At 39.0% G+C, this 288,358-nt stretch overlaps 1 protein-coding gene across 5 annotated transcripts; it reads left to right on the top strand.

The window, feature by feature from the left end:
• Nucleotides 1-92,443: 92,443 nt before the first annotated feature.
• On the top strand, nt 92,444-287,792 carry ASXL3 (ASXL transcriptional regulator 3). 5 transcript variants are annotated; one of them, XM_027525826.1, is made up of 13 exons: nt 92,444-92,645; nt 126,074-126,156; nt 133,569-133,571; nt 164,762-164,870; nt 166,106-166,214; nt 185,174-185,295; nt 197,402-197,519; nt 198,469-198,588; nt 212,197-212,360; nt 266,486-266,582; nt 268,650-268,755; nt 275,043-277,005; nt 280,205-287,792. In XM_027525826.1, exons 1-13 carry the CDS (start codon nt 92,592-92,594, stop codon nt 283,928-283,930), a joined length of 6,774 nt encoding a protein of 2,257 aa, XP_027381627.1. In that variant the 5' UTR covers nt 92,444-92,591; the 3' UTR covers nt 283,931-287,792. The 5 variants fall into 5 exon arrangements, with proteins under 5 accessions (XP_027381627.1, XP_027381628.1, XP_027381629.1 ...); XM_027525828.1 differs by lacking the exons at nt 92,444-92,645; nt 133,569-133,571 and adding exons at nt 144,709-144,917; nt 150,011-150,013 and having other exon boundaries at nt 126,072-126,156; XM_027525829.1 differs by lacking the exons at nt 92,444-92,645; nt 133,569-133,571 and adding exons at nt 144,720-144,917; nt 150,011-150,013 and having other exon boundaries at nt 126,073-126,156.
• Nucleotides 287,793-288,358: the final 566 nt, after the last annotated feature.

Here is a 288,358-nt window from a genome sequence, read left to right as displayed (position 1 = left end):
CAACGGCAATGTGACAGTTACCAAGCAAGATCTTTGACTTAGCCATTGAAAGCCTCAAAGTTAAAAAGCTGAAAAACACAGAGGACAATGGCAGAGAAGAAATCATTTAAATGAGAAATTAATATCAAAGATACTTTAAAAACCCCATGTACTTGGAAATTAAATGTCCACTTTTAAATAATGGGTGTATCTAAAAAGGCATAACAAAGAAAATTAAAAATATATTTGTGACAGAATAAAAATGAAAACAATTTATCAGAATTCGTTGCATGCAGCTGAAACTACTCAGTGCACTAAATACAATGTGGAATGTTGAATAAGGTATGAAAACAAATAATGGACACTAGCATAAAATTTTTTAAAATTTGAGCAAAATCTGTACTTTAGTTAATACTGTATCACGTTATTTTCCTGTTTGTTTGTTTTTTATTTTTACAACATAGTATTTCTTTATATTCTCAGAACTAGATTAGAAGTTTCAAGCCTTATTCAGCTTACCTTTAAATCACTGAGATAATAAGCTTTCTGGACTTTTAGCAGTACTACTAGATGACAGAGTAAGTGGAAATACATCAAAGTTTTGAGTGAATGTAAATTAGAAACCTAGCATTGTATTCGTGCTTAGTCACTCATTCATGTCCGGCTCTTTGTGACGCCATGAACAGTAGCCCACCATGGGATTCTCCAGGCAAGAATATTGGAGTGGGCTGCTAGTCAAAATATGCCTCAGTTTGTCTTTCAACAGAGAGAACTGTTCCTAATCTTTTAAGCTGGAAATGTGACTAGCCTTTTTAGCCGCAGCAGTGGTAACTGCCACACAGTAAACAAATTATAAAATTAGAATGACTGATATTCAAATTCAAAGCAAGTTCTTTTCAACCACTCAGTGTTGGAGTCAGATAGGCTTGAGTTGGAATCTAGCTTGACCAGAAGTTCTGTGACCTTGGACAAATTATGTAACTTCTCCAAGCCCTAAGTTCCTTATCTATAAAATGGGGTGATTATAGTATTTCCCATATAGAATTGTGGGCATGCAGAGTACTTAAAAATTCCTAGCAGGTAGTATTTAAAGTGTTAGCTCTTACACTGTTACACTTTTTATTACTTCCCCATTCCTGCTTTTCTGCTCTCTTTCTGACAGTTACTAGCACTGTAAGGATGGTGCTCTTCCACCGTGCTGTCTCCATAGCTGTCATCTTACACCCCTGTCACTGACACTAGTGCAGACCCGAGTGGGAGACGCATCTTGGTTTGGGCACGTCGCAAGGTGGGTGGAGGCTGTCAGATCCAGACAGCCGACACACTCCCAGCAGACCACCACCAACTGGCCCAGTGCTCACACAGCTGACAAACCTGGTCCTAGAGCCAGAGCATGTCACTCAGAGATGTCCCTTTCCTAATAGGGGCAGGGACAGTTCATGGCACTTTGCCTTTAAAACTCTACCTCCTTTCTTCTACCTTGAATTTCCTGCCAAGATCCTCCCTAGGCTCTGTGCTGGATTAAATTCCCTGCTTGGGAGGAAAAAGTTTTACTCAGTGGTCAATGTTTAGTCTCTAATAGATTTTTTTGTCTTAAACAGTATGTGTAATAATAATAGATTCTCGATGTATTTATTTTTCTCCTTGAAAGCTGTGTTAGATTGGTATTGCTACTATTACAAATTTCCTCAAACTCAGCGGTTTAAAAAACACAAGCATATGCTTACAATTCTGAAGGTCAGAAGTCAGAAGGCGGTTTCACTGGTCAAGATGTTGACAGGCCTGGTTGCTTCATGAAGCTCTGAGGGGAGAGCTGCCTTTTTCAGCTGTAGTGACTTCCTGTATTCCTTGTGTTATGGCCCCTTCCTCCACTTCCAAGTACATCTCTCTACTTCCATTTTCACCGTATCTTCACCTCTAACTCCTGTGTGCCTCTTATAAAGACCGTTATGATGACAATGTGCTGGCTGAATAACCCAGGTGATCTCTCCATCTCAAGAATCTTTATTCATTCACATCTATAAAGATCTTCTTACCATATAAGGTAATACAGGTTTGAATTGTGATGCTGGAGAAGACTCTTGAGAGTCTGTTGGACTGCAAGAAGATCAAACCAGTCAGTCCTAAAGGAAATCAACCCTGAATATTCATTGGAAGGACTGATGCTGAAACTGAAGCTCCAGTAGTTTGGCCACTTGATGCGAAGAACTGACTCATTGGAAAAGACTTCAATGATGGGAAAGATTGAAAGCAACAGGAAAAGGGAGCAACAGAGGAAGAGTTGGTTTCACCAACTCAATGGGCTTGAGTTTGAGCAAACTCTGGGAGACAGTGAAGGACAGGGAAGCCTGGCACACTGCAGTCCAACAGCGATGCAGAGTCAGACACGACTTAGTAACTGAACAACAAAACAGGTTCCAGGGATTATGAGATGGACATACTTGGGTGGTCATTATTCAACTAACCCAAACATATTTCACCTAAGAGTGCAAAATAAAAAAGGAAAACAGAGGAAGAAGGAGAGGAAGGAGGAAGGGAGAAGGAGGGAAGGAGGGAGGGAAAAGTGAGAGAGAGAGATGGAACAATAAAGGAGATTTTGCATCACAGGACAAAATCAAATCATGCACAGATCTTCTTTGATGAAGCATAGAAATAAGCAACCTTCATCATGACCAGATGGATTTCATGTTTTTTTTAATAAAAGATATACGATTTTCTAACATAAAAGAAGAAAAAGGGCAGGCGGGGACAAAAGCAGGTAACACAAAAAGCTGTCCAATTTGAGAAGTACTGTCATCAAGGAGAGTATGAATTGCTTAGGGAAGAATTTTAAAAGAGACCCAGTGCATAGATTCAGAATGAAGGAGAAAATAAAAAGCCTTATTTTATTGTAACTAAAGTGAAACCCTGAGTGGCAAGAGCTCTTCAAGTAATCCTTTTCCTATCCATGCTTGCTGCTCACAAACATCCATCTGGTTGAGCCTGTTGAGAGTTTAGTGGAGGAGAGTGCCACCATCTGCTTGATTTCAGTAATAACAAGTCCAGCAGGACGCTACAGGGGAGGCTCCTGTTGTGTTGTGGTGTGTGTGGTGTGTTGTATTCCAGGTAGTCAATGCTGGGTTGTTTGATAACGGCCAATTTTAAGAGATGTAAATGAGTATAAAAGTAGTGGATGGATTCACATTCTAGGGATAATTTTCTTATAAAAATTCATTCTTTCCTATGTGGTCAGGCAGAGAAAAACTTCAACAGAGATAATTATAGTGTATTAATTTACTCTTTGTGAATCCTGGCTAGAAATTTTGGGGGGTTAAGCTTGTGTGTTTAATAGAGAAACAGTGTTAATTATTCATAATAAATAGGTATCTGATTTAAGCTATCTTGTCATGTCATTAAATTAATCATGAATATGTATTTGTGAAACATTTTCATCATATCTCATGATTTACAGATGCTTCTGCAAATGCCTATAATACAGTCTTTCATTAACATTGCTGAGCTAAATGCATTTTCAAGAAAGAAGTCTTTAAAATAACATGAGATGTAAGCAAAATAACTAAACTGAATTTTAACATGGAAATTTGTGTAATAAGGATTATGAGAAAAATATTCATGAAGCACAAAATGAGAAGACTATTATTCAAATAAAACAGAAAGAGCTTCTACTTTTATATGCAGGCAAATGCCAAAAAAAGAAAAATAAAACATTTGAAAAAGGAAATAAAATGGCTTCGGGTTTTTCCTCTCAATATAAGCAATAGTTTAATGTCTAGAAAGTTAGGAGAGTTTTTCCCATTTCATTTAAGTCATATTTGTTAATAGAATGAAAGTAGGAATTAAATGGTTATAATTCACATGTATATTAATACTACACATAGTGCTGCCAATTTCAGTTAATACTATTTGAAAAACGGACAAGAATGAATTAGACTACCTACTACACTAATTCACTCTAAAGCATTTGGTTTAGGTAACTTTGTTCATGTAAAGCAATTTATTTCTGAGAACCCAAAGAAAGGGAGAGGATGAAATAGAGATGACATTTTCTGAAATATCTTACTAATGAAAACCGAAAAATGAATGAGTTAGACACCTTTATTTTCTTTATAGCCCAGTCAAGTACTTATCAAGAACCCATTCTGTGAGTAAGGAATAGGTGAGATGTCTTGTTAGGTTCTGTTCAGCGCAATCACACAGTGAAACATAGGGAAACCATCTCCTCTGGACCATCCTTAGGCAGAACTACAAAATACATTAAACTGAAATGCTATGAATACTATCACTACCCAAGTCCCCAGATTCTGGGGTCTCTTCAACCCTCCCACACTCAGGTCAGGCCGTAGTCTCAGGAGCTTTCCTGAAGTTCTTTTTCAAATCCAGCATTTGTAAATTTGTCCCATTTTCTCGGGGAGGGGGCGGCTTCCTATGTCACTGGCTAGTTAACTGAGAAGATTGATTCCAGCTGTGACAGATAATACCAGGCTTGTTAAATTTCATTCTAGGCTGGGAAGGCGGCCAAAGCCACAGGACAAATATGGAACATTAGCATTGATTTTAAGCACTTTCAAAATACTTTCATATATATAATCCCAATTTTTGCCCCAGAAAAATCTTGCTAAAGACTGATGTCTTTCCTTCTTGAAAACCTGAATTCAAATTATATTACCTTAAATATAATGCATTGATGGGTGCTTGCGTGTGTGTTAAGTTATGTCTGACTTCAGTCATGTCCGACTCTTTGAGACCCTGTGGACTGTAGCCTGGCAGGCTTCTCTGTCCCTGTGATTCTCCAGGCAAAAACACTGGAGTAGGTTACCATGCCCTCCTCTGGGGAATCTTCCCAACCCAGAAATTGAACCTGCATCTCTTTTGTCTGCTGCATTGGCAGGAGGGCTCTTTACCACTAGCACCACCTGGTAAGTCCATAACGCATTGGTATTTGTCTTTAAAATATTCATGTATTACAAGCTGAGGACAAAAAATTGTTTCAAGAAATTATAGAATTATTCTTTAGTGTAAATTTTCTGTTATTTTTGAAAAATAAGAGGTTATTTGATAAGGTACCTATGAACTATGAGGAAAAGTTTTGTTTCTTCTGAGAATATCTGCTTAGAAATAACTAAGAAATAAGTCAGGAATAACTGCTCAGTTTTGTCCTATATTAAGCCATCAGTTGAGTGGTTAATCAGAATCCCAGTTGGAATGACAATGAAAAATACTGGAGAATAATGTTCAATGAACATTGATAAGTAATCATGAAGTGGAATAATTTCTATTTCATAAATATATTTGGAAGAAGTACTGTACTCCAAGAGTATACATATTTTAAGTTTTGCAGGGACAAATAAATAAATCTTCCCCACATTACAATGAGAAAAGACCAGATTCAAATTTGGACAATTTGGAGCTACCTTAATAGTCCATTCAATCACAGCACAGTTCATTAAGTAGATTGGGCCATGTTAAGATGGACTTAGAAGCTAAATCAACTGAAAAACAGCTGATTTGTTGATATGACCAGGCACAGGCTTTGAATGTGTAGTAATTTCCCCAGACTTTTATAAGGACTATTTCACTTGATAGAACTTTGCTAATCCAGATATATGGAAATTATACTAAAGCTCATATTTTGCATTATCTGTGAAGAAAGGACAGGCTTAGCAAATTCACAGCTGAAGAAGATCCTAGAAATGTTTAATCTATTTGCAACTGTTTTCAAATACTGTGGTAGTAACCATTTGTACTACTGAGCCAATTAATTTGCTATTAAATAATTACAGACAGATGTGTCTTTCTTCCTTGAAATCAGCAAGATCTCTGTTTGGTAGGGTTTTTCACTTAGTTTGAAGGACTGAATGTACTTGGAAATAAGGTTGAGTTTTTTAAACAAACAAGGAAAACATCAATTTCATGTGGCTGATTATTCCCCAGATTTGGGTATCTCACTCCTTAAATTCACCCCATGGAACATAACAGTACCTAGCATAAAGCTCTATTGCAAAATAATTAATTTATAAAACAGGTGTAATGCCTACTTCTTCTATTCCTCGGTCTCACTATTAAAAAAAATAGGCTCATATGATCTATAATTCAAATACTACACCAGTTCCCTAAGTGGCTAAATTTTACCAAGCTTTACTACAGGAGGGGAGAATTGGTTTATATAATGTTTAAAACTGATAAATTATTTATCTTTAATGTTAAACACACTACACTCGCAAGCATCATTGAAGATAGAATCCAGGAGGGACAGGAGTTTTTTGTTAGTTTAAATACAGTCGGCTGTTTCCCTGTTTGCTGTTTTTGGCAGTGTGTGTGGTTTTCTTCCAGTTATATGGGATTTCATTCTAAAAATCATATTTGTAATGCCAACTTCCGTAGAACCCAGGTGCTTAGTAATATTGGATTTAGATGAGCAATCAACATTACTGTGATTGTGGCATAACTTTGAAGTATTTTTCTTCTACCGTAATAGTTCTCTACTTCAGTACCTATTTGCCTTTATATTGGCCCAAATTTATTAGGAATAATGGAATAAAATATGTAGTAAATGGTGGTAGCCAAAGATAAAGAAATGAAGGGAGGGAGAAGGAAAAAGAAGAGAAAAAATGGGGCAAGTGGGAGGGAGGAGTCAAAAAGAGAGAGATGAAAAATAGAATAGAATTGGGAATAAATAAATGAGAACTAATTAAAATTAAAAGCTTTTGCACAGCCAAGGAAACCATAAAGAAAGTGAAAAGACAGCCCACAGAATGGGAGAAAATATTTGTAAATGATGCAGCAAACAAAGGATTAATTTCCAAAATATACAAGCAGCTCATACAGCTCAATGTCAAAAAGCAGACAATCCAATCAAAAAGTAGACAGAAGAGTTAAATCGACATTTCCCCCAAAGATACACAGATGGCCAACAGGCACATGAAAAGATGCTCAACATCACTAATTATTATAGAAATGAAAATCAAATCTATGAGGTATCACCCCACATCAGTCAGAATGACCATCATCAAAAAGTCTACAAATAGTAAGTTCTGGAGGGGATGTGAAGAAAAAGGAAGGCTCCTACACTGTTGGTGGGAATGTAAATTGGTACAGCCACTTTGGAGAATGGTATGGTGTTTCCCAAAAAAAACTAAAAATAGAGCTAACATATGATTCTTCAATCCCACTCCTGGGCATATATTTGGAGAAAACTATAATTCAAAGATACCTGAACCCCAATGTTCAAAACAACATTATTTACAATAGCCAAGACATGTGAAATCTAAAACAAAAATACAAAGAACTCACTTCCAAAGCAGAAATAGACCCACAGACATAAAAAATAAACTTAAGGTTACCAAAGGGGATAGAGGTGGGGGAGTATAAATCAAGAAGATGAGATTAACCTGTACACACTACTATGTATGAAATAGATAACTTACAAAGATCTACTGTACAGCACAGGAAACTATACTCAATATTCTGTCATAACCTATAAGGAAAAGAATATGTGTGTGTATGCATGCATATGTGTACGTATAAGTGAATCACTGGGCTGTACACCTGAAACTAACCCAACGTTGTAAATCAACTATACTTGTTTTCTCAAATATGCAGAAAAATAGAATTGGGTGTTGTTAGTATCGTTACAGGCTTTTGAGAGGCACCTGCAGTTTATCTAAATATGAAAACCAGTGTTACACTATGGGGAGAGAAGAGATTCATGACTGGAAGGGACCTTAATAGGGCTTCTGAGGTGCTGGTAATATACTGTTACTGCATCTGCTTACTGGTTATGTAGGTAGATTCAATTTGTAACAATTCATCAAGCCTACACATATGAAATGTGTACTTTTGATATATTATATTTCACTAAAATACTTTAAAATAAAACATGTGCTACAGGGGAACATGTATTATTTTCCATCTGTTTTAAGTTTACCTGGACAAAGTGACTTTGAAAGTGACTTCAGGCCATCGATCAACTTCATAGTTAAATAAGATCTTTTCTTATTGAAGAAAACTGCTAAGCTTTAGGTTTCAGTTAACTGGCTCTAGCTTTTTCATAACTTAGTTGTCTTAGACAAGTGACCTTATGTCTGCAAAATCTCAGTTTTCTGCTTTAAAAAATGTTATAGGGTCATTTAATGAGATATTAATTCTAATCTTGTTTTTCCTGAGGTAGGATGGACAGCCATATTCTAGGCTTCCCAACAACCTTCTTTGGGTTTCAAGATCCATTCTTAAGAAAATTTCTCAAACCAGTCCTTGTTTGAAAGAACCAAATTGTTTTTTTTTTTTTTTTTTTAATAAAGGAACGTGCAATTACATCATAGTTGTGAGGATAAAGGGAAGCTAGAGCGTCTTGAGGTAGAAGGAAGTAATAGTTGGAACTCTGTCTAAATCAAGTGGAATCCTAGCAGGTTCTGTAATCTACTGAGTTCTGGTTATACTCCTTAGTTCTCAGCAAACAGCAAAATCCCCATGGTTCTGTCCACAGTATCATCGCTAACCCTCAGAGCAGTTTCTCAGCCTTGGCCTGTTGATATATTGGGCTGGATAATTCTTTGTTGTCAGGAGCTGTCCTGGCATTGCCAGATGTTTAGCAGCATCCCAGACTTCTACTCACTAGATGCCATTAGCACCTCCCCTCCAAACTGTGACAACTAAAAATGCCTCCTATTATTGCCAAATGCCTCCTGAAGGGCCAAATCCCCTTCACCCTGTGGAGAACCACTGGCTTACAGTAAATGTCAGAAGCTGAATTTGGTATTGAAAGAATGGAGGGCATTCTTTAAGCTGCAAAGTCACCTGCCTTTAAATGGGTCTCTAACATTGAATAATATGCACCTACAATGATGTACATACAGACTAAGTCCAGCTTCTCTAGACTAAACCTCAAGTTTATATCAGTCCCAAGGGTTGTGGGTGGTTCTTCAAACCCTGGCAGGTAGTGATTAAGCTAGAATTGATTTGCTTTAGAAAACTAAAGAAATGTAACAATTATTATATGTAAGTGTTATGGTGCCAGTTTGTACCTGTTATGTGTTTAAAAAAAAACAAAACACCTTAGCAATGTTCCTGCTGCTGCTGCTGCTGCTAAGTCACTTCAGTTGTGTCCGACTCTGTGCAACCCTGTAGACAGCAGCCCACCAGGCTCCCCCGTCCCTGGGATTGTCCAGGCAAGAACACTGGAGTGGGTTGCCATTTCCTTCTCCAATGCATGAATGTGAAAAGTGAAAGTGAAATCACTCAGTCGTGTCCGACCCTCAGCGACCCCATGGACGTCAGCCTTCCAGGCTCCTCCATCCATGGGATTTTCCAGGCAGGAGTACTGGAGTGGGATGCCATTGCAATGTTCCTAGTATATTGCAAAAAGCCAACAAATTAAATGTGTTAGTATCATCCCTACTTTATAGATGAAAATGAATGACAAAGAATGTAAACACCCTTCAAAGCAACAGAACTAGCTAATAAGCAAAATGGTACTGAAATGAACTACTTCTTGAGGCCTTACTCTTTGTACACTGTTGCCCATGTTAAAGGCTAATTTTGTTGGAGAGCCTATAAAGTACCACTTTATCTCCTCTCAGTTCAACTCAGAAAATATAGTCATCCATTATGATCCTAACACCCGTTTTAGTGATTTCAGGATACATGGCAAATATATAACCCAATTTACTTTTTTTGGAATGAAGACACTTAAGTATTAAAATGATGTATATAGACTACAGGCACTAAAAACATTCTGAAAAACTCAAAATGGATTGAGGTACGTGAGGAAAGCGCCATGGGATTTTAGGTAGAAACTTAAGAATAGGTAAAACAAGTAGAGAAAATTTAGGGAGAGGCTTAGAGATCAGGAAAACAACATATATATTTCTGTGCAGAAAGATCCCACAGTCTGGCACTGACATTTAATCTCTAGCCTCTGCTCTCTTTATAGCCTCCACAACTTTTGCTCTCCATACACAGTCACGCCTGCAAATACTATCCTTCAGACATGTCAAACCCTCTCTAGAGTCACATCTTTGGTACAGGCTGTTCGCCTGACCTGCAATCACTCTGCTCACTCTGAGCTCTTAATTTAAAAATTTTTTCCCTTCAAATTCAAAATTCAAATTTACCTCCTCATATTTCCGAAGAAAATGCCAGCAACTTCCTCTTCTCTATTCCCAACACAGTCATAGCACTTACTACATTGTTTGGTTGATTTATTTGTGCTATATATGCCTATACGTGCTCCTAAGCATGTGTCCAGTGCAAATCTCTGATAAGTATACCTGTATTAATCCAGCATGACCCAGAATTTTGTTCTACCTTTTAACTGAACACCATCAAAATCCACTTATACAAATATTTATCAGACCTTTTAAATTCATTTTTAATTGCACAACTAAGATATAATTACAATTTCCTTTTACATTTTCAAAAACATTATATCTAAATCTAAAGTCCACTTTGACCTCCTCAGTCATAGTATCATTTCCCATTCCTCTAGGTAATCAATATTATGTCTTTGGTGCATATCTCCTTTTTTAAAAAAACTTCAGTTAGTGTATGTGTGTGCTGTTTTAAATTAGATCCAACCAGTCCATTCTGAAGGAGATCAGCCCTGGGATTTCTTTGGAAGGAATGATGCTAAAGCTGAAACTCCAGTACTTTGGCCACCTCATGCGAAGAGTTGACTCATTGGGAAAGACTCTGATGCTGGGAGGGATTGGGGGCAGGAGGAGAAGGGGATGACAGAGGATGAGATGGCTGGATGGCATCACTGACTCGATGGACGTGAGTCTGAGTGAACTCCGGGAGTTGGTGATGGACAGGGAGGCCTGGCGTGCTGTGATTCATGGGGTCGCAAAGGGTCGGACATGACTGAGCGACTGATCTGATCTGATCATATTCCATGACTGTACAATATAAAACTTTGAGTGTAATCTGTGTTGATAGTTATAGATTGTATATTTTAATTCATAGATAGTATTCCATAAAATGTACGTTTTGTCTCTTAAACTTCTTTGGAAAGATGTGTAGTTTGTTTTTAATATTTTGATAATTTAAATAATGCTGTAGCAGACATTCTTTTGCCCTCAGGCAGATATCTAGAAATAGAATTGCAAGGTCACAGGCTTGGAAAATTTACTTTTAATTATACTTCCAAATTTCTACCTAATGTGAGTAAATCAATGTTTTCATACTCTAAAAATAGTTTAGAATGAATCTGTTTTCTACATTTTTTTCGTGACACTTATTACCAGACTTTTTTAAACTTTTGCATAAAATAATCTCACTTTGTTTTTATATACATTTCTATGACTAGATTGATTTGGAGAGGACTGATATTTTTCCTAATATTGAATATTGCCATTTATGAACATAGCGTATTTCTTTTAGTTATATCTATATGTATCACTGAATAAAGTTTTATTACTTTCTCCATAAACATCTTGCATTTTTTATTTTTTTTAAAACCAGGAATCTTAACTTTCTCCTACTGTTGTAACTGTTCTTATAATATATTTTGATTTTTAGTTTCTTACTGATGAAAACTAAATTGATTTTGCATGGGGAATTTTATCCAGCCAACTTGCTGAGTTCTTTTATCAGTTCTATTGTTTATTAGTTGATTCTCTTAAATGTTCTAGGAAGAATGTTATCTTTGAGCCATTTTTTTCTTTTGCTATTTTAGTTTTAGTCTCCAGTATAACAATCAATAATAGAAATGGTTGAAGAAATTCTGTTTTTATTTCTGCCGTTACTGAGCATGTGTTTAATATTTCATTATTAAATGTGATTTTTGCATCAGTTTTTACCAGATGGTACTTAATTAAGAAAGTTTCTACTTCTCATTTTTTGAGTTGTTACCATGAATGTATGTTAGATTTTATAAAATTCTTAATCAACATCCATGCAAATAATCATATAATTTTCTCCTCAAGTCTGTTAACAAAGAAAATTACCTTAATAGAGTTTCTCATTTTGACCCATCTTTTCAATACATGGATAAGCTATCTTGGTCAGTATATCATAAAGTATTGCATTCAGCTACTAGTAGGAGAGACCTGGCTATGGTGAATTAAATACACAAGGGCTCATATTCCCGACATAATCAGGTCTCGAGTAAAGCAGTTGCTGGCACTGGTTCAGCAATTTAAGGATATAAGGGGGGAAGTCTCTGTCTTCTTGTTTTTCCTTGTAATCCCAAGATTACCACTAGAAATGTAAGCATCGTGTCCTCATTAGAGGCAGGAAAAATGAGGAGGGGAGCTGCAGGGAAGGGATTTGAGTAATGGTAGTTTCCCAGAAGTCCTAACCCTAAGTTTCTCTTTGCATTTTGTTATCAATCCAACCTCCAAAAGATTGAGAGAAATATAATTTTTAAACTGGTTATATTAGTGATTGGATTAAAATGAGGGGATTCTTACTAGGGAAGAAGGAAGCTGAGTATTTAGTAGATAGCTGATTATCCTCTCTCTGTTTGTAATACATTGTCCTTTTAACACATTGCTTGATTTGATTGGCTAATATTTTATTTGTAATCTGGCACTATCACTGGTACAACCCTTAGAGCTTATTCAGATTTCACCAGTTATACGCACATTCATTTATGTGTGGGAGGAAGGGATATAGCTCTGTGCAGTTCTATCACATGCATAAGTAATCACTACAACAATCAAGATACTTAATTGAACCATTATAATAAGACTCCTCTATTCAACTTTTTTGCAGCCACACTCACTCCTGCCTCTGCATCTTAACCTTCAACAATCACTAATTTGTTTTGCATCCATGTGTTTGCTACTTCACGAGTGTTATATGAATGGGACCATGCAGTATATATCCTTTTGGTATTAGATGTTTTTCTCAACATAATATCCTTTACGTTCATGCAAGTTATTGCAGCTCTCAATAGCAAGTTATTCCTGAGGAGTGTTCTATGGCACAGATGCATCTTACTTTATTAATCATACAATAATTAATTGGATGTAGGACATTTGGATAGTTTCTGGTTTGGGACTACTGTATTAAAGCTGCTAAGAATATTCATGTCCAAGTTTCTACAAGGAAAAGAGTTTTCATTACTTTGGCATATATACACAATACATATGCCGTTTCTAGATCATATGGTAATCCATTTTTTAATTTTAATGGGAACTAGGAGACTCTTTTCCAGAGTGTTTGCAATATTTTATATTCCTATTAGAGATGTAGAAGAGATTTGGTTTTCAACATCCTCAATAATATTTGGTATTATCACTATTTTTAACTTGGTTCTTCTGACAGCTGGTTGGTTTTAATTTGCATTTATTTAACTGACTGATGTTGAACATATTTTTATGCACTTATTTTCCATTTTCATATTTTCTTTTGAAAAGTGTCAGTTCTAGTCTTTTGCCCTCTTTCTAATTTGATTGATGGTTTTAAATATTGAAGTTTGAGAGTTCTTTATATTCTAGATGCAAGTCCTTTATCAAGTATGTGCTTTACAGATATTTCTTTCACTGTGTGATGTATTTTATTATCCTCTCAACAGAGTCTTCCACAGAGCAAAACATTTAATTTTGACAGTCAATTTTTAAAATTTTATGAATCAGGCTTTTTGGTATCAAGTCTAAGAACTCTTTGCCAGATGTCAGCAAGAATGATGTAATAAGGAGCTCCAATAATCTTCTTCTTAAAAGCAGTGATAACATACAAAATTGTCAAAATCAATATTTTCTTTTTTTTAATTAATTTTATTTTATTTTCAAACTTTACATAATTGTATTAGTTTTGCCAAATATCAAAATGAATCCGCCACAGGTATACATGTGCAACATTTTCATAAATGTGGAAATTAGCCAAAGACATTCAATAACCAGTAGGTTGTTTATTCAAGAAAATTGGCTGAATCGTGATAAAAACAGTGAACTTTGTGCTATTTTTACTTCTCCTAGTCTTGTGACTTCATCAACCCCACAGTAGCTCTGAAAACCAATGCTCCACCAGCTTACTGAAAGCAATAGCTTAACAGCCTAGAAGGTGAAATAACAGAGTGAGATCACATTTAAAACCCAATTCCCAGATAAGTGTCATTATTATCTGTCTGGCAGTTTTCTGGGCAATCCCAACAGTAAGGCTCATCTTTCTTTGGCCTGACACAGAGCTGGCCCAATGTAGAGAGCCTTTTCCCTAGGGATATTTGTCAGAAACAATCAGCCACAATTGTTTATATCCCAACTGCTTAGGTAGCGATGGAAATTGACACAAACATGAAACAGATCAAAAATCTCAAAAGGAAAAGTTTTGAATGAGATATACGTAGATGACTTTGAAAAGCTCTGAAATATTCCTAGAAATCTGGAAGGCCATGTGCATGCAAAAGGCTCTGGGAACAGCTATGAAAGAGCTGAGAGGGCCCTAAGCTCTCCACCTCTGAATGTGAAGTTCTGCACAAATAGGAAATAAAAGTTAAGGTAGACTTGTAAACTTCATGTCTGAACATTAAGTCAGTGCCTCCCCCAAACCACACAAAGACTTTGTTCATAATCTGAAAGACTTGTTGCTTCATGCATTAAAAGAAATCTTTGTCCAGTCATTAGCTAGCCATTAAGCTAACTGAGCACAGACTTCTCTGGCCACACACTAAAAAGAATACAGACCTAAAAGAATTTATCCAGGAAAGCTGCTAAACAAGCAAACAACAAAAAGACAATAACAACAGCAAACAACAACAGTGACAAACGTTTTAATGTTTAAATGTCCAGTTTTCAAAAGAAATTAATAAAACGTGTAGAGAAATGAGAAAGTATGGCTCATACTTGGAGGGAAAAAAATCAATTGATAAAAATTTCCCCTGAGGGTACTAAGTCATTGGATTTACTGGACAAAAACTTTAAATGAGCTATTTTAAATATGTTCAAAGAACAAAAGGAAACCATGTCTAAAAAATTAAAGGAAAATGTGCATCTGTGCATGTCTCATAAATTTTTGTTTTACTCCAGACATTGTGTATACAAGGACAATGGAGACTGAGTGTAAGACTTTGCAGAGTTTTTTTTTTTCCTCAGAGACTATGAAAGTCTTTCCTCTGTGGTAGCTAAGATTATTATTGATTATTTAAATTCTTCTTAAGGGTCAAGTTGGTCTTTTGCTGTTCCTTAGTTTTGATTAGTTAGTTTCTCCAGTTGTGTTCTCTGCATCTAACCGCTCTCACACATCTGTTTTTCAGTATAGTCACTTTTTGACCTGGGAGAGGGTAACTGTACTTTTGAGTCATTTAGTTCACCTTTGAATTAAACTTAGTTAGGGTCTTAGAATCCAATTATCACACGAATGCATGAGACAGTGTCCCTCCACTTTGAACCCCCTTTCCACTTTTATTTTCTTTGTAGAATTTGGGAGGAGAGAGCATGTATTGATAAAATTGTTGGACTAATCAGTTCACTTGGGCAATTAGGGCTCCAGATCTTAATATGTTTCCCCAACCCAGTTGACTCCTCTTCATTCCTGATGCTGAGGAAGACTGAGGGCAGGAGGAGAAGGGGGCTACAGAGGATGAAGTGGTTGGATGGCATCACCAACTCAATGGTTATGAGTTTGAGAAAACTTCAGGAGACAGTGAAGGACAGGGAAGACTGGTGTGTTGCAGTCCATGGGACTGCAGAGTTGTACACGACTTAGCGACAGAACAAGAACAATCCATCTCAAGCAGACTGATTTTTGACCTGGTTGAACTCAGGCAAGATGTTCCTCTCCAGCTGTAGAATTTTCCTCAGTTCCGTACACACCTATGAAGGGTTTGTTCTTCACCTAAGAAGTGGCTATTGCTGTTGGTGTCACCACAGAAGCAAAATTATATCACAAGCATCCTACATGCTAATCAAAAGAGAACTCTCAGTTTACTTATTAGTTTTTTTACTTTCTAATATATTTAAGTTCTACACATTTTTCTTAAGGCTAAAATGTCCCACACTGTTTATACATAAGTAGTTAGCCAGTATTTATTCTAAATCTAAATGTTAACAATTTCATTTTGATGTTCTCTTTGACCCATCACTCTTTTTCAAGTTTATTTTACAACACTGTTATTGCACAGATGTTTGGCTTTCGTTTTGTTGTCTGAGTGACTGAGCACACACACATCAGACCTTTATATTTATTGCATTTTCATCAAGGCATACAATACATTGGTTTCTCAATTTTGGGGAAAATTTTTCAAATTATGACTCTAGTACATGATTACTTTTAAAGTCTTTTAAAATTCTTGAATGCTTAAAAAACTATAGCATCTATTTTATGTGCAAATAATTCTGAGTAACTACCAATTAGATCAAACTCCAGTGTTCTTGCCTGGAGAATCCCAGGGACGGAGGAGCCTAGTGGGCTGCCGTCTATGGGGTCACACAGAGTCGGACACTACTGAAGCGACTTTGCAGCAACAGCAGCATTTATAATATCTAAAACATCTAGAGTTTTATTTACTTCATGGTTATTAATGAGAGAGATTGTAAAATCTGTTAATATAACTTTTTCGTCATTTTTTTCATTGTATTTTGTGAATTTATTTTGTAAGGACCATGGCTATTGTATTATTTTAAGGCGGAGGGTTCCTTTTATGGAAAAAAGGATGCCTTACCTTGATCCTTTTAATGCTTTGTACCTTGAGTTATTTTCTCTATGTTAGTACTTGCTAGATTTTTTTTTTCCATCATCCTGTGTCACTTTGTTTCAGACATGTGTCTGGAAAATAAAATGTAGCTTTATTTCTGACACAAACAACAAATATTCTTTAGCCAAACACTATTTATTGTTATTGTTAATTTATTTGAACTTATTCTTGCCATTTTGTTTCATGTTTCATATTTATGGTACTCTCTTTTTCCTTCTCATTTTTAACATTTCTGTCTTTTATTGGCCTGATTACATTTTCTTTGTTCCATTTACTTCTCTGTACGTTTTACAGTCTATTTCTACAATAATGGTTTGCTTCAATATGTTAATACACATGCAGGATCGGAATTTTTAATACATCAAGATTTAATCTGTTTTCAGTCTCCCTCATATACTTATATGCCATCTTGAAGCCAGATGTCTTTCCCAGATATGTGAGGTTACACTTTGCTGAAATTTGGGGGGAGATACATTTTATTCACATGTCAGTCATCATTTATGCCTTTAAAATTCTCTTCCTCAGATCTGCATTTCAGCTCCCAATGCTTTGCTGACTTTGTACTTTGGTTCCTGACCTGGTGAAAATGGCGGTGAGATAAGAGGGAAATGTCTCACCAACTTAGTGAGATAGATATTCTGAGCCAAAATTGTGGCAATTACTAAAAAGTAAAGAAAATGAGTAAGTAGTTTGACAAACAAATTTTCAGGTTAAGATAATTACTTGCTACATGCTTAAAATTCAGCAGGAAAATGTTTCAAGGAAAATATATCTTTCCTGCAGGTTGTACTTAAGTATGACAGTGCAACAGCCCTAACATTCTGAGAAGTAACCCAAAGCTGAGATTCAAGATAGTTACCAAGGACCTATGCCGGCCCAAGGACTGTGCTATGGCTGGTTGTATGATGCAAACAAAACAGGCATGGTCTAATAAGTACACAAAGGCGTTTGTAACAGGATGCCCCAGCAGAGACTGGATGTTTCAAATTTTCTACTCTTTCCCATAAAGAAAGATGCTAGAAAAACAAAATAGAATCATGGAAGAAAGTATTTCCTTTCCCTAAACAAGAAAGTTGTGGACCACAGAAGCAAGGAGTTATTCTATTCAGTTTCCTGGGGGAAATTAATTAGACCTTTTGGTTCTAAGGCTTGAGAAAAAATAGTTGTCTTACTCCTAAAGCATGAATTCCCCAGGGGTATGTTAAAATACATGTAATTCCACGTTCTCCATTCCCTTCCCGTGACAAATGCGTGTGCATCAGAGTTACTGAAGGAACTCCTTTTCAGTAGTGGAGTTGATGTCTATGCATACCAAGACAAAGCTTATAGATGTCAGTACTTAGGAAATGTTTAGACCGAATAAAAGGCTGGAAACAGAAATGGATATAGCACTATTTAAAGAGTATCAAATTAGCACATGACTGCAACATGAAATGGTGACAGGTGGGCCATGCCTTGCATTGATAAAAGATCTGCTTTCCTGGTGGGCTTATGAAGAGCTGTGAAAACAGGAATCATATATTTGTCGACATGAACAATTAATTAAACTAGTGTCGTTAGCAAATAATTAAACCAGGAAAACTAAAGCCAATTCATTAATCATTTTAAATTAATTATGACAGTGATGTTAATAGCAATTTATCATTTGCATTTGTATGAACATTTTAGAAAAGAAATATGTATACATCCTGAGACTTTGAAGCTGTTGCTCACAAGATGTAACATGAATCAGAATCTCCTTGGGAGAGGAGACTTGTTAAAATGTAAATTATTGGGTCCCACCCCCCGAAATTTAAATTCATTAGTTCTGAAAGAGGCTCATGAACCTGGATTTAACAGCCTCTCCCCTCCCTGTATACACACACACACACACACACACAAACACACAGAAATGATCATTCTGAGGCAATTTATTGGGTAGATAACATTTGAAAACCATTTCTCAAGAACAAAACAATAAACATAAGAATTGTTACATTATCTATTGTGAGTTAGCATTTGAATATTTATATTTTATTTTATTTTAAAATATTTCATTGTTAGACAATGAGATTTAATTATTTATAGATAGTTGTTGTTTAGTCACAAAGTCACGTCCGACTCTTTGCAACCCCATAGACTGCAGCACACCAGGCTTCCCTATCCTTCACTATCTCCTGGAGTTTACTCTGACTCATGTCCATTGAGTTTGGTGATGCTATATAACCATCTTATCCTCTGCTACTGCTTCTTCTTTTGCAGTGACTCTTCTTTTGAAGAGTCTTGCCCAGCATCAGGGTCTTTTCCAAGGAGTCAGCTCTTCACATCAGGTGGCCAAAGTAATGAAGTATCAGTTGTGTCCAACTCTTTGCAACCCTGTCGACTATAGCCCACCAGTCTCCTCTGTCCATGGAATTCTCCAGGCAAGAATACTGGAGTGGGTACCCATTCGTTTCTCCAAGGGATCTTCCTAACTGAGAGATCGAACCCGGGTCTCCGGCATTGCAGGCAGATTCTTTACTGTCTGAGCCACAAGGGAAGCCCTCAAAGGAAAAGAAAGTAAGGAGTAAAAAAAAATAATAATAATTAAATTTCTTAGTAAAAAAATAGATTTCCTACTCCTGATTTTATGGAGGTATTGTTGTCACCTGAGCTGTCCATCTATAATTATGGCATTCTTCAATAATCTGAGGTAGGTAAGAGCTTTAGGGACTCCTTGGAAAAATTTTGCCATTCCCTTCTCCAGTGGACCACATTCTGTCAGCAAAGGAGAAAAGGAAAGATATAAGCATCTGAATGCAGAGTTCCAAAGAATAGCAAGGAAAGATAAGAAAGCCTTCCTCAGAGATCAATGCAAAGAAATAGAGGGAAAGAACAGAATGGGAAAGACTAGAGATCTCTTCAAGAAAATTAGAGATACCAAGGGAACATTTCATGCAAAGACGGGCTCGATAAAGGACAGAAATGGTATGGACCTAATAGAAGCAGAAGATATTAAGAAGAGGTGATAAGAATACACAGAAGAACTATACAAAAAAGATCTTCACAACCCAGATAATCACAATGGTGTGATCACTCACCTAGAGCCAGACATCCTGGAATGTGAAGTCAAGTGGGCCTTAGAAAGCATCACTACGAACAAAGCTAGTGGAGGTGATGGAATTCCAGTTGAGTTATTTCAAATCCTGAAAGATGATGCTATGAAAGTGCTGCACTCAATATACCAGCAAATTTGGAAAACTCAGCAGCGGCCACAGTATTGGAAAAGGTCAGTTTACATTCCGATCCCAAAGAAAGGCAATGCCAAAGAATGCTCAAACTACTACACAATTGCACTCATCTCACACGTTAGTAAAGTAATGCTCAAAGTTCTCCAAGCCAGACTTCATCAATACGTGAACCGTGAACTTCCTGATGTTCAAGCTGGTTTTAGAAAAGGCAGAGGAACCAGAGGTCAAATTGCCAACATCCACTGGATCATGGAAAAAGCAAAAGAGTTCCAGAAAAACATTTATGTCTGCTTTATTGACTATGCCAAAGCCTTTGACTGTGTGGATCACAATAAACTGTGGAAAATTCTGAAAGAGATGGGAATACCAGACCACCTGACCTGCCTCTTGAGAAACCTATAGGCAGGTCAGGAAGCGACAGTTAGAACTAGACATGGAACAACAGCCTGGTTCCAAATAGGAAAAGGAGTACGTCAAGGCTGCATATTGTCACCCTGCTTATTTAACTTATATGCAGAGTACATCATGAGAAATGCTGGGCTGGAAGAAGCATAAGCTGGAATCAAGATTGCAGGAAGAAATATCAATAACCTCAGATATGCAGATGACACCACCCTTATGGCAGAAAGTGAAGAGGAACTCAAAAGCCTCTTAATGAAAGTGAAAGAGGAGAGTGAAAAAGTTGGCTTAAAGCTCAACATTCAGAAAACTAAGATCATGGCATCTGGTCCCATCACTTCATGGGAAATAGATGGGGAAACAGTGGAAACAGTGTCAGACTTTATTTTGGGGGGCTCCAAAATCACTGCAGATGGTGACTGCAGCCATGAAATTAAAAGACGCTTACTCCTTGGAAGGAAAGTTATGACCAACCTAGATAGCATATCAAAAGCAGAGACATTACTTTGGCAACGAAGGTCCATCTAGTCAAGGTATGGTTTTTCCAGCAGTCATGTATGGATGTGAGAGTTGGAATGTGAAGAAAGCTAAGCGCTGAAGAATTGATGCTTTTGAACTGTGGTGTTGGAGAAGATTCTTGAGTCACTTGGACTGCAAGGAGATCCAACCAGTCCATTCTAAAGGAGATCAGTCCTGGGTGTTCTTTGGAAGGAATGATGCTAAAGCTGAAATTCCAATACTTTGGCCACCTCATGCAAAGAGTTGACTCATTGGAAAAGACCCTGATGCTGGGAGGGATTGGGGCAGAAGGAGAAGGGAATGACAGAGGATGAGATGGCTGGATGGCATCACCGACTAAATGGACATGAGTTTGGTTAAACTCCAGGAGTTGGTGATGGACAGGGAGGGCTGGCGTGCTGCGATTCATGGGGTCGCAAAGAGTTGAACACGACTGAGTGACTGAACTGACTGACTGACTGGACAAATTTTAAACTAGGTTGTGCTGCTGCTAAGTCGCTTCAGTCGTGTCGGACTCTGTGTGACCCCACAGACGGAAGCCCACCAGGCTCCCCTGTCCCTGGGATTCTCCAGGCAAGAACACTGGAGTGGGTTGCCATTTCCTTCTCCAATGCATGAAAGTGAAAAGTGAAAGTGAAGTCGCTCAGTCGTGTCCGACTCTTAGCGACCCCATGGACTATAGCCTACCAGGATCCTCCATCCCTGGGATTTTCCAGGCAAGAGTACTGGAGTGGGGTGCCATTGCCTTCTCCGAAACTAGGTTGTATATCATAATAAAAACCATTTTCAAACAAATTCTGCCATATTACTTATTAGCAGGCAATCATAAATATAGTAAACAATCTTCTTTCCAAGTTAATTAAGTCCGATTTCTCTATCCTTAAGAAACTGTGATAAGTACTTTGCATGAAACTTCTATTGGAGGCAGATGCTTCAATATTCTAACAACATGATCAGATATTTAGTCAGATGGGGATAGAATTCTCATGCCTAAATGAACTAGCAATAACAACTATAATAAATATTTCAAGATAAATTATAATGGAGATTTTAAAAATTAACCGATTTCTATGCTTATTAAGTTGGTAAATAAAAACATTCTGGTTGAAATGAAGGGTAAGTAAAACATAATTGTAAACTATATAAAAGGCAAAGCAGAAGAGTATCCTTGGAGGCGAGATCTCCTTTCTGAAGAATCTTGAAATGCTGTTCAGGCAACAGGACAGATACTTGTGCATTGCTTAGCAATCTAATTTAGGATTACAAATATGGATGTCAGAGGTAACAGAAATTTTAAAGCTGTCAGTTTCCTGACCACAGGCTTCCATATGTACTGTTTACTAAAATCAGGTTGATTCTTCTTTTCTCACCTACCCTTCATCCATCCGTAATCTAATAGGGTGCATTGCCCCGAGGACATCAAATCTGGATATTTAACAAAGAGGCAGTTATACAGTAGTGTTGTTTCAGGGACGTGTCCTTTAAATATAAATCAGTGCAACTGACTGTAACGTTCTTTAATTTTTTTTTCTTTTTATAATCCAGTTTTCTGTTTTTGTTATTAGGGTAATACTTTCTCATTGAATGAGTTGGCATGTGTCCCCTTTTCCTCTATTTTCTGAAAAATTTTGTATGAGAATGATATTATTCCTTATGAAATGTTTCACAGAATTTACTGTTGAATCCATTTGGGACAGAAGCTCCTTATGAAAGACTTTTTACTTGTAAACTCAATTTTTTTAGGAAGACGTAAGTATTGAGATTTTCTATTTTTTAATAGAAAGCTGTTTTTAAGACTTTTGGTGCATTTATAGTGCTTTTTTTCTGAAATTTAGCCATCTACTAATACATGCCTCTTTCAGGGGTCTCTTTTGAATGCTTAGGGTATTTTCCAAAGATTCTGTATTTTGACTGACTGGGATGCACATGTCCAGCTCTGTGTGAGCTTTGTGAAATATTTAGTTTACACCTTATTGGTTACTCTTTGAGCAATCATGAAGATTTATGAAGGCATTTCTCTGCATGGATCCCTCTTCTTTGTGACAATGGCTTACAGATTTCCAGCTACTTCTGCCTCCCAGAACTCTGATCACCTTCTTCTCTGCTCATTCTTAACCACTTCCTACTGTTTTGGTTCCACTTCCCTGTGTCATGTGTCAGAAACATTTCCACACAAAAAGCTGGGCAGATAGTTGGATGTACTAAGATAGATTATACCTGGTTTTACACAGTATTAGAGGATTTTAAGTACACTTTTCTAATAGTAGTTTACCTAAACCAGTTTCAGTTACTATTTATCTGATAAAATGTTTTCACTTATTAAAAAGTTGCGAGTCTTATATGTCTTTATTCTTTAGCCCTTTCTCTTGTAAACAACATATATCTTAGCCAATCTGAAAATATGTCTTGAATAGTGAGTTTAGAGAAACTACATTTAGATTAATTTTTCATATATTTGTATCTAATGCAAATATTTTGGTTTAATCTATGTTTTCTGTGTCTATTTTAAAACTCGTTTCTACTTACTGTCTTCAACTGTTATCTATATCTCTAATTTTAAATAGGATGGTATACACTTTCTCATCCTGCTGGCACACAGACCCTCCTTCCTTCTTAATTTGATGTGATCTAGATTTTAATTCTGGGATAATGTGCATCTATTTTCTTTTATCTGACACTCACTGTGATTTTAAAGAAAATAAAATTCACTGACATATTTCATTTCTTCGTATTTCTGGTAGCAGCTCATAGATTTACTGAAAAATAAAAATGTTATTATTTAAAATGCTATTTTTAAAAATATCCAAAAGTATTTTCAATGCAAATCTTTTTTAGGAAAAACTAACACTTTGAATTCATGTGAACTTTTTTTTAAATCACATAATATTTGAATTAGTTTGGTTGGGTCTAAGCATCTATGTTCAAATTTTTTTCTTTAAATGTCTTCAAAATACGATTCCAACTTCATACGGCTTCCAGTGATGTTGAAAAAGTGTTGCTGACCTGATGACTTTCTTGATATGCTCCTTCTTTCTGAAGCTTTTAGAAGTTTCTTGTCTTTGATAGATTCTTTAGTTCCCAGGTGGGTTTCTTCTATTAATTTCTCACTTTTAACAATTCATATATGCTTGCAATATGAATTTATTTATTTATTTTTTTTGATTCCAGGAAATATTTTTCTATTACTTCTTTCAGTTTTTGTATGATTTTCTTGAGGCTCTATTATCTGTATTTTTTATTCTACTTTAATACTATTATCCAGATAACTTAATATATAATATTTTCTTATTCTTTCTCTTTTAGTTCGTTCTCCTGGATAATTACTCAAGTGGGTCTTCCAATTATTAACTTCTCCCTCAGTTGTATCAATTCAAATCTTATAACCATTGTGTTCTTTACATTGACTATTCTATTTTTCAAATCATTTTTTTCCTGTTTGTTCTTTTAATGTTGTCTTACTCTACATTAAAAATACCTTATATATATTTTACTGAAGGACTTTTATGCAGTGTGTTCTTTTTTCTTTACAAATCATTCTCTTCAAATAGCTTGTTATTTTATTCTGTGAGGACATTTCCTCTGGGGGTATCAGATATCCTGTCAGATAATAAGTTTGGGAGGTCAGATCTCAGGCTATAAAGCCTTATAGGTTTCAAGGGAGGAGAGTGGATATGGTCTGTGATTACAGAGGTCTAGACACCAGAAAAAACACAGATAATCATTCTTCATTTGGGAAAACTTCTCACTAGAGTTCCAAGCTTTGTCTTTCGGGTATAAGTTGACTTAAGAGGGATAACTCCTTATGTTGTCCTATTAGCTATTGAAAGAAGCACAATAAAATCTCCTGATATGATTGTAGATTTGTTTAGGTCACTATTTACTTTCACTAAGTTTTGTCTGATATATTGTCAAATATGTAACTGTGCACACATATACTTATGTTTTTTATTTCTAACTGATGAGTTAGACAATATTACCAAATGTCTCCATGGGACTCTGGTAATGATATTCATTCCTTGAGGTTCAAACGTTCTGTGCCACGTTATTTACTTCTAATTACTATGTTATATTTAAATTCTGAGTCTGAGAATTTGATTCTTCTATTGAAATATTTTTTCCATTTATTTTAATTATTGATTTTTTCCATTTATTTTAATTATTGATTTACTTGGGTCAATGTCTGTCATCTTGCAATTGGCTTTTTATGTGACTGATCTCTTTATGTTTACTTTTCTATGCTTTCTTGTTTTCTTTGAATTAGCAAAATATGTTAAATTATTTTATTTCCCCATCTTTAATTAGTTATACATTCTTTTACTATTTTTGCTTGTGTGTGTGTGTATCACATTGATGTGACGTATTTCAAAGCATGTGTGGGATTCACCACATTACCTTCCCACTGCTGAGGTGATTGCTGATGCTGCTATCAAGGGGAATTATTTAAGGGTCATTTTAGAGATCTTTACTTTAGAGGACAGATATGTGGCCTAATGCATCTAGTAAAATGATTAATTTTGTCATTTTCCTGATAATGCTTAGATCCTAGAATGGTTGAATTCTGCTTTTGTGCCTTTCATCTTTGGCTCTGCTCTTGTCATGCATGTCAGTTCTGCATGTATTTTGAATTCTACAAAATATTGTTATCGTCTTGTGCAATCAGTAATCATTTGTATTTACCATTTATTGCTTTTCACTGCTTCCTGTGTTTCCACATAGCTGTTTGGAATCATTTTCCTTTTGCTGAAGGGTTTTTTCTTGGTTAGTCCAGCTAGAGGTTTAGACGTTTTATTGATATTTTCAAAGTACCAACTTCTGGTTTCATTGATTCTGCCTATTGATTTCTTGTTTTCAATTTTATTGATTTCTGCTTTAATTTTTCTTTTCTTCTTCTTTCTTTTGACTTAAATTGCTTGCCTTGGCATAAATTGCTTTTCTTTCTCTAATTTCCTAGGGGAAAAGTTTAGATTTTTTTAATTTTAGGTATGTTTCTTCTCTAATACATGCATTTTATACTATAAACCTTCCTGTAAACTTTGTTTTTGCTGCACCCTGCACATTGATAAGTTGTATTTCCACTTTTATTTAATTAAAAATAGTTTAAAATCTCACTTGAGACTTCTTTGACCCCCATGTTATTTCAGTTCAGTCGCTCAGTAGTGTCCGACTCTTTGCAATCCCATGAATTGCAGCACGCCAGGCCTCCCTGTCCATCACCAACTCCCGGAGTTGACCCAAACCCATGTCCATCGAGTTGGTAATGCCATCCTGCCATCTCATCCTCTGTCGTCCCCTTTTCCTCCTGCCCCCAATCCCTCCCAGCATCAGGGTCTTTTCCAATGAGTCAACTCTTCACATGAGGTGGCCAAAGAACTGGAGTTTCAGCTTTAGCATCATTCCTTCCAAAGAACACCCAGGGCTGATTTAGGAGAGTATTATTTACTGTCCATTATTTTTGTTTTTCAGCTAATTTTCTATTATTTTTCTGATCTCTAGTTTAACTCCATTGTTATCTATGAACATACTTTGAGTGCTTACTATTGCATTAAATTTGTCAAGCTGTGTTTTGTAGCCCAGAATGTGGTCTATTCCATTTGAGATTGAGGAGAATGTGTATTCTGCTGTTCTATAAATGTTCTATAAATGTCAATTAGAACAAAGTGATTGAAGCTGCTCTTTCATGTAATTCTATCATTACTGATTTTTTTCACTGTTGGAATAAAGAGGTGTTGAAGTTTCCAACTATAATAGTGGATTTGTCTATTTCTTCTGGTAGTTCTATCAGTTTTTAAATTATGTGTTTTGACATTTTGTTGTTAGGTGTATGCACTTTAAAGATTTTTATGTGTTCTTGGAGCATTGACCCCTTTATCGTTGTGAAATGCTTCTCATTATTCTTAATATATTTTCCTTGTTCTGAAGTCTGTGTTATGTGAAATTAATATACGTACTCCAACTTTCTTTTGATTGTTAGCATGTAATGTCTTTCTCCATTCCTTTACTTTTAACCTGTGTCTTTATATTAAAACAAGGTATTTTGGTAGACAACATAGTTTGGTCTTGTTTCTTCTTCTACCACCATTCTGACAATCTCTGTCTTTTAAATAGCAAATTTAGGCCCCTCACATTTAAAGCTACCACTGATATAGTTGGATTAATATGTACCAGTTTGTATTTTCTATTCATTATAACTGTTCTTCATTTTAAAATCTTTCTCTCAGTTTTCTTTCTTCTTTGGTTTTAATTGAGTATTTTGTTTCTATTTTCTATCCTCTCTTAGCACATCAATTATACTTAAAAAATTTTAGATGCTGCTCTAAATTTTGCAATCTACATGTTTAACTAATTCCACTTTCAAATAGCACCGCATTACTTCATGAGTAGTACAGATACTTCATAATAGATTCTAGGACACTATAATATGTATATTATAACTACTACTTCTATAATAACAGAGTAGTCCCAATTCCCAATTCCTCTTCCCCCTCCCTTGTAACATTTCTGCTATTCATTTCATTTATCCCTAAACTATAATCACCTAGTATAGTGTTACTACTATTACTTGGAACAGTTATGTAATAGACTATTTGTGAATAGGAGAAATCAAGGCTTTATTTTACTTTCACTTATTCTTTTTGTGATACTTTTCCTTTCTTATGCAGATATGGGTTTCTGATCTACATCATTTCCCTTCTCTCAGAGGAACTTCTTTAATGTTTCTTGGAAGGAAGTTGTACTACAATGAATTCACTCATTTTCATTTTTCTGAGAAACTCATTATTTCTCTTCATTTCCATGGATGCAGAATTTTAGTTTGATATTTCTTTCTTCTTCCAGTCATTTTAAATATGCCACTCCACTCTCTTCCTCCTTCCATTGTTTCTGATGAGATATCTGATGTAATTCTTATCTCTTTCCTCAGTGAAGTGTACCCCTATTCCCTTCCACTTTCTTTCAAGGTTTTCTTTGCCTTTGGTTTCTAAAGTTTGAATATGATATGGCTAAGTTTTATATTTTTGAAAGTTATCCTGCTTAGTGTTCTGTGAGATTCCTGGATTGGTAGTTTGGTGTCTGTCATTAAATTTGAAAATTCACAGTCATTATTACTTCAAATATTTCTTCTGCCTGTTTTTTTTCTCCTCATATTCCACTTACATGTATGTTACACCTTTTGTAAATGCCCCACAACCTCATAATGCTTGGATATTCTTTTTTAAGTCATTTTTCTCTTTGCAGTTCACTGTGGGAAGTTTCTATTAATGTATCTGCAGAGTCACTGCTATTTCCTCCTGATTTAGTCTACTGATGAGCCCATCAAAGGCATTCTTCTTCTTTTCCAGCATTTAAATTTCAAGCATATCCTTTTGACTCTTAGAGTTTTCATCTTTCTGCATAAACTACACATCTATTCTTACATGTTGTCTACTTTTTCCATAAAACCCTTACAATGTTAATCATATTTTAAATTCTTGGTCTAATATTTCCAAAATCTGTGTCATATTTGAGTCTGGTTCCATTCTTGCTGTATATCTTCAGACTATTTTTTATTCTCTTTGGTGTACCTGAAAATTTTTGTTGAACGTTTGATGTGGTACATTGGGTAATAAGATCTGAGATACAAAGGCCTTCCACAGGAGAATTTATGTTTAATTGGCTCAAAATTGGACTGTGTTTAATGTTTGCAGTACAAGTAGGTGCAGAGGCTTCCGTTTTCTCAAGTGCCTTTTTCTTCTTCCCTGTTGTCTGGATTTCTCTAAGAACACTTTCTTGATCAGATACGAGTCTTGCAGCTCTTTCAGCTGCAATTCACTGTTCTTATTGTGTCAGCTTGTTGAAGTAATGGTAAATTGAGGAGAGGAAGCCTGTATTTTTATTAAAAAAATGTTTTTTTCCCCTTGGGACTGAGTCTTGGGGCAAGACATTCAAAATGCTTCTTAGTTCTTCCCCACCTACCCCTGACATGAGATGGGAAGGTCAGAGGGCTGGAGTGGTTAATTTCGGTTTCTCAAGATCATTTCACATTCTAGCAAAGTAATGCTCAGAATTCTCCAAGCTAGGCTTCAGCAGTGCATGAACCAAGAACTCCCAGATATACAGGCTGGATTTACAAAAGCCAAAGGAACCAGAGATCAAAATGCCAACATCCATTGCATCATAGAAAAAGCAAGAGAAAAAATACCTATTTCTGCTTCATTGACTGTGCTAAACCCTTTGACTGTGTGGATCACAACACATTCTGGAAATTTTTAAAGAGATAGGAATACCAGACCGTCTTACCTGCGTCCTGCGAAACCTGTATGCAGGTCAAAGAGCAACAGTTATAACCAGACAGGGAACAACGGACTGCTTACAAATTGGGAAAGAAGTACGTCAGGGCTGTGGATTGTCACCCTGCTTATTTAACCTCTATGCAGAGTACATCATGTGAAATGCTGGGCTGGATAAAGCACAGGCTAGTATCAGAATTTCAGGGAAAAATATCAATAACTTTAGATATGCAGATGATACCACCCTTATGGCAGAAAGCAAAAAGGAACTAAAGAGCCTTGATGAAGGTGAAAGAGGAGAGTGAAAAGCTGACTTAACACTGAACATTCAAAAAATGAAGATCCTGGCATTCAGTCCCATCTCTTCATGGCAAATAGATGGGGAAACAATGGAAACAGTGGCAGACTATTTTCTCGGGCTCTTAAATAACTGCAGATGGTGACTGCAGCCATGAAATTAAAACATGCTTGCTCCTTGGAAGAAAAGCTATGTCCAAGCTAGACAGCATATTAAAAATCAGAGACCCTACTTTGCCAACAAAGCTATGTCTAGTCAAAGCTATGGTTTTTCCAGTAGTCATGTATGGATGTGAAAGTTGACTGAGCACTGAAGTATTGATGCTTTTAAACTGTGGTGTTGGAGAAGACTCTTGAGAGTCCTTTGGACTGCAAGGAGATCAAACCAGTCAATCCTAATGAAAGTCAATCCTGACTATTCACTGGAAGGACGGATGCTGAAGCTGAAGCTCCAGTACTTTGGCCACCTGATGGGGAGAACCGACTCACTGGAAAAGACCCTGATGCTGAGAAAGATTGAAGGCAGAAGGAGAAGGGGATGGCAGAGGATGAGGTCGTTGGATGGCATCACCAACTCAAAGGATATGAGTTTGAGTAAACTCTGGGAGATGGGTGAAGGACAGGGAAGCCTGGCGTGCTACAGTCCACGGGATCATAAAGAGTCAGACACGCCTGAGCAACGGAACAACAGCAACAGAGGTCAGATAAGGCTCTGGTAAAGTATTTTCTCTTAGAGAGTAGTTTTTTGTTTGTTTGTTTTTTTAATAGAGAATGCTCTGGGTATATTTTAAAATGGATACTTTCCTTCATCTCCTGCCATAAACATGTGGAGATTTTTACTCCACTGCTTTACTATTAGAACTTGGCAGAGTTTTTAGAGGAAAAATCCAGGAAATGTGGGACTCCAAAGAGTTTCTCACTCTGAAATTAGTCTATCCTTAGCCTCCAACAATTCATCAAAATTTTCATTTAAGCGTTCCCACCAGAATGTGGCTTTAGTGATTTTCTCTCCAGATAAACCAATCTCAGCTGTGAGTCCTCCCAGATTTCAGGGTGGCAGTTTGCCTTGTGACCCTGTTTCTCTGATGAATCTAAGAAAAGTCCTTGGTTTCCAATATGCTTAGCTGTTGTCTTATTTTAAGGCCAGGAGTGATGGCTTCCAAGCTTTTACATAGCAGATATCTAGAATTTTAAGTGCTTTATATTTTTAGAGCAAGTTTGTAGGCAACATATTTTTGCAGTTTCTGCTTGTCTAAAAACCTCTTTATTTTACCTTCATGGAGGTATACTAAAGAATATTTTTACTGGGAAAGAAATTCTAGGTTAGCAGTTTTTCTTTTCAGTTCCTTAATTGTGTGTCATTTCACTGTGTTCCAGCTTCCATCATTAGTATTATTCTTCCTTAGATGGTAGCATATCTTTTCTCACCTCTTACTGCCTTTTGGACTTTCTCTTTGTCTTTGTTGCCCAGAAGTTTTATAGTGACATGCTGTAGATAGGTTATCTTTCTATAGATCCTTATAGGGATTCCTGGCTTCCCTGGTCACTCAACTGGTAAAGAATCCACCTGCAATGCAGGAGACCTGGATTTGATCCCTGTGTTGGGAAGATCCCCTGGAGAAGGGAATGGCTACCCACTCTAGTATTCTGGTGTCCATGGAGATGCCAGCAAATTCCATGGACTGTATAGTCCATGGGGTCGCAAATAGTCAGACACAACTAACTGACTTTCACTTTCACATAGGGATTCCTAAAGATTTTTAAGATATTGAGCTATGACTTTTTCAAGTATTGCTTCTGGTCCATTCTTTTTCTTGTTTTCATCTGGGATTCTCATTACACATTTGATAGGCTTTACTTTGTGCTTTATGTTTGGGTTTCTATTGTCCTTCAGGTTACTAATCTTGGTGTATGCTACTTCTGGTTTGATGTTAAGCCTAGTAAATAAGTTTCTAGTTTCAGATAATATATTTTAAATTCTAGAATCTCTGTTATATATGTTTTCCTTGTGTAGTCCAAGTATCTGGTGAAACTCAATATTTTCATGTATTTTCTACAACTTTTTCTTTCTTCTCCTGAATGGATTAGTTATAATTGTTTTACAGTTTTTGATAGCTTCACTATCTAATCTGCATTTTATTCTTTTATTATTGTCTATGTATTCCTCCTTAGCCTGGTCAAATTGTCTTGTTTCTTGGCTAATATTATTTTATTGACTCTTTATGACAATGTTATCGCATCCCGAGAGTATTTTCCCTTTTTTATGCTAGGCAGATGGAGTTGGCTGCTTGGTTGACATTTTAATAAGGCTTGGTCTGCATCTGGTTTGTTCTGTCATTAGGGCTTAGCCTTCAGAAGTTTTTTAATGAGAGTATGCTTATGTTTGGGCTTCCCTGGTGGCTCAGATGGTAAACAATCTACTTGCAGTGCAGGAGACTTGGGTTCCATCCCTGGGTTGGGAAAATCCCCTGGAGAAGGGAATGGCAATCCACTCCATTCTTGCCTGGAGAATCCCACAGACAGAGGGACCTAGTGGGCTACAGTCCATGGGGTTGCAACTAACACTTTCACTTTTCATGCTGATATTCATTGGGGCTTCTCCTGTATTTGGTCTTTGTCCTCTCAGCAGTGCAGAATGACATGAGTACTATGATCCTTTGAGAGATTTTTGGCGTAACTTTTTAGTTTTCTGCACTGAAGTGTTTTAGAATTGTGTAAATGTTTAAAAGAAAGAACGTCTTCTTTTGAGACTCAGTTTTCTATCTTTCACCGTTTTCTATCTTTCTCTCCATCCCATATGCTGGCTAAAAACCCAGCTTTCTCTGCAGAGGCCCTCTGTCCTGCAAAGCCTGAAATTTCAGTCCATAGCCTCAATTCCCCCAAATCAGCAAAATGTCCTTGTGGTAAAACTGGTGTCAGATCATCAGTTCACTGGTTCTGGTATATTTGCTGGAGTCATTTTCCCTGAAAGGTCTTTGTTTCCTGCAATTGCATTTAATTCATCTCTGTTTTCCATTACAGCTTGTTTGCTTCACACGCCACACGAATTCAAAATTCAGCAAATGTCCCATGTCTCCTCTAGTGTCCACTTTTGGCACTTCAGCTAATTTGATGATCCAAAGTTCTACTATTTCTCTAATGGGAACTACCTCCTGCAGACACCTGCACCAGAATTCTGTATCACTCCTGCTGTGGACAGACATTCTTTCTACCAAGGCAATAACAGAGAGGAAGCAACAGCAGAACTCTAGTCCAGCATTGCTGCCTTCCCTCTCTCAATAACCCCAGGCTGCCAGTCTTGACCTGGTTAAAGTCTAGAATCGACCTCCCTCAAACCCACCATTTTACAACAATTCCCCTATTACCCAGAAGAATTTTACACTTTTCTTCTTTTTTTTTTTGGTATTTTCCTGCCTAGCTTCTCAGTGGTTACTTTTGGAGAAGGGAGTCAACTATCATGCTGTTTTAGTATCTTGGGGCTTCTCTGATGGCTTGGACAATAAAGAAGCTGCCTGCAATGCAGGAGACCCAGGTTTGATCCCTGGGTTGGGAAGATACCATGGAGAAAGGAATGACTACCTACTCCAGTATTCCTGCCTGGAGAATTCCATGGACAGGGGAGCCTGGTGGGCTACAGTCGATGGGGTAGCAAAGAGTTGGACACGCTGAGCAAACAACACTTTCGCTATTCACTTTGCTTCTCCTTTGTATTCCTTCTCCTTTCCTCCTCTAAGACAGATATTCAAAAGTATGCGTAGAGATACTCCAACGTTTGTAATCCCCACTAAATAAGTCCTTAATGATTTTTCGGGCTCTGAACAACCTCCTTAAAAATATAGCATTTTGATCATTCATAGCTGGGCCATCTCTGCAATGCTGCAGTAGTCTAAAAATATACCAATATTTGTATTAATTTAAAATAGTTAAGCATTAGTAAAATGAATTTTTAGATGTTGATCAATTGCATTGATTTTTCAGTCCCTCGTGTGCAGTGATACTGCTCCTTCAGGTAGAAATATTTCTTTACAAAAGGACACAAGCCACATCTATTTCTTCTTTGAAACTACAACTTAGCTGCCAGCAGAAGTTCCTCAGGGGTTTTAAAAACATCAATCAGTTTCACAGCTGGAGAGAAAGTACCTTCTTAGAGAACAGTTTTAGCTATAAGAATAGGCTTTGTCATTTTTGAAGGCAGGTAATGAGTTAAATTGAAGAAATTTCAAGAAACAGCTTTTTACTCACAACTGACTTTATTTGAAAAGAAAAAAAACTAAAGTAGACATAGTGACTAAGCACTTTACATCCCAGGCACTCTCAGGAAGCACACAGTGGACTGTGGTGAGGGCTACTGGGCAGGCTGGGCCTGGGAGCACTGCAACTCCAGCCCTACAGAAAAGCCCGGATGGACCAGTGCTTAGACAAAAGCACTTTATAACTTCTGCTTCTCCCTGAATCGAAAGGTATTTCAGTCTCAGATCTGAGTCTTCACAAAGGAAATCTGAGATGGCAAGTGAAGTATTGCCTTTAGTTAATGTGCGTGCTCAATCGCTAAGTTGTGTCCAACTCTTTGCAACCCCATGGACTATATAGCCTGCCAGGCTCCTCTGTCCACGGGGTTCTCCAGGCAAGAATACTGGAGTGTGTTGCCATTTCCTTCTCCAGGGAATCTTCCCAACCCAGGGATCAAACCAGCCTCTCTTGTGTCACCTGCATTGGTAGGTGGATTCTTTACCACTGAGCCACCTGGGAAGCCCCCTACTTAGTTTATAACTTGTACATTTTACTAAAACTAGATTGTTTTTACTGACAAATATGATAAACATGGAGATAATCTTATAAAGAGATCTTGATTGTAATTTTACCTTTCAAATATTTATTGTAGTTGTTATTACTGGTTTGTTTAGGCAGAACATGCAATGAATTAATTGTATCTTGGTGGCATTTTAAAGGAAAATATAGTTTCTAAAAATGGATAATTATTTGACATATCTAATAAAGCTTGGTTTCAGAGTAACTTCCTTTTTACCAGTATTTTAAATAGGATAATTTCCTTCCCTATGTCATTGTCACAATATTTTGATCCATATGCAAAAGAATCGAGGGATACTTTTAGTCTATTGAAATAAATGTAAGAATGTACTATTGAATAAAGCTTGTTCATTTTATACTGGTTCATACATATGAAAGACAACTACCGGTGCTGTATAACAATTGAGCTATTGCTTTTTAAAAAGTTTATAAATCTGTGTGCAGAAATGCATTCATCTATGGCTAAACATGAAATAATTTGGTAATTAACATTTAATTTCACTCAAAGAATTGTTTTAAATAAACCCCAGAGATTTCCCTGAAAAAAATCTATCAAACTTGGAAGCAAAAGAGATGCTTTATTTCTTTTGTAGCTTTAAATACCTTCTAAATGTCTGAAAATGGGAAAAAAAATAGCACTATTTGTGAAGATAGATTAATGCTAATAAAATCTCCTGAAACCCTCACACTTACATTGATTGTATAAATATAAAATTATGACTAATAAGAAGCTCAAATGTACTCTGAAAGAACAACTTGAGACTTTCAGTTCTTTATTGCAAATGTTCGTATTATTTGTCTTGTGTTATTTATTCTGACTAGCTTTGGTCTTCAAGTTATCCATTTTATCCAGAACTTTTTTGCCAGATTTCTCTTTAAAATTCAGATGTACTATAATTGTCATCATTTATTTAAATAGTTTACTTTTTCCATTAACAAAGGAAATATGAAGTGAACTGGAAATCAAGTTAGCTGATAATGAGTGAGGAAGCAGTGGGGAAGGGCAGGAAGAATAGCAAGTGCTGTAAAGAAGAAGAAAGCCTTCCTTGAGCATTGAAATGAAATGATTCTGGCCGCTTCATTTTTAATCCTCGCAGATACATTCTCAGATAAGTATCATTTTCTAGTTTTAAAAATAAAGGGACTTGGGGTGAAGATTAGGTAACTTGCCCCAGAGCTATGACATGTGAATCCAGGTCCAGCCAACTCCAAGGCCTATGAGATGACTAAACACAGAGGCTTTATTTTTCTGTAGACCTGTAGAGATGAGCTAGGCCCCTCTCCAGTAAGATCTGTGAGGTGGACAGAACGTTGATTTCGTGTCTCAAGGCTTTTTAATGTTTCAATTCCTATACCATGCCATAAATGCAAGCATGTCCGTCCTAACAGTCACTCCAGGAACCTGCAGTCCCATCCTGTTTCTTCCTGTCTATCCTCCACTATTCATTCATCTAATTGTTCATTCATTCATGTGTGCATTCATTCACCAAATACTGAGTACTTGCTGTGTGCCAGGGCTGTCTTGGCACCGAGGCTACACATGGACTAAAGGAACCCCATCCTTGCCTTCATGGAATTACCTCCTAATAGGACCTGAGAACAACTTTATGGAGGTACTCTAATTACACAATAAATATTTAAATTGTAGTCACCCTATTTCCCCCGATCTCCATTATCAACCCAGTCAATGTCATCTCTCAATCAAACGAAAACTAAAAACTCAAGTCAAATATAAATCTCTAAATTTTATCCTGCCACATTTTCGTAAGCGTCTAGATACCGACTAAAAGTGCTAAAGGTAAAGGATCAGGAGAAGGGGAAGGAGAAGTGGAGATGAGGAGGAGCCTCTAGAGAAGGATAGGAAAGGCAGTAATAACCAAAGAAGCAAAAAAGAGATAGAAAATGCATGGATAATTGGTCAGGGATGAAAGAAAAAGGCAGAAATAGAGCTAGGCTAGAGAAGTGGAGCAGCAGCAGCCTGACTGGTAAAATGAGCTATGTGACATTTATCTCTCTTTAAGGCTCTAAGCCCTTTGAGAGAGGAACTGGGCCTTTTTACTATTTCACTGTGTATCATGGCCATGTCACCCAAGATTCTGTCTCACACACAGTATGCATTCCATAATATTTGTTGACTGAAAAGTGAAAGGGAGAAATCTAATATATTGGCATAATCTGACTTACTATTTTTAAATACTACTTAGTGAGAGGGCTTCCCAAGAGGCACAGTGAAGAATCTGCCTGCCAGTGCAGGAGACACAAAAGACTTGAGTTTGATCCCTGTGTCAGGAAGATCCTCTGGAGGAGAGCATTCCAGCTCACTCCAATATTCTTGCCTGGAGTATCCCACAGACAGAGGAGTTTGGCAGGCTACAGTCCATGGGATCACAGAGTCAGACATGACTGAGCGACTAAGTACACACACATAGGGATAAGTGATGGGCAAGTTGTTAAATGCATATAACTTCATGCCTTCTGACTCCCACAAGCAACAAAGACTTAAGGAATCTGTTTGTGGCTTTCAACTCTTTGGCCTGGTTTAATGATAATGACAAAGTCCCTGAATTAGCCAGTGCTAAGATTTTTAGCCATGGACTTAGCAGAGGAACATGAATATCTATAATGTGTACATTTCATAAAAACCGTGATCAACACAGGAATCTCTTGACTCCTTATCCTGATTTCTCAGATCTCCATATGTCCAGCTGGATACAGTGCTTTTAAATCAGGCTGACCCACTCAAAGGGGCTTCCCAGGTGGCTCAATGGTAAAGAATCCACCTGCCTGCCAATGCATAAAAACGTGGGTTGGATCCCTGGTCCAGGAAGATCCCCTGGATAAGGAAATGGCAACCCACTCCAGTATTCTTGCCTGGAAAATCCCACGAACAGAAGAGCCTGGTGGGCTACAGTCCATGGGGTCCCAACAAGTCAGACGTGACTGAGCACGCATGCATGACCCACTCAAAGGCACGCTAACTTTGTTGGAAGTGATCCCTTTGCTACTCTGCCCTTTCCAACTGCCTCTGCCTCCCTGTACCAATCCAGTGCACCCCAATCCATGGTCTCTTGTCTCAAGCCCATGCTCAGGCATTGCACCAGACAGGATTCAACAGTCATCCTTGGACTGTAGTACTTGCTCTAGGTCTGGACTTGAACTTGCCCTTCTGTTCTTCCTTCTCTTGGTTGCTGTGGATAACTCAGTAATGTGGAACCCAGTGTCTATTCCTGGATTTCAGCCATTGTGACCTTATATCCAACTCAGACCTACTCTAACTTCTCAGGAAGAGGAATTAAACCCTCACATGCCTAGGCCTCTACATATTTCCTGCCTATGTTGATGAACAGCTTGAATCTTGACTCTGGTTTGGACTCCACTGTTGGATTCCCTTACCATGGAGTAAGTTCATCCCTGCCTTTTTGCTCAAATGCCCACTTTTCCTCTTAATCTTTTTATCTCCTCAGGTTTGGCTTAACTGTTAGGGTCAGCTTGACAACAGGTGTCCAGCTTTTCTCAATCAGAATTTTTTTACCACCATGTAGTCCTTCTGCTTCTTAAACCTCCTGCCTCACATCCTGTGAAAATATCTGGAAAACCAATTGACTCTCAAGTTGATTAGACTCATCCAGTAGGATTTCTTGTACCTAAGAAATTCTAACTTCCCTCATCTACTACTACTAAGTTACTTCAGTCGTGTCCGACTCTGTGCGACCCCATAGATGGCAGCCCACAAGGCTCCCCCATCCCTGGGATTCTCCAGGCAAGAATACTGGAGTGGGTTGCCATTTCCTTCTCCAATGCATGAAAGTGAAAAGTGAAAGTGAATTCGCTCAGTTGTGTCCGACTTAGCGATCCCATGGACTGCAGCCCACCAGGCTCCTCCGCCCATGGGATTTTCCAGGCAAGAGTACCAGAGTGGGGTGCCATTGCCTTCTCCATTCCCTCATCTATCTGGCAGAATTTAAGATAACTCCATATCGCCCAGAATAGCATCTTTAGAAAAATCTCTTAGATCTTGAAGATTGGAAAAATCTAGCAAAATTGCAGAGTAGTTTCTGCAAATTTGGAAGAATATGAATACAAGACTTTAGCCTTAGAAAAGTACTTAATAACTATAGGAAATACAAGAAGCTCTGTGCTAACTCTTCTCTCAGATGGTATCTTGTGATCTTCAGATTAAAAAAAAAGACATAAAAGAAATACCAGAAATTCTCTCTTTCATGACTCTCAATATTAGTGAGTTGAATGTTGGCTTAAGTATCTCTAACATCACTGTTATCCCTTCCCTGTCTTTGGGGGTGCAGGAAATGGAAAAGAATGGACTCAATTCAACTGTTATTTATTTCATTGATGCTGGTACAAATTTATTAAGGTGCAAAAATGTCTTCTAGTCCTAATTGGCATCAGAATTAAGATATCAAAATACTTACCTAAAGACTTTATCAACTAATAAATATTTGCTTACAAAGAATTAATCTCAAAAATATACAAGCAGCTCATGCAGCTCAATTCTAGAAAAATAAATGACCCAATTGAAAAATGAGCCAAAGAACTAAACAGACATTTCTCCAAAGAAGACATACAGATGGCTAACAACCACATGAAAAGATGCTCAACATCACTCTTTATCAGAGAAATGCAAATCAAAACCACAATGAGGTATCATCTCACACCAGTCAGAATGGCTGCTATCAAAAGGTCTACAAACAATAAATGCTGGAGAGGGTGCAGAGAAAAAGTTCTTACACCATTGGTAGGAATGCAAACTAGTACAGCCACTATGGAGAACAGTGTGGAGATTCCTTAAAAAACTGGAAAGAGAACTGCCATGTGACCCAGCCAGCAGTCCCACTGCTGGGCATACACACTGAGGAAACCAGATTTGAAAGAGACACATGTACCCCAGTGTTCATCGCAGCACTGTTTACAATAGCTAGGACATGGAAGCAACCTAGATGTCCATCGGTAGATGAATGGATAAGAAAGCTGTGGAACATATACACAATGGAGTATTACTCAGCCATTAAAAAGAATACATTTGAATCAGTTCTAATGAGGTGGATGAAACTGGAGCCTATTAAACAGACTGAAGTAAGTCAGAAAGAAAAACACCAATGTGGTATATTAATGCATATATACGGAAAGATGGTAGTGATGACCCTATATGCAAGACAGCAAAAGAGACATAGATGTAAAGAACAGTCTTTTGGACTCTGTGGGAGAAAGCAAAGGTGGGATGATTTGGGAGAATAGCATTGAAAAGTGTATTATCATATGTGAAACAGATCGCCAGCCCAGGTTCGATGCATGAGACAGGGTGCTCAGGGCTGGTGCACTGGGATGACCCTGAGGGATGGGATGGGGAGGGAGGTGGGAGAGGGGTTTCAGGATGGGGGACACATGTACACCTATGGCTGATTCATGTCAATGTATGGCAAAAAACACTACAATATTGTAAAGGAATTAGCCTCCAATTAAAATAAATTAGTTAAAAAAAATAAAGGCAATAAACTAAAGGAGCTTACAAAAAAAGAGAGAAATATTTGCTTAAAAAGGAAAAAACTAAAGGAGCTTACAAAAAAAGAGAGAAATATTTGCTTAAAAAGGAAAAAAAGATGCAAATTTATCCCAAAGAAACTATAATTTTGAATTGTAGGATATCATCGTGCCTGTGGAAAAGTTGCCATTTCTTCAATATATATATACATTTCTTTATTGCCTCAGAGGAATGTTACGTCTCCTTTTCCATTGAATACATGCATATTTAGTTGTGTTTATATAAGAACAGAAGAACTTTTGAGCAGAAAAAAAGGAGGGACTCGAGGACAAGTGTGACTTTCTGGCCTAAGATTTATGGTCTCTCCTTGATGTGGAGACAGTTATGCATGTAAATCTTTGAGCACTAAGAAGTGAATCTATTCCCTGTGCTCTGTGCTACGTGGGGGGAAAGGAGAGCTCAGCAAGAACAGATGTAGCCATTCGCTCAGTTACCCAATGAAAACAGGTAATTGCCATGGCAACTGGAGGATATTACGGGGGGCACAAACTGACCTCTAAGACTCAGCATGCTTTATGCTGTAGGAATCACATATGTAAACTTGCTTGAGGTGTAGATTTCCTTCCTATGTACGCTGAAGTGAAGTGAAGGCGCTCAGTCGTGTCCGACTCTTTGCAACCCCATGGACTGTAGCCTACCAGGAAGAGTACCAGAGTGGGTCGCCATTTCCTTCTCCAGGGGATCTTCCCAACCTAGGGATCGAACCCGGGTCTCCCGCACTACAGGCAGACGCTTTACTGTCTGAGCCACCAGGGAAGCCCCCTATGTACACTACTACAGTATTAAAATACCAAATTTTTTTCCTGCCTTTAATACCCTCTAGTTTTATTTTGATCTCAAACTGAACTGGAAAGAACATATAGTCCTTGATGTCAGAACTACAAAATGTACTATTAAAAGATGTAAATAAATGGTGAACTATCACAAAAAGATGAAAGGATACCTATCTACAAACAACTCAGGGAATAGAAAGCTCAGGTTATGTTTGAGAGCGTTTCAGCTACCCTTTAAAATAGCTACACACTGATCCAAAGTATTCTTAGTTGTATTTGTTTAATCCCTTTGCCAACCACAGGTTCTTTCTGCTTGAAAAGCAACAACAAAACTGAATGGTTAAACTGATTCCTGCAGCAAAGGAAAATGAACGGTGCTGATGCACTAAAGGTAAAAGTAAGTAGTTAAGCATCTGCAGTGTTTACTGCTTTTCCTGTTACAGGAACTTGGAAACACACAATAAACATAATTACACTGTAGTTACTCTGTGGTCAACAGTCTCCATATTGTGAACAATGTTTAAAACTTAACTTTGGCACATGGAAACCTGGGATTGGTTCAGCCTTACTAGAGAATTTCTCTGAATGTGAAAACAATTTTCTAGGAGCTGGAATTGGTAAAACTTCTGCAAGTTAGATTTCTTTGCAGTCCCTGCCACCTGCTGAGTGGAGTCACCAGGAGGAGCAATGTATGTGGTGTGTGTGCCCCCCTCACTTGTTTAAAAGAACCGAACTGAATCATGTTCTTACCTCCCCCCATTACAAAGAAAGTTGGTGTTATCTTGAAATACGAGAACTGACTGTCAAACGTTACTGATTTCTGGAAAGAAAGGAAACATGCTAGTTAAGAATAGCAGTTACTTTAATTCTGAAATGTGAAATACATCTGTTTGCTCTTGGAGTTGCTTTGTGGTTCAGGGAAACTACCCCAAAATAGTAATAAATAGGCACTGATTATGGCTGAATGTCCCCGTGGATACTGGGTTTTTGGCCATTACATTTTCTTGATTTTAGTTCCAGCTTGTGTAACGCAAGAAAAAGTTGATCTCAGACTGCTTTCAATGCCAAAATGTAGCAACTTTGGGAATCTAGTCCTTAATCGTACCATATAGTTCCAAATATTTTAAGAATTCAAAGCTCATTGATGTCATTGATCAAAGAAACATAATAATATTCCCAATATATATATATATATATAGGGAATATTCCCAATATATTCCCAATGAGGTCAGTTTTCTAAATACGTTTTTCTTAAAAGTTACATATTGCTTCTCAGCTTGAATATTTAATTAGATCTGTAAGTCGAGGAGAACTGGAACACAAATTATTGATATACTTCTTGGTCAATCAGAGGAGACATTATAATTAACATTTTTAATAATTAAGATGTTTTATAGATATAATCAAAGTTAAAAGATAAACAACCAAAAGATATTTGCAACATAGAAATATATTATTTAAATCTAAAATATATAAAGCTCTCATGTAGATAAATAAGAAAAGGACAAAAGATGCTATAGAGAAGTCACAAAAGAGAAAGTCTAAGTATCAGATATAGTGCAATTAATGTTATAAGAAAATCTCACTCATTATGCTAATGTTTTACATCTACTATGATTATACATTGACTAATAAATGAGGAAACTGAAACTTCGTTCATAGATTGTGGATATGTGCATTGGTATAATCACCTTGTTCAACACTTTGAGGGAATCTAGTCATGTTGAAAATATCCAAACCTATAACGCAACAACTGTCATGATATCTACCCTAATAGAAAAACACCTCCAACAAGGTCATAAACAGACAGATATGAAGTTGTTCACTGAAAAACTGTTTATAACAGCAAAAAGATGCTGTCAGTACAGAAACAGGTTTTAAAATATAGAAGATTAGCAGAATGGAAGTGTACAGTAATAAACTGAATAAAATAGGTCTATTTTTTAGCACAATAAGTTTTTTAAAAGCCAGTGGCAGAGTGATTGAATAATACGCCATTTATATACAATTTTTGAAAGAGCTACAAATTGTATTATATTCACTGATGCACATATATTTGTTGAAATATAAAATAACTGATAGAATAAATATCAAATTCATAATAATGAATGAAATGGGAATGATGGACAATGGACATTTTTTCTGTTTTTTGGAAATGAAAATGTTAAATGTACTTATAATTTTGCTTTTATTAATACTTATGAAGCAAATAATAAAATGCTTGTGTTTATTAATTTCAGCATGTAATTGTCTATAATACTAGTACTTTTCTGTTTTTAATTTTTTCAAAAATAATTTTGGAAATACGTGGTATATAAGTACATCTAAATACTTAGATACTTCAAAGTAAGTAAAGATATTTAGGAATTGAAAAATATGTTTAATTGAATCAGTCATGAAATCTGTACTAAATTCTTATGTATTTTTTGATCATATTATTTTTTGCTCGTGCAAGTGACAACAAAAACTAAAATGAACACACTGCCTCTTTACTTAACATAGGATAGAATGAATTTATTCAACAAAATTAATGAGAATTAAGCATTAGCTTGATATGCAAAATCTAAAGAATGCTAACAAAGTATCTAGAATTCCCAACTCCTCTGAGATGGGAGAGAGCTGTAGAATAATCTTCCACATATTTGCACATTAAAAGAGCACCTACAAACCGAAGGACCAAAGAATTCATGTTCTGATAAATGAGTGTTTCATATTTTTATAGTATTTCAAACTTAAAGAACTGGTAGATGTGTGACATTTACATTGCCGAAGAAAATGTAGAGAGAAATATTGTGATTATTTGTAGGGTATTCTGGTATTAAAACAGAAAATTTTAAAGTTTTAGTTTGTATATTAAAACTATAGAAATTACAGCATTTTCTTGAATGTTATGACCTTCAAAATAATCTGAATAATCTGTTTTTATAAAAACAAGTAAACAATTACCAGTACTTTGTAAAGAATGATAAACAAAATGACAAGAAGTGGGTAGAAACTCATTAGAGGATAGCTTTAAACTTTTCTGGCTTTAAAAACTTAACCTTTAAAAAGTTATAAACCATTAAGTAGGCAAAGGGGAAAAATCCAGCAGATCTTTTTGTCAATAGGACAAGATTTTTACTTTCTTGGTTATCTGAAACCAGAGCCAATAATCTTATTTCTAATGTCAGTGAGTGTTTCTTTGAATAGCAGTAGTCTATTTACAAAAAAATGTGCTTATCTGTGAAAGAGCTTGATTTCAAATATGAATCTTAAAAGAGTAAATATAAGGTTTCTGTAATTGGAGCCAGTCCATGATCCTAACAAAGGAACCACGATAAAACTAGGAGAATGAAATGTAGTAGGATCAGAACAAGAGAGAAGGTGGGAAATAAAAATTAACTTGGGATAAAATAGAGAAAAGTGGCTTGGGGAATAATTCAAGCAGGAAACAAAGAAGTAACATATCTGGTAAACGAGAAATGAGGAAAGGCCGAGGGAACCTGGGCTTTGTTGACTACATGAGCTATTGTGGAGACTGGCTTGTCTTACATAGATGAAGCTGGTATTCAGGAAAAGCTCCATCTTCAGCTAACCACACATGCAACAGAGTACTTTTTTCATCTAAATTAATTTCCCAGTGGGGCTTCCCTGGTCGCTCAGCTGTTAAAGAATCCACTTGCAATGCAGGAGACCCTAGTTTGATTCCTGGATTGGGAAGAACCACTGGAGAAGGGATAGGCTACCCACTCTAGTATTCTTGGGCTTTCCTTGTGCCTCAGCTGGTAAAGAGTCAGCCTGCAATGCAGGAGACCTGGATTCGATCCCTGGGTTCGGAAGATCCCCTGGAGAAGGGAAAGGCTACCCAATCCAGTATTCTGGACTCGAGAATTCCATGGACTATAGTCCCTGGGTTTACAAGGAGTCAGACACAACTGAGCAACTTTCACTTTCAGTTTCCAAATATTTGGAAACTAGTGTGTTAAACTACAATACTCTGAAGAAAAGGAAAAAGAGGAGTTCACTATTCATTATGGGACTTCAGTTTAGTTCAGTTCAGTCTCTCAATCGTGTCCGACTATTTGCAAATCCATGGACTGCACAACGCCAGGCCTCCCTGTCCATCACAAACTCCTGGAGTATACTCAAGCTCATGTCCATTGAATCGGTGATGGCATTCAACCATCTCACTTCTGTCATCCCCTTCTCCTGCCTTCAATCTTTCCCAGTATCAGGGTCTTTTCTAATGAGTTAGTACTTCACATCAGGTGGCCAAAGTATTGGAGTTTCAGCTTCAGCATCAGTCCTTCCAAATGAATATTCAGGACTGATTTCCTTTAGGATGGATGGGTTGGATCTCCTTGCAGTCCAAGGGAAGACTCTCAAGAGTCTTATCCACACCACAGTTCAAAAGCATCAATTCTTTGGCACTCAGCTTTCTTTATAGTCCAAACTCACACCCATACATAACTACTGGAAAAACCATAGCTTTGACTAGACACAGTTTTGTTGGCAAAGTAATATCTCTGCTTTTTAATATGCTGTCTAGGTTGGTTATACTTTTCTTCCAAGGATCAAGTGTCTTTTAATTTCATGGCTCCAGTCACCATCTTCAGTGATTTTGGAGCCCCCAAAAGTAGTCTGTCACTGTTTCCTGTTTCATCCAGCCCAGCGTTTCTCATGAGGTACTCTACATATAAGTTAAATAAGCAGGGTGACAATATACAGACTTGACATACTCCTTTCCCGATTTGGAACCTGTCTGTGTTCCATGTCCAGTTCTAACTGTTGCTTTCTGACCTGCATACAGATTTCTCAAGAGGCAGGTCGAGTGGTCAGTTATTCCTATCTCTTTAAGAATTTCCCACAGTTTGTTGTGGTCCAGACCATCAAAGGCTTTGGTGTAGTCAATAAAGCTGAAGTAGGTATTTTTCTGGAACTCTCTTGCTTTTTTGATGATCCAATGGATGTTGATAATTTGATCTCTGGCTCCTCTGCCTTTTCTAAATCCAGCTTGAACATCTGGAAGTTCACGGTTCGTGTACTATTGAAGCCTGGCTTGGAGAATTTTGAGTATTACTTTGCTATAGTGTGAGATGAGTGCAATTGTGCAGTAGTTTGAGCATTCTTTGGCATTGCCTTTCTTTGGGATTGAAATGCAAACTGACCTTTTCCAGTCCTGTGGCCACTGCTGCATTTTCCAAATTTGCTGACATATTGAGTACAGCACTCTCACAGCATCATCTTTTAGGATTTGAAATAGCTCAACTGGAATTCCATCACCTCCACTAGCTTTGTTCGTAGTGATGTTTTCTAAGGCCCACTTGACTTCGCATTCCAGGATGTCTGGTTCTAGGTGAGTGATCACACCATCGTCGTTATCTGGGTCATGAAGATCTTTTTTGTATAGTTCTTCTGTGTATTCTTACCATCTCTTCTTAATATCTTCTGCTTCTCTTAGGTCCATACCATTTCTGTCCTTTATCAAGCCCATCTTTGCATGAAATGTTCCCTTGGTATCTCTAATTTTCTTAAAGAGTTCTCTAGTCTTTCCCATTCTATTCTTTTCTTCTATTTCTTTGCATTGATCTCTGAGGAAGTCTTTCTTATCTCTTCTTGCTATTCTTTGGAACTCTGCATTCAAATGGGTACATCTTTCCTTTTCTCCTTTGCCTTTCACTTCTCTTCTTTTCTCAGCTATTTATAAGGCCTCCTCAGACAACCATTTTGCCTTTTTGCATTTTTTTTCCTTGGGGATGGTCTTGATCCCTGTCTTGTACCATGTCATGAGCCTCAACCCATAGTTCTTCAGGTACTCTGTCTAACAGATATAATTCCTTGAACCTATTTGTCACTTCCACTGTATAATTGTAAGAGATTTGATTTAAGTCATACCTGAATGGTCTAGTGGTTTTCCCTACTTTCTTCAATTTAAGTCTGAATTTGGCAATAGGGAGTCCATGGTATGTGCCACAGTCAGTTCCCTGTCTTGGTTTTGCTGACTGTATAGAGCTTCTCCATCTTTGGCTGCAAGGAATATAATCAATCTGATTTCAGTATTGACCATCTAATGATGTCCATGTGTAGAATCTTCTCTTGTATTGTTGGAAGAGGGTGTGTGCTATGACCAGTGTGTTCTCTTGGCAAAACTCTGTTAGCCTTTGCCCTGCTTCATTCTGTACTCCAAGGCCAAACTTGCCTGTTACTTCAGGTATCTCTTGACCTCCTACTTTTGCATTCCAGTCCCCTATAACGAAAAGGACATCTTTTTTGGGTGTTAGTTCTAAAAGGTCTTGTAGGTCTTCATAGAATCGTTCAACTTCAGCTTCTTCAGCATTATTGGTCGGGGCATAGACTTGGATTACTGTGTTATTGAATGGTTTGCCTTGGAAATGAACAGAGATCATTCTTTCGTTTTTGAGATTGCATCCAAGTACTGCATTTCGGACTCTTTTATTGCCTATGATGGCTCCTCCATTTCTTCTAAGGGATTCTTGCCCACAGTAGTAGATATAATGGTCATCTGAGTTAAATGCACCCATTCCAGTCCATTTTAGTTCACTGATTCCTAAAATGTTGATGTTCATTCTTGCCATCCCCTGTTTGACCACTTCGGATTTGCCTTGATTCATAGACCTAACATTCCAGGTCCCTATGCAATATTGCTGTTTACAGCATCAGACTTTACTTCCAACACCACAACTGAGTGTTGTTTTTGCTTTGGCTCCATCTCTTCATTCTGGAGTTATTTCTCCACTGATCTCCAGTAACATATTGGGCACCTACCAAGGTCCGTCCAGTCAAGGCAATAGTTTTTCCAGTGGTGATGTATGGATGTGAGAGTTGGACTGTGAAGAAAGCCAAGTGCCGAAGAATTGATGCTTTTGAACTGTGGTGTTGGAGACGACTCTTGAGAGTCCCTTGGACTGCAAGGAGATCCAACCAGTCCATTCTAAAGGAGATCAGTCCTGGGTGTTCACTGGAAGGACTGATGCTAAAGCTGAAACTCCAATACTTTGGCCACCTCATGTGAAGAGGTGATTCATTGGAAAAGACCCTGATGTTGGGAGGGATTGGGGGCAGGAGGAGAAGGGGATGACAGAGGATGAGATAGCTGGATAGCATCACCGACTTGATGGACATGAGTTTGAGTAAACTCCGGGAGTTGGTGAAAGACAGGGAGGCCTGGCATGCTGCGATTCATGGGGTCGCAAAGAGTTGGACATGACTGAGTGACTGAACTGAACTGAACTGAACTGAACCAACCTGGGGAGTTCATCTTTCAGTGTCGTATCTTTTTGCCTTTTCATACTGGTCATGGGGTCTCAAGGCAAGAATACTGAAGTGGTTTGCCATTCCCTTATCCAGTGGACCACATTTTGTGAAAACTCTCCACCATGATCTGTCCGTCTTGGGTGGCCCTACAGGGCATGGCTCATAGTTTCATTGAGTTAGACAGGCTGTGGTCCATTTCATCAGACTGGTTAATTTCCTGTGATTGTGGTTTTCAGTCTCTCTACCCTCTGATGGAGAAGATAAGAGGCTTTTGGAAGCTTCCTGATGGGAGAGACTGACTGAGGGGGAAATTGGGTCTTGTTATGATGGGAGGGGCCATGTTCGATAAATCTCTAATCCAATTTTCTGTTGGTGGGTGGGGCTGTAGCTCCAATACTTTGGCCACCTGATGTGAAGAACAGACTCACTGGAAAAGATCCTGATGCTGGGTAAGATTGATGGCAAGAGGAGAATGGAGCAGCAGATGATGAGATGGTTGAATGGCATCACCAACTCAATGGATATGAGTTTGAGCAAACCCTGGGAGATAGTGGAGGGCAGAGGAGCCTGGCATGTTACAGTCCATGGAGTTGCAAAGAGTCAGAAATGATTTAGTGACTGAACCACAATTTTGTAATGGAAATTCTAAGAATATAACCTACGTATTTCAACAGATTTTTGTTTGTTTCTAGCCTTCTACTTTTTGGTGGTGTTAGTACAGGAAACCAGATGGTCACCTAGACAGAATAACTGAAGAGTAGGATAAATTCTCCTCATTGAAGGTTATTTCTCAATAATTTGACATAAGACAGCCCTCCCAGGTGGAGAGCATAGTCACTTAGAACAGATGTATTCACCAGACCTTCCAGGAAAACTCCCACCGGAAACCCATTTGGAATTGCTGTGGATTGTCATCACACAGGATCATCCAGACAGAGAAGTGTCAATTTTTAATAACTTGTTGAGTTAAGGAACATTGTTCCAGTTCACACAAAGTTGTCATTCAGAAACAATGTGCCAGCCTAATCCACTGTTAGTGTTCATAAAACAGGTTGAACATATCAATTCCAGAGAAAAACCTAAATTAATTCCAAGGATCACAAGTAATTCATTGGTCTGTGTGAAAAGAAAGACTAAGAAACATTAGGGACATCCCTGATGGTCCCCTGGCTAAGACTCCCTGCTCCCAGTGCAAGGGCTACAGGTTTGATCCCTGTAGGGGAACAGTAAAGATCAGTAAAGATGACTGCCCCAACTAAAGATCATGCATTTGGCAACAAAGATTGAAGATCTCACATGCTACAACTAAGACCTGGTACAGCTAAATAAATAAATAAATATATATATTTATTATATAATAATATTTATTTATATATAGTATATATATATAACATATATATATACTATATATAATTATATTTTAATTTTTATTTAATTTTAATATTTATTTAAATTTATTTAATTTTAATATTATAATTTATTATGTTATATATTGTATATAATATATATTATATATATTATAATAAATTTTTTATATATTTATAGTATAATATTTATAATATTATATATTATATTTATTATATAAATAAATATATATATAATTTTTTTTTAAGAAAGAAACAGACTTCAAAAATTGATGTCAAGTGAGTAGGCAGTTAGAGATTTACTACATCAAAGCTATATAAACTTAAAATGCTTGCTCTTAAAGACATACATTATTGGTACTTGTGTTTAAGTCCTTCTTCCAGGTAGATTGTAGACCCCTAGAAAACAGAAAGCATGCCTGACTTGTCTAATATTTTCCCATGACCACAACTAAGTTATGACTTTTAAGAGGGAAATCCTATTTGTGAAACACAAAGAAAGTCTCTTTTATTCACCCAGACTCAGAAAATATGCACTCCTTTGGAGCTCTGTGGTCTATCTTATTTCCTGTGGTACAATTTCGACTAAATTCTTAGTTGACTCATTACATCAGAGCTCTACTGAAAGTTTTCTTGTAAAATGGGAGTAGGAAACATTCATCTCTGTGCTTTTATATTCCCCCAGTCTTAAGCTAGCTATGGATTAGGTGAAAATATCAAGTGATCCAGGTAAAATACGGAATCTAATCTAAATACAAAAGTATATTCTCCACAACCTCTTTTCCAAAAGCTACATTTCAGACACGGAAATTAATGGTGACTTTCAGCCAGTGATGTGTTGGGTGGGGCTGAATCACATCTGCCAATGAGAGCGGATGGTGCATATCCCTTCCCAACTCTGTTCAGTGACGTTGGAAGTTTGAAATTAGCCTTGGTGAGAATATTTACAGAGATGGCAAACCCTGCAAATCAGGACTTCTAGTTTCCTAGAGAGCCAGTTGCTAGACATTTGCAAGTATGTGACTGCTTCCAGCTCAACACAATAGTACAGCATGTGTTTGTGGCAAGTCAACAAGTTTCTGGACTGATTGCCCAGAGGGTGTCCCTGTTTCTTATCTGTGTCCAGAGTTCATAATGTTTGGTGAAAGTACATATGCACTCCAACTGATGCACTGCTGAACCCTGCTCAGCAGTGGTAGAAATATCAGGAAAACTCTTTCCTGAAGCATTTGTTGATTTGGCAAGGAGATGGTAGAATATAAAGAGGCCAATGCCAACTGATTGTTTTCTGCATGTAGCAACAGCTTGTCCCCAGACCAGTTAATAAATCAACTTTATTTTTCATAGCAGCACTTTAGAAAGTGTTTGTCGCTCAGGCATGTCCAACTCATTGTTACCCCATGGACTGTAGCCCTCCAGGCTCCTCTGTCCCTGGAATTCTCCAGGCAAGAATACTGGAATGGGTTGCCATTCCCTTCTCCAGGGGATCTTCCTGACTCAGGGATCGAAGCTAGGTCTCTCACATGGCAGGCAGATTCTTTACTGTCTGAGCCGTCAGGGAAGGCTTTAATTTATAGGAAAAGTTCAGCAATATCAGCAGTATGATCTTGTGTCCTTAACCTCTTTTAGTTCCTTTGTTTTCCTGGAGGAAATCCTTCTTTGTTTATCTTGAAGTTTCGTTGTAGGAATCAAGAGATAATACATGTCAAATGCTATGTAAACTTTAAATCAGTATGCCCATATTTAGTGTGAGAGCTATTTCCTAAAAGTAGGAAAGATAGCCATGCAATTCTTCTTATCTCTAATGACATTTTGAAAACAGCACAAGCATTTCTATAGTTAATATAAGTAAAGATTGCAGCTTTTTCCACTTTACTATTCAGATACATCTATCAAAGTTACATAGTAACATCATGTACTTGTTTTATATAGTTTACATGAAATCATCCTGGAACAAAATCTGGGGCCCACCAGGCACCCCTGTCCATAGGATTTCCCAGCCAAGAATACTGGAGTGGGTAGCTTCAGAAGTAGTTTCCTTCTTCAGGGGATATTCCCATCCCAGGGATCAAGCCCATGTCTCCCGCATTGCAGGCAAATTCTTTACCATATGAGCCTCCAGGGAAGCCCCCAAATAGCAATAGATAAAGTAAATTTATCAATCCAATATTTAGGGAGATAAGACATAGAAGGAAGTGATTAATGACAACAGTGACCTTTTCATTTGAAGGATTTCAAAACACTTTGTAGACAAAAAAATTATGGTTTTTTTTTACCTTATAGTATTTATTGTGTTTATTCTCTTTCAACTTGCCTCATTCAATAAAATAAGCCGCTTACTTAACTTCCTAGTTCACTTCATTAAATTAACTCTAAAATATCTTGTTAGAGGTAATTTAGCCAACAAAAAGCTCAATATTGTATTCATTAACATCCATTTAGTCAAAGAGACTGTGGTGGATTTACCCATGGATTCATCCAGAATGTGTAGTAAAACTTCAAAGACAGAGCAGTAAATTGATTAGGGGATGAAGGAAAGAAATTTGTTTTTAAAACCTGAATCACCTGGCCAATTAGCATAAAATCAGGCTGGGGGTATGACTTCTGCAATCAAATGATTCTGAGTTCAATTTGCCAAAAGACAAGCTTGCCTAAGGCACTGAATTTACAGCTACATTCTGTATTCTGAATTTAGTACTACACTCATATGTAATTCAAATAGTGAAAGTGTATGCTTTCTTTTAAACTACCACATGAATGATTCTGTATGGAAGGCATAATTATGACAAGGAAGTTTCAGAAAGAAAGTGAATAATTGCTCTGGTACTTCTGGACAGTCACTATGAAGCTACTGGTGGTTCTTTATATATTAGGGATATGTGTGTGTGTGTGTTAGTCGCTCAGTTGTGTCTGACTCTTTGTGACCCTATAGACTATACCGCATGAGGCTCCTCTATCCATGGAATTCTCCAGGCAAGAATACTGGAGTATGTAACCATTCCCTTCTCCAGGGTAACTTCCCAACCCAGGGATTGAACGCGGGTCTCCTGCATTGCAGTCAAATTCTTTACCATCTGAGCCATGAGGGAAGCCCATATATTAGGGATACTAGCCTTTAACTGGAGAAGGCAACCACACCCCACTCCAGTACTCTTGCCTGGAAAATCATATGAGTGGAGGAGCCTGGTAGGCTGCAGTCCATGGGGTCGCTAAGAGTCGGACACGACTGAGCAACTTCACTTTCACTTTTCACTTTCATGCATTGGAAAAGGAAATGGCAACCCACTCCAGTGTTCTTGCCTGGAGAATCCCAGGGACAGGGGAGCCTGTTGGGCTGCCGTATATGGGGTCGCACAGAGTTGGACATGACTGAAGTGACTTAGCAGCAGCAGCAGCCTTTAACTATGCTGTACATTTAAATTTTTCTCCGGTTTCCTTTGTTTTTTAGATTGCTTTATTGTGTTTTCATCACTCAAAAGTTTGGCTTTTTCTAATATAATAGAATTTGGCAAGTTTTCATTCTTACATCTGGATTGTGAGTGATATTTAGAAAGTCTTTTCTACACCCAAGTTTTTGAGGAACTTGCACAACTAGTCTTTTTCTATTTGCATGCATTTTTTATACGGACGTCCCTGATACATTTGAATTTTTTTTTACATATAGTGTCTGCTATGAATCATCATCTTCATCTTTTTTAAAATGGCTAGCCAATGATCTCAGCATCATTTAGAAAGAGCCTATATTTGCCCAGTGATTTGTGATGCCATGTATGTTAAGTACTTCATTTGCACATATGTACCTTGGTCTATTTCTGAAATTTCTGTTATACACTGGTTATATCTGTTTATGAGTTAATACTATACTGCCTTCATTGTGGGGGCAATTTCATGTTTTAGTATCTTGTGAGTCTATTACAGGTTTTCATCTTTTTTTTTTCCTGTTATTCTTACATTTTTTTCCCCATGAAATTTAATATCCATTTTTCTAGCTGCAAAAAACTAGTTTATTGGCTTTAAATACTTTAAGAATTTAAGAATACTTTAAAGAATTGTATAAAGTTTAAAAATTACTCTAGGGAGAACTGATATCTTTGTGATGTTGACTTCTGTTGAAGAAAAGGGATGTGTTTTCTTGTACAAAACTACATTTGTGTCTTTTAGGACTATTTTGGTTTTGCTCATTATGTGTTAAATTAATTTCCAAGTATTTGTATTTTAATTTTCTTTAGTGATTAAAAATGAGGTTTTTGCTAACATTGTAGCTAGGTGGTTATTTATATATATGAAAATCTGATTTTTTAAATATTATTTGTATACCTTGCTCAGTTCAGTTCAGTTCAGTCGCTCAGTCATGCCCGACTCTTTGCGACCCCATGAATTGCTGCACGCCAGGCCTCCTGTCCATCACCAACTCCTGGAGTTCACTCAGACTCACGTCCATCGAGTCAGTGATGCCATCCAGCCATCTCATCCTCTGTCGTCCCCTTCTCCTCCTGCCCCCAATTCCTCCCAGCATCAGAGTCTTTTCCAATGAGTCAACTCTTCACGTGAGGTGGCCAAAGTACTGGAGTTTCAGCTTCAGCATCATTCCTTCCAAAGAAATCCCAGGACTGATCTCCTTCAGAATGGACTGGTTGGATCTCCTTGCAGTCCAAGGGACTCTCAAGAGTCTTCTCCAACACCACAGTTCAAAAGCATCAATTCTTGGGCGCTCAGCTTTCTTCACAGTCCAACTCTCACAATCATACATGACCACTGGAAAAACCATAGCCTTGACTAGACGGACCTTTGTTGGCAAAGTAATGTCTCTGCTTTTGAATACGCTGTCTAGGTTGGTCATAACTTTCCGTCTTTTAATTTCATGGCTGCAATCACCATCTGCAGTGATTTTGGAGCCCCAAAAAATAAAGTCTGACACTGTTTCCACTGTTTCCCCATCTATTTCCCATGAAGTGATGGGACCAGATGCCATGATCTTCGTTTTCTGAATGTTGAGCTTGAAGCCAACTTTTTCACTCTCCACTTTCACTTTCATCAAGAGGCTTTTTAGTTCCTCTTCACTTTCTGCCATAAGGGTGGTGTCATCTGCATATTTGAGGTTATTGATATTTCTCCTGGAAATCTTGATTCCAGCTTGTGCTTCTTCCAGCCCAATGTTTCTCATGATGTACTCTGCATATAAGTTAAGTAAGCAGGGTGACAATATACAGCCTTGAGAAAAATATACTAAAAGTATATTAGTCTTTGCCCTGCTTCATTCTGTATTCCAAGGCCAAATTTGCCTGTTACTCCAGGTGTTTCTTGACTTCCTACTTTTGCATTCCTTTTCCTATTTGGAACCAGTCTGTTGTTCCATGTCCAGTTCTAACTGTTGCTTCCTGACCTGCATATAGGTTTCTCAAGAGGCAGGTCAGGTGGTCTGGTATTCCCATCCCTTTCAGAATTTTCCACAGTTTATTGTGATCCACACAGTCAAAGGATTTGGCATAGTCAATAAAGCAGAAATAGATGTTTTTCTGGAACTCTCTTGCTTTTTCTATGATCCAGCGGATGTTGGCAATTTGATCTCTGGTTCCTCTGCCTTTTCTAAAACCAGCAATGAAACTAAGCCATGCCCTGTGGGGCCACCCAAGACGGGCGGGCATGGTGGAGAGGTCTGACAGAATGTGGTCCACTGGAGAAGGGAATGGCAAACCACTTCAGTATTCTTGCCTTGAGAACCCCATGAACAATATGAAAAGGCAAAATGATAGGATACTGAAAGAGGAACTCCCCAGGTCAGTAGGTGCCCAATATGCTACTGGAGATCAGTGGAGAAATAACTCCAGAAAGAATAAAGGGATGGAGCCAAAGCAAAAACAATACACAGTTATGGATGTGACTGGTGGTAGAAACAAGGTCTGATGCTGTAAAGAGCAATATTGCATAGGAACCTGGAATGTTAGGTCCATGAATCAAGGCAAATTGAAAGTGGTCAAATGGGAGATGGCAAGAGTGAACATCGACATTTTAGAAATCAGCGAACTAAAATGGACTGTAATGGGTGAATTTAACTCAGATGACCATTATATCTACTACTGTGGGCAGGAATCCCTTAGAAGAAATAGAGTGGTCAACAAGAGTCCGAAATGCAGTACTTGGATGCAATGTCAAAAATGACAGAATGATCTCCGTTTGTTTCCAAGGCAAACCATTCAGTATCACAGTAATCCAAGTCTATGCCCCAACCAGTAACACTGAAGAAGCTGAAGTTGAATGGTTCTATGAAGACCTACAAGACCTTTTAGAACTAACACCCAAAAAAGATGTCCTTTACATTATAGGGGACTGGAATGCAAAAGTAGGAAGTCAAGAAACACCTGGAGTAACAGGCAAATTTGGCCTTGGAATACGGAATGAAGCAGGGCAAAGACTAATAGAATTTTGCCAAGAAAATGCACTGGTCATAGCAAACACCCTCTTCCAACAACACAAGAGAAGACTCTACATGTGGACAGCACCAGATGGTCAACACCAAAATCAGATTGATTATATTCTTTGCAGCCAAAGATGGAGAAGCTCTATACAGTCAACAAAAACAAGACCAGCAGCTGACTGTGGCTCAGAGCATGAACTCCTTATTGCCAAATTCAGACTTAAATTGAAGAAAGTAGGGAAAACCACTAGACCATTCAGGTATGACCTAAATCAAATCCTTTATGATTATACAGTGGAAGTGAGAAATAGATTTAAGGGACTAGATCTGATAGAGTACACCTTGCTACGTTACTCATTTTTTGTGTTTGACAATATGATAATTGATTCTTTCATGTTTTCTAGTTTACTATTGTATCTTTGCGAATAGGGAATTTTTACTTCTTTTTAATTCAGATGTCTCACTGCTTTCTTTTATCAGATTACATTAGGTAATACCTCCAATACGTGTTGAATAACTAAACAACAGAGAGGCAAGAGAAGGGAGAGTAGGACTATTTCTCTTTACCTAACATATGTCTATGTCTATATTTATATCTAATCTACATAAATAACCAACCTTGCTTTCCTGAAATAAATACCATTTACCTTTCATTATGCGTATGTGTGTATGTATGTGTGTGTGTGCGAGCACACCCTTAGTCATTCAGTCATGTCTGACTTTTTACGACTCTTTCAACTGTAGACCACCAGGCCATACATGGGTAATGAACATTCTATTTACTGATTTGTAACTTTTTGTGCTATCTTTATTTGGTTTAATTATTGATTTTAAACTAGCTTCAAAAAAAGTTGGGACATATTTCTTCATTTACCCCACTCAAAACATTTTATTTGGCATTGTGATTATCTGTTCTTCAGAAGTTTGTAGGTTTCTTTTGGGAAACTGACTGGACTGGGTGCTTTATTGTAGAGTTGTTGTTTAGTCACTAAGTCATGTCTGACTCTTTTGCAAGCCCATGAACTGTAGCCACCAGGTTCCTCTGTCCATGGGAGTTCCCAAGCAAGAATACTGGAGTGGTTTGCCATTTCCTTCTCCAGGGGATCTTCCTGAACCAGGGATCGAACCCACATCTCCTGCATCGGCAGGCAGATTCTTTACCCCTGAGCCACCAGGGATGCCCTTTATTGTACAGTAGTTTCTTAGTAATGTTTAAAATTCCTTCTACAGAAATTCATGTGCTAAGATTTTTATCTCTAAAAGATCAGTTTTGTTAAAAGTTATTTTCCTATATATATTAATTTAAACCAGGAGTTCAAATTTATTTTCATAGAGGCTTTCAAAGAATCCTCTTTCAATATTTTATTAAATGCTTCTTCTATTTCAATGTTACTACCTTTATGCCATTTCTTACTTTGTATGTCTGTGTTTTCTCCATTTTCTTTCTTTTTTCCTCAGGATTTTTTTTAATTTTATTTTATTTAACATTACAATATTCTATTGGTTTTGCCATATATCAAAATGAATCTGCCACAGGTATACATTTTCTTTATTAATTAAGCAGACATCTACCACCATTAGGTAGAAGTTCATTATATTAGGTAAATATTCTGTTGTTTTCCAATGAACCAATATATTTATTAGTCAAAGTTATCATTTTTTTGTGCTGTATCACATTAAGTTCTTTTTTTTAAAATACACTTTATTAAAGTATGATCATCACACAAAAGGCTATTCCTATTTAATGCATACAAGTAATGATTTGGAGACACATGTACACCATGAAACCATCACGATGTTTGTCATAAATATACCCACCACCTATATACATTTCCCCTTGCCCTCTTTATTTGTTGTTATTATTATTTTTGTGATAAGAGTACTTAACATAAAGTATACACTTTAAGCCAATTTTTAATTTGCAAAAAATTAGCAGACACAAACCTCAGTTAAACAGAGTTGGGAGATCAGAAAGGGAAGCTCTCACATCCTGGGATGATATTAGAGCCCAACGGGAAGAAGAAAGACTCCTCCTTCCTTGCAAGGACTCAGCCAATAAAAAGCCATGCGGTCTTTGTTTACTAAAATCATCCCACCTCCCTTTCCCTCTCTATATAAGTGTTCTTTCTTTGCTGTGCGGCTGCAGCTAACCTGTACCTTGTCACCAGGGCTTCCCTGATGGCTCAGTCAGTAAAGAAACTGTCTGCATCCAGGAGACCCGGGTTTGATCCCTGGGTGGGGAAGATTCCCCTGGAGAAAGGAATGGAAACCCACTCCAGCAATCTTGCCTGGAGAATCCCATGGACACAGGAGTCTGGTGGGGTTGCAAAGAGTTGGACATGACTGAGTGACTAACACTTTCACTTGTCATGGTTGTAGATTCCAAACTGTAAATCTCTACTGATCCCAAATAAAGTCATCTTTGCTAGAGACATACCTAGCAGGCTGTTTATTTTAGGTCTACATTTGGTGGCCCCTGCAAGGGATGGAGAAGACCCCCGACAGCTCTGAGCCTAGTGAGAACACAGGCCTGGTGCTCACGATTGAGCCCGTTGCTGCTCACTGCTTGTCTCTCCAGCCCTGAATTTCCAAGGTACCTCTTTCTTTTGGATCCAAGCTCCATCCTCTGCTTCTGGAACTCTCCAGGCTTTGTTTGGGATCTATTATAAGGTTTTATTTTTCTAGATAAGGCCTTGTTCTGTAAGCAAGTATTCATTTGGCACTTTGATCTGATTTTGAAATCAGACTGTTTCAACCAAAGCTGTCTGAAAATGCTTTTCACTTTCCTTCTGGAGCAGGGGCTACTTCTCTGAATCTGTGCCGGTTTTTCAGCCTTGGCCTATAATTTTGGATAGGGCTATTCTCTGAAAACTGGCTGGGAAAAAAGCCTTTGGCCTGACTTCTCCAGGACCAAGCTGTCTCTTTAGAACTGGCTGAGATTAGCTGGTTTGAATTGAGCTGTTTGAGCTGTAAATTGTTTGAGCTATTTGAAAATTGTTCTTTAGAGAAAACTGTCTGAGAAAAGAGATCCAAGTTATATAAATATTTTAAGGGTGCTCCCCTATGGGGACTTGGCCGATTTTATTTTTAAAAGCGGCAGTCATTCCTGATGAGTGCCTTCAACAAAATGGACAAAGGAGACCAAACATAATTTAGAATATCAATAGCCATTATGGGAAATTTTTGAAATGCACAAACTTAATTTCCTTAAAGCCGAGTTGGACTTCAGAAGCTCAGACATTTCCAGGACTGAGTGGGATGCTTATTTCAGTTGGTTTTTCGAAGCTTCCCAAAGTTATCAGGAACCTACGATTGCCTCTCTGCAAAAGATTTTGAGATTAACTGAGGCAAGCAAACTATTAAAGGAAAATAAAATTGACCCCAAGGCTGCAAGTTCTTTTTCCTTGGCTTCTCTATCTCAGGCTGTGCCTCCCTCACCATCTTAAGTCTCTTTCTCAGCTCCTTGCCCTCAGACTCACCTCTGGCTCCCTCTTTCTCCTTCCCTTCCCCACTATCTACGCCTTCTCTATACTCAGCTTCCCCAAGTTAATTATCCTGTCAAACTTCACTTTCTCTCAGAAACTCTTTTCCACTCACTTTTCCTCTGAACTTGTCAGAACCTGCGCCTTTAAAATTAAGTCTTATGGGGATCCAGAAGGGAAACCCTTAATTTCTTGTATTCCGTGGACTCAAGCTGAACCATGAGCCATAGTCAAAGATTTTCCCAAAGTAACTGAAGATCTTCCCAGATCTGATGAGGATTTTAATATAGTCATTCAAACTTATCAGTCTGCTTTCCTTCACTTATATCGACTGGTTCATATACTTGGTGAAAGTCAGGCCTAGCATTGGATGACAGCTGCTAATTGGGAAAATCCTGAAAGGTGGCTCAAATTACAACTGGGAAACCAGCCCACGAATTATTATATGACTAGGCTCCATTATCGGAGAAGGCAATGGCAACCACTCCAGTGTTCTTGCCTTGAGAGTCCCAGGGACGGGGAAGCCTGGTGGGCTGCCATCTATTGGGTTGCATAGGGTCGGACACGACTGAAGCCACTTAGCAGCAGCAGCAGCAGCAGGCTCCATTATTGAGCACTTCTGAGGGCTTTTCAAGAGCCTGTTGATTGGAACAAAATTCAGGCTTGCAGGCAAGAATCTCATGATCCTGTTCATGAATATCACAATCCACTTCAGAGAGTTTTTAAGGAAACAATTAGGTAGCTTTTAATTGTTATGTTTATTAATGGACTGAACCATGACCTTTTCCTTCTAGTAAAAAAGACCAGGATGGAATAGGAAACTGTGTGTACTCCAGATTGAGTTAATCTGGCAAATGAGCCCACTCCCAGTCTAAATGATTTATCTCAAAGGAAGACCACAAAAACTCTTGCTCATCAACTCCAGTAAATGAAGGCTCCTAAATGAAACCCAAACCCTCCTAGTTTCTACTATTATTGCAAAGAGGACATTGAAAATGAGATTTTTACAAATGTAAGCACTTTCATCACTTTTTAGCCCCCCAACTATACTTTCCAGTGTCTTTCCAATTCCCCATGATAGGGCTCTGAGAAACTACAAGAGCTCTTTCTAGTCTTCTCTCTAAATCAATTCAGAGAAACATTTCTCCAATTGGGGGTGAATCTCTTTCAGTCCTAATGTATATCAGAGTCACACTCTCGATGTTCAACCCCACTGCTATAAAGCAGCCCCTGCCTCAGAGTATTGAAACAGTTCAAATAGCTAAAATGAACCTCACAAAGTTCCTGTCTCTGATCCTATTCCCATTCGTTTAAGTTTTTTGAGATAGACACATTCTTTTCTCCTTAGTTTCTCCACCCATGATTCATTTATTAGGCCAAGAATTCTTTGAGAAGTATCATACTGGAATTTATCCCAAAAGAGAACAGTGGTTCTAGGAACTGATGATAGTTATCGAAGTAACCAATCAGGTGAATGAAATGAAGCTTTGACATATTTTATTTGTTCCATCTCTGATGATACTGAGCAGATTCTGAAAACGCCAATCATTTGTCCCTATTACATTCACTACCATTTTTCTTATGCACACAATCTTTAACTGATATTGGCCAAACTCACAGAGCATCTACCATCAAGATTCAAATAGGTCTCTCAAAACCTCTTCCCAAATTAATCAATACCCTATAAGTAAAGAAACCCATTATAGGAGATTACTAGTGTCAAGACCTCATTATCCATTGTACTGGTCTTTGTACCTATTCTCTTTTACTGGTGAGAAAACTTACAGGCTGAGGGTGGAGGTTTGTCTAGGACTTCTGAGCAATAACATTGTTATCCCTTAATACCCTATTGTTCCTAAACCTCATACATTACTAACATCCATGGGAATTACCAGAAGTAAATTTTTTACTGTAACTGATTATGCAATGCATTTTTTAGTATTCCATTTGATAAAGCTCACCAATATCTTTTTGCCTTCACTTGGGAAGAAAAGCAATTCATCTGGACAGTAATGCTTCAGGGTTTTACTGAGAGTCTTTTTTGTTTTTTGCAAATCCTGAAGGCTGATCTGAATGATATAAAGTTCCCCAGTGGCTTGATTTTGTTGCAATATGTGGATGATTTGCTTCTTTGCTCTCCTTCTCAAGCCTCCTCACAGAAATACAGCATCCACTTGCTAAAGCTTTTAGCTTTAAAGGGACATAAGATCATCAAAGAAAAATTGCAGTTTGACCAAACCTAGGTTCGATATTTAGGGCATGTGCTATCAAAACAAGGGCTATACCTAGATAGACTTCATGGTGTCCTAAGTTTTTCAAAGCTAAGAAGCAGGTGTGAGGTTTTCTCAGACCAGTTGGTTACTGCTGAAACTGGATTTCAGTTTTCTCTCTTATAGCCAATCTCCATGTTTTATTAAAATAAAAATGACCCCAACCCAGTTTTACGGGAAGAACCAAATGACATAGTCTTCAAGGTTTTAAAGGAGAGTTTGAGGAAACTACCTGCCATTAGGCATATTGATTATTGGATTCACTTTTCCCTTCTGTAGATGAAAACTACCTTTGGGGTATTTAAGCCAGCTTGTCTCCTTTGAAATCTTTTTGTTAATTGTTCCTCACACAACTCTTAAACATTGTGGAAACCTTGACACACACACACACCCCGCCGCCCACCCCCTACCCCCCTACACCTCACAGATCACAGCCTTGTTGTGGCGAAGGGGCTTACATAACTCAGCGAAGCTATAAGCCATGCCTGGCAGGTCCACCCAAGACAGAGTGATCATAAGTGGAGAATTCTGACAAAATGTAGTTCACTGGAAGAAGGAATGGCAAACCACTTCAGTGGTCTTGCCACAAGAACCCCATGAATGAAAAGGCAAAAAGTACAAAAACACAAAAAGAAATGACCCTGAAAGATAAGCCTCCAGGTCCAGGTCAGTAGGTGTCCAATATGATACTGGGGAAGAGCAGAGGGCAATTACTAATAGCTCCAGAAAGAAGTGGCTGGGCCAAAGCAGAAACACCATTCGGTTGTGGATAGGTCTAGTGATGAAGGTAAAGTCCAATGCTGTAAAGATCAACATTGCATAGGAACCTGGAATATTAGGTCCATAAATCAATGGACCTAATTGTAAATTGTATGTGGTCAAGCAGAAGATGTAAATTGTAAATTGTATGTGGTCAAGCAGAAGATGGCAAGACTGAACATCAAAATATTAGGAATCATTGGACTAAAATGGATAGGAAAGGGTGAATTTAATTCAGATGATGATTATATCCTATTACTGTAGGTAAGAATTCCTTAGAAGAAATGGAGTAGCCCTCATAGTCAACAAAAAAGTCCAAAATTCAGTACTGCATGCAGTCTCAAAAATGACAGTGATCTTTGTTCATTTCCAAGGCAGATCATTCAGCATCACAATAATCAGTCTATGCCCCAACCACTGATGCAGAAGAAGCTGAAGTTGACCTGTTCTAGGAAGACCTACATCACCTTCTATAACTAATGTCAAAAAATGATGTCCTTTTCCTCATAGGGGTTAAACCCAAGGAAACATGCCAAGACCCATACTAATCAAACTAACAAAGACTAAGCATAAAGAATATTAAAAGCATAAGGGGAGAAGCAACAAGTAACATACAAGGGAAATCCCATAGACTTAACAGGTTATCTTTCAGCAGAAATTCTGCAGGCCAGAAGGGAATGGCAGGATATATTTAAAGTCCTGAAAGGGAAAAATCTACAACCAAGATCACTGTACCTGGCAAGGATCTCAAAACTGATGGAAAAATAAAAAGCTTTTCAACAAGCAAAAGGTAAGAGAATTCAGTACCACCAAATCAGCTTTATAACAAATATTAAAGGGACTTATATAGTTAAGAAATACAATAGAAGAAAAAAGATCTATAAAATCAACCCCAGACAATTAAGAAAATGGCAATAGGAACATATATATCAATAATTACTTTAAATGTAAATAGACTAAATGCTCCAACCAAAAGACACAGACTGGCTGAATGGACACAAAAACAAAACACATATATATGCTGTCTACTAGGAACACACTTCAGACCTAAAGACATATACAGACTGAAAGTGAGAGGACGGAAAGTATACTCCATACAAATGGGAAGCAAAAGAAAGCTGGAGTGGCAATCTTCATATCAGACAAAATAGACCTTAAAATAAAGAAGATACAAGAGATAAGGAAGGACACTACATAATGATCAAGGGATCAATCCAAGAGGAAGACATAACAATTGTAAATATCTGTACACCCAACATAGGAGCACCTCAATACATAAGACAAACACTAATGGACATAAAAGGAGAAATGGACAGTAACACAATAATAGTAGGAGACTTTAATACCAATGGACAGATCATCAAAACAGAAAATTTATAAGGAAATACAAGATTTAAATGATACATTAGATGAAATGGATCTCATTTAAATCTTCAGGACATTCCATCCAAATGCAGAAGAATACACCTTCTTCTCAAGTGCACATGAAACTTTCTCCAGGATAAACCACATCTTGGGTCACAAATCAAACCTCGGTAAATTGAAGAAAATTGAAATCATATCAAACATCTTCTCTGACCACAATGCTATGAGACTAGATATCAATTACAAGAAAAAAATTGTAAGAAATACAAACACATGGAGATTAAAAAACACGTTTCTAAATAACCAACAGGTTACTGGAGAAATCAAAAGGGAAATCAAAAAAATTTCTAGAAACAAATGACAATGAAAACTCAACAACTCAAAACTAGTGGGATGCAGTGAAAGCAGTTCTAAGAGGAAACTTTATAGCAATACAATCCTACCTCAAGAAACAAGAAAAACATTAAATAGACAACCTAATTTTACACCTGAAACAACTGGAAAAAGAAGAACATCATAAGGGATTAGAATGCAAAAGTAGGAAGTCAGGAGAAACCAGGAAGAGCAAGCAAGTTTGGCCTTGGAGTACAAAATGAAGCAGGGTAAAGGCTAACAGAGTTTTGTCAAGAGAACACACCAGTCATAGCAAACACCCTTTTCTAACAACCCAAGAGATAACTCTACACATGGTCAACAACAGATGATCAATACCAAAATCAGATCGATTATGTCCTTTGCAGGTCATATAGAAACTCTATTCAGTAAATAAACAAGACCTGGAGCCGACTATGGCTCAGATTATGAGTTCCTCATTGCAAAACTCAGGCTTAAATTGAAGAAAGTAGGGAAAACCACTAGTCCGTTCAGAGATGACCTAAATCACATCCCTTGTGATTCTACAGTGGAAGTGATGAATAGATTCAAGGGATTATATCCTGTAGACAGAGTTCCTAAGAAACTATGGACAGAGGTTAGTAATACTGTACAGGAGTCAATGACCAAAACCACCCCAAAGAAAAAGAAATGCAAGAAGGCAAAGTGATTCTCTGAGGAGTCTTTACAAATAGCTGAGAAAATAAGAGAAGCAGAAGGCAAAGAAGAAAGCAAAATTTATACCCATCTGAATGCAGAGTTCTAGAGACTATCAAGGAGAGATAAGAAGGCCTTCTTAAATGAACAATGCAAAGAAATAGAGGAAAACAAGAGAATGGGAAATATTAGAGGTCTCTCCAAGAAAATTGGAGATACCAAGGGAACATTCCATGCAAGGATGGGCACGATAAAGGACAGAAAGAGTAAGGCCCTAACAGAAGCAAAAGTGATTACACAGATTACAAGAAAAGAAGTGGCAGAATACATGGAAGAACTATACAAGAAAGGTCTTAATGATCCAGATAACCATGATGGTTCAGTCCCTCACTTAGAGCCGGACATCCTGCATCCTGAAGTGTGAAATCGAGTGGGCCTTAGGAAGATTACTTCAAGCAGAGCTAGAGGAGGTGATGGGATTCTAGCCAAACTACTTAAAACCCTAAAAGATGCTGTTAAAGAGCTGCATTCAATATGTCAGCAAATTTAGAAAACTCAGCAGTGGCCACAGGACTGGAAAAGGTCAGTTCCAATTCCAGTCCCAAAGGAGGGCAATGTCAAAGAATGTTCAAAGTACAGTACAATTGTGCTCATTTCACATACTAGCAAAATTATACTCAAATCCTTCAAGCTAGGCTTCAGCAGTATATGAACTGAGAATTTCCAGATGCACAAGCTGGGTTTCAAAGAGGCAGAGGAAGCAGAGATCAAATTGCCGACATTCATTGAATCATAGAGAAAGCAAAGGAGTTTCAAAAAAACATCTACTTCTGCTTCATTGACTTTACACTAAAGCCTTTGACTGTCTGGATCTCAACAAACCGTGGAGAATTCTTAAAGAGATGAGAATACCAGACCACCTTACTTGTCTCCTGAAAAATCTGTTTGCAAGTCAAGAAGCAATAGTTAGAACCCAATATGGAATGACTAACTAGTTCAAAATTGGGAAAGGAGTATGACAAGGCTGTATATCATCACCCTGCTTGTTTAACTTCTACGCAGGGTACATAATGCAAAATGCTGGACTGGATGAATCACAGGATGGAATAAAGATTGCCTGGAGAAATATCAACAACCTCAGATATGCAGATGATACCACTCTAATGGCAGAAAGTGAAGAGGAACTGAAGAGCCTTTTGATGAGGATGAAAGAGGAGAGTGAAAAAACTGGCTTGAAACTCAACATTAAAAAAACGTATGGTGTCCAGTCCCACAAGTTCATGGCAAATAGAAGGGGGAAAAGTGGAAACAGTGACAGGTTTTATTTTCTTGGAGTTCAAAATCACTGCAATGGTAACCACAACTATGAAATTAAAAGACTCTTGCTCCTTGAAAGGAAAGCTGTGACAAACCTAGATAGCATATTAAGAAGCAGAAACATCACTATGGCAACAAAGGTCCATATAGTCAAAAAGCTATGTTTTTTCCAGTAGTCATGTACAGATGTGAGAGTTGGGCCATAAAGAAGATTGAGAACCAAAGAATTGATGATTTTGAATTGTGGTGCTGGAGAAGACTCTTGAGAGTCCCTTGGACTGTAAGGAGATCAAACCATTCAATCCTAAAGGAAATCTACCCTGAAATTCTTCAGGAGGACAGATGCTGAAGCTGAAACTCCAATAGTTTGATCAACTCATGGGAAGGACCAATTCATTGGAAAAGATACTAATGCTGGGAAAGGCAGAAGGCAATAGGAGAAAGGGGCAGGAAAGGATGAATTGGTTAGATGGTATCAAAAACTCAATGGACATGAATTTAAGCAAACTCTGGAAAACAGTGGAGGACAGAAGAGCCTGGTGTGCTACAGCCCATGGGATTGCAAAGAGTTGGACACGACTTAGTGACTGAACAACATCAAACCTTGACCTAGCTACTCTTCTCCCTTCTTCACTGATGAAGCCCCTCATGACAGCTTTAAGCTGAGGAATCATCTCCTGATTCCTTGTGCTGATCTGCAGGAAATTCCTCGGATCATTGATGGTTCTTGTTTAAAAGGTGACATGGCAAATATTGTGTTCAGTATGCTATTGCTATTCCTTTTGATACTGTTGATGCAACATCTTTACCTATGTCTACTTTGGCTCAACAGGCTGAATTAAGCACTCTTAACATGGGTTGCACATTAGCCAAGAGCAAAGCTGCCAATATTTATACTGATATTGGATGTGCTTTCAATGTAGCTCATGATTTTGGAATGTTGTGGAAACAGCATGTCTTTCTCACTTGAAGCAGATATAAAATTGTAAATGTCCTTAATGTATAAGAATTATTGGACCCAGTACTTTTGCCTGCTGCTTCAGCTATTATTAAGATTCTAGGGCATTCTAAACATGACTGTCTGGGAACTGGGGAAATCACCTTGCTGATATTTCCACAAGGAATTCTGCCCTTAAAGGAACCAGTGGCAGCCAAATCTCGATGTCATGGCCCAAGGAAATAGTTCCCTCAATGATAATTTTAAAAAACTGTCCAGAGAAGCCCAGAAATTGACCTCAAAATATGGAAAACCAAACCTGAAATTCAACAATTATTAGTTTGATAAAAAGAGAAAGCTTTGGTTATGACCAAATAACAACCCAGTCCTTCTGGAGACTAAAATCCTCACTCCTTGCCAGTGTACATGCAGTGAACCGTTTGTCTACTGACAAAATGATATCCTTCATGAATCAGTACTGGTGGGGTGACATTAATAAGGCCATAGAAAGTGCCTACTTCATTTATTCCACTTGTTCAAAGTACAATCAAAGGATGCCTATTTGTACAGCTCCCAGGCATTTTTAACTGCCTAATGGACCAGTCAAGGTGTGGCAAATGCATTTTATACAACTTCTTCCTTCAGATGGATATAAATGTTTTAGTCATGGTCTACATATTTTCACCCTTGCACACAGGCTCCTGCCTCTTGGGTGACTAAAGTACATTTGAAAAAGATTATCCTTATGTACAGAACTCCTTTCAAACTTCATAGTGATCAAGGAACCCATTCTACTAATAAGGTATTTTGACAAGTCTGCAGAGTTTGGACAGTTCTACTCTTTTCTTGTTTACCACCCTCAATCCTCTGATTTAGTTGAATTCATCAAAACAATTATTAAGACTCATTTGGCAAAATGTGTATAGGCCCTACCTTAGTCAAAAGCATTGTCATTGGCCCTTCTAAATCTCAAATCCACCCCCTATTTACAGAGAGATAGTTTACATAACTTTCTACATAACAAAGAAAGATGTAAATTTCATACTTCATGCAAGTATGAAGGTCCAAAATCCGAGTCAAAATATGAAGTCCTTTTTATCCAGTAGTCCCTGTACCATGGCTTCCCAGGTGATGCAGTGGTAAAGAATCCTCCTGCAATGCAGGAGATGCAACTTCGATCCCTGGGTAGGAAAGATCTCTGGAGTAGGAAATGACAACCTGTTCCAGTACTCTTGCCTGAAAAACTCCATGGACAGAGGAGCCTGGCGGGCTACAGTCCATGGGGTCACAAAGAGTTGGACATGACTGAGCAACTGAGCACACACACAGAGATAAAGATAACCATGACAACTTAATAGTCTTACTGAATATGAAGCTTGACTGAGTTGGTAGCTTTCACCAGACTACCTTCCAATGGCTCACAAACATTTATAATATCTTACAAAATGTTAGTGCATTTAGTGTCTATATTTTAATCAGCCTCTTCTTGTTCATTCTCTCACATGCTGCAGGCATAATACTCTCCTTCAAATTTAGAGTAATCTTGACTGAGGAAAGAAGTGTATAGCACAGCTGCTACTGCAACCTCCAGTGGGTCTTGGAATAGTCAGAGTCATCCTTGGGATATAATGGCGTGTCATGGCTACTGTGTTCCTTCATTCTCCCCCGACTCCTCTCCCATCAGACTTCTCCAGAGTTAATTAAAGCCTGATCAGGTATGCCAGGGCAAGCCCTACATGCACACTTGGCTTCTGGTTTTCAGGGTGCTCTGTCTGATGCTTTCATCTTGATTTCCAATCCATGAGTTTCCTGGTGTAATACTCAGTCGTAGCATAACACAATTTCTTTGAATGACTATCCTTGCTCTTTTTTGCCCAGCCCTCTTTCCAAAGGGCTGGATCTGCCCGGTTGCTGCTAGTCCTGACAGATCTTCTGGAAAGATGCCTTCTTGAACCCTGACCCAGTGTAAGACTTCCTGAAATAGATGTTCTTCAGGACATACTGTACCTCCTGTCACTAAAGACTGAATCACACCCAAGTTTGAAATATTTTTCATACTTGTGGTCTCCAAAAAAAGGATACACATGTCCCAGGGAACATGCAAAATCAAATATTGAGGATCTGGAAACAAAAATTAGGTTGTCCATATTTATAACTTTTTCTGATAAAAGAAAGAAAAAAAATAATGGATACATTCCTATTTCTAATACTTAGAGTGATACTGGGATACATGTCATGAAGAGACTGTCAGGTATCCTGAGAGAAAAGAATGAAAAATTATATGATACGTAGGATCTCATAGTGGCCTTCTAAGTTATTGATTCAGTTTCAAATCATTCATTCATTCACAGTGTACTGTGAAGTAATAGATTGATCAAAAAGAATCACCCTTGGTACACACAGGGAGTTGGTTTCAAGACCCGCACTGAAAACAAATTCTGCAGATGCTTAAGTCCCTTATTTAAAATGGCATAGTATCATAGCTGACTGTATCCGCAAGGATGTGGAAGCCACAGAACAGAGGGCCAACTGTACATGATTTTAAATAGAATCTTTAGAACACCTTGTAAAGAAATCAGGAGGGATCATGAAAACCTTTTGTACCATACAGGAGTTTGAAGTTTATCCAATAGTGAAATACTTAAAACAGTCTTTCAGCTTAAAGAGTTATATATTTCTTTTGTTTAACAAAAATACATTTGTTCCAATTTTTCATATTTTTATATGATATATATGGCTGTCAACTGTTATAACTATATATATAGTTACAGTTATTGCTTTAAGGGAGACATGCTATTTAGCAATACTTGAAAAAAATAGCTGCTTTTCCAAAAGAATCTTAAGAATAAAAGAGAATGCTGAAAATAGATGTTTGAAAATGTTACTGTCATTAAGTGAATTTTGTGGCTGATGAAATATTAAGTATTTCAACTCTAAATAAAAGATTTACACATTTGGTCATGTTAACAAAAACATTTGGAAATAGACTTTTCTAATCCGTTAATCTTGCAAATGAAGAATTTCGGTAATTTATTTTTAACCAATTTGGTAAAGTGATTAAAATCCAACATCTTCCAATTAGCTTGCTAAAGCAAATCATTGGCATTGTATGGAAATACATTAGCTGAACTAACATACATTTTTGCATTCATTATTGGTGAATGTGGTTGAAAATGTATATTATCTTGCAATTGACATGTACACACTGATATATTTAAAATGGATAATCAACAAGGACCTGCTGTATAGCACAGGGAACTCTGCTCAATGTTCTGTAATAACCTAATGGGAAAAGAATTTGAAAAAAAAATAGATACAGGTATATATGTAACTGAATCACCTTGCTCTACACCTGAAACTAACACATTGTTAATCTACTACACGCCAATATAAAATAAAAATTTAAACAAGAATAAATTAAAAAGAAAATGTGCTTTATCTTTTAATAAGTACAGTAATTGAAACTTTTCTTCCTTTAGTTTTATATATATTTGCAAGTTCAATAGCCACTAGAAACAGGACTTGAAATAAAGCTAATTTAGAACTCAACTAGCTTTATTTCTAATTTAGTTAATTAATAAGTTTAATTCAAATTTAAACTACATTTTAAAAAAATAAAATAAAATATTTTATTACATGCTGTCACTAAAAACTGATTGACATTTCAATGAGAACAAAAATGTAGTATCCTTAATGAATTAACTAAATGAAAAATGACAAGTATCTTATTTAATCTTTAGAACTTTCTTCATATTTTGTGATTCGTGTATATTTGATAAGATATAAATTGCTAATCGGAGAAGGCAATGGCACCCCACTCCAGTACTCTTGCCTGGAAAATCATATGGACAGAGGAGCCTAGTAGGCTACAGTCCATGGGGTCGCTAGAGTCGGACACGACTGAGCAACTTCACTTTCACTTTTCACTTTCATGCATTGGAGAAGGAAATGGCAACCCACTCCAGTGTTCTTGCCTGGAGAATCCCAGGGACGGGGAAGCCTAGTGGGCCGCCGTCTATGGGGTCGCACAGAGTCGGACACGACTGAAGTGACTTAGCAGCAGCAGCGGCAAATTGCTAATATTCTAGAGAGTAAGAATAGTAGTGCATGTAGTTTTAACATTTTTTGAAATTCTTTAAGATGTGCCCTTATGAAACTATATTGTAAAACCACTCCATTTGACCTTGTAGGTATCCTCTAGGTGTTTTCTGAGGTTAATTGTACCCTAGGACTCTATACCAATGTGAACAGAAGACCAAAAAAAAGTTCAATTCCTCATCACAAACTCACAAATTTATAGCTAAAGTTATTGATACATAAAGACATAAGCACATGCACACTGAGCAAGTTCAAAAGTAACAATACAGTAACAACAATTACTGAATCTAAGTGAACAATATATGTGTTCATTCTTCCCAGTTTTAGCTTTATGGTAATGTTTTAAGGTAAAATGTTTGAAGAATAAAGCTCTCTATGTATACTTCATGAAAAATTAATTTTCACTATGAATTATCTCCTAAATATCACTTCTAGTGAGCAAATAATTATTTGACTCCTGTGATATGAAGACACATATTTGAAAGGAAATATTTCTATTTGCCTTAATTTTTCACTTTAATCTGCATACATATATATACATGTGTATGTATATACACAGTTCTAAGTTTCAACTGCAGCTGGAGAGGAATCTTTCCTGAGTAGGAAATGTCATAAAAAGCATTTTTTTCTCTGTAAAACAGTTCTAATACATTAGCAATTCTAAGACAGGATTTATTCTTGGCAAAATACATTCTACAGCTGCTATTTATATTCATTCCATTTTAATATTTTCTTTATCAATTTGTAAACAGGAGGCCAGATAAAAAAGATGAAAAATTCAAGAGGGTTGATGTTGCCTGAAAAAAAAGGTGCTGAATACCCTTCACCATGGGAACCATCCAGAAGACAAAAATGTACACAGATTTCTAAAACGGCCTTCCAAACCTTCAATGGCATTGAAGTTGAATTTTGTAGCTTTTCTTCCTTCTGCATATGTATAAACTGAGAATAGAAACCATCCCCTGTAAGGAGGTTTCTATACATATATCAAAGGATTTTGATGACATTATAATAACCAATAGAGTGAAGCTGGGGCAGTTTGTGATGATTTTGGATTCTCAAGACATTTACCTTCTGTTATAAAATATTAATGAAACAGCTGACAAGCCAACAAAATTCTAAAGGAGCTCATCTCACAGGAGAGAAATTTGTTGACATTGATTTGGACTGTGAAGTGGGTTTTATGAACTCCCAGATATGTACGTGCCTATTATTACCTTTGTGTTAATTGTGTATTCAAGGGAGAGATGCAGAGCTTTCAGAGGTGGACATCATCGTAACCTCTTTCATTATTCAATGCATTTCAAAGCTATGGGGCAAGACAGTGCTTGGGCTGTTGCTGTTTTTATTTGCTTTTAAATAGAGTGACTTATCTTGCAAAATGAATGTGAATAGGTTATTGTTGTTTTAGTATTAAACATTTTGTGGTTTAATTTTTTTATGGCTGCAAGAATTTCAGGGCATGGTGATTTTTATTAGGTAGAAAAAACCAGGCAATGATGATCAGAAACACTTTCCTCTAATAGTAGTAAAAGTTGCTATAACTGGAAAGTTTAGGGCAAGAGGATAGCTCCTAACTGCTGGCAGTTGAAAAGTGCTGGGAAAGAAAAGCAGCAGTGCATACATATAGCGATAGATAATAGTAGGGCTTTCGGTTCAAGATGACAGAGTAGAAGGTCATGCACTCACCTCCTCCTGCAAGAGCACCAAAATCACAGCTAGCTGTTGAACAACCATCGACAGGAAGATACTGGAACTTACCAAAAAAAAGATCTCCCATGTCCAAAGACAAAGAAGAACCTGCAGTGAGATGGTAGGAGGGGCACAATCACAATAAAATCAAATCCCATACCTGCCACTTTGGTGACCCATAAACTTGTTGTTGTGCAGCTGCTCAGTCGTGTCCGACTCTTTGTGACCCCGTGGACTGCAGCATACCAGGCCTCCCTGTCCCTCACCATCTCCTGGAGTTAGCTCAAACTCATATCCACTGAGTCTGTGATGCCATCCAAACATCTCATCGTCTGTCATCCCCTTCTCCTCCTGCCTTCAATCTTGCTGAGCATCAGGGTATTTTCCAATGAGTTAGCTCATAACCAAAATATTGGAGCTTCAGCTTCAGCATCGGTCCTTCCAATGAATATTCAGGGTTGATTTCATTTAGGATTGACTGGTTTGATCTCCTTGCTTTCCAAGGGACTCTTAGCAGTCTTCTTCAACACCACAGTTCAAAAGCATGAGTTCTTCAGCACTCAGTCTTTTGTACTGTCCAGCTCTCACATTTGTTCATGACTACTGGAAAAATGATAGCTTTGACTATACTGACCTTTGTTGGCAAAGTAATGTCTCTGCTTTTTAACATGCTGTCTGAGTTTGTCATTGCATTTCTCCAAGGAGCAAGGTCTTTTAATTTTAAGGCTGCAGTCACCATCCACAGTGATTTTTGGAGTGCAAGAAATGTCACTGTCAAGTCTGTCATTGTTTTCATTGTTTCCCTATCTATTTGCCGTAAAAGGATGGAACCAGAGAAGACTCTTGAGAGTCCCTTGGACTGCAAGGAGATCAAATCAGTCAGTCCTAAAGGAAATCAGTCCTGAATATTCATTGGAAGGACTGATGCTGAAGCTGAAACTCCAATACTTTGGCCACCTGACTCATTGGAAAAATCCCTGATACTGGGAAAGACTGAAGGCAGGAGGAGAAGGGGACGACAAAGGATGAGATGGTAGGATGGCATCACTGACTTGATGGACATGAGTTTGAGCAAGCTCTGAGAGTTGGTGATGAACAGGGAAGCCTGGTGTGCTCCAGTCCCTGGAGTCACAAAGAGTCGGATATAACTGAGCAACTGAACTGAACTGAACTGATGGGACTGGATGCCATGCTGTTTGTTTTTTGAATGTTGAGTTTTAAGCCAGCTTTTTCACTCTCTTCTTTCACCTTCATCAAGAGGCTCTTTAATTCCTCTTCACTTTCTGCCACTAGGGTGGTGTCATCTGCATATCTGAGGTTATTGTTAGTTCTTTTGGCAATTTTGTTTCTAGCTTGTGCTTCATCCAGTCCAACCCACAAACTGGAGAGCAAAATACCAAAGAAGTTCTCCCACTGTTGTGAAGGTTTGGAACTCCATGTCAGGCTTCCCAGCCTGGGGACCTGACAAAGGGACTGGGAATCCCCAGGGAATCTGACTTGGAGGCCAGCAGGATTTTATTAAAGACTTCCATGGGACTGGGGGAAGCAGAGACCGCAGTCTTGGAGAGTACAAACAAAACCTGCGTACACCAAGACTCAGAGGAAAGGAGCAATGACTCCACAGAAGACTGAACCAAAATACCTGCCAGTGTTGGCGGGTCTCCTGTGGAGGAGTGGGTTGGCAGGGGCTCACCACAGGAATGTGGGACTGGCAGCAGCAGTCTGGGAAGGTCCCTTTTGATGTAAACCCTCTTGGAGGTCACCATGAATCTGAAGGCTGGGTCGCCTCAGGTCAAAAAACTACCAGAGAGGGAGCCCAACCCCATCCATCAATAGAGAATTGGATTCCAACCTTACCAAACATGGCCCTGCCCACCAGAGCAAGACCCAGTTTTTCCCACCACTCGTCCCTCCCATCAGGAAACTTACACAAGCCTCTTAGCCTCCTCCAGCAGAGGGCAGATAGAAGAAGCAAGAAGAACCACAATTCCGCAGCTGATAAAACCACATTACAGAAAGTTAATATATATATAGATGTGTGTGTGTGTGTGTGTGTGTGTGTGTGTGTGTGTGTGTGTATGGCTTCCCTAGTGGCTCAGCGGTGAAGAATCCACCAGCAATGCAGGAGACACAGGCTCGATCCCTGGGTCAGGAAGATCCTCTGGAGAAGGGAATGGAACCCACTTCAGTATTTTTGTCTGGGAAATCCCATGGACAGAGGAGCCTGGCAAGCTATGGTCTGTGTGGTCACAAAGAGTCAGACATGACTGAAGCGACTTAGCACACATGAGTGCATGTATATCTATAATACTTTTTCTTCAGTTCTTGGCATCCCTTCCTCTAGCCCTTGGACCCAGAATGGTGAGCTGCAATATCAAAAGTAGCCAGCAATTCTTCATAGTGAGAGAGAACAAGGCATCCGGAGTCTTTAATATATATTGGCTACTAATCCAGCACCTGGTTGCTTATCTCCAGATATTTTTTTGTTATGTTTTGTTTTTTATCAACAGGGCAATAAAGACTCACCATTTTAAAATAGTTTCTTTGTGGCATTGGGTTTTATCTGAGTAAGCTACCTAGAATACTTTATCACGTTATAATCAAGCATGTGCATCTGCACGTCAGCAGGCAGAGTTAGAGTAGAAGGCTGGAGAACTCTCAGCATACAGAGGCACATGTGTCCAGACATTTAGTGTGTACGTATCCAAAGTGTTTGTGTAAAATTTAACTCCAATATTGACCCCATTAGCACCATCTTTTTAACAGTCAAATTAACTACATACACATATTGAATAATTGTCTCTCAAATGATCTTTGACAAAGTTTCCAAGATATTTTAATGGAAAAGGAATAATCTTTTCAACAACTGGACATGCATAGGCAAAAAAAAAAAATGAATCTAGATATTATTCAAAAATTTTTGAATTATTCACAAAAATTAATTCAAAACATATTATAGCTTGAAATGTAAAATGCAGTACTATTAAACTTCAGAAAAAAAAAGGAAAAAATCTATCTGAACTTGAATTTGGTGGTGAATTTTTTAAATTAATTTATTTTAATTGGATGATAACTATTTTACAATATTGTGATGGTTTTCGTGGTGGTGAATTTTTAACGACACACACACAAGACCTACAATCCATAAAAGAAAAATCAGTTTGGATTTAATTAAAAATTTAAAGCTTCTGCCCTGAGAAATACTCTATTTCAGAGAATGAAATGACATGCCACCGACATGGAGATCTGCACGTCTGCAGATCATATCTGATAAAGTACTTGTATCCAAAATATACACAGAACTCTTAAAACTCAGTAATAAAATAACCAATAAAAATTGGGCAAGAGATACACACAGAAAATTCACCAAAGAAGGTATACAGATGGCAAATAAGCATATAAAAGTATGCTCAGTCATTTGTCATTAGAGTAATGCAAATTCAAACAACAATGAGATAACCACTACATACTTATTAGAATGTCTAAAACCCAGAAAAACTGACAACTGGTGACGATGCAAAGCCACAAGGAACTCTCATTCATTCCTGGAGGGAAAGAAAATCTTACAGCCACTTTGGAAGACAGTTTGACAGTTTCTTACAAAGTGAGAACAATAGTCTTACTGTTTGACACATCAGTTGCATTGTTAGGTATTTACCCAAATGTGTTGAAAACTTATGTCCACACAAAAACTAAGTGTTTATAGCTGCATTCATAATTACTAAAAACTAGAAACAACCAAGATGCCTTTTGATAGTCAAAGTATGGTACATCTGTATAATGGAATATTATTCAGCAGTTAAAAGGAATGCATTATTTAACCAGTAAAAGAGACAAATGAAATTTAAACACATATGGCTAAGTGAAAAAAGCCAATCTAAGTAGGGCGAATGCTGAGTGATTCCCATTAAATGGCATTCTAGAAAGGCAAACCCATAGAGACAGGAAACTGATTTGTGTTTGCCAGTGGTCTAAGAGGCTTGGTGAAGAAAGGTTTCAACACATGAGGCACAGGGTATTTTTTTAAGGCAGTGAAAATATTCAGTATGATTCTATAATGATAGATACATTATAGAATGACAAAGTGGAATGCAGAATGTGACAAAAGAATCATAACTTTATTACAAATGTGTGGAACAATATCATTGAAGGGGCTTAAAGTAGACACTGTTAACCTAACTAACTTAGGAGATATAGGAATTTGTAAGGTTAAAGGCAAACTGAACTATACATGAGGATTGTACTATACATAAGGATTGTACTCCACCTATTGAAGTGTCTTTTCACATGGGGGAGCTGGTTAACGATTCAAATATAATTATGTATATGTCAAGCTGAACAATTAAATAGATGGCAGATGGTTGGAGTTGTTTCTAACTGTTGTACTGGAAGGTTATAAATAAACAAGAAGAGACTAGAATGATAGATGTGGTAATGAATTAGTTGAAGGCCAATTGTATGAACTGGTGTTTACCTTCAATAGATACAGATGTGTACATTTAGAAATATAGAGAGCTGGTATTTATAAATAGTATATGCATTGGTATTCATACATGTATTTCCTTGCTCTTTCAGCTGAGAAGGGCTAGAAAAAAGACCTCAGGAGTAACAAGCACAGCTAATGCTCAGATTTTCATTTTGAGCATTCATTTCATTTCTCTGATAAAAAACCAGGGCTTCTTGGAGAAATGGCTGATTCTAAGATTGGAACAGGAAATATACAAAGTGAGCCTCAAGCACCTTGTAGTGTCAGAAGGTAAGGATGTGTTTCTTAAAACAACAAAAAGCAAAATATTTTTAAAAGCAAAAAATAGGAGTATGTTAAAAACAAACAAACAAACATAGAAGCCATCTGAAAGAGTTCTCAATGGCCAAAACTGGAACAGTTTGAGCACCAACATAAACAAAGTTTTATTGATTTGTAACCCAGAGATCAGTCCTGGGATTTCTTTGGAAGGAATGATGCTAAAGCTGAAACTCCAGTTCTTTGGCCACTTCATGCGAAGAGTTGACTCATTGGAAAAGACTCTGATGCTGGCAGGGATTGGGGGCAGGAGGAGAAGGGGATGACAGAGGATGAGTTGACTGGATGGCATCACCGACTCGATGGACGTGAGTTTGAGTGAACTCCGGGAGTTGGTGATGGACAGGGAGGCCTGGCGTGCTGCAATTCATGGGGTCACAGAGTCGGACACGACTGAGCAGCTGAACTGAACTGAACTGAACCCAAAGCATAAAATATCCATGACTCTATAATGATACTGATAATGATTGAATAAGTAAAACATGGAGAATAAAGCAAATATCTCGTGCAGAAGAATTCAGTAATATATGCCACCTCTCCTTAAGTGTGGGTTGCACATAGTAATGACCTCCCAAAATGTACAAGTATGGAAGGGAGCAGTGAGAAAGGGGAATTTGCAGTGGAGAAATCTGACAAACACTACCTCAGCCAGGTAATCAATAATGTTGATAGCATATTAACATGATCCCATGGACTGCAGCCCACCAGGTTCCTCTGTTCCTGGGATTCTCCCAGCAAGAATACCGGAATGGGTTGCCATTTATCCCCCAGAGGATCTTCCCCACCGAAGGATCAAACCCACGTCTCCTGCATTTCCTGCACTGGTAGGCGGATTCTTTACCACACAGGAAGCTCCATATTTTTTGGATACAGTGTGATAAAAATGGCAGTTTACCTCTGTGGTCTTAATCACAAAATTCCATAACAGATTCCAATAGAGGGGCATCGTACAAAATACCTAAAAATATGTCAGACCAGAAGTCCTCAAGACTGCCAAGCTCACCAAACCCAAGGGTAGTCTGAGGAATTGTCACAGTCAAGAGCAGTCAAAGGAAATACAATGATTAAATGTAAAACAATATCCTTGTTGGGATTCCAGAACAGAAAAAGAACATTAGAAAAAACCATGAAAATATTTTTTAGAAGTATTTAGTTAATAACAATGTATCAAAATTAATTTGTCGACTTTCACAAATGTACCATAATAATAAAACATACTAATAGCATGGGAAATTAGATATGGGCTACAGGAGAACTCTGCAGATCTTTGTGATTTTTTTCTATAAGTATAAAATGTTTGAAAATACAAGATTTACTTAAAAAGGAATTTATCAAAGGTCTTCAGGAAGTTAAACACATATTGGGTATGCTTTCTAAATAAACATGGATATTCTCACACACATGAAGAAAATGGAGAGTCACATATGTGGATACATTTTACAAACATATGGTGGATAGACTGTGTTAATAATTTAACTGACTCAGTATCTTTATTTGTTATATATATATATATTTCAGCAGAATTCTATATATAAAAAACATAACCTGAGTTTCACTTTTTAACAAAAGAAGAAATATTTTATACTAGAATATTTTATACTTAAAAAAATCGCCCGTCATTGTGCTGAGGTGTGCTTTGTTGGAAGAGGTGAAAGTAAGAAATCTTGACTCACATTGCCTAAAATTTCATCTCAGCTCTGTCACTTTCAAGTTATATGAACTTTTGCAATTTACTGGATCCCTTTGCAATCAAGCTTCTCATCTGTAAAAGAGGCATGATAATCATATGTATAACTCATAATCTTCTTGCAAATAACAAGTTCTTATAACAAGGCCCTATGGCACATGTGCTCAGTCTATGTTGGTATTGTCACAATTAGCATAACGCCAAGAATGATTGCCACATATATATTGTCCTTAACATGGACAAATATTTGACTCTATTGATACATAAAAATAAGTCAATAAAATTTCTCTAATGATAGCTTTGTAGATGTGACAGTCAGAAAATTCCATATTGATCAGTAAGGGATTCAAAGGGAGAGTTCAGATGGATCTCCTCTCTTCTCCCCATCCACCCCTTTCACTCTAATTGTTTTTTCCTTTCTTTTTCATGCTCCTTTTGAAGGTGGGAGTGACAGTAATTACAAAAGAAATACAAGGAAAAATGAAGGCATTGTATTCGAGTGTCCTGGCCTGAGATGGTTGAACTTAATTGCACAAGCTTGAGAAATATATTAATCCAAATTTGTGGATATATAATCACTTAATTATTTGTAACTAATGCAGTTGTATTCAGAGACAAACTGTTTAGTCAAAATAAGTGCTGTGTTTGTTGCTTGAAAGTTCATGCAATTAATTCATTCATATATTAGTTAAAAGCTAATACGTACTGGACCCTGGGCTAATCATGGTGCTACAATGTTGGCAAAAAAAAAGCCATTGTTCCTTTCCTTATAATGAATCCAGTTAGAGGGGAGAATGGTGAAGGTTAAATACTAAACAGAAAAACCATTTGAATACATGGCTGAATCACTTCCAACTTTGGTGACCACTGTGAAGAAAGCTGAGCTCCCAAGAATTGATGCTTTTGAACTGTGGTGTTGGAGAAGACTCTTGAGAGTCCCTTGGACTGCAAGGAGATCCAACCAGTCCATTCTAAAGGAGATCAGTCCTGGGTGTTCACTAGAAGGACTGATGCTAAAGCTGAAACTCCAATACTTTGGCCACCTCATGAGAAGAGTTGACTCATTGGAAAAGACTCTGATGCTGGGAGGGATTGGGGGCAGGAGGAGAAGGGGACGACAGAGGATGAGATGGCTGGATGGCATCACTGACTTGATGGACATGGGTTTGGGTGGACTCCGGGAGTTGGTGATGGACAGGGGGCCTGGCGTGCTGTGATTCATGGGTCACAGAGAGTTGGACACGACTGAGTGACTGAACTGAACTGATACATTCAAATGGGCTTCCCAGGTGATGCTCGTGGTAAAGATGCCAGCTGCCAATGCAGGAGACATAAGAGATGTGGGTTCAATCCCTGGGTTGGGAGGATCCCCTGGAGGAAGAAATGGCAACCCACCCCAGTATTCTGCCTGGAGAATTCCATGAACAGAGGAGCCTGGTAGGCTATAGTCAGGGGATGGAAAGAGTTGTACACGGCTGAAGAAATTTTGTATACATACATTCAAATGGAAGAAGTTCAATGGATGTCACACACAAGAACCATGAAGTAAACTACATCAATAAAATTTATAATAAAGTTGCTCAAAATTCACTGAGAAATTAAAAAAAATTTTTAAATCTCCAAGGAAAAAAAGACTCCTTATGAAGAAAGAAACAAAGATACAGACCAATTCAGAATCCTCAGCAAAAAATAATGCAAATGAAAAGACAATGGAAGAATTTCATAGAGATTGTATACCAGTACCCTCCTCCCAGTCCTTTCTTGGCAGAAATTGACAAACTGATTCTAACATTGATGTGAAATCTGAGAAATCTTGAATAGATGAAACAGTTTTTATAAAGGGGATGAAAACTGAAGATCTTATACTACCTGGTTTCATGATTTATAATATTATTGTAGTTAAAGCAGTCTGATATTGGTGTAAAGTGTATATCTATATATATCAGAGCAACATAATAGATAGCCCAGAAAAATAACTACATAACTGTGGCTGATGTTCAACAAATGTGTCAAGATACTGCAATAGGGGAATGGACTTTTTTTCAATACAAGGTACCAGAAAAATTGGATATCCATATGCCACAAATAATAACTGATAACTTTACCTTATACCATATTCACACCATAACTCAAAATTAGTTGTATATGAATATTTACAAGCTGAAACTAGAAAAACTCCTAGAAGGAAACAAAAGAAAAATGTGATCTTCGGTAAGACAAAGATTTCTCAGCTATGATGCCATTAAGGATACTACATTAAAAACTGGTATATCGAATTTCATCAAGGTTGAAATCTTTTGCTCTTCAAAATATACCATTAAGAAAATAAGAAGATAGGTCATAGACTAAGGGAAAAAATATATATATATCTGATAAATAACTCAAATACATATTATATAAAGAACACTTAAGACTCAATGATAAAATTTTAAGTGATATGATTTTTAAAATGGCTTAAATATTTGAATACACATTTCATCAAATAGAGTGCCACTTTGGAAACCAGTTTGACAGTTTCTTTAAAATGTAGATATATACTTAAGGTACAGTAATTGGGAAACTCAAACATGTTCTTAAGATATAATAATTCCACTCATAAAGAAAATGAAAACATGTCTACCCAAAGATTTGTATACAAATAGTCATAACAGTATTATTTATAATAGTCAAAGGCTGGAGACATTCCAGATGTCCTTGAACTGGTGAATGGATAAACAAAATGTTTATGATGAGATGGTTGGAAGGCATCACTGTCTCAGTGGACATGAATTTGAACAGACTCCAGGAGATAGCGGAGGACAGTGGAACCTGGTGTGCTGCAGTCCATGGGGTCGCAAAGAGTCAGATACAACTTGGGAACTGAACAACAGCAGCATCCATACAGTGTGGAATACCATCTAGAAATGAAAAGAAACACACTATTGATACATGCAACAAGATGGATAAATGTGAAATAGGTTATATCTACGTGAAAGAAGACAGATACAAAACTACTACATAATTCTATGTCCTGGAGGTAGAACTGGGATTTGACTTCAAATGGGCATAAGGTTAATTCTGGGGATGATCGAAAGTTTCTAAAATTAGACTAGGTGATGGTTGCACAACTGTGTAAATTTTCAAAACTAAAAACATCAAACTGTACAATTACCTTGGATTCATGGATGGTATGTAAATGATACCTCAATGAAACTGATAAAACTTTAATAAAGTAGAATTCAAAGAAACAGTGGAATGCTTTAATGAACTGATTTTCATGTATTGTTGTTGCTGTTTAGTCATTAAGTCATGTCCGACTCTTTGCGACCCCATGTACTGCAGCACGCCAGGCTTCGCTGTCCTTCACCATCTCTCCGAGTTTGCTCAGATTTATACCCATTGAGTCACTGATGCTATCTAACCATTTCATTCTCTGCATTACAGAAATTGAATTTGTTCTCAAAAACATTTACACATACAATTATAACTCCAGTTCCAGGTGGTTTTATCAATGAATTCTACCAAACATTTAAGGAAGAAATAACACTAATCCAAAACAGAGAAGACTCTTGAGAGTCCCTTGGACTGCAAGGAGATCCAATCAGTCCATCCTAAAGGAGATCAGTCCTGGGTGTTCATTGGTAGGACTGATGTTGAAGCTGAAACTCCAATACTTTGGCCACCTGATGCGAAGAGCTGACTCATTTGAAAAAACCCTGATGCTGGAAAAGATTGAGGGCAGGAGGAGAAGGGGACCACAGAGGATGAGATGGTTGGATGGCATCACTGACTCAATGGACATGGGCTTGGGTGGGCTCCGGGAGTTGGTGATGGACAGGGAGGCCTGACGTGCTGTGGTTCATGGGTTCTCAAAGAGTTGGACACAACTGAGCTACTGAACTGAACTGACTGAAAAAATAATCCTCTCCATATTCTGGCATACAAAAGATGAAGAAACTTTCCAATTCACTTTATGAGTTCAGCAATACCATGATAGTAAAATAACTCAAAAAATGTCAAGGAAATACAATTAAAGATCAGTATTCCTCATGAGCATGAAGACAAAATTAACAAAATACTAGAAAAGTGAATTCAGCAACATATAAAAATATATGGAGAATGGCATTGAAATATGTATACTATCATATATGAAACGAGTCGCCAGTCCAGGTTCGATGCACGATACTGGATGCTTGGGGCTGGAGCACTGGGATGATCCAGAGGGATGGTATGGGGAGAGAGGAGGGAGGAGGGTTCAGGATGGGGAACACATGTATACCTGTGGCAGATTCATTTTGATATATGGCAAAACCAATACAATATTGTAAAGTTAAATAAAATAAAATTTAAAAAATAAATAAATAAAAATAAAAGGAAAAAAACAAAAAAATATATAATAAAGAACAGGTGAGATTTATTGTAGAAATGCAAGCTTGATTTACTTTTAGAAAATCAAGGAGGCTCAGTGGGGGCTCTGCCTGCCAGTCCACTAGACACTGGTTCAATCCCTGATCCAAGAAGATCCTGCATGCTACAGAGCCATTAGGCACATGTGCCACGACTATTGAGCCTGTGCTCTACAGCCTGGGAGCTGCAACTGTGGGGCCCACTTGCCACAACTACTGAAGCCCAAGCACCCTAGAGCCCATGCTCTGCAACAAGACAAGCCCCGCAAGGAAAAGCCTGTGCGCCACCACTAGAGAGCAGCCCCACTTGCTGTAACTAGAGAAAAACCCACAGAGCAACAATGACACAGCACAGCCAAAAATAAATAAAAACTAAAAAAAAAAGGAAATCAATGTAACACAATATAACAGAATGATAGGAAAAAATCTTTTGATTATTTCAATAGATGGAGAAAAGATTTTAATAAAATTTAAAACTCACTCATAGTGGGAAAGGGAGGAACTCTTAGTCTTCAAGGAAAAGAAGAAAATTTTCTCATTCAGAAATAAAGGCATCTTTAAAAAATCACACAGCTAACACGATACTTTCTGCCATAAGGGTGGTATCATCTGCATATCTGAGGTTATTGAGATTTCTCCTGGCAATCTTAATTCCAGCTTGTGCTTCTTCCAGCCCAGCGTTTCTCATGATGTACTCTGCATATAAGTTAAATAAGCAGGGTGATAATATACAGCTTTGACGTACTCCTACTCCTTTTCAAATATGCAGATAACACCACCCTTATGGCAGAAAGTAAAGAGGAACTAAAAAGCCTCTTAATGAAAGTGAAAGTGGAGAGTGAAAAAGTTGGCTTACAACTCAACATTCAGAAGACGAACATCATGGCATCTGGCCCCATCACTTCATGGGAAATAGATGGGGAAACAGTGGAAACAGTGTCAGAATTATTTTGGGGGGCTCCAAAATCACTGCAGATGGTGACTGCAGCCATGAAATTAAAAGACACTTACTCCTTGGAAGAAAAGTTATGACCAACCTAGATAGCATATTCAAAAGCAGAGACATTACTTTGCCAACAAAGGTCCATCTAGTCAAGGCTATGGTTTTTCCACTGGTCATGTATGGATGTAAGAGTTTGACTGTGAAGAAAGCTGAGCGCCCAAGAATTGATGCTTTTGAACTGTGGTGTTGGAGAAGACTCTTGAGAGTCCCTTGGACTGCAAGGAGATCCAACCAGGCCATTCTGAAGGAGATCAGCCCTGGGATTTCTTTGTAGGGAATGATGCTGAAGCTGAACTCCGGTATTTTGGCCACCTCATGCGAAGAGTTGACTCATTGGAAAAGACTCTGATGCTGGGAGGGGTTGGGGGCAGGAGGAGAAGGGGACGACGGAGGATGAGATGGCTGGATTGCATCACCGACTCGATGGACGTGAGTTTGAGTGAACTCCGGGAGTTGGTGATGGACAGGGAGGCCTGGTGTACTGCGATTCATGGAGTCGCAAGGAGTCGGATACGACTGAGCGACTGAACTGAACTGAACATGATACTTGAGTGAAACATGAATCTCTTTACTCCAAAGTTTGGGGATAGAGTAAGTGTGTTTACTCTCATAACTTTTATCCAGAATTGCTGCAGAGGCCCTAGCCAGCACAATAAAGCAAGAAAAAGAAATGAAATATTAAATTAGAAAAGAAGTAGAATTTCTATTATTTGTAAGCAACATAATTATAGACACAGAGACTCTACTTGACTCTGTAACATATAAATGAATTTAGCAATGTGACAGTATACAAGATCAATATTAAAAAACCAATTTTATTTTTATATGTCATCAGCAAATAATCAAAAAGTAAAATTAAAATACTATTTCCAAAAATGTAAAAAATATCAAAACTGGGAATAAAAGATAGGAGAATACCTTCTTGAAGTTGGAATAAGCAAAGGTTTCTTGCACAATACTCAAAAGCCCTAATCATAAAAGAAAAAGCTGATAAAACTGACTTCATTAAATAGGCCATTACAAAAAGTGAATAGAGAAACTACATCCAGGGGAAAATATTAACAGTCCATTAAAAGGGTAAACTCATCTTTGGTGATTGAATTATGAAAGTGGTTATTTCTGTGAGGGACATTCTGAGAATGATGGAAATGTTCTGTACTTTGTTGTGGATTATAGTTACTGAGATGTATACAATTATCAAATGTCATCAAACAGGGCACTTGAGACCTGTGCATTTTATTTTGTGATGATTATATTACACCTCAAGTTTAAAAAAAGCATACAATTTTTTTAAATATTTAAATTTTACAAAGCAAACACTCCTTGCCCAAGAAGTGAAATTAGCAATAAACCCACAAATAGAAAGGGGGAAGGAATTAGATTTATGAAATGGAAATTAAATAAATGATTATGGGTTAGGTAGAAGAGTTGTGATCTAGACATTTTGGATCTACTACAGAGTTAATCACCCCTGAATGATTAAGGGGGAAAGTCTCTAGAGAAAAGAATTTTCTACTAAAAAATGCGCATTGATCAAAATTCCTACCAGCAACTCAATCCAGGTATTTTTTAAAATGCATGATTCATTATTTTGACATCTAAATGTCATAACTATCTTTGATCCTTTTCCTTGGGGATACCTTACTTAAATGTGATAGAGTAACAGAAAATCAGGGGGAGTGGGTGAGTAAGAATCTCTTTTTCTGCATCTCTCTATTCTCACAAAAAGGTAAATATGCTTAGCTCCACCCTTCCCCCACGCCTCAGGGGGGCTGTGAAAATCCTGGACAGATTTCAGACACTTCAGGGTCATTGTTCTCTTTTCTGAAATGCAGTACTGCTGCTTTCCCTCACTGCTAGGTGGGTCCCTGAGTGGAAGTGGAAATTCCTGCGTGCACGCACACACACATGCACACACACACACACTTCTTTTCTGTCATCACATAAACTGGTGAACAATTAGATGGTATTTCCCTGGCTAAATGGGCTCCTAAGAGATCTTCCAGTTATTCCTGCTATTTAGCTAATCAATCTTGTCACCCCATGGTTACTGGAAGTGTGTTGGCTAAGATGATCAGCCGTGTCCCCAGCAATAAAACTCAACAGGAAAGCAATAAGAATTCTTCAGTTACAAAAGGAGTCCTATCGCCCCATCACTTCAATCCATCCTTGTAAAAGTTTCAGAATGGCCTTATATCTTCCTTTGAGCTCTTGGTGCTATGAATGGAATAGAGAGGAAGTCCTACCATTAGATAATATCCACAGCGTATACTTCATATACCTTACTGTACAACTTAAAATAGCAGCTAGGTAAAAAATTACTGGAATAAATTACTTGTTTGTGATTCCTCCAAAGTTCTTTTTCTAGGAGTCTCAATCACAAAAATTATTTTTCTGGTAAACATAGAAACTGAGGCAAGCGGAGTATCAGAAACATGGCCAAGATTCCTGTGAATTAGAGTTTGAGATAGTAGTTATAATCAGAATTCTAGTCTTCTCCCTTGTGAACTAAGAACATTCTTTCCACACAAAGATGAATTTAGCAGCATGTAATTTTCCTTCTTATCCACTAAATGTGGGATTGAATTAGAGTTTACCTAGAGAAATCTAATTTGTAGTTTGGAAAATAAGCAAAAAGCTGTTAGACTGCAATGTTGATATTCTGATCACATTACATATGCATAAGAAGATAGTATCAAGCCAAGCTTTATTTACATTTCCTAAGTGTCTTTTTTTTTTCACTTTGTATAAACTAATGAGTGGTGCTGTTAGGGAATATGTGTATCCCTCTTTGTGTAATGGATTAAGTGTGAGTCCTGTTAAACACTAGGCCATAAATCAGACTGTGTTCTCTATGCCTAATTAAGGGTTTAAAGGGGGAAAAGGTAAATTCTTGAATGAAGGGCTCTACTCAGAAGCAGAGTTTGTAATTTCACAAAGGAAGTAGAGAGATAAAGCAGAAAAAAGAGAGCAATTTAAGAGAATGAAAGAGGAAAACTATGAAAGTGCTTTAGCCATTTTATTCTACTTCTCCTCAGATTTAAGAATGCTTTACCTGCTAAAAGGACTAGATATAAGGTGAGCATTTTTTTTTTAAATTTAGTGCACTTAAATGCACAATACTACAAACTGACCGGATAATTTAAAATGGGCATCAAACCATTCTAATCAACTAAAAAAGGAAAACTATATATATTGACAATGCAAATAAAATTAGTTACAGAGAGGTTTGGATGAAAATTTACGATCTTTTTTTCTTTTTAGCTACAATATTTCTATGAGAGCGCATTGAAATCTTAAAATATTAAACTGTTGTAGATTTCCAAAACAAAAGCAACCACAGTTAATCCACTTATTTCCTAGTAGAAGAATTGTCAATAGTTTAGATAAAATTAGTCTCAGACAAAATTTTTAAAACCCTTCTGTATGTTTATCATTTTGACTATACATAATTAATAATGCTGATAATTGGCTCCATTTCACTTTGGTTTGTATTACTCTGAACTGCTCAGTTGAAATATTTGGGGAGGGAGCATTTTGCTATCAAGAGGGAAAAAAAGCAAATGCATCTTGATTGGCTGGACTTTTATCATATGTACAATGAAAGGAATTATTTTACTCAATTTCCAATAATTTACTTTTTACTCAATAAGTATTTATTGTGGCTTGGATTATGACAAGTAATTTGCTTTGTGCTGGAAATTCAGTGAATGGGACAAGGGACAAAGAAGATAAGACACCACTTTCATGGAATTTCCAGACTACTTAGAACTTAATTGATCATTAACAAAAGATATGTAGGAAAAAAATAGGATTATTAAATATTATTATTTGTAGAATTCAGAGATTCTCAGCTTCTGCATTATATATATATATTTCAGAAATAAATATTGCATGGTCATCAAGACCACCTAAGACTTCTCCCGTCTCCCCTGCAACCCTTGACTCTATTCTCTTCAACTTTTATTACTCCTTCCCCACCCCACCTTCTGCTCTGTGCTGTGCCTGCTGGTGGGCATGTGTGGGGGAGGGGTAGAAGAGATTTCCTTTCATTCCAGACTTCCACAGGCAATAGGGATGTGGGATGGCTGGGGAAGCAATCTCAGTCCCTTATTCCTGCCTGAAACACCTAAATTTTCTCATCTATGGTCAACACTTTAGGATCCATTGTGAAAATTTGTATTCCCTAACAGATCAGTCATGACACAACAACTTCTGTCCTCAGATTCTAAAGTCTCTCTTGTATTAGGATTGGATTTTCATATGAACACGAACCCTTTTGCAGTACAACATTACCTCTGTTTTATTTTTTTCAAACTGATATTGATTACTGTTTGGATTTGATCAGTACTGAACACTTATCAATGGTTAAATATCTTGTATTATAAAAGAAGGGTTTCCCTAGTGGCTCAGATGGTAAAGCGTCTGCCTGCAATGCAGGAGACCTGGGTTCGATCCCTGGGTTGGGAAGATCCCTTGGAGAAGGAAATGGCAACCCACTCTAGTACCCTTGCTCAGAAAATCCCAACATCCCAGGACATTAAAGGCTCTGCTGGAATTGATGATGGGACACATGAACACATGAAGTTGAACTGTTGAATTCTGAACCTAGAAGCAGGAATGGGATTTTAAAGAGCAGGGAAATGCAGAGAAGGTGCTATTAGATGTCAAATGAATTTCCGAGCTATCCCTATGGCTATGTAATTGGGATGGGAATCTTAGAAAAGGAACAATTTATAAGGCAGTTCTGACTGGAACCTGTACTCTTTGAGTTACTCTTCTCTCCTCATTTGAAGGAAGGGTTCTTGAAATATATGTGATCTTACATGAAATTTAAATGAATGCTAGCAGTGCTTGGTGGATGTCATCTTTCTGTTTGAATATTTTCCTAGCTCTAAACTGTCCTGACTTTTTACTGTACTTATATTTGGAAAAGCTTCTCTTAATTCCTACAGATTTGAACGTTCAAATGCTACCCATCCTTCAAATCCCATTAAGAACATCTTTCTTAAAGCCTTCTTTAATCTCCCTGGTAGAGAGTTCTCTTACTAATTTTCATAAAATTTCACTTGTACATTTCTTATGACATTCATCACATCACATTCATCTGTTAAAAAAGATATGGAATTTAGCAAGCTATAAAAGATCTATAATTGATCCATATATTCCCTCTTCATACCACATTTATTGAGAGATTGAGTTACTCATAAGGAAAAGTATGGTTGAATGTAGATAAGTATACACAGAAGAAAATAATGCAACAACAGCAACAGCATCAGCATCTCTGGAAAGGGGCCCACCTCTATTCTGGTGCTATATGAAACATATGCCATTTGGGTAGAGAATATTGATAAAATCTTTAATCAGACTTAGGTAGTATGGACTCATTGTTGTTTGGTTTCTAAGTGTTTGACTCATTGCAACCCTATGGCCTGTAGCTCACCAGGCTTCTCTGTCCATGGGATTTTCCAGGCAAGAATACTGGAGTGGGTTGCCCTTTTCTTCTCCAGGGGATCTTCCTGACCAAGGGAACCCCTGTTTCCTAAGTGGCAGGCAGATTCTTTACTACTGAGCCACCTGGGATAGGTAGAATCTAAAGTGTCAGTTCATAATACTTTGCTCACTGTCAAAGAATGGATGTATAAACAAATTTTGTTTTAGTTTTTAACAATATAATCGTTTACATCTGCTTAAAGTGGATGATGGACTTTCCAGGTGGCTCAGTGATAAAAAGTCCGCCAGCCAGTGCAGGAGATGCAGGTTCAGTCTCTGGGTCTGGAAGATCCCCTGGAGAAGAAAATCACAACCCAGTGTGATTTCCACTCCAGTATTCTTGCCTGGGGAATCCCATAGACAGAGCCTGTTGGGCTACAGTCCAGGGGGTCACAAAGAGTTGGCCGTGATTTACCAACTAAACAACAACAACAAAGCGCATTGATATATTTTATTTAATAATCAGAATTGGTTATTAAAGAATAATAATTTGCTGCAAAGGAACTGAATATGAATGTTTTCCAAAAGTTCTTAAGCACTATTTCACACACAAAAAACAAATTATGTGTTTATATATATATATATGCTATGGTCTGATTGCTTTAAATAAGTATTTCTGAATGGAAGAGAAAACATTGGAATAAGCATACAGATGCGAATGTAATACAACTTTAATGTATATGAAATGTAAAGTTAAAATGTAATACACAGGAATAAGAGTTATGCAAAGGGCTTCCCTGTTAGCTCAAATGGTAAAGAATCCGCCTGCAAAGCAGGAGACCTGGGTTTGATCCCTGGGTCAGGAAGATCCCCTGGAGAAAGAAATGGCAACCCACTCCAGTATTCTTGCCTGGAAATCCCATGGACAGATAAGCCTGGTGGGCTGCAGGCCACGGGGTCACAAGAATCTGACACGACTTAGAGACCAAACTACCAGTACTTTCAGCCCAGGGATAACTTCAGTGTGTTCTCCAAATCCATTTTTAAAAAGAAAGGGAAAAAAAATGGAGATAATCTTTTGATATTTAAAGACAATGAATAGATTTTTCTTATTCTAATGAATTAATAAGGTAAATATTTTTAAAGAATTAGCATAATCAGTTCTTTATGATTAAGTACTGCCTCTGCTTAATTTCAAATATTTTTATTACTTCAGTCATTTGACACTGTTCTCAAAGGAATCACCTTACTATAATTGTTTCATACTTAGACATACATCTTTTCATTAGACGTTCATTTCAAGTTAGGAGTATTTATTTTTAAGCATTGCAGTTTAGAGTAATAGAAACAATATGGGATTAGGGTCAAAAGACTTGAGTTTGATTCAGAACTGATTTAGCTAGAGACCTTGAATGCAATGTAATGTTTCTAAGCTTCATTTCCTCTTTTGTGCAGTAGAGGGAAAAATGTATGTTTAACTGCGTTGTTTTGAGGATGAAATGAGATAATGTATATGAAAAAACAAGACTACTATTTACATACTTTATTATTACAGTTAGGAAATAACCGTACATAAATCATCCAGAATGAGTGCTCGTTTTGTTTTTTTTAGATACCCAAGACATAATTAATGTGTGGGTCATACAGCCATTTCTTTCTTGGCGTTAACAATAACTTTATTGACCTAAACACTTCACCAGCGATCTAAGAAGTTGGAAAGGTTACAATAAACTTTCAAGGCTTAACACGTTTTTTGTTTGTTTGTAGTTCGCTAGCAAGGTTAACAGTCCAACTCTTCACGCACCCTAAACCTGGCCATTACAAACAATTTTTAAATACACAAGCGTTAGCTGTGCAATTGTTTAGATTCTCATCATGTTTTACGCTATCGAATGATGACTGGACACTATTAAAAATAACTAATGCTAAGTCATCGCACGGCACTGATCCACGGCCACCGCGCTTTGGTCTCGCATTGTTTTAGATGATGGAGGGGGCTCAACATTGTGTCAAGTTGCACCTTCAGTATTAGTTCTACATCAGAAGAAGCTTTTTTTTTTTTTTTTTCACCCTTTCAGGCTCTAAGAATCTACCCAGCCCAGCAGAAAAGGGTTAAAGGAGTCCAGCAGAGGGGAGCAGTGCAGAGAGAGAGAGACAGAATGAGTGTGCGAGCGAGTGTGAGCGCACAGGACAGAGGCGTCGAGTTGCGGAGCGGACTCGTACACAAGTTCCGAAGGCCCGCGTGTCCGCGGTGGCTGGCCCAAACCGGGCCGGAGAGGCTCCGCCTGAGCGGAGCGGGCAGAGCCCGGAGGGGCTCGGGGTCTGGGTGGGAGGGAGAGGGGTCTCGCGAGGGTTTCAGGGCGTGGCTGGAGTGGGGGGCGCGCGGCGAGTGTGCGCGGGTGTGCGCGCGCGAGAGAGGGCGAGTGTGAGCGCGGCGAGTGTGAGCGCGGCGAGTGTGCGGCCGCGTCGCCATTCCCCGTGACGTCAGAGTGTATTGTTGTGAGCGGGGCCGAGCGGAGCATCCCCGGAGCTGTCACCGCGGCGGCGGCGCAGTGCAAGCCCCGCACGAGCGAGCCCGGCCGGCGCCGCCCCCGCCCCCGGCCTCGGCCCCGGCCCCGGCCCTGCCGCCGCCGCCGCCCCCGCCCCCGGCCCGCCCGTCGCGCGCCGCCGCCGCCCGCGCGCCCCCACCCAGCCCACCCCACCCCCTCGCTCCATCCCTCCCACCCGCCGCCCGCGCGCCTCCCCCCGCGGAGCGAGTGCGGGTCACCGGGTCACTGGGTCATTGTCTCGGCGCCCGAACCCCGAGCACCCCGTGGAATCCCCCACGTCATCAGCAGAACCATCAATGAGATGCAAACATGAAAGACAAGAGGAAGAAGAAGGACCGCACCTGGGCCGAGGCTGCCCGCCTGGTACGTACCGCCCCCCGCCCGCCGCCCCGCGCTGGCCCGCGCCGGCGGAGACGGCCGCTTCCAGCCGGAGCCGCCGCCAGCTCGCCGGGCTCCCGCTCTTTGTTATTCTGCGGGAGTGGGCTCGCCCGGGGGCCCCAGTGTGTGTGTGTGTGCCTGTGAGTGTGTGCGTGCGTGCGCGCGCGGAGGGGCACAGCGATTATCTCGGGGAGCCCGGCGCCCGCCGCGCCCGGGACCGCCCGGGACACTTCTCCCGGTACTTCGCTCTCGGGGCTCGGCCGTGCCTCCTCCGCCGGGGAATTTCCGAGCGCTCGGCCGCGCTCCACTTCGCTCTGCCGCTCCGGAGACCTTTGTGTGGCAATTACCACTCCCTCCCGGCCCCTCCACCCCCCGGAATTCCATCGATAACTCTCCGTGCACGGTCTGTGTGGGTTTCGACGTTTGTGAGTTCATACATTTCACACGTGCATGCCCGGTGTGTGTCCGACCCGGACTTGTGGGGCATGTTGCATGTGGGCTCCGTCGTGGCGGCTCTGTGTGCCGTGTCGTGTGCATTATGTATGCACACTGATACGTGCAGGTTTTGTGTGGCTCAAGTTCGATGGTGTTTGTAGGTATTGTGCTCAGCCCGATGTTTGTGTGTACATTCCGTGCACGTGTGTGCCATTTGTGAGTATGTTTGTCCGGGTGTGTGTGTCTGTGTTTCGTGAAGTTGAGTCAGTGTCATTTGTAGCGGGGGGTTATGAAGAGTGTACAGCTAGGTGTGTTTCGCTGCTGGCTTCCTGGGCGGTGTTACTTCGCTGCTTTTCCTTTTCTTTAACCGTTCGGAGCTTACGTTTTAATCAGCGAAAGAATGTCTCTATAGAAATGCTGGTTGGCAGAGGGGCGTCGGCGTCTTTGGTTTGATGTATGTGTACGTGTGGGTTTTTTTCTCTCTTTTTTTTTCTTCATCTTCTTTAAACGGACAGCTGTAAACGGTTTTTTTTTTTTTTTTAAGGATATTTCTGTACAGTGTGTCTCACGGGAATGCAAGGCATTGCATTTGAAGCTTAGCCTTTCAGGCTTTCGGTTGCATAAATTAAATATTTATTCACCAACTTACTATCTGTTATAAATTGACCAAAAGAAAGCAGGCTGCATGCAGCGGGGGTGGGGGTGGGGGGAGCTGAAAACCCCAGGATATGTTACTGGTTGACTTTTAAAGATTGTTTTACTATAACTGTGGTCTTTTCTTTTCTTTTTTTTTAAGCTTTTGAGTAACTACATCATGTTCAAGGAGAACATTTGTCAAAAGTAATTATCTGAGTTTGGTTGAAGGGCCTTGCTGGTATGTTTCTGGATTCTGGCAAAGGGTTTTAGATAATTGGCCCTATTGCCCTGCGCAGAAGTGACAGAAGTCCTTCTTAATTGCATTCTAGTTATTGGTAGCTGAAGTGGCCGGGCCCCTTTATTCATTTTTAATTTGTAATAGTGTATGCTATGATTTCTCTCTTTATCTGCGGTCCTGTTAATCGCCAAATCACTCAGTCTCCGCGGATGAATGGGCAGGTAATAGTCATTCTCTAATGAACTGCATCTGCGAGAGTGAACTTATTTGTAAGGAATATGTGAAAAGTAAGCAGTGTTAAGTAAATGCCAGATTGATGTTATCATTGGATTTTTGCTAGAGCAGAGTAGGTTATTTATTGTTTGCTCAGCCATTAATTCAGAATTGTGTGGGGGGTGTGCACCGCTTCTGAAAATGCATTATTCCAGTTCCTTGGAGTGGCAGTCAAGTGCTATTATAGAGCTTCAGTGTATATATTTTAAACAAGTGAACAATGAGTTGATTTATAAATATTTTAAAATAATGGTTCATGAATTAGCTATATCTGCCTGCAGAGAATTCTTAATAAATAACAGTATTCTGATGGAATTTAAAGCTAACCATTTGTATTCAATCAGTATATGTTGCTATTCTTGAAAGTACTACACTTTATTTGATATAATTGTCTTGGAGTGATAAATCTCGAAATCAGTTTCAGAGTTACATGTTTTTTGTTCAAAGTTTCATTTTCCTCTTGCAAAGTTCATTGATGGGAAAAGACACGCTAGGGGTCATCAACACAAAAGAATTAATGATGGAACAGATGTCTCTGTTTTAACTAGACATATTGAACTAGTAGTTATGGTAATTTTTCAATTTGGTTCAAGTTATTTTTCCCCTGGTAGTTGTACAAATGTGTATGTATTCAAAATGTTGACAGTTGAAATAAAATACTGAATAAAGGAGCAAATAATTGTTACTGTAAATATCTTTTTCAGAAATTTGCCATTTATAATAGTGACTTATGATCATTCTTAACTTATTTGGTAAAAAAGGAGAAATGATTCCATTTGGGTAACAGTGACAATTTTTCATATTTTCTTTATGGTTATGTGAATGCATATAGACAAACTCTCTTCCAAACTTGCACGAGAAACATTTTTACTCTTAAAAGTGATAGTATTATACTCAGTGAAAAAGAAATGCATTTTTTTGTGTGCATTTCTGTGATAGAAGTCCTATTTTACATTTTCACACTGCCACTGCTGATTTTGCTGTGGTAGTGGTAAAGAATTTTTAGCCTTTTCTCCATCAAATGTTAAACCAGCTGTCTGATTTTAAAACTAAAGACTAAAGATCGATAGAAAATATGCAGCTCAGTATGTGGTTCTTGCAATATATGAACTAAAGAGAAAGTATCCAAATTAACATTAAGAATAATCTTCAAAAATATGCCATGTATACTTTTATATATCTATATACATATGTGTGTATCTATATATGTGTGTGTATGTACATATATATATTCTACTGGTGTGTATGTATGTGTGTTTGCATGTGATTATCTTGAACGGAAGGATATCAGGTCAGAGGAAATGCAAAGTAGATTTTTTGAACTGAGACCAAAAGCTCATATTGAAGTGTAGCTTGGTATTCATTTTTAAGAAAAATGTATAAGGAAGAGCAGTTCTTTCCAGAGTAACTTAGAACTTCCCTTAAACAACAGAATTTTGGTTTCTTTCTTTGTAAGAAAAGTATCCGGCATCCAAATCTGTAAACTGAGTGGCAGCTCCAGGGATTTTGTTTTAGATGGAGATGTAGCTATCAAGCTCCACCAATTTTCTCATAGAAGTATGTCCTGTTTGGATGTGGTGGGTTTGTTTATCTTAGGAAAGGAGGACTGGTGGCATAATTCCCCTGTATTTTCAGGAATGTGGTGATTATTAACAGGCTGCCATTTTAAAATAGTAATATGACATCTTTGCCCCCCCCCCGCCTTTTTTTCCTTTCTGCCCTGCATCAATTGCAGAAATTTCAGCCCTCAGCCTCTCCCCCTCCTCCTCGGCCTTCTGCAGTTGTGGTTGTTACTTAGCGCAGGGCCATTTAATATGGAGTCTGCTCCCAAACCAGATGCATTTTCATCTGTTTTATCTGCTCCTCTAAGGTTGTAGAGTCTCAGAGGATCCCACAATCACATGGAAGTGTCTTCTGTCTTAATATTTGTAGCCCACAATAAGAATAAAAATCAAAACCATAACTCATGTCGAGCTGGGGCTTTGACTTTAATCCTTTTGACTTTTATCTCAAGTCTTCACTCTGTTACTATAAATACAGTTTAAACCATTGTGAAAGGATCTTCATGCTTCTTTGTAAAAAATGGGGATTTGACAGGACTTTGTTTTACTGCACTAAGGGGTTTCTTTGTTACTGGCTTAACACAGAACATACTGTTATTTATATATTTAGTCTAGGTTAATTCTCTCTTTTTTTGACATGCAAAATTGTTGCTTTGAGAAGTGCTTTTTGATAGTTTCATCAGTTTGTTCTATAGGGAGTGCTCCTGTTAAGATAATGGTTCAATGTATTAATTTGTTCCCCGAGTTTCCTTCTATTTGTTTTGTTCCTTACAATCTTTGTTTAGTCTCACTGGCATCTGAAAATAAATCTTAACAATCCTCAATAGCTTTGTGCTTGGTAACATGGCTGATTTATTTGCTTGTGGTTTAGATACATTCACACAGATAATGAATATCGGTGGGTTTTTTTTGGGGGGGTGGGGGTGGGGTTCAAGGTGACCTTTGGAAAAAATTTTAATGGCAAATTTGCCTCATTGTTGGGAAAAAAGCAGGCGCACGTACTCCTTTATGCCCTAGCAGAGTTACTGAAGGTTTTAAGTAAATTGAACTTTTGTAAATCATACTGTATTAAAAATTAAGTAGGGCTTTATTAATTAAAGGAAATCTGTGTGAATCTTTTGCACAGTGAAGATTCTTTTGCATAATGCATTATATTCTAAATAAAGTGTTAGGTTTTTATCAAGTAGTGCTGAATGGTAATGGTAGCTGTTAAAGTAGAAAACAATTCATAATTGTTCATTTACTGGTTGCCTTGCCTTTTGTCTTTGTATTTTAGAAATAAATGTAATTTTTCAGGGGTGATGAACATAGGGTAGAGCAGAGAGCACTGGTCTTGCTTTTGGCATTTTCTCACTGTGTTAGTGGTGCTTAGATTTTAGGTTAGGACCAGGCCTTTGTAAGAGCGGAGAACATTTGACTTGTGATTTGGGGTAAGCCCCAAAGGTGTACATGAGCATAACTGTGACAGTGCTTACTCGTTTAAGAGACTGGCTGATGTGTTTGGCAAATGGAATTTTATTTTCAATAGCTTACATTTCAGTTGGCTTGCTTCAGCTGTTTTCTGTGATTCACACATAGCATCATTTCTTTATGTCTGTATCATCATCTTTCTTTCAGATATGGAACCTAAATTTTCATTTTGCAATTTCAAAGATGGAAAAGAGTTAGCAAGCTCTGTGCCTCTCTAGGAAAAAAAAAAAAAGGAGTTTCAAGTTGGGAAAAAAAAATGAGGGATGTGAACTTGGGGCAGTGTATAGGTTGTTAATTTTTTATTTCCTGCTGACATGAAAGAGAATTTTAAGAATTCTTTCTTAAGTTTTTCTCTCTTTGACAAATTCTTTGGTCACAGATGAGCATATGGTAGCTTTTAGACTTGTAGAGTTATACCTGTAAAGGAATTTCACCACAGAACAACAAACTGATAAAGTAATTAAATTTAATTTTTAATAATGTAATCATTTAACATGTCACTGAAATGCATTGGAAATGTGAAGTTTAGTCCCTAAATATTCTGAGGGCTCCTACATAGCATATGGGTCAAATGCCAGGGGCAATACAAACTTATCTTCTGAAGGAGTGTAGAATTCGGTGGGGGAGTTCAGAACCTGGAGGGTGACTGAGCGGACAGACACCATCCTTGGGCATCACACGAGTGATCAAGAGGTGCTAGTTTATACATTTACAGAAGGGAGAAGTTGACTGAAGAAGACTTACTGGACTAAGTGAAGCTTCATTTGTCCTTGAAATATGAGTAAGATTAAACAGGTGATGAGAGAAACTTTCTAGGAAGAGAGAACTGTATGGACAAAGGTGTGATGTTAGGTGAGAGGAAGTATTCAGGGCACAATGAACAGACCAGTCTAGAAATCTCAGAAGACTTGAGGGGAACTTGCACTGCAATAAAGTTGAAAATTAGATTGTGACTCAATTGGGGAGGGGTTCGAAAAGTCATTTTAAGAGAGCTGGACGTTGTAAATTGGAGCATGGGGCTGATGGGGCAGTGGGGTGGTAGAAACACACGGTGTACATACATACTCCCAAATGACTATTCCTTATAGAGAGGGGACTCTGTTACTTGGAGAATCTAAAACCAAAATTGATGTTAGAAATATTTTGTTTAAAAAAACACAACTTTGTTCTGTGTCATAGCCTTCCAAATGAGGAAAAGTAAACATTTGTAAGTATTGTACATTGCATTCATAGAAAACGTATACAGACCACTCATTTGCTGAATATACTCCCTTGAGATCTGTGGATAGCAGGGGTTTGCTCAGTAACTCATTCTCCTAGTGTGTGTGGTTTAACGATGTGTTCAGTATCTTCACCTTGTTTGTAAGGAGCAGGGCTGGCATAAGTCCTTTGAAAAATTCTGTGCTGTCTGATATTTTAAAAATAATACAAGCATTTTAACTGATGTAAATTTAACTGATTTGTTGCATGGAGGCATAGGGAGGATTCAAGCCTCCATCAGACTTACTGACCACCTTTCAGATTGCCTGTCTTTCATTCCCTTCTCCCCCCCTTCTTGTAAGCATCAAAACTTTGCACACTGCTGCTGCTGCTGCTGTTGTTAATTCATAATTTAAACTACACTCTCCCGCACCCCTGAGGTCCTCTGGAGCAGATCCTGGCTCCTTCCTGGTGGGACTGGAAGGAGGGGCATCTGTATAGAAGGACTTTCCGCTATTTGCCAGCACTCAGAGCCTTGATTGTTCTGCCTTTGTCCCTGCACAGTTGGTAGCTGTGGAAATCTAGCCCTGGCTGAAACTTTCCCTGAAGAGCCCTTGGGGAACAAATAGAAACATTATATGATTAGCGACATTGTTTTCATTATTAAACAAATCTACATAAAAGGGTAGCAATTAACAGCTTTATCTGCCTGAACTTAGACACCTATCTCTCCTCTTCCCTCCCTAGTCCCACTTGAAATGGATAACAATTAACTGTTGCTGGTTTTAATGTCAGCAACTGACAACACCAAATTGGGAATAGGCACTTCTCATGGTTGATTGACATGTAGCCCTCTGACACATTCTTATGTAGTTTTAGGGCAAATTCATGCCCTGGGGTTAGAGCCAAAGGGCTTGTCAGAACACTGACTTTAATAGCTGCAATATACAACTTAAATGACATCTAAGACCGTAACTTCGGTGGATCTTTTAGAACCTGAGGAATTCTCCAAGGCAGTGGAATTTATACTTAATGGACAAGCTTAGAACTTGTAAGATTTTTGTCTAAGTATATAGATGTATAATTGACTTTATGATATAGTTTATATCAGTTTATCTGTAGCATACGTTAGTCCATGAAAAACTTAATGATTTTGAAAATAATTCCAAAATTGATTTTTTTTGGCAAGTGTTCTTTTTTTTTTTTTTTTACTAATCCTACAGTTGATTTCTGAGTGTATGATCTATGATTTAACGAAGGGAATGGGAGGGACCCTCTTCATCTTATTCAGAGGACAGATGGTATTTTCAGGATTTTGTTAACTTTCATGTAGTGAAACCTGTTTTAATGAATTCAAGAAATTAGAAATTGAAATTGGGTTTTTGGGCTTGTTTTCCAGCTTAGTCATGAAGAAGACATGATATATAGTGAGGCTGTTGGTTTTTCTTAATTTTTTTTTTAATGTCTGGAATAAATGACTATACATGTAATTTGCACGTGTATAGAAACCTTGTTGACATTGCTGCAGAACTAAGTCTGTGTCTGGACCATCAGGACTCTGTATTCTCCACAACCACCCTCCCCTTCCTCCCCCTCCTTATCATGCACACACAACAGACACTCATTATTTGAAAATTTTTTTATAAGAAAATCTCCTTGCTTTAAAATATGTGTTGTCATATCCTCAAAATCTCAAAATTAGAAATTGCCATTCCTGAATTCCCTGTTTACTTTGGTCCTCTTAATCTCTTTTGAGTCAATTCTGGAAATTCAATTAAACATTCTGAATTAAACTTTGATATTTTACTTGTTTTCTTTGCCTCACTGTTGCTCTTTCCTGCTTGTTGTAGGGTCTCCTCTCAGCTTCTCTCTTCACATTGCTATATCTCAGAATTACGTCTCCCTCCTTTTTATTCTCAGTTTTCTCCTCTCTTTGAGCAGTCGCACCCACTTCAGTGGCGGGTATCCCAGGACAAGAACTCTAGTCTTGATTTTTTCTTTATATTTGGATTTATACTAACAATTTTTATTGTTTATCTCCTTGCACTATGGATATTCCAAATGAAATTCATCCAGTTCAGTTAAATATTCATTGGCAACCTCCCACAAATGTGCAATGCATTGGGTCCCCAACAGGAAAGGATATCATTCCTGTCTGGAGGGCACTTACCTGTATGAGCATAAATAATGTCTGTGAAGGGTGGAAATTCTAACTATAGCTCACATTTAGCTCCTCCTTTTTTCATTCTCTGTGTTTTACAGAGTGCTGACCTTCCAACTAATTCTGAACCTAATTTGTTTTCCAAATTTTACTTAGTGAAGCTGTATTAATCTTTCTCGAACACATTTGATCTTACTGAATCATTCCTCTACTTATAGTTTTGTGATTACCTTTAAGTTAAAGTTCAGCAGGTCATGGGAAACTCATTTTAACCTTGGAAATACTTTTTTAAAAGTGATATATGATTGTTTTCCCTAATAGTATCAAGAATTTAACATGTTCTATCCATTATACATCACACCAACTTTCCCATCATGTAGTAATTTCTGCAGCCTCATATTTATTTTAAATTCTTTTAAAACATAGCAGTTATTTTTAATATGACATAAATTAATAACATTTTATTAACTTCCATGCTCAACTTTATTTCTCATATTGCATTCACTCTAAGTTGCCTCCTTTAACAGCTTTTTAAAAAAATTAATCGAGGGTCTCTGGGTTCACAGGCTTTGCATTTCTGATATATTTTTGTTTGTCCACCCCTTAAAAACTTGATTATTAAGCTTTTGTGTTTTAAGTTAGTTCCAGACTCATATGCAATTATAAGAATTAAGAAAAAGTGAACTAGTGGCCAATCCTTCCTAATCATCCATACCCTCTCCCCCAATCCCCCCTGTTCTCATAATTTTAATCTTAATGTAGTCAAGATTGGGTGTACAAAAAAAAAAAAAAAAGATTATGTGTACAAAAGTGATCAACCTTGGCCTTTAAGAAGAAGTATCCATCAAATGTGTGGATTATAATTCAACAAGATTTTTATTCTCACAAAGTTCAGCTCATCTTCCATTAGAAAATAAAGGGAAAAACTTGGTAGGAAAAAATTAAGATATTCTATGTTGCTCTCACCTTTGAGTGATAATTTAACTAGTTATAAAAGTCTTAGTTGACAGTTGCTTTATCCTTAGTACATTGGAGATGTTTCTTCATTATGTTCTTGCATCAGTGGTTGTAATATCTTGTCTGTGGTGAGTTTCATTGTTACTTTTTAAAGAAGTAATATGCTTTTTGTATCTGAGAGATTTTACATGTTCTCTTTATCCTTGAAGTTATGAAGTTTTAATGCTTTGTCTTAAATGTTTGTTTTTGTGTTATTATGCTTGGTATCCAGAGTTTACTTTTTAGCATGTATGTTTAGTTGCTCAGTTGTGTCTCTTTGTGATCCCGTGGACTATTGCCAGCCAGGCTCCTCTGTCCATGGCATTTGCAAGGTAAGAATAGTGGATATAGTTGCCATTTCCTTTCCATACTTTTCTTAAAGAGTAAACTTAATTGTTGCCTTTTTATACTTTAAAATTTTAATCATGTTTTGGTATAGAACTTATATTGTCTTGTGTCCCCAGCAGGCCATGAATTCTTTGAAGTCTTCTAAGTGTTCCCACAGCATCTAATTGTTTAGTTTATGGGTTAGCAGTGATTTAAATACAATGTGGAAAGGACTTCCCTAATATAGAACAGGATACAGTAGTAGATATGCTGGCTTGGCTGGTCAGAATTGTGGATTGCAAGCAACAGAAACCACTTGTTGCTAACTTAAGTATAGAAAATGAGCTTTTTTTGGAGACCATAAAGTAGTTTATATAGTCATCGGGAAGTCATCACCTTCTTCTTAAAAAAAGGAGGTTGGAAAAATCAGCAGAGATCAATAGAGTATGTGCAGCAGAAATACACACAGTCATGCTGCAAGAACAGTCTACTTGGATTGTGGCTGTGGACACCACTAGCACAATAATGGTCACCTCTGTGACTTAGTGCTGACATTGGACACTGCTGTTGCTCCCAGTGTATCATATGAATGTATTATAGTCTCCTCTATCTTTGCATCCAATACTCAAGATTCAAATTCACAGGCAGATGCATCTAATTGTCAGACTGTAGCTCCCAAGTCTATACCTTGGCTGCTGAAGACTGATGAGAAGGTGTATATGGCCTCTTCACCACTGTAGTGGAAGCATCTATGTTTATGTATTCATAGTGGCAATAAAGCCAACTGAAGATTAAAACTGAATGCCCCACCTCTTTCCACCTCCTGTTCTCAGCAATTTTGCTCCGTATTTTTCTTCTCTCAGTGAAAGCCATTGCCCTCTCTGTAGTTCCTCAAACTAGAAACCTTCTTGTCATCATTAATGCCCTTTTGTATTTTTTTTTCTTTTTATCCAGTAATCACTGAGTTATGCCAGTTTTATTTCCTTTTCTTCAAATTTGCAAATCCTTGTCTTTACATGCTACACATATCCATTTCCACTGTAATTTATCTTGACTCAGGCAGTGTATGGGTTTGGGAAAGAATATAGATTAATGACAGGCCTAAAAGTCAGGCAGATTTATGTTTGAGGCTCATTTCTGCCACTTACTATGTGTTTGACCTTGGGCAAATTATTTAACATCTCTCAATTTTAGTTCAATTGTCTATTAAAGGGAATAATGGCATTACAGAGTGGTTGGAATATTTAAATAAGATAACGTGCATAAGGTACTTAAGTACAGTGTCTGACATTAGAAGGTGCCAGTTAATGTTAGTGCCTGGTAGTTCCCATCTTCTCATTAAGTTGATACAACAACCTTGTAAGTGGTTTTACTGACTCCAGACTTGCTTCCACTCAGACTCATTCTCCTTATTACATCCACAGCTGCTTCTTTAAAGGAAGAACTGGTTCATGTTATCCCCTTGAGCTTGACTAAGCTGCTATAGGAAACAGATGGCATTATCTTATAATGCGTGATTAAAGAAAGTTAGGGCACAATAAAAGAAAAGAACAAGAGATAGACAAATCAGGGATATTACCAGCAGAAGGATGTTACTATTCTTAGACTTGAAGGGCCAAGGAGAGCAGAGAGCGGTTACTACAGAGATGTGGGCTCTTATTATAGAAGGATCAGAAGTAAAACATAGCCAGTGCCATCCCTCACCCCTGCAAGGGGGAGAAGCATGCTCATTGTCATTCTGACTCCACTCCTTCCATCTTCTGATCTCCAGTTGGTGCCTCCTATGGCTGAATCCATGTATAAGTCAGAAGACAGAGGACTTCCATTGGGGAAATTCATGGTTGTCAGCCTACTGGGTCATGAAGCTGAGTAGAGAAGGCTAAAAAGTGAATCTGGAGCTGCTAATGGGGAATGCAGAAAACATCTCTTTTTCAAATACCTTTCAGTAGCTTCCCATGATTCTAAGAGCATCATGGCCCTTGTTTCAGGATCCTTCAGGTTTGTCCTTTGCATACATCTCCAGTTTCGTTGCTTGATTCTCTCACCATTGGCATTTTAAACACCTTAATATGAAAGTACTATTAGATCTTTGAATTTATCATACTGCCCCATATTTTGTCTCAACTTTGTACATGTTCCTTCTCTTTGTAAATCTTTCCTTCCTCCCCTTGTATTCTTTTCATCTGGTAAATTCTTAACACTTCCTTCAGAGTTCAACTTCCTTTAAGAAGTTTTTGTATGCCCCCAAAGCACTTCACCCCTCTCCAGTACTCTTGCCTGGAAAATCCCATGGATGGAAGAGCCTGGTAGGCTGCAGTCCATGGGATCGCGAAGAGTCGGACCCGACTGAGCGACTTCACTTTCACTTTTCACTTTCCTGCATTGGAGAAGGAAATGGCAACCCATTCCAGTGTTCTTGCCTGGAGAATCCCAGGGATGGGGGAGCCTGGTGGCTGCCGTCTATGGGGTCACACAGAGTCGGACATGACTGAAGTGACTTAGCAGCAGCAAAGCACTTCATAGTTGGGACGGTTATTATAATTACTTGTTTACTTTCTTGTTTATAAGTATTTCCTGAGTACCTGATGTACTATATCAGGTTAAGAGGGTGCTGATTATAGTTGAATAAAGTGAATGAGTCAAAGAAGATTTTTCAGAGGAGCTCTTATAGCTAATTTTTTTTTTAAGTTTTCAGAAGATCTGTAGAACTATAAAACTTATTTCTTATTGATTTATTTCCATGTCATTGCTGAATTGTCATTGTACAGCCTAGAGAAGGGATCTGATTTTCTGAGACTCAGTTGGACAACTGATAGGTTTTGAAAAATCTGTGTGTACTGTCAATTCACTAGCCTCTTTTATTATTTTGGGATACTTTGTTGAAGTTAATGGCAATGAAAACATATTCAATTCCTGCCATTAATATGTTATGTACCCTGTGAATTCAATAAAATATGGAACTTGACCTTTGGGAGATTAACATTAAAAAACCCCCAAAAAACCCCTTGAAGCCCAAGAGATACTTTTCTGTAAATTTTAAGTTGCAAAGTGTAGTAGAAATTCAGTAACATAAAAGTAGTCTTTTATGTTTGATTTTAGTAAGATTCAATGATGTATCTTACTTTATAAAAGCTTTCTGTGACTTACAAACCAAGAGAAGAATTATATAGTATATTTATTACAACACGGATTGGAAATGTTTACAAAGTAAACAATCTCCTTTATACATGTAAGTAAAACATTTATAAGGAGTTCCCTGGTGGTTCATGTAGTAAAGTGGTAAAAAATTCCTCTGCCATTGCAGGACTCATGGGTTCATTCCCTGGGTCAGCAAGATTCCCTGGAGAAGCAAACAGCAACCCACTTCAGTATTTTTGCATGAGTAATCCCATGGACAGAGAAGCCTGGTGGGCTACAGTTCATGGGGTTGCAAAGAGTTGAAGAATTGGACGTGACTTAGTGACTGAGCATGCTTGCAAAATATTTACAACTTGATGTCACAGTTTCCTTTTGAGAGTGTAGAAATCTGATATAATGATGGAACAGACTTTATATATCAGATATCATAAACTATTACTATTACCAAAGTAACTAATAATTAAAATCACTGTTGTTAAAGTAATGACTAAAAATGGCTAATAAGAGTTTTTTTAAATAATGCTTATTGGGTACTTATATGCCTGATAGTACACTAACTTATTATATACATTATATTGTTTAATCCTAAGTGCAAACCTAGGAGACTAAGTGCAAACCTATAGTGCAAACCTATAGCATAGTCCATCTTTTTTAAATGAAGAAATTGAGATTAAAAGTGCCAGTTAAGTTTCTCTCAGTTGCAAGTGAAATAAATTTAGTGAAAACTAGTTTAAGCAAAAAGTCCCACTTAACTGAGAAATCCAAGGGTGGAAGTCAGTAAATTGTAAGTGGGTAAAGAGATATAGAGACTATCATCAAAATATTTGCTTTCTCTCCATCTTTTATCTTTGTTTTTTCTTGGCTTAATGCTGCAGCCAGGATCTGATAGAAGTCTTGGTCAAGATAAGATGCTCATTGGCACCCCAGAGCTGCATCCTCCAAGCATAAAACGAACCACTTTCCCTGCTCCTCCTCTTTATTATTATTGTTGTTATTTTAAATGCCCTCTCAGGGTAGTCTTTATTTTGTCCTACTTGACTGTTTTACTCATCTCTCACCAGCAGCAGTGGCCAGGATCAGGTAGCATGATGGATTACCATGCAGCAATGACTTGGAGCAGAAGAAAATTATGCAAAAACACCAATAAAAGGGAGATAGAAAGTATGCCAGAAAAACAAATTATACATGCCATTCCTTCTGCTTTCAGAGAGGGCGAATTAGCTTGCTAAGCTCGTCAGTAGGAGAAGAAAGTGAAAGTCGCTCAGTCGTGTCCGACTCTTTGTTGCCCCATGGACAATACAGTCCATGGGATTCTCCAGGCCAGAATACTAGAGTGGGTAGCCTTTCCCTTCTCCAGGGGATCTTCCCAACCCAGGGATCAAACCCAGGTCTCCCGCATTGCAGGCTAATTCTTTACCAACTGAGCTATCAGGGAAGCCCAGTTATTAGTAGAGCAGTGATTAAAACCCATGTCTGCCCATGCTCAGAGTTCTAGACATTAAGCATATTAAAGTTACTTTTTTATTCCTTCTTCCTGGTATTCGTTTTATGATTGTTTGTTTCACATTTTCAAGATGTTAAAGCCAAGACAGCCATTGCAAAAATTGTAAAGATTTCTTTGGAGCGTTTCCTCTGGAACTTACTTTCCTGATTTAGAGGCCAGATATTACAATGGATAGTTTCTGTTCTGTTTTTCCTCACAGACCAGTTTCTTTAAATAGCACTCTATATGAATGGTCTTTATATAATATTTATAGTTTAGCACCATTCATGACCTGAATTCATGAAATATATAATTCTGGATGAGGCTTCCAGGTTCTTTCTGGATGCAAGTAAATACTTTCATTCACTGACTAAATGCCAAGATTTTTTCACAGGATCAGTTGTGACCCTAAGAGAATGTTAGTTTAATGAAAGAGAGCAAACTTTTCTTCTCCCTAGCATAAACTCTCACTCATTTCTCTGAATATTGAGAAAAGATCAGCATAAGATGGCAACTCCCTGTTTTATGTACAGTTACGTGGCCATCACAATCTTATGGCTGTCACTTCTTATTTATTCATTTAACGGCATTTCTCTTCTAGAGCTTAAGGGAAACAAAAGTTGTGCTTAGAAAATTTCTTCTCCTTCTCCCTTTTTCTTTCTCTTAGCCTTGTGGAAATGTAACCGTACCTTCTCAGTTTGGATGAAGGTTGATGGCACTGAGCTTTTTGATGTTTATGCACGGTCTATTCTAGGCAGAGATGCTACTGTGAATAAAGAGAAAAACACACTTAGCCCACCAGGATCTTTAACGAGGAGATGAGAAAAGTAAAAATAAAACACTATTAAGTATAGACAAAAATACTATGTGACTCCTGTTCTCATCCTTCCTCCAATTTTTAGATATCTGTTTTTATCCCTTTTAGCTAATGCTGTCTTCACAAACCAAGTACTAGTAATTAAACGGGAATCGAAGGACTGTCAGTAGGAAAAACAAAAATCAATGAGCAAATACAGATATTGTATTACCTTTTAGTCTCCTAATGACTGTTTTATTTTTCCTTGCTCCAGAACTCACTGTTAAGTGAGTTCAGCTTATTGGTAGAGAATGCAAGATTCATAAAATTATTTTCATTCGTTAAAAGCTTCAGTGGAGAAGGAGGCCCTTTAAAAATTAGTCTCGTTTTCCCAGTCCATTCTTTTCATGACTTGTGTCTTATTTTCCTGGTGTAGATGATAGCCATAGGCAGCTTTTCAGAAAGAAGCAACTTGAAGCACATTAAAGGTATCATCCAGAAAAATGAATGATGAGGGAACAATAGTAGGACTTTGATAAAACTTAGTGTTTTAATTTTTTTTCTGTGTGTTTTGAATAAGCACTTGATCCTTGAACACCGCAGAGGTTAGGGGTACTGACCATCTGCACATTCAGAAACCTGTATAACTTAGAGTTGGTGCCCTCTCCCCTCAGTTCCTCTTCATCTGTGGTTCTGTATCAATGGATTCCACCAGCTATGGATCATGTAGTACTTATTGTTGAAACATCTGCCTGTAAGTGGACCTGTGCAGTTACAACCAATGTGGCTCAAGGGTCAGCTGTGTTTTCAGTTGTGTTCGAGAGACTCAAAGAGATGAAAAGATAGTTTTCTACTAATTATATTTTTAAATTTCTTCCTTCATTTTTAATGAATGGTTGACTGGCTCTTTCATTATAGGCAGTAGGTTGGCACAGGGTGGGCACCTCTTGCCCCTTGAAGTAGGTGTTACCAGGTGCATGGTCTTATTCCCTCTAGCCAGGGTTTGATTCAGCTTTTTTCTTTCTTGAATGTGTTAATCACAGAAGCTGGTAATGATGAAATTTCAGTCACCCTGCTTCTAGCTTGGACATACAGATGTGAGTGAGGAATCAGCATTTGTTTTAATCCACCAAGATTTGGGGGTTGGTTTTTACTGTTTGTATCCCTGCCTCCTGACAGATACAGTTCTGATAGCAACACGGGATGTTTTTGTTCCAGGCCACCCTTTCCCTTTGTTTATGAGACAGTAAATGCTTAATTACATGCTTAAGAGGTAAGTAAAGCAAACAAGGTTAAGTCCCTGTTTTCTTCTTCATTCCATTAAATTGCTTTGTAAAATCACCCTCTCCTGTAAAAAATATCTTTGATATTTGTCAAACCAGAAACCAGTAGAGGATTTTCATTGCAAGGAAAATTTGTTTCTATTTTCTCTTAAGATAATTCTGTTTATGTTTTTTCTTGATTAAAAAAAAAAATGCTTTTCCTTCCATCTGTCTACTCAAGAGGACAGATTTCTAACCAGAGAGAGTGAAACAATTACTGTTAACAAGGAATTGAGTTCCAAGATAGTTGAAGAGATAGAAAAAGGGCACCTGGGCATTTTCAACAAGCTCAGGTTCCCAAGTCCAGACAAAGTGTGCTTCACGTTGCAAAGGTATGACCAGATTTCCACCCCATTGAGAAGAGGAAAGCAGACACTGTAATAACACCTCCTTCTTTCTTTTCCTTTCTCTCTCTCTCTTTTGGCCTAGAGGAGAGCTTGTGGAAAGGAGCGCCCCCACTAAGGGATTATATTTCCCAGTCTGTCTCAGAGCGTCCTGTCTCCATTTCCCATGCATTGAGGGCTCGGTCACCCTCCGGCCGTTTCCCACCAGTTTTGACTCTTTTCTAGATACAGCACAGAGAAACTCCTGACAGCTGACACACTCCCCATTGAGCCCTACCTTTTCATGTAGGAAAAGGGGGAGAAAATGAGGAAAACTTGTCTTGAGAGCCTGCAGATTTTCATACCCAAGGAATGTGTTGACCACATGCATCTTAAACCAGACGAGCAAGGTTTGTTCAGCCCTTCAACTTGCCAGTGTGCAGCCCAGTCTATTCCATGCTTGGAAGCAAAAATTCAAAACCAGATTTTCTAGATGTTTCTACCAGTCATCTGCTCAAATAGCAGTGGAGTTGTTCATGCACAGCCCCTTACATATTATATTTTTCATTATGGCATAATTTATCTGTAGGAGACATTGATTTTCACAATGAATTCCTTATCTTCAAAATTTCTTGGCCTTTATATGGAAGTATAGCTACTTCATTGTAATTATTATAGGCAAGGCCATGACTGAGTTGTTAGGATTACAGAGTAGACTTTGGTCTTCTCATATGATTTCCCAGTAATACGGAGATGATGCATTTTGTGTTTATCTTCCCTTTGTACCAGCTGACTAGGATATTCCATAGTTTGTTCTTCTGTCGGTTCTCTATACCTGATAGCAGGTGTAGTTAGTGCTTAAAATCTGAATGTCAAGGTAGTTAGCAGAACTCTCAAAACTTTTCCTGCAGATCGTTTCCTCAGGGAGAATTTGATTCCTTTTGAGCCTAATTTCTACTGCCCATAGTTGAGTGACTCTAGGAGAAAAACATCTGGCCTAATTTATATTCAGGCATAATTCAATAATGCTAAATCACAACTTATGGGAAAAATCTAACTGAGACTTCATAAAAGCACTAATTTAGAGTTGGTTAATAGGTAACTCTTATTTGTATTTCTTTCAAAGGGATAGATATTTTAATCATATTGGAACTAATAATTTTTCTTCATTCTGACATCTAAAGGTGGCATTGTGGTATAATGAGCTTGCAGCCTGGTTGTATGCAAAACTCAGCTGGTAAAATCAGGACTGAGGAAGGCTAAAAAGCAAATAGGGACTATCTGATTTCATAAAGAATCTTTTGTTGGCGAAGGTAAGTTTTAATGTTCCATTGCCTCCTTAAAGAGACTCAGCCTATACCTCATATCAACAAATATGGGCTGATTGAAACCAGTTCTGTTTGCTTTGTGCCCTGATAAATATGGCCTTCATTCCTCTGGCACTTAGTGTAAGAAACAGGACCAGAAAGGAGGGTTGGATGGAAAACTGGAAAACTTGGCTAATTTTAAGGTAGGTAATACATCAAGTAGAATATTAAAGTAATTGCCCCAAGAATGTATTTAGTGTAAATTGTGTTGCAGATATTTTAATTATATCTTAATTACTTGAGTACAGTAAATCTGGTGGGAGATCTTTGACTTGGCTTTTAGTATAAATAGTTACGGTAGATTTTTATGCATGCTTTCCTTTACAGACAGGAAAACACATATCACAGAAACCTGTGGTCTATAGAAGGCCTGTAGGTTATATCACTAAAATATTGGTGTACCTGCTTCATATTTTTAAATGTTGGCCCTGTTTCTGAAGCCTGGGATTCAGAAATTCTTTTAACTATTATTCATCAGAGTTGAGTTCTGGGTAAAGACTTCTTATTGTGGGAATTATTTATAGCTTTGCCTGGAGAGTTCCTAATTTTATACAATTGTTTAATCTTTTAACTATTGTCTGTGGATGATCAAAGTGCATGCCTGACAAAGGACTAACTCTGAATTTCTGAGTTTTATTTGGTTAAGAATTGGGGTTACCAATGAAAAAGAAGTAAGTTTTCATAATAGGTATTCTGCTACTGAGAGTCTTCCCAGGTGGCTCAGTGGTAAAGAATCCTCCTGCCAATGCAGTAGATACAGAAGACATGAGTTTGATCCCTGGGTCAGGAAATCCCCTGGAGGAGGAAATGGCAACCCCACTCCAGTATTCTTGCCTGGAGAAACCCATGGACAGAGGAGCCTGATGGGTTATAGTCCAGGAGGTCACAGAGAGTCAGATCCAACATAGTGACTAAACAACAAAACTTCAGTATCTGCAGAAATAGAATGTTCCCCATTAAAATCAAGGTAGAGAAGAGTTTTTTTCAAAAGAAGAGAGTAATATGTTCACAAAACAAGAAGTCTAATACATCACCTCTTCCTTACCATTTATTTATCTTTTTTTCATTCATTAGGTATAAGTTTTTCCATGTGCCAGGTAATTGGATATAAAGCAATGACCAAAAAAGAAACAAAATACCATGATGACCATAATTACTTCCACGGACTCTGACTTATAATATCATCACTGGAATAGGATAGGGAAGGGTCATTTCTATGTAGACTAAACTAGCATTTTGAATGAAGATAAAAAAAGACATGGGTTAGTCTCCTTTGTAAGTCATTTCTAAATGAATTTGATGCTTCCCACCCTCCCCTCCTCAGCAATAGTAAACCAAAGGATAAGTGTCTCTAGAGATGATGATGGCATGTTTTATTGTATTTCATTTTGGTGTGTGTGTGTGTTCAGTAAATATTTGTTAAATCAATGAATTATTGAGGAGATGGTGCTGTTGTTTAGCTCCAGTCAGGAGAAGAGTTACTATTAACTGTGACAAAGCAAGCATCATTGTTTTTGTCATTCTTCAACATTTAAGAGGTCAGAATCAAGTAATCCCATATAACAAAGTCATTTTCTACAATTATCTCAAGATATATTCTGCAACTAATTCCTTCTGGCAGCTGCATCTGGATGCTGTGTCATTTCAAGCTAGTCTGTAAGGATAACACTGAGGAATTCTGACTCAGATTGAATGATGAATAATCTTTGCTTTGGAAAAAATTCAATATACCTGCATTTTATTTTCTCTACTGTGCTTTACAGTAGAGGGTATATAAATGTGTCTGCTGATGTTTGAATATTCATTTTTATTTTGTTTTGAAATTGATTTTAAATTAAATATTATATAATTTATATTATATATGTATCCATTATATGTTTAATGATATAAAGATTATCTTAATATACAATTTAAAGATTATGAAAGTAATTTGTGCTTCTAAATACAAAAATATTTTAAGAATATGAAATTTCCTCCTTCAGCTTTTGCTTTTCTGCCACTGTCTAGGGTAACAATTGTTAGATGTTTGAATATTTTTATCTGGTGTGAATGTGTGTGGGGGGGGGTTGTGGGTGTATTTGTATGTACACCACATGTACTTGTATATATGCCTCTTCTATATGTATTATTTTTAAGCTTGTTTATATTTTTTACTCATCACTTTCTCATGGATATCGTTCCATATCAGTACATGTTTTCCTTCCAATGTCTGTGTATTATTTTGTGGGATGTATGTGCCTTCATTTATTTAACCTTCTCTCTCTTAGATTGTATTTTTTAAAAAATAGTTTTAGAATGATGTTTTATTGAATGTGCAGGATGAGCTGAGGATTTCTGTATGATAAATACCTAACGATAGACTGAAAGTGAAAGTCGTTCAGTCGTGTCGGACTCTTGGTTAGCCTTTCCCTTGTCCAGGGGATCTTCCTGAGCCAGGGATCAAACTCAGGTCTCCCGCATTGCAGGTAGATTCTTTACCAGCTGAGCTGCAAGGGAAGCCCAAGAATACTGGAGTAGGTAGTCTATCCCTTCTCCAGTGGATCTTCCCGACCCAGGAATCGAACCGGGGTCTCCTGCGTTACAGGTGGATTCTTTACCAATTGAGTTATCAGGGAAGTCCAGAATGATAGAAAGATTTGAAAAATGGGACCACTTATTACATTTTCATAGTACTGTTCAATTACTCTCCAACTAAATTTGGACTTTTTGCTACAAGGTATCATGTGGTGGTGGTGAAACACTTGTAGGTCAGGAGCATGAGTTTGAATCTCCCCTCTGCTTGTTACTTGGGACTAGCCTGGAATAAGTGATTTAATTTATCTGTATCTCAGTTTTCTCATGTACAGGAAAATAATACCTACCTTGATTGGTGACTATGAAAATGAAATATTTTAATGTAAGTCAGGTTCTTATAAAAGCGTCTCATGTATTTTTATTAAAAATTCTTCCCAGTATTATGTAAGTACTATCTGCTATTGTTAACATGAGCACCTTGTAAGGATTCCCAAGATAAGGAAACTTTGGGTCTCAGCTGATTACTCCTTCATAATGTTATACTGAAGAGAACACTGACCTTGACCAGAGACTTCCATATGGACTGGTGTTTATTCTCCTACATGTGGACAAAAATACAAATTAAGCTTATTAATTTTCATATTATCTTATTCTACTGCTGCAAGTCTGCTTTTCAGAGTTGTCACATCTATCTGTAGTGCGTACATGCTAAGTCACTTCAGTCATGTATGACTCTTTCCAACCCCATAGGCTATTGCCCTCCAGGCTCTGTCCATGGGATTCTCCAGGCAAGAATACTGGAGTGGGTTGCCATGCCCTTCTCCAGGGGATCTTCCCAAGTTAGGGACTGAACCCACATCACTTATGTCTCCTGCATTGGCAGGCAGGCTCCATACTGCTAGCGCCACCTGCAAAGTCCATCTACCTTTAGTAGTAAAGCATAAATAAACTCCAAGTTGTCATTAGGGTATATACTCTTTAACTTAATCATATTAGATCTTGGGAATACTGTCTACCTAATTAGTCTCAAGTATTATATTTTTGAGCTTCCCTAGTGGCTCAGACAGTAGAAAAATCTGCCTACAGTGTAGGAGACTTGGGTTCAGTCCCTGGGTCTGAAAGGTCCCCTGGAGAAGGGCATGGCTGCCACTCCAGTATTTTTGCCAAGAGACTTCCATGGACAGAAGAGCCTAGTGGGCCACAGTCCATGGGGTCACAAAAAGTAAGACACAACTGAGCGACTAAGCACACACACACACATTGTATTTTTATGTTATGCTTAGATTTTGTGAGAGATTCAGCAATATGAACTTACGTATGTTATGTGTTTGCTTTTGTGAAACTCTCATTGAGGACCCTGCCTGTTACCACCCAGTGCCTCTGTATGAATTTCACTTGACATGATCCTCTTAGTTTAGGGATAGGAAACTTGATCTTCTCTGACAAACCAATGTTTCTTTCCTGAAGCTAATAGGACTTAACTGGTTGTTTGTCTCTACATTTTAGCTGCCTTAGAATTAGTACCGTATTCTAGGTCAGAATCACAGCAGCTTGATCACAGGGCATGAAGTTTTGAAATATTCCCTGTATTTTCTTCTTTAAATTAGTGCCTATTTCTAAAAAGAACGTATAATAAAGTAATAGAGAGGTTATATCCTATGTTTTAGATGAGATAAGAAATGATAAAATATGAGCTTGACAGACAAGACACTGAGAAAAATCTGCAGATATGATCAGGGGTGCTGCTCATAACCATGGGGAAAGCCGCAGAGAGCAGGCGGGTAATTTTCCAAGAGCTGAAGCACTTCATGACTGCAGGACTTTGGGAGAGTCAAATGAACACGCCTGCATTTTAGTTGCCTCACCTCTCGTAAGATGAGGCTGTTACTACTTCCCATGATGATAAAGTGGTGGTTGTGAGGATCAAGTAAGCTTGTGTTTATGTTAGAACAGAATTTGGTGCAGGGTAGCTATTGGGTATTTTCTATTGTTATTATTATAAAAAAAGAACAAGAAAAACTTGTTGAAATTACAGACTGTAGGGCTTTATCTCAACTCTCAGTAAAATTCTACAGAGCATTATTAAACAGAAATGGAAGTAGTGATCCCTGGAAGGCATTATGGATTCTCTAAGTTAATTCATGTCAAACTAAATTAATTTATTTTTGATAGGATTATTAGACATACAGCAGGAGGATGCGCCTGGTGGAGTGAAATTTCAGCCAGTCATTTGACGTATTCTCTTGTGGGACTCTTTTAAAACTGATGGGCAAATATGAACTGGGCGATAGTATAATTAAATGATTTTTTAGCAGATTGAGCTTCTGTAGACAAATTATGCTGATTGGCTCATCAGTATCATTTTGAAAGGAGATCCCAGTGGCAACCACATGGTTTGTGGCTTTGTTTTTCCTTGCATTATTCTCCTGTCAGGAATAACTTGGAGGAATCCGTCAAATCATGCTTGTCACATGTGTGGATATCACAAAATAAAAAGGGAAACTGAACAGTTGGACAAGGGAATAATGATTCCAAAAGAAGTTTGGAAGCTTGGACGAACCACCTGCACCTAAAAAGATGAAATTTAACTCAGATAAATATTTCTCCAATTTGTGGATAAAGCAAAATTTACCTGTTACCTTAAATAATCAGATATTAGAGGATGATAGGATTTCAGAGCCTGCAAAAATGGATTGAAACAAACACCAGTGCATAAAGATACGTTTCTGTCTGGCGAGTTTGGAAAATATACCACAGAATTACCCATGTGGTTTCAGAAGCAAATGTTGAACGATCTGGAAGTTTTCGTTGATTGACAGTGTGAGGACTGCTGAAAAAGAGCAAGTGTTCTGTTAGATTGTATTAATGTAATTATATGAGCTAGAGAAATGGAAGTAATAGGTTTACTATACAGATTATGTTTCAGTCAAACTACATTTGGAATATTTATCAATGATATTTAACTAATTTGCTTTAATTAGGATAGTTCTTAAAGATGTGAATTACAGATGACATTAGCAAATTCAAGAATATTCAAGGAAGGATGATTTGGGAGGTAGTCTGCAAGCTATTTCGGAGAGGCAATGGCACCCCACTCCAGTACTCTTGCCTGGAAAATCCCATGGATGGAGGAGCCTGGAAGGCTGCAGTCCATGGGGTTGATAAGGGTCTGACATGACTGAGCAACTTGACTTTCATTTTTCATTTCCATGCATTGGAGAAGGAAATGGCAACCCACTCCAGTGTTCTTGCCTGGAGAATCCCAGGGACAGCAGAGCCTGGTGGGCTGCCGTCTATGGGGTCGCACAGAGTCGGACACGACTGAAGTGACTTAGCAGCTGCAAGCTATTTTATGTGAGGATGGATGTAAGAAACCAAGGATCCATTAGCCTGAAAATAAAAGGCTGGGACTTTCCTGGTGACTCAGTGGCAAAGCATGCACCTGCCAACGCGGGAGACCTGGGCTCGATCTCTGGGTCAGGAAGATCCCCTGGAGAAGGAAATGGGAACCCACTCCAGTGTTCTTGCCTGGGAAGTTCCATGGAGAGGGGAGCCTGGTGGGCTACAGTCTATGGGGTTGCAAAAGAATTGGACACAACTTAGTGACTGAACAACCAAAGGGAGGCTGGGCCCCTAATAGTGTTTTCAAACAGGTGGCATTATATCATATGAATAAATTATTGGATCCCATTTTAGAAATTCATGTAACACAATTACCTTACTTTAGGCTTCCGTGGTAGCCAGGTGGTTGTAATTGAATATTAAATATTTGTCACATTCAAAGGCAAAAACCAGGGCTACATAGCAGAAGTAATAGGAAAGCATAATTTTTGCTTGGTACACAGAAGAAACATTGTAATAATCAGTAGGTTCTGAATAGGCCATCTGCACATTTCTGTGGTATAAGAGTATTTCTTCTTCATTAAAGAGATGTCTGACTTTTTAAGACAGGTTTCATATGTATCTTCATTTAAATAATGATTAATGTTTTTCTTTTACATTTTTTGGAACATTGTGGAAATTCCAGGTCTCTCACTAGTGTTTTCTTTCTATGTGTCAAAGGAATGTCAACTGTTTGTCAAGCTTAGAAAATTACTGAGGTAGAGCAAGCTTGCCAAAATCCCCCAGGAAATTAGAAGTCATCTCTCAGTTGCATAGAATTTTACCTGCAGATTTAGGTAGTGGTCACTGTCTGAACTGTTCCAGGCTTCAGAAAACTGTACTGAGCCCTGCTCAGGTTTTAGGAGGCTGAGCCACCAAAATAATTTTACTGTAAGAATTTCCTTCTGATGGACATTCTATAGATCATAATTGCAAGAAAGTTCATCTTTAAGTATATGTTGTTGGAAGTAAGTTGCCGCTTCTGGTATTCTCTATTTTTGCTTGATTTGTAACACAAACACAACTGGATAATTCGTCCCCACAGGGTGCTTTTCTTCCTAGATAAGAGAGCAGTGTCTGAAAGAGTGCCTTAGTGGATAATCCCTCTTGTTAAACACCGGGAGGAAGACTTCGGGTTGGTGAAAGCAGATACGGGGTGGTGCAGGTTTACATCTGAATCCACAGGGAATAAAGTTGACCATGATCGGGGATGGGGTTGGTGATATGTGTCTAACCTGATTTGTAGAAACCCTAGTGCAGCTTAGGCAGGAAATTGCAAAGAAAGACTCCACCTAATGTCCATTATTATTATTATTATTATGTTTCTGTAGCTCCCTTCTTTGTGTTGAAAAGATTCATGTTTCTAGGCTGTGCTCAAAGGAGGCATTTTTCCCAGCCAATAGTATTTAGCTAATGTTTACTAACACATGTTGCAGTAGGCAGTCATTTGGCATCCGGAAATAATCAGTGCTTTACACTCAAGCTCCCATTTAGTCCTCACAAAATTTTTCTAAAGGAGAAAATGAAGAAACTGAGTTCAAGGAGGTTAAATATCCAAGATCACTCAGCTAGTGAGTAGCAGTTCCTGGTTTATCTGACTTCCTTGTTATGCTATCAAAATTCCTAATGTGCAGCAACTCAAAACTAACTTGGTCTCCATCGAAGCCTGCTTAATGGTGCTCTAATCTGATGTTACAGACGTGAATGAGGATCAAGGTCTTCGATCGCACGAGCCTTGCAGTGTCGCTGGAAGAATATCATTAAACAGATAATGCTAATTAAGGACAGCTGTGACAGGCGCTGCCATGGGAAAGTACAGGTTAAACCGTTATCTGAGAGTTCAAGGAAATATCTGATTTGTTCTGAAGTGGGAGATTGCTGAGAGGGGGATGATGAGCTGGATGGTGCGTATAATGTCTTGACTCCAGGCCCACGGTTTCTATGAGAGCCTTGTGCTCAAGACGAGAAGCAATTTAACTTAGTAGAAGGAGCAGACTTCTCTTGGCTAGACCCATTGACTTCCTACTGCCAGGTCTCAGGGACTCTTCATCTTCTTGGACACCTTTTCTTCTAGGTGAAGTTGGCCTGACTCTCAAAGCTTTTATAACAAAATTTTGCATCTTTTAAGTCACACATTCACAGATACTACTACAGCATGTAATTTCCCCATAAAATGCAGGCAAGTAGAGTAGAAAAATTGTGGGTGTCATCTTTGGGGCTTCCCTGGTGGCTCAGTGGTAAAGAATCCATCTGCCAATGCAGGAGATGCAAGAGTCACAGGTTCGATCCCTGGGTCAGGAAGATCTCCTGGAGAAGGAAACAGCAGCCCTCTCCAGTATTCTTGCCTGGGAAATCCCATGCACAAAGAAGCTGGTGGGCTACAGACCATGGGGTTGCAAAGAGTCAGACATGACTTAGCGACTGAACAACAGAGTATTATTTTTTATACCCTTAACTAGTAACCACATATGTTAGAAGTGAAAACCACCTCATTGAGGTATAGATATTGGGCGCTGGGCAAGGTACTATCACTTTTTATGTGATTCATTTTCTTATCTGAATACTACCAGCCATTCAAATTCATGTCTCATCAAAATGACATGGACCTTTGAGGTTTCTCAAGAAGAGTGGAAATAGGGAATATTAAATACATGAAGGCAGGAGGAGAAGGGAAAGACGGAGGATGAGATGGTTGGGTGGCATCGCCAACTTGATGGACATGACCTTGAGTAAGCTCCGGGAGTTGGTGATGGACAGAGAAGCCTGGCATGCTGCAGTCCATGGGGTCACAAAGCGTGGGACATGACTGAGTGACTGAACTGAAATATATGAATCCAGGAGTCTATTGTAATACAAGTAAAACCTCTGGAGACTTAGCAGGGATGAGGTGTCTAATATATATTTGCTGCTTTTATTGTATTTAAACATTGTCATCATCAATATTATCATGTGTGCAAGTCCTGTCCTACAAAGTAGCTTTATGACCTTGGACTAATTACCTCACCTTAGTGCATTTCAGAGGAAGTTAATCCTGTCTCTCCTACGCATTTCACTGAGGTGTCAGGGTCAAATTTTATATATATATATATCTATCTATCTCATATATAAGCAAATGAAACAATATATGTTGTAAGCAAACACTCTTTGATTGTAGAGAGCTATATAATGGTTTATTGTTATAACCTCTGATTCATTTACTGAATACATAAGACCTTAAATAGCTAAACGTTTTAATGAACTGTCAATATGATTTAAGGGAAAATACTTTAATGTTTGAGAAAGATTTAAACCTGTATCATCACTGTGACTGTATTAATAAATTGTAGAAGTCATTTATTGCACAGTTAAATAAATAAGCTCAGAAATTTTTTTTCAGGGCCTGAAGGACCAAATCTTTTACCTTTAGATGAACATTGGTCTAATATGTTTATCTTCAGTTCAGTTCAGTTGCTCAGTCATATCCGACTCTTTGGGACCCCATGGACTGCAGCACGCCAGGCTTCGCTGTCTATCACCAACTCCTGAAGCTTGCTCAAACTCATGTCCATTGAGTCAGTGATGCCATCCAGCTATCTCATTCTCTGTCGTCCCCTTCTCCTCTTGCCTTCAATCTTTGCCAGCATTAGGGTCTTTTCGAATGAGTCAGTTTATCTTAGGGTACTGGAAATGACTTTTCTGGGTAAGCTTTAAAATGTTTGATGTATGGTATTCCTGGACCATACGTGCTGAAAGAATGAACCTAAAACAGAAATCATTCTTAGCATGGCCTGTGTCCTCAGTGATTCAGCAAACATCCCTTTCCTTCTCTTTCTATATTGCTATCTTTTTTTGCAGATTTTTTTTTCTCTTCATATGGGGCATGTAGAAATCTGGGGAAGAGCAGTCTGAGATAGACTCTTGTCTGTCGTGTCTCAAAGTTGCATAAATGTACATGTCTTTGAGATAAGCTCTGATGTAGTTGGGCTTCCCAGGTGGCACTAGTGGTAAAGAACCTGTCTGCCAATGCAGGAGATATAAGAAACGTGGGTTTGATCCCTGGGTCAGGAAGATTCTCTGGAGGAGGCTATGGCAACCCACTCCAGTAGACAAGAGTGGCGGGCTGCAGTCCATGGGATCTCAAACAGTCAACCACAAGTGAAGTGACTTAGCATGCATGCATACAGGCTGATATAAATTAGTCACATTGGTAAGGGAGCTGACATCCAGTGGGTTGCTGACCAGTTCTGCACATCTGTTCATGCCCTCTGGAAAATGCAAGGGAATCCATTGTGAGGGAGGCCATTGAGAGTATGTGTGTTTTGTGTCCTTGGAACACATGGAAAGTCTACTTTGGTTTGAGCAGTGCTGAGTCTGCAGCCTGTTGGGAGTAGCAATGCAGGAGACAGAAGATAGTTGAAAATTGAAAGGACTTTAGTACATGAGAAGGAAGTATGAGAGGCGTAAGATCCAACTCTTAGGGAGACAGAGTCAAGTGGAATCACAAATGTAGCTCTAACACGGGAGAGCAATTTGTTTTAGAAAGAAAGAAAGGGCATTTTATGTAAAGATTGAACACTGTGACAGACTCTGATTTGTATAGAAGAGACAGTGATATCTGGCCAAAGGTTTCTAATTACAGCCTTCTCTTGGCAGCCTTCTCTCAGCTAATAATTCTAGCTACAGATTTTCTTTGGGAAATGGCAGTTTTAGGGGCTTGTTTTTGAGGAAATAAATTATAAAACAGCTCCATTTTCAGCAAGAAAATTTTTGAAAGGGACTAGAAAAGATCATTTTTTAGCCAAAGTAAATAATGTAGGAAAAAGAAAACAGAACTATTGGAAAGGAGACACAATTCATAGTTTTTGTAGAAAATGTGATTTTATACTTCTATGCTATTAGAACTATTAAGAATTCAATTAGCTGTTCATATAGATAATAATTATCACAGCTCAGTGGCTTTTGTGTGTAGCAGTAAAATGTGAGAATATTTTATGAAAAAGTATATTCAGAGTTGCAACCCAAAATATAAAGCACTTAATAAAAAGCCTATTACAGTTTATAAAATAAAACTCAAACATGGAACAATGTGTGTACATTTCCTGAAAGTTTAATTAGAATGTCTCATTTAATTCCAATCTAAGTTTCATTTAAAAATGTAAAGAAGTGAGCAATGAAAAATTTAGGAAGGAATAATGAGAGCCATGTCCTATCCAGAGAGTGAAGTGTATTGTAATGTCACAGCAATTTAAACAGGGTGGTGCTGGCACAGGAATTGACTGAAAGTCAGGGCAACATAGGGGCTTCCCTGATAGCTCAGTTGGTAAAGAATTTGCCCCCAATACAACACACCCGGTTCGATTCCTGGGTTGGGAAGGTCCCCTGGAGAAGGGATAGTCTACCCAATCCAGTCTTCTTGGGCTTCCCTTGTGGCTCAGCTGATAAAGAATCCGCCTGCAATTCGGGAGAACTGGGTTTGACCTGGATTCCCCTCAGTCTGGCCTGGAGAGAAATTCCATGGACTGTACATCCTTGGGGTCACAAAGAGTCAGACACGACTGAGTGACTTTCACTTCACTTCACAGGGGAACATAGCAGGAACTCTGGGTGAGCCCCAGGGACAGTGGTTTGCAGTTCATTTCAGAGACCCTGAAAATTCCCAGAAGTGCCTTTGGCCATTAGAGGGAGTAAGTGCTGGGGGTTCTGAGCACTCTCATCACTACTTTGCGTGCGAAGTCCCTTCAGTCCTATCTGACTCTATGCGACCCCATGAACTGTAGTTCACCAGGCTCCTCTGTCCATGGGATTTTTCAGGCAAGAATACTGGGATGGGTAGCCATTTCCTTCTCTAGGGGAATCCTCCCTATCTAGGGATCGAACCCAAAGCTCCTGCATTGCAGGCAGATTCCTGACCATCTGTGCCTTTTATATTGGGTTTCCACATTGTTATGTTGTTTTCACATCCAGAAGCGTTTTCATCGCCCTAATTGTAATATATGGCAGAAGATGCCTCACTAACCATAAACCAGAAACTGGCTTATGAAACAAATTGTGTTGGGGAATCTTGACCTATATTAATAATAGGTGGGGGCTTAAGTTAATTCTTCACAAGGCTGCAAACAGATGCATTCTGGATTGATTGAAGGGATTAAAAATAAAAGCATAGAATACAAGAAATATTTGTAGATAATTACCTACTCTCTGGATAAAAGGAATGTCTAAGCATAAGAGCAGGTAAAGCCACAATGGAAAAGTCACATAAGTAGTTATGTGAAAATAGAATACTTTATGTGTCTTCATAAATATCCAAAAATAAGTAACATAAAGAATACAAATCTGTTATTAACATGCCCAATAATGAATATTATTTTAATCTATAAATAGCTTTTTACACATTAGTAAGAAAGAGATATCCCATATGGTATTCATTTGAAAAAAAACTTTGTTCTCCTTAGTATTTACAAAAGTATAATTAGAGTAACAATGAATTACAACTTATTTGACCCACCAAGTTGGCAAATATTGTGAAAAAGATAATATTTAATCCTGGCAAAGTTGTGGAGAGAGGCAGGTTCAGTTCTGCTTGGTGAGAGTATAAATTGTTAAAATATTTTTCAAACAGTTGGCAGTGTATCAAGAGACATGACCAAGCTCATATCCTTTGACTCAATAATATTCTAAGAACATTACATTCAGTGTATTCTTTGGGAAATTATTTTTGGTTGTAAACTTACTAGTGCATTTTGTTTTCTATAATACAGGTATGAATTTGCATTTTTCCATTTTTTTCAATCAGAAAACAAAACTTTTAAAATTATCATTATCCATGGTGAACTCTAAAATTGGAATCTCTATATTTTGTCATAATTGTATTGTTATTGCCCAAGACAGTTTGAACCTGTTTTGATTATCTGAAATATTTATTGGCCCTCTTACTAATCTTATTATGATACATAATCTTAAAAATTGTATAGAATCCCACTCTCTTCACTGCTCTATTGCATCCTTGACCCCTGTTTCTAAGGGGTAGGTACAAGGTGGAAAACGATTGGAAGAATATGTTAAATTCAGATTAAGTGTTACATAACAGGAAGACATTTTCAAATGCTAGTTGTATTTGAATATGTCAAGAAAGGTAATCTAGGAAGAGTAATTTTTCAGGACTTAGGAAACACTGCATAGCCAAGACATTGATTCCTGGCATGTGTGGGTGCTTCCTCAGTCTAACATTGGGGGCTGTAGTTTCCCTCTGACTGTGGCTTCTTCCCTCTGTTGTGTTTGAGTATGGCTGCCTGCTAGTCTGATTCATGTCTCTGCCATGTGTCATGTTATTTCAGTGCTATCCATGTTATTGTTCCATGAAAGTAATTTCTATCTTGTTCTCTGAATGCTCCCACAGCTAGTTCAGTGAAGCCTGTTCACACCCAGGACCCTCTCCTGCTCCGTCCCCTTTCTCTGGCTTGCAGGAACTGAGGGTGGCTTCTGGTGTTCTGGGTGGCTTCAGCATTTCCTTCCTGCCTCTCATCCACTTCGCGATGTAATTCTTCGCACTTTTACTTCCTTTGTAGAGTAGGATGTGATGTCATAGAGAAGGGGACAGGGCTATCCAAATTCTCTCAATTGCTGGGAGGAGCTGCCAAGGTGTGCTGAGGGGCCTGTACTCAGGAAGAGAAACAGGGAGTCCTCCACAGTGAGTAACCCCACTTTCGAGTGTACCCAACTTTCCATGAAAACCTTACCCAGTACGCTGGAGTTTCCTCTTCCGCCCTTTCTGGATTTAATCAGTTTGCCTTTTGGACATGCCCAGTTCAGCTCAATATGCCTCCTTTCTCCCCTTTTTTCTCTGCCCGCTCTCTTTTCTGCCATCCCGTGTCTCTCCCTTCCAGTTTCCCTCTTCCTTGCTTGCTTACTCATGTATGTGTGTGTCTATTGACCTTCTGCCCATACCTGCTATGAGAGACCATTGTTCCCAGCATTGCCTGTCCTTGGGGGTGATGCCCACCCTGTATCTAGTCCACGTGACCACAGCATCGCCTTTCAGTAACTCATGAGTATGAACTGTTCTACAATACTGACGGTTCTTTTTATTTCAAAAATTCTGTTGGCTTTTTTGTTTTCATGTCTGTATCTTTCCTGCCTTTCTTTGTAACCTAATCTTTCCCCCTTTTCAGCTCTTTCATGCAGTTTCCTTCTTGCCTTTTTTAAACCAATATTTTTACACTTTTGTCCTCTTCCCTGTACAGCTGTGCCTATGTTTCTCCCCCCCCCCCCCTTTGATAGTCTTCAGTCCATCCCTCCCAATAGTCTCCTCTCTGGAGACAGTTTTCCTTCTTTCCTGTTGACATACTTGTTGCTACGCTCTTTCCAGTGTAGCATGTTTTCGATGTTCTTTAAAGAATTGCCATCTGCAACTAAGGGACTGACCAGACTGGGAAAACCGGGGACATTTTCTGGGAAATAGAGGCGAGGACAGAAAAGTGGCCTTAATGGTGAGGAAGGGCAGGCTGTGGATAGTTCACTAGATAACCACAAGGAACAGAGCCCCAAGGAGCAGAAGCCTTGCCAGTGACTTCTTTGAAATTTAGCCATTGATAGTAGAAGAGATCACAGAGCTCTTTTGAATGTATTTGGAAGCCTTTTCAATTTAAAATTTGCCTAAAAACTTCTCAATTAATTCTCAATTATTATGATAATTCTGGTCTGATAATCATAGTAGTCATAAATTAGGACTCTAGAATCATAAAGTTGCATGGGGCCATGACTTGTGCACAGACTCCTGTACAGAAAATTTAAGTATTGGGTTGGCCAAAAGGTTCATTTGGGTTTTTCCATAAGATGTTCTAGAAAAACGCAAATGAACTTTTTGGCTAATGCAATAGGTGTCATCTACCCTTGGAAGAAGTCGTTGTGAGGATACGTGCAGACTTGTTTTCTTGTACTGGATGTGGTCCTCACAGCCCTTGTTCGTGAGTCGTGTGGGGACCATTGCTTACTGCTTTCACTACGTGTAGTTCAGTCCCGGGGTAAATAAAGAGCCTTGATTGCTAGGACTGGTGGTCTAATGCCCGTGGAAGTAATTAACTGTGTCCCATGTTATTTCCCATACTTTGTTCAAAATATCCCCTCCGCTCAAAAATAAGTAGGACAGATGGGGAGAGAAGGAAAATAGGACTCAGTTCATAAAGCTGAGATGGGCTGAACCGGAAGAGGAAGGGGGTTTACTTGAAATGAATTGGAAAAGGCAAATGAAAGGAAACTGAGCTGAACTGGAAGACACACTGTAATGGGATACTTGGGTTTCTGTGTGCTTTCTCTCCATTTGGGCCACGAAGGGTTTTTGTTGTTTTTTAATACAGAAGAAGTTGATCACACTATGAATCCAGTGAGGTTATTTCTGACTAGTGCTTTGTTCTCTGCTGTTGATGGTATTCAGGCTCATGTTTCCAAGCTTTTAGAAATTTAGGAAACATTTTAACAGCCTGAACACATGACTTTAACAATAAAATGTTAGCAATTTTAAATAAAGGAAATTATATGCATTTACTAACTCGGTGTTTTCAGGTTTCACATTACTTTTTTTGTGGTGTATGCCTTTGTGACATTTTTGCAGAATGGCCCCTGTATGTTGCAGAAACTGCCATAAATGTCCAGGAAAAAATTATATCCTATCACTTGCACACCTGACATGTATCACGTAACCTGATTTTGGCATAATAGCCCCTTCCCCTTTAAAATTTGCATGATTCACACACATTTGCATCTTGTATGTTTCTATGCAGTAATCTAGAAGTCTTATGTCTATCTTTATTTTTTAGGCACTAGAAAAACATCCCAACTCACCAATGACAGCAAAGCAGATATTGGAAGTCATTCAGAAAGAAGGGTTAAAAGAAACAAGGTCAGTATTCGTATTTACATTTTCTGTTTTCTTTGATTAACAGTTGCTACTGATTGCAAAGCAACAGATGTATGTAGCTTTTGATGATGTAGTTGATTGCGAATTAAGTAGCTACCTGCAGAGTCTTTGGTGACTGCCAAATATTTGAGTGACCCAAGATTTCCTTGGGACTACTTGTTCACTTAATAAATTAGACTGATAGAGAATGTACTTCATTAACAAGGAGCAGCACTGTGTGAATTTGCCTATAATTGGAGTTACTCATCTCTCTCGTAAGAGAAGACTTTTGTTTCTGAAAGTGATTACTGAAAGAGAAACGTTTTACAGTCTTCACAGATAGACTCCAGGATGTAAGATGAGCTCACTCTGAGAAAATTCAAATTGCCAGTGAACGTGGTTGAAAATTTAGTCCTCTTATATTTAGAATTACTCTACTTGGATAAATTATTGAGTCTTTTTTTAAAAAAAAAAACAGTTTTATTGAGATAGTCATATATCATAACATTTGCCCTTTGAAAATGTACAATTTGTTCGTTTTCAGAACGTTCCCCCAAACTGTGCAATCATTACCGCTGTTTAATTTTAGAACATTTTCACCACCCTAAGTGAACCCCATACCCATTAGCAATCACTCCCAATTCCCTATTCTCCCCAGCCCCTGGCAATCACTCATGTACTACAGTCTGTGGATTTGCCTATCCTGGACATTTTGTATAATTGGAATTATACACTCTATAGCCTTTTGTGGCTGGCTTCATTTAGCATCATGTTTTCAGGGTCCACCCATATGGTACCATGAATCAGTACTTCATTTCTTTTTGTTGCCAAATAATATTTTATTGAATGGATGTCAACTACATTTTCTTTATCTGTGGTTATCCTTTATTTTTGTTTAGTTATGAATTTTACAGTGTTGGCTTTATCCAGTAGTTTAGGGCCGTATAAATGATATTACTCAAAGAGAAGAAAGCAATTTGTTATAAGGTAAAATAACCATAGAGCTATCATATGTGTATCTACTCATTCATGTTACATAAACTAAATTTTTTTTAATTGTATAATGTTGCCTACCTGTAAGTCATTGACAAGACAGTGGTCTCAGCCTGGTGAAAATTTAATCCGCTGAGTTACCTTTTGAATCTGGTAACTGAGATAGCATCTGCAGAGAGCAATCAATGTCCTCCCAAGACTAACTTTTCCGACAAAATTGGTATTACCTGAAACTCATTACTATAACCTGTGAGTCACATTGGCTTCTAGCTGTTTAAAATGCATCTCTTGCGAGTTTTACCCACGAACATCACAATTTAGTGGTATGGAGGACTCCTAGGCTCAGTTTTTCATCTCTGTTTTAGAGGCTTTATCTGCCTGTTCTGAAGAAGGAGCCCGAGCTAATGTACCTGCAGTATTTGCAATTATTGTTCCCCACAAAGTGGAGGTAACTTTGGGGAGGAAAGTTGCTGACAGAGCCTAACAACTCTCTTAGGGGGTCCCTTGCTTCTAAGCCAGACGTCAGTATAAGGGGCTCAGGAACAAAACGGGGACGCCTGGAAATTAATATTCTCCTGACTGCCTGTCCGAAACGTTTGGGCTATAGCCAGAAGAAAAGAAGGGGTACAAACCTAAAGATCTGAACTCCTGTTGAACGTGGGCTGAGCCAGCGCAGTCTACCAGTGCAAGCGCTCGAAGGTTCTCCTATAAGCAGACACTTGAAATGTGTTCATCATGATCTTCTTCTCCACAGGAGTGAGCAGGCCACTATCAGCTCTTATGTACCTTGAGATATAAAACTCCTGTACCATGGCCATGAGCAGCATTTTAATTACACTTAACCATTGTAACAGCATTTTTTTTTTCATATTTTTTCAAGATGCTCATCTTCCCAGAATGGTACATTAAAGGGCTTTAAGTATATGTTAGCAAACAAAACACAAACAACTTCTTTAAAGAGTAAGAAAATTGAAATCGAAAACATAGCTTGTTCCTCTGTAAGTCATTGACCCCTTCATCGTCCCCGTCCTCCGTTATTGTGTCCTGTGAAGAAAAAAAATGTCATTATAAGTACAGATGAACCTGTGTAGGACTGTTTAAAGTTACCTGCAAGGAATTCAGAAGTTAAATAGGAAAAGGAATAGGCCAAGAAAGAGACCATGGTTCTGTTTTAAGTTCTACTTTATAAAATCAACTCTGTGCAGAGGGCTTCACACTGTGCATTTTATGTCCCGTTTCTTTCTGTCTTTTTGAATTCTCGCTCCTGTCAGGTGTGATGGTTCCTTACAACTGCTGTGTCTGTAACCACTCTTTCCTTCTTTTCTAGTCTGCTTATTAGGATCATCTCTAAAGTAAAAGTAGTTCTCAGATTTTTGAGTTTCAGCTTTCCTGTTGTATATTGCTTTAGGGAATAGATTCTGACATTTATTTTTATTTTGTTACCTTTCAAATTCTTAAATAGTTCCCAAGTATTTATGGCAGCAGAGTAAATGAAGTGTAACTGGATCTGTTTTTCTTAAGTAAAGTTACATTTAAAAATTCCATCATCATAAGGTCAAGCATAGCTGTTTCATTTCTAGGTATTTATTAATGATGTGCTTTTCAAGATGTGCAGGCTTTCAGATATGCCTGATTAACTGCAGGGGAGTGACTGTGAAGGTTACTGATGCGCCCATAACCCCCCGGGGGTCTCCATGAATGAGAGGTCATGTTAGCGGCCCTCCCCCAGTCCACCGCTGTGCCTGGCATTTCTGGAAGAGAGAGGATTGGCCCTTTATCCATCATCATTCCAATGCCATTTGTTTTAAAATAACGCCATTTCTTTCCAGAGCTGGGTTGTTGGGGTGTGGGGGGAGGGTTCTTCGTCCTGTGTGTCAGGCAGGTTTCCTATAACACTGGACCTCACTGGACTCTAAATTTGTCCTTGTTTGTCTTCCCGCTGGTCTGTGAACTCCTTATGGGGAGGGTACCCCCACACTCCTGGCACTCAGAAGATACTCAGTAAATATTTGTTGAGCAAACATTCTTCCTCAGGATGTTAACTTGCTGGTCCTCAGTGATGCCTTTGGCTTGCATTTAAAGTTAGAAGCTTCTTTTTGGCTTTACAGGTTGTGTTTTTTAATCCTATTTTTAATTGTTTTAATCAAAAAGAATCTACCAGTTTTGAGGGAATTCCTTTAAATAGATGCATGCCGATCGCCTCTGACAAATGAGTGGTGAACACGTGAGCTTACTGTGCCGTTGCCTGTTCTCAAACACTGTAGGTGCCTCTGGTTGACACTTAAGACTTAAAATAAAAAATAAACCAATAATTTTGGCAAAGCTGATATGTTTGTGTTCAATAGATGTGATATTGTTCATTTATTTATTTTTGACATTTTATGGTACCTTTTCTTCTTTCCCAGGGACACTTCAAATTGCATAATTTTCATACAGACAGGATAAAAAGAGAACAGTTCTTTTATATCATGTTCTGTGTATCTTCTTCAAGTTATTGATGAAATGTGTAGTATTTGGTTGCACTCTATTTGGGAAAGCTAGACTGAAATAAGAACTCCCCATGTGGTTTTTAAAAAGGTATATAAATATAGTAAATTGTCAGAAGAACCTAAAGTTTTTGTTAGAGAAAATTAATATGATCATGGTAAGATTTCCCAGAATTTTTTTTAATGAAAATATATTTGGTAAGTTTTAATTCCCTTCTGTATAATAACAGAAGATCTTTATCAATATAATTTTATTCTGGTCCATCTATATTGTACTTGCTTTACTGATTGAGTTATTTCCAGGCTTCTGTTACTTTGTGCTAATGAGTTGTCAACAGTTGATAAGACAAAGCTGTTTGGAATGCTTTTCAGATGATCAGAATCTTATAATCAATCAAAGAGCCATGTTGCTTGCACAGAGAGGATAGAAATGTGCATATTCCAGACTGCAGCTTTTATGGATGGATATTTGATATTCCTGTTTGGACTGCTTGGCTAAACATTCCCACTTCCTGAGGGAGAGAGGGTGCTACTGTGGACTCTAGTCTTGTCTGCAATAATTAAACATATGTTCATAGAAAAAGAGAAAGCAACTGCGGTGACCGGGTTGGTTTGGATGACTTTGGGGGTTGCCTTGCCCTAATTCTGATTTTCTGCTTTTGGCTTGCTTATTCAGAAGTTATAATTCCTTTACAAAGGGGACTGAGGGAGTTTTGATGCCCAAGGATATGTTCTTCTCTGCTCATGTAATTTTTAAAGCAATGCTTCCAGAGAAACATATGCTGTTTTAGTGACACATCCAGGAGCGGTAGGTCAAGGAATGAGGTCTCTAGCATTTACCTAATGAGAGGGGGGGCCCCCATTTGTCAGTGGGGATAACTGGTTATGTGCCTGGCATTCTTGTTACAAGATACCAGTCATTAATGTAGCATAAACTGTGATACAGTTGGCATATTATTTGATAGTAGGTAAATAGTTTTCTAACGGAGGTGAGGTAGTCTTAAAATAATGGTCAAAAAATCACAGCACGATTAAAAAACCCTCTGTTGGGTTAGGAGCAGGGCAATATTTATAAGGTACATTTATTTTTTAAAAAATATTTATTTATTTATTTTTGGCTACACTGGGTCTTCATTGCTGCCCATGGGCTTCCTCTGGTTGTAGAGAGCAGGGGGCTCCTCTCTTGCTGCACTGTGTGGGCTTCTCATTGGGGTGGCTTTTCTTGTTGCAGAGCACAGGGGCTTCAATAGTTGTGCATGGGCTCAGTAGTCACAGCTCCCAGGCTCTAGAGTGCAGGCTCAGTGGTTGTGACATGGGCTTAGTGGCTCTATGGCATGTGGGATCTCTTGGAGCAGGGATCAAACCCATGTCCCCTGCACTGGCAGGCGGATTCTCAACCATTGGACCACCAGGGAAGCCCTGTAAGGTACACTTTTACAATACTATAGATACCTTACTTCCAAAAAAAAAAAAAATCTACGTTCTATTTCATCAACCATTTACAGGGCAGCAACCTATAATTACATATTATAATAGAGACATCTGAAAAAGTTTATAAACAATCTTTCTTGTGCTTGGTATTATTCAGGACATTGACATATTTTTGATTTTGTAATGTGGAGCATGCAGTTGACAACCCAAGATTTTGTAATTATCCTGCTATCAATGAGCGCTTTTTATCCCCCCAGGGAATTCTTAGAATTAAATTTGTTGTTCGCTCCTGTCTTAAGGTCTTCCATGTTTTCTGTTTTGCAGTCTTTGTCATGATATTCTGAAATAAGTGTCTTCACTTTGTACTGTGGTTTATTAAAGATATTGCATTTTTCCAGGGGGATAAAATGTCAAAAAAATTCCATTACCATGTACAGTGAAAAACAATAAAATTCCTTGGCATTTCTCTTGGTGAGATTTACGTTTCTAATTAGTGCTACAGGAGATGCTTCTTTCTCACTGCTGAAATGTTTTGTCTAAAGATAAGAAAGAAACACAAATAATTTCAACTGCAAAATCAATTCTTATTTCCAGACTCCGTGTTGGCATCGCCCCTTTCGTACTGACATGGTGGTCTAGTTTGTGTCAGGGCCTTTTAGAATTACAGTGTTAACACAGCGTCACCCTGCCATGTGCTAACATCTAATTCTCTCATTGTGTAAATGGTGTGCACAGTCAGCTACTTAGAAAGGAGTGAAGGAGACAGTGATGTTATTAATCAGAATCACAGAAAAATCATACATAAATCATGTATTTATGTGGGTGTCTAGGTGTGTGTTCATGAGAGCATGTAAGCAAGCCTTTAGAATGGTTTCTGTCTTAGTTGACATAAAATTTTACTTGTCCTTGGATTACAAATCTCAGTCGGGATCATTCCTAATTCTTTTCTCCCATTCCCCTCATGGCCAGTTGGTTCTTGGGTGGTGTTAGTTCTGTGTTCTAACTACACCTTTCTTTCTCTGTATTCCTAGTCTTTGCCATTCATTCTTTGCACTTAAAAATTTTCAACTCGATTAATACAGTATCTTCTTAATTCATCTCTTTAAACCTGGTCTCCCCCTTTTTAAATCTATTTTTTTTTCTTAACAACTACCCCATTTATAGTAGCATTTCTTAACTGATAATCCAAAATAATGCAGAGAATATAACATACCTAATAAACTATGAGTCAAAAGCTGTTGTTGGTTGTATGTTTGGATATAATTAGATGAGATCAGGTGTGGTACTTTTTTCTAGTCACATGGTATCTGAAGAAACACATGCTATTCTGATAATATAGGGTTTATGATATGAATGATGAATGCATACATTATACCTTACATTTAGATATAAGATTTGGAATTTCTAATTTGATCATTTTTACAAACATTTGGTTCTTCCCAAAATACATCACTTAAAATGTTGTTTGTTAGAATTGTGTGCTTTGTGCATAATTAATTAGTTTTAAATTAAATGGTATAAAACTGATTATACAAGTATTCATAATTTATACATGGGTATCATTCATTGTTTAAAAGCAACTAATCTCTCATAATTAAACTTTTCTTAAAGTTTTTTTTATGATGACACAGTGATTGGAATAATTCTTCAAGGGGATAATATGATTATATATTACTGTGGAAGCATTTCCTGAATTAGGTAAATAATTGTGTGAAACATTACCCTATAGGGTCAGATTTCAACTCTTCAGCCCAGCCCTAATCAACCTGGACTTTGGCAGCTTTAAAGCCTTTGCAGTCACGCTTTTGATGTTGCAGCCACAGTTGACTACAGCTGACCCTTGCACAGCTTGGGTTTTTGAAATTTGTGGATTGATTTATACACAAATATTTTTCAATAGTAAATCCTACAGTACTACACAGTCTGTCGTTGGTTGAATCTGCAGACATGGAAGAACTGCAGATACAAAGGGCTGACAGTAAATTATATGCAGATTAATTTCCATGTTGCTCAAGGGTCAACTGTACTTGCCTTTGCTGTGAAATTTCTCCCAGAACCTATTTGTAATTTGGAAAGCAGAAGTAGAGCCTGAGAGACCGTAGTAAGCAATGTTGTGTGTGCGTGTGTCGCACACTTCTGGTAGTTTTCACATTGTTCCATAAGATTGGGTTGCAGAATGGAAAGGAAGCAGTATTCAGGCAGAAAGCCTCAAACCAATGGAATAAATTTGCGTCTGTACCCCTCCTGGTTCCCAGACTGAGGTCATGATAACAGTGATTGGTTACTGTGCCCTGGCTGCCATAACAAATCATTACACACTGGGCTGCTTAAACAACAGAACTCTTTTTTTTTCTTTCTCATAGTTCTGGAGGCTAGAAGTCCTAGATGCAGGTCCATCAGGATAGGTTTCTAGTGAGGGCTCTCTTCCTGGCTTGCAGACAGCCAACTTCTCACTGTATCCTCACATGGCCTTTTCTGGATGTGTGTGTGCAGAGAGAGTGAGAGAAAGTTCTTCAGTGTCTCTTCTTCTAAGGACATGCCCATCAGATCAAGGCTCCATCTATATGACCTCTTTCAACCTTAATTCCTTCCTGAGAGATACCATCCCTCATAGCCACACTGGAGAGGAGAGCTTCAGCACAGGAATTGTGGATGGGTGCACACACAGTCAGTCTGCAGTAGTGTTTCAGAATGTGGGCCTTTACATTTCTAGAATTCATGGCATACATAGAATTTTTCTAGAATTTTGACTATCTGATTCAACTTGGAAGTTATTCATAACAGTATGCTTAACACTGTACTGTGCTTCTGTCATTACATACTCCTAATATGTGTTTTCATATGTTATTCCTAACATATAAACTGATAGAATACTTGGCTTAAGTTGCATCTTCAAATATAATGTATATAGTCACATAACATAAATTGATTTGGATTTTATTTGAAGCCTTTGGTAAAAATAGCTGTGGTGACTGCACATAACCCTCAAGGCATCAATATTAAGGTATGCAATTACGGCTATGACATGGCCATTTCTTAATACAACATTTTATTCTGTCAAGCTTTCTTTCTCCATTCTTCCAAATAATTGAATAAAAGAGGTAATTTAGGTGATTTCAGCTTTACCAAGATCTTGGTATAATTTATTCCAGAAATACTGAGCACTCTATAAACATTTCAGTCCAGGAATAGGAGCAGAAATGGATATAAAATTATATTGTATTTGAGTCTTTCTAAGTATCCTATGCAGGTGAAAATCTTTCGGGAGAAATACACGTTTAACTGGGGTATTGTATTTAATTTTTTTCTAGGTGGTGTTTTTCTCCTTATCTCCTCATTTCATTGCTTGTGCTCTTAATTGCCACATGCTTAAATGATTTTAGTTTTGCTTCCATGTTTTGAACTTGACAACATAATTCAAATGCAAAACAGTTGATATGCTGACATGGGGACTTCTTTTTATAGTTGATTTGTTTTCAGAGGAATAAAAATCATGACATTTTGTTAAGACAGGTTTTCTAAAAGCTACAGTGCATAATTCCTTAGACGAAGTCCTAGTTCACTCAGGACAATTAAGGACTATTTATCCTACCTCCTGAATGTCTTATACAGAATCACATTGATAATTTTCTGAAATTCAGATGATTTCTATTAACATTTTTTTAAAAGTTACTTAAGTCCTGCTTTAGGTGCTGTGCAAGGCTTGTATTTGGGCTCTGTTCTCTCTTCAGTTTGTTGGTGACTGTCTTCTGGCCAGGTTCAGGGGACTCACGTGTGTGAGTAGACCTCTCCCAAGTGTTTATTAGTCAAATAAGAGAACATCAGAGAAAAGAAAACAAGTGTGGACATCGAGAAGTTAATCAAATACCTATGAAGCATGTCCTTTGCTATGTAAAATCCAGGGGTTTTGTGGAACCTTTAAGACATATCCTCATTCCAATAACATTTATTAGGCATATGCTATGTTCTTGAGATCATGAAAGCTGCTGAATTAATAGATGAGTAAAATGAAGTTCCTTCTTTTGAAGATTTAACAACGTGATTCCAAACATTCTTCTCTGAATCATTCAATTATATCTTTTAACCTCTCCTCTGTGGAGGATGTCTTCAGCCTAGAACATAATGGGTTTTTATTTTTTATTAAAAAAATTAAATTTAGGAATTTCTAAATTCTTTATAAAATACATGATATTCCAGCCTATCAAGAAGTATTGTCTTTCCATCACAAATATAAGCTCATCAAAGATAGGAACATGCATCTATGTATCCATTAATTTATTTTACCTAGAGCTGAGATACCATGCTTAATGCAGCATGTCAAGCAGATTAATGAATAGGGGCTTGATGAGTAAAAGAATACCTAATTGTTTTTTTTTAATCATTTACTTTTATTAGGTCCAAGAGTAAGGACTTGACATGAATTATCTTTTTAAACAGATGGGTGATAGATACTATATTTCCCATTTTACAGATAGGGAAGCTAAGGCAGATGAGGTTAAGTAACTTGAGATAGTTCATTTAGCTAACAGGTGACAAGTCTGGAGTTTGATGTCTGATTCAAATTGTACTTAATCTCTTAAAATATTTGTTTCCAGAACCTAAAAACACTTTGTTTTTAAAGTATTGTTTGTATGAGTTTATTAAGTAAATACTCCCCCCACCGCAGCTCCCACTCCCTTGGCAGCTTCTCTGGCTAACTGTTGATGGTCTATATATGTGTATAAAATTCACTGAGATTTAAGTCAAGCCTATAGATAGGTGTGTTGAGACTCTCAATTTAGAGCCTATTTGTAAACAGAGTTGAAAGATTTTTTAAAATTCCATTTCCATAACCCAGATTTGGAAGCTTCAAAGCCTTTCCCAAACTTGACCTGTTATGCTTGTCCAACATGAAGGGGGAGGGTGGGTGATCTTTAGTGAAGACTGGGGCTTGTGGGTAGCAGCAAGATGTATTTGCATTGTAACTCTTTACTGTTTTATCTAGAAGGTGATGTCATATGGTGGGATACATACTTTGGATAATGGAAGAACTATGGCCTCCACAGGACTCTTACTGTTTTGCTGTTGAAGTTGGACTTATAGATTGTTTCTGGGGGGAATTGTTTCACTGTGGCCAAAGCATATTGCTAATAAAAGACAGTTTTAGAAAGTGGCAGTCACTATTTTTATGAAATAACTGAAGGAAAATAGATGAGACTGACTAAACCATGGGGATGGAGGAGGCTGTTATTAACATTATTCTTTTTTAAGATATGCATCTAGGGAAAGAAAAGAAGGTACAAATGAATAGATGAGTATGGTCGGGACTAGCATCACTGCATTCTTTAGAACATTTTCTCAGTCAGATAAACTTTACTGTTATTGGGAATCTATGTCATGACCACTTATCCATCCTCTCTCATTGCTTCCATCCATTGTATTTCCACTGGGAGGTATAAAAACACCACTCATTCCTTTTTACTTTTATTGCTCATTTTTACAAAAGACAAATGTAAAATTTCTGTCTAGAGCACTTTCTCCATCAGATCACTGCAGATAGCCCAAATTGATAATTTCATTCCTCTCTAACCAGTCTGTGTGAAATACAATTTGTGCAATGATAATTTTTCAATTTGTTGCTTAATTTGCATTTGTTGAAGGTGACCTACTGATTGCTAGATATAGAAAAATACCACGCATGAAGATTTGTTGGAATACATTGTGGCTAGTGCGATAGTCAATGGCTCAAATCCTGAATTCTGAAGTTTTAGGATTATCAGAGATCACTTTGGAATCACCCTGCATCTTCATGCCAAGAAGGAAAGTGCTGAGTCAGGTACACAGAAAACACCATTTGACAGGCCAGAATTCTACCCCTGAACCACCAACGCTAGAAAGTACTATTTGGAATTACTTAGAATAGTTTTTATTGCCCATTTCTTTTACTTGTCCTTAAAATTGAAAGTATGAACTTGGTTTTTAAAATTAGGATCTATTTTATTGTTTTTAAGCACCATCCTTTTGAGTCAAGCCACTGAAAACTTTTGGTTTTCAAAATTTTATAAATCATTTTGTTGGGTACAGTGGCACGTTCTTTTTTATCTTTATTTTTTATTAATGTATTTATTTTTAATTGAAAAATAACTGCTTTACAAAATTGTGTTGGCTTCTTCCATGCATCAATGTGAATCAGCCATAGGTATACATATGTCCCCTCCCTCTTAAACCTCCCGCCTGCACTTCCCTCCCCATCCCACCCGTCTAGGTTGTCACAGATCACTCCGTTTGAGCCTATGTGCATCATACAGCAAATTCTCACTGGCTATCTATTTTACCTATGGTAATGTGAATGTTTCCTTGCTGTGGAATGTCTCAATGTGTCCCTCGCTCTCCTTCATTCTTATCTCCTTTTTTTCCTTTGAGAGGGATGACATATTGTGAAATAATGTCTGCAGAATTTTGAGTAGGAGCATCTGATTATCTAAATTTTAAACCTGGTCTTTTCCTTACCCAATTTTCTACCACCTGGTGACCCAGGGCACTTCCAGCCTTTTTTAGAAGTGCTTCTTGTGGTAAGAGAGTAACAGAATTCCTAATTCCTAGAATCTGAGGAGTTAAAGGTACACGCTCAGTCGTGTCTGACTCTTTGCAACCCCATGGACTATAACCTGCTGGGCTTTGCTGTCTGTGGAATTTTCCAGGCAAGAATACTGGAGTGGGTAGCCATTAGACCCTTTGGTAAAATCAGGACTAGTTTACACAAAGGGCCATTTGCTGTGGTCATTACTCTCCCAGCTTTTAGCCATGCTTTTGAGAATTTATTTGAAAGCAAGCCTCCTTAAAAGAAGGGCATTCAGAGCAGCATTACGATGCAATCTAAGATGTGAATGAAGTTTAACTCAGAACAATAACATTTTGTTCCTGTTAAGGACTTTGTAGATCATATCATCTTAAGCTTTTATTTTACAAATCAATAAACTAAGGCTTAGAGAAGATGAATTGTCCACTGTAATAGAACTAGTAAATATGTGACTCATCTTAAAACTTAGAAGAGGACGATCATTTCAGAATTTGAGAAGAATGTGCAAAAAGCCCAGTAAAGGACAGACCACAAAAAAAAAAAAAAAGAAGAATATAAATCTTCTGTTCCAAGGTACTATTAGAAAGGACATGTCTTTCAATCGATTTTCCTGAAGTGATGTGTTTTCATTGATCCAGTCGCCCTCTATTACCTGGTTTTATTTGCCTCCAATAGTACATATTTTGGCAGGAGATTGGGGTGCAAGAGAGAATGTTCTGTAATTTATACTTCAGGTGGTTATCTGGTGTTCTTGATTCTGGACTCATTGGCTTTTAGTTACCACCAAGACTTGACCCAAAGGAGGAGTCTGAGAAGAACAAGGGAAAGGGTTGTGACTGCCTTCCACTCCTGCCTTTGTGGGTTGACATAGAGAGCCAGTGAGCTCAGTAAGACACGGTGCCATGGATCATTTTATTGCACATGCTTACTCCTGTTATTCTTTAGAATGTCTGTAATATAAGTAATTTGTGAAGCAAGGGTGAATAGATTTGCCTGCAGACAATTTGATGCACACAGGGCATCCAGCCTCTATTTTCTCTTTTCCTTTTAGACTCTTGCAGGCTGCTCTGTTTCTTCATTCCCATCATGGTAATATATTTAATTTATGTTTGCTTATTAAATTTTCCTCTCTTCTCTATAAAAAATGAATAGAAATATTTAAAGATAATCAAAATAAAATTGAGTGGCCTGAGAAGTCCAGTGGGCAAATGGAACATTGTCAACTAATGTGAATTTTACAGTAAAAATCTAGTTTTCATTTATTGATTCTTTTTTCGAGCATTAATAACTCATTTGACTTTTCTTTATTAATGGATCTTTAGTATATCAATATAGTATGAAATATATGTAATGATTATTTCATGGATTAAATGAAGTTAAACCCAGTAAAATTTGAATCTGTCAAAGATTTTTTTGTAATGAATGCCTGATCTGTTGTTTGATTCTTCACTTGTAATAGTATTGATCTCTGACTTTTCCACTGTTTGCTGCTGCTGCTGCTGAGTCGCTTCAGTTGTATCCGACTCTGTGCGACCCCATAGACGACAGGCCATCAGGCTCCACCGTCCCTGGGATTCTCCAGGCAAGAACACTGGAGTGGGTTGCCATTTCCTTCTCCAATGCATCCACTGTTTAGGGGTTATCATATAGATTCAAATTTTAAAATAGATTTGAAAGCCTATTATGACAACTGCATATTGATGATTATAATAAATCCTTTGTGAGTAAAAATTTTCAGATTGTTTTTCTCAGGTTTTGAAAATACTTTTAATTTGTATTTATTTATGCTTCCCTGATAGCTCAGTTGATAAAGAGTCTGCCTGCAGTGTGAAACCTGGGTTTGATCCCTGGGTTGGGAAGATCCCCTGGAGAAGGGGATGGCTACCCACTCCAGTTGGAGAAGGCAATGGCACCCCACTCCAGTACTCTTGCCTGGAGAATCCCATGGACGGAGGAGCCTGGTGGGCTGCAGTCCATGGGATCGCTAAGAGTCGGACACAACCGAGTGACTTCACTTTAACTTTTCACTTTCATGCATTGGAGAAGGAAATGGCAACCCACTCCAGTGTTCTTGCCTGAAGAATCCCAGGGACGGGGGAGCCTGGTGGGCTGCCGTCTGTGGGGTCGCACAGAGTCAGACACGACTGAAGTGACTTAGCAGCAGCAGTAGCACCCACTCCAGTATTCTGGTTTGGATAATTCCAATGGATTGTATAGTCCATGGGGTCACGAAGAGTCAGACACGACTGAGTGACTTTCACTTTCATAGCATAGATATTTATACAAGCTAGTATATAGGTTTGCATGGGTGTCATGGAATCCCCAAATATGTGGTTAATCAAATAAAACTTCATTTCTCACATTACAGTCTGAAAGTGGGCAGTCCCAGGAATGATGGGATAGCTTTGTTATATCAGGATATGCAAGGAGCCAGGGTCCTTTTGTCTTATTGCTCTTTTGTCCCTAGGATTGAGTCCCTATCACCGTGGTCTAACATGACTTGCCACCAAATCCATGTTCCAAGCAGCAGGTAGAAGAAGAGGTAGACACAGTCCCTCTGTAGATACATTTTAAGCATTGAGTGCATCCATTTTCCTCATGTCCCATTGACCAGATATATATTTACAGTTAGCAGAATGGGAAACAGGAGCATGTACTCTGTTGCAGGAAGCATGTTCCCAGCTAAAATGTGGGAGTCTTAGCTGTCGGGAAAGGTAATTTGGAGGGAACAACTATCAGCCTTTGTTGTATCTATTTTTAATCAAATCTCCTGCTTAGACTTGGTTTAGTTAAGTATATGTTGTAACTTGTGACGTTTGAAAAAATTACCTATATATTTGACTTTATGCAGATATTAACATATATTTTCAATTCTGACTCTAGACAGCCTGTTGTGAACTTCACTCTTTCTTGTCCTCTGCCCCCTGCCTCCAGAGCCCAAATCACATGTCATATACCACCTCCTCAGTGAAGAGTTCTTTAGCTTTAATTCATCATTTTATCCTTGTTGTTTATTTATAACATTAATACATCTATGCCTTTGTCGTAGTAGCTAATAAACTCTCAAATTTTCTCTTGTTATAACAGGACTGCAGTTTCCTTAATGGTAGAATTTATGTCCCATTGATCCTTCTCTTCCCTATCAGTTCAGTTCAGTTCAGTCGCTCAGTCATGTCCGACTCTTTGCGACCCCATGAATCGCAGCACACCAGGCCTCCCTGTCCATCACCAACTCCCGGAGTTCACTCAGACTCACGTCCATCGAGTCAGTGATGCCATCCAGCCATCTCATCCTCTGTCGTCCCCTTCTCCTCCTGCCCCCAATCACTCCCAGCATCAGAGTCTTTTCCAGTGAGTCAACTCTTCACATGAGGTGGCCAAAGTACTGGAGTTTCAGCTTTAGCATCATTCCTTCCAAAGAAATCCCAGGGCTGATCTCCTTCAGAATGGACTGGTTGGATCTCCTTGCAGTCCAAGGGACTCTCAAGAGTCTTCTCCAGCGCCACAGTTCAAAAGGATCAATTCTTCAGCGCTCAGCTTTCTTCACAGTCCAACTCTCACATCCATACATGACCACTGTGCCCTTCATATAATAGACTCATGGTATTTTCTGAATGGAAATTTGAATTGTAGCTCTATTTCCATTTCCAACGAAATGTGTTATCCTGGATAAGTCACTCAGTCTTTTTTGTTTTCTTTTTTTGTCTTTTCTCTCCAGTGAAATAGGCAAACTTATGGATCTTTATGTGTATTTTAGGGCTGAAATAAGGATAAAATAATTTTTTAAATGTACTGTCAATCATATGTTTGATTTGTGAGATTTCATACCCTAGTGCATTAGTAGCACTTTGAAAAAATTAATCAAGATGGAATGGGTTATCAAGTAAATTTGTATTTGACCATATTTCACAGTAATATTTTGGCACACCAGTGTTAAAAGATTTATATTTCACTAAGAAGTATATAATATTATCGAATGGGCTTCCAAGGTGGCTCTAGTGCTACAGAATGTAACAGTATTATTAAATAATACTGCCTGCATGCAGTATTATTTACTACATAAGTTTTAATCTAAAAGTTCATGAGAAGTTAGCAAAGCGATTCTAATCAGTTTGTGTTCTTAAACTCAGATTCAGTGATTAGATTTAAAACCAGTTACCTGATGAAGCAAAGCCCGAATTGTTTTTAGTATGATGCCTGCCAGTGACTAATTTTGGGATTCTAGGATCAAGGATTTTCCCAGTTTACAACACACCAGTGGGTAGATTGTTTTTCATTAAGTGAAATGCTTTGAGGACAATCTTATTTGTAACTAAAGAGGTGTATTTCTGTATCTTGCTCTCAAATTGGACCACCTGGGCCACTTCAATGTTTTGAATGTACAATATAGATGTATTTCTTCTGCTATTCCGCTCTCCAAATTTATACGTTAACATGTCATATCCTGACAGTACCTCCTGCTAATTATCTAATTGGTATGTTTTGGGGAAAAAAAAAGATGTGTCTCAGAGTCCTGTATATTTGTACTATCATCCTAATTTTGTTTGGAATTTAAGATGTTTCACATATGCAAAATGAAAGTTTGGAGAAGAGACTTTAGTAAACATAACCACTCTGCTATCTCTGAGGAGGTCTGCATTTAAGTATGTGGGAATTATTAATTTCTAGGAAAAATCTACATCATTATTTGTATGCTTCTGTCATTAAGGATCTTATAGCTTGGCTTGGTTAGTATTTACTGAAAGTTCCTATTTCACTAGGAGTTTTTTCACTATACTGAAGTATTTCTACTGTCCGTAAACTAAATACTATAGGATAGAATATATTTTACTTTTGAGTGGTAATCTTTTTTCCAATATTCTTGTAAATTACATATATGCTAACACCTTAGCTTCTGTTTGTTATTACCATCACTGCCACCCTCATAGCTATTCATCTTTTAAGATGTGGATCACCTCCTCTGGAAACTTTCCACTCGATTTCCAGGCAGAAATATGGTCCCTTCTTTTATATTACAAGAGAGGTTTTTAAATGTAACTTTATCACAGTTCTTTTAGTTTATATGTCTTTCTCTCAACTAAGCTATGTCTTGAATTCCAAGACAGCTAGTGACATATCTTACTCATATGTTTGCATATCCTGTACAGTCCTTAGATCATGACAGACATCTCAATGGATATTTATTTTCTTGAACATATATTGCTTATAGACATTGTTATCTTACATCTGTAAATGGGATGGTTTGAGAAGACTCTTATACTTACTGTACTTGCAGACCCACAGATTATGCATAAGAGGGGCAATATATCATATACAAGGACTTAAAATTTTAGGAGGAAAAGCATTATATTTTGCTAAGCACCAAGAGGCGGAGAAGGCAATGGCACCCCACTCCAGTACTTTTGCCTGGAAAATCCCATGGATGGAGGAGCCTGGTGGGCTGCAGTCCATGGGGTCGCTATGAGTCGGACACGACTGAGCGACTTCACTTTCACTTTTCACTTTCCTGCATTGGAGAAGGAAATGGCAACCCACTCCAGTGTTCTTGCCTGGAGAATCCTAGGGACGAGGGAGCCTGTTGGGCTGCCGTCTATGGGGTCACACAGAGTCAGACACGACTGAAGCGACTTAGCAGCAGCAGCAGCAGCAGCAGCAGCAAGCACCAAGAGGACTGTATGTCTGAGCTAAGCAACCAAGGGATCTGTTGCTTTCAGTGTACTATTTTCTGAGTCCTTTGTGTAGGTGATCCATTCCACATTTTCTTTATGTGAGACATGTCATATTTTATGAGATACAGTGAAGTTAGTGGACAGTGTCCAGAAAAACATAATGAGTGTCATGTTTGGTATAAATCTCAGGTCCAAGCCTGTCTACGACGTTTCTGGGTATTTCACATCAATGGAATAATTGACTTGAGAACCAAAGTATATACTGAGTGGGTAGAGGAAATAGTACACCAGATGGATATCACCACATTTTTTTAATTTTAGTAACTGGCAAGGATGGGATGTGTCTGGACAGTATGAAATGGAGATTAGAAAACAATTTTATTAATTTCAAATGGAATTATATATAATGAGCATCTTACAGGTAGCCATTTGTTTGATTCAAATCATTTAGGCTAAGCACATAGAAAATAACACTGCGGTGATTTAACCCATTTTTAAATTTTATTTTAGACACACTCTGGAGATAGAGAAACTTAGTAAAATATTGTACTGGCATTGAAAGTTTTAGTTTTAAGTATTGGTTTAGGAGAGAAAGGGGCAAGTGAAAAGGAAATAGTCTTAAATCTTGTAATAGAAGTCTCAAGAAGATAAAAATAGTAGATTATCTGTTTAAACTTTGAAAACTTTATATAATGTCAGTTTCTACAAAAGCCTATTCATTAAGAAGTGAGAAGGAAAATTGGTATTTTTAAAGTTAGTTTGTTCTTGTTCTTTAACATATAATACCTCTTGGGGCTCACTGATCATTTCTTTTAATAATTGCTACCATTAAAGTTGTTGTTCATTCAAAGGCTGCTGGCTGTGTCTACATAGTGAGCAAATATAGCCAGTATAGACCTCCTGCATCAGTAGAGTCTGGTAATGCAGTCAAGGCAGTGGTAGGTAGGATTACAAAAGTGGTGGGTGACCACACAGTGGGATTCAGGAGGAAGAAGCTACCTTGGTAATACCAAACAAAGCCTCAGTGGTTCATACGGCATTGCTTTCCCACCTTCTGAAAAAGTCAAGATGTCTCGTTGTTGTTTTGTTTTGTAAATACTGGAAGAGCTTGATCCTATATACCAAGTTTAGAAGACTAGCCTTGGAAACCAATATTGTGTTTTCTCTTTCCCCTTCAGGACAAAGTATGTTCCGTTTGGGACCGCCTCAACCACCTTACCAGGCAGCACCAGGTCTTCATACACTCTCAGTTTCCCTTCTACTGTGGAAAAGATCTTTCCTTGAATGTTAATATTTTCACCTTGAGAAGGCAACATATGTGTTTAGGAGGGGTTAAGCAGCTGTTCATAAATGTGACGTAGGAGAAGAGTGGTTTGTGGGAGTTTTACTATATATACACATATATAATATTTTCCAGTCTGGTTTCAGACCCCGGCATGGCTTGGAGACAGCGTTGGTGTGTATGAAGGATCTTCCTCGAATGAAGGATTTGGGACAACTTTCCATGATGATTATATTAGAGCCTCAGCTGCTTTCGTGTTGGTCATGAGGTGATGCTGAACCGAATGCTTGAACTAGCAGGAGTGGCTGGGATTGCGTTGGAGTGGTTCCGTTCATTCCTTCCGGGTAGGTACCAGATAGTGATGTTGGGTGAAAACGGACATCGAGGGTCCCCCGTATGGAACCCCGTCGTCGTCACTCATTCCCTGGTTCATGTTTAGTGGGTTTAAGGAGACACTGGCCACCTGGAGGCCAGGCAGTGATCTGAATGACTGTGAAGAAGGTTACGAGGGTGGTTCCCAGTTCGGTGTCGCTTACCTACGTTCTCTCTGTTTTGTCTGTGTGACAGTGAAGACTAGAATCTAAACTGAGAAAGCGTGACTTGTTGGAAAGAGAAAATTTGGGAGGCCCCGTTGTGCTTTCTGGTTTCTCTGTCTGAATTACAGTTTGTGTAAACTGTGGCCATATTTTGACTCCAAATTCATCTACACACAAAAATCCCATTGTAACATCAGATAGAAATATTTTATTTTCCTTTCTGGTATATATCTGGAGCCTTCTTCCCTGTGAACACTGACTGCATCTCCATGATCCTTCTTGCTGAAGTTGTAGTCTCTACTTGTTCACCCTTTCGCTTGGGGCTTTTTTAAGCAGTCTGCCTATATTAATAAATATTGTTGCGGGTGATGGCTGACTTTTCCCAGTGAATGTTTTCCTTTACCTTCACTGAGAGCACTTCGTTTTCCTAACCCTGTTTTACTAAGAATCAAATTGGGTTGTACTTTTTAATAAATTCTGCCGCTCCTCATTAAACTGCTCAGGCATTTTGTTTTTAGAGAGAATATACTAGAGTTTCTTCAATTTTGAATATGTTCTTTAGAAACGTGGTGCTTCCTCTTGGCTGCTATTTATTTATGTAATATTATTTCAGTTATTTCCCTTTATGGTAATGAAAAGCTTGCTGAGTGTTGAACATGCATGAAGTTTATTAGGTCTAAGAGTAGATTATAGGTAAAGAACAGAAAAGAACAAACACGGATGTATGTGTCTGTGAATATCATTAGAACTGTCTGTTGATTGTCATTTTGGCAAAAGGGCAAGAAACAAACTTTTATGCAGTAACCGGTCAGTATTAGGCATTGAGCCAGGCAGTTTTTATCCTTTAGCTTATTTAATCCATACAGTAACATTGAGAAGTTGGGTGTTACTTCTTCATTTTACAGATGAGGAAATCGATGCTGAGAGAAGTTAGATATATTCCCTAACTTCACACAGTTATAAGTGGAAGCTCTGGTACTTGAGCCTGGGTTTGGCTGTCTCGAAATCTCAAACTTTCTATCACAGTCAAGTGTTAAGTCGCAGGCAAATGTTAGACTCGAAGAAGGAGTCCTGAAGGAAAATAAAAAAGAAGAAAAAGAATGCCTATTAGAACAAACCAAGGAGGAAATGGGAGACCTAGGAATGCTCAGGCATAACATTTATTTTTAATATTTCCTGAGTTTTCTTAAAACTCACTTAACAAGTCAGGTGACAAAAGGAGCAATTTTATGATCATCAAATGTTTACCATTTACAGGATGGAGAGGTTTAGAATTTCAAATTTTATCTCTGGATGTTTTTTCATTCTCTGTTTAGAAATAGAAGTAATGATTCCCCACTTTGGACTCTAGGAAATAGAAGAGTCAGTGCATGGAAGCCAGTCAGGTAGTTAGTACTTACCTGGGGAGGGACAGCAGTTCAAAACCAGTACCAGGCGTTTACTGTTTATAAAAGTTTATTTTTTCCTTTTAATGTGTTTGTGAGCTTTTCTGTGTGGAACCTCAGCTTCCTGTTGCCTTTCATGTATAACATCGTGCTTATACATGACCAAAGATGTGGTGATTGTGTTTTGCTTAAACAGTAATATATGTGGGTTTCACTAAATACTTATTTACATCTTTGGATGAAGTTTGGATCAATATTATTAGTTTTCCTTTTTCTGTGGGTAGATAGATGCCTCCCACCATCCCAATAGATTTATTTTAGGCATAGCCAGAGAGATATTGTTTCTGTGCTTATAAACTAACATTTGGCAATAGAAAAGCACTATATTAAATATTAAATTGTTACTGTTATCCTAACATGATATGTTCTTATTAATTATGTTAATGGTACCTTAGAAAACACCCACTTTTCCAAAGAGGTAAAGCTCTTTAACTGTAATGATTTTCAACTTCAATGCTATGCTTTATCTACTAGCAGCTCATGAAGTAATGGTCATAATTGAATTCAACATCTTAAGATTTCCTGACTTAGCTTAAGTGAAATATTGATTTCATGAAATTAGGTGGCAGGTGCATCAAAGAACTATTGCCTGAAAGTTTAAGTGGGTATTTAAAGCCTCAAGAATATTAATTCAAACTAAATGAGTGGTTTGGAGTAGTTGTGCTTACTTAAATAAGATGTTTGCCACATGGCCAGAAGCCATCATATCCAAAATTTTATTTTTTAAAAAACATTGAAGAATGAAGGCAGAAGACCATTTATTGTTATGTAAACATAGATAGTTCTTTATATTTTCATAACTATTTAGTTACCATTTAGTTGATTAAACAGGGTTTCAGGTTTAAAATAATTTTTCTTGAATTGGCTCATGAATTCTTTTCCTTTCCACCCCACCCAATTGTATTTACATATTGTTCTCTCATTTTGTTGCTGGAGTTGTTGTCTGGAGAGTCTCTGTGTGCCTAGATGGAACATTGATATTACTATAAAATAATGTACAGGAAATCTTGTTTTGTCTAAAGATACGTTTCTTCCCCTGGGTCATCAAAATGTGCATTTTTCCTAAGGAAGATGTTTATTTCCATAAAACAGAGGTAATACATATATAACATATTAGTAGCATTACTTTTGGAATTTATTAATAATGTATGTGAGTATAATTTTATAGTTTTCAACAAACATTAGTCTGAAACAGTATTATTTATTCTCTTTTTACATTTGCATTGATCCTAGCCATTGTTACTTTTATTTTACTCTTTGTCTCTGTTCGGGAGAGATTTAATTTGGGTTGCTTTTCTGCAGTCCCTACTCCCAGCTATGTCTCTCATGAATCATATTTCCCAGAGGGTGAAATTAAAACAAGAACTAGGTGTATTAAATTTCTTTTAGGCCTACTGCCAGATTCTTAGATGTATTTTTAGGTGTCGAATATTAAGTTTGGGGAAGGGAAAGATGCTTGAATTCACTAATCTTTGTATTTCTCCTTTCTCAAGTTTGTTTTTACCTTATAATTCTGTCTGAATTTTGTGGATGTATTTCATACTATCTGAAGTCGTTATGGTGTTTGAATTTGATAACACTTAAATTTTTATAGCAGAAAGCTAAATTTATTAAATATCTTTTTATGGGAATACTTATAATCAAACCACACAACTGCTGCTGAACAAATTGCCTTGAGAATGCAAGTGGTCAAAGAAAGAAGAGGGGGAGGAAGGAAGGGAGAAGAAAACTAAGTTAAATTGACATTTGTCCTGTGGTATGATTGCCAGTCTTAACAGTAGTGGTTGGTGTAGTTATTTTTAGACATTTCCTTTATCAAACATTTAAAGGTAAAACTTTTCCCATAGCCAGCAAAACTCTGAGTTGAGTTCTTTTGACATTCTGCTGATCAAGGAATTTCCCATGAGTAGTACCAGAGTCTTCTGCAGAGAAGGGGTAGGAGGATGAATCAGAAATGAAGTAATGGACAAGGAAATGTTTATACATCTTAAAAGTGTTTATGGAACATATAATGTGTTAGCTATGTTTTATATTGAGGAAGAAACAGACATGATCGAAAATTTAAACATGAAAAGACATACCACTGAAAAAACAGAAAAATTCAGATTTAACATTTGAATTCACCTTTGAGACAGAAGAGGCTTTGCAGGTGGCGCTAGTGGTAAAGAACCCGCCTGACAATGCAGGAGATATAAGAGATGCGGGTTCAATCCCTGGGTCAGGAAGATCCCCTGGAGGAGGGCATGGTAATCCACTCCAGTATTCTTGCCTGGAGAGTCCTGCAGACAGAGGAGCTTACCAGGCTACGGTCCATGGGGTTGCAGAGTTGGACATGACTGAAGTGACTTAGCACATACACACGTTGAGAGGAGAATGACTTTCTTTACAGAAGCTTTACAATAAACAAAGGAAAAGATGAACGTATGTGACTGCATCAAATTTTATGTGTTTGTACCCACTCCAGTGTTCTTGCCTGGAGAATCCCAGGGATGGGGGAGCCTGGTGGGCTCCCATCTATGGGGTCACACGGAGTCGGACACGACTGAAGTGACTTAGCAGCAGCAGCAATATATCAAAAAAACATTGTGACAATGGAGAAAATATTTTTAGTTAATATTTCTAGTTAATATAAGCTAGAGGTATTAATTAAAGAGATTATGAAAACAAAAAGAGGTGTTGACCTTAGAACGTTGTGGTCAGAGGTCATGACCAGAGGAACTACAGTGCATAAAACCAGGGAATAAACAAATATGTAGATAAGATTTGATCTGCCTAGTAATCATAGAAATGCAAGGTAAAGTAGCCACTGGAGATTGTCTTTTGGTTTACCTAATAAATTAATCAGTACAAGCACTTCACCCTGACTCCAAATGATGCTTTTTGCTTTCTCACTCCTGGTGAGAGTATAAACTAAAACAACTCATTTGAAAAGCCAGTTGGCATTATTTGCAAAAGGTAGTTAGATAACATATATCTCCTGAAATAATAATGCCACTTATGCAAGCCTATCTTAAAATATTCTTGAATGTAAGGAAAAAAAGTATATCATATACACTAAAATATTCAGATCAATTCTATTTCAATTATAAATGAAGAACATAATTTAAACACTCACCAGTAATATCAGTTGTTCGCAAACTTGACTGTGCAGTAAAATCATTTGGAAAAACATAAAAGAGAGTGCCAATGCTTTGGCTCTACCCAGAGATGTTTATTTAAGATGTTTGGAATTGCCTCAGAGTTTGTGTTTAAAAAATTGCCCTAAAAATTTTAATGCACGGCTAGATTGAAAACCACTGGCTTGACACACATTGATAGAATATTTTTAACCACTTAATATATTTATTATGGCTGTATAGTAGTATGGACAGGGTATAATATAAAATAAAATGTGGTGATTGAACATTTAGGTACATCATAACTTTAAAATAGCCTACCAGAAACATAGACTAGTAGAAAGTTTGTAAAATGCTCAGAGTTGTTATAAGGAGTTGAGATTTTTTAGTGATTTTTTTTCATCTTTTCTTCAGTTGACAGATATTTTAGTAATGTTCTTATATTACTTGTTAAAAGAAAAAAGCATATTTAAAAGAAAAGTCCCTGCTGGTGAGATCCTCTAGGTAATTTCCTACTCACAGGTTGTTTCTACCTGTGATTACAGAGATTTGTTCTGGCTTCTAAAATAATCATATCCTCAAGTTAGAGTTACGTTTCATATTATTATAATGAAATTCTTCATAGGACTATTTTTTCCTGTTTTTCATCTCAGAAATACCTTCTCATGTAGTCTTCTGACTTAGGAATGTAATAAGCTCCAGTCAGTCATTTTTCTCTTATCACTCCACATCTGTGCCTTTCAATTTTCACCTTTCCAAATACCATCTATAAGTGATGGCCCCCCAGTGTCTGTCTCTAACCCCACCATTAACTCTGTGATGCGTGTGTGTATCTGAACTTCATATGCTTGCATACCTTGAAGTTAGTGAGTCCAGAACTAAATTTACCATATTTATCCTCAAACCATCTCTTTTATGTTACCAATTTTAATTAATAACACCACTGCTTACCCCCAGCCCCTGAAGCAATTCTAACCCGCTTCTGCTTCCTCATCATACGCATCTAGTCAGTTTCTGTGCCCTCCTGATTTTTGTCCCCCACATTTCTTCTCATGTATCTCTTCTTAATTTTTTACTTTTATTTTAATGGGGTATAGCCGATTAGCAAACAATGTTGTGATTGTTTCAGGTAAACGTTGAAGGGACTCGGCCATATATATACATGTATCCATTCTCCCCCCAAACTCCACACCCATCCAGACTGCCACATAACATTTAGCGGAGTTCCCTGTGCTATAAGTATATCCTTGCTGGTTATACATTTTATATACAGCAGTGTGTAGATGTCCATCCCAAACTCCCAAACTATCCCTTCCTCCCAGTCTTCTCCTCAGCAACTGTAAGTTCATTCTCTTCTTGTGTATTTCTTGAGTCTTTCTTTACATCCCTTCCTTACCATCATTGTTTTGATGAAGCTCAGATTATCTTCCCTCAATCAAGGACGGCAGGCTCCTCACTGATGTGTCTTCCTGTAGATGTGTCTCATTATGGATCTGTCCTCATGTGTACAGCAGGACAAGGGCATTTCCTTCCTGAAAGTCCCTTGGGGCTCTCCATCATGTCCTGCATGGAGTCTAAACTCCTCGCCATAGAGTTTAAACTGAGGTATAAAAGTCATGCATGGGCTTCCCTGGTAGCTCACCTGATACAGAATCTACCTGCAATGCAGGAGACCCCAGTTCGATTCCTGGGTCAGAAAGATCCCCTGGGGAAGGGATAGGCTACCCACTCTACTATTCTTGGGTTTCCCATGTGGCTCAGTCAGTAAAGAATCTGCCTGCAATGCAAGAGACCTGGGTTCAATCCCTGATTTGGGAAGATCCCCTGGAGGAGGGCATGGCAACCTACTCCAGTATTCTTGCCTGGAGAATCCCCAAGGACAGGGGAGCCTGGGAAGCTACAGTCCATGGAGTCACAAAGAGTTGGACATGACTGAGCACCTAAGCACACAAAAGTGTCATGCGGCTGGCATGGTGTGCACCTTGCCTTTGGAATCCGATCCCAGCCCTGTTCTCCCTCCCACTCACTGTTTGAAAATACCAAATAATTCTGTTTCTGCAGACATGTTCAGTTCTTTCCCTATGTGCCTCCTGCATGCTGCTCCCTCTACCTGGAATGACCACTTTACCTCCATTTGATTAGATTAGCAAAAATGTAAAGATTCATACTGTCCACCCTTGACTCGGGTGGGGAAAGTAATTTGGAAATAGCTATCAACATTTTTTAAAATGCTTTTTTGATGTAGTAATTCTACTGTTTGGACTCTATCCTAGAGGAATAGTTATGTTATACCTACTGTCTTAGTCTGTTCAGGCTGCTATACTTCCCTGGTGGCCCTGGTAAAGAATCTGCCTGCCAGACCGGAGACCCAGGTTTGATCCCTGGGATGGGAACATCCCCTAGAGAAGAGAGTGGCTACCCGCTCGAATATTCCTGCCTGGGAAATCCCGTGGACAGTCTCTGTCATAACAACACTGATACCATGGGCTATGGCTCCATCTTCGTGATATGATCACTTCCCAAAGGCCCCCACCTTCAAGTAGCATCACACTGGGGATTAGGTTTCAACATATGAATCTGGGGAGAACACAAGCGTCCAATCTATAGCACATATGCAAGGAGGCATATATATTGGTTCTTCATTGCAGCACTGTTTTAATGGGTAAAATCAGATGCAAGCTACATGTTAAATAATAAAGAAGTTTAAAAATCACTGTACAGCTTATCTACTCTATAGGACAGTGGGAACATTGCATGATTATTAAGAGCATTTAATAGTCTGTGCAACATTCAGAACAAAAAATATAATCTATGGGAAACTTTATCATTAAGGTTATTAAGTAAAAAAGCATGCATCTACTGGTATGCAATAACAGCCCTCACTTCTGTTGAAAATAAATTTAAAATACAAAAGCATAGAATTGAATCTACACATATATCTGAATAAAAATAGGAAAAGCTCTGGGAGAAAAAAAAACATGGTACATCATTAATAGTCATTATTTCAGAAGCAATGGGTGTTGCTGGGAGAAGTTGAGAGTGGCTTATTACTTTTAGTCTGTATAATGATGTACCTTTACACTTCCATATAATTTCTGTGTATATATGGATTTACATGGGGAAAATGCTTAAACCTTAATATAAGCTGAAATAGGGAGAAAGATCTAATAGAATTGGAGAGAAGATAAACTGTGCATTAAAGAACAAAATTATCAATAGTCTTTATTTTTTCTGTTCTGAAAAATTTTGAAAATATAGCAAAATATCATAGATCAACAAGCACCGGCTGGAATTAACAGTTGTAGACGTAGTGTCATATTTGCTTTGGATTTCTTTTAAATAAAGTCTGGCAGAAGAAGCTGGAGTTCCTTTGATTTCCTTTTTTACTCAGAGTTAATCTTTGTTATATGTTTGCTGTATACCATTGTGGCTCAGAATTTTATAATTTCACTGTGTACATATAGATTACGTGTATCTATGTCTATAGTTATTATGTTCTGGTGAACATTTAATTTACTGACAGTTTTTTTTTCTCCTAAAAAAATTAAGGACTGTGAGTGTGAGTTGAGTTTTTCTAGGGACTGTACCAAAAAGTGGGATTGCTGATTTGCAAAGCATGCACACCTGTTTTGTTTTGTTTTCCCTCTAGATATTGCCAGATGTCTTTTCAAATTGGCTGTCAGTTTATATTCTCACTAGGGTATTTCATAGTTCCTATTTCTGAATCTCCTCAGCCAATTTCTGGTATTGCCATGCTTCAAATTTTGTTCTGTTCTGTAGATTATGAAATGTTAAGCTTATCACCAGTCCCTGAATGTTTTCTGAGCATCCAAGTCTGACAGCGCCCTTATGAGGGGGACACAAAGAGTCTTGATGAAGCCAGCGTCCTAAGGCGCTTATTGCCTTTGAGTCATTAGATATTAGATAGCCCAGAACTAAATGCTATAGTCACAGGACAGGCTGTGATGCCTATAGAAGTTCAGAAACCATTTCTACAGACTAAAGAGTTGATTAGAAGTTTTTAGGAGGTGAATGGGAGCCTTCTTTGACAAATGAGTAGGAAGAGAGGCGAAGAGACAGGTGGCGTGGCTAAAATGAACGACATGTCAATTGTCCAACCATTTGTAATTGCCCTTGAAGCCTTAACCAGAAAGATATTAGTAGAACTTTCATCTTAAAGCTATTTAAAACTCATCACATATTTTTAAAAATATTTATTTAATTTTAATTGATTGATGATTGGTTTACAGTACTGGTTTGGTTTCTGTCACACATCAACATGAATTAACCATATGTGTACATACGTCCCCTCCCTCTTGAATCTCCCTCCTACCTCTCACCCATTGCCAACCCTCTAGGTTATTACAGAGCCCAGTTGGTGTTCCCTGAGTCATCCAGCAAGTTGCCATTGGCCATATATTTACATATATTAGTGTATGTGCATCCATGCAGGCTTCCTCTGTGGCTCAGCTGGTAAAGAATGCACCTGCAATGCAGGAGACCCCAGTTCAATTCCTGGGTTGGGAAGATCTGCTGGAGAAGGGATAGGCTGCTCACTTGGGCTTCCCTTATGGCTCAGCTGCTTAAGAATCCACCTGCAATGCGGGAGACCTGGGTTCAATCCTTGGGTTGGAAGGATCCCCTGGAGAAGAGAAAGGCTACCCATTTCAGTATTCTGGCCTGGAGAATTCCATGGACTGTATAGTCAGTCCATGGGATTGCTAAGAGTTGGATACAACTGAGCAACTTTCACATTCCTGCATCCATGCTGCTCTCTCCATTTATCTCACCCTCTGCCTCTTCTCCCCACCCTTGTCCATATGTCTGTTCTCTGTGTCTGCATCTCCGTTGCTGTTCTGTGAACAGATTTGTCAGTACCATCCTTCTGGATTCCATTATATATGCATTAATATACTGTTTGTGTTTTTCTTTCTGACTTACTTCACTCTGTATACTAGGCTGTAGGTTTATCCACCTCATTAGAACTGACTCAGATGAATCATCATCACCTATTTTAAACTCATCATTTTACCGAGGAACACGTTGAGGCTTAGAAAAATGAGGTCAGCCTCTCAGTTATCCAAGTGTCAACAATAAAATAAGCAGGGGATTTGTTGGGTTATTTAACGTGGACATCCAGTTGACCTTCAACATGACTAGATAATGCAGGAGTCCAAGTGATGCCCCATGTTTTCTTCCTCTGTTTTGCTCTGCTTGACTGTGGTTAGTTTTGTTCTTGGTAGGCTCCCTCCTTGTTGAGGCGAAGGTAGTCCCTAGCTAATATGTTTTTTGTCCCTTTACAGCTTATGTTTCTACTGAAAACAATGTATGCTCATTCCCTTTATTTCTATATGCTTCCCCAAAGATACTCAAACTCCTACCATCTGGCCAGATAGTTACCAAGGCTAGCCTTTCTGATGAAGTCAGAACCATTTCAGTGATGGCTAAACTAAAGTAAGGAAAGTTCCTAGGAGAAAGGAATGCAGAGCGTGCAAATATACTATGGCTACTACATAGCCTGTGTGATATGTTGGCTGTTTGACACACATGATTGTAGTCAGGAGTTTAAATAGACTATAGAGGATATTCAGTGTGCGGTTGTTGTGTCCACAGATCCATGATTGCAACAGTTTTTATAGCAATGATTACGTTCATTTCAACAAACACCTTCTGAGTACCTTGGGATTGCTTGTCAAATAATAAAAGATAGACAAATATGTGTCTGTCCCCCGTGGCATTCCCAAACTTGGAAGTTTTAAGGGCAGGAGAGTTAGACGCATAAACGGTTGTAATGAGAAGAAAATGTGAGGGATATGCAAGGTGCTGAGACTGTTGTACAGTGAGGGAGACACCCTGGTATCACGGAAGATGTCACCATACAGGTGGTAGCTCAACATTTTATTTTGAGTGATAAATGGAGCAAAGAGTGGGATGCATTTCCAGGCAGAGGATGCCGGAGGAGCCAAAACAGAGAGATGGGAAACTGCAGAGGCACATGGTTTACTGAACTGCATCAGATTAGAGGATAGTCTTGGGGTTGGGGAGTAACCTGAGAGTTGGGGAAGGTGGAGATGAAGGAGTTGCCGATCCTACCATAGAGGATCCTAATGACTCTATGCTTCCTGTGGTAGGGAGTGAAAAGTACTGATTGTAAAGAAGCAGTCAGTCAGTCTGGTGTATGTCAAGGCCTGAAGCCTGAGCAACGTTTTATTTGTTTTTGTCTTTTAAATAGGAACATGGCCCTGGCACCAGTGGGTAGATGGAACTGCAGCAGGCAGACATTGAAGGCAGGGGTAGGGCTAGGGTTTCTAAAACTGTCCTCTTGTGATGTAAAGATTGTTTGAATTAGGATGTGAGGAAGTAAAAAATGTAAATTGAAAGATGAACTTTGTTGAGGCAGAATAATTCTAATAGTCTAAGAAATGCTTCGTTTCTGGGTGATGAAGAGGAAGACCTTACTCATTGAATGAGAGAAATAGTCAGGAGGAAGCTCTCCACTGGGAGAGATGAATATGATGACTTTCATTTTAGGTAATATGATATTGCAAATATAAAGTATTTTCATTTATATATGGATACTGTTTGTAAATTTTTCAACGCTGTTTAAAGTACCTGGATGCTTTTCAATTTTGTAAGTCTACACAGGGAAAAATAATCACACTCCATTATTTTTTCACAGAGAAACAACTATTTTATATACCTTTCAAATAATTTTTAAGCATTTTGCTAATGAAATTAAATGTTCCTGGGAATATGACCGCTAGGTACTATTTCCTCATGACCCTAACCATAAATATAGTTCAGCATTTCCTCAAGTATTTTTCTTGGCATACTATAATCAGAGATGTTGCTACATACTATTGTGGAGAAGATTTTTAAATTATATATGCTTAGGAAACACTGAGTTAAGGAGGTTTCTGGAGTTAATGTAAGATTTTTCAGAAATTTTAGTGTACACTGTTAATGTATTTGCTGAGTTTGCAAGAGGAGGATGCATTTTTTTCTGAAACTCCTTTGACAGTTTTTTTGAGGAACACTTGGAACTAACATTCTAGAGCACACATTCAGAAATGCTGTGGTATTGGCCATTACCAACAAAATGAGAGAGTGTGAGTATGAGTACCTACAAGTAGAATACAGAAATTAACATTTCGATACGAACCTGTTTTATCATACCAATTGTGCTTACACTGCTGTTCTTTAATATATGAAATCCATTGTTTTATTTTATATGGTTTTTTTTTTTTTTGGCTTAAGTGAAAATACTCTGAGACTACAGTTGTAGGGAAATAGTATAAAGTCCTGAAGAGCCATCGAAGACCATGGGTTGGCTGCCTCTGCGCTGGAGTTGGTGATAGAATAAATCCACAAATGATTGCCTCCTTAGAATAAATTAGGGATAACATCTAAATTCCAAATGATTTTCTCCATTTTGTGACACATGCTTCAAGGCTCTTTTCTCCTGAATCCCTTGTCATTTCATATGTATTCAGAGAATTCAGTTCAGCCCAGCCTACATTTCTGTTCTGTGCAAAGCACTGTCAAGAGTGCAAATTTATTTCAAGATTAGCTTCACATATATAATGTGCTCAATAAATATTTATTCAACTAATGGATTGTGTTATTCTTTAATGATCTAGTTCTGCAAAGAGGCATCTCAATTATGGTTCTGAATTCTTAACCATATTCTCTCAGAGGTCTTTCTTCCTTCATTTTCATAGGGTAGCATTACCTGAACAAGACAACCAACAATGTCATCTTCTGTAACCTGGTTCTTTCATTATATTATTTGGAATTTACCCTAGGGGAGTCAATGTTACAGACAATATTAAATGAAGATGAAGCCAACATCTTATTCTTTTCTGGCATCTGGCTTTCCTTTATGTGTTTCCCTCAAGTGTTATATATTCACTTGTGGTATCCAAGGTTAGTTAAGTGGAAGAAACAACTCTATAGACAGAGAATTGGGGGTAGTCAAAAGAGCATGGGTGTTGGAATCAGAGTAGAATTTGGATTTCAGCTGAATCACTTAGTTGTTATTTGACTACACTCTGAGTCTTAACCTCTCAGCCTCGGTTACATCTGTAAAACTAGGGATCATGCTTACATTTTATGGGGACTGTAAGGAATATAAATAATAGTGTGAAAGCCCAGTCACATTAGAGATGCTAAATAAATGGCATCTATAATAATAGATATTTTTAGCATCTTTTCTCTCTACTGAGTAAGTTATTTTCAGTATTAATCACATGTGAAAGAAAGGCTGTGGGAAAGGAATATATACACTTGCATATCTTCACTTATTTTTGTTAGTGAAACAAAAATGAAATTAAACAAAATTTTACCTGAGTAAGTTCTTTAAACTACAGAATATTTAATTTCTTTCCATTTGCCATCCTTTGTGTCTCTAGATGTTGGTTATTTTGGGGCATAGTAGTTATCATAATTGTTGTTCAGTTGCTAAGTTGTGTCTGACTCTTTGCGACCTCATGGACTGCAGCATGCTAGGCTTCCCAGTCCTGCACTGTCTCCTGGAGTTTGCTCAAACTTATGTCCATTGCGGAGAAGGACGTGGCAACCCACTCCAGTATTCTTGCCTAGAGAATCCTGTGGACAGAGGAGCCTGGTGGACTGCTGACCATGGGGTCACACAGAGTCGAACATGATTGAAGCGACTTAGCACGCATGCATTCATTGGAGAAGGAAATGGCAATCCACTCCAGTGTTATTGCCTGGAGAATCCCAGGGATGGAGGAGCCTGGTGGGCTACTGTCTGTGGGGTCGCACAGAGTTGGACACGACTGAAGCAACTTAGCAGCAGCAGCAGCAGCATGTCCATTGAGTCGATGATGCCATCCCACCATCTCATCCTGTCTCACCCCCTTCTCTTCCTGCCCTCAGTGTTTGCCAGCATCAGGGTCTTTCCAGTGAGTCTGCTGTTCGTATCAGGTGGCCAAAGTGTTGGAGCTTCAGCTTCAGTATCAGTCATTCCAATGAATATTCAGAGTTGATTTCCTTTCATAATAACTCATTATTATTATACATAGTAATAATAATTTATAATTGTTAAACACACAGAGTATGCCAGACACAATTCTAGGTGTTTTATGTATTCTAACTCATTAAATCTTCAGAATAATCCCCTATGAAATAGTGACCTTTGTTATCCATATTTTGTAGTGGTGAAGCCTGAGACCCATAGAAATGAAGTCTAAAGTCATAGAGCTAGTAAATGGTCTATCCTCAGCTGAACTCAGGCTAATTGGCTTCAGAAGCCAGAGTCTCGTTCATTGTACTGCATTGCCTTTCCTAGTGTAGCCTGTCACGACATGCATACAATTGCTGGTATCCAGATACACATGTGGTATATCCTTCCCTTAATGTCTATAATCAAAGATGACCAGCTCACCTCATATTTTACTTTGAGGTCTTTAAAAATTATAATTTAGATTATATGCTTTAGCTTACATTTTTATAGGACTATTTCTAATTTTCCTTATAGATACTATTCTAAAATAATACTGAGCAAACTTTTGTCCTTGTATTGATGTTTTGAAATTCTTGTCTCCTAAAACAAAAGGTCTGTTTAATGAACATGACTATAGGAATCACTGTAGTCTCTCTAGTGGTAGCTTCATTGTGTCCATAAAGTGGATAAAAGGTCTAAGTTCAAATGCCTGTTTATATTCCCCAAAGAATATAATTTTACATTGTTCAAGCCAATCAGAGATGCGTGTTTAGGTTTGGAGTCTCAAACTATTTCTCTAAATTTAAGAATTGTGCAACATATGTCACTTGGTAATTATTTCTTGCTTCAATATCCATACCTAGTAAAAGAATACTTGGGACTATGTTTCCAATTTTACCCTACAGACACATTGAATAATGAAAAGCATGTAGGTATTCTTTATAAAGAAATATGCAAAATATCTTCCTTTTAAATGACTCATCTCTTGAATTAATTGGTTGTTCTTGTTTATTTTTGCATGTTTATATGGGGTTTGAAATCAGAGTAGAATTTAGATTTCAGCTGTTGTCTCTTAGCTAGTTGACTACAGTGAGATTCTTAACCGCAGCCTCAGTTACACCTGCAAAACTTGGAATCAAACTTACATTTTCTAACTTAAATCTTTGTTATTTGTCATATGTCAGTGCCCATTAAAAACCTTTCACTAGTGATCCAAGAGGTACTGTGAAATTTGAGATACTGTTCTCATCATCCAAATCAAATTTCAGACTTTCTGTAGGTCCTTTTTTGGTCTAATATTCTGTGTGCTCAGCTTCTTCAGATAATGTATATGTATGTAGGACTCTAACTTTCAAGTTTTTTTTTCCAATCATTTTCAAGGGTTCCAGACTAACAGTGTTGTTTCTCAGAGTAAGAAGTTAGTTTGCATTTACACCCAGGGCTGATTCATGTCAGTGTGTGGCAAAAACCACTACAATATTGTAAAGTAATTAGCCTCCAATTAAAATAAATAAATTAAGTAAAAAAATAATGATGTACTCAATAAATGCTTAATATATTTGCCTTTCAAAAAAATAAAAAGTTAGTTTGGCTTTGACTTTCTAGGATAGTTTTTAATCATCTAGGTTACTGATTTATCAACTGGTATAAACTGCGTGTCTGTGTGTTTAGGACTTATCCACAGTCCGTGGTAGAAATAGTTTTCTCTTCTCCAGTAGTAGTGACTTGCCCATTGAATATGTAAACACATGCATAAGGCCAAGGGTACATTATTTGTTTTTCAGTATTTTCAAAAACATTTTTGGGAAGTATAACATATATAAAATGAAATGACCAAATCCTAAGTAAACAATTAATTTCCACATAATGAACACTAATATTCTGTATAAAGAACTGAAACATTACTTCCATCTCAGAGATCCACATAACTTCCTCTTAAAAACATATTCTTTAAAATTAAGACATTTTCTTCTGGCTCTCGACACTGAAAATACTTGAAGTATTATTAATTTATTTTAAAGAGTGAATATAAAATTGGTTCAGTTAATTTGTATTAATAGGACTTAGCACAATAACTGATGAATAATGCTGCTTAATAATCACTCCTTAAATCTGTTGAATTTTTAGACTTAACATTGTTTAAGATTACTTTTTTCAATGTTCCCCAAATTACAAAGCAAGATTTAAAAATGTTTTCAGGAAATAGCTTCATCTGAAATTTTTATGAAGAGATGCTTAGTAAAATAAAGTAGCTTAAGATTTGGATTACTTAATTATTGCCTTGTAAAGCATTATTACTTTTCTATGGAAAGGAATGATGTTTTCTTTGTCGTATCTAAATATCCTTCCAATTGCATTCCCCAGGTATTTTCTCTGGTTTTTAAAATTATTAAAATAGACCAACCATTCTCTGCACCAAGTGTGCACTATTAGTAAAATTTTATATGTTCTGTCAGCAATTTGATGTGATAAAGCAATGGTTTTTCTGTAGTTCACACAGCACTGGGGCTCTGCAAAGCATCTCTGGGGGTTCTTTGATGTCTAGACAGTTTAAATTATGCCTGCTCCCCTGCCTCCAAATTTCACCCCGTTCTGCTTCAGGGGTTGTGGGAAATGAAAACAAGCCAGAAGGGTTCCACAACCCTACAGTCTAGGGAGGAAGACAAACAAATAGAAGAAGCTGTATATCTATCCTGGCAGGTGTATAGGGAAGGGCCTAGTTACAGGGCATGGCAGAAAGAAAGGAACTGGGGGCAAATAGTGTCCTGATTGTTTATTTCTAATTATATTCCCAATATGGCGCTATCAATATATGAGCATTGTAGACAGAATGAAAACATTATGGAAGTGTAGGGAAGAAAGTGGAATTTACCTTTTACTCCAGTCCTGCAGAGTTTACAGCCAAATCTAAGAGTTTGGTGTGTTTCTTGTATGCTGTCTTATTTATTGAAATAGTGGGATGTAGAATTGCATTTTAAGCTGGAAAACTAACTTTTTTTTCCCTTTTTTCTTTGTTTTCTCTTTTTATAAATTGGGATATCGCAATTCTTCCAATTCATCCTTTTAGAAAGTAAGTAACTTTTGAAATTTTAGAGATTTTTGAATTAAAATGTTGATGTGTTATTATTTCATATACACTATACACAGGCACATAGTCTATTCCAGAATTTTTTGCTTTCAGATTCTGACTTAGGCAATTAACTCGCATTGTGAGCAAATATTTTTTAATTAAAAAATAAGGAATATTACATAGAAGATGTCGATGCTCTCTAAGAATACAGACTTTTAACACATACTTGCCTCATCTTTTTTCATACCCACAATAAGACATTGTGTTTTTTAATATATACAGATATATAAATATATATTTATATCTTTCTTAAAGCTGGTCTAGGTACACTTGCTGAATCTATTTTTTCTGAATATTAAAATAATGGAAATACATTAATGAGACTTTTATTTATTCTTGTTCAATGGCAGTTACTTAGGACATTCACTTTTTCAGGGGAAGCAGTCCACAATTTCTAGACTCTGTGGAAATGTTGAGAATGATAGCAATAAGTAAAGGGTATGAAAGATTTTTAAAATTCACTTTCCTATGGATATGCAGTGGATGAAAGTTACCTTTCTTTCTTAAGCACTTCCTCTTTCAGTGCTAAAGTTTTACAGTTTTTAAATGAATGGGCCATTTAATTTGATTTTTTTTCTATGAAGAAATGCAATTGATATGTTTAAAACTAAGTGACTAATCAGGATGAGTAGTAAAATTTGCATTGAATTGCAAAATATTTTTAATTCTTCTGAAATGCAAATGTATAGTTTTAAAATAAAGTGGATTTCCTTTTTGTTTTGGGGAAAATTACAGTAGTCTTTGAGACTTTTGGATATCCGTGTCATGTGATTATAAATTATATATTTTAAAAATATTTCCACAGTAAATCTTGAATTTATTGAATTAATAAACAGGATAGTTTAATAATATATTCATATTCAACAGAGCTTATTATTTATATGAAACTGGGTATTATCACTTATGTTTGAAACAAGCATAGCCTTAAACAACTATTTAGTAGTCAGTTTATCTTCCACCATTATCTTTGGTTTACTGTACCTTTGAAAGAAAATGTAAATTATAGTGATATTAAGTTTATTCAGTATTTTTTAGTTGTCTTTAAATCTGTATTATTCTCTAAAATTCTAAATCTGAGTTCTTGAAATTGTGTGTATTAGGACCTTAGGAAAGAGGAACAGGAAGAATGTGTGTGAGGTTTGAAATGTGAACAATTAGTAGTATTAAGTATTTTTATATTTCAAAACCATCTACATTGTTTCATTTATATGTACAGAATTCTATTTTACTTGTAATGGTAACATTTTCTTGCCAGGTCCCTACAGAAAAATCTGTGTTTCTGACAGTTTTGCCAAATTAAAGCTCCACAAATCTGGTATAATAATTCCCAGCTTCAGATTGCCTGTGCTTTTTCTGAAGAGAATAATGATAAAAAAATATATTTTACAGTGTTCAGCGTAACATGTATAGCCTTGTTTATCTGAAATTTATTCATGGACAGCTATTTCTGGGAGATGAATGTATTTTACTTTATAAGGAATGCTTGGCTCACTTTACATATGAGCAGAACATCTTTTGTGAGGAAAAATAATGAAATGAGGTCTGTAGGCTTGCAGAAGCTTCGAGAGGAAAGCTATTACATAAACTCCCAGCTTTGTTTCCATGTGTACTTCGCTGTTCTGTGTTGTTCTGTGACCAAACTTATACTAGGGCGCTTGCTTCCTGTCAGACCAAATGGAAATGTACTGATGTGTTGGCATAGAGAAACTGTTTCCTAAATTAATAAAGTGTTCTTATTAGAATACTTATAAACCTTTATGACCATAGTGTGTATATATGCTGACTGGCTAGTAAGTGTGTTGTGGCAACTCAGCAAATTTGGCTTTTTTCATTTTATTGGTGAGCAGTCATAGTAAGCAAGAGATGGGACAATCTTGGTTTTTAGAACACTTTTAGTTTAGTCACATAAAAATATGTTTCTATCACAGAAATTCACTTCGAAACCTTGATATCCCAAAGGTTCTCTTGTCCAAGGATATCTTGGATTATATACCCAGAACCCCTAACTAGGTGAATGGGATGGGGAGTAGGGTTTCTAATCTGTATTGATTCAACCAAATATTGATCTTATAGCATATTAGGAAGTAAAGTATATATGGAAACATAAGTAAATGCAAGTAACAGTTCTACCTCTAAATTCTAGTATACAGGAATACCAGTTTACAAACAAAACACAAAAGAAGTTCTAAAGTTATCCCAGAAAATATATATGTATTATACATTTCATAAACATCTTTTTAATTATATGAATTCATTTCAGTGATGTTTGTACATATGTGTTTTGATATTTTAATCAATATTTAATACTGTTTAATTCCTTTAAAAAAAATCTGTTTTCACAGTTCAGTCACTTACTTTTTTACTGCAGAATATTATCATTAGCTGGGTAGGATTCCCAAACACATATTTTCTTTATTTGACAAATAAAGAGCTGAGGAAAGAATGTCACTGAAGGAGCACAGATATAGATTTTTATTTGGCCTTGTGAGAAGTGCAATCCCATGAGTAACTTAAATACTTGTAATTTTAAATCAGTTCTTCCCTGGTTTCTTATTGTTCTTTTGTTGCTTTTCAACCTATAGGATGGAGCTGTCCTTGAACTTGGTTTATTTGATCATTCAAGTGCAACCATCAACTTGTCTGTAATATTTAAAACCTGAGGCTTCATGGTATTATTTGCAAAATAACACCACACAAACGTTTGGGCTTTGGTTTCTTTGAAATATAGAGTTGGTTGCTTTATGAATAAAAGCATAATTTCAATTCAGGAGACTTTTTGCCTGAAGCCTATAAGACAGATGCATCTGATTAACTTTGGCGAAACTGGACTGGCCTGTTATTGTAATGTAGATGTTTTCGGGGTTGGGAGGATATTTTAAAAAGGCAAGCAAGAGGGTCTTTTTTTTTTTTTTTTCCCTAAGAGACTGAGAACGGTTTTGCCCCAGAAACTGCGTCTCAGACTGCTTCATTTTTTGCACACTTTTATTTTCTAGTGGAACTTCTCCATTAGCCTGTCTGAATGCAATGCTTCACACTAACACGCGAATCGGGGATGGAACATTCTTCAAAATCCCTGGGAAGTCAGGCCTCTATGCTCTCAAAGTAAGTTGGACTGTTCTGCATATTATGTCTGTTATTACTATGTATCATTCCTTTATTCAGACATGTGAAGGTAAACAAAATTAGATTTGGGTGAGGGATAGAATGATCCCTTTGCCTTTTAAATGTTTTCAGATGTCTTAAAAATGATTTCATATTAAGAATAAACAATGACATTCTTCTTTAAAGAAAGCATATCTGTGGTTTCACTCTAACATATAGTAATGGAAAATGGTTGTGGCTTCCTTGAAATTCTTGATTCTTAAAAATTTACATGGAGGACCGCCATGGTTCATCAGCCAAAAGTTTTAAGATGATCACAGTTGCCAAAAAACTATTTGACTTGATGATTACACATTGATATACCGGCTTCACACCTGTATGTCTGTCTTTTATAAAAATAAGAAATGTACCCATTCCTCTTGAAAATTTGCTGTTTTAAATGTTATTCAGATTTGAAAGAAATAGTGATCTCTGGGAAGTTTTAATAAAAGCTTTTACTCATATGAGAAGAACAGAGAAATTAAAAGCTTCAGATAACCAAGTCTTAATGATTTTAGTGTAATTTCCATTTACATCTGGAATGGAAATGCCATGTAAGATGCCAAATTCCAGAGGACAAAAGCTGATACAAATGGCTGCATAACTTAGAACATGCAAAATCAGTGTATTTTCTTATAAATTAAAAAAAGTATCAGCTTTAGTAAATGAGGGGTTACGTTTAAAATTCATTAATTTCCTTTGAGAAGTTTCTTCTGTTTTATTTTCAATGGTAAAAGTTATACCTGGCAAAGAAGTGGGGATTCTTTCTCAGCTCTTAAGCATCAGGCTCTTGTTCTGTGTATGTGTTTCAGAAAATAATACAGGTTAATCAAATGACTTGTATTATTTATTATTTTTTGTAGCTACTTGGGGATTAATTTATGGTTACATCCAAGTTGTAAATCCATTTTCTAAAATGACAGTAGAATTGAGAAAAACAGAAACAACATATGGCAAAAAGAAACTTTGTCTTTTGTGTAGATTTTAAAGGTTATCTCCCCCAAAAATCAACTATGGCAGTGTGCTTTTCCCAGTAATCCATCCCCCTCCAAGGAGTGGTTTTACATAAAAAATAAATCAGTAATGCAATTTAAAATCACAAGTAACTTTGATAATTCCTTAGGGCTCTGGAAGTATTTTGAGTGTTTTCTGTTGCTAATACATCTCCATAAATCATTATTTTTAAAATAATATAGAAAGAGGAGTCGTCATGCTCAGCTGATGGAACTTTGGATTTAGGCTGTGAGTCTGAACTGGATGGCTCAGAGATGGCGGAGGCCAATGCCAATGGGGAAGGAAATGGAGGTAAGTGTGGCAGATATCAAGATAGAAATCCTGTTCTCTTAAAGGTTATGTAGAGTTCCAATAACTTGCTAAATTGAGTTCCCTACCAGTATTGATACAATTTTAAGTTTTGCCACCATTTATCATTAATTTTAAAGGTTAGCACCTAAGAAAAGTATTCAGTTGTTTGCTTTTTGTTTTATTTTGCTTTTTAATAGTATGGATTTCCCTGCATAGTACTCCTGAGTGTTATCGTTATATTTCTTGTGCAAGGTGAGAGACTTACTGCGGTTTGCTGTGGTTTTATCCTTATGTGAGGCTTGAGACGGCTGATGTTTGGTTTCTGATTGTGCTGATTTTTCCTGTGAACTCAAGTAGTTTTATAATAACTTTGTTCCTAGGTTTGTCTTTAATAAATTAAGCTTAATGTTAACATTCCTCACAGTGAAACAGGGACCAAATGAGTTATATTCTTATGAAATGCTTTTGAAAAGTGAACAACCCTTCTGGAATTCTAAGGGGGCATTTTCCACTTGAATTCTGTCCATGTGGATTCATTTTTAACTTTCTCAAGACATTTGCATTATAATCTGTTGGTGTATGTAATTTCTGTACTGCAGTTTTGGCAAACCTTTGCTCCACAAAAGCTGCTGTTCTTTTCTATTTTTTTAACCTAACTCACTGGTCCCCCAAGTGGACCCAGATCATGATTTGAGAGGAAGACTGTGTCATTAAAGTCTGTGTTGGTGGACTCATAGAAATCAGTAAATTACCGTTAAACAAACAAACCTTAAAGGATCCTTGCAGAAATATCGTATTTCAGTAATAGCCCAAAGCCATTCATTTCATTAATGGTCGTAGGAGTCCCTTTGTATTCTGACTAGCCACTCCTGCCCTTTAAACTGGTGTCTTTCTGATAGTCCCCTAGAGGCTGATTTTGCTCCAGCGCCATCTGACCTGTAGCCAAGGTGCTGAATTATTATAGGAAACACAGATTCTTGTCTTAGTAAAATGACTGAAATCAGCTTTGTAGACTTTTTTTTTTTAGACCAGCTTTCATTTAGTTTGATGTCCTTATTCCTCCTGCACCTTTTGAAAACTCAGCTAACCCCCCCCCCCCCACCACTATTATGGTAGTGCTGTGAACTTTGCCAGGTCCTTGTGTTTAGAAAGAGAACAGAGCAGACATGCATGACAATTTCTGGGTTTCTGGAAGGGCTAGTGAATGGGGCACACCCTTCTCCTTCAGTAGCTGAATGGGAATCTTATTGGGTCCTCTTGCTGTACTACATGCTTGCATGAACACTTGCATCCGCCCTGTCTCTCCCACCTACTTTCTGTTAATGTATATCAACATGTATATTGAGTTTCTGCTATGTGCCGAGTGCTGTCCTCAACATTATAGTTGTTGCAGTTAAAAAGAGGAACAAAAAGAGACCTCTCATGGATTTTATATTGGTAGAGAGACAGACAATAAGCAAGATAAGTATGTGAACTTTACAGCTTATTTAGTGCTGACAAGTGTTATGGGGCAAAATCAATTAAATAATGAGATAAGAATGAGAGAGAAGTACATCTGAGAAAAGACCCAAGGGAATGAGGGAACAGGCATTTGATGGGAGAGAGTTCTAGACAGAAGCAGCAGCAATTATAAAGGCCTTAAAGCAGGAGAGTGCCTGGAATGTTCCAGAAACATTAGGCCAGTGTGGTTGGAATCCAGAGTGAGCAAGGGAGAAGATGGTAAGATACAGTTGCAGAGAAGTTTTGGAGTGCCATGACACAAAATTTTGTTTTGAGTGAGATGTTAAACCACTGCAGGGTTTTGAGCTAGAAGGACAATGATCTCAGGCCTTAGTAGGATCACTAAGTACAAAAATACATATATAAGAGAACAAGGACAAAAACGGGGAGACAAGTTAGAAAGGTTTGGTGTAATCTAGATAAGAAATGATGGGAGTTTGAATAACAGGAGTAGCAATGAATATGATGAAAAGTAATTGAATTCTAGGGTAGACCCAATAGGAACTGCTGAAATTAGTGTAGTTATGAGATAAAGAGGAGAAGGCAGTGGCACCCCACTCCAGTACTCTTGCCTGGAAAATCCCATGGACGGGGGAGCCTGGTAGGCTGCAGTCCATGGGGTCGCTAAGAGTCAGACATGACTGAGCGACTTCACTTTCACTTTTCACTTTCATGCATCGGAGAAGGAAATGGCAACCCACTCCAGTGTTCTTACCTGGAGAATCCCAGGGACGGGGGAGCCTGGTGGGCTGCTGTCCATGGGGTCACACAGAGTCGGACATGACTGAAGTGACTTAGCAGCAGCAGCATGAGGTAAAGAAAGGAGTTGGAGATGACTTCAGAGTTTTGAGTGCCAGCAAGTAGAACTATTTTCTTTAACTTAGATGGAATACTTGCAAGAGTTTGGGGTGGGGGATGTTGGCAAAGGAGCTCAGCGTAGGACATATTAAACATGAAGTTAATTTTCAGCATCCAAGTGAATATGTTACATAACTGGACTTATCTGTCTTAGATTAATGGGAAAGGCTTTGCTGGAAATATACATTTGAAAGTGGTCAGTTTATAGATGAGGTTTAAAGATAAGAAACTGGATGAAATCACCAAGAAATTGAAGGCAGATAGAAAAGAGGAGAGGCTCAAAGACTGAGCTTAGGGTACTTGAAATTTAAGAGGTAGGAGAGATTATAGGAACCAGCAAATGAGACAGAGGATAAGTGGACGGACAACTTATGTTGTCTGTTCTGAAAACAAAGTGAAGAAAGTGTGTCTGGGGAGGATGTAACTCAAATGTGTCAATTGCTCTGTATGTGTCAACTTAAAATGAAGGCCGAGAAGAAAACATTGGATTTAGTTTTGTGAGGTTATTGACAATGACTGTTTTTATCATACAGTAAGACCATAAGCACGAATGGAGTAATGTTCAAGAGAATGGGAGAACAGAAATTGGGAGACCCCGAGTGTAGTCAATTCTCTCAAGGATTTTTGAGATAAAGGGAAGGAGTGAAATGGGGAAATGGCTACAAGAGAAAGTGGAAGAAAGGAAAGTTTTCTGAATATGAGAGATAAATGTGAGAACAATCATATACTGCTGGGAAGAAATCCAGTTGAAGAGGTTTCGATGAGCAAGGTGTCCCGTTGCCATATATGTGATTGGATGAGAGGGAAGGAGATTAAACAGATGAAGAGATTGGCACTCTTCAGGAGTATTGACTGGTGCTGTAAGAAAGCAATAGGAAAAATGAGGGTGCTGGATAGAAATGAAGGTAGGTCAGTATGTGGGGAGGGGCTGCACAAGTTCACTTCCTAATGCTCCATTTTTCTTAGTGAAATAGGAAATAAGTTCTTCAGCCACGGGTGAAGATGGAGAGGTAGCTCTTTAGATCTAAGGAGAAGATAGAAAAAATGTTTGTCTTGGGTCTGACATCATTAAGGACAGTTCTGAGATGGCTGATCCTGAATTTAATGTGAGAACAGCCAGCGTGTTTGTGCATTTTTCTCCGGTCATGTTCATGACCACTCTGTGAGTGCAGAGTAGACAACGATGTTGAAATGGACCAGAGCTGGGGTTTTTCCAGGGGTGAATGATGAAGCCAGAGAGGGACGCAGGAATTGAGGGTGCATGACGTGGAGCATTAAGATCATCTCTGTGGAATTTAAACTGATTGTGGAGGTTGAACAAAGGCACATTTGTGTGAGGAATGGCATGAAGGAGGAGGTGGAGGTCTCTTTAGGGAAGAAGAATTGTTTGATTTGGTGTTGAAGAGGAAATGAGTTAGAAGGGTAGGTGCTGTAAGAGTGGGATATATGAAATTGAGGTTATAGTTGTTGTCGTTCAGTTGCTAAATCATGTCTAACTCTTTGCTACCCAACAGTAGCCCGCCAAGCTCCTCTGTCCATGAGATTTCCCAGTCAAGAATGCTGGAGTGGGTTGCCATTTCCTTCTCCAAGGGATCTTCCCAACTCAGGGATCGAATCCCCATCTCCTGCATTGGCAGGCAGATTCTTTACCCCTGAGCCACCAGGGAAGCCCCTGAACTTGAGGTTAGGGTGGATTATGGGAGGTGTGTCTGAGCTGAGAAGAAAGAGGGAGGGGAGGTTGAAGGCTGTTACGAATGGTTAGGTAGTGTGGGCCCTCTTCAGAGTTCCTGGCCAAGGTGAGCGTCAGTGACTGAAATTGAGCAGCCCTTCCTTTGCCCAACTTCCTGTCATGAGATGGAGCAGGGTCAACGTGGAGGAAATATTGTCTTTTCTTATCCGCACAAGGATGTTGTAAAGGCTGGTGGTAGCCCTTCCATGAAATGGTAGAGAATCATCTGGGTGGATATTGAAACAGACAGTTAGGATAGAACTAGCATTGAAAGGGTGTGATATTTAGGAGCTAAAATCTTCCAGAGATGAAAGGGAGTAACCCAGGAGTTGGTAGATAATTACAGTAAGGAGGAACAGTCTGTTGACAACCGACTGTTGGAGATACAATGCTGGAGGCGTTTAAGGAGCAGGAAGGAGCATAGAGGTCACATGTCCCATTTTCAGGCCCAGCAATACAAGATGTGTGGGAAAGACACAGGCTGCTACCTGAGAAGGTTCCAGGGGAAGTAGTGTCCATGGGCGAGGGCCAGGTCAATCCGATTTTGCTAATGACTAATCCTAAATTTCAGAAGAAACAGTGGGAGGGTTTTAGTGGCTCTGAAGGGGTCCAGGGCAGGGTGAAAGCACTTAGGCAATAATTAAACCACAACAGGGATAAGCAAACTCCCCTAATTTGAAATGTGAATGAGTACTTCACCAAAGAGCACACACCCACACATCTCCAGCTAATGGGGACCAAAACTGGATTTCCTGGTCTCTCCTTTGAAGTTGTACTAACGAAATTGCTCTGAGAAATCACTGAAAGAATGGTAAATAGCTTATTTCCTTGAGTGTTCCTTGACTTGCCCACTTTTACATCTTATTGCAAACCACAATTGCTTCTTGTAGAACGAGTGTGTTCCCTATCTATATGAATACTATATACTTCTGTGTACAGTCCGTTAACCCCAGGATAGATTTTCAAACCTTGATACTGAAAATATGTTGAGTGCTCACAACGCCTATCCTTTGTGAACTGTGTACATGTAGACTGATCAATGCTGACAGCACTCCTGTGAGCTAGTCAGACTTCCTAGGCTCTGTTGCTGTATTTTAATTGAATTTTTCTATTTTTGATTTTTATTTTGTTTATATTTTTAATTTAATTTTTATTTTTTTTTATTATTTTTTTTTACCAGTAAGAAAACAGACTTAGAGGTTCAGTGCTTCATTCGGGTGGCATGCTCAGGTTGATGTGAGTGACCCCCAAAACCAGGCTCTGACCACTCTGTGACCCTGCCTGGAACCTTAGGGAACACTCTTAGCCCGGGAGTCACTGGTGCAGTTTAGCTTTGCAACAGTTGTCCAACTCTGTTCTGATGCTAAACTTGAGAATTTGACAAGGAGGAACCACCGGCTTATCCAAATGAAGGAGTGGGCTACCACATGATTTCTTACAAATCAGTAATAAATGCCATGAACCTGAACTGGTTTAGATGATTTCCTTACTTACTCTATTTCTAATAGGTGTTTGAACCAGCAGTTAGAACGGATATAATTTCCACACTTCTTACAGCTGTACAAATACGCTTTGAAAATATAATGAGAGAGGGAAGGTGGGGAAGTGTGGGGTTGTGGGGGCCATGAGGGAGAGGGCAGGGGGAGAGGAGGGTCCCACCATCTGCTTTTTAAATCTTTATTCTCTTCTCCTTTTCCCATTCCTCCTTTGGGATATGAAAGAGTGAATAGTATTGAAGTGAATAATAACTATCAATTGGTAAGATACCCTTGTGACAGTCCTGAGCCTCTGCTACCATAGAGTTATTTCAGATGAACAGAGATTAGTTGACATGTGTTACACCACTAAAAGGAAACTCAGAAAAGTATTTGAAAAGAAAGCGCTTTACAAAAGCTGGTAACCAGAAAGAAGTCTTGTAGCTTGATGCCAGTGACGTGTGAATCTGTAGATAAAGATAGTAACAGTAACACTTTTGCTTTCTACTTGCAGTCCGTTGGCCAGCAAAACAGATTTGTTTTTAAATGATAGACACTTCGCCAAGGTATTTTGTTTTAAAGTCTGGTTTGTTTTTTTTACACTATGGCAAAGGTAATATATTCTCAATTCTAGAATTAACAAGACACAAAACTAGAGCTGTGCATTAGGTTTCTTTGACTCCTAAACAGTTTTTCAAGTTAATAAGAATTAGAGACTCAAGAAAGTAAACTCTTCACATTTTACAGGCTTAGCTCAAGAGGTGAAAGAGTGATTTAGGAGAATCACTTGATATATACATCTTTGTTGACAACCCATGACCATTTATGTCTGTATAAGTATAGATCTGTGTCACCCAAAGAAAATATTTAGAATTTTGTGGACTATTTAGTCTGAGATTTATGCTTATGTTTGTGTCTGAGTTGCTTTCTGAACATAATACATTTGTATATTATGAGTTTGCTTACACATATTAAGTTGACTTACAGTACATGGCTGGCTGTGGAAACCATACATATTTTATAGAAATGATACCATCAGTAGATCATCTTCACCTCCTTTCCCTTCTGTTTATAAATTGTTATTAACAAGATAAAAAATGAGCTTCTGTTTTTGTGGCCCTAATATATTTCATGTTTAAAATCCAAAGCAGCCGTCCTATTTAATCTTTTAAAATAAGGAAACTGGAGAATGTACAATTTTCATCCATAGAGATCAAAAAAGGTTTGGCTTGTTATTAACCCTAATGGCTTTCAGGGAGGAAGCAGCACTCTAGCTGGAGAATTAGTATTTTCAAAGTCTCTATTTAAGGAAAAAGATTATAGAGAACACACATCCTATGTTTTAGTCCTCAGATCCCGGGGTGAATAATGATTCCAGCGTTCGCAGAATTTTATGTGGTCCCTTTTCATTATTCCTTATGGCCAGTTTTATAAGCGGGTTTCTGATTGTATGATTCTTGGCAGAGTCATGTTAACTTAATGAAACATTATTCAGCTCACTCTTTGTTTGCGTTGGCTCAGAGGCCACAGTTTGAGGGGCCTTTTTTTCAAAAGTGAAAAGTGCTTTAAAATGGCCTGAAGTGTGTGGATAGGATCTCAGTTGAGACATCAATTACAGCCAGATGAGCAGCTTCCTGGAGGAAGGGAGAAGGGTACTAATGAAGGTTCGGCGCCCTCTGGGAGTAGTCACACTGACAGTTTATCCCTGGCAGTTTTATTCAAGGGGTGGGAAAGGAGAATGTGTGCACCCTGGAGCTGTGAAGTTCAAGTAACTTTTGAAGAGGTCGCCCAGCAATTGGGTGTCTCTGCTTGCGGTGGTATTGGTCTGGAGTTGCTGGGCTTTTTTCGGGAGCTTGTCTGTGACTGCTCACATGTGATTTTACATCAGATGACACATGAGCCGCCTTTGTGTTCATCATCCATCTCTCCCTGACAGCCATTCCTGAGAATCTTGTAGGAGGGAAGGAATTCTTTCAGTGACTGTGTCAGGTCCCCTGATTTTTCTCAGGTTGAGCGAATTTGTCTTTTATCCAACGTCTGCATTATTGTTAACAGCTTTGTTGGCTCCTAGAGACACCTGTTCTACATTGGTGGCCCAGGGAAACTTAAGTATGTGAAAATGTTGTTTTAGTTACACATGGAAGAAAAACAGAGGAAAAAGAGTACTCTTCACAGTCAGAAATGACCATTGGCAGGATAGAAAACTTCCTCTGCCCACTCTTTCTCATTCTCCTTTCTTTCATCCCAGCCCACAGCCTTCACAGTTCAGGGGAAGTATGAGGGACTTCAGAGGTTCACGCAGGCCTGGATCCTCTCTCATGTCAGCTTTTTTACTTAAACCAGTCAATTCAAGTAGACATTATTCTAATAGTAAATGCCCAGAGGGATGGGAATCCCACAGTCTTCTTTATATTTGTGTCTCTGTGTTTTTGATAACCTTTACAGTCAAGAATTTTTTCCTTATGCTGAAATCTCTGGAGCTTTTAATTAAACCAGTTTTCTCCTCCCCACCCCCCCCCACCTCTGATGATGGAGAACAGCTGGGCATCATCTTAACTCCCACCCCCTTCATCTTAACTTCTCCAAATAACTTATCCCAGCTCTTTCAAACATGACTTATAGATACTATTTTCCATTTCTTTTACCCATTAGGGACCTCTTTTTCTTACATATTTCCCCTTGAACCCTGAACTTTGTTCTTGTGTAAATGGATTTTGGTCAATTTTAACAGTCCAAGAGTCATGGAGTTAAAAAAAAAAGTTTTTAAGTGTAGATAAAGTGACCCATTTAAGTGTACTTTCCCCTCTTTTCTTGTTCAAGGAGAGAAATATTTCATAATATAGAGATAAAGATTGGAAATAGAGTACGATCTCATGATAAAAGCAAAGTCCCTCTCAAATAAAACCAAAATTAAATGTATTCTCCCAATTACTCATCCCAAAGAGTCAGATTTCTTCTTGATTGATATAGTTTGTGATTGATAGAGAGGAACAAAGAATCCATGCTTTTAAAATGAAGTACTTTTTTCAGTCATGTCAGATAATCCATCCTTTCTTTTTTCTCTAAAGTGACAGTGTATAACCATTTCTCAAACAGTTAACCATCTGTTTGTCTAACTCCTTTTCTTATTCACTGGAGTTATGCTTTATATGTTGAAGTATGAAGTCATTAGTAGTGCCCATGAATGAAGCACTTATCCTTGGCCTATACCAACCTTTTAATGATATTCTTTCTGGCTGCTTTTTTCTATTTCTCATTTTCTAGATGGGTTGCTGTATTTCGGAGCAGATATTTCAGGAACTTGCTGCCATGTAGATCACAGGTGTTGTGGGTATAAGAGAAATAGCTTCTAATTACCCCCCACATACAAAAAGCAGCTTATTGTGTTATTTTCCATAATTCTAAGGGGATTCTGTATCGGTTCTATGATAGGAGGGATTAGGTGGTTAAAGGCTGGTACCTGTAGGATATGTTGGAAAAGGAAATGGCAACGCACTCCAGTATTCTTGCCTGGAAGATCCCATGGACAGAGGACCCTGGTAGGCTACAGTCCATGGGGTCTCAAAGAGTCAGACATGACTGAGCGACTTAACTTTATAGGATGTGTATGCTTTTTCTATTAAATATTATTATTTCTGGTTTTGTTTCTCTTATCTGAGTTTCTTGTCTAGATATGCTATGCTAAGTCACTTCAGTCATGTCCGACTCTGTGCGACCCTAGAGATGGCAGCCCACCAGGCTCCCCCATCCCTGGGATTCTCCAGGCAAGAACACTGGAGTGGGTTGCCATTTCCTTCTCCAATGCATGAAAGTGAAAAGTGAAAGTGAAGTCGCTCATTCGTGTCCGACTCTTATCGACCCCATGGACTGCAGCCCACCAGGCTGCTCCATCCATGGGATTTTCCAGGCAAGAGTACTGGAGTGGGGTGCCATTGCCTTCTCCGTGTCTAGATATACAGAGGTACTAATCCAACTAAAATGTCCTGGTGATAAATTGAGTGCTGGTTAGGAGGGATTCCTATACCTTCAGTGAGTAAACTATTCTTCCTAGTTACTTAGTGGAAATTCATTGTCTGGTCTGATACAAACCAATGTGTTTGTGAACTGTTTGAGGACATTGCAATGTAGTTGCAGTACATCTAGGACTGGGATATCAGATGACCGTCATTTGTAGTGTGTGATATATGCCACCCAAATCATTAATGTGTCTGGCATGATTACATCTTGTGGAGCACGTTCTTACTGATACACATGACTGGTATAATCATGAATCATCTGATTCGTTCTTCCTCCTAGTTTATTTTTGCTCTCTTTTCTGCAGACCTCTTCTGACCAAGAAAAGGGCTTATTGACCTAATAGAACAGACTATATAGTAAAATTTTTAGTTTGTTACTGTTGTTGTTTGGTTGCTTAGTTGTGTCTGACTCTTTGGGACCCCATGGACACACCAGCCTCCTCTCTTCTCCACTGTCTTCAGGAGTTTGCTCAAACTCATGTCCATTCAATCGGTGATGCTGTCTAACCATCTTTGCCACTCCTTTCTCCTTTTGTCGTCAATATTCCCCAGCATCAGAGTCTTTTCCAATGAATCAGCTCTTTGTGTCAGGTGGCCAAAATACTGGAGCTTCAACATCAGCCTTTCTAATGAATATTCAGGGTTAATTTCCTTCAGGATTGACTGGTTTGATCTCCTTGCAGTCCAAGGGACTCTTCAGAGTCTTCTCCAGCCCCACAGTATGAAGCATCAGTTCTGCAGTGCTCAGCCTTATTCATGGTGCAGCTCTCACATCTGTACGTGACTATTGGGAAAACCATAGCTTTGACTATATGGACATTGGTCAGCAAAATGATGTCTCTGCTTTTTAATATGCTGTGTAAGTTCGTCGTAGCTTTCCTTCCAAGGAACAAACATCTTTTAATTTCATGACTGAAATCACCATCCAAGTTATATTAGTTGTATTTTATTCATAGAGCTGCTGCTCCTACTGCTTAGTTGCTTCAGTCATGTCCGACTCTGTGCGACCCCATAGACGGCAGCCCACCAGGCTCCTGTCCCTGGGATTCTCCAGGCAAGAACACTGGAGTGGGTTGCCATTTCCTTCTCCAGTGCAGGAAAGTGAAAAGTGAAAGTGAAGTCGCTCAGTCGTGTCCAACTCTTAGCGACCCCATGGACTGCAGCCTACCAGGCTCCTCCATCCATGGGATTCTGGAGGCAAGAGTACTGGAGTGGGGTGCCATGGTGTTCAAATACTATCTAATACCAGTACTTACAGCATTTAGATACTGTCTCCCTTGAAAGTCTTAGGGGAAAATTGCTGTTTCCATGATTTTATTGCTATTATTTTTCTGTTTAATTGTTCACCTCTTGTACCCTTTGGATGTTTTCTTATAATGCAACAAGGGAGATTGTTTAAATCTAGATACCTAAACATATCTTGGAATAAGGACTGCTCTGAGAGGAGTGGTTCTCCTCAGTCTGGATCCAAAAAGGATTAAGGAGTTGCCTTTTTCCTGAAAGAAAGGGAGTCCTGGAAATATTTAGTTGAGATCAGATGATTTTGTCTGGTTGTCATTAAGTCGTCTTCAACAGGTTTTGGCATGTATTTTGCTGCTGTTTATATCCAGAGTATCTGATATGCACAATTTGAAATGTAAGTGTGATACATAAAACATAGCACAGTCCAAACATAAACTTTTGGGGTTATTTGCCAATCTGGGGATAATTTTGAATTACCCACTTATTGATCCTTTAAAACAAATTGTAGTTATCACTGCTAGGTCTTCATAGGGTTGATTTTTCTCAGGCAGAATGAATAGTTCTAACCTTTTTTTTTTAAATCATTCATTATTTTTGGCTGTGCTGGGTCTTCACTGCTGTGAGGGCTTTTGTCTAGTTGCGGTGGGTGGGGGCTGTGCTCTAGTTGCCATGTGCAGGCTTCTCTTTGTGGTGACTCCTCCTCTCGTGGTTCCCGGCTCCAGAGCACAGGCTCGGTATTTGTGGTGCATGGGCCCAGTTGCTCTGTGGCATGTGGGATCTCACCAGATCAGGGATAGAACCCATGCCTCCTGCATTGGCAGGCGGATTTTTTTTTAACCACTGAGCCACCAGGGAAGCCCTATACCATTGTTTTATGAAAAAAGTACTTTTAAGAAAACTTAAGGGCTCAAAGTCAGGTCTTAGGTCTTAGTCACTGTTATACCCCTGCATTTTATACAGCCCTTGGCATGAAGGTGTTTAATAAAAGTGTTGCCATTGAATAAATGATTAATAAATAAACAATTAAGCTCCTCTAAGATCCAGCCCTCTTTTGAAATTGAATTCTAACAATGTGCCACATTCAGTTTCAGTTTCAGTTCAGTCTCTCAGTCGTGTCAGGCTCTTTGCGACCCCATGAACCACAGCACGCCAGGCCTCCCTGTCCATCACCAACTCCCGGAGGCCACCCAAACCCATGTCCATTGAGTCGGTGATGCCATCCAACCATTTTATCCTCTGTCGCCCCTTCTCCTCCTGCCCTCAATCTTTCCCAGCATCAGGGGCTTTTCAAATGAGTCAGCTCTTTGCATCAGGTGGCCAAAGTATTGGAGTTTCAGCTTCAGCATCAGTCCTTCCAATGAATATTCAGGACTGATTTCCTTTAGAATGGACTGGTAGGATCTCCTTGCAGTCAAAGGGACTCTCAAGAGTCTTCTCCAACACCATAGTTCCACATTATTAATCCTCATATACTGTGTGCTATTTGATTTAAATTTTTGTAGTTTAGAAGAACTCTGCTAAGCCTATAGTATATACAGGATCATTTTGATGGAAAACTTTTGATTTGAGAGTGTCTGTTGGGAAAATTGAAACGAAGTAGTTGGAGGAAGAACTGAAAGAAACGAAATCAATCAAGGAATGCTCCTTTCCCTGCCTTCATTAGCCCTTTGAACTCTGGTTACTTCAGGTAGACAGTCACTTCGTGTGTAGATGAATGAGACATATGACGATAAATATCTTTGTTGCGTTGACTCTCATGTGCCCACATCCTGGGCTATTTTGTGGTTCTGCCCCCACACGGCTCCTGACATTTCAAGTAAGCATTGTCATTTCTAATTTTGACTTTTCAGTGATACTTATTTTTATTTCACCACACAAAACCTCCAGACTGTGACTTTCCTCTTGAAATATGTCAATGAGTAAGGACGGCAAAAGGAAATGTATCTACATTTAGTGGCAGGTCGTGGGGCTTCCCAGGTGGCTCAGATGTTAAAGAATCTGCCCACAATGCAGGAAACCTGGGTTTGATCCCTGGGTTGGGAAGACCCCCTGGAGAAGGGAATGGCAACCCACTCCAGTATCGTTGTCTGAAGAATTCCATGGACAGAGGAGCCTGATGGGCTCCAGTCCACGGGGTCCCAAAGAGTCAGACACGATTGAGCGACTAACACTTTTAGGTTTCACACTTCACATAGATCTCCCACGGACTTGCATATGATGTTTTTTTTCAGTTTGGTTTTCATATTTTCCCTAATTTATCTTAGGATAATGTGCAATCTCTTAATAAAGATTCTGTTTTCAAATTTTAAAAATTCATTTGTGTACGTATTCTTTTCCACAATAAAAACAAACAAACAAACTGTGCTTTGTTGACTTCCCCTTCCGTGAATTCTTGTTAAAAACAGTAATTGAAAGTTAACTTTAGAAAGAAATACTTTAGAACTTCCCTAGTGGTCTAGTGGTTAAGAATCTACCTGCCAGTGCAGGGGACACAAATTCGATCCCTGGTCCAGGAAGATTCCACATGCTACAGGGCAGATAAGCCCGTACACCACAACTCCTGAGCCTGTGCTCTAGAGCCACAACTACTGAAGCTCGATTGCCTAGAGACCGTGCTTTGCAACAAGAGAAGCCACTGCAACGAGAAGCCCAAGCATTTTCAACAAAGAATAACCCCCTACTCATCACAACTACCAGAGAAGGAAATGGCAACCCACTCCAGTGTTCTTGCCTGGAGAATCCCAGGGACAGGGGAGCCTGGTGGGCTGCTGTCTATGGGGTCGCACAGAGTCGGACACGACTGAAGCGACTTAGCAGCAGCGGCACCACAACTAGAGGAAAACCTGCACAGCAACGAAGACCCAGCATAGCCAGTTTTTTAAGGAAAAGAAATAGATACTTGAAACAAATTTCATAAAAATCAAATTGGACAGTTTAATTAGCATTCATGGATCAACTGCTCTGTGCCTGTCTTTGCACAGAAGTAAGTATTCAAGTTGCTGGGCCTGTGAGTGATAAGGCAGAGGCAGGCAACAGTATCTCAGGGACTGACATGAATTCATAACACTGAATTCCAAGAAAGCATGGGTAGGGGAAGAGTTAGTCTTCCTCAGAGATGGGGATAGTCAGGAAAGCTTTGAGGAACCTGTTTGAGTTCGGTCAAGATGAGTTTGCTAGGCAGAAAGATGAAAGAGGGACGGTCAGAGCAAGTGAGACAAATACAGCGAGTATTATGTGTGTTCAGGAAATGCCACAAGATGTAGACTGGCTGAATCAGAGAGGTGGGAGTTGGGAAGATGACCAGATGTGAGACTAGAAATAAAGACAGAGTCAAGATTGCATTCTGCTCAAACATACGGTTATCGGGGGAAGGGAGTTTGGGATCGACATATACACACTGCTATATTTAAAGTGGATAGCCAACAAGGTCCTACTGTAGAGCACAGGGGACTCTGCTCAGTGTTATGTGGCAGCTTGGATGGTGGTGGAGCATGGCGGTGTGTGGTGTTCAGAGGAGAATGGATGCATATATACGTGTGACTGAGCCATTCTGCTGTGCACCTGAAACTGTCACAACATTGTTAATCAGCTATGCTGCTGCTGCTAAGTCACTTCAGTCGTGTCTGACTCTGTGCGACCCCACAGACGGCAGCCCACCAGGCTCCCCCGTCCCTGGGATTCTCCAGGCAAGAGTACTGGAGTGGCGTGCCATTGCCTTCTCCCAATCAGCTATATGCTAATGTAAAATTAAAAAAATTTTTAAAAAGGAGTCCATTCTCCTTTCTCCTGTTTTCATGTCTTGTGTTAAGTTCAAAGCCCTCTTGTATACCTGTCAGGGGCTTAGTACTTAGGCTGGGGGGAGTGTCACCCATACCTTCATCTCACTGCTGTGCTTCGGCGCTCAGTCATTTCCGACTCTCAGCAGCCCCGCTTACAAAGTATGAGCTTTAGTCCATATTTTCCAGTTTTGTCACATTGTTGGGTCTAATGGTGAATGAAAAAGAAGAGCGAGGGGAAGGGACAGCTTGGGACTTGGAGAAAAGAGGCTGCCATCCAGTCTTTTTGAGACGCACTCAGCAGTTGCTTTAGCCTTGAGGGCTAATTGGTGACGACCTGTAATCCCGTTGGTCCCAAGCCTTCAAAGTAAAATAATTTGGAGGAGGAGTTTGGGAATCTGAGTGTGAATGAGAGTAGAGGTACATGAGCAACAGCGACTGAAAAGTCCCATTAACTGTTTGAATTAAAAACTGGCAGATTAGCTTTCAACTATGCTTTTAGCTTGCCTAGTTTTAGCAGACAAGCAAAACATAGAAATAATATTCCTGTACCTTTTAAGACAGTTTTTTTCTAGTCTTCAGTTTGTCCAGCTACAAGTAGGGCAGGCAGTCTCATGGGGTTTCCAGGTATAAAATCCTAACGTGAATTTTGTGATGCTGCCAGTGCACAGTTACGAAAGAAAAAAAGAGAAACAGTTTCTATTCTGTCCTGAGTGCCAAGAAGATATCGCTTCTAAGCTGCATGTCAGAGTTAGATATTTATTGGCTAAAACATCTGTCCTAATTCTTCAGTTTCCTGGCTCCTGTTGTAATTTCAACATACAGGGGATTTCCCCTGGCCCTTTCTTGAACATTAATTTTTTTTTGGCTTGTATTTCAGAGGCCAAACTCAGCCCCTTAGATAAATATTCAGGCAACTGTTTAAAATAAGCCCTGTATTATTTATTTATCACATCTGTTAAGAAAGCTGCAAGGATAAAGTAAGAGTGAAAACGGCGTGTTTTGTCAGAATATGAATCTTGCAAGAGTGTGTTCACCCGCTGCTCCATCTACACAGGGCATGTTTTTAGGTTCAGCTACCCTCATGGCAAAGAATGAATAAATCACTTAGATGCCCGTGTTTGGGGTCTGTATAGTCAGTACACACACACACAGGCACACACTCTTTGAAGGCTGTGCATGCTTTATATGGTGTCCTACTCATTTTTACTCTTGAACTTTCCCTTAGAAACAAGTTTTAAATACACAGGAATACTAATTTCTATATTTTATTTTCTATTACATTTACTTTCTTTAAGATTCTGCATTTATTGTATTAGAAATAAATAATTACAGGGAAACCAGTTTGGCCCAGAGAAATAGGATCAAGTTCAGAAAGAGGAACCGGGGAGGAAAATGACTCTGTAGTAAAGGAATTCTCATGATGCTTCACTTGGGTCTAGGCTGGAATGTAAGATGAAGTAAAACAGGATGGAGTTAAAGGGAATTGAATCACATTGAGGAAAAACTTCACAGTGTTTCTTGAGGCTGTTTCAGTTTTATTGTCATTCCCTCCAACTGAAATTCTGGGCTGTGTGTTGACGACTCTTACTTCTGGAAACACTGTGTGTAGATACGTGTGACTCGCTGTTAACACAACGCGGTAGCGGATTTAAACAACCGCACAGTGTATACACTGACACCGAAATAGGTGTCACAACAGCCTGTGGTTTCCTAGGTCAGAAACAAATGGAGCAAGTTGTAATTTAGATACCTGTTATCCTCAGGAAGTGACAGCTAAGTGTACACTGCTTATTGTAGCAGTCAGAAAATAAAAGACATAAGGTTTTGATTACACCCACACTGATTCAGTAATTGTTGTTTTTTTGATCCTGCTGCATTGAAGTTTACCTTTGAAACGCTTAGGAATAAAATCATTTCCTGAGAAAATTGGTAAACGCGTTTTGATGTCCAGTAGGCCAGGAGCATTCTGATGCTTTTTACAAATTCCCTGAAACCCACGTGCTACATTCTGGCTGTCTTTTTAAACTACCATTAGGTTTGTATTTTTCTAGGTGGTGATACTAATTTAAGAATGTGAAAGTAGTAAAACGTATTTGCTAATGCGCACTTTTCTTTGGGCTGTGCTCACATCCATCCATTTAGCTCTGTTCCGTTGGGATTGTGTATCGTCTCCACCACCTTCCTCTCATCTCTCCAGTTTGTCACACTTCCTATTGACTCCAGAATATTAAAAAAAAAAAAAAAAGCCATCCATGTAATCAGTATAAAAATAAATTTATCTTTAGAATATAAACTGATGGTTATTTCTCATATTCCTTGATAAGTCAGCTTTGGCAAAGAGGTACAAAAAAGTGATGATGTTAAGGAGAGAGGCCAGGAAGCCATAGTTTATGTAAGCAGTATTATAAAATGTTTCTTTACTGAAACATTTAGATTGTTTTAAGCATAAAATGTCATAGTGTATCGAAGAGAAAAAAGTTACCTGATCTTTAACTCAGGCATTGCTCTCCCTGGATATCTGGGCACATCCTTTTGCTACTTCGACCTTAATGTTTTCTGGGCCAGTTGACCTCAGTTTTTTCTTATCAGAGCCCAACATCTTGTTCCTTTGTGGCCTTATTAACTTCCTGTTTCAGGTCTTCCAACATGATGCAACATGTTCTTTAGACATTACATTTTCTGTATCAGTTCTTGGCTTTGAAGCCAGATATTCTAAATGGAAGATTATGGACCTGGCCTTGGACCCCAGGTCTGCTCTTCTACTGGCTGTGACCGTGGGCACATGAATGACCATTTCTGAGCTGTAGTTTTCTCTCTCCAATGTGGAGATGACACTTTTTCCATCTCGCAAGGAAGCTGTGAAGATGAAATGAGGTCACGTATGTCAAATGCCTGGCATTAATAACTAACAGTTATTTTCTAAAATGTGTTCATTTTGTCTTCCTGATTACTTTCTGTCATTAAAACAAAACTCGATTCACTCTTTTGCCTGGGCATCCTCTTTCATGGGCTACATTTTCCATTTCTAGTCAGTGTGAGCTTTAATCTACCCGAAGCAGTGCTGTCAACACTGCCACATGCCTATGTCTCCATTTTTTACTAGAATTTTTGTTTGTTTGTTTTAGATTTTATTGGAGTAAAATTACTCTACAATGTGACTAGAATCATTTTTAACTCGTCCACCCACCTGTCCCGAGCTCCTGTTCCTTGCAAATTTTTCTTAGATTAGTGTTAACCCTGGTGCCCTTAAGAAGGCTTATTTTAAGCTTTTACAATATGTTCTCAAGTTATTTTCTTCCATATGACTTCCTCTTGCCTCCTGCCTTTGACATATGCCTCCATTTGCCACTAATCACAGCGCTTCCTCATGTGGATTTTCCACATAAATCCCCCCCCCCACCCCCCCCCCACCCCCGGAGTACAGAGAAAAGGCCTTCTATCTCTGCTGCTGCCAGAGTCACATCAGTGTGAAACCTAGTCTCTCAGGCAGAGTGTCTGAGGAGGACAGAAAGAAGCGTTGGCGCTCCAGCACAGGTGTTACAGAGTAGAAATGACAGTGAACTTGGCTTCCATAGATGAGGCACCTGGAAGGCTTGACTGTAGTAAAAAGGGGTAATTATATTGTAATCTGCAGAGTCCGTGATTTTCTTAAAAATAATTACCTTCAGTTGACACTCAGCATCTCACATCTCATTTTGCCTTCTCCATGCTATGTACTTTGGCCCATAGAAGAGGATATGCACACACCCCAGTGCACAGATTCTATAGACGGAGGGCTTTTAAAGGGAAGATTCACAGTACCTCTGAGGTTGAAAGTGAAAGTGTTAGTCGCTTAGCTGTATCTGACTCTTTGCGACCCCATGGACTGTAGCCTACCAGGCTCCTCTGTACATGGATTTTCCAGGCAAGAATACTGGAGGGGGTAGCCATTCCCTTCTCCAGGGGCTTCTGAGGTTGGTAGATTGAAAACAATTTCATTAATGTAGATTCTTTCTTCACAATGTTATGAATTGCCCAATCTGCCTACTCACCTCCAGAAACTACCTACTGACTCCCACCTCTTGAGACAGATACCGTTCTCTTTTTTATGTTTGTACAGTAGCCTGAGACATTGAAATTATCATCAGTTAGCGGGTAAAGAAACTGAGGCTCAGAGAGGTTCAGTGTAACTGTGGCCACAGAATGATTAAACGATCCCTTCTTTCAAATTGAGATACTCATCTTTATACTGTGCTATTTTGCTTTATTTTAGGTATCCATTTTCAATTGGAGAAACGCTCCAAGTGAGTTAATTACAGTGAATATAGGAAAAAAAAAAAAGGAATTCAAATTAGTAATATCATCATCTCTCTGTTTCTAGTGTGTGCGAAGCAGGTAACCGATGAGGCGTCTTCCACCCGAGATGCAAGCCTTCCTAACACAGCAGTGCAGAGCAAGTTAGTGTCTTCCTTTCAGCAGCACACCAAAAAGGCTCTCAAACAGGTAAGGTCGTGGGCACTTCTTTGTCTCTCAGTTCTACCTACTTAAGATAATGAAGGTTATGCAGGAAAAGCAAAATAAATAAGAAAGTAGGAATCTGAAAGCAGCAGAGATGCGTTAGATTCAGCCACCCCCCTAATATCCAGTATGCTGACTTTATACTACAGTCTAGGAGAGGCTTGGCTGAGAACTTTGATGTAAAATAGAAGAGGCAAAGTGTGCTTGGAAACATACGGAACTTAATTAAGAGTGTGCGTGCGTGTGTGTGTGTGTGATTTAGAGCAAATATATTGCTTGTTCATACACGTATTTTGAAAATACTGTCTCTATTTATGGTCTTGTGTTTATCTGATAGTTGACGTCAAAAAGAAATGTAATTTCTTTCTTGTTACCGAAATGCATTGTTATAAATAAGAAAAATAGCAGTCGTGGCTTCCTTGCATCTCGACTATCCATTAGTGTGTTTGGTGCTGAATAGAGGTCAGCTTTGCAGTATCATCCCCACATTACATAAGCAGTCCTGACCCGTGTGTCCTTGTCCAGAGATGGTGGTGAAAAGTGTGGTTATAATATTGGACTCGAGAAAGAAAGAAAGTGTTAGTCACTCAGTCGTATCCAACTCTTTGCAACCCCATGGAGTGTAGCCTGCTAGGTTTCTCTGGCCATGGAATTCTCCTGGCAAGTATACTGGAGTGGATAGCCATTCCCTTCTCTAGGGAATCTCCCTGACCCAGGGATTGAACCTGGGTCTCCTGCATTGCAGTCAGATTCTTTAACACTCAGGCATAACCTAGTTTCAACCCTTGTTACTCACTGTGTGACTCTGGGTAAGCCACATTTCTTCTCTGAATCTTAAACTCCTCCTCTAGAAGATGTAGAAAATAAAGGTACCCTTCACCTGGGAATGATCCAAGAATTAAGCGAGGTAATAAGCTGAAAGGAGGTGGTAAAGTGAATGTGTAGCCCATGATAATTGCTTAATAAATGTTAACTATAGCCACCACCCCAGAAATGCTGCATGTGTCCAGAAGAAAAGAAAGAGATGCTGTGGTCAGAGGGGAACATGATTATAATAATGTCAGTAAATGCAGAGCTCACATATTTAGCCCTAAATTCATGGTTTGCCCTTGTTTAACTGCTTTCCTGATTTTTTATTTTCATCATTTTGTGACAGCCACCTCCACCTTACCCCTTGCTGACCCTTACCAAGTCTAGTAATATAATAGATCAGATCAGATCAGATCAGTCGCTCAGTTGTGTCCGACTCTTTGCGACCCCATGAATCGCAGCACGCCAGGCCTCCCTGTCCATCACCAATTCCCAGAGTTCACTGAGACTCACGTCCATAGAGTCAATGATGCCATCCAGCCATCTCATCCTCTGTCATCCCCTTCTCCTCTTGCCCCCAATCCCTCCCAGCATCAGAGTCTTTTCCAATGAGTCAGCTCTTCGCATGAGGTGGCCAAAGTACTGGAGTTTTAGCTTTAGCATCATTCCTTCCAAAGAAATCCCAGCGCTGATCTCCTTCAGAATGGACTGGTTGGATCTCCTTGCAGTCCAAGGGACTCTAGTAATAGAGGTGTCATTCTAAATGATAGATTTATAAGAAGGAAAAAGAAGCCATGTTTTTAAATAAAGTTAAAAACATTTTTAAAGTCTCCCCAACACATAAAGCTACTTAATATTCACATCCAATCTCTTGAAGTTAGAATGTCTCCACCGACTGCTCTGTTTCAAACTAGGAAACTTTAAGAAAGAAACAACATTTTTATACTGAATTCTGTTACTTTTTAATTCCTTCTTAGCTACTGAAATCACAGTATTTCTATTCACTGGTATTATATTTAAGGTAGAAACAGTGTTTCATCCTACAGAGGTCAAATACTGAGCTCGCTATTTGTGTCCTTGCTCTTGTGAAATGTTTTCGATGCCAGAGAACAGAATTAAATTCAGTGTGGCGATCCCTGTTTCCATGATGAAATAAAGTAGGGATGATGGTAGGGAAGCCTGGGAAAAGGCTGATTCAAGTGGGAAACTGGATGTAGGTACTAAAATACCAACCAGGATGGAACAAAAGATACAAAACGGGAGACTGCTGACCTGAGCGTTTAAGAAACGTAGATGCAAACATAAACGAAACTCATGCTTCTGAAGAACAATGATTTAGAAGCTGTGTCCACTGTGAATTCATCCTCCATATGAATGCAAAGCTATTCATTCACATCTCTTTATTGTCATGTCACATTATTTTTAACTTTCTTCACGTTGGTTTCATATCCTTTGAACATTTGTGTTTTTTTTTTTTTTTTACAATTACTAAAACATGACACAGTTTTGAGTCCCTGGGTAGTTTTTGTTTGTTTGTTTTGTTTTTTGTAGATCACATGTCCATGGGAAGTACCACTTGCTTGATTAGCATCTAAACCTTGTTTTAAGGAGCCAGCCCTGTAAGCGTCTTAATGTCCTGAGAGAGCTATTTATTAATGTCTTAAAACGTACTGTTTTATAATCAGGTAACAAGTTAGTCTCCCGGACAGTATGGCACAATATATAGCAGATATGCTAATGTTTGATTAATAATAAAATTCGTAATGGAAATACAATTAGAAGAAAAGCTGTTCTTGTAGAATATTGCCAGATTCCTTGTAATTGCTGAGTTTTTTAAGGCAGCGTTTCAAACATTGACTGAACATGCGGCATTTTGAATTGCAGCAGCCTTAGCAGATTTGCAGCTTTCTTTTTGATAGTTGAATGGTCATGACCATGTAGAATTCGTTGAAAGTGTATATACTGTTATATATGGGTATGTGTTCTGTGGTTGTGAACATGTTTTGTGTATACACATAAAACATAATCTTACAGCATGAATCATAATCTTAAGAACCTGGGGCCAGCCGAATAACCCTAATAATAATTACATTAGCTTGTCATTTATTTTTATGCTCTGCATTTAGCAGGCACTATGCCATTTAATCCTCACACAAATCTTTTAAAGTAATCCTTTAAAATATGTTTCAAATGAGGAAGCTGCAGCCCAGAGGAACTAGAAAACTTACCCAGGACTGTCCAGTGAGTAAATCTTGAAGATGACATTTGAACCCAGAATCATATTTTCAGATTCTGCCCTCTCAACTATTAGTTCCTTTTAGCATATGCTTCCTAGGTGCCTCAGTGGTAAAGAATTTCTGTAGTACAGGAGATGTGGGTTCAATCCCTGGGTCAGGAAGATCCCCTGGAGAAAAGCATGGGAACCCACTCCAGTATCATTGCCTGGAGAATCCCATGGACAGAGGAGCCTGGTGGACTACAGTCCATGGGGTCGCAAAAGAGTCAGACACAACTTAGCAACTAAAAACAACAGCAGCAGTGTAGTAGGATACATGGATTTTTGACATTATCCAAGGAAACCTGCGTTCCCGAGTATTTGTATAATGTAAGGAAAGCATAGTCATTAAGAATATTATTTCTGGGCTTCTCTGACAGTCCAGTGGTTAAGACTTCACCTCCCAACGCAGGAGGCATGGATTCAGTTCCTGGTTCAAGAACTAAGATCCCGAGTGCCACACAGCGCAGCCAAAATAAGAATTTTTTCAAAAAAAAGAATATTACTTCCTAAAAAAGACTGCTTGTGTTCAATATCAGCACATATTAAAGGTAGATACTTAAATATAGTAGCTTTTACCATTTTACTAGTATATTTTGAGTCAGTAGGGCTTTTGTATTTCAGCTCTATATTGCACAGTGTAGATTCTTAGAAAAAGAAGGTGGGAGAAAAAATCCAGTAGCTTTTTACACACTCTTGCCTGGAAAATCCCACGGACAGAGGAGCCTGGTAGGCTGCAGTCCATGGGGTCACAAAGAGTCGGACATTCTGAAGTGACTTAGCAGCAGCAGCAGCACCAGCAGCTTTTTTTTTTTTGCCCCAGGCATTTTATTTTATTTTATTTTATTTTTTATCAGTGGTTTTATTTATTTATTTTATTTTATTTTATTTTTAAACTTTACATAATTGTATTAGTTTTGCCAAATATCAAAATGAATCCGCCACAGGTATACATGTGTTCCCCATCCTGAACCCTCCTCCCTCCTCCCTCCCCATACCATCCCTCTGGGTCATCCCAGTGTACTAGCCCCAAGCATCCAGTATCGTGCATCGAACCTGGACTGGCAACTCGTTTCTTACATGATATTTTACATGTTTCAATGTCATTCTCCCAAATCTTCCCACCCTCTCCCTCTCCCACAGAGTCCATAAGACTGTTCTATACATCAGTGTCTCTTGCTGTCTCGTACACCGGGTTATTGTTACCATCTTTCTAAATTCCATATATATGCAGCAGCTTTTTACACATAAGTATAGTGAAGAAATGGCTTCCCTGGTAGCTCAGCTGGTGAAGAATCTGCCTGATACTTAGGAGACCCGGGTTCAGTTCCTGGGTTGGAAAGGTCTCCTGGAGGAGGGCATGGCAACCCACTCCAGTATTCTTGCCAGGAGAATCCCCATGGACAGAGTAGCCTGGCGTGCTACAATCCATGGGGGTCGCAAAGAGTCAGACATGACTGAGCAACTATGCACAGCACAGCACATAGTGAAGAAAAATAATTTAAAACAAACCTCGGGCTTCCCTTGTGGCTCAGTGGTAAAAATCCACCTGCCAATACAGGAGAGATGGGTTCGATCTCTGGTCCTAGAAGATCCCACATGCCACAGAATAATGAAGCCCATGCACCACAGCTACTGAGCCTGTGCTCTAGAGTGCACGTGCCGCAACTTCTGAAGCCCGAGCTGTAAAACTTGTCCTCAGCAATGAGGGAAGCCACTGCATCTAGAGGAAAGCCCACACAGCAATGAAGACACCCAGCACAGTCAAAAATAAATTTAAAAAAAATTTTAATTGCTTCTTCTAAAACAAACCTCATGCCAAACAAGCCAGATAAAATTCCCCGGCTCTGAAGCCCCCACCCCCACCCAAAGCATGTTGCTGCAGTGAGTGGGTACTTAACTGTGCACTGCTCTTGGTTGCAGTGTAATTATAGGCTGGACATTGTGAAAGCTAGAATGCCCCTTGTCTGTTGATGTAGGGTATTTTCATTGCTCCTGATATTTGGGTCCCTTTAACTTTCTAATCATCAGAACATTAGTTCATATCATATGTGGAGTTTAATTGCATGAATAATATGTTGTTATTTCAGTAGTTATTTTTCTGAATAACATCTTCAAAATAATAATCAGAAGCCTCTGGAGAATAGCAGATTGCTGATGATTACCTTGTTCCCTGTCTTCTTTCTGCCTTGATATTTTAGCTGTAATGATCCTAAAAAGTGTGAAATGATTATATTTTGAATTTCAAGGAAGCATAATTAAGGAAGATTAAATTTTGGAAGTTTCTAAACAGCAGAGTCAAAGACAAGATTAAAAAAGGATGAGATATGTTACGATGGGAGGTAACATGATGGACAGCAGAACCTTTCTGTCTTGTTCCCATTGGTTTCTTTGACTCTCTTCATTATTTAGGATGGTAGAATTTATTCATAAAGTTGCAGATCCTTTTCCCCCTTTGTATCACAAAGCAGACATATTCCTTGTATTTTGCTTCCGCTTTATATGTTTGACCAATGCTGTGAAATTCGAAAGGTTGTGTTGCCCGATAGCGTTTCTGAACGTGGGTGTTGACATTTAGCGTACAAGCAACAATGCACGTTGGTGGTGCCTGACACAGCCAGCTGTTTCATATGTGTGTATTTCTCATTATTTCAGCATTCGCAGCCTGTGCTATTTTCAGATTTTTCAGTGGAGGGTTTGCCACATCCAGTGCATTCTTAAATTACACTGTTGCTCTTCTTTCTCATGAAAACAAAGAAGGTATTACTTCTTTATGTAAATCCCAAGTTAACATAAAAGCCGCTGACTTTAGATTTTACTTTATTTTTCAGTGAGGTGGAAATGAGAATTGTTCCATATTTTTAGAGTTTTCCCGAGCTTTTTTCTTTTAAAATAAAATGTTTATCTAAAGATTTTCTGTCTCTTTTTACGAGAGAATATTGTAATACATCTCTAGAGGAAAGCATGCTCACTCAGCATCTTTTGATTTCTTTCTTTTCACTTAAAGCCAAAATTGTAATTGATGTGTGATATGATCTTTACTTTCCTAGACTGGTTTAGCTCTGTTATGTTGGTTTCCTTTAATAAGTAAGTCTATTTCCAAGTGTAAGCCTGTAAGTTTCTTTCATATTGAATGATACCTGGAAGTATTAAACTTGGCAAATACAATGTACTCTGTGTAGTTTGGACATGAGGACATTCCATGTATGGGCAGCTTTTATAGTGGACTGTATTTACATGTGCTATCTGCTTTTTAATTTAGTTTCAGTATTGCTTCTTTCTAGACTTGAAATTAAGATTTAAAGTTGTTCAATGAAATAATTCCATTAGCATTCCAACATATACCTAAGGGTTGAGTAGTTGGAGGCACCTCATTGACATCTTCCTCTTAAAATGAATCTAGACTTATTGTATAGTAAGTAAGACTTATTGTATAATATCAATGACAAATTAAAACCATGTTATAGATTGATCAACAGGGCCACCACTTGCTATCTAAAACCTGTGGTGTGGAATAGAAGTAGCCATCCTATCCTCATGTTGTCACAACAACAGATAATCTCCCTTCTCAGGGTATCCTTGTGCAGAGCAAATCTTCCATGACCATTGAAAGTGGCCTTCCTAATCATATTTTCTTGATCTATTACATGGATGTATATTTCCAGGTTGGGATACCCAAGCTTAGACAATTACAAAGTAAATTTCATTTCTCTTCTATTGTATTTCTAGTGTAAAATAGGCAGTTTTCTTGTTCTCTTGGAATTTTAGCTGAAGCTAAAAGGATAATGGATGATGTTAAGGATAAATGGATAAAGTTAAGGATAATGGGGTACACGAGTATCCTGTTGTGAAGGGGGTGCTAGACATAGTCACAGAGGACTCACTGAGAGGAAGCCACGTGGCCATCAACCATCCCCCCAAAGCCTATTAAACCATAGCTCTGTGGTGTTCCTATTTAAGATATCTTACCAACACTGTTGTCTCTGTTTTGCAGGGGCATTTACCCAAGTAATTTGCCCAGCATTACTCAGCTCATGAGTTGAGTCTTTCTCTGACTCTACAGCCTCATACCTCACAGGCATTAAGACAGCTCTGCAGCCCCTGTTCTGCTGTAAGTCAGCCCAGTAGAGGAGGGGGATTCGAATAATTCTCAGGCAGTGGGTCAGACTCATTTATTTGGGGAGGTTGAGAAACTGGGAATGATGTCTAGTAGGTATCAAAAAGTGGTGCCTCCTGGCTGAATTTGGCTCAGAATCCTCTTTGTTTTGTCAGGCACATTGTTTAAAACAGGAAACCTCACCAAAAAGCCCAGTTGTGTTTCTTCTCTTGAGCGGTTACTCCCCTTGCAGTGGGTATGTGCTGCTGCAGTCCCCAGCCTACCCCTTGTCCTCCTCTTGCCCTAGCCAGCATGGTCCAGGAAGCATTGCATGTGTTTCAGAGAAATGTCAGGAGACATGCAGCATGTGTGGCGAGTGGCTGATGTGCACGTAGTTGCAGAAATATAATTATATAACCAAACCAGACAAACCTTGAGCAGCCAGCTTCTGTATTTGCAGAATGTATACCCTGCTGTGGGGGACTCCGAACCACTTTACTGCCCACCTCATGCACATAACAAACTCTGGAGTTCTGCTGTTGCGAGTCACCCCGAACTATCCCAGACACCTCAGTTAAGTCAGCATTGTTTTTTTCTCCTCTATCCATATTCTGATCCACTTGGAGGGTATCCCTAGAGTCCACAGCCAAATAAGTCTTGTTTTCTAGAAAATGAATTGGAATCTTCAGGGTATCCTAAAATGACTCACTCTAAAATGGCTATGGATCTAGTAAACGTAATCAAAATGCCCTCTCTGATAGCTGAATCCCGATACTCCTGAGTTCAGCTGCTAGATACTAGCATCATAGTAAAGGCTTCCCAGTTTTTGCTTATTTGACCCTAGAAATGTTAGTTGGAATAGAAAATAATGCTTGTTTTTCAGAGGTAAGGCAAACAGTGTATATTTTTAATACACTTAGAACAGTGTTTTTTTAAATTGATTTTTATTGGAGTATCATTGCTTTATGGTGTTATGTTTCTGCTATACAGCAAAGAAAATCAGTTACATGTATACATATATCCCGTTTCCTATCCATTTAGGTACCACAGAACAATGAGTAGAGTTCCTTGTGCTATGCAGTAGGTCCTCATTAAATATCTATTTTAATACATAGTATCAATAGTGTGGTGATGGACAGGGAGGCCTGGCCTGCTGCAATTCATGGGGTCGCAAAGAGTCGGACACGACTGAGCGACTGATCTGATCTGATCTGTAGTATACATATGTCAATCCCAAACTCCCAATTCATCCCACCCCTCTTTCTCCCCTTGGTATCCGTAAGTTTGTTCTCTACATCTGTGTCTCTATTTCTGCTTTGCAAATAAGTTCATCTGTGTCATTTTCCCTAGATTCCACAGATAAACTGTATCATACAATGTTTGTTTTCTCTTTCTGACTTTATATGACAGAGTCCAGGTTTATCCATGTCTCTGCAAATGGCACTATTTTGTTCACTTTTATGACTGGGTAATAGTCCATTTTGGGCTTCCCAGGTAGTAAAGAATCTGTCTGCTAATGCAGGAGACGCAGGTTCCATCTCTGGGTTGGGAAAATCCCCTCGAGTGGGAAATGGCAACCCCCTCCACTATTCTTGCCTGGAAAACTTCATGGACAGAGGAGCCTGACGGGCTATAGTCTATGGGGTTGCACAGAGTCAAACATGATTAAGTGACTGAGCATGCACACAATATTCCATTGTATGTGTGTACCACACCTTCTTTATCCATTCCTCTGCTGGTTGACATTTGCTGCTTGCACGTGCTGGCTGTTGTAAACAGTGCTGCAGTGGACATTAGGGTGCATGTATCTTTCGAATTATGGTTTTCGTCAGGGATATACCCAGGAGTGGGATCTTTGGATCCTACTGTAGTTCTATTTTTAGATTTTTGAGGAACCTCCATACTGTTCTCTGCAGTGGCTGTACCACCTTACATTCCCACCAACAGTGTGAAAGGGTTCTCTTTTCTTCACATCCTCTCCAGCATTTACTGTTTGTTGATTTTTTGATGATGGCTATTCTAACTGATGTGAGATAATACCTCACTGTAGTTTTGATTTGCATTTCTCTAATAATTAGTGATGTGGAACAACTGTTCATACACCTGTTGGCCATCTGAATGTCTTCTCTGGAAAAATGTCTATTTAGGACTTCAGCCCATTTTTTTCATTGGGTTGTTTGGTTTTTTGATATTGAACTACATAAGCTGTTTCTGTATTTTGGAGATTAATCTTTTGTCAGTTACTTCGTTTGCAAATATTTTCTCCCATCCTGAGGGTTGTCGTTTCATTTTTTCTATGGTTTCCTTTGGTGCACAAAAGCTTTTAAGTTTAATTAGGTCCCATTTGTTTATTTTTGTTTTTATTTTCATTAATCTAGGAGGTAGGTCAAAAAAGATCTTGCTGCAATTTTTGTGAGACAGTTCTCCCTATATTTTCCTCAGTTTTATAGTATCTGACCTTAGGTTTAGGTCTTTAATCCATTTGAGTTTATTTTTGTGTATGGTATTAGGGAGTGTTCTAATTTCATTTTTTAAATGCAGCTGTCCAGTTTTCCCATCATCACTTACTAACAAGACTAGCAAAGACATAGAAGAACTAAAGAGCAAAAGTCACTTCCATGGTAGGCATATTGGGACTTCCCTGACATGCAGTGGTTAGGACTCCATGCTTCTACTGCATGGGGTGTGGGTTGTACCCCTGGTAGACAGCGAACAAGAAGATTCTGCATAGCCACACAGTACAAGCAAAAAAAGAAAGAAAGTCGACAAAGCTTTCATCACCTACAAGCACGTAGTGTTGCATTTCAGTATTTTAGAACACGCTGTACCAAGGAATAATATTCAAACTTATGAGTAGGAAATATATATTCAGAAAAAATCATTGAGACCATTGAAATGGGCTTGATATTGACTAACATTCCTTATATCTACCTTGGCTCCAGCTTGACTATTTAAAATTCAAAATAGCCATGGGTTTTTCTTTTCATATTATTGATATCTTGGTTTATTTCTGTCCAACTGCTAATTTTTCTATAATAGAGTTTTAGCTGTAAGACTTGAGGACAGCGTTTTTGTTATTTTAATAATTATTTACCACAAACATTATAAAAAGACGTGTCACCTTTGACTTTGTGCTTCTGGCTTCTAAGCCTCTGATTGTATCATCTCTTTTTTCTTTTCATCATCACTTCAAAATTTTCCAAAATACACCACCCCACCGTGCCATTAAATGAATATTTTTAAAATACCTATTAGGATTGCCAAAGGAAGAATTTGAAATCTATGTAGACTCCTAAAAAATGATCACTCTTTATATAGGTTTTAATTGTTTTGGGAAGTCTTATCTTATATAGTGGGCAAAGGTGGGCTTAATTGTAACTTAAGGTACTGCCTTGCCTTATATTGTTTTATGTTGGATTGTAGGTTAATGTCTATAAAGTGCTTGGAGTTCTTATTGCAGGGCTAGAGAAATGTATGCAATTGTGTACACACCTTAATGAAAGAGTAAATGTTGTAAATATTTTATATAGCAAATGAAATCATGAGGAGGATGGCATCTTTATCATCTTTGTATCTCCTGTCCCCCCCGCATCCCCCTCCCCAAGTGGCTGGTACTTTATAAACTCATTTAAATGTAAGAATTGAAGAGAAAATGTCCCCTATTATTATTAGCAACAGTATCATTTATAAGAGATTTCCTAAGCTATTCACTTCCCCATCTGGTTTTAACTCTCATCTCATCTCATTTAAGTGATATTTAGTTTTACACACCTGTAATTATTTGATTTCTAAATTTTACGGTCAACAAGTTGGATATTCAGGTAAAACACTTTGCACATAAAATAGTGTTTCTGTCAGCAGGGGGCTATAGTGTCAATACAGCATTTCAGGAGACGGTGACAATTATTGGTCAAAGAACATTAATCAAGTAACTGAGATGTTATAAAATTGGTAGAAATTACACAGAAACCAGGAATAAAAAGGTTGGAGACTGTCTGTGGTCAGCCTTTTACCCTTTTGAGGAGTTTTAGCATTCCTGGAACTGTGAATTTAATGTCTCTTCAATTGTGTATGCTTAAGCCCCTTTTTATTACGGGTAATTTTCTGCATAAAACGATCAGCTAGATAAGCTGTATTTCAAAACTTTTCAATGTCTTTTTATTACATTATCATCACCAGGGCTGATTCATTTATGAAACACAAAGCACTCCCATTTGGAGCAATTTATTCTCGTATCAATCTCCCCTCACCCCCCCGCCACTGGATTTGCCAGAACGCCATCATGTTCGTGTTCTGAAGGTTAATGCCCAAAGTCAAGCAGACAGGAGCCAAGTGCTGCAAGGTTTCCAAGATTAGGACTGATTCCCTTCACAGAAATAAATGATTCCTGCCATGTTCAGTGATTTTGTGCAGCGCTCCCCACGGCTGAGTGAGTGCATCAATACTGTAGTCTTTACCTGCTGTACATACTGATGACACTCGGTGTTAACTTGATTGACTGAGCAGCCCACTGGAGAGGACGCACCTGCAAGAGAAGTGCAGACACATATATTTTTATCCTGGTTGCGAAACATTTATTTTACATTTCTTTTCTTTGGGAGTCATGGTTTCCAATTCCATGGGCTCTCAAGCCACCGCTCGGGTACCACAAAGCTCCACATGCTGTTTGGTTTTCAGAATTCTCCCGAAAGTGGTCTCAGGTTTCTACCCTCTGCCAAAGCCCGATTTTATGCTTTTGAGGGAAAAGTGACAGGAAGCTGATGCTGAAGACTCTTGACAAATGAGTGACTCTGTGGAATTTAAGTCTGGGAGGTTCTATCTAATGACAGACAAGTGGATCATTTAATTCAGTTATGAGAAATCATTTTGACTATATGTTTCTGTTCTATTTTGTTATGATGTTTTTGTAGGCTTTGAGGCAGCAGCAGAAGAGAAGAAATGGAGTCTCAATGATGGTAAACAAGACTGTCCCTCGTGTGGTTCTGACACCATTAAAGGTGTCTGATGAGCAGTCGGATTCGCCTTCAGGTAAAGAGCTAAAATATTCTATGCTTGGCCAGTTACTCCCTCAGAGAGTTCCTCACTGAGAGAGAGATGTCATGAATTTTCTCTGAAACTGAATACTATTTCCACTTGAGGTTTCATTTAATTTTTTTTTTTTTAATGCCTTTAACTCTTTCCGTGATTCAAACCTAACCGGGCATTTTGTGCTTAAAAAAAAGCAAAAGCACGTCTTGCTCATCATCACAGGACTTCGTTTGCTAATGTCAGTAGATGTAAGGAAATGTGCGGTACTGCTAGCTGGGTTTCTCTTGCTTTGGCTTTTGTGTGAATGCTGAACTCGAATGCTGGACCACATGCTGATGTGTAATGCCATCAAAAGCCGTTCTTCTGTGGGTGTGAATTTGTTTTGCCATCCTCTGCTGCAAAGTCTAGGAATCGTTTATTAGTTTTTGTGTTCTGGCAGCATTCTTCTCACCTCAGTGCAGCCCTGACCTTTTCTTTTAATTTACCTTCTGTCACTTTTTCGGCTATGGACCATTCTATTTATTATAGATTGATGTTTGCGTTTTCTCTTCCTGCTTCAACGTAAAGTCATTCATAAAGGCATGATCTCTCCCTCTTCATCCTTCATCTTTCTCTCTTGGCCTTGCATCGTCTCCAAGTGGCAGAGTATTGTTGAAGTGTATTCATATATTTTCACAAAAGATCTGAGTGTTTCTTTTAAAAGCTATCAGATCAGTGAATGTGTTTTTGACTCCACTATTAGGCCATCTGTTCTTGCTTTTTGTTCTGTTTGATTGATTTATTGGACTTTTCTCTTTATATCCAGTAGAGGAATCAGATTGTGGCCAAAGGCAGTGTATTAACTCTTAGAAAAGGAGATTGTATCTATGGTTGGTAAAACAATTTGAGATTTTTCTTTTCAAGGACAGCAAGAGGAACATAATGACATAATAACTATTTCCTCTTTTAGGATCTGAATCTAAAAATGGTGAAGCAGACAGTTCAGATAAAGAAATGAAACATGGGCAAAAATCTCCCACTGGAAAACAAACAAGTCAGCACTTAAAGCGATTAAAAAAGTCTGGTTTAGGTGAGTGTTCGATTGACTATAACATTTCTCATTTTAGAGATTTAAATCTTGTTGAATGAAATAATAGGAACTTTCTTCTAATAGTTAAACAAGGAAAATTTTAAATCTTCCCAATTTATCTAAACCAAAGAAGGTGCTAAATAAGGCAACATATTACAGTGGAATGATTTTAAGCATGTTGCTAAATTTGTGAATGATATCGCTGGACGGAGCAGAGGCTAACGATAAGGGATTTAAAATGAAATACGCATTCAAGTAATTATCTGCCAAGTCATGATTCAGTCCAACGTGCCGTGTTTTGTTGCTGCTACTGGGTTTCACTTTATTGGAATACACTGTCCTGGGGGGAGGGGGGAAATGCAACTTTTATAAAGCGTTCACTGAACTAAAGAGTACACTGTCAGAATATGCTGCAGTAAAACTACTCTGCCTTGCTTTTCATCTTATGCTGCTTGAAATATTCAGTAGTGCTTGTCTGAAAAACAGTGTACAATTGCTGAGAAGTGTGGGAGACCCAGATATTGGGTTCTGCAAGTCAGCCCCAGGTTTTCTTCTGAAGACTTCCTTCCTGATAACTTTTCATCAGGAAATCAATAGCAGCATTAGGGGGAAAAGGAATATGAAAATTGAAAAAGAGGAAAATAAATATATCCTAGGTGGAACATTAACATTCTAGACCAAACCTGCCTTACTGGATGCCTGGACCTAATGGCTTCATTTCTCTCAGTTATTTTATCTCTGAGTAAGGGTAATGATCATTGTAACATTTTGTAAAATGGTTGGTAGAAAGTACAAATTTATTGACCTGAACTTTATTACTGGTTCTGCCACTTACTTTCTTGGCAACTTAGGGTAATTCTTATTTGCAGAGTTTATCTGTTTGTACAATTCAAGCAAGATTTTAACCCATGTATTTATTGATTGAGTAAAGGTTTATTGATTGCCAACTGTATACCAAGATTTTGTTAAATTCTGGAGCATATTTTCAGTAAAGTCTTTATAATAGGGTTTAGATAGCCTTATATCAGAGATCTTTGGGAAAACAGAATTTATTTTTGCTTTAAGTTTTTTAAATATAGCATAATTATCTTTTTCATTGTTTCCAAGGCTAAATCATTTTATAGTTATTGTCTGGCCCCAAATGTGTAAGTTAGTGTATAGCCATACCTACATATATATTGAGTGGGTTGCCATTGCCTTCTCCGAATATATATTGACATTTTCCCCCTAATTTTTGAGTTTTCTAAAGTATTTTAAGTAGCTTCTGAAGTTGAAAAGTGTAATGGGAGAGTGATATGTAAAGAATATACTAAAAAGAAAAGCCCCCCAAAACATCGTTATGATACCTTAAGTAATTAAAAAGTCAGTGACCATCTGTTAAATCTGTGTGCTACCAACCTCAGGAAAGTCAACACTATATCATGAGTTTAAGAAAATTCAAGGCATGGGGACCTCTTCATTCCTTTACTTAGCTGCCTTCAGGGCTGGGAGGTAAGCAAGGCTTGTACTCTTTTCATGATCCTGTCAGATGTTTGGGTCTTCAGTCAGGATCTTTTGTTTTAATTGTCATAACCTAGGAATCCTGCATGCCACTAAACGTCTTACGCATTAACAAAAAGCAGTAAAGGCATTTTGGCTTGTTTGCTAGCAAATTTAAAAGGTGATAAAGGAGAGAGACCACTAAGTTCTTTTTAACCTGCTTTTTATTAGACTACAGAGTACTAGAAATAATGAAGCTACTTTAAGGAAGGAATGGAAGGGTAAAATCTTACCCACTCCCTGAATTTAATGCAGTGGTCTAGGTTTTGTGGGGCTTCCCTGGTGGCTCAGTGGTAGAGAATTCGCCTGCCAATGCAGGAGACCTGGGTTTGATCCCTGTGTGGGGAAGATGCTCTGGCGAAGGAAATGGCAACCCACTCCAGTATCCTTGCCTGGAAAAATCCCATGAACAGAGGGGCCTGGGAGGCTATATTCCATGGGGCCGCAGAAGAGTTGGACATGACTTAGCTACTAAACAACAACTAGATCCTTTGCCATGTTATCTCATTTACTTCAATTATATACAATAAAATGATTTTTATTTTGCACCTGAATAAACTGAGGGCCAGAGGGTGAAGGAGGTTGTCCATAAATGACATGGCTAAAGATCTAAGCCAGGGGCTGGCTGGCTCGCAAAATCTAAACTGTTATCTGGGGATATGTTCTGAATGTCTAGTCTGCCTAGACCTGTGGGCACCAGTGAAGAGCAGCATAGCATCCATGATATGATGAGCCTGCCATGGGCGTTAAAATGTAGGAACCCTAGTTACATACACAAGGAGAGCTAGCAACTAACAGATTTTCTGGCTGATCCTGTAAAATCAGACAGAGGAAGAAGGTGGGATTTAAAATAAATCAATTAATGTAAAAATCTGTCAAAAGTTACCTGAAGTTTATTACTAGGAAGGAACTGTGACTGACTGACTAACCCAGCAGCCAGCTGAATATAGTGGCTTCTTTTGTGCAGGTGAAGTCGGTAGTACTGATTAAGCCTCCCGTGTATGCCCAGCACTATAGAATGATAAGTGAAAACATGTCAAAAGAAAGTAAAACGGCCTTAAATGTAACCATCTCCAGATAGTATCCCACGTCTCTTGTAGGAAGTGATGTTTCTGATGTTCTGTGACCTTAGGGATCTTACAGAGTAAAAGATTCTGTGTGCTGTGCAACATTTTAGAATCAGGATGGTTTTATTACTTATATATATATATATATATAAGTAATATATATATATATGTCATATATATATGTACATTTTGCTTCCCACTCTTTGCCATGAAGTTGTTACTTCCTTAGAAGCAGTGACTTTCCCATCTATCTTGGTAGTACTTTCCGCACCCATTATGTCTGTCTCATTTAGTAGGTGTTGAATACGTTTTCAGCGAGTTATTTATAAGTAACAGGATGGCAAGTATATTTGTCTTGATGAGTGAGGCATCCTGTAGTTTTCTGCGTAGTAGGGTAGTTACTTGTAGTTGAATAAGAATGACCCTGTGCTTCTTCGGGAAGGTCTTTCTTTGTTGAACCGACACAGGGTGAATGCAAAACCAGATGAGCCCACCCAACACTCCTTAGCCAGCCAGATACAGTCATCTGCCTCTCCCACCAGTGAGACATCTAATTCACACAATTTTAGAAATGTAGCTTTAACCCTCTTTGTCTTCTCTATGGAGAGATAACTACATAGTCCTAGCCTGTTGAAATCATTCTGAATGAAAATAAATGCTGTAAGTCTATTCTACCTTCAGCTGATAATTCTGAAATTAAATCCAGTCCAAATTAGACTTCAGACTGTTAAGTCTAGAGTTTGATCCTCATTGTCAGTTTATCCTTACAGGACATAAAATACTCCTAGTTGTCCCTGAATGCTTCCTGTTGGTCTTTGGCAATTACTTAATTTGTCCAGTAGTGGAATAGGCACCCTGTCCAAGGTAATAGGTTTCAACAGGATCTTGGAATCTAAATATATGTAGCCCAGGACACGGTGAATCCCAGTGTTTCCCCGAGGACCCTGCAGTAAAGGACAGACCCCAGTACAGCCCTCCTCCGGTTCCTTCACAGGCCAGCTTTCTGGGGAGGGTTAGGAGCACACAGTGGTGGTGGCGGTGGTAATGGCAGCAGCATTGACAGTATTATAGTAGTAATAATAATAAAGCTTCCGTATCCCTCAGCTGTTCCAGTTCTGATAGTGATCTTGAAATTCTTATGAGAAATATTGATAGCACTCAGCTTGGGAACCCATTACTTTTCACATAGTTTTTTTTCTTTTTTCTTTTCTGTTTTATCTTATTTGTTCTTTGCCAGGGTTTTGTATAAAAATTATAAGGCTATTTCTCCGAGTAGCTCTCTGGCTGACATGGTGACGTGGGTTACTCTGAGTGAGTGCAGTTGAAAAAGAAAATGGATCTAAAGATCCGATGATGTTATTATTAAAAAACTCTGATGATGTTATATTAAAAAACAACCGAAACCTTGCTGGTCCCTCTCCCATTTCTGAATCATGCATGGTAGAAAATTCTAATCTGACATGCACAAAAACAAACTAACAGTATCTACAAGGCCCCTTTTATTATCTCAGGGCTTGAAAATCAGTATGGTATTAGACCACCAAACAACTAGGTGGAAAAACCACATCAGTGAGATGTAAGGTAGGTTCTGACTGAAAATGGAGTTTGAAGTATATGGGGTTTTTTTGCCTAATCAGTTGTTTTAATGTCCTTTATCATTATCTTGGTGGTGGTTTAGTCACTAAGTCATGTTCGACTCTTGTGACCCCATGGACTGTAGCCCTCCAGGCTCCTCTGTCCATGGGATTTTCCAGGTAATAATACTGGAGAGGGTTTCCATTTCCTTCTCCAGGGGATCTTCCAGGCCCACAGATCAAATCCAGGTCTCCTGCTTTGCAGGCAGATTTTTTACCAACTAAGCCACCAGGGAAGCCCATACATATCCTTATCTTAGCAAAGGATAAAACACATATAAAACCTCACCTATGGAGTTTTCTGAGAGATGGATTATGGAATTTACAAAAAATTACTAATGATAATCTTTCTTACCACTTTTTTGGTATTAATTTCTTGTATATTTCCATAACTAAAATGTAAGTTCCTTGAATTAGAGGTCGTTGACCTATACCATTTATAATTATGCTTCTTCCTTCCTAGTCACACAGTAGGAGTTTAAAAAGTGCTTGCTAAACGAATTCAAGCTTCTAATGGATGTCTCTGAGGGGATTTTAATAAATGTCCTCAGTGAGCCCAACTTCTGGGATTCATTCCAGTATATTTTATTAGGTTTAATCTTTTCGTAGTGAAGAATTACAACTTTGCTGGTTTCATAAACGTTACGTACTTTTAAGATAAATTAATGTAGGAAAGTAAAAAAATTGAATAGTAACCCGAAATCCTGTCATCAACAATAACTTTCCCTGTTGTTTTATAAATACTATTTGACATCTCCTGATGTGTAGCCATAGTCAGAGGTCATCTTAGAAAAACCAAATTATACCATTTTAATTAAAAATACTAAATTTAATTAAGTTTGGCCTGAATAATAAAAAAGAATGAAAGTAAAACCAAAAACAAAATCGCTAAACATTGCCACAAGATGTATTCATATCTGAAAGTTCTCTCCAAAGCTGTTAAAATGTGACAGACTGAAATAGAAGTGATAATTTTTTTAACTACTCAAACTTTGGCTAATATATTTTGAAGGAGGGGGAGATAATTGCACTTACAATCCCACTTACCTCCATGTTTTCGTTATGTTATTTTTTAAATGGGCTTCCCTGGTGGCTAAGCTGGTAAAGAATCTGGCTGCAATGTGGCAGACCTGGGTTCAATCCCTGGGTTGGGAAGATCCCCTGGAGAAGGCAGCGACTACCCACTCCAGTATTCTGACCTGGAGAATTCCATGGACTGTATAGCCCATAGGGTCGCAAAGAGTCCATCAAGATTATTAACATTTAAAAATCTATTTTTTTTACCATAATCCCTGTTTGTCACTAACCTCATGGTACTGTATTGTAATCGAGTCAATGCTCCCTGATAGAATTTTTACAGTCTCTTCATTTTGTGAAAGGTACTCGATTTAGGTTGTAGATGGCTAGATTTTACCCTCTGATAATTATTTTTTCTTTAGACTTCACTCTTCAAAAGCCTGCTTTTCTTCACTGAACTCTTTCAGAATCTATTCCTCTGTAATTTTTTTGAGACGATGAAGAACTCTTTGATTTTGAACTCTTTCTGTATTTCCTTGGGCAGTTCTTGTAACATAAGGCTTTGGTCTGCCTCTTTGATGGGCTCCTTCCCTCTGCTTGAGTGTATCTCCTGTGGACATTTTATGTGCTAATCCTGTGGGATTTCCCTTCTGGAAAATAGGAAGTTTTAAGCCAACAAGAGCTCCAGAGTCTGCCGCCTTTACTCAGATTGATGCTCTTCAAACTCCCTTTGGTTACAATAATTCCCCTGACCCCGATCAGACGCTTTCCCATGATTTTATTGACTCCTAATGTTGTCTTTAGTAGTATAGACACTTAGTGCGGCAGTTTGACAGTTGTCCCTTCTCTGTTTCTCTGGACTTCAACTACTTTATACTTTCAGTTCAGTTCAGTCGCTCAGTCGTGTCCAACTCTTTGCAACCCCATGAAGTGCCAGCATGCCAGGCCTCCCTGTCCATCACCAACTCCCGGAATTCACTCAAACTCAGGTCCATCGAGTCGGTGATGCCATCCAGCCATCTCATCCGCTGTTGTCCCCTTCTCCTCCTGCCCCCAATCCCTCCCAGCATCAGAGTCTTTTCCAGTGAGTCAACTCTTCGCATGAGGTGGCCAAAGTACTGGAGTTTCAGCTTTAGCATCATTCCTTCTAATGAACACCCAGGACTGATCTCCTTCAGAATGGACTGGTTGGATCTCCTTGAAGTCCAAGGGACTCTCAAGAGTCTTCTCCAACACCACAGTTCAAAAGCATCAATTCTTCAGTGCTCAGCTTTCTTCACAGTCCAACTCTCACATCCATACATGACCACTGCAAAAACCATAGCCTTGACTAGACGGACATTTGTTGGCAAAGTAATGTCTCTGCTTTTGAATATGCTGTCTAGGTGGGTCATAACTTTTCTTCTAAGGAGTAAGCGTCTTTAAATTTCATGGCTGCAGTCACCATCTGCAGTGATTTTGGAGCCCAAAAAAATAAAGTCTGACACTGTTTCCACTGTTGCCCCATCTATTTCCCATGAAGTGATGGGACCGGATGCCATGATCTTCGTTTTCTGAATGTTGAGTTTTAAGCCCACTTTTTCACTCTCCACTTTTCACTTTCATCAAGAGGCTTTTGAGTTCCTCTTCACTTTCTGCCATAAGGGTGGTGTCATCTGCATATCTGAGGTTATTGAGATTTCTCCCAGCATCATTCTTGATTCTAGCTTATGCTTCCTCCAGCCCAGCGTTTCTCATGATGTACTCTGCATAGAAGTTAAATAAGCAGGGTGACAATATACAGACTTGACGAACTCCTTTCCTGATTTGGAACCAGTCTATTGTTCCATGTCTAGTTCTAACTGTTGCTTCCTGACCTGCATATAGGTTTCTCAAGAGGCAGGTCAGGTGGTCTGGTATTCCCATCTCTTTCAGAATTTTCCACAGTTTATTGTGATCCACACAGTCAAAGGCTTTGGCATAGTCAATAAAACAGACATAAATGGTTTTCTGGAACTCTCTTACTTTTTCCATAATCCAGCAGATGTTGGCAATTTGATCTCTGGTTCCTCTGCCTTTTCTAAAACCAGCTTGAGCATCTGGAAGTTCACGGGTCACGTATTGCTGAAGCCTGGCTTGGAGAATTTTGAGCATTACTTTACTAGCATGTGAGATGAGTACAATTGTGCGGTAGTTTGAGCATTCTTTGGCATTGCCATTCTTTGGGATTGGAATGAAAACTGACCTTTTCCAGTCCTGTGGTCACTGCTGAGTTTTCCAAATTTGCTGGCACATTGAGTGCGGCACTTTCACAGCATCATCTTTCAGGATTTGAAATAGCTCAACTGAAATTCCATCACTTCCACTAGCTTTGTTCGTAGTGATGCTTTTTAAGGCCCACTTGACTTCACATTCCAGGATGTCTGGCTCTAGGTCAGTGATCACACCATTGTGATTATCTGGGTCGTGAAGCCCTTTTTTGTACAGTTCTTCTGTGTATTCTTGCCACCTCTTCTTAATATCTTCTGCTTCTGTTAGATCCATACGATTTCTGTCCTTTATCGAGCCCATCTTTGCATGAAATGTACCCTTGGTATCTCTAATTTTCTTGAAGAGATCTCTAGTCTTTCCCATTCTGTTGTTTTCCTCTATTTCTTTGCATTGATTGCTGAGGAAGGCTTTCTTATCTCTTCTTGCTATTCTTTGGAACTCTGCATTCAGATGCTTCTATCTTTCCTTTTCTCCTTTGCTTTTCACTTCTCTTCTTTTTACAGCTATTTGTAAGGCCTCCCCAGACAGCCATTTTGCTTTTTTGCATTTCTTTTCCATGGGGATGGCCTTGATCCCTGTCTCCTGTACAATGTCATGAACCTTCGTCCATAGCTCATCAGGCACTCTGTCTATCAGGTCTAGTCCCTTAAATCTATTTCTCACTTCCACTGTATAATCATAAGGGATTTGATTTAGGTCATACCTAAATGGTCTAGTGGTTTTCCCTACTTTCTTCAGTTTAAGTCTGAATTTGGCAATAAGGAGTTCATGGTCTGAGCCACAGTCAGCTCCTGGTCTTGTTTTTGCTGACTGTATAGAGCTTCTCCATCTTTGGCTGCAAAGAATATAATCAATCTGATTTCGGTGTTGACCATCTGGTGATGTCCATGTGTAGAGTCTTCTCTTGTGTTGTTGGAAGAGGGTGTTTGCTATGATCAGTGCATTCTCTTGGCAAAACTCTGTTAGCCTTTACCCTGCTTCATTCTGTATTCCAAGGCCAAATTTGCCTGTGTCCAGGAATTAGACACTAAGATAACTGCATCTTTTCTTCCTCTGATTAGGGAGGTGAGGTACCAGCTTTGATAAGATAAGTCAGCTATAAGATAAGATCAGATATAATGAGCTTGTTCTTAAGCCAATTAAGAATAAGTATGTTAGGATAATTAAAATGGGATTAAACATCCTGTGTGGTGACAAATTTAGCAATAAGTTCATCTGCTCTGTCTTTGTTCTGAAATTATAAAGCATAGTTTTGCTTCAATGGACATCTTTGAAATAGATCTTATTTTTTGATTTTGTCATGAAAGTCTATGTACCTCTCTGAATCTTTCTTTTTTTCCCTATGATACTCTTAAATATTTTGAACCATGCCAGATAGTAACCAACAGCATAAGTTTGACTTCTCACATTGTCTGTAACATGTTTCTAAGGTTTTACAATTTTCCCATTTCCCCAATACTCCCTCCCAAAGTCACCCTTGGTAAATGACCCCAACTTCCTCTCATGGATTAGAATTAAGCAGGTTCCTTTTCTATATTTTCAGCATTTCTGTCTCTAAGTTTTGCCTTTGCCTCCCCTGCTGAGAAAAAATAACTTCTTCCTAATTCCTTTCTCCTTGTAGTCTATTTTATTTTCCTGTGAAACACTTTAAATATGTAGAAAAATAAAGATGCTAATCAAACATACATCTGTATCAAACATACATCTGTAATCAAACATACATTTGACTTCACTCCTAACAAATGTCAGGAGTTTTTTGGGAATCCTTTAGATTTTTTTTTTAATTGATAAAATTGTTGTACATTTTTGTGTTTATAAGTGAGATTGGCCACAAATTCTCTCTTGTATTATCCTTGTATGTCCTTATTTTGAAATAAGTTATATTAATTTCATAAAGTAAATTTAAGAGCTTTCTTTCTTTACTTATTCTCTAAAATATATATCTATATAAGTGGTGGGAGAGTTGCTTGATGTATTGGTAAAATTAGTCTTCAGAGCTGTTTGTAATATGTGATGTGTGTACACTTTGAGTAGGAGGGTTTTTTATTTATTTTATAAGAATTTACACAAATTTATTGAGGCTTGCTATTTTTAATATAATTTGAAAATTTGTGAACTTGAAATATTTTAGTTTATCTGTTCAAAAGTGAAAGTGAAGTCATGTCCGACTCTTTGCGACCCCATGGACTGTACCCTACCAGGCTCCTCCGTCCATGGGATTTTCCAGGCAAGAATACTGGAGTGGGTTGCCATTTCCTTCTCCAGGAGATCTTCCCGACCCAGGGATTGAACCTGGGTCTCCCACATTGTAGACAGATGCTTTAGCGTCTGAGCCACCAGGGAACCGTAAAGTTTTAACTGAAGAGTCTGTGATGAAAGTGAAGTCACTCAGTCCTGTCCGACTCTGTGACCCCATGGACTGTGGCCTACCAGGCTCCTCCGTCCCTGGGATTTTCCAGGGAGGAGTACTGGAGTGGGTTGCCATCCTTCTCCGAAGGATCTTCCCAACCCAGGGATCGAACCTGGGTCTCCTGCATTGTAGGCAGACTCTTTACCATCTTAGCCACCGGGGATGTGTTCAAAAGTATTGGCTAAAATCATAGTAGTATGCTTTTTACATCTATCTCAGCCAGGGCAGGAGATGCAAGAGATGCAGGTTCAATCCCTGGGTCAGGATGATTCCCTTGAGAAGGAAATGGCAACCCACTCCAGCATTCTTGCCTGGAAAATTCCATGGACAGAGGAGCCTGCCATCAGTCTAACACGACTGAGCATCCACACACACATACTTTTTTAAATCTAATTTTCATTATATTTGCCTTTGAATCTATACTATACCTCAAATTATGTGCCTATCTTTTATTCCTATTAATGTTTATTTAAGCTATCTCTCTTTAGAGGTATACCTGTTTTATTGTTAATGAAAAAATCCTTTTTCTGTTCTTGATGGTCATAATTGTTCTTTTCTATTTATGAATATCCATTCTGCTTCTTTACAGTCTTTCTTTTTCAGTTTTTATTCTATAGTTCATTCATTAACTTCTTGATTTGCACACTCAACTCTTGAATTTTCAGTATTTTTTCTTCTCTTAAATATGCACAATTTATCTTTATAACCAATTTAGCTGCTTTTTACAAATTTTGGCATGTCACTTAGAATCTAAATATTTTGTAATTTCCATTACAAAATTTTTTAACTTATGAGTTACTTGTAAGTTTGCTTCCAAGTTTCCAAACATATAATGGGTGTGGGAAGACCAAAGAGTTGCTACATTTCTGTTATTGATATCTAAGTTTACTTCTTTGTGGATAGAGAGATGAGATTTTCTATTATTTTTCAGTATTTGTTGAGACTCACAGGTCTGTTTTGGGTATTTTTTTTAAACTGTTTCTTGAGTGCTGACTAAAAGAAAATGCTTTAGTTCAGTGCTTAAATTCATTGGTTTAAGATTGATTATAGAGTTTTTAAAGTCTTCTTCATTCTTAAGACAAGTTTTTTACCTGTTACCTCAATGTTAGTCACTTAGTCATGTCCAGCTCTTTGTGACCCCATGGACTGTAGCCCAGCAGGCTCCTCTGTCCATGAGATTTCCCAGGAAAGAATCCTGGAGTAGGTAGCCATTCCCTTCTTCAGGAGATTTTCCTGACCCAGGGATTGAACCCAAGTCTCCTGTATTGCAGGCAGCTTCTTCACCATCTGCTATCTGATAAAATATGTCCAGATATCCCATTAGCATTATGGAGTACCAATTTCTATTTTTAATTATCTCAATTTTAAATTTTGAATGTTATGCAGTTTAAATGGATCCAGGCTTAAGGTCATTGTATTTTCCTGGTGAATTCATTTTATACCTAAGGAATTATTTTCTTACCCCAAAAAAGGTTTGTTTTTTTTTTTTTTTTTTAAAGCTTTATCTTTATCTGATGTTAATATTATAGTTTTGCTTTTCTTGTTGTGTTCAATGTCTTCCTGCTGTTTTGAGTTTTTCTCCTCGTTTTTGGTTTTCTTGATCGTTATTTTAAGTGTATCTCTTGTAAGGCAGCATATAATTGGATTGTGTTACTTTTAAAAACTAATATGAAAATCCACTTGTATATTTTTTTATTGTGTTGGACTTAATTAAATTTTTTTTAATGACTTCGTGTGATTGAGTTTTCTTTCCAGGAATTTATTTGGAAGTTCTAAGTCTTTCATTTTTCCCAGTGACACCTGTAGACTCTACCTATAGAGTTTTAACAAAGTTAAAAACTAGATGGTATCTCTTTTGTTCTCAAACAGTGCCAGAGTTATATAGCATTCTCATTTCAGTCACACTGTATCATCTCTCATGCAATTGTGTACTGTTTTCTTTTTCTTTTTTCCATTTTAATTCATGTTAGTTTTATTTTCCTCTGTTAGTATTTATTTGGAGTTACTCATGTCTATTCATCTTCTGGTTTTTTATTACTTCTGCAACCCACCCATTCTTTCTTTGAGTTAATTTCTTTGTTTGTTAAAAGCATGCACTAGTGATTTTTCAGCATGATTCTCTAAGGGACTATTGTTCAGTTGCTAAGTTGTGTCTGTCTCTTTGTAACCGCATGAATTGCAGTACTCCAGGCTTCCCTATCCTTCACTATCTCCCAAGTTTGCTCAAACTCATGTCCATTGAGAGAGTGATGCCATCCAGCCTTCTCATCCTCTGTTACCCCTTTGTACTCTTGTGCTCAATCTTTCCCAGCATCACGGTCTTTTTGCAGTGAGTTGGCTCTTTGCATCAGGTGGCCAAAGTATTGGAGCTTCAGCTTCAGCATCAGTCCTTCCAATGAATATTCAGGGTTGATTTCCTTTAGGATTGACTGGTTTAATCTCCTTGCAGTCCAAAGGACTCTCAAGAATCTTCTCCAGCACCACAATTTGAAAGCATCAATTCTTCAGCACTCAGCCTTCTTTATGGTCCAGCTCTCACATCTGTACATGACTACAGAAAAGCCATAACTTTGACTATACGGACCTTTGTCAGCAAAGTGATGTCTCTGCTTTTTAATACACTGCCTAGGTCTGTCATAGCTTTTCTTCCAAGAAGAAAAAATCTTTTAATTTTGTGGCTGCAGTCACCATTGGCAGTGATTTTGGAGCCCAAGAAAATAAAATCTGTTACTGTTTCCACTTTTTCTTCATCTATTTCCATGAAGTGATGGGACCAGATGTCACCATGTTAGGTTTTTTTTGAATGCTGAGTTTTAAGCCAGCTTTTTACTCTATTCTTTCACCTTCATCAAGAGGCTCTTTAGTTCCTCTTCTGTTTCTGTCATTAGTGTGGTCTCATCTGCATATCTGAGAGAATTTCCATTTTGGATAGTACTGAAAATATTCTTATATCATTGCTATCATTGCCATTTAGAGGGACATTTTTATTAATTAAATTCTAGATCAAAACTTATTTTCTTTTGTCCCTTTGAAGATATTTCATTGTCATCTGTTATTTATTGGTAATGTGATTCTTGGGTCTTATATTGATCTCTTTGTGGGTAATCTGTTTTTGCTCAAAATAATTTTAAGATATTCTTTTTATTTTTGATATTTTGCGTTTCAACACATCAGATGAAGGAATGAGTATTTATCCTTTTTGTGATTTGGTGTGTTGCTTTTTCTGAGGACTCTTGTCATTTTTTAGTTCTAAAACTTGGAGAGACATTTGCTCTTCAAATATTGCCCCTCTGTGATCTGCTGTGTTTTTTCGTTCTCAAACTCCTATAAATGTGCATCCTGACTACTTAATCTATTCCCTGTATTTTTGCTCTATCCTGCATTTTTGACTCATTTTTAATGCTGCATTCCAGATATCTTTATCAGCTTTATCTAGACCTGGTGCTATGTTGGGTTAAATAAACAGATGGTATTGAGTGAAGTAGACATTATGAAAATTAAAGGCAACTAAGGCAAGATAGAAACGCAAAGAAGCTTTGGAGATTTTCTTCTGAAATGTCACTCTGAAAAGAGACACAATTAAGTACATTATTGAATATATATATACCTTCAGTATACATTTTATGTGTGTGTACAGGTGTATGTTTTCCCAATCTATAGTGAATTCATACCTCTTGCTTATTTATCACAGGACACTTGAAATGGACCAAAGCTGAGGACATTGACATAGAAACCCCGGGATCTATTCTTGTCAACACTAACTTGAGGGCATTAATAAATAAACATACATTTGCTTCCTTACCTCAGCATTTTCAACAGTACCTCCTGCTTTTGCTCCCAGAAGTGGATAGGCAGGTAAGTAGAAGTTTCAGACATTTGATATCAGTTACCAGTTATATCATTATGAAGTGGCAGGTCTGTTATCGAAGATGACTGATACCTGAGTGGATGGTTTTGTAATAGTCTAGTATATTTATGTAACTTATATACTTATTGCTGGCATTGGTGTGTTTGCTTAATCTGCCAAAACAGACTCATTTTTTATTATCACTAGTGAGCCAGTTCAAATGTTAAAATATAGCACATTGCCATAGAGTGGAAACAACAGACCTACCCACATTGGGAAGGAAAAACAAAGAAATCAAAGGTTCCATTATCAAATAAATCTTTGAAGTAGCTGCTCCTTTGCCCTGAGGGAATATTGAAGTGCAGCAATAAAAAGCCAGGGTTTCTAAGAAATTATGTAAATGTTTTCATTCTCAACTCTTTCCAAAAAGCATTTAAAATTTATGTTTGGAGTTGGCTTCTGAAAGTCTATCATCATGAATATGATTGCCTATAAATAATCACGTTTTATCTTTATATTTAGTTGAACTGGAAATGCTTTCAGTGTATTTTTGTATTTTTGAAAAGCTTCTAAAATAAGGAAGTACAAATATAGACTCATAATAGCAGGCATCAATCATCTTCTAAAGCTGTTTGCTTTGAAAAGAAAAAAAATATTTCATCACATAAACTTTTATTAAATTTCACAAAAATTATTAAATGGTAACTAAGGAAACATTTCCTTGCAATTTTCATTTCAATAAGAGTTGACACTGTATGTAGTTCCCAGTTGATGGACATATTATGCATGTGTTTATAAATTTGCATCTCAAAACTAGAGACACATCCATAAATTGATATGGGCAAGGTTGATTCAATATTTCCATATTATTTTGAACAAATATTCTTAGCTTTTTATTTGATTCTCTTTTCTTCTAACTTACCAACTTTTTCATACATACTTAAAATTTGATGAGCTGCTGTTTTCTACCATTCTTTTGTATCTCTTTGGTGGATATTATTGTTCATTTTAGAAAAATACTGTTTTGATTTTTGTGCATTTTTGTTTGAAATTTATTCAGTATTCTGAATATAATAAATATTTGGTGCTTTGGAATAACAGAAATACAGTAAGTGCCTATTACATATTTATTCAATCAGTGATTAAATACACTCAAGTTGGATACAGAAGCTATATTCCTAAATAATGAAAATATGAGTTAGAAACAGGTGAACATAGAGAGAAAAGCACAAAGTAAATTGAACTTTTATATGTAGAAGGGAAAAAAAATCACAGACAAATTCAAGATCCTTGAATTGGGCCTAGAAGTAGAGGCAGAATTTGAATGAAATAGGTGGAGATGTGTTTTATGTGAAAGATTCAAATATACAAAATCAAAAGTGAATTGTGAGCGGAGTCTGGATTATAGGAACAGCAATACCAATGGGTCTGGAATGACAAATTAGAAGTCGATTTTAGAAGATGCTTTGAGTATAAGGCTAAGAAGTCTGAACAGTGTTCTTGCTGTGTTTGCAATGCAAAGCCATTGAGGGCTTTTGAGCAGAGCTGTGTAATAAGATCACTACTTCTTAAGAAAATTATTCTGGCAATACTGAAAAGGGAATGTTAGAGATGGGAAGCATGAAAGTGGAAAGGGTTGTTAGAAAGTCATTTTAGTTGTTCCAGAAGGCAAAGTGAGGGCTTGAATTTGAGGAATAGCATTGAACTTGAAAAGGAATGTGGTTTAGCTGCTAAGTTGTGTCCAACTCTTGCGACCCCATGGACTGTAGCCTGCCTGGCTTCTCTGTCCTTGGGATTCTCCAGGCAAGAGTACTAGAGTGGGTTGCCATTTCCTTCTCCAGGGGATCTTCCAGACCCAGGGATCAAACCCAGGTCTGCTGCATTGCAGGCAGATTCTCTACCAGCTGAGCTACAAGGGAAAAGGAATAGGATGATGCAATCACCATCACCAGTCCCCACTGCCGCCATCATCACTGTCATCCAGGGGCAGCAAGTTTACATTTTGCCAAATAACACTTGAAGCAGGATTTTGGGAGAAGTGGCTGATAATTCCTGGGTTTCAAGTTGGTATGACTGAGCATTGCGTTCAGGTATTTAGAAAAACTTTATTTATTTGGGGGACAGTGAACTTATTAGCTATACAGCTATTCCCTCCACTTCAAGGTATGTGCAGTTTATCTTGTTTACAGTTCTACCTCCTGTTGCTAGAATGAGATTCAGCATATATAAAATACTCACATCTTTTTGCAATGAAGAAATGACAGATTGTCTTAGGATTAGCCAAGTATTTCAGTAACCCAGAAGGCCACTCTGAATAAGTCTAATATTTAAACCAACCTGTAGCAGTTTCTGTTACTCAGTGTTTTCCAGTCACTGTGAGGCATATAAATGAATAAGGCATGATTATCTGTCCTCAAAGAACAGGTGGTTCAGTGGGAAATTATGTATTCAAGAAATATTTACAGAGCGTGTATTATTACTTTGCTAAATACAGAGGCTTCAGGAATAAATCTTGCAGAGGAATAGCAGGTGGAGGAGAAAGACAAGCTTATCCTGAAATATAGCTTCCTGTTTACTAGGAAAGAAGTCTGATAACTGCATAGATCTATGGGAAATTTAGTATAAGACCAGGGAGAGTCACATAAATAGAAGTATAAAGAAAGTCCTCAGAAGGCAGAGAGGGTGAAGAACTTTAATTTGAAAGTAGTACTGAAGAAAATTTTATGATGAAACAGATGCTTAACTTGCACCTTGAAGGTGTTTTGGAAGTAGCATCAAGAGAAAGTGCATTTTACAGAAGGAGAGCTTGTCGTTTACAAAGACCTGCTGTGTGTATGGTAGGATACTGTGCTAAAGGGCAGTGTGGTCTACAACCTGGATCACCTGGTTGCAGAATCAACTCTTTAGCTTTTTCTGAAACCAGGGGGTACTCAAGAGATTTCTCAAATGAGAAGCAGCATACATAAAATAATTTAAGTAAATATTTTAATGCCTGGACCTAGGGCAGGAGAAGAAGATCCAAAGAATAAATAAAGTCAGTCCTTATTTTCTCTTAGAAGCCAGTAGCCCTGTAAATAATGTATTGGACTGGCAGAAAGATAAGACCCAGGGAGACTGGATAAGAGATAAAGACAGTAGTTGAGATAAGAGATTAAGAGTCTGCTTTGATTTATGTCATCTAGTGTTCTGCCTGTGTTTTCCTCTAAGAGTTTTATAGTTTCTTACATTTAGGTCTTTAATCCATTATGAGTTTATCTTTGAGTATGGTGTTAGGCAGTGTTCTGATTTCATTCTTTTACATGTAGCTGTCCGGTTTTCCCAGCACCATTTATTGAAGAGGCTGTCTTTGCCCCATTGTATATTCTTGCCTCCTTTGTCAAAAATAAGGTAATCATAGGTGCATGGGTTTATTTCTGGGCTTTCTACCTTGTTCCATTGGTCTATATTTATGTTTTTGTGCAAGTACCATACTGGCTTAATGACTGTAGCTTTGTAGTATAACCTAAAGTCAGGAAGGTTGATTCCTCCAGCTCCATTCTTCATTTTCAAGACTGGTTTGGCTGTTCGGGGTCTTTTGTGTTTCCATATGAAATTGTGAAATTCATATTTCACAATTTCCATATGGAAGTTTCAATTTTCCATATTTCAAATTCCCATATGAATTGTGGAATTTTTTTGTTCTACTTCTGTGAAAAATACCATTGGTAATTTGATAGGGATCACATTGAATCTGTAGATTGCATTTGGTAGTATATTCATTTTCACTATATTGATTCTTCCCATCCAGGAACACGGAATATTTCTCTATATGTTGTCCTTGATTTCTTTCATTGAAGTGAAAGTGAAAGTGAAGTCGCTCAGTTGTGTCTGACTCTTTTCGACCCCATGGACTGTAGCCAACCAGGCTCCTCCCTCCATGGGATTCTCCAGGCAAGAGTACTGGAGTGGGTTGCCATTTCCTTCTCCAGGGGATCTTCCAGACCCAGGGATCAAACCCGGGTCTCCTGCATTCCAGGCAGACGCTTTAACCTCTGAGCCACCAGGGAAGCCCCCGATTTCTTTCATTAGTGTCTTATAATTTTCTGTGTACAGTTCTTTTGTCTCCTTAGGGATGACATAAATCAAAGCAAGATCGTCTATGATCCACTTCCTAGAGTAACAGAAATAAAAACAAAAGTAAACACGTGGGACCTGATTAAACTTAAAAACTTTTGCACAGCAAAGGAAACTATAAACACAGTGAAAAGACAGCCCTCAGAATGGGAGAAAATAATAACAAATGAAACAACTGACAAAGGATTAATTTCCAAAATATACAAGCAGCTCGTACAACTCAATATCAGAAAAACAAACAACCCAATAAAAAAATGGGAAAAAGACCTAAACAAACATACAGATAGCTAGGAAACACATGAAAAGATGCTCAACATCGCTCCTTATTAGAGAAATTCAAATCAAAACTACAATGAGATATCACCTCACATGGGTCAGAATGGCCATCATCAAAAAGTCTACAAACATTAAATGCTGGAGAGTGTGAAGAAAAGGGAATGCTCTTGCACTGTTGGTAGAAATGTACATTGATACAGCCACTGTAGAAGACAGTATGGAGATTCCTTAAAAAACTAGGAATAAAACCACCATAGGATCCAACAATCCCACTCCTAGGCATATACCCTGAGGAAACCAAAATTGAAAAAGACACATGTATCCCATTGTTCATTGCAGCACTATTTACAACAGCTAGCACATGGAAGCAACCTAGATGTCCATTGACAGATCGATGGATAAAGAAGTTGTGGTACATATACACAATGGAATATTACTCAGCCATAAAAAGGAACACATTTGAGTCAGTTCTAATGAGGTGGATGAACCTGAAACCTTTTATATAGAGTGAAGTAGGTCAGAAAGAAAAAGATATTGTATTCTAATGCATATATAGAATCTGGAAAAATAGTACTGAAGAATTTACTTACAGGGCAGCAGTGGAGAAACAGAAAATAGACTTACAGACATGGGGAGAGGGGAGGAGAGAGGGTGAGATGTATGGAAAAAGTAACATGGAAACTTACATTGCCATACGTAAAACAGATAGCCAATGGGAATTTGCAGTGTGGCTCAGGAAACTCAAACAGGGGCTCTGTATCAACCTAGAGGGGTGGGGTGGGGAGGGAAATTGGAGGGAGGTTCGGAAGGGAGGGGATATATGTACATCTATGGCTGATTGATGTTGAGGTTTTACAAAAAAACAAAATTCTATAAAGCAATTATCCTTCAATAAAAAATAAATTAATTTAAAAAAAGAGAGTTTAAGAGTCTGACCTAAGACATTAGGCCTTGGAGAAGAAATGAAAGGACTGCTCCCTGCATATTTCAACCCTGAAGAGTGGGAGTAAATGACACTGCCTGTGGGATGGGTTTGTAGAAGGTCTGGAGGCAACTGGAGATACTATCTAGGGTTATTTGGGAGGACAGGAAGACTCTGTGGCCCCATCCACATTCGACATTGAGAAATTGAGAACTGTGTCTCTGCTCTGCTGGAGCTGAGCTCAGCCCTCTCTCCCAGCAGCAAGGAACAGGCAACTGAATGCAACAAGCTTCCAAAACTGCTCTATTTCTGTTAAGTTTATAAAAATCCAAAAGGAGGTGAACATCACCATTTTCTAGGCCAGAAGGAGTAGGAAAGGCATGGAGATGTGAATCAGATTACACAGATTTACTTGAGTCAGTGGAAGGTAGTGCAATTATGTGAAATTTCACTTGTATGAAAGCCTGATTTCACATATTTTTACAAAATTTGAAATTCTCAGCTTTCTTGTCTTCTTCTGTTGACTGCCCAGGTTACTGCCCGAGTTCTCCCCTGAAGCAGTCCTACAGGCTCTCCTATTCTGGGCCATGTGAAGCCAAAGTGTAATTCATTATGACACCTTTAAAATAAGGGAGGCTGGGTTCCCCATTTACCATTAAGCCAGCCTTTCTGGTATTTTTTTTTCCATGTTTGTACTTTTCCTTTCTTTTTCTAGAGGGCTGTTTATCTTAGATTACATATTTTACATATTCCTAGTTGTTTTATAACTTTGTCACATCTAGTTTATTTTAATTTTACCTCACACATGTTATGCTGCAATTAACAGAAAACTGAACTCAAACTTACTTAAATATAAAGGGGATTTATTGGCTCAGGTAATTGTAAGATGGAGGTTGGAGTAGGCTTCTAGTTGTTAGTCCAAGGATTCAGTTATCACCGACCAGTTTAACTGTGTTTAAAGAATTCATTTAAAAAATCTTTTCCCTTGTAGTTGGCACTATTCTAAACCTGAATCCCTTTGTGGTAAGATGGCTACCTGAATTTTTAAAAACTGGGTGTTTTTCTGTTGGTTCACATTCTTAGGGAACATATTTGAAGCTGTTTGTGTTTACCTCAGATTGGGACTTGAACCCATATGCTAGGACTCCAACCCAGCCAAAATCCAGGGTGAGACATAAACCCACGTGGTCAGGTCTTGCTGCTGCTGCTAAGTCGCTTCACTCGTGTCCAACTCTGTGCGACGCCATAGACGGCAGCCCACCAGGATCCCCCGTCCCTGGGATTCTCCAGGCAAGAGTACTGGAGTGGGTTGCCATTTCCTTCTCTAGTGTATGAAAGTGAAAAGTGAAAGTGAAGTCGCTCAGTCGTGTCTGACCCTTATCGACCCCATGGACTGCAGCCCACCAGGCTCCTCCATCCATGGGAGTTTCCAGGCAAGAGTACTGGAGTGGGGTGCCATTGTCTTCCAGCCCAAACCCACGGTACTGGTTTCAGGACATAATGGACCTCAGGTTCTTGATGCCTCATCACAGAAAGAATTTAGTGATAGACAAAGGGATAGGTAATACGTGGATTTTTTTCAGATTTAGGGAGAAGCACACTCCACAGAGAGAGTAAGGGCCACTGCAGAGGGTGAGTCTGGAGAGAGTATGAGCCATCACAGAGGGCAGAATCTGGCGGCCTTGAAATGTGCTGTGGTTGGTTTTTATGGGCTGGGTAATTTCATATGCTAATGAGTGGGAGGGTTATTCCAACTATTTTGGGGAAGGGATGGAGATTTCCAGGAATTAGGCCCACTCCGTGGTCTTTTGATAGTGTTTTGGAACTGTCCTGAAGCCTCTGGGTGTGTCATTTAGCTTGCTGATTGAGGATCAAAGTCTAGTCAAAGTCTGCTTGTCTGCCATCTTGGACCCATTTGATTTTAATTGGTTTATGTTGTGTCCTTGGACTGTGTCATTCCTTCAAAAGTTGTGCCCTGCCCCTTTCCTTCCTATTACATATTGATACTTCTAGTATTTCAAAAACAAGACCTAAGAGTCACATGAATGGTACTGTATGGATCACCTGTCCACTTAAACAATGACTCCAGCTGGGGGGAAATGGAATATTCAAATTGGTTTAAAGCAGCCAGGCCTAATCTTGAACTTTAGAGTGCTCATCATCTCCAAAAGTAAAATGGTGCACTGTGAGGAATTCAGGAATACTTTAGAAATTTGGTTTTTAGGAAGTTCTGTTAGAGGCTGTGCAGTGGGGGTTTGAGGGGGACGTCAACTATTGTTGTTCCCTGTAATGGGGTAGGTATGGAGTTTTATTTCTAACATGTTGGGTTGAGATGCTTCTATTACAGGAAATGTCCAGAAATGATTATGTGATCAAGTTTTTTAACTGGAGAAAATGTAATTAATGATTACAATCTACATAGATTATAGTGTCAGCTATGGGATTTGATGATACTGTGAGATATAATCATTCCAGAAAAAGACATATATTTGTGAGGAAGTGCATATTACAAAGGGTGTGGGGGGCAGCCAGGGAATAGATAGAAAATAGCAAATCTGTGAGATCATCAATGAGGAGATTATGTGCGGGCAGCAGTGTCAAATGGACTTTAGGAGGTCACAGGGAGTAAGGGGGACATCTTTCCTTCATTCCTTTAGATCCAACCTCTGCCTCCTTTTCTCTGCTTTGCTCCAGGAGGCTGTCTGTAGAGACTAATGTATATATGGACTACTGCATCAGCAAGAACAATGCCTCTGTCTTCCTTTGTTTTTAATTTTGCTGTTGTTGTTCAGTCGCTAAGTCGTGTCCAATTCTGTGTCACCCTGGGGCTGCAGCATACCAGGCTTCCCTGCCCTTCACCATCTCCAAGAGTCTGCTCAAACTCATGTCCGTTGAGTGAGTGATGCCATCCAATCGTCTCATTCTCTGTTGCCTGCTTTGCTGCTTTCAGTCTTCCCAGCATCAGGGTCTTTTTCCATGAGTGAGTTCTTTGTGTCAGCTGGCCAGATATTGGAGCTTCAGCTTCAGCATCGATCCTTCCAATGAATATTCAGAATTGATTTCATTTAGGATTGACTGGTTTGATCTCCTTGCAGTCCAAGGGACTCTCAAGAATCTTCTCCAGCACCACAATTCAAAAGCATCAATTATTTTGTACTCAGCCTTCTTTATGGTCCTCAGCTCTCACATCCATACATGATTACTGGAAAAACCATGGCTTTGAAATAATAACAAACTATTAGAAGACTTAAAAATATAGTAGAGAAGTTTCAAGCCTCATTATCCATCAGACCCCCTGTCCCTAATATATTACAACTTTAAGCCTGTTTTTGTTTTGTTTTGTTTTGTTTTTCCTGCAAGCAAGGGCATCCTCTTACATAAGCACAGTGTAGCCAATCAAGATCAGAAAACTGGCATTTATGATTCTTACTGTGTAATTCTTAGACTCTATTCACGTTTAGCCACCTGTCCCAGTAATGTCACTTTTAGTAACAAGATCCTTTTAGTATCAAATCTGTCATTGTATTTAGTTGTCATATCTTTTTAGTCTCCTTCATTCTGGAATAGTTCTTCAGTCTTCCCTTGACTTTGTGATTTTGACACTTTTGAAGATTATAAGCCAATGTTAGTTTGTGTGATGTTTCCTAGTGATCAGATTCAGATTTTATCAGGAGGAGGAATATGACAAATGATGATGTGTTCTCCTTGCACCTATGAGCTGGCACAAATTTGATTTCTCCTGATACTGATGTTGATCACTTGAACATTCTATTAAAATGTATCCCCCAAGGCTTCTCCAGGGTAACATTACTTATTTTTTCTTTGTAATTAAATAGTATTTTGTAAGGACTTCCTTTTAATCCTGTTCCTCTTCAGCCTGTCAGTTTTCTACTTACTCCTATCTCTGTGGTTTCTTCATTGTTCCCTAGTTTTTTAGCAGGTTATTATGCTCAGCTGTCCACATTTGGTCACTAGGAGCCTGTTCAAGCTGGTTCCTCTGTCTTCTAAAGTGTCTCCATCACTCTTTGAATATCTCATTACTTTGAAACACATGGAATTGTTCCAGTCTCATCTTATACTTTGCCTGCCCCAGCCCTGGAATGCATCCCTTCTCCAAGGAACCTTAGTTCCCTTTACTGGAAGGTAGTATTTAGAAATCAAGATCTCACTATACCTATGTTCTTTGCTGTTGAGGTATGGCTGCTCCCAGATCTGGGACAGACTTATGAAATATATGCAGGTCTGTATATGCAGGAATGCGTGCATTCATACATGTATGTGCATGTTTGTGTGTGTGACGACCTTCTGTGTCTTGGTGACAAGGCACATCTTACAGGAGAAAGAGTATGAGCCTATTCACAGTCCATAACTGTAAAACAGTTTCCATTTACATTTATTTCTACATGCATCTCTATAGCTTGTAAACTGTGAATTCACACTAATGCTTATAAACTAACCTAATGCCTCCTGGTTTATCCTAGCTTTGTCCCTTTATATAGCTGTCCAACACTAACAGTGTTCTGTTACTCTCAATATTTCTAAATAGTCCTTGAACCTCCTGGAAGTCAGTCAGTCTTCCATCTTGGCCACTTTACCTCCCCATGGGAATGGCCTCCTTGCCAGCCTGAGGCTCTCACTCTCCATGACTGCCCACCTCCCCACCTCCCCTGAACCTTTCCCTTCCTGCTTGACCCCTCCCTCACACTGCTCATTGGGCCCCTTCTGTGAAGGTGGCCCCCAACCTGCTGTGTCTCCTCTCTCCAGGTCTCCCCTCCATACAGTCACTCACCTTACCCCACTGGGCTGCGTGATCCCACTCTGCACCATCATGAGTCCCTCCACAACTTCTCTCAGAGGCCCATGTTAATATATGCTTCTGGCCTGAATCACTCAGGAGGAGGATGAGAAGGCTCCTGGACTCTTAATTGGTTTCAGCTGTTGGGATGCCCCAGCAGGGGAGGAAGCAGAGTGAGACTGAGCCCCTCACCTGCCCTTCATGGACAATAGAGGCCACATCCATTGACCAGCTTCTATCAGAAAGCCTGTGCCACACATCCCTCTCCAAGTTCCAATCACTCCCTTCTCCCCTCACCCTTCAGGTCAAATACTTGCCCGCATCATTCGCTCTGGCTTATTGCACTATCCTCCGTGGTTTGGCTTCATCCTGCCCACATCTTTATAAATAGTCCGTTTAATCTGCTGTCTTTGAAGAATGCTAACTTGAATGAGTCACCTGTGCCTGCTGGGTTCCTGACTGACACACCCTTTGAGGAAGTAGAATGATATGGATGGAAAGCCAATTCTAGTGGTTTGGGGAAGGATATATGGTCCATTCATTCAACCAACGTTTATGTAACCTGTGCGTGCATGCTAAGTCGCTTCAGTTGTGTCCAGTTCTTTGTGACCCTGTGGACTGTAGCCCACCAGGCTCCTCTGTCCCTGGGATTCTCTAGGCAAGAGTACTGGAGTGGGTTGCCATGCTGTCCTCCAGGGAATCTTTCTGACCCTGGCATCAAACCCGCATCTCTATGTCTCCTGCATTGGCAGGTAGTTCTTTACTACTAGTGCTGCCTGGGAAAGCATTGATGATACAGATGTTAATACTTACAGTTCATATCCTGAGAGAAGTAATGGTTAGAGAAGAGAGAGAGAAAAGCCTGTAGGTGAGAACAATGCTGTGGTGGTAGCATATGCATTGTGCTAAGGGGACATTTGCTGCGCTTAGTCATTCAGTCATGTCTGACTCTTTGAGGCCCCATGGACTGTAGCCCACCAGGCTCTTCTGCCCATGGGGATTCTCCAGGCAAGAATATTGGAGTGGGTTGACATGCCCTCCTCAACGGGCTTTTCCCAACCCGGGGATTGAACCCAGGTCTCCTGCATTGCAGGTGGATTCTTTACCCCTGAGCCATCGGGAAGCCCAAGAATACTGGAAGTGGGTAACCTATCCCTTCTCCAGGGAACCATCCCAACACAGAAATCGAATGGGAGTCTCCTGCATTGCAAGTGGATTCTTTACCAGCTAAGCTACCAGTGAAGTCCCAAGGGAACATAGAGGAGGTGGTTATATCCTGTCTGTGGGAGTTAGAGAAGAGTTCAAGAGAAGGTATTGCTGAACAAGGTCAAAAATGATGGAGGAAGTTTCCCAGGTTAAGAAGTAAGGCGGGCATTCCTAGCAAAGGAAACCATGCTTACCAGTAATAATACTGATTGCCTGCAGTGCCAGGCCTCCCACAGAGATGGTTACTAGTCCTGACAGCAGTTCTCGAAGAGTCTGTGTTCCTGTCTTATATACCTGGAAACTGAGGATAAGGAAAGAAAAGGTCTTACCCAGCCTCTTCCAAATAAAAACATGGACACCAGAATATGAACACAGATTTGTCCACCCCCAAGGTGATGTTCTCCTACATCATGCTCCCTTGCGGCCAGGACAGACAGAGAAGCATATGGTGTCTGTCCACACGTAATTTGAGACAGCTGAGGGGAGAAAGTTGAGGCTAGAAAGGTAGGTGGAGTGAGCTTTTAAAAAAGGCCTCATAGGTCAGTAAGCAATGTAAAACATACCAAGATTGTACATTTGGAGCGTGCTGTTGTTAGATTTGTGTTACAGAGAAAGCTCTATTGGAGGAGCGAAGCACAGTAGAGGGGAGATCCCGTGCTCTCCATCAGGGTACCACGTAGCCACTGTCTTCCCTCCTGTGCCTGATGCCTCAGCCTTTTGTTGTCCCTCAGCTCTGCCAGAAATGCTTTCCCAGCATCGTTTGGTAAGGCCACCTCATTCTCCACCAAGTCTCAACATCAGCTCCTCACAAGGGCTTTTCTTCTCTCTCCTCCCATCTAAAGTACTATCTCTGGTTGTTTTCTAAGTTTTCTGTGTTTCCTTTCCTGCACTTTAAAGTCTGTGACTAACTTGTTTACGTATTTGTTCTTTTGTCTTTCCCCATGGAAATTAACAGCCCCAGGGCAAAGTGGCTCTATTTCTCCTCCTCACTGTGCCTGGTCTGGAGTGCTGCTGCTGCTGCTGCTAAGTCGCTTCAGTCGTGTCTGACTCTGTGCGACCCCATAGATGGCAGCCCACCAGGCTCCCCCGTCCCTGGGATTCTCCAGGCAAGAACACTGGAGTGGGTTGCCATTTCCTTCTCCAATGCATAAAAGCGAAAAGTGAAAGTGACGTCACTCAGTCCTGTCCGACTCTTCACGACCCCATGGACTGCAGCCTACTAGGCTCCTCCATCCATGGGATTTTCCAGGCCTGGAGTGAGTGCTCAGTAAATGTTTTCTGAACGAATGAATGACTATAGCCTGGGAAGCCACTTAAAAGGCTAGTTTAACATGTCTGATAAATAAGAATTTTAGCCAAAGCCACTGTATTGTAGAATGGAAAGGAGGGGCCTTATTCAGAAGACAGTGTATTAGTTTGCTAGGGCTGCTGTTAACAAAATACCAGAGACTAGGTGACTTAAAAATAGCAATTTGTTTTCTCCCAGTTCTGGAGGCTGCAAGTCCAAGATCAAGGTGCTGGCATTCTTAGAGTCTCCCTGGGCCTCTCTGCTCTTTTGGCTTGTAGATAGCTTCCTTTTATATGTGCCTTGACTTATCCTTTTCTTTGCATAGCATCCCCCAATCTGTGATGTCACTTTCTCTTCTTATAAAGACATCCCTCATTCTGCATTAGGGCCCCACCAGTATGACCTGATTTAACCCTCATTACCTCTTTGAAGGGGGCTTCCCAGGTGGCACTAGTGGTAAAGAACCTGCCTGCCAATGCAGGAGAGATAAGAGACATGGGTTCAATCCCTGGGTTGGGAAGATCCCCTGGAGGAGGGCATGGCCACCCACTCCAGTATTCTTGCCTGGAGAACCCCATGGACAGAGGAGCCAGGAGATCTACAGTCCATAGCGTTGCAAAGAGTCAGACACGACTGAAGCCACTTAGCACACATGCATTTACCTTTCTGAAGGCCCTGTCTCCAAGTATATGGTTAGGGCTTCAATTAGGGCTTCAACCTATGAATTCAGGAGGTGGGGGGGCCTTCTGCCCAATACAGACATTAGAAATAAAATCATCATGACTTGGTAATTGGATTTGAGGGAGAAGGAGAAATAGAACATTCCTTTTAGGTACTATTTATTGTGCAGTTGAGAATAGCAAAGTATTGCTGTATTTTTAAAGCTGGGGTGGACTTAAACATGATTTTGTCCTAAAAATTGAGGCAGTTCACAGAAGAAATTGAAGATAGAAGAGTGAGGATTTGATTTATGGCCCCAAGTCTTAGAATAGATGGAAAGGGATAGACTTCTTGTTGAAGAAGCTGGTTTAAGGGGAAAAAAGAGAGAGCTAATTTCTGAGCTCAGAGAGAAGATGATCATGAAGTATGGAGTGAAGAAATAACTGAAAGTAAAGGGTACAGTGCTTCCCTGGTGGCTCAGATGGTAAAGAATCTGCCTGCAATGCAGGAGACCCGAGTTCTGTTCCTGGATCAAGAAGATTCCGCCAGAGGGGAATGAATGGCTACCCACTCCAGTACTTTTGCCTGGAGAATTCCATGGACAGAGGAGCCTGGTGGCCTACAGTCCATAGGGTTGCCAGAGAGTTGAACGTGACTGTGAGACTGTATGGTGTAAATTGAGTGGTTTTCAGCTGGGTGGTGGTTTGTCTACTGAGAAACTAGAGGATTCGGGATTTCTTGAGAGTTAAAGAGCTTTGGTTAAAAGACGCTTACTCCTTGGAAGGAAAGTTATGACCAACCTAGATAGCATATTCAAAAGCAGAGACATTACTTTGCCAACAAAGGTCCGTCTAGTCAAGGCTATGGTTTTTCCTGTGGTCATGTATGGATGTGAGAGCTGAACGCTGAAGAATTGATGCTTTTAAACTGTGGTGTTGGAGAAGACTCTTGAGAGTCCCTTGGCCTGCAAGGAGACCCAACCAGTCCATTCTGAAGGAGATCAGCCCTGGGATTTCTTTGGAAGGAATGATGCTAAAGCTGAAACTCCAGTACTTTGACTACCTCATGCGAAGAGTTGACTCATTGGAAAAGACTCTGATGCTGGGAGAGATTGGGGGCAGGAGGAGAAGGGGACGACAGAGGACGAGATGGCTGGATGGCATCACTGACTCGATGGACGTGAGTCTGGGTGAACTCCGGGAGTTGGTGATGGATAGGGAGGCCTGGCGTGCTGCAATTCATGGGGTCGTGAAGAGTCGGACACGACTGAGCGACTGAACTGACTGACTGAAAGAGCTTTGGAAAGCAGCTGGATGGATCGTCCTGTGAATTCATCCTGGAGAAAAGTGCTTGCTGACCAACATGGGGGCCCTATTTGAGTGTAGATGGTGGCAGACATCCTTGGTCGACTTCTGTGTTTTCCACTCAACACTGCTAGATAGTGGTCCGTTTAGCTTGGAGCCAGCAGTTGAGTTTTGCCAGAGCTGTTGAAGATTTAAAAAGGAGCTGAAAGATTTTAGCAGACTTGTGAGATGCTTGTTGGGGCAACTGATTATGGAGTCCAGGCTCCATAGGGAGAATAGTTAGGTCAGGGGGGCTGGTGTGGGTGGAGGTCTCAGGGAAAGGATAATGTGGGTTAAAGGTTAAGAAAGACATGTTGTTGAAAGAACAGTCTCAGAATAACACACTTTCAGTATAATCCGGTTTGGGAAAACACAGGAGTCAACTGTCATCTCCTTGGCCACAGCATTTTGGTTCAGAGATAAACACAAAGAAAGAAATGGGGCTTCCCTGGTGGCTCAGTGGTGGGGAATCCACTTGCTAACGCAAGAGCCGTGGTTTAGTCCCTGGTCCGGGAGGACCCCACAGCCCGCGGAGCAGCTAAGCCTGTGCGCCACAGCTGTGGAGGCTGTGCTCTGGAACCTGCAATACTGAAGCCCCCGCGCCCTGGAGCCTGTGCTCCACAAGAGAAGTCACTGCAATGAGAAGCCCGCACACCACAACTGGAGAGTAAGCCTTGCTTGCTGCAGCTAGAGAAAAGCCCGCACAGCAACGGAGATCCAGCACAGCCAAAAATAAGTAAATAAAATTGCAAAAAAAAAAAAAAAGAAAGAGGAAAGAAGGGGCGGGCCAGGGCAGCACTGTTTAGTGCCGGGGAACAGGTAGAACTGTAGCTAGCTAGTTCTTGTTCAGTCCCCATGCTGGCTTATTAAATTCAGTGCTTGGGTTTATTTCAGACATGGCTTTTTTGCTTAGCTCTCTGCAAGATGTGCTTGGAGAATTTTTAGAACCTTCTTGATTGTACATAACAGATCCCTTCTTTCTTTAAGAAGGGATTTATAAAGTACAAATTCTTTAAGAATTTGTACTTTATAAATGACATCCACGTAGGGCACTTCTATGACCTTTTTAAAATATATGGCAGCTGGTAGAATAAATGTCAACTAAAGTGGAGTCGTATTTAGGTTTTTATTACACTTTCAGATTGAACATCACTGATGAATAGATGGTTGTCATTTCTGTCATCTGTATCATTTTTAAGTGATGCTCATCTTTGCCTCCATTCTGTGGCATCAGGCTATCAGACTATCTCTCCAAATACTTACAGGACTTTCCCCCAGCTGCTTCTAAATAAATTATGCCTATTATTTTTTTTGTCCAAATGGTAATTGCAGTATTTCAATCCATTCTTACCTAACTCCCCATTTGGTTCTGTGTACTTATGTCTATTGAATGATGGGCCACTGAAGGATATGTACTATGTAGGCTCTTTAAAACCCGATCTAGCTTTGTGCTCTTCAGGCTTTTGAACTCGCTGGCAATAATGCACATAATTTTAACTGTGGAGAATGTCATTAAACCAAAATGGAACATTTACACAGTCCCTTTTGCAGAGAATTTTGGACTGGGAAAATGAATGCGTGTGTCAGATATTTTACAGCATTCGAGAATGTGATTTATTGATTTCTGATGGCTCTGTTGGCATCAGTGTATATATTTAAAGAAGTCACGCAGCCTTTATAAATGCAAATGGGAAAGGGCTTTCCATCTTTTTCCTTCATGGGAATAGCTCATACATTTGCAATAACTCAGGCTCCTCTTAGAGATTGCTCTATGTACTGTATATATTGATTTTAAAATTATACTGTTATTTTATTCTACAAATAGCATATATAATGAAATGTCAATTTGCCTAACAGATTATAAAAATTTGAACATATTAAAGATATTAAAGAAATACTCATATCTTAAGCCTTGAGGTAAAAGTGCGTACTTGAGATGTAATTATTTTAATGGAACTGACACTTTGGCTTTTTCCCTGCTCCTGAAAGGATATCTTAAGGTACTTAGGAAATCCAATATTCCTTCTCTCCTGACTCACTTACTGGTGATTGTAAATCATACACAGTCAGAGAGATCCATGCAGACCATGCCTGCATATTTCTATTCTGGCCGTTTGAGCTTTATGCTCATGGAGGGAAGTGATTTCATCTCGATATTATTCATTTCTTAGCTAACTGGATAGTTAACATCAATTTCTGTTTATCAGGATCTGCTTCAGTGTGTATCAAATAATGTTTAAAGTGGATTGAGTTACAGATGTACAAGTAATTGCATGTAATAGGCAATCCAACAAATGGAGCCTCCTTCCATCCTGTGTGTGAGATGATTAATTGAAGAGCACAAACTCATTTAACCTGGACAACGTCCCATTCTGTGTGTTAAACCACTTCTTTTCTCCTTTATATTCGATTCTAAGTGGCCGCCCTCAAGGCATGAGGGGGTATCCTTGGCCCTGTATGATCAATGGCCTCTGGCATATCAGATTGATAAATATTTAATATTGTCATCTGATATTTTCATAATTACCTTTTTTATATAAATTATTGAATAATGCATGTATGCTCAATTCCTAACTACCAGCTTATACAGGAATGGAGAACGAGGAACTTGAATAACTTGTCTTATCATACAAAGAACTAGATTTGAGAAAGAGAGTCATGCACATGGCAGGTTACATATTAGTGCCTCTGCTTTTAATAAGGGGTATTGTAATGCCAAGGTCACTGTGGACGAGTAGGAAAGGTGTCATACAGTGACTTACTCTTAAATTAGGCTCAAGAGAAGAAGAGAACAGATTTCACCTTTAGAACTCACAGCAGTTATTAAGCCCTAATCAAAAAATAAAATTGCCTGAGAAAATATTTTCATTATATTTGTCAAATTTATTAAAGATCACTGTAAGGGAGTAAAGAATCAATTATAAGCAGGATGGGAACGGTCTAATTATGTTTGAGCTTCTGGATTAAGCTGGCAGTATAAGTCTGCATTTTAATTTACTTCCTGCTTCTAAAATTCCCATTAAAAGGGGACTGGCTTTTACCCATCATTATATTTCTTTACCAGTCCTGGAACCTGGATGAAGAATGCCATCCAGATTCCAGAAACTGTGAGAAGTTTCTGCTGGAGACAATGAAGATGAGACTAGATGGAGTCACATATGTGCGTGCTGCCGTGTCCGACTGTTAGTGAGCCCATGGACTGTGACCTGCCAGGCTCTTCTGTCCATGGGATTTCCCAGGCAAGATACTAGAGCGAAGTGCCATTTCCTGTTCCAGGGGACATTCCCAACCTAAGGACCTAACCTGCTTCTCTTGCCCCTCCTGCATTGGCAGTTGGATTCTTTACCACTACACCACCTGGAAAACCCATATGGAGGTCAGAGGTGACCAGAATGAAAATGACTGCCTGCAGCAGAGAACTGGTATGGGGTTTGACTGAAAGAGACTGTAGATTTACCTTAGATGGAACTGGGCTGTGTTGTCAGGGCCAGAAGCAAGCGTGGAGCCTTTGGGAGGAGGAGCAAATCTCTACCTGGCTTCTCTTCTCTGGAAATTCCTCTAGGATTTAATCTTTCAACTGTGGACATTCCCACTGAAGAACATATTTCCAGTTCATGCTTGCCTAAGGGGTTAGCTGGCTTTCTGGGTCCCAACGACTGGCTGTTTTGCCAGCTAAAGGGAGGCCTAGACTCAGTGATGTATCCTTAAACATGTGGTTAATAGATTCTTTTTAAAGCATCAATTGTTACTCCCCATAAGTACAAACCTTTACTTGAGGAACCATCAGTAGGGTGAGCATGCACTTTTTCCTCATCCCTTATCTGGATCTGAAAGACTTGAACAAGGTGCAGTTGAGTTTCTGAAAAGACTATCTCAATATCCAGTAATGATCTAACACCTACAGACCTCTCTGTCTTAGGATGAAGAGAGAGCTCAATAAGGTGACCAGTGTGACAATTCAGAGAACAAGGCCTTCTGTGTCATACAGAAACAGGAGAAAAATGATTTCAGCAGTATCAATTAGCAAGCTAAAGATGATTCAGAAGAAATTAGTTATATTTACAAATATTAATTGAATTTTAACGGTGAGCTATGTGTAGGGTGCTAGTCATGGGGGATACCCAGTTACATGAGATTGCCCTGTATCTGCCTTCACTGAGTTTATAGTCTGGTAGGAGAAACGAAAATTGGAGGGAATGTATAGGAAGCCACTGGGAATATATTTTTGAAGAAGAGAGAGGAAGCTTATGAGCAGGCAGAGAAGTGAGCTTGGTGTAGTTATGGCATCTGTTCTGGACCAGCACTATAGTAAGTGCTGCATTAAGTTTGACATCTTACATGGGTATAGTTGATGGTCCCCTGCCACAATTTCAGTAGTGCCATCAAGATCACTAAACACAGATCGCCGTAACAAATGTAATAATAGTAATAAAAAGTTGAAGTATTATGAGAATTCCCCAAATATAAGCCAGGGAAGCAAAGTGAGCAAATACTGTCAGAAAAATGGCTCTGATAGACTGCTACTGCATGGTTGCCACAAACCTTCCCTTTGCAGAAACAGAGTATCTGATGAGTGGAGAAACACAACAAAATGAGATATGCCTGTATCTGTAAACAGCTTGATATTGGAACCCTAACATATTTTAAGCCAAATCAGAAGTGTTCAGTCTGTGGCAGATTCTTCCCCGTGACTGAGGTCTGTGTTTTTGCAATCTCTTGGTGAGAACAGACTTTGTGAGTAGTTCTTGCCAAGCCCCTGATTATTTTGTCCAAGGAGAACTCTATATTTTCTCTCTGAGGTGCTCTGGTTCTCTTCTTTGGTTCTCTGATTCTCTTCATGTGAACTGTAACTGCCTTGGTCTCCTCTGATAGCTCAGCTTCAGTGTCTTGTTAGCCCATCCTCAGTGGGTGGATCGTTGGTACCATTCACTGGGGGTAAGTAAAACTGGAAGAAAATCATGTTTTTGGTTTTGGACATGTTGCATCTGAGGGGCCTTTGAGAAGTCTGGAGGGAAATTTTGAATTTAAAAATTGGCTCTGTCGGTTTGAAGGTTAGAGTTCTAAGCTGCTGCTGCTGCTAAGTCGCTTCAGTCGTGTCCGACTCGGTGCGACCCCATAGACGGAAGCCCACTAGGCTCCTCTGTCCCTGGGATTCTCCAGGCAAGAATACTGGAGTGGGTTGCCATTTCCTTCTCCAATGCATGAAAGTGAAAAGTGAAAGTGAAGTCGCTCAGTTGTGCCTGACTCTTAGCGACCCCATGAACTGGAGCCTACCAGCCTCCTCCGTCCATGGGATTCTCCAGGCAAGAGAACTGGAGTGGGGTGCCATTGCCTTCTCTGAGAGTTCTAAGCAGAAGGTATATAAAAAAAAAAATTGGGAACCACCAACCTATAGATGTTAAGGCCATGGATATGAATGACATGTACTAAAGGGTAGAATGAGAAGAGGGCTAAGGCTTAGGCTTAAGATTTCCATGTCTTCATGGCTGAGTAAGAAATTAAGCTTGCAAATAAAACTGAAAATAATAGCCAATGAAGTGACATAGAGGAAAACCAAGTGTTTGTATCACTGAAATCGAGAGTAAATATTTAAGGAGTGAGTGAATTATATTAACATAAGTATCGAAGAGATGATGATGGATAGATCCCCATCGGACTTCACATATGTATTTCACTGGTGATCCTCACAAGAACAATTTTGAAGGAATAGTAGGAAGGAAAAACCGCTGGGGAGTGGCTTTGAAAGAGAATGAAAGGAGAGAATTTGGAGAGACTGCTTCGTTTTTCCATTCCTATAAGTCTTAGAATTTCTTGTGTGAATCTCTGTGCTAAGTCACCTCAGTCATGTCCGACTCTTTGCAGCCCTTTGGACTGTTGCCTGCCAGGATCCTGTGTCCATGGGATTCTCCAGACAAGAGTACTGGAGTGGATTGCCATTCCCACCTCCAGGGGATCTTCCCAACCCAGGGATCGAACCCACATTTCTTACATCCCCTGCATTGGCAGGTGGGTTCTTTACCACCAGCACCACCTGGAAAGCCCTAGAATTTCTTAGATCTTAGAATTTCCTGTTGAAAGATTTTAAGATCTTAGAATTTCTTACTGAGTACCTTGAGGCCATTGTTCTCTTAAAAATTGCTATTGTAAATGGAGTCTTTTCTCCTGTAACAGAATTGTTGTGTATGTGAAAACTATTTTTTTTCCCTTAGCCATCTTACTCAATTTTTTATGTATTTTAATTGTTTTTCATTTTGTACTCTTGAATTTTTCAGATAATCATATCATGAACAATGATAATTGTAATTCCTTTTTTCTCATCAGTGTACTTTTTAGACGCAGTTCCTTTATTTGATAGGGAAGAAAGCCAGATTGGAAGAGGGTAAGGATTAAATTGAAAAAAGGAAGGGAAAAAATAGAGACAGGCATGTATCATTTAAGAAATTTGTTTTGATGTATAAATAGTCATAAGGTTAACTGGAACAGCATAACTTAAGGAGAGAGGTGAGACTGTGTCTGAAATTTTTTCATCTGTGGGAGGATTGAATGGAAGTTGAAATAGTCACTGAAGAGTGAGAAAGTGAGTTCATTGAAAGCAGCAGAATAGACAAGCTTGAGAGAGATGTGTCCCAGAGTTGAAGACTGCCTTATCAAACCTGTCTGCTTAGATTTTTCTAAAATATACCAGCTGTACTGGCTATAGAATAGCAAGGGCTTTCTACCATAGATTGGGCTTTTGTCATATGGGTGTATCCAGAAGATGAGAAGGGCAAAATCATCTGAACATGATGAGCCAGAAAATGTAAAGTTGACAACAAGGGGGATGATGAAAGAACAGTGGACTCAGTTCAGTTCAGTTCACTCACTCAGTCATGTCCGACTCTTTGTGACTCCATGAACCACAGCACGCCAGGCCTCCCTGTCCATCACCAACTCCTGGAGTTTACCCAAACTCATGTCCATTGAGTTGGTGATGCCATCTAATCATCTCATTCTCTGGCGTCCCCTTCTTCTCCTGCTTTCAGTCTTTCCTAACATCAGGGTCTTTTCAAATGAGTCAGCTCTTACCATCAGGTGGCCAAAATATTGGAGTTTCAGCTTCAACATCAGTCCTTCCAATGAACACCCAGGACTGATCTCCTTTAGGATGGACTGGTTGAATCTCCTTGCAGTCCAAGGGACCCTCAAGAGTCTTCTCCAACACCACAGTTCAAAAGCATCAGTTCTTCTGTGCTCAGCTTTCTTTATAGTCCAACTTTCACATCCATACATGACTACTGGAAAGACCATAGCCTTGACTAGATGGACCTTTGTTGACAAAGTAATGTCTCTGCTTTTTAATATGCTGTCTAGGTTGGTCATAACTTTCCTTCCAAGGAGTAAGTGTCTTTTAATTTCATGGCTGCAGTCACCATCTGCAATGATTTTGGAGCCCCCCAAAATAAAGTCTGACACTGTTTCCACTGTTTCCCCATCTATTTCCCATGAAGTGATGGGACCAGATGCCATGATCTTAGTTTTCTGAATGTTGAGCTTTAAGCCAACTTTTTCACTCTCCTCTTTCACTTTCATCAAGAGGCTTTTGAGTTCCTCTTCACTTTCTGCCATAAGGGTGGTGTCATCTGCATATCTGAGGTTATTGATATTTCTCCCGGCAATCTTGATTCCAGCTTGTGTTTCTTCCAGCCCAGCTTTTCTCATGATGTACTCTGCATAGAAGTTAAATAAGCAGAGTGGCAATATACAGCCTTGACGTACTCCTTTTCCTATTTGGAACCAGTCTGTTGTTCCATGTCCAGTTCTAACTGTTGCTTCCTGACCTGCATACAGGTTTCTCAAGAGGCAGATCAGGTGGTCTGGTATTCCCATCTCTTTCAGAATTTTCCACAGTTTATTGTGATCCACACAGTCAAAGGCTTTGGCATAGTCAATAAAGCAGAAATAGATGTTTTTCTGGAACTCTCTTGCTTTTTTGATGGTGGTGCAACAATGGACTGGGTGCAGGTAAAGAGGTATAAGTCCAGGAATGGTCCTTGTAGGAGTATGTCAACAAGTTTGCAAGAGGAAGCTGGGTCAGCATAATATATGATTAAGTGCTGTTGTGATAGAGCAATATTGTGCTATTGCTCTTGTTCTATCTATTGTGATAGAATTTGGGAGGATTTTTGTGGTTTTCTCCAAATGCCCATAGTGTTTTTTAAGCTACCCTTAGCTCTATAGAAAATTTGATTTTTTCAAGTCTAGCTTAAGAATATATTGCCTATGTCAATATTATACTAATATACTCCAAATTAGTCTAGTCTTTTAATATTAAAATTTTTTTTCCTTTAGATTTTTAAAAATGTAAGTCCTGCAGTTTTTTTTCCAAGGTTTTTTTTAATCTGTTCTGGGACCCTGAATTTCCAAATGAATTTAGGATCAGCCTGTCAAATTCTGTAACGAAGCCAGTTGTAATTTTGATAGGAATTGTCAAATCTGTAGATCACTTTTGAGACTATTGCCAGCTTAACAGTATTAAGTTCTTTTATCCATAACTTAGGATGTCTTTTCATTTATTTATATCTTCTTTGATTTCTTTCAATTAAAAAAAATTTTTTTTTGTTTTCAGAGTATAAGTTTTGCATTTCTTTTGTTAAATGTACCCCTTACTATTGTATTATTTTATTTTATTTTGACCACTGCCATATGGTAAGTGGGAATCTTAGCTCCCCAACCAGGGATCAAACCTGGGCCCCTACAGTGGAAGCATGGAGTCTTAACCAGTGGACCTCCAGGGAGGTCCCTATTTTATTATTTTTAATGAATGTTATTATGCTTTCTTGGTACATAATCAGTCTTTTCTCTCTTGTTTATTTCAGAATTTTCTCTTTGGTTTCCAGCATTTTTACTATGATGTGTCTGAGTGTGCATCGCTTTACATTGATCTTACTTGAAGTACGTTGAGCGTCTTCAATTTGTAAATCATTTTCCATTCGGTTTGGGATGTTTGGCCATTGTGCCTTTGACCGTTTTCTGCTCTCTTCTCTCTCTCTCCTCTCTTTGTGTTACTGCTATTACCTATTCATTTGTACACTTAATTGTGCCCCACATTTCTCTGAGGCTCTGTTCATTCATTTCATCCTTTTTTTCTCTGTGTTCTTCAGAATGCGTAATTTCCATCGCTCTATCTTCGAGTTTGCTGATTCTTTCTTCTGCCCGTTCAATTAACTGTTGAGCCCCTCTAGTGCGATTTTCATTTTATTTTACTTTTAATTCCAGAATTTTCACTTGGTTCTTTCTCATAGTTGTTATCTCTTTATTGATATTTTCTATTTGATGAAACATTGTCAGCATACCTTCCTCAACTTATTTAAGCATAATTTTGTTTAATTATTTAAAGGCAGTTATAATGGCTGCTTTGAAGCCTTTTGTCTTAAATCTAACATCAGTGCTTCTCACAAGCACTTTTCTTGCCTGGTTGTTTTCCAGCCTATGGGTCACACTTTCCTGTTTCTTTGTCTCTCTCTGTAGCCCCCCTCCCTCCCTCTCTCCCTCTCTATACATTGTTAGTTATATCTTGCAGCATTTGTATACTGATTCCACTTCCAGCCCTTCTCTAGGGATTGTTTGTGTTGTTGTTTTCTTGTTAATTTGATTAGAGACTTGGCTGGATTATTTTAGTGAAATTGATTTTTCCTGCAGTGTGAAGTCTCTGCTGTTTCTTCTTAAAGAGCACAGCCTTGGCCATGAACACAGTCATGCTGGAGTTCTTTGTCCCTTTCCCTGGTCTCTCTGCAAAACCATTATAATTATCTGCACTGAATCTAATAAGTGTTTAAAATACTTTTTCTCATTAAATAAGGAGGATAGTTCTTTTGATTGTAACTTCATCATTATTTATTATAATCTTGAGAAGTTTGTTTATATTTGCTTTGGGGAATGGGAATCAATTTATATTAGGTTTTCAGTCATCATAATAAAATTATGTTTGCCATTCATGCACATTGTTAGCCTCTTTCTAAGTGTTCTGTTTCCTTGGTGAGTAAGGGGGATAAGATTATTGGGTAGATATAATGTCTGTGCTAAAGGATTTTACAGTTTCATTTAGTATTACACTCAGCCCTTAAGCTCTATTAATTGCTACCTAATTGCTTTATGTTTTTAACAAGGCCCTGGGGCATAAATTTCTCCACAGTCTGATCCAATTAAATTAGAGCCCTTTTAGGGATGGTTTTAGGGCTGCTTTTTGAGGTTTGTTTAAACTCAAAGAGGGCACCTCTTACCTGTCTCTTTCCCTGGTTTGCTGATAAATGTAGCTTGTTGCTCTAAGAAAAAGCTACCAGTCTCCTTTTAATTGGCCACCAGCAAAATCTCCATTTGTTTCAAGAGCACTTTCAGCTTGAAAGTCCCTGCTCTCTGTTTTAAGTACAGTCAGCCTTCGTGGGGGAGACTTTAGAAGATCTCTGTTCTTATCGAGTCCCTCTTGACCTTGGAAAATATCCAGAGCCCCTGTTCCAGATCTGGGGACAGGAGTGACACTCCTGCTTTAGAAGCAAAGATTGGTGGGAGTGCTAGTCTCTGGTTTTCTCATATTGTCTCTGCTGGAATGGAACCTCCACCCTGCAGGTGGGCTTGAGTAAGAACGTTTAAGGTCCAATATTCCTGGCCTTCCTCACCTGGGATAGAGCTACTGTCCGGAGTATGATAGAGGAAGGAACCCTTGACCTCTTGATTGTACTTGCCAGGAATCTAGCCCCTGCATTTCAGGGCTAGAAGGGGATGAGATATGCTGTTGGCTGTCCTTCCCAATGTCCTTCCCATTACTGAACTCCTTTTCTGGGCACTGAGGAGAGAGGGGATCCCCTCGTCTTGGCCACAGCTACCTAGGGAGGAGCTTCCATCACAGGAACCTGCTGGGTGGAGGCAATGGTTTGGATTTTAACTGACACAGACTCTTGCTGTGGTTACCAAGATTTAGTAGATTTTTTGGATGACTCTTTCTTCACTTGGTATATTCCCTTAAGACAAATTCCAGAAAATTTAAATGGTTGTATATTTTTTTTAGAATAATTTTTCTATTATAATTGTTTCAGTGGGGACAGGTTCACAGAGTTCCTTTCACAAGCATTCTGAAAATGGAACTCCACTGCATTTGGATTTAAGTGTAACTTTTATAGATGGTAATAAATATTAGTTCAAATTGTTTTCCTCTGCTGGATTACCAAGTATACTAAAACCATTTATTGAGTAAGCCATCCTTTTTCTAAAAGTGACATATTAATAATGCATGGCTATTTTGATTTGTGCTATAATGTGGTAGGCACTCAATAAGTATTTTTAAATGAAATTTAAATTAATATGTCTGTGGGTAAAAACACCTCAGAAAAACTGCTTTATAGTTTTCCTGTCATCTTAGATTATATTTCACATAAAGACTTCAAAGAGAAAAGTTGCAGTTTTGCTAAGCTCTTTTATTTTACAGAAGCTTATAAAGAGAGGATTGTACTAAAGTATAAGATTACCAAAAAAAAAAACACAGCTTGTCAGTTTACATTATTAATATCTATAGTATTTAACCATAGTAATTGTTTAAAGTACTTTTCCCTTAAAAAAAGGAGAATGTTTCTTTTGATTGTATCTTTGTCATTATTTTCCATAATTTTGAGGTGTTTGTGTCTATTTGCTTTGGAGAATGAGATAATTTATACCAGATCTTTTTTTTAAATTTTTTTAAAATTTATTTTTAATTGGAAAATAATTGCTTTGTAGTATTGTGTTGGTTTCTGCTGTTCAACACTGTGAATCAGCTGTAAGTATACATATATTCCCTCTCTCCCATTGACTCCATCCTGCCCCTCTCGGTGTCACAGGGCACCTGGCTGAGCTCCCTGTGCTGTCCAGCATCTCCCCACTAGCTGTCTGTTTTCCACATGGTAATGTGTATATTTCAGTGCTTCTCTCTCCGTGTGTCCCACACTCGCCTTCCCCTGCTGTGACCACAAGTCCGTTCTCTATATCCGATTTTCAGTGACTACTGAAAATGGTCCATACTCATAAATATGGAGCCTGATTCTAAGCATCCTGTTTGGTAAGCAATGGGGTAAAGTTACAAGGACTGTACAAGGTGGAAGAATCTTCGAAAATAGTAAGGTCCAAAACAGAAGTGTGCCATAGAAATATGTTCAGAGGTGAGAATGACTCATGGAATATATGTTTCATTTCTTTTTCTTGCCTATTGTAATTTTGCATCAATCCTTTGCAGATTTGTTCTTAATAATTGATGTTTCAGTGCCAGAGTTTTGGTTATTTAAGTCTGGTGTTTGGTACATAACAATATCGTTAAATAAATGGTGAGTGAAAGACAGAATGAAGGCATTCATGGAGGGCTGAGGAAATACTTCAGGTGGTTCAGTTTCCCCGTTTTCTTTAATTGCCTCTTGGATTGTTTCCAGAATGCTACTTTTTGTGCTCTGTGTTCTTATTTAAATTATTCATCTGATACTTGTTTTATCTGTTCAGAGATTCTATTGAAAGGAAAAGAAAGAAGCCAGAAAAAACTATTCAGCAGAATTGACTAAGCTCTTATTGATGCACAGATTTTATTTGATATGTTTAATAGCTTAGAGATATTTATTATTGATATATTTCCATATATTGATACATGTTTGATTCTTAAAAATAAGGAAAATTTTTGCCTTATGGTTATCTTAAAATGCATACCCCTACACTTAATGTTACGAAAGACAAAATAACTTTATAGCAATAATGATGCTAACATTTATTGTATTTTGAATGTCACAGTATTTCATTGGGGAAGAAAAAGTATTGGAAAATACCATTTCACCAATTTTACACAGATCCGCTTTCAAAACTCGAGAAAAGCTGCAATTTTTGAAATTTAACTGAAAATGCTTTTGTTATACCAAATGTGCTTGATAGTTTTATTTAAATTTAATAATGTAGTCAGCAAAGTACTGTAAGCTTTTACTTTATGTAAAACATATTTAGCAGCAAAATCAAGTTTTTTTGTCTAGCTTTTATAAAACATATGCCAAACTATAGATAATTGCAGAAAATGTTAAACTTACGTTATTTTAGGAAAGCCCCCAAATTTACCGTGGCAGTTTCTGATTTTATCAATGCTCGGTCTGTCTCAACTACCACATTGCTCTTACTTGCTGTCCTCCGGGTCAGCTGTCTCTTAAAATGAGACAGGAAAACATATTTACTTCATGTTTACATGTAAACAAACATTTTATTGGCACACAACATGCAGACAAATGAATGTCCATCTGATATTTGTATATTTCATGGAGTTTTGAGACGCACATCCGTAAAACTGGCATGCAGTCTTTCTTACAAAGATGAAGCATATCCTACCATTTTGGAACCCTGTTTGGCCTTCTTAACACTCCTGCAGAGGAACCACTATCCTGATTTGTGTCACAGTCCACTTTGTAAATGTAGTCATTCCATGTATACTTCTTTTTTTTAAGGTAAATATGCTGTGAGAGAGATTCATACATTTTGTTGTGTGGGACAGTAGTTAGTTTATTCTTGTGCTGTTTAGCATTTCTTTGTGTGATTACATCATTGTTTTCTTACTGAATCTTTTGATTAACATTTGGGTTGTTTTCAGTTTGGGCTGTTTTGAGTAGTACTGCTCTGAACACTTTGGTATCTGTGATTTTTGGTTTACCTGAGTACAAAAGTCTTTGGAGTATATTTCTATGGGTCTAATTGACGGATCATAGAATTTTTATATATTCAATTTTTTAAAATAGTATTAAACAACTTCCCAAAGTGGTTACCCCAGATCTATCAGGAGTATGTGCATATTCAGTCTATTCCACATACTTATCAAGACTGGAAATTGTCAGTGTTTATAATTTTATATTGTGGTTTTAATTTGTATTACTGTGATGACTGATGAGGCTGAACAATATTTTATGCTTTTGGATATTTGGATAGCCTGTTTGGTCACTTACCAGTTCAGAGTCTTTAATCCACTCTAGTCATCTCTTCCTTGTTGATTTGTGCTGGTACTTGCTGATGTCTTCTCTCACATTGTGGCTTGTCTTTTGATTCTCTAAATGGTGTTCTTTGATGAAGAGAAGTTCTTAACTTTAACGTACCCCAAATTGTTGACTTTTATTACTGTGTTAAACCTTTTTGTGTGGTGATGAGAAATGTCCTAAAATGATACCTTTAGATCTACGTCTACAAATCATTGGGGTTAAATAAGAGTGTAATATGAGATACAGATTTTTTGTTTAAATGATACCCAGTTTGCCAAACATAGTTTACTGAAAAGGCATTCTTTCCCCCATTGAACTGTAATGTCACCTTTGTCAAAAGCTTCTTGACCAGAAATCTTTGCTTCTTTCATAGATGCTGTTCTTTTACATTGGTCCTTTTATCTATTTTTGCATCCAGACCATCTTATTTTGATGATTGGTAGCTTGAAGTCTGATAGAGGCAATCCACCAACTTTTTTTTCTCTTTCCTTTCAGAGGCCCTTTGTATTTCCATAGTGATTTGGGAATAGTATCAATTTTCATAAAAATACTTGGATTTTGGTTTAGTTCAGTTTAGTTCAGTTCAGTCACTCAGTCGTGTCTGATTCTTTGCGACCCCATGAATCACAGCATGCCAGGCCTCCCTGTCCATCACCAACTCCCGGAGTTCACTCAGACTCACGTCCATCGAGTCAGTGATGCTATCCAGCCATCTCATCCTCTTTCCTCCCCTTCTCCTCCTGTCCCCAATCCCTTCCAGCATCAGGGTCTTTTCCAGTGAGTCAACTCTTCGCATGAGGTGGCCAAAGTATTGGAGTTTCAGCTTTAGCATCAGTCCTTCCAGTGAACACCTAGGACTGATCTCCTTTAGGATGGACTGGTTGGATCTCCTTGCAGTCCAAGGGACTCTCAAGAGTCTTCTCCAACACTACAGTTCAAAAGCATCAATTCTTTGGTGCTCAGCTTTCTTCACAGTTCAACTTTCACATCCATACATGACCACTGGAAAAACCATAGCCTTGACTAGACAGACCTTTGTTGGCAAAGTAATGTCTCTGCTTTTCAATATGCTCTCTAGGTTGGTCATAACTTTCCTTCCAAGGAGTAAGCATCTTTTAATTTCATGGCTGCAGTTACCATCTGCAGTGATTTTGGAGCCAAAAAAAAAAAAAAAAAATCTGACACTGTTTCCACTGTTTCCCCATCTATTTCTCATGAAGTGATGGGACCAGATGCCAGATGCCATGATCTTCGTTTTCTGAATGTTGAGCTTTAAGCCAACTTTTTCAGTCTCCTCTTTCACTTTCATCAAGAGGCTTTTTAGTTCCTCTTCACTTTCTGCCGTGGATTTTGGTTAGGAATGCATTTATAGACTAATATATAGACTAATTTAGGGAAGAATTAAAAGTTTGCGTATTCAGTTTTCTAATCAGTGAATAATAGTTTGACCTTCCATTGGTTTAGGTCCTCTCTAACTTCTCTCGATAATTTGGCAGTTTCCTTAGGAGAGGTCTTAGACATCTTTCAGTAGATTAATTCCTCCATAGCTGCTGACTATTCACTGTAAATTTCATGTGTTGATTTTTCTTGGTGAATCTACTAAATCACTTATTAATTCTAAAAAGTGTATATAGTTTTTTTGATTCTCTGAATATACAGTTATATTTTCTATACTAATTGCAGTTTTACTTTTTAAAAATTATTACATTATGGTACTGGATAATACCTTCAGTGCAGTTTAACATACAAGTAGTGTTAGCTGCCATCTGTATTTTGTTTTCAGTCTCAGGGATAAAGATTTTATGGTTTTGCGTTTATTGTTGTTCGGTTGTGAAGTCATATCTGTTTGCCATTCCCTCCTGCAGGGGACCATGTTTTGCCAGAACTCTTCACTATGACCCACCCATCTTGGATAGCCCTGCACAGCTCATAGTTAATTCATTGAGTTACACAAGCCCTTTCACAACCACGAGACTGTGATCCATGAAGGGGTTCACCTTTATGCAGGAAGCATATTGCAGATTCTTTTAAAGGAGAAGGTTTTTTTTTTAATCATATTAAGGAAGTTTCATTCCTAGTTTTATGAGTTTTAATCATAAATGATATTTTATGCATCTATTAAGATGATTTTTCCTTTTATTATATTAATGTGATAAATAACAAATTGCTTTTCAGACATTATAAAAAATTGTATTCCTAGAATAAACAATACACATGCACATACATACATACATATAAATGCAATTTGTTTGTAGTTTGCTTAGGATTTTTATATTTATGATCGACGGAGAAATTGACTTGTAGTAATTCCTTTCTGGTAATGTCTTTGTCAGGTTTTCCTACTAAAAGTGATGCTTGCCTCTTAAAATTATTTAGTAAATACCTTATTTGATGAGAAAGTTTGAATAGGATATTTTTTTTTCCAAACTATTTGGAAAAATTCACTTACAGAGTTAGCTGGACATGGAAAACTCCTTGTGGAAAACTTTAATTACAGATGCAGTTTTTTTATAGATGTATAATGCCTCTTAAATTCAGTTTTTTAAAAAAATTATGTTAGTTTGGAGAATTACAAATATTTTAACAGCTCTATTGAAGTATGGTTGGCATGAAATAAACTGCACACCTTGAACATGTACAAGTTGATATCATATTCATCCCTGAAACCAGTACTGCAGTTCAGATAATGAACATACTCATCAGCCCAAAGAATTTCTTCATGCCTTTCTGACGTCTATACTTTGTTAAAGTCTTCTAATCCATTAAACGATGTATACCCCACTCCCTGTTGACGTATCCTTTAACTTTTCAAATGTTTTATAGTTTTCAGTGTACAGCAGGGTTTGTCAGTTGGCACTAATGATATGTTGTATGATAGTCTTCTGTTGGGGGTGGGGAGTGGGGGCCGGGCTGGGGGGAGGGCTGTCCTGTGCACAGTAAGACGTTTGCCAGCACACCAGCTCTCTACCCACTAGAGGTCAGGAGGATCCCACACCTTTAGTACTAACAATGAAAAATATTCTCTTGATGTTGCAGAATGTCGCCAGGGGGAGGACTATCTCAAGGCTAAGAGGTTGAGTCAAAGGCTCAAAGGCTAAGAGGTATAGTCAAAGTTTTGATTTTTCTAGTAGTCAGAGGCTAGAGTTGGAACATAAAAGAAGGCTGGGTGCTGAAGAACTGATGCTTTTGAATTGTGGTGCTGGAGGAGACTCTTGAGAGTCCCTTGGACAGCAAGGAGATCAAACCAGTCAATCCTAAAGGAAGTCAACTCTGAATATTCATTGGAGGGACTGATGCTGAAGCTGAAGCTCCAATACTTTGGTCAGCTAATGGGAAGAGCCGACTCTTTGGAAAAGACCATGATGTTGGGAAATATTGAGGGCAGGAGGAGAAGGGGGTGACAGAGGATGAGATGGTTAGACGGCATCACTGACTCAGTGGACATTATTTTGAGCAAACTGCAGGAGATACTGAAGGACAGGGAAGCCTGGTGTGCTGTAGTCCACGGGGTCACAGAGAGTCAGACATGACATAGCAACTGAACAACAAGAGGTTGAAAACCTATGGTATAGAGGATCTCACATTTTTCATTTGGATTTGTTTATTCCAAAGTAGTATTCATGCTGCTGTTTGTTGTTATTGTTCAGTCGCTTCATCATGTCCGACTCTTTGTGACCCCATGGATTGCAGCACACCAGGCTTCCCTGTCTATCACCATCTTCTGGAGCTTACTCAAATTCATGTTCATTGAGTCAGTGATGCCATCTCACCCTCTGTTGTCCCCTTCTCCTCCTGCCTTCAATCTTTCCCAGCATCAGGGTCTTTTCTAACGAGTCGGCTCTTCGCATCAGGTGGCCAAAGTATTGGAGCTTCAGCTTCAGCATCAGTCCTTTCAATGAATATTCAGGATTGATTTCCTTTAGGATTGACAGGTTTGATCTTGCAGTCCAAGGGACTCTCAAGAGTCTTCTCCAACACCACAGTTCCAAAGCATTAATTCTTTGGTGCTCAGCCTTCTTTGTGGTCCAGCCCTCACATTCATACATGACCACTGGAAAAACCATAGCTTTGACTAGATAGACCTTTGTTGGCAAAGTAATGTCTCTGGTTTTTAATACACTGACCAGGTTTTTCATAGCTTTTCTTCCAAGGAGCAAGTGTCTTTTAATTTCATGGCTGAAGTTACCATCTGCAGTGGTTTTGGAGCCCCAGAAAATAAAGTCTGTCACTGTTTCCATTGTTTCCCCATCTATTTGCCATGAAGTGATGGGAGTAGATAAGATGATCTTCGTTTTTTGAATGTCGAGCTTTAAGCCAGTTTTTTCACTCTCCTCTTTCACCGTCATCAAGAAGCTCTTTAGTTCCTCTTTGCTTTCTGCCATGAAGGTGGTGTCATTTTCTATTTGGTGCTGGCATTTAGTGATAACATTGACCTCTATGGATTGTTATCCAACAATTTTGTTTAATTTCCTTGTTAATGCTAATAATTTTTATTAATTTAAGAACAAAAAAGCTTGAGCTGGCACTTCAAAAGTATGGTATAAAAAGTCAGTAAACATATGAAAAGGTTCTCAGCATCCTTATTCATGAGGTAAATGAAACCAAGATGAAATACAACTACACATCCAGGAAGATGGTTAGTATTATAAGCAAATAAACATAAAAAGTTTTTCAGAATTGTTTATAGATGATAACAAATACTGGTGAGAAAGAGAAGTACATGGAACTCTTACTTTGGTAGGAGTTTTCAACGACTTTGAGAAATGGTCTGACAATACTTATTAAAATTGATCCAGCCTTTAAATTCCTCTGTTTATACCCAGTGGGATCATACATATGTTTACCAAAAGACATGAACAGAAATGATTGTAGTCATACTGTTTCAGCACCTAGAAAGATCCAAAACCTGGAAACTACTGAGATACCTGTGAACAAGAGAATGGATAAATAAATTGCTGGGTGTTATTTCAGTGTTTGAATTCACCACTGTGAGAATGGATGAAGTACCTCTGCTCACAACAGAGGCGAGCATTCATCACAATGTGGATGAATCTCACAAGAATACTGAGCATATGTGCTGAGTACAAAAGTATATGGTACTATGTCGTCAGTCTCCATAAAGGTCAAGCCAGATGCAACTAATCTGTTGTGTTCTGTTATCCTTGGGGATTAGTACCAGGAAGGTAGAACTTCTGTTAGCTGTAACTGTCCTCTTTCTTAAACTGGATACTGATAACACAGAAGTGTTTAATTTGTGAAAATGGATCAGGCTATATACTTATAATTTGTTCATTTTCTATATATGCTACCTTTCAATGAAAGGTGGTAAAAATTTTTTTAAAAAACACATTTTTTCTTTCCATAATTTGGCTTTGCAGTAGCCAGTCTGTTCTGTCATACGTGCAAGGAGAATTCTTTAGCTTTTCCTTCTCATTACCATTTTCTGGTCATTCAACTCCCACCACTACCCTCATCTACAGTATCATGAGTTTGGTAGATCTGTCCTAAAAGCTGAGTCATAGCTTTTGATATGGATAAAACGTGGTATTTTCCTCTTCTTGTTGTACCTTGTTTCATTGGTAACTCATTAAGATCAGCTAGGGAACTGTAATTAGCTTTAGTGTCAGAATAAAAAAATTGGGTCCACATGGTTTCACAGTTAGAATGTGTTGGCTAGAGAGAGTTGTTCATAATTAACTTTTTTTTTTTTGTAGTTTGAGTTTCCTCTTTCGCTTGATCATAGTTCACTTGGAAAAGGATGCCTATGAACTTCTGAATATATATATTCAAAGAAATAAAAAGTAGACTCTCCCTGTTTATCTTGTCAAAGACATATCTCTATAGTTACCTTTCTTAAATGGTATCGATTCCAACCAATATAAGTTTTCCTTGAGTTTCTGTCCTTGATTTGAATATGTAATTTATAATTCCCTACTTGTTTAGATATGGATCTATTGGTGAAAAAAATTTAACAATTTTTTCATTCAAACATAAGATGATTTCTGCATTAAATTATTGTCCTTAGTCACCATTTAATGAAATATATAGATTTTTCAGTTTACCTGACCATATCACACTTGCTTTTTTTTTTTTCCATATGGCACTTTCAGTTTTATTTTTTTATTGAATGTTTGGGAAGTTTTGTATGATTGATTGTTTCTGGAAAAAATATTTTACCAAGACTTTATTTTATAAAATGTTTATAACAGTTTATGATGGAATAAATTTATATATAAAACGCTCTTATACATAGCTTTGTATTCTTTTTCTGATGTTGTTTAAAGATGTTCTCGCCTTTTTCATTTTACCAGATTTATTATGTCATTTAGATTTTCTATTCTGTTTCCTATATTTTAGCCCAAGAGAGCAATTTTGTCATTTTAGAATCAATGTAGATATCATGGTTTTTCTTGATTTCTACATTAACTAAATTACATTTTATTTTGTAAGCAGATGTTTGAATTTATTTTATTGCCATAATTTCTCTATCCATTTGGGGGAAATAATTTTTTTTTAAATTTCTGATGTTGATGGCATTCACATTTGCTCCCCTTTTTGCCTTTATATGCAAATTAGGTGAACATTCTTCCCATTTAATATTTGATTTGATGCCATATGCCTCAAACTGCTTTTCAAAACAGACATAATTTTCTTTCAAAATTTAGTTCAGCTCCCCTGACCTAATTGTGTACAATATTTATATAACTTCATTTGATTCCTGTTTATGAGGTCAGAACCATATATTTTGGGCTATCTGAATTCCCAAATGGCTGACTGTTGACTTGTCAGTATATGGTTATTATTTAATTAGATGGAAACATTTTTCAGTTATTACGATAATGAATTGTGCCACTGGTAACTGATTTTTAAGTAACTTGGAATTTTAAAAGCATTCCTGCTTTTCTACCATGAAGACAGTTTGGAGGTTCAGTTGACTGTTCGCATGTAGGTCATGCGTGTCCCGTGGGAGAGAGCATATGGTGTGGTCACATCACTCTGCTTGGTGTGGGGGTGGGGTCTGTGCGTATCTCTTGCAGATATCTCTTGAATGTTTACAGTATTGCTTCCCTAAAAATTCCTCTCCGGTTTCCTATGTTTTCACGTTTTTGGTATCATCACTTGTATGTCGTTAAGTAATACAAAACTTCTGTCAAAAAGATTAAAATTCTACCCATTCCTGTAGTTGCTGGAAAAACAGTGATACAGTCATAAAATATACAATCCTTATTGTCCTATATTTTCATACTATATGAAATTAATTAGTTTAGCATATTCTTACACTTTTTAGTTTATGGACAAAATATTCTTCTTCAGGCAATACTATTTGCTTTCTAAGAAGAGATATAAAATTAAAGGGGAAATAGATAATGTTGTTTTGGAAAACACTGAGAACAATTGTTGATGATTCAGTGGCTATAATTTTACTAAATTCTTTTTTTTTTTTAAGTGTATTTGTTCATAGGAGTTAATCATAAAGTATGATTTTGGCTGTCTGATTTCTACTTTACATACTTACTGCAAGATATTTACTTTAGTAATTTACCCTTTATAATGACACAGAGTATGAGCTATATATGTTAGTGATTTCTCTCATTTAAAGAAGAGCTATATTATCATCTTCAAGTGTAAATGATTATTGCTTCTGATACTTAATATTAGCACACCCAAGTGAGCTTGACATTCAGTACTGGCTTGCAGTCCTGAACATACAGAGAAGAGATATGAGAGAATTTTGGTTATTGGGGAAAAAGCCAGTCATTTACCATGCTTTCCTGTTTGAGAATGCTTTCCTGGTTCACCTGTCAATTGCAATACTCAGTGACAAAATGAGTTTTCTTGTGACTATTCCACAACAAATGCTCATCCGATGTTTTCAAAGCTGATTTTCCTAAGAGACATTTTGGCTACCTAAGAGACATTAAAACTAAGCTATATAAAACTTAGCAACCTAAGAGACATTTCATAAGAGCCATTAAAACTACTACAAAATATTTGGTTCAGAGCACCAAGGAATGCTTCAGGGGTCTGTGGGAGTCCTGGAATTGTGTGCGTTACGTTGCATGTTTGTGCTTTTGTTTCTTTATTCAGGGTGTGATAGTCAAGGTAGAGGCTATGCTGCTGTGTTAGAGAGTTCCAGAATAGGGCAGCTTAAATATGGTAGCAGTTTTTTTTTTTTTCCCTCTCACATCAATAGTGCACAAGTAGAGAGTTGGTCTGTGGAGACTGGACACAGTTCTACCCCTCAGAGCTGTTCGTTCCCAGAGGTTGAAATTACCACATCTGCGTTCTAGTTCAAGGGTTGTGCACGGCAAGCTTATAGAAATAATGTACAAGATACACAGATTACGTTTGCTCACCTTCCTTTGTGGAGAACTTAGTCTCATAGCCACACCTAACTGCAGGAGAGTCTGGAAAATATCGTCTCTGCTGCTACTCAGCCTCAGAGGAAATGTTTGTAATTATGAAGGAATGAAGGACAGGATGAATGCTTGGGGATTAGCAGCTTTCCATGCAGTTTGCACCCGCAGCTTCTTTCATGCTGTGTGCTGTGCTTAGTCGCTCAGTTGTGTCCCAACTCTTCTACGACCCCGTGGGCTGTAGTCCATCAGGCTCCTCTGTCCATGGGATTCTCCAGGAAGGAATACTGGAGTATTCTGCATGATGGAGGTCTCTTGAATTGCAGGCAAATTCTTTACCATCTGAGCCACCAGGGAAGCCCAGGAATACTGGAGTGGGTAGCCTGTCCCTTCTCCAGAGGATCTTCCCAAACCAGGAATCCAACTGGAGTCTCCTGCATTGCAGGTGGATTCTTTCCCAGCTGAGCTACTGGGGAAGCCCAGCTTCTTTCATAGTTACTATGTAATGTAGAAAAGGCATTGTGAACCCAAAACTTTTAAAACCAATGATGGAAAGTCTTCAGAAGCAGTGACCCTATTTTAAAATGTACATTTTGTAAAGCCCTTTTACTGCCTTAAAACAAAAATCACAGAAAAGACAATTTTCCTATACATGTAGTTTTAAATACTATACGAATTATATAATTATACAAGAGAAATAAGCAGAGATTACTATTAGTCAAATGTTACATGTTCTGGCATGTAAATGGTCAGGCATGAGCATCTGGGTAGGCTTACTGGGGAGTAGAATGATGCACGTATATGTGGAATGACTGGGAGTGCTATGCTGCAGTTGGAGACTGATGAACACCATACCAGACTGTTGGTAGAGGTCTGGAGGTAACTTCAGTGATGCATTTTTCTGTGAGTGACCTTCATAAAAGTTCTGAATGCAGCAAATTGCAGTTGTCTTTCAAAATATGTTAGGTGGATGCCAAGAAAGAAAATCAGTAGATACCAAAACCCATTCAAAAAGGTGGTTTTATATTCTAGCCTTGGACCAGCATAGCAGGTACTTTCCTTGCATGCACATCCATTGAGTCATTTGTAATGCATATGATGTGTGTGTGTGTGTGTGCGTGTGCGCGTGTGTGCACTCAGTCATGTCTGACTCTTTGCAGACCCATGGACTGTAGCCCGCCAGACTCCTCTGTCCATGGGATTTTCCAGGCAAGAATACTGGAGTTGGGTGCCATTTCCTACTCTACGGGGTCTTCCCGACTCAGGAATTGAACCTGTGTTGCTTGCAACTTCTGCATTGGCAGGCAGATCCTGTACCACTGTGCCACCTGGGAAGCCCTACGGCATATGAACTGCAGGGCATTTCTGCATCATGTGACTGTGGGTGCGTTGCTGGACCTCTGCATCTTTCCACTCTGCCCCCGGTAGGCCAAGAATGTTCCCATAAATGTGAAAGGATCTCCCCATTGCCCCACCCCAACCCACACACTTCAAATGGCGTTTCTTATTCTTAGAAAGCTTTTCTCCTGGACGTCATCCTTGTCTCTTGTTCTTGCAGTTCTTCAGAGGTAACCCTGCCCATACACATACACACACACACATTCTCTAGTTCTTAAATCTCAGGGGGATCTATTCACAGGTTTTAGGGCAGTGACATTCAGGGACTCAGATGACCTTGAGTGCAGGTGGCCACAGCCCATGGACTCAGGCCACTCCTTGAGCTTGTCTGCATCTACTTTCTTCCTTGCTTCATTTTACCCTAATTTCATTAACAGGCATGCCTTTGGGTTTGATCTCAGGAATCACTGTCATTCTTTGTTCCTTCCCTCTTCCGATGTCAGAGAACATTGGGTCTGGAAGAAACATTCAAGGTCTTCTATTTTAATCACTTCATTTTACAGACCTTGTAAATGAGTTTCATATGGTTCCAGTAACTTGCCTAAGGACATATGGTTAGTTCTAACTCTAAAACAGGCCAATTATTGCTCCCATATTTCCCTTGAGAAGCAAGCATCCTTTTTATTCTGTCCAAGTTTCCTTTCACTCGGCTTTAGACCACAAGTTATTTCCTGAGTTGGTGGTATTCTCTAGACCCACAGTGTATGCATCTCCCCACATCTCCCTCCAGTCTCCCCCATTCCCCATCCTCCTTATCCTGGTCCTTCTTTCTGTGTGAGTGAGTGAAAGTTGCTCAGTCATCTCCGACTCTTTGCGGCCCCATGGACTATAGAATCCATGGAATTCTCCAGGCCAGAATACTGGAGTGGGTAGCCTTTCCATTCTCCAGGGGATCTTCCCGACCCAAGGATCAAACCCAGGTCTCCCACATTGCAGGTGGATTATTTGCCAGCTAAGCCACAAGGGAAGCCCTCTTTTTATGTGATCCATGGTGGATTTATACTAGAAGCACTCCTGGCAGCTCCACTCTGTTTCTTTTTGCTTAAACTTGCTTACTAATGTTGAATTCATTTCTTGGAAGGGACCTTTCCAAGCCTCTTGTTCATTTTGTGGTGGCAAGTTTAGTTAAAACTTACCATTGGTAATGTTCCTTACCTGGAAGCAAGTTGAGTGCTGGCTTGAAGTACAGTGAGCTCAAATGAAGGTGTGGGGTTATTCCACTTGGCATAGGGGTCCTCTTTCCCTCCTCTCCCATCAGCACAGCCCACAGTAGCGAGTGACTCAGGTCGATAGACGTGAAGGTCAAGTGAGGTCTCAGTGTGTTACTTATTTTTTTTATTCCTGCTTTCCAATGCCAATGAGTCTGTTCATGGTGGCCATACTCTGGAGCTGAGTACAAGCACAAAAAGTCACACGGACTTCATTTTTTAAAAAAACAGAATAATTGGTTTACATGTAGGGAATACCTGATAGTGTGTGAATTATGTTTCAATGGCAATTTTGTAAGAATGACCAGGACGTGGTTCACAAAGGCCTCTTTTATTCTGGTCTTTGACAACAGGCTGAGAGTTCACTGAATTGGAATTTCAAAGACCAGTCAATTGAGGGATAGAGTAATAGAGTCTCAGTCTATAATCCTTTTTTTTTTTCCGGTATGTGTGTGGGGTTTTTTTATTTATTTTTCACAAAACGAACAGTGGTTTTTTGTTTCTGGAGTATAATTGCTTTGCAATGTTGTGTTAGTTTCTGCTGTACAATGAAGTGAATCAGCTCTATGTGTACATGTATCGCCTCCCTCTTGGACCTATCTAACCTCCCCCTATCCAGTCCCACCCCTCTGGGTCCTCACAGAGCACCGAGCTAGGCTTCCCGTGCTTCCCACTAGTTATCTGTTTTATCCATGGTACACGTCAATCCCAATCTCTCACTCCATCCCACCTCCCCTCCCCACCAGCCCCATCCCGTCCCCGCCCCATGTCCATATGTCCATTCTCTACATCTGGGTTTCATGCCTGCCTTGGAAATAGGTTCATCTGTACCATTTTTCTAGACTCCACATATATGCATTAATATCAGATGTTTGTTTCTCTCCTTCTGACTTGCGTCACTCTGTATGCCAGACTCTGACTCTGTCAATGCTCTGACTTGCTGTACTTTAGATACCATAAGGCAACCTTTCCTGTCATGAACACAATCTTCACAGCCTCATTCCCCCAGAATATTCCATGGGGAGCCACGTTCTGAGCTTTCAGGAGTTTGAGAAAGGCCACACTCATTGGCATAGTAAAGGCTCCAAAGCTCTGCAGAGAAGGAACTTGTTGAACTTTGTGTAGATAAAGTTAATTAACCATAAAATTATTTATTTCCCTGGGAATAATATCTCAAGGATTCCTATCATAGAATGTACTGGGGAAACGAGGAAGTAAAGGAATGGAGGTTAGGCGTGCCACCATCTGACAGAAGTAATTTAGCTATCTGGGATGGACAGGCATCCTCCGTTACTGACAAAGGGAGACTTGTGTGTCTTAGGATTTTCACTTAGGTGCTCGGTGTTGGTTTGATTTAAGTGGCATGTTTGGCATTTTGTTATAAAAATTTACAAGTTGATTTAGAGTCTTATCTTTATGAAAGTCTCCCCTTACAATGTGCTGTGTAAGTTGAACTGCTGGCTCGTTATTCATTTGCACTGCAGTTAAGCTTTTTCATGGTCGTTGGCTCTCTTTGCAGATGGAATTTCTTTCTCCAATGAATTGCGCATGCTCTTCAAAGTAGAAAATGTTTAATAGATTACTCAGTGTAATACTTTCTAGTTGTATTCATCTGCCCTGGCTCAGGTTGCAAGAAAAAGAGATCTGATGAGTTGGTGGGGAGGATTTTAAGTAATTACAGGGGAGGAGGAAGGAGTTAAATGTATAGACCTCTCCATTCTTTTGTTAGATGATCTGGTATATCTTGGTTCTTCTCAGGACATCTCTTACGGTTTTTCAGACTTTATTCTTTCTGTGAAACAGGGAGGAGGTAATTAATTGGTTATCTCAATTCATAGAATGTCTCTCTGTGACAGCTTTGTCTTTGACGCTGATCTCTGGGCCAGCCAGCTTTGGCGTGGGTAGCAGGACTAATATTGCTCAAGGTTAAGGGACTGATGACTCAGAAGGGAACAGCAGAGTTCAGGTGACAAGCCAACACTAAGACAACAATATCTACGTGGTACGCAGCTCTCCAGTTATGACACCTAATTTCAAAAGCAGGTAACTGCCTCCAAATGTTGCTTATTTGGTATCAGTGGTGTATGTGTTCAAGGGACGTCAACTGAAAAAGAACATACTTAAGAATTCCCAGGTTTAAAAGATCATAGCCTAACTACTCAGTAAATGATGCCTAATATTATTAGATAGTGGAGAAGGCAATGTCACCCCACTCCAGTACTCTTGTGTGGAAAATCCCATGGACGGAGGAGCCTGGAAGGCTGCAGTCCGTGGGGTCACTGAGGGTCGGACACGACTAAGCGACTTCACTTTCACTTTTCACTTTCATACATTGGAGAAGGAAATGGCAACCCACTCCAGTGTTCTTGCCTGGAGAATCCCAGGTACGGAGAGCCTGGTGGGCTGCCCTCTATGGGGCCACACAGAGTTGGACACGACTGAAATGACTTAGCAGCAGCAGCAGCAGCAGCAGCATTATTAGATAGTGATTTCTTAAAACGTCGCTTTTCATAAATATTATCTTTTAAAATCTCACTCACTAGAAAGTGGTTGAGTTCTTTCCATTTGTTATTTCTAATTCATGGAACAGCTTTGCGAGTTTGTTTACTTTTCCATTGAGTAATGAGACAGAGGCTGGAAGCTGTTAAGAACCTGGAGCATCTTCAGACCGATAGGAAATGCAAAACTGGGATGAGCTGCCTGATTTACTGACTGTAAATTCAGCCCTCTTTCCACTTTGATATGCTAGGTGACTTACCTAAGGAGAATGCCACAGAGCATCTTTCAAACATCAGAAGTTTGTTATAATGTTTTTTGTTTTAATTTATTACAGTAACCTCTACATTCTACTCTGGAAGGATTTAAAGCCTACCAGAGTATTCCTTCCATTTTCTGTTTTGCTGCACAACTGATTGATTTAATTTGAAAATATACATTGGTCTCACTTTGGGAGCTTGTGTTACAGTAACATAATCCTGGTGTTGATAACCCCTTGGGTGAAAGCTAAAATCCATTGTCTGCTTTGTTTTCCTCTTTGTGACTTTACATCAGAAACAGTACCTAAAGTTAGTTCCTGCTCTCTGTATGTTCCTTATAAAATCAGTTGTTGTTTTTTTTCACCCCTAACGAAAGCATCTTTTTGGCACTGCCATTGAAAGACTGGGTAAGGTTAATAGATGCATCAAATAGTGATACAGCTGAACCACAACAAAATAAACAAGTATTTATTAAGTACCTACCCTATCATGGAATGCAAATCCCTGTCCCCATGGAGATTAGTCTGTTGTTTCTTTTTAATCCATCTTCCTTGATAATGCTGCTTGGAGTCTTGTATTCTCTCTTCTAATCACCTGAACACAGATACACAAGGGCTTTCCTGGTGGTTCAGTGGTGAATAATGTGCCTGCAGTGCAGGAGATGCAGGTTTGATTCTTGGGTTGGGAAGATCCCCTGGAGAAGGGAATGGCTACCCACTCCAGTATTCTTGCCTGGAGAGTCCCATGGACAAAGGAGCCTGGCATGCTACAGTCCATGGGGTTGCGAAGAGTTAGACATGACTTAAACAATGACACCAGCACACAGATACACAGCGTGCGCGCGCGCACACACACACACACACACACACACACACACACAGAGGCACATCAGGGGTGCCCTGGGGTGTGTCTGTCACATCTACTAGGAGTTATTATATAGCTGAACTTCTTGAGCTCTTTCCCTAAATGAGCCCTAGTCAAAGCATTTTATACATATTTAGGGATTTAATCCTCACAAAAACTCTGTGAAGTTAATAGTTTGTTATCCTTAGTTTACAAGCAAATAAATTAAACCCTGTAGAGGTGGATCTTTCTCAGCTAAGAATATCCATTTTAAAAAAAGGAAATATGCACAAACAACAACAAATCTTGATGCTACATAATCCTTCAGCTACCACACTCTCAACCCCATTTCTCTTCAAACCATATCCTTTACTTCTCTTTTCAGAGTTTTGATGCAAGTGAAAGTGCATGTTGCTCAGTCATGTCCGCCTCTATGTGACCCCATGGGCTGTACAGTCTGTGGAATTCTCCAGGCCAGAATACTGGAGTGGGTTGCTTTCCCTTCTCCAAGGGATCTTCCCAACCCAGGGATCAAACCCAGGTCTCCTGCCTTGCAGGCGGATGATTTACCAACTGAGCTATCCTTCACCTTTTACGGGGCTTACTCATCCCTGCCCTCACATACATCACTACCTAGAAATTAGTATCTCAGAGAGTCCTTCCTACATACATGGACCTGGAACATTCTGTCATTGTACATGTTGCACAATTTTTCATTATAACGTTTCAGGACAGGACCTATCTTTTTGTTTATTGTTGTTTTTTCCCCCAACACCTAGCACATAAAGGTTTTGAGTAGAAGAAAAAATGCCTGCATGTTAATTTAAGGAAGCCCCATGGTAGAATAAACATATATTCATTTGAGCCATCAAATCCTGTTTTACCACTTACCTACGTAGGTACTAAATTAATTATACTTATTATTATAAATATAGCTATAACTGAACAATAGTGGGCTGCTGCTGCTGCTAAGTCACTTCAGTTGTGTCTGATTCTCTGCGACCCTATAGACAGCAGCCCACCAGGCTCCCTCGTCCCTGGGATTCTCCAGGCAAGAACACTGGAGTGGGTTGCCATTTCCTTCTCCAATGCATGAAAGTGAAAGTCAAAGTGAAGTCACTCAGTTGTTTCTGACCCTCAGCGACCCCATGGACTGCAGCCTTCCAGGCTCCTCTGTCCATGGGATTTTCCAGGCAAGAGTACTGGAGTGGGGTGACATTGCCTTCTCTGAAGAGTGGGCTGGGCCATTGTTTAACTGGGGAGAGGAATAGACTTCAGGCATAGATTTTAACAGGCTATAAAAGGGGAAACTAAAGGCATACTAGTTAGCCAGGTCTGGAAGTTGTTCTAGCATCTTTTCCTCCTCTGGGTACTTATTGTACCATTATAATGAACATTATTTTTTTTCTGTCCTATCCTAGATATTAATAAAGCTCTTATGGCAGCAGAAGCTATCTGTCCATTTTACAGTCCCTGGCAAGTAGTGGCTGCTTATGAAATATTTGTTAAAGAAATGAGTGACTAATAGATAGTCAATTAAACACAGCTGTTCTGTGTATTACAGGCAGAAACAGTGATTCATTGATTCCCACTTCATTATAACAGAACCTTGTTTTATCTGTACAAGAACATGAACTTTTTTCACTACATAAAACTTTAGTATTATATGGTTGCATTGGAAGTTTGCTTTTTCATTTCCCTCCTACAGAGGGAACATTGATGAAAATATAATTATAAGAGAGAATGTCTTTTAAGATATACACACATTCTCATATTTGCTAAAACATGTTCAAATTTTGTTTATCTGCCTTTGGATCAAAAAAGTCATTTCTCATCAAGGCCTGTCAGATCGTCCCAGGATGTGGCCAGGGGGTTGTTCACAAAGTTTAATGAAAAAGATGAACCATAAAGATCAAAACATACTTCTCTAATTTTGAAAGGGTGATTAAAGGATCTGTCCGTGACTTGACTTCTGTCTTCAGATGTCTGTATTTCACTATTTTTACCTATTTCACCACAGGCTATGTATCTTCTGAGCAAGATGCTGAAGCATGAGAGACGTTATAGCACTTTGAACAGAGAGATTCCTCCCTTTGCAATTTAAAATAGGGTGATTCTTAGAAAAAGTGGCAGAATGTAAATGTATAAAACAATGTCTTTAGAAAATGATATCTGCTTTTAATTACTGTATATAAGATTAAGGTAAATCTCATGTAAGTAAAGTAATTAAAACTCAATAATTGAAGTCTTTTAAGAATCAATATCAAAATGCTGTTTTCATATATTTTTAATATCATACATATCCCTCAAGTGTGGATCTTCGGATTGTAAATGCTGAAATTCGTAGCAGCAATTATGAGAAAATCTTTTTCTCTTATTTCTAGGGAATTCCTTTTGCTCATTAATTGGGACCTGAGAAATTGATTGCCAGCAGGTCTTACCCTGGGGCATGGCTTTCCTAACCTCTTAATTGAAGACCTCCTCTGTCGACTTGGAGGCTTGGGGAGGTGTCTGGTGAACAGTTCTCTTGAGAGGTCCAAGAGATTCCATTCCAAAGGCAGTGCTTATCTTAGCTAAGTCATCGGATTGTTAAAGCGTGTTTCCAGATAAAGAAAATGAAGAAAACTTTATTACACACACATAGTTATACATGATTATATAGGTATGTGAAAAAAAAAGTGGAAGTGTTAGTTGCTCAGGCACATCCAGCTCTTTGCGACTCCATGGACTGTACCCTGCCAGGCTCCTCTGAAATTCTCCAGGCAAGAACACTGGAGTGGGTAGCTATTCCCTTCCCCAGGGAATCTTCCTGATCCACATACATGTTTACATGTATTTTTTAATGAGAAGGTGAGAATCTACTCCCACAAGACTAGCTGTTATTTTGTCATCTTATAATCTTCTTTTGTTTTCAAACCCCTTGGAAGTTTACATACTTGCACATCTCATTTAATAATTAAATGTTACCCACATGTCTGCCTCAGGAGCTTTATTCTAGTTAACAGATACACCTGCCATCACCCTCAGTAGAGTGGATCTTCCACCTCCCAAATTCTTCCCTGCTCAACTTCTTATCTTGTGGTTTCCATTGTAGCGTTCAGCAGGGATTTCCTGAGGAACCAAGTAGTAGGAAGAAAAGGAATCAGCTTGACTCAGAAGAGAGGCTTTTATAATAAAACCAGTTTTAATGACCCATTATGACAGTAATAGGGCTTCCCTGCTGGCTCAGAGGTTAAAGCGTCTGCCTCCAATGCGGGAGACCTGGGTTCAATCCCTGGGTCGGGAAGATCCCCTGGAGAAGGAAATGGTAACCCACTCCAGTATTCTTGCCTGGAGAATCCCATGGACGGAGAAGCCTGGTAGGCTACAGTCCACGGGGTCGCAAAGAGTCGGACACGACTGAGTGACTTCACTCACATGACAGTGATGACAAAAAAGCCTTCTGCTTTTCCATCCAAATGTTGATTTCTTTGGTAATATTTCTGAGATTTCTTTTTGTTCACATTAGCTTAATTCCATGCACATTTTTAAAAAATTAGGTGGAGGAAAATGAAAATGTTGTTGCACTTTTTTCTTTGACATCCGTATAGTTCCTGATAGTCTTGATTACAGTTTTATAATGACAGTTTCTGTGTATTTAAAGAAAAGTTGTTATATGCACTTATACTTTGATATGGGCTTTCCTGGTGGCTCAGTGGTAAAGAATCCACCTGCAAGCAGGAGACGCAGAAGACGTGGGTTTGATACCTGGGTCAGGAAAATCCCCTGGGGGAGGGCATGGTAACCCACTCCAGTATTCTTGCCTGGAGAATCCCACGGAATCCCGGTGGGCTACAAGTTCACAGGGTCATAAAGAGTCCAATATGACTGAAGCAACTGAGCACGCATGCACATACTTTGATATAACTTTTAAAAGTAACGTGAAATAATTGTTTCTTGCAGTGGGCTTTGAAATTGAGGTTGTTAAGACTTATAGCATCATCCTTTACTGTTTTTACTTTATTTTTTATGAATATTTGATTTTTGCAATGGGTAGAAAATTGTCCCATGTCCAGATCTCAGAAATTTTCGTTCATTTTGCTTAACAAGGATTTAGTACCTAGTGTGTGCAAATTCACTGTGGTAGGTTTATCTCATTTGACTGCTGCTGACAGTGACACTTTAACAACTTTTAATATTGAGTTGGCGAAAAGTTCATTCCATTTTTCCCTTACGATGGTATTTTTTTTTCCCCATAAGATAGTATTATAGAAAAACCTGAATGAACTTTTTGGCCAACCCAATACATCATCTCCCAAACTGTATTTTGGAGAACACTTGTTTTTGTTCCATGAGATAGTGATAATTCTTCTAGAAGAGGATTGCAAGGTTTAAAAGTTTGGGAAATACTGCATGATGCTTTAAAATAAATCCTAACATATTCAAGAATACATGCAGTAAAGAAAATCATTCTATAATATTTAGTAAGTATAGGCTATATTTATTGGATAGTAGAATCAATTTCCTTTTAGATAGATTATCCATTAAAATTGTAATTCCTCGTTTGAAAAATCCCTGTTTTGCAAAGCACAGTTTAGAAAATGTTGTCTTAATGCAGTTTAAGAAATAGCATTCAAAAATTATTGGCCAAATTGTCTTTAGTATACCGTTGATTCTTTCTCCCTTACTAATCCATCTCTCTCAGCAGCCCTCTTTCATTTTTTATATCTAACTTTATACTTACATTTTCTCTTGTGGATAAAACTTGAGCCATACTTACAGAGAGTCTCCTGAGCCGTCTGAATCCTACTTAATGGTAAGGTAAAAAATGAAAACTTACCGTTTAGAGAGGATGAATTCCCCAACTCTAGTTCTTCCTGGAGTGTAGAATACAAGAGCACTGAATGCTTGTTCCAAGGTATAAGAGGGTCAGTAATAATTGCTTATAGTCTGTCTGCTCATTCCTCTTTTGCTGTTGCATTAGATTCCTGGTTGGTGTCTCACTGACTAGGTTGTCCTTGCTCTAAAGACCCTGTTGATTGTTTTATCGGACATAACAGCTAGTATAGTGTACTATACACAGTGTTGACCCGAGTAATCCCATATGGCTTGGTAGATATTAGTACATACACACTACAGCTCATCTTCTGGATACTCTTTTCTTTCAGCTGTGATGCCATCTGCTTTGATTTTCTTTCCACCTGTGACTGATTTTTCTCGGTCTTCCTGGCAGGATTTACTTCTGCCCATTCCTTCTGTGTTGGTGTTCCTCAGGGCTCTGCTTTATGCCATCTTCTCTTTTGGTTAGCTCTTCCTGGGTGTTCTCATTCATATCCATGTTTTCAATTACACTTTCTTTACTACTAATGACAAATTTTCTATGCCTGATTCCTTCCTCACCAGTGGGCTTCTTCCCTGAGTTTCCAGTATTGATTAGATCACCTTTACTTGATTGCCTTCTCCATACCCTTATATTGGCATATTCAAAGAAAATCCCATCATTTCTTTGTCTAAGACACCACTCCCCCCTTGTGCTTTACCTGTCCTAATGCCTCTTTCCAGCATCCACCAAATTAGCCAAGCCTTCTTCTTGGGAATCATCTTTCAAGCCTTTAGCTCATTCACCACCCAACACGTGCTCACCCAGCCCCATCATTTCTGATTCCCAGACTTCTCGTGCATGTCATCCATCTTTACTCCTGCTGCCGAGTAGCCTCAACACTTTTCATCATTTGTTCCTTGGTCTTCTCTTGTCACTTCTTGACAGAAGTCCCTGCATTTGTCCAGGGCATTCTTCATACTATATGCAGAATGATAGGTAAAAGACCTCAATTTGGATTTATAATCAGCATCTCAACCTTAATTGGTTCCAAACTAAACCTCCTTCCATTTTTTTCCATTGTAATAAATAGCAATTCATAATTTTAATTGCCAAGGCCAGAAGTCTTTGGCGTCATTCTTGCCTGCTCACTTTCTCTCATACCACACATCCAGTCCATCATCAAGTACTACTGGCTCAACCTTCCAAATATAATTAGAACCCAACCTTTCTGACCACCTCTGTACCTGTCAACCTAGTGCAGCTACCATCTGGATTATCTCAATAACTACATCCTCATGTCCCTGGTGAGTCTCTTGTCTTCTAAAACTGTGCTCTCCACAACAGTAGCTGCTAGCCAGCAGTGACTGTGGAGCTTTAGAAATATGGGTTATCTAAACTAAGATATGTTCTAAAAATACATAGTGGACATCAAAGAATTAGTATACAGAGAGAATGAGAAATAGCTCATTAACAATATCATACTGATTATATATTGAAACAACATCTTGGATAGGTCAGATTAAAACTGTGTTATTAGAATGAGTTTCATGTTTTTACTTCTTTCAGTGTGATTATTAGAAAAATTAAAATCACAGATGTGACCCGGTATCTATATTGCTCTTGGGCAGCTCTGAAGTCTTTTTTAAACACAGCAGTCAGAGCTCTCCATTTGAAATGTCAGAGCTTTTCATTGTTGGGCCCAAATCCCCCAGAGGCTGTCCAGCTCACTCAGGAGGGACAAGCCAGTCTTTTCATTGGGCTGCCAGGCCCAGTATGATTCTGGGTTTTGAACCCCTGTTCCTCCCACTATTAAGGTCTCTCCAGCTCTTAGGGCCTCCTCGCAAGCCCCACCTGAGGGCCGCTGCAAGTACATCCATCCACTGAGCACACCCTCCCCCAACGCTGGTGGCTTCTCCTTCACTCATTCAAGTGTCGGCTCCGGTGTCCTTGATCAGCAACGAGCAGAGAGGCCCATCCTGGACACACCATCTACATCAACAGATTGACAGTCTGCTTCCCCGCACACACTCAGCATGAATGTTTTCATTTTGTTTTGACTTTGTTTCGAATGGCTCCCTCCCCACTACCTGTAGAATAAATTCCAAACTGCTTGGTCTGTCTAGATGCCGCGTTAGGATTTAGCCACTTTCTGACTCTGCAGCCCATTTGTCACTATTCATCTAAGCAGCCCACCTGCCATCCATGCCAAATCACTTGCGTGCTAAGTCGCTTCAGTCATGTCCAACTCTTTGCCACCCTGTGGACTGTAGCCCTCCAGGTGCCTCCATCCATGGGATTCTGCAGGCAAGAATACTGCAGTGGGTTACGGTGCCCTCCTCCAGGGGATCTTCCCGACCCAGGGATCAAACCTTCATCTCTCACGTCTCCTGCACTGGCAGGCGGGTTCTTTACCACCAGCACCACCTGGAAAGCCCAAAGCACTTGCAGGAAATCCCAAATTAGAAAAAGGGATAAATAATCTATTAGATGTGCAAAGCATTATTATTAACCCAAGATATATTCTCATATAGAACAATATTAATTGAACATCAAACATTGGATGGCTTGTAAGTAGCAACATCTTTTTAATCCTTTGCATTCCACTGATAGACATCCCATAAAATGTATGTTAATGTAATCAACCCCAAAAGCAAGTGATATACTCACCAATTAAGACTTAAATCTTTGTGAAAGGATCTCTCCACAAATAAGATTTTCTTCCTCACACTTATTTTTCTCCATAGCAATGAGCACACACAGTTTTTCTCCTTCTAATTAAAAACAAAACATAACTTATCAACAACTTCTTTAGATTTTTCATTGAGTTACATAGAATGAATGTTTCTATTGTGGGTAATCAGAAAAAAACAAGAATTTATAGCTCAGTGATAAATAAATAAACCTTTCAGAAATGTTTATTGTTCCAGCTCATTTAAATGCCATGTCTTTTGGACAGTATTTCTTAAAGGCCATAAAATTAATTGTGTATTTCAAAAGTTTTATTGGCACGTATTTCCTAACTCGAATTCAGCCCTCATGTTTAATTGTGCTGTCTCATACAGGCTGGAAGCCTGGCCATTAATATTATTTTTCTGTTTTAAAAGAAAAACAGTTTCCTCCAGGGCTAGCTTCCATATTCTTGAATGTGGTCATTTCACACTATCGTGCATTTTCATGTGCTGAAATCTTGATACTCTGTCAGAGCTAATCTGGGTCTGGTATTTCTTTGTGTCTTAAAATTATGCTGAAATGTCAGTTAATAACTCATCATGTCCCCTGGCCTGGCAAAATATACTAAATTAAAATCCTGCATGTCAGCTACTGGAGTTCAGTGTTACATCTTTCACTTACACAAACCAAGGAGAGTGTAATAAACATTTGTTGAGTACCTGCAATATAACAGGCATTGTGCATGGACTCCAAATTGTTCAGCACATGCGTGTGCTCAAATGTAGAAAATCTACCTTTGTTCATCATGCCTTCCATAAATGCACCTCACAGTAAACTACTTCATTTTTCTCCCGGGCACTTGCCTTCCACCTACTTGTTCTAACTGTTGGGGACACAGCACCAAGTGGCCTCCTTTGCTTCAGTTCATAACCGCATCCCAAAAGGTGGTGTCCTAGAATTGTCCAGTTTATCCACTCCCATTTTGGGGCTGTGGTGAGATGCTGAGGTGGGGACTGGCGTGGCAGTGTCACCAGACATCACAACTGTGCTGAGCCCAGGTGGGTGGGAGAGATACAAGGACCAGAAGCATCTGCTATATGTGGAGTGTATTTGAAAATGAGGAGGCTTTTCCTTCTACTGCAGCTGTATTGCCTGCACCCAGACGAGTGCCAGATACACAGGTTCATGTAAGTGACTTGATAAGTATCTGGGCTTCCCAGGTGGCGTGAGTGGTAAAGAACCCACTTGCCAATGCAAGAGACACAGAAGATGCTGGTTCGATCCCTGGGTCGGGAAGATCTCCTAGAGAAGGAAGTGGCAACCCACTACAGTATCCTTGCCTGGAGAATTCCATGAACAAAGGAGCCAGGGGGCTACAGTCCATGGGCTCGCAAGAGTCAGACATGACTGAAGCAACTGAACATGCACGCATGCAATAAGATGAAATCATTAGGAGGAAATGGTGAATCCATGAGTGAACAGTCTTGTAAATTTTCCAAGTGGATTAAATATTTTAGTGTGGTTATCAGTATCTTAGGTAAGGAAATTCAAGATCTCTAATCTGTGGCTGTCGTGATGGCAGCATTCAGCTTATGTCACATCTGTTCAGTGCCTCTCTTCTCTGGATTTTTTGACCATTATTCCATTTAGGTCAGGAGGAAAAGGGGGTACCAGAGGATGAGATATTTGGATGGCATCACTGACTCCATGGACATGCATTTGCACAAACTCCAAGACAGTGAAGGACAGAAGAGCCTGGTGCTACAGTCCATAGGGTTGCAAAGAGTCATACACGACTGAACGACTGAATGACAACAAGAGATTACATTTAGAGTAGGTAGTATAAGATTTCAGAGAAGGCAATGGCACCCCACTCCAGTACTCTTGCCTGGAAAATCCCATGGATGGAGGAACCTGGAAGGCTGCAGTCCATGGGGTCACTGAGGGTCAGACATGACTGAGCGACTTCACTTTCACTTTTCACTTTCATGCATTGGAGAAGGAAATGGCAACCCACTCCAGTGTTCTTGCCTGGAGAATCTCAGGGATGGGGGAGCCTGGTGGGCTGCCGTCTGTGGGGTCGCACAGAGTCGGACACAACTGACGCGACTCAGCAGCAGCAGTATAAGATTTAGTTTTCGACTCAGTTTTCTCCTTTGCTCCTGAATGATGGTTCAGCTGACACGTTCATGAAGTCATGGTTTGAGTTAAATTTTAAAAGAGGGACAGCATTTCTTTGGGTGAAAATGGAGTGAAAAGAAGACAAAAAAAAAAAAAAAAACGAATGAAAACATGGGGATAAGAAATCTGAGTGTGTTTTCAGATGGCAGAGACTTCTTAGAGCTTAGGATATGAGTGTGTTTGTGAGAATAAAAAGAAATCTTTGAAAATATAACTGGAGCTACAGTTTGCCAAGCCTTTGAGTAGCAGACTAAAACATCTTCACCTCTTCATGAACCGTCCAGTTGCTGATTGTGACATCCTGTGTCCACAACCCAGTCTACACTCTGTACTGTATGCTTTATATAAAACCATCCTGTCCCAATCCTGTTAATCTCCCAAGACCCTAACCCATTTCACCTCTGGCATCAAGTTCTTCTCAACTACTCAGGTCCACCTAGATATCTTCCCTAACTTTTTTTTGTCCTTTTTAATTCCCACTCACCTAATTTTTGGCATTGTTTAACTTTTTATATGTTCTCTCTTCACTCCACAGCTACTTACAGTCAGCCAAGGACACACTAGTTCTTTTTATCCCGTCTCAGCAGGCAGAATATATACCCAGAAAAGATGTTGTAAATAGTTGGAAAGTTAAAAAAAGCATCCAGTTTGGTGATGCTTCTCTGAATCTCTTCTATTCATGAATTTTAAAAATATTTGAGGGAAACATTAGTAGCATATAGCATATACTGCTTTTAAACTTTGTATACCTGTTTTGTGTGTGCAACCAGAGAGGTGAGAAGAAGAGAGAGAGAGGTATGTATGAGAGTGTGGGTGTGTTTTAATATGCTCCAGAACTTTCTGTTGTCTAAACCTCAGACAGTGGAAGAATCCAAGTGATCAGACTAGATTTCTTTAGCTTTCACAAAAAATTCAGAAAATTTAATTTTAAAAAACTCAATCTAAAGGTGTGCGCATATCTTGATTTTTAATTCAGTACCACTTAAAGCACATTAAAATGATAAAGATAGAAAACTTCTTTGATTAAACCGCATACATTTGTTGTACTCACCACTGATAATGGAAATGCCTAATACATTGCTAAATTTATTCCTAAATTGCTATAGAGTCATTGTAATAGTCACTGTAAACAGTGCAGTTTTCCTACTAGGAGATTCATCTTTTGTTAAATTCCTTCCTTTCCTCCCTGCCTCCTGCCCTGCTGTTTCTGTCTCTCATTTTCTCTCTCTCTCACACGTACCCTCAGTTTTCGCTTCTTTCCTGCGTACTTTTGCTTTGAATTATTCTTGATGGAATCTTGTTTTTGTCGGCTTATTTCCTAGATGGGAAGTGATGGAATTTTACGCCTCAGTACTTCAGCTCTAAATAATGAATTCTTTGCATATGCAGCACAAGGCTGGAAACAGCGACTGGCAGAAGGTAAATTTCTATTTTCCATTATTATTTGACAGATCTGAGTACACATACTGTTCTGAGATTTGCACTCTTCTCTGATTCCCAAGTCATTTCCCCCACTGAAGTATACTTGAATTAAAACTCACATCCTATTTCAAATGACTTCATTAATTCTCTTATTATTCTTGGCAATTTTGATGTCCAGGATTTTTGAAGAAAGCATAGCATTATCTAGAACATGATAACAGTTTGATATAGCAAGATATTCTTTGGAATAATCATTTTAATTATATGTTTGATATATTATATATTTTCTTAAGGCCTAAGACTCTGAAGAATCTTCTTTTAATATTGTCCTCCCCTGAAGGCACACTTTGCCTTATCCTTCCTTTAGTCACCAGTCTTCTTGAAAGACTAGAAAATATCCAGTGTCACATTTTTACTCCCTTCCCCGCGCACATTGTTACGGCTGGGAGTGGCCCAGTCTTACACAATGGAAACAGTTCTTTCTAGAGAATATGAATTGCTTTCTGATTGTAAAGTCCAGTTTCCTTTCCTCTGTCCTGCCTTTCATGTTGCTTCTCCAGTATCTCACTTGTTTTCCACCCCATGCAGTACATATTCATATCTCTGTGCCTTGTGAGCTAATTACTTTATGAAAGCTTGGTCACTTTTCAGAAGCTAACTCGAGAATCAGCTTCTATGCATGGTCTTCCCTAATTGCTTTAGGCAGAATTAAGTGCTTTCCCTCTCTGTACTTTTACTACATTTTTTATTGTGGCTTTTACAGGGTTTTCTACATTATTATAGTCAACTGTGTGCTTTTTCTTTCACCAGAGCGGCTGAAGCCATTTCCACTAGACATTCATAATATATCTTAGGTTGCGTCCCGGGTACCTTTCTGACAGCCTTCTCTCGGCTTCCTTCAGGAGCTCCTGTTCTTTCACCTGCTGGTAATAGTGATGCCTCCACCATTCTCTTCCCTGTTCTTCGCTTTTATAACTCTTCATGTACTCTGAGCAGCCTTATTCAGCACCAGGATTCCAGCTGTGGCCCATAAGCTGAAAACGTCCAAAATTGTCTTCAGCTACTCTTTCCCAGTGCTCAGTGCTCCGTTCCACAAGTCTGCAGGATCTTCCTAGCATCAAGCCCCTTAAAACCTAAATGCCAGCATTAAATTCTATTCCTTTTAAATGTCTACCATTTCTTCTGCCTTCTATCTGCTAAGATCATCCCTTTTCTCACAGCTCTTAACTCAGAAACCGTAATGATATCTTTGATCCTCTCCCTTCTCCCCAGGTCCATCTGGTTAGGAACTTGTGTTTTTGAATCTGCATGTTCTTCAACGTTCTCAAGATGTTGGCCTGACTGTAATCTCCTTCTCTCGTCTGTGCTACCTAGTAGCCTGCCTGCCAGTTTCTAAGTTGCTTATTTGGCCATTTTTCTCCCTCCCCGAACACCACCAGGACCTCCCTCAGTCTCTTACAGAAAAACATTCAGGGCTCTCTTTAAAACATGTATTGGTTAATTGACCACAGCCTATCTTTCCTATTCCATTTCATCCTGTATTTTACTCACAATTGGCCTCTTAAAAGAACATAAATATATATATTCATATCTCTGTGCGTTGTGAGCTAATGACTTTATGAAAGCGTGGTCATCTTTCAAAGGCTAACTTAAGACTCAGTTTCTGTAGATGGTCTTTCTTAATCGATTTAGGCAGAGTTAAGTACTTTCCCTACATTTATGAATATTCTTACTTATGGCTTCTATAGGGCGTTCCACCTTGTATTATTATACTCAATGGTGTGCTTTTGCGTTCACCAGACTGGTTTCATCAAGGACACTGAATATACACAGTTTCATTCACCGCCTCTAGTACACAGTACATTTACTAAAGCTTTCAAGTCTGTCTGCGACTAAGTGACGGAGTGATGTTCATAAAAGGAGAAGCCGTAGAAATATCATTAGCACTCAACCTGTTACTTTTCAGTATTTATAAACGTTTACTCAAATTAGTTACATATTCTCTTTATTAATTGGCAAAAGATATGACAGCTTTTCCTCAATATCTAAGCATTTTCTTTCTAGGAGAGTTTACTCCAGAAATGCAATTGCGGATAAGGCAAGAAATTGAGAAGGAAAAGAAAACAGAACCTTGGAAAGAAAAATTCTTTGAAAGGTTTTATGGAGAAAAGTAAGTACTAGAGCATTTTTTTTTTTGTCATTTCTCTTAGAAGGAAATGAAAATGTAATTCTCTTTGTTCACACAGCACACTCATGTGCCGTAAAACTTAATAAACCTGTGATAAAAGGCAATAGTCCCTCAGTGTAAGAAATTGCAGGTAAAATTATAGTGACACATCAGCACTTAAATTTTTTTTAAATGCATTTTCAATGGTTTATAACTTGTCCATGAAAATTCATTTTGGACTGAAAATAGCACATGAATTCCAGAGAAGTCAATTTTGTCTTTCTTAACTGGATTTTAGTAAAAATATGCTATTTTTTTAGTCTAAGTATTTTCATTAATGAATCATTAGAGATAAGCAGCCTTAGACACATATTTATTTCTCACATTTTTCCAAAAATGTTGACTCTGAGTATACGTTTGTTTAGTCCTTATTTTAAGGAAAGCCTGAAGTACTATCTATTGCTCTGTCCATTTTCCTCTTTCTCTATAACCACTTTAAAAAAAAAAAAACTTTATTTTACTCAAGGATAGTTGATTTGCAGTGTTGTAATAATTTCTGCTCTACAAGGGTGATTCAGTGTATGTATGTATAAGAAATATATATTATACATTCTTTTTTATATTCTTTTCCATTATGGATTATCATAGGGTGTTGAATATAGCTCCATCCATGTGATATATGGACTTCCCTGGTGACTCAGTCAGTAAAGAATCCACCTGCAAGCCAGGAGACTGCTTGCATGTAGGAAACCGAAGTTCGATCCCTGGGTTGGGAAGATCCCCTGGAGAAGGAAATGGCAACCCACTCCAGTATTCTTGCCTGGAGAATCCCATGGACAGAGGAGCCTGGAGGGCTACAGTCCATGGAATCTCAAGGGTTGTACACACTTAGCAACTAAACCACCACCATGTGATACAGTAAGACCTTGTTATATCCATCCTGTATATAATGCTTTGCATCTGCTAATGTCAAATCCCAGTCCATCTCTCTCCTACCCCTTGGCAGCCACAAGTCTGTTATCTGTGTCTGTGTCTCTTTTGTAGACAAGTTCATTTGTGTCATATTTTAGATTCCACATATAAGTGATGACATACTGTAAACGTCTGACTTAACTTTTGCTGCTAAGTCGCTTCAGTCGTGTCCGACTCTGTGCGACCCCATAGACGGCAGCCTACCAGGCTCCCCCGTCCTGGGATTTTCCAGGCAAGAGTACTGGAGTGGGGTGCCGTTGCCTTCTCCGACTTAACTTTTAGGGTGGTAATTTCTAGGTCCATCCATGTTGCTGCAAATGATATTATTCCATTAGGTTTTATGACCGAGTAGTATTCCATTGCAGAGAAGGCAGTGGCACCCTACTCCAGTTCTCTTGTCTGGAAAATCCCATGGACGGAGGAGCCTGGTGGGCTGCAGTCCATGGGGTCGCTAAGAGTCGGACACGACTGAGTGACTTCACTTTCACTTTTTATTTTCATGCATTGGAGAAGGCAGTGGCAACCCACTCCAGTGTTCTTGCCTGGAGAATCCCAGGGATGGGGGAGCCTGGTGGGCTGCCGTCTATGGGGTCGCACAGAGTCGGACACGACTGAAGCGACTTAGCAGCAGCAGCAGTATTCCATTGTGTTTATGCACCGAATCTTCTTTATCTGCTCATCTGTCAGTGGACATTCAGGTTGTTTTCACATCTTGGCTATTTTCAGCAGTGCTGCTGTGAACATTGGGGTGCATGTATCTTTCTGAATTATAGTTTTGTCTGAATCTTTGCCCAGGAGTGGGATTATTGCCTTATATGACAATGGTATTTTTATTTTTTTGAGGACTCTTCATGCTGTTTTCCATAGTAGCTGAACCAATTTACATTCTCATCAACAGTGTAGGAGGGTATAACCACTTTTTGATTTATTATTTTGATTTGTGTGTGTTTTAAAAGATAATACCAGATGTAGATAAGCGTGGTAGTGACTGAACTAAATTGAAAGCATTCTCTCCTTTGCCTCCCAGTTAACAGGGACACATTCTCCTTGAGCAGAATTGGAGTCTCACAGACAATCAGATTTGTAAGAAAAAAAGAGGGATTTAAGAGCTGACAGTTGACAGTAACTTTAGATCATCTTGGGCTTCCCTCACGGCTCAGCTGGTAAAGAATCCCACCTGCAATGCGGGAGATCTGGGTTGGGAAGATCCCCTGGAGAAGGGAATGGCAACACACTCCAGTATTCTGACCTGGAGAATTCCATGGACTGCATATACAGTCCATGGGGTCACAAAGAGTCGGACATGACTGACTGAGCGACTTTCACTCACTTTAAATCATCTTAGGTAGAAGAATCTGTGCTTTAATTCTCACAAACATAACTGATGCTTGAAAGTGGTGTTTTGTATAGAAGACACTAAGGTGATTGTAGGCGATACAGCTTGTACCGTTTGATCTAATTTCACAAAACTCCCCTGTAAATGAGGAAAAATGTCAGAGGGAGTCTCACATGAGTGTGCCTCATCCCTGGTGAATTGTCCTAAGTAGCCATCCTCAAGAGGAGGAAGGCTCCTTTTCAGTTGCTGCCCTGAGACCTCAGATGCATATACATATTTAAGCAAAACTAAAAGGCTGTAATCTCCTTTCTCAAAAATTAAAATTGTGGCAGGCTAGTTATCAGCCTTCTTATATTATTACTAGCACTATTACTCAAGCCTGCTGGCATCACAGTCCTCATTGCAGCTTTCAAAACTAGATACAAGACTTTTCTGGTGGTCCAGTGGTTAAGAATCTGCCTGCCAACGCAAGGGACACAGGTTCAATCCCTAGGCTGGGAAGATTCCACATGCCGCAGGGCAACTAAGCCCTTGTGCTACAACTGTTGAGTCCACGTGCTACAACTAACGAAGCCCATGCACCTGGAGCCTGTCTCCACAACAAGAGAAGCCACCACAGTAGGAAGTCCAGGCCCCATAACAAAGAGTAGCCCCCACTTGCCAAAACTGGAGAGAGCCCGCACACAGCAGCAAGGACCCAGTGCAACCATAAATAAACTAATTACATTAAAAAACAGATTAGATACCGATTTAGGACACACACCCTAGGCATACTGATTGGGGATCTCCAGGAGTTGAACCCTGGAATCTGTATTTTTAGATGCTTCTCTATCACGCTGATGTCCAGCAAGATTAAGAACCCTGCCTTCCTGTCTTTTCTGACAAAGGGAGTGTTGGGAACACTCTTGTCAGTAATGGAAGAAGCATAAGCAAGACAGTCACCTCCAAAGAACCTGTCCTTAGTTTTGATCGTGTGTTGGGCTTGTTCTTCTATCAGCTCAGTCTGCATCAACCATTGTCTTTGTACCACACACACTGTCAGACAGCCCATGATGTAAGACCACACAGAGACTTTTCCTCAGTCAGCAGACAATCACTGAGCATATTCAGGCTCTAATAGGTTTCTAAGAGCTTTGCAAATATTGTTTCACTTAATCTTCTCAACTGTCCTATAAGGTGGATACCATTATTACTCTTTTTTTTTTTTAAAGGGGGATTAGGAAACGGAGAGGCAGTGAAACTGATTTCCCCAGGCGTACACAGTATGGTTAAGTAATTTGCTCAGTGTCTTAATCCTGCAAATCCTTCTCAGAAAAATTCACACATCTACAATTTTTGGCATGAAATTTGGGGGCTCCTGCCCTGGAAGGTGATAGCTACAATGCTGTGCATAAACATGACTCCCCAGCAGTGTCACTGAGTTCTGAATCCAACAGTTCTTTGATTTAATTGACCCTTTCCTTGTTATAGTTTATCCATAGAGTTTCTGTCCCATTACCTCCCTGGACTTCTTGCTTATCTTTTCTGATCTTTGATTACATACTGGATGACTGGTGCATTTTGGACATTTCATTGACTGCCCTTCTAATTTTCTTACTCTGAGATTACCTATATTCCCTCAATACAGGAGGGATATTTTCCTCCCATCAGATAATTTTCAGTTGACTGAGACCATGTGCCTTCTCATTGCTCTGAGTTCTCCCAAGAATGTTACCACTGAAACTCCCCTTTAGTTAAGATCTGTCTGATTTAGTTTTCTGCTCTTTGTGACCTTTATTTTGGTTCGTACTGGCTTACTCTGCCTTTAATCCAGGGTTGTTGTTCAGTCGCTAAGTCGTGTCTGACTCTTTGCTACCTCGTGGACTGCAGCACGCCATGCTTCCCTGTCCTTCAGCATCTCCTGGAGTTTGCTCAAACTTGTGTCCATTGAGTCAGTGATGCCATCCAACCATCTCATCCTCTGCTACCCCTTTCTTCTTTTGCCCTCAGTTTTTCCTAGCATCAGGTTCTTTTCCAGTGAGTTAGCTCTTCACATCAGGTGGCCAAAGTATGGGAGCTTTAGCTTCAGCATCAGTCCTTCCAGTGAATATTCAGGGTTGATTTCCTTTAGGATTTTTGATACAGTACTGTCTTAAATTTGTTTTAATTACTTATGTAGATGTTATGAATATGCTAACCCAAAATTATAGTATATATTTAATAATATCCTTGTGACTCATCTAGCTGAAATTTGGCTGCTGGTGGGTAGGTTTTGTATATTCTCTATCTAATCTAGTATCAGTGATATCTTTACTTGATCTGGCCCCAGGAGACCTTGTATCCAGCTGATTTTTCTGTTCTAAATTCATCTGTTGTGTAGTTATATTATTCTTTCCGTCTTAGCATAATATAAACTGTGGTTTAATTTGAACCCATCATAGGGAAAGTTGAAAGAAGAGAGACTAATTATGAAGGAAGTATCCTCTATCTTTCTTTCTCAGCTTTCTGAAATTTAGTGAAGAAGGCAATGAAAAAATACCCCAAAAGCACATTCTTTCTTACTTCCTTTTTATTCTGAGGATTTAAGTAAAAGGTTGAAGAAGATTTCACTGAGGTATTTTCCTGTTACAGCTCTATTTCCTCATTCAAATATGTTTCTTCCTCTGGGAATATTCTCTCTCCTGCTCATCCTTGTAATTGCCTGCACTCTAATTTAACTTCATTTAGAACAGCATATTTCCCTACCATCTGATGCTAACATTGTAACTTAGTATGATAGGAAATAGTGATTTACAATATTATCAATCATAATTCTGATGAACTTTGTCTTATGGCCTGGGCTATTTCTTGATATTCTATACTATCTTTTTATGGAATATTTTTACTGTAAGAGATCTACATGAAAGAACTGAAATGTCTTGTCTCACACAGATGTAATCTAGTGGAATCAACTTTGATGACCCCAACCATATTTATTATTCTTTAAAGAAATTTCCATCATATCTTAGGTTAGACATTTAGATACTAAAATAAGGTGATGGACATCTTTTACATTGGGTTAAGAGAACTTAATCTTTGGAAGTCATTTCAGTTGTAGAATTTTACAACGTACCCATCTTCCATTTATTTTAATTATTTGGTTATGTTGCATCTTTTGAGGACTATGAGATTTTCTACTATAAGGATATATTTCTACTTCCTGAGTATAAAAGTTTAGATTTTTTTATATTCTTTTGCCTTTCAGCCCATATTTTTTTAATCTTTTGTACTATGCAATTTTCTTATTACTAATACTTGGTAAGGTTGATATTTCCTTGCTTATAGAATAAAAATCAATACTTTTTTTTAAAACCAAAAGTTTATTTTGGGGCTTCCCAGATGGCTCAGTGGTACAGAATCTGCCTATCAAAGCAGGAGCCATAGGAGACATGAATTCAGTCCCTGGGTCAGGAAGATCCCCTAGAGGAGGAAATGGCAACCCACTCCAGTATTTTTACCTGGAGAATCCCATAGACAGAGGAGCCTGGCAGTCTGAAGTCCATGGAGTTGCAAAGAGTCAGACATGACTGAGTGAGCATGCATGCAGAGTTTATTTTAGGTATGATTATAAAAGCAGTCTTCCCACGTGGCTCAATGGTAAAGAATTGCCTGCCAGTACAGGAGATGCAGGTTTGATCCCTGGGTCAGGAAGATCCTGTGGAGAAGGAAATGACAACCCACTCCAGTATTCTTGCTTGAAGAGGAGAGGAGCAGAGGAGCCTGGCGGGCTGCAGTCCATGGGGTCGCAAAGAGTTGGACACAACTGAGCAATTGAGCACATAAAAGGAGTAGAAAACCTAAGCCATCATAAATGAGTTTACATAGGCTAAGCATGCTACTTAGTGATAATAAAATTAATTTGATGCATTTACTTCTATGAATGCTATATTTGGTGAGAGATCCAAGTTGTACCTTTCATGTTTTGTGGTTGAACAATAATTTAGTATTTCTAATTTCTGTTCAGGTTGGGCATGTCAAGAGAGGACTCTGTAAAGCTCACATCTGGACCAAACACTGATGGCGCTGAAAGTAGTTCTTCCTGTGGGACCCCTGGCCTTCCCAGTCTTTCTGCACAGACTCCCTTGAAAGAACAACAGCCAAAAAGCTTGAAAAGCCCAACTTCTCCAGAGCCTGAATTCTGTGCTACGCTCTGTCCAATGGTAGATGTAGGTAAAGATGTAATGACAGAATCAGAATCAGAGGACATCTTGATCCCTGAAGAATCCGTGATTCAGGAGGAAATTGCAGAAGAGGTCGAGACCAGCATCTGTGAGTGCCAGGATGAGAATCACAAGACAATACCTGAATTTTCTGAGGAGTCGGAAAGTCCAGTCACCTCTCATGAAGAGCCACAATTAGCACCTCCTGAAGATCATGTGGAATCTTGTGTTATGATGAATGATGTTTTGGAAACTTTGCCTCCTATCGAAGTTAACGTGGAAGAGAAGTCAGAATCTCCCCAGGAAGAGATGTCGGTTGTCATTGATCAGCTGGAAGTCTGTGACTCGCTCATTCCTTCCACTTTATCCGTGACTCATGTTAGTGACACAGAACATAAGGAGCCAGAAACTGCACTAGAGACCAACACTCCAGAAATTAAAACGGGGTCATCGTCCCTAGAAGGCCGATTTCCAAGTGAAGGAATTGCTGTGGGTATGGAGCTGCAGAGCGAGCCCGATGAGCAGCTTTCTGAAAATGCCTGCGTCTCTGAGACGTCCTTCTCTTCTGAGAGCCCAGAGGGAGCCTGTGCCAGTCTGACATCCCCAGGAGGGGAAAACCAATGCACTTCAGAAGAGCCGTGTACTCCAACCTCCCTTGAGACAACGTTTTGTTCTGAGGTGTCCAGCACTGAAAATGTGGACAAATATAATCAGAGAAATGCCGCTGATGAAAATCTTCATGCATCTTTGCTGTCAGAAATCTCTCCAATATCCACCTCACCTGAGACATCAGAAGCATCTTTGATGTCCAATTTACCTTTGACATCGGAAGCATCCCCAGTATCAAATTTACCTTTAACATCAGAAACTTCACCCATGTCTGATTTACCTTTGACGTCAGAAACTTCTTCAGTGTCTTCCATGCTTCTCACGCCCGAGACCACTTTTATATCCAGTTTGCCACTTCCTTCAGAAACATCTCCAGTTTCCAGTTCTTCCATGAATGAAAGAATGGTGCATCAACAAAGAAAGTCCACTTCCGTATCCGAAGAACCACCCTCCCCGCAGAAAGACGAAGGTTCTGCTCTTGCCAAGCCCTTGGGAGAGGGCGTTACCTCTCCACAGAAGATTCTATCAGATGCTCCTGAACCCATCAAAATGGCTTCTTCTTCAATTGCTCCTGAAGCGTATTCATCAGAAGAATTACACAGTAACACCCTGAATCAGCAGCCTTGTAAATCACACGTTGAAACTGAGAAATCCTATCCCACTTCAATTCCGGAACTTCCTTCTACAGAAATGATCAAAGTGAAAAATCATAATGTCCTGCAAAGAGCAGAAAAGAAAGGGATGTCTTCACCATTGGACTTACCCGTCTTTTCTGAAGAGATAGAGAGTAAGGGAAATGAGGTCCCATCAGGTAAACTACAGGACAAACAATACGTCTCCTCGGTAGATAAGGCTTCATTTTCAGAAGGCTCTAGAAATAAAATGCATAAGCAGGGGAGCTCACAGAATCGGCTGGAGAACTCACATTCTTCCAAGTTGTCAGAGCCCTCCAAGTCCCCAGATGGGGTAAGAAATGAAAGCAGAGAATCTGAAATATCAAAGAGGAAAACTGCAGAGCATCACAGCTTCGGGATTTGTAAGGAGAAGAGGGCTAGGATAGACGATGACCAGTCATCTGCTGGACGGAACATCTCGTCCAGCAGCCCACCTGAGAAAGAGCCACCCCCAAGAGAGGAGCCAAGGGTCCCACCTCTCAAGGTATGGTATTTTTTTTTTTAACGAAAAATTCCATAGATAGGCTTTTCCTATTCAGATATTTCATTTTTCAAGAGTAAATGTCACAGTTTATACTCCAATACTCCCAGCGCCAGTCTGATACTAAGTGATTCTTTTTCAGACTGCATTGAGTTCATACAGTAAGTTTAGATACATGTATATATTTAGACCTGGGCATTTAAGGGAAAAATCAAATGAACAGGGAGAACTGGGCCTGGAGGAGCCCACAGGCCACTCAGATAACATGGCCTTTGGGGGACTCCAAGATGTAGGACAGAGATCTACATAAATTTGAAGGTTAATTCATCATTCTATAAAAGTTAGCAGAACTAGAGACAGTAGTGATCAAGTCAGAGGCATGCACTCAAGAAATGAAGGTATGTATTACCCCTTCATTCATTTGCCAACAAACATTGAACTCCCCACACACCACACTGCCCAGCAGAGAGGGCCTGGCTTGTGAAAGACCTTCATTAAATACTTCTTGAATAAATAAATGAAATTGCTTTGCAAACCCAGAGGAAAATGCCATAGATATACATGTATACAAATGCTACTATTTTATTTCCAAGATAGTTAAAGAAGTATTTGACTTCACAAAATAATAAAACCTGTAGACAAACATTCCTAATTACACTTCTTATTTTGATTCCCAGGTAGATTTTAACTCTCAGAAAACCAACCTTTTATATAATTGAATCTGCCTAAGTGAACTGAAAATTAAGATTGATTCAAAGAACTATAAACAAACAGCCTTTGTTTTTCTTCATGTCTTTTTATTTTATTCTGCTCTGACATCTACTTATAATAGGGACTCTTAATCTCCCTAAGGTTGACTTTTAAGGGTGTGATTGTAGTTATTCTGTATAATGAATCATTCCCTATTAAATAAGATTCTGGAGATACAAAAGATGAACATTAAGCTCCCATTAAAACCCTGCTATGCATTTTCATTTATGAAGCAATGGAAAGACAAATATAATAAGCATGCTTCCCCTAGGAAATACTTTTAAGTATAATATGTTTAAGTATAGACATATATACAAGTATATAATACATTGAAGTATCCTGTTTTTTGTCAAAAGCTGTTTTTAAAAGTGATATATACCTTTATGTAAACATACGTGGATTAGTTAGATAAAACAAATTTGTTGTTTGTTAGGCTTGATGTTTCTAATTTTTTAAATGAAGGGAAGTACTTGAAAAGCTGAAATCCTTTTCTAAATTTATCTTTCTTTGGAGCCTTTAGATCAGAAGAGAACCAGCACATGTTTGAAAATGAGAAATGAGAGCTCAGGAAAATAATTCCACCTTCCAAAGTTCTAAAGGATAATTCCAAGTTGAAATGATCTTGTAGTATGTGTCACATGTTTATAATGTCAACATATGTAAGTGCACAAATGTTAAGAAGAGAGATGTAAGTTTTCTAGGAAAAATCTTTTTTCTAGAGGACAGAATAAAAGGGAGCATAGTACATGTCAACAGAAGAGAACAGGGGGCTGAAAGTCTCCATCATGCTCTGGTTAGAGGACCCCAGAGCAGCCTATCTCCACAGGCTCAGTGTTTGCAGCTGTACATTAAGGGCTTTAACTAGATCCCTTCCAGCTCCATAAATCTGTGACTCTGTGAACATTCTCAGTGGCTAGCACATCACAGGCCGTTGCTTTGGGATATTGGTTGTTAGGTCTTCAGTGTCCGACTCTTTGTGACCCCATGAATCGCAGCACGCCAGGCCTCCCTGGCCATCACCAACTCCTGGAGTTCACTGAGACTCATGTCCATGGAGTCAGTGATGCCATCCAGCCATCTCATCCTCTGTCCCCTTCTCCTCCTGCCCTCAATCCCTCCCAGCATCAGAGTCTTTTCCAATGAGTCAACTCTTCGCACGAGGTGGCCAAACTACTGGAGTTTCAGCTTTAGCATCATTCCTTCCAAAGAAATCCCAGGGCTGATCTCCTTCAGAATGGACTGGTTGGATCTCCTTGTAGTCCAAGGGACTCTCAAGAGTCTTCTCCAACACCACAGTTAGGTGTTAGGTCTTAGGCTGCATGAATTCGGTGACAACTGTGCATCTCTTGGGCTTCCTTGGTGGCTCAGTGGTAAAGAATCCGCCTGCCATGCAGAAGACGCAAGTTTGATCCCTGGATTGGGAAGATCCCTCGGAGGAGGAAATAGCAGCCCACTCCAGTATTCTTGCCTAGAAAATCCCATGGACAGAGAGGATCCTGGCAGGCTGCATTCCATGGGGTTGCAAAGAGACATGACTTAACGATTGAGCACACACATATGCGTGTCTCAGCATGAGTAAGTGAACAGTGTGTGTTGGGACATGTATGAAATTCAGCACACTGGATTTCCAAAATAAACTGCCAAACCCATGTTATTTTGGAGGCAGAAAACTAGAGTTGCCCTTGCTTTCAATAAAACATACTGCTAATAACAAAATCCCTTTGGAAGGCAGAGCATTCTCACAAAAACAGTCTCATTCCCTCTTTATAACAGCTCTGCGAAGGAAATAGACCGGAAATAGCCAGGCTCATTTTACAACTGAATTTACAAACTCATATTGTGTGCTTATTATATGTATAAAGCAACAGGCTAGGTGGTATGGGACCACATAAAACCTACAGTCTTTTACTTCGGAGGTTGTTGGAGAAACTGAAGTACACAGCCTGGGATCACAGCTGAGAATTCTAGTCTTGAGCCTTCCTTGGGGCTTTCTCCTTTATGTCAGATTAAGACCAGTAAATTCAAACAGAGTCAAGGTCCCACTTTTTCATGACAGCCAGGAAGATAAGTCGAAAGCTTAACTATTTTTTAGTTTACCTCATTTGAAGAAGCCTGGGCTTCCTTTCCATTCATGTGATGCTTTAATATGTTTCATTTCCATGCCAAATGAAGTCACTGTTTGATGTTTTGTAGATTAAAACAGAGGTTAAATTTTTTTAATTTTCACATTCGTGCTGCGTTTATTGTTGCTTTTTTTTTTTTACCTCCAAAAGCCCATTCCTGGATTTAGGGGTTGGCCCCTTTAAAAACGTGGTTATTCCCTGCTCTTGCGTGCGCATGCGCCTCTGGAATCATGTGCACATGCGCCTCTTCGGTGCTCCTTACGCTTACTTTATCTTTTCATTTCTGCCCCCCACCCCCACCCCCCCCGCCCCCCGCCTCCTTTCTGTAGATCCAGCTTTCCAAAATCGGGCCACCCTTTATCATCAAGAGCCAACCTGTCTCCAAACCAGAGGCTCGTGCGTCTTCCAGCACCTCGGTCAGTAGCGGGAGGAACACGGGAGCCCGGACCCTGGCAGACATCAAGGCCCGAGCGCAGCAAGCCAGGGCCCAGCGCGAGGCGGCGGCGGCTGCAGCTGTGGCGGCCGCGGCCAGCATCGTCTCAGGTGCCATGGGGAGCCCCGGAGAGGGCGGGAAGGCCCGGACCCTGGCGCACATCAAAGAGCAGACAAAGGCCAAGCTGTTTGCTAAGCATCAAGCACGAGCCCACCTCTTCCAGAACCCGAAAGAGCCCCGGGGGCCTCCCCAGCTCGGCCCAAAGGAAGGGCCTCCAAGCTTAGACGTCGTCTCTCCTGCCCCTGAAACAAAAATTGAAGGCTCGCCTGGCGTCATCATTGTCAACCCGAACTGCCGATCTCCCAGCAACAAGGCCGCGCACCTCCGGGACACCACCACGGTTCTACAGCAGCCTCTCAACCCGACGAAACTTGCAGAAACCGCTACGGACTTATCTGTGCATAGTTCTGACGAAAACACACCCGTGTCACACTTACCTGAGAAAATGGTTTCATCTACCTCTTCTGAAAATAGCAGTGTGCCCATGCTTTTTAATAAAAATCCCGTCCCCGCGTCTGTCTGCAGCACCGCTCTGTCGGGAGCAATTAAAGAGCATCCCTTTGTGAGTCCTGTTGATAAATCCTCCGTCCTAATGTCTGTTGACAGTGCAAACGCTACAATTTCTGCTTGTAACATAAGCATGTTAAAAACCATCCAGGGAACGGATACCCCATGCATAGCCATTATACCAAAATGTATGGAGAGCACACCTCTCCCCGCCCCCTCAGAGGGCTCAGGCTCGGCCAGCCCCCACAATGACCAGCTGGCACTGGTACCCAGCAGCAGTGCTGGCAGCCTCGTCTCTGCTCAGTACACCTCCGTGCCAGCTCCCTCGATTGGAAGCAACTTTCCCAACCATCTCTCCTCTAGCTCTGTTTTGATGCCCCCAACGGGAATGAACAACAGATACCCTTCTGAGAAGATAGCCATGCCTGGGAGTGAAGAACCGGCCACTGTGCCCATGGGCACCACTGTGAGAGCTGCCCTCGGCTGTAGGGACCCCGTTGCGGTCACTGACGCCCTGGTGGCACGCCCACCCGTGGCAGTGTTTTCTGGAAGCATGCTGACCATCAGCTCTTATGATAGCCCTCCCAAGTTAAGTGCCGAAAGCCTGGACAAAACTTCAGGGACTCGGAACAGGGGAGACCCTTCTGGGAAACCTCAGCCAACCCCGGGCGGCTTCACACCAGCAGCCATAAACCGATCGATCCCCTGTAAGGTCATCGTGGACCACAGCACCACGTTGACCTCCACCCTGTCTCTGACGGTTTCCCTGGAGAGCACGGAAGCTGGCTTGGAGCTCCAGACCCGGGCCGGGAGGACGGAGGCAGCCGGGCCACCCATGGCTTGCCCTCAGGTGTCTGTCATCAGCAGGCCCGAGCCGGTGGCCCTTGAAGGCGGAGATCACAGTTCCAGTTTCATCACGGCTTCCGTGGCCGAGCAAGACAGTCAGACGATGAAGGCCACTTGTCCGGGTCTTCGCGAAGGACTCCTGGTCATTCCCGATAAATTAAAAGAGGGGACTCCCCCGAGTCACAGCTTTGCCGAGCAGGCGCGTGGCTCAGCCACGTTCAAGAGTGAAGCTGACACCACCTGTAGCCATCCGTACAACCCGGGCAGCCGGATCTGCTGGAGTGAGGACGGGATGCGGAGCACGGGCCAGCCTCCACCCAGCCACCCGGCTTCCAGCAAACAGAAGGACTATCTGGAGCAGAGCTGTCCCAAGTCCATCAAGACCGAGCACGCCAGCTACTCGCATGTGGTGGAACTTCAGCCCCGGAATCTCATCACAAGTGTCACGCTCCCCGTGAAGTCCGAACCTCACGACGTGGACAAAGGCTTCAGGATGGACACCGAAGATTTCCCCGGCTCCGAGCTGCCTGCTCCAGCCGCCGAGGCAGCCCCGAGTGTGCAGCCACCGCAGACCGTGAAGGCCCCCGCCTCCGGGCCCCTGGAGGAGGCTGTCTCTTTGGCCACAGACAACCTGAAGAGGGTGCCCAGCGCTGGGAACTCCAGCTGCCGTCTGTCGTCGGTGGAGGCCAACAACCCCCTCGTCACACAGTTACTCCAGGGCAACCTACCTCTGGAGAAAGTGTTGCCGCAGCCCAGACTGGGAGCCAAGCTGGAGATCAACAGGCTCCCCCTGCCTCTTCCGACTACCTCAGCGGGTAAAGCAGCCCCAGAGAGGAACGTGGTTGAAATGCCCCTCAGCTCGCCCAATCCAGATGGGAAGGGCTACTTGGCCGGAGCCCTGGCACCGCTCCAAATGAGGAAGCGAGAGAACCACCCCAAGAAGAGGGTGGCCAGGACCGTGGGGGAGCACACGCAAGTGAAATGCGAGCCGGGGAAACTGCTGGCGGACCCCGACGTGAAAGGAGTGCCCTGTGTCCTCGGCTCCGGCCTGAGTCCACTGGCACACAGCCAGCCTCTGAAGCAGGAGTGGCTGAACAAGCACCCTGCGCAGAGCAGGATTGCTCACAGCCCCGAGGTCAAACAGCAGAAGCGGCTGCTCCCCTCGTGTAGCTTCCAGCAGACCCTGTTTCACGTCGACAAGAACGGGGGCTTCCATCCCGACCCCGGGACCTCGCACAGACAGCAGTTTTACCAAATGCCTCTGACACCCAGGGGCCCTCTTCCTCCAGCAGCTCTGTTACCGGCCTCTGCCAAGACCTCAGCAGGCTGTAGCTCATTCGCCTTCAACAGGCACCTTGAACAGAAGGGACTGGGGGAGGTTGGCCTTTCCCCGGCGCCTCACCAGCTGAGGTTAGCCAACATGGCACCCCCCAACGTGCCGATTAAAGAAGGTGATGACGTCGGGGGGACCCCGCACGGAATGCCACACAAGGCCCTGGTGCATCTCCCGCCGCCTCCGCCCCCTCCCCCCTTGGCTCTGCCCCCGCCCCCCCCACCGCCCCCACCACCGCCACCTCCTCCACTACCTCCGTCTCATCCGAACCCAGAAGTCCCACCCGAGCAGAAACAACCACCGGTTACCATGGAAACCACTAAGAGACTCAGTTGGCCTCAGTCCACGGGCATATGTAGCAATATAAAATCGGAACCTCTTTCTTTTGAGGAAGGTTTAAGCAGCAGCTGCGAACTGGGCATGAAACAAGTTTCCTACGATCAGAATGAGATGAAAGAACAGTTGAAGGCCTTTGCGCTGAAAAATGCCGATTTCTCTTCCTATTTGCTTTCCGAGCCGCAAAAGCCTTTTACCCAATTAGCTGCTCAGAAAATGCAGGTGCAGCAACAACAGCAGCTCTGTGGAAACTATCCAACCATCCACTTCGGGAGCACAAGCTTCAGAAGGGCCACGTCTGCCATTGAAAAGTCCATTGGGGTTTTGGGAAGTGGCTCCAGTCCTACCACGGGCCTGCCCGCTCAGAACGCCCAGATGCCTGTTCAGAACTTTGCCGACAGCAGCAACGCGGACGAATTGGAACTGAAATGCTCTTGCCGGCTGAAAGCCATGATTGTGTGCAAAGGCTGCGGGGCCTTCTGCCACGACGACTGCATAGGGCCTTCTAAACTCTGTGTCGCTTGCCTGGTTGTGCGATAAAAGCCGAGTGAAAGGTGCAGTATCCCTTTTCCTCTATGGAAAAGCCAAACGGCATCATCAACAACACATTGCGTCACTCTGGGGTCTATCCCGTGCTAATTTATTTTAGTTTGGAACAGAGGCTCTTTTCTCTATCTCATATTGTTTTCTGGCGTTTCTGGGAGAGGCGAGATCGCATCCCAGTCAAGGGGCTCAGCAGCATGTCTTTTGCATATTCAGTTGCCATTCGCAACTCCTGGAAAATTTCTAAGCGTGTGTATACAGGTCGCTCCCTCCCAATTTGTTGCTTAAAAAAAAAAAAAATCCAGGTGTAGCAAGGAAAAGGACAATTTAATTACTTCATGGTAACCAGAAATGGAGATGTAGAAAGAGATCAGTAAAAGCAATTTTGAGGTGGTGATGCATTCTTCTACAGGTAAACCATTCCAGTGAGGGTTCCCACAGTTGACTCCTTTGGATCTGCCTTCACCATAAGTGATGACATTCTGTTTGGCAAAGGGAATCTGATTTAAGTGTATGATTCCTTGTATTTACTCATATCACAAGAGATATTAAAGGAGGTATACCATTAATGAACTCCACTGTCCTTATTCTCTTTCCTCCCTTTTGACTCTTTTCGGAGATGGGCAGATTACCTGGATCTGCATTGGACATGGTACACACATCGTAGTGAAATGTCTTTTCTACCTGAAATTGCAGTGTGGGCCTCTTGCCCAGCATTCTGGTTCAAACCTCTTGACACCTGAGACTGTAAGAGGCCCAGAGGATTTCAGAGCTTTGTGCGTGGCTTCTAAGAGCAAGTATGAAAAAAGATGCCCTAAAATTCAGAGCAAACAAGTAAAATGCTGTGTATGCAAACACACCTAGATGGGTTGATGATGTAAATATCGGTCCATTCTATTCACTCTCATACAGTTACTGGATATTGAGATGGGGGGAAATAATCATAGCCCTTTATTGATGACATCCTTGCATTCTGACTTCTGATTCTGCAGAGGTTGGCCATTTCTTTTTAAAAGTGTCATTGATGGCGAAAGGGACTCCAGAAGGCTGAAATGTTGACATTTTTCCAAACGAGTTTTTTCCTCATGAGTCACGATCTCTGTAATTGCATTTGACTCTGAACTAGTCCTTTAGAATTGTTCTGGGTGTTCCACGATTTGGTTTCCCCCCACCCTCAGGTGAATTCAGTGCATTCTTCACATTTGGGGTAGTGGAACTACTTTTGAAAAAGGGATACTGCATCTTACAACTGTTCTCAGTGTTTAGCCGAGAGTCTGGGCGTCAAGTATTTGAGTTGCATGCCATGTACTTCGGCCACCCTCGTGCCAGAGGACAGCTGTAGTTTCAGCAGGCTCTGTTCCCTAAAGCAAGTTCAAAAGCACATGCACATTGTGGGAAGATGAAAGAACAAACACCATGTCCATTGTAACTTCCTATTACAGAGCACAAAATGCGGAGTACCTTTAACCCACTGGTCGGTTGTGACTGTAGAAAATCTGGGCGTGGGGGGGAATCTTCTGTATTCAGGGTAAGAATGACAGTTATTTTCACAAGGGATCGTCCTAATCAATGTTAACTTTTGACATTCCCTTAAATTACGTCTTAAAAATCGACTAAAATGAGTGGAAATTACATTCCTGGGGATAAAAAAAAAACTTGCAATTTTTTTTTTTATAGTAGTCAACCATGGCATATTTTTTTCCCTCCATATTTATGACTTTGATGTTGCCAAATTTTATTAAGTGATAGAGATGTCATTTTTACTAACAAATTGCTGATAGTGAAAGATACCTAGGAAGAAATCAAAGCAAATAAGGCCTACCTCCGTGGCTGAGGTTCAGTGCTTCAGTTGCTGTCATTTCTGTTTTTCACATTAAAATTAACAGAATTAATGGCTGAGAATATTAGCAATGCACTTAACCAGCCCTTCCCAAGAAAGGCAGCATTAGTTCCAGCGGATCCTTAGTTCACTCTGCACCAGGGGCTTTGAGTGGTATCCTCATCAGTGGGTCTCTATGGTCTGCTTGGCTCTGATGTTGGTTTGGAAGGGCACGCTCACATAGGGGCACCCCTAAAACATAGATACTTGCATGCCACCACCTTCCTCCAAGTTTAGTTGTTCCTCTACCAGTGTCAGATACTGTCCACACCAGCAGATTCAACATTACCCTAGTAACTGACACCTAGTTGAAACTCTGGTCTACAGAACCTTTGCACTCTGCATTTGAGATACAGTTGAGGCTGATATGATACTGAGCTCGTTATCAGTTCCATTATTGTGAAACATTGCCCGCAAGTTACTCACTGGGAATAAAGAAAAGTGTCCTTCTCTCTTTTCTCATTTTTCACATGGTAAGTTTGGAGAATCAGTTGCTGATCACATGTGGATTCTATCACTCTGTTCCAAAGAGCATAATATTTCTCTGCCCTTGCTCTTTTTTTGCCCTTGTTTAAATTCCCAGTGTTTGCATATGGTTTATATTACTAAAGAATTAAAGCTTTGCGCTCGAAAGATGGAAAGAAAAATTCACAAGTAAAACATAGGTCAGATATGTTATGAATGGCCATTTAATATATATACAAAAGCCAGTATATTTGGATTAGGTGAGCAAGTTCTTAGTGTCCTGATTTCCACTGATATCTGCCTGTGTGCAAATGGAGTATATTATTTGCTACATGTTTACCATGGTATAATGTGCAAATTTTAGTATGTGTGTTATCCTGGTGATTGGACACTCTGATATCCATATCAGGAACAGAGCTTGCACATCTATCATGGAATTTTTTTAAATTATTTTCACAAAGGTTGCATTTCCCTAAGTAGCACTTTTGAAACCAGGGGTGGAAGAAAACTGCTATTCCCTGATCCCTCTCCTATATGATATACATCTGCCTGAAGTTGTATAAAGACATTTAGGTAGCTAATGGGCATGTTAATATGAATGTTCTCATGCAAGAGTCATTTTCAGAATGAAAATATTTTTCCTTCCCCAAAGTGAGAATAGCAGAAATATTGGAGACCTGAGCACCATAGTTACATAGACTATTTCCCTGCTAAGGTCTAGTTTGAAGGAACAAACTTGAAAACAAACCCATGAGGTTGAGCCTCGTTGCTATAAAGACTTTGTGGTGGTATGTGTTTTGGGGATGCGCTGTGGAAGGTTTAGTTGACTTCTAGAGCTGGAGAGTCTTACTCGTTCAAAATGGACATAAGCTGGTGCGTATGGTGCTTTGCAGGGCAGCCGAGAGTAAGGATCCAAGACGCTACAGCCCCGTGGCCTTTACAAACACTCGCACAATTTCTAAAGGGGAAGTTACTGTGGCCTTGGTTTCCCAGTTCCTCCTGGGTCTGGTCAAATCCCAGGTGACAGAAACTGAAGCCGAGTTAAGGGTCGTATCTGCTCTGTAGTGTGGAGGCCAGCACCGGGCTAGCAGCCTGGAGGGAGTGAGCCCACCGAATACACAGAGCCCAGAGTCACTGTCCATGTTTCTAGAGAACAATGTGAAGAGTCCTAGAAAAGGAACTCACCAGACTGTCAGGGGCCGATGTAGCCAAAATGTCACTGAATAGAAAAAAAATCTTGTCTTCAGTCCTCATGCTTTGTCACTGTAAAGCGAACGAAAAGCATTTTTACTATAATTTAAAGGAGCTGCTTTTTTTTATAGCACATACTATTTCGCTTTGTACTCTCTTTGATAGTTGCAGAATAATTTAGACTGTAGAAAAAACTTTGTTGTATTTGTACTGTTCATGAATGTTTCAAAGAAAGTGCTTTACTTGGTTGCCATAATTTTTCTTGTACTGCTGTATTTTTCCCCCTGGCTTCATGGAAACCTAATCTGACTCATATTTTCAGTATACTTTTTTAATGTGTGTGTGTGTATTTTTTTTCCCTTTTTTCCCCTTTGGTCAGTATTCTGAATGTTTACATCTGTTTGACATTAGCCATTTAATGCCTTTTTTAAAAGGCGGTATTACTCTTACAGTGTAACAGCAAAATGTGAAGCAACCCAAACATAACATGCATGACAAATACAGATTTGGGGGCAAAGGCCCGGAACGTACACAGACATTTTATATCAGCATACAGCAAAGTCCAACCCTCCTTCAGCCCTCTACCAAAGAATATATTATTCCCACAGGAAAAACTCAGAAAAGGTGTGTAAAATCCTCAGAAGGGGGAGCAGTTGAATCAGTAAGACTGCTACAATTTAATACTGTTATGCTTGCTTTGATACCTGACTAAATGTGACGGAGTGCAACAAGCATTGAAACAATTTTTAGGCAGTGTTTTGTTTAGAATTCAGGGATCATGCATTCTTTAATGGTGCTGTTTGTTTTTTATTTCTTTTCTACAAAGAAAAAAGTGTTGCCTAAAAAAGTGACTGCTCACGATACCATAAGTTAAATGAAATGTTTGTCTT

The sequence above is a fragment of the Bos indicus x Bos taurus genome, chromosome 24, assembly GCF_003369695.1.
Source record: "Bos indicus x Bos taurus breed Angus x Brahman F1 hybrid chromosome 24, Bos_hybrid_MaternalHap_v2.0, whole genome shotgun sequence".
Taxonomy (NCBI): Eukaryota; Metazoa; Chordata; class Mammalia; order Artiodactyla; family Bovidae; genus Bos; species Bos indicus x Bos taurus.
The sequence above is the reverse complement of the archived record's forward strand: the minus strand, read 5'-3'. Positions and strand labels throughout refer to the sequence as shown.

Bases quoted from the DNA above. Each gene is read 5' to 3' on its own strand.
- ASXL3 (XM_027525826.1), top strand. From the start codon at position 92,592: ATGAAAGACAAGAGGAAGAAGAAGGACCGCACCTGGGCCGAGGCTGCC. The intron at 166,215-185,173 runs GTAAGTGTGGCA...CTCTGTTTCTAG, and splicing joins CAATGGGGAAGGAAATGGAG to TGTGTGCGAAGCAGGTAACC. The intron at 277,006-280,204 runs GTATGGTATTTT...TCCTTTCTGTAG, and splicing joins CAAGGGTCCCACCTCTCAAG to ATCCAGCTTTCCAAAATCGG.